This window comes from Felis catus, chromosome D2 (assembly GCF_018350175.1).
Source record: "Felis catus isolate Fca126 chromosome D2, F.catus_Fca126_mat1.0, whole genome shotgun sequence".
Classification (NCBI taxonomy): Eukaryota; Metazoa; Chordata; class Mammalia; order Carnivora; family Felidae; genus Felis; species Felis catus.
The window spans coordinates 56,802,200-57,068,214 of NC_058378.1; the positions used below are offsets into that span (position 1 = coordinate 56,802,200).

The 266,015-nt window shown below is 48.6% G+C and overlaps 2 protein-coding genes and 2 long non-coding RNA genes across 11 annotated transcripts; 3 read left to right on the top strand and 1 right to left on the bottom strand.

The window, feature by feature from the left end:
- The first annotated feature begins 10,411 nt into the window (after positions 1–10,411).
- Positions 10,412–30,909, top strand: GOLGA7B (golgin A7 family member B). 2 transcript variants are annotated; one of them, XM_019813659.3, is made up of 10 exons: positions 10,412–10,535; positions 13,191–13,293; positions 18,327–18,625; positions 19,344–19,437; positions 19,678–19,815; positions 20,519–20,608; positions 26,367–26,492; positions 29,223–29,375; positions 29,461–29,562; positions 30,072–30,909. In XM_019813659.3, exons 6-10 carry the CDS (start codon positions 20,522–20,524, stop codon positions 30,120–30,122), a joined length of 519 nt encoding a protein of 172 aa, XP_019669218.2. In that variant the 5' UTR covers positions 10,412–10,535; positions 13,191–13,293; positions 18,327–18,625; positions 19,344–19,437; positions 19,678–19,815; positions 20,519–20,521; the 3' UTR covers positions 30,123–30,909. The 2 variants fall into 2 exon arrangements, with proteins under 2 accessions (XP_019669218.2, XP_044896455.1); XM_045040520.1 differs by lacking the exon at positions 30,072–30,909 and having other exon boundaries at positions 29,461–29,809.
- CRTAC1 (cartilage acidic protein 1) lies at positions 23,564–181,121 on the bottom strand. 7 transcript variants are annotated; one of them, XM_019813654.3, is made up of 16 exons: positions 180,966–181,121; positions 162,454–162,653; positions 96,514–96,710; positions 83,328–83,464; positions 77,704–77,860; positions 69,006–69,140; positions 65,535–65,680; positions 62,751–62,887; positions 58,975–59,057; positions 57,987–58,087; positions 57,398–57,566; positions 47,903–48,048; positions 47,405–47,447; positions 44,358–44,501; positions 43,871–43,888; positions 30,256–30,907 (listed from the first exon to the last, which is right to left on the bottom strand). In XM_019813654.3, exons 1-16 carry the CDS (start codon positions 180,987–180,989, stop codon positions 30,657–30,659), a joined length of 2,088 nt encoding a protein of 695 aa, XP_019669213.1. In that variant the 5' UTR covers positions 180,990–181,121; the 3' UTR covers positions 30,256–30,656. The 7 variants fall into 7 exon arrangements, with proteins under 7 accessions (XP_019669216.1, XP_019669213.1, XP_006938122.1 ...); XM_019813655.3 differs by lacking the exon at positions 30,256–30,907 and adding an exon at positions 35,462–36,264; XM_019813657.3 differs by lacking the exons at positions 30,256–30,907; positions 43,871–43,888 and adding an exon at positions 23,564–23,601.
- A 52,724-nt stretch (positions 181,122–233,845) lies between these two features.
- Positions 233,846–237,135, top strand: LOC123380945. Its single transcript, XR_006587402.1, has 2 exons — positions 233,846–233,983; positions 236,926–237,135. It is a non-coding gene; the product is annotated as an uncharacterized LOC123380945 (long non-coding RNA).
- Positions 237,136–250,882: 13,747 nt separating this feature from the next.
- On the top strand, positions 250,883–258,947 carry LOC123380868. The gene is made up of 2 exons (XR_006587208.1): positions 250,883–252,572; positions 257,399–258,947. It is a non-coding gene; the product is annotated as an uncharacterized LOC123380868 (long non-coding RNA).
- The last annotated feature ends 7,068 nt before the right edge of the window (positions 258,948–266,015 follow it).

A 266,015-nucleotide genomic window follows, 5' to 3' on the forward strand; every position in this document is an offset into this window, starting at 1 on the left:
CTTTCAAACATTTTTCAGGCATGTGAATAGTTTTTGGAAAAAAAAAATTTATTTATGCAAACATGTTATACTATCCATATTATTATCTTGCTTTGAAATCTTTCTATTGGTTTCTTTTGAATGTTGATTGTCCCCTGGTAGAGGAACCCTCGGATTGAGGCCTGACCTTGCCTTCTTTAAAAAAGTCTGGGGCTCAGGGATGGATAAGGGTGTCCTAGGGTGGACGGGTAATGAATATGTTGTAATTTTCTTTTTGTTATCTGCATTTGAATTTCCTTGATAATAAGGAAAAAAAAAGTATGGAAGAATTGAAGGCCTGGAGGCCCAGCACGCAGCTCGTATCTTAATTTAGCACTTACTTCACTCTTGGTTGCATAATGAGCTGTTTACTGTTTACCTCCCTTGAGGGTGGACCCAGCTTTTACATCTGCTGCCCTCCCTCCTCCTGTGGAGTGTGCCAGGCACCCTGGAGGTTTGCTGAGGAGACAAGCGGTGCCCCCCAGGCCTGTGGCTGAGGCTGCAGTGGAGAGGGAGAGTTCCCGAGCCCTTCGGGCTCACAGAAGGATGTGCATCTTCCTCTGGACCAGGCCCTGGGTGGTGACGCTCCTGGCGGAGGCATCCGAGGCATCCAGGCTGACCTCTGTGGGAAGCCGGGCGTGAGCTCAGGGACAGTTATTTATGGTGGCCCCAGCCAGGGTGCCCGCGGCAGGCGGCACCCAGCTGAGGAAGTAATTAGAGTGCTGCCAGGAGCAGGAAGCTGGGAGAGGCTTGGAGGCTCCGGCTCCCTTTCCAGAGAGATATAAATAGCCGGTCTGGTGGCGGAGGTGGAGAGCAGTACGCACAGGAATGGAGGTGGGGGCAGCCAGTGCCTGGGGGCGGGGGTGGGAGCTGTCTTCTCGGGCTTGTCTGTCAGTCTGGCTTGGGAAGGTTGCAGGGGGAGTGGCACTGACCAGGAAGGGGGATGTGGTCTAAGCCAAGAAGGTACCTGGCGAGGCCCCTCTTCCCTTGCCTGGGGCTCCCCCATCTGTCCCATAACACTAGCCTGCCAAAGTTCAGGTTCCCGCTTGGGACTCAGACCACTAGTGTGGGAGCACCATGAAAGCCCCACAGACCTGTGGAGGTCCCGGCTTCCTGCCTGGAACTTTCTCCAAGAAGCTATTAAGGGTCAGGGTGGGATTCCAAAACCCAGGATAATTTTTAGCATTTCCAAGGGAACAGTCCCGGTTGGTGCTGGGCAGCTCAGTGCCTGACTCATCTGAAAACATTTTATAAATAACCTGGAGGAGGGATGTGGGCTGTCTGTTCTCATGCCCCTGATACTTTGCAAGCAGGTGACAGGTACTGAGGGCCGCAGAGCTGTCTAGATGTCAGGGCAGAGTCCCAACTCTGGTTGGGAACAAGGGCCAGGGATGCTGGGATGATTGTTAACTTCTGGTGATGGGCATTGCAGTGATTCTGGGGCCCCAAGGAGTCCTCCACCTTTCAGAAAGTATCAGCACCTCCACTTTCTGCAGGGTGCATTGGGAATCACTGACTGGGCCAGCTGAGCCAGTATGGGCTAATCTTGCTGCATGACAAGTCACTTCCTCCTCTTGGTCCTGGATCTGTCATTGGTAAAATGGGAGGGTTGAACTTGGCGAGTACTAAGCTCTGTGTCTGGCACATTGTAAGTGTGGTTGAGTGGCAGATGGGAGTGGGGGACAGGAGGAGGATCAGTGACCCACATCTGGAGCCCTGTGTGCTGGGCAAGGAGAATCTCTCTGTCCCCAATGGACACCAGGAGCCCCTGGGCCAAGGAGACCAGGCGTCTGAAAGGTGTGCTTACATAGGGCCTGATTATTGTCCCCAAGAGAGAAGAGACATTGACTGGTTTCACCACAGAAGGTTGACTGGGACCTGGGAAGCTAATAACAGCCGGGCATATACCATGCTCTTACTGCTAGAACATTTCTAACTTTTGAGGTAGTGAGCTCCCTGTCTCTGAATGAATGTAAGGATGTGGAGGAAGGGATTCCTCACTGAGCGAAGAGCTGTAGTTCAGTAGGTCCCAATGTGGCACGGCATCAGGATCTCTGGAAGAGTTTGTCAATGGTACCTACTGAGAGGGACTCCCAGGGGTGAGACCCAGGTGTCTCTGAGCTACATGGCCCTCCTGTCAGGTATGCTGCTGACCTCAGAAGGCTGGGGCTAAATATATCCCAGCTTCCCTTACAAATGAATCATGCCATTTGGGTTTCCAGTTCTTTGCAACCACTGGCGTGGTGACGGTAGGTGAAGATCAACCACCTCAGGAGACCGTGAGTGTGAAGCTTAATCAATTGACTGGGTAGCTGCCCAGAACCTGGACAAATAGCTTCTGTGGAGGCCGCTGAGGACACGGATTGTGATCATGATTTCTGGGATTCCGTCCTGGAAAAGTTTTGGTATGGTTGGAGGGAAACAGAGCCAGAGGGCCTTCAATGGGACACTGTTATGTCAGCCAGTCTGGTTCATACTCAGCCCCTGATGAGCGGGAGCCTGGTACAGTAGAAAGACCATGGCCATAGGCAGGTCTGCAGCCCTGATCAGACTCCCTGCTCCTCCCCACTGACTGTGTGACTTTGAGCCAATCCCTTACCCCGTCTGGGCCTCTCATTTGCAAAGTGAGGGAGTTGGACTTTCAAGGGACCTGACATGTTACAACACCTCGAAAGACCGGTAGCCAGGACTTTTGCCTAGCTTCCGGCATCAAACGTCGTTCTGACCTGCTTTGTTGGGGGGAGTCTTTCCTCCTTCTTATTTCCCAAATGAACGCTGCCCTTCTAAATTTCCCAATATCTGCTGGAAGCGTGGAAGTGGCTGAGGTGGCCAATCAGACAGGAAGGCCTTGCAGCAATGGAGCCACAATTGGTGGGGAGGGAAGGAGTGAACGCATAGATGTACTCAGGCAGTGGGGAGGGGCAGGGGGGGCACTCTTGGCAGGGGCTCCGAGGTGAGAGGCCAGGGCCAGGTGAGCTGCCAGGAAGCTACAGGCACCGCCTCAGAGCTGGGCCTCCAGCCAGAAGGGGGATTCCGGGTTAATGATTGCAAAAGTTCCAAGAAGTATGAGGCCAAAGCATGGTGGCCAAGTGTTAATGTACAAGAGGCTTCTGGAGACAGAGCTGGGTTAGGGATGGGGGTGAGCAAGGAGGCATTAACGCCATCTCCATTGCATTGGTGCTGTTGTCAGCTCTCATGCAACCCATACGGAGGACGTCATTTGCCCCGGTTTACAGATGATAAAGCAAGGCCCAGGCTAAAGAATGCTCTCACAGCCACACAGTAGAGGCAGAGGAGGATTTGAACTCGGGGCTGGCTGATGCTAAAGCACAGAGGGCTCCCTGTATATTGTACCACCTCCTCTGTTGCAACCATTGTTCTCCAAAAGCATGTTGGCTCCCATCAGCCCCGAGGGTCTGCGCCGATTCGTCCCAGGTCAGCTGTGTGTGCCCTTGAATGAACATGTATGAAGGAAATGTGATTTAGAATAAAATTGCACTGGAAAAATTGGAACTCCCCTAGGATAACCCAATACCGTGTCTAGGATTCGAACCTGGATGCAAAACTGTTGGGGAAATGGAGGCGAAGAAGCACTGGCCCTGGCCTTGAGCTCGTATGGTTTTCAAGACGCCCGCTGCAGGATCGTTACAATGCTTTGTATTTCCAGGAAGAGGACAGGAGCCAAGCTGGAAGCAATCTGGGAGGGCCCCCCAAGGAAGCAGAGCTTGAGTTGTCTCTCAAAGGATGAATGGGAGTTTGCGTGGCAGTTGGGAGTGGGAGAAGAGCATTCTCGGCAGTGGAACAGCATGTGAGGAAAGCTCAGAGGCCTGGAGACTATGGAATTGGGGAAACTGGGGTAGCTGTCTGGGGCTGGTGGGTTAGAAGTTGGGGTGTGAGAGGCAGGACTGGGCAGGTGAGCGGGGCCAGGTTGGAGAGGGGGTGTATGTGTGTGACTTTCTGACTTTGACGGAGTCTCCATTTCCTTAGCTGTGGGATGGGAAAAATAAGGCCTTCTCTCTGTCCAGGGTTGCTGTGAGATTTAAACCATCTAATGAAAATTAAAGGAGTAGCACTGGGTCTGACACAGGCTTAATAACCGGTATTGCTATTGTAGTTGTTACTGGTGGTGATGATGATGGTAATAATAAGAGTAACCAGGCTTTCCAGTTCCACTTTGGTCTATTCTTTTTTTTAAAATTTATTTTAAATGTTTATTTATTTTGGAGAGAGACACAGAGTGTGAGCAGGGGAGGGGCAGAGGGAGAGGGAGACACCGAATCCGAAGCAGGCTCCAGGCTCTGAGCTGTTGGCACAGAGCCCGACACAGGGCTCAAACTCACGAACTGTGAGATCATGATCTGAGCCAAAGTGGGACGCTTCACCGACTGAGCCACCCAGGTGCCCCTCTACTTTGCTCTATTCTTAACACAGCAGCAAGAATGATTCTGTTAAGCACAGGGTAGATCATGTCCCTCCTTTGCTCATAAGCCTTAGGGGATGCCAGAAGCTATAGTTTTTTGTAATAGTCTTCCCTACATGACCCAAGCTTCCTCTAACCTCTTCCCGCATGTCTGACGCTGTCTCCCTTCCATCAGTCTGCTTCAGCCACACTGACCTCTTGAACATGCCAGGCTACTTCTGCCTCAGGACCTTTGCGCTTCCCTCTTCTGTTTACTGGACTGCTCCTCCTCAGGAATCCACGTGGCTCGCTTCCTAGCCTCCTTCAGCTCTTTACTCAAATGTCATCTCTTTAGTGAGGTCTTTGGCCAAGCTATCTAAAATTACAAACTGCCTCCCCTCCCCCCACACTGGCACCCCCCATCTCCTTTCCCTCCTCTATATCCCTTCTTTGCACTGATCACCTTCTAATGTACCATTTATTTGTACTGCGTATTGTTTGTCACTCCTATTAGAATATAAGCCCCATGAGGGCACAGCTTTTTGTCTGTTTTGTGCCCTGCTGTATCCCTATCATCTAGCTCAGGATTGATGTTCAGTAACACATGCTGCTATTTTTTATATTATTATCTCTGGAGCACAGAGGGTAGGTTGGACTGGCCTTCCCTGCTGGGTGTGGTGGCCCGTGGCCAGGGGCTCCGAGCCCGCCTTTCTTCTTTGGAAAGGCTTTTCTCAGGCCCTCTGGTCTCTCCAACAGGACCCCAGGAGCTGTGGACTCACTCCACTGGCCTCATCTCCTCTCTGCAGGCTTCCCTACTTATTTCAAAACACAGCCCTCCCCTTGCTCAGGGGCTCCCTCCCTGCCAGAAAACCCAGTGAGCTCAGGCAGGGTGGATGGCTAGCAGCCTGTCCCATCTTTTTCCAGAGATAGTTCCCTGGGTCCCAAAGCAATCCGGCGCCCGGAAGCTCCAGAGCCTGTGTGGCCTGATTTAGATGCTGAGGGCAGGGCTCTAGCCGCCACCCTCCCCATGCAGCCGGAACCCCACTCTGAGGCCTCTCCAGAGTCTCCCTGGCCTTGTGCATCCCCAGTCTTTTTAGATTGCTGGGCTGGGTCCAAGCATGGGAGGAAAGTACCACGGTCACTGGGTCGCTCCACTGGGCCAGGCTCCTCCTCCTTTAGGAGGACCTCCTTGGGTATCTCTGAAGTCCCCTCCCCTCCTAATGGCCTTGGTCCCAGCCCCTATTGACACTTGTTGACTCCATGTCCCATTTGCTTAAGGGCTGTTGGAGTGGCCGACATTCTGATACATTTCCTGTTCATCGTGGCCACTCTGGGACCTTCAGAGATACAGTGCTTTAATTCTGAGGTGTGGCTAATGCAATTGCAGGCTGCCAGGGGTGGGATTTTGGAATACGCTGGCCTCTAGTCTCTGAATTCCCACCAGGGGAAAGAGAACGAGATCCGGTATAAGACAGATGGGGGTTGGACAGACTTTACTTTACACTTAGCTGTGTCACCTTGGGCAAGTTGCTTGACCATCTTAAAAGTGGGTGTAACAAGGGTACCACCTTTCTCCTCATGTAGATGAGGCCCTTAGCTTGGGGTCATGCAGAGTGAGGGCCAAGAAACGGGCTGCTGCCGCTGCTGCTCCGGGATGCGGGGTCTGTCTTCTGCTGAGTGCTGAGCCGCAGGCAGTGCCCAGCCGTCCCAGGTCTGTGCGAAGCAAGGTGGGGGCCAGCTGGTCCCCTGCCTTGGCCATGAGGCGAGAGCTCCTCCCCAGGGCCCAGCTTCTATCTGGCCATGGATCTCTATGCAGGACTGGGGTCCTGGGGGCAGAGGGGACCATCTCCACCTGGTCCTCCCAGCTGGCTCTTTCTGCCCCCAACACAGGGCTCCAGATGAAGCAGATGGGCCACGCTGGGGCCCGTGAGGGAATCCCTGCCCACTGTGTTGTGCGGACGCTTTGCCACTCAGCGACTTCAATTTCAGAGGCTTCCGGAGGATTCCAGTTTCCTGCTGTCTTACATGTAAAATGACCCTAATGAGGGAAAGAAATCCAGACATATATGAGCAGCTGGAGGGCTGGACATTCTGCAAATTGCAGGGTGTCAGGCCTGGGGAAGCCCTTAGGGTCATGAGGTCTACTTTCCTCTTTTAGATGATGGAGAACTCGAAGTCTAGAGAGGGACTGTGACCTGTTGGGTGTCACACAGCTAGTAAGACGCTGAGCTGGGATTTAGATGTAGGTTTCCTAACTGTTCATCCAGTGACGTCTCCACGGCACTTCACCAGTCAGACACCGAGACTGGAATCCAGTTCTCTCTGACCACAGAGCCTGTGTAAGAACCGTTATACCATGCTGCGGTCAGATTACCTCTTCCCCTCCAGTAGCTGACCCGGGCCTTCTAGAATGAAGCCACCATACTTGCAGAGTCTCCCAGGCTTGACTTAAGGTGGGCTTAAATGCTTCTGGGGTGGCGCCTCAGGCCTTCCGTTAGGAAACCACTGCCCAACCTCAGAGTTTTCCCTGGGAGGAAATGGTTCCTGCCACTAAGTCCCAAATTCCCGTCTGATTCCATTTCACATAATCACACCCTCTCGTGTCATCCTCAGTACGACTCCTCCCCTGTGGGGCTTCACACCCTTAGAGTCTTGCGTGCAACTGTCCTGTTCTGCCTAACGTGGCAAAGCCCAGAGGTGGGTCTTTTCATCTGTTACAATTATTCCATTTCCCCTGTTCCTGCGCTGTTTCAGATATTTCATCTCTGAATATCCTCCAGTTTCAGGGTATCTTTCTGGACTGGTGGTTGCCAAGAACCCAATGTGGCAGTCAGGAGAGACTCCCTTAGGAGCAGATAGAGAAAGGGAGGGTCCTCGTGGGGTAGAGTTGTGTCCGGGCTGCTAATGACAGGGGCATCTGGAAAGCCTTCCCTCCTCCCTTCCAGGTGCCCAGGGCTGCCCACACGCCAGTCTGAAGGCAGAGGGGGCTTAGCAAACACCCTCCTGGACACAGAGGGGTGGATGGAACCCTCTCTGAGCAGGGATTTGGGTTTGAATCTGCCTCCATGTCTCCCCTCTCGGCCCTCTCTCACTACCGTGGTCCGTCTTTTTATTCCTTCAACAACCATTTATCAAGCATCTGCTATTCTCCAGACCTAGCGCTAGGGAGCGTACTACTATGGTAAACAAGAGGCGTGTCGTTCCCACCCATAATGAGCTTATGCGCTAGTGCATGGGCCAGGCGACACACAGGCAAAGCAACAGACGAAGAGGAGCATGTGGAATGCGAGGAGACCAAGGGCAGAGTCCAAGGAAGAAGAGTGACAGGAGCCACCTGCAGTGGGTGGTCCAGGAAGGCCTCTGAGCAAGTGGCCTTGAAGCTGCCGCGCTCCAGACTTCTTGTCTAATTAAATGTCTTTATCGTTCAAACCATGTTCCTAGGATAATCTTTTTGCAGCCCTAACATCCTGAGTGATAGGGGTGACTTTGTGTGGATTTCTTTCTCTAGCATTTTTCTGTATTCTGTTCCCCAGCTGTTTTTGTACTCTTCAAAATCCCGTTCTCAAAAGAGTCAGTAATGTAATTCCCGCCAATCCAGTTCCCCTTGAACTTTCTATAATACCTGCCACTGTTCATCCTTGGCTCCCAGAGCTTTTTGTCTCCTTGGGCTTCTGTGATGTTCCAGGGTGCTGGGTCTTAATCTGACACCCTTTTCTTCTTGCACTGATTCCTTCCCCCGTGATCTGCCTTTGCTGAACATCTGTTCAGACTTGGAGTTGAACGTGTCTCTTTCCAGAGGTCATTTAATATACTGCTTGCAAAAATCCCATGATGGCATTTTTATCCCCACTTTGCAGATGTGGAAACTAGGCTCTGCGAGGTTCATGAACCTGCCTGAGGCCATCCAGTTCGTAAGTGACCCAGCTGGGATTTAAACTGAGGGATCTTTGACTTGAATTGCATCATTTTGCTCAAGACAGTCAGTCTCTTTCTCATGGCTCTCTTTATCTCTCTTCCAAGGTCAAGTGACCCGTTCTTATGGCATCAACTATGACTTTTATAGAGAGACCTCCCAAGTCTTAACCCATAGTCTTGCACTATCCCCTTAGTCTTAAAAAAATCCCAGAAGCTTCTATCCTTTACATCGGGCCCTTATAGAGTTATCTAATCTGCCTTTGTGATTTCTGACCATGCCATCTCCCAGCCATGGCGATGGACAGTCCTGCATCCCCTGTGTCTACACATCTCCCTCTTTCATCTGATGCACTCAGTCAGAAGCAGCGGCCTGTGGTGACCCCATTTAAAATGTTTCTTGAATCTGTCCCTTTGCCCTCATTCCTAGGCAGTGACCGATCTTCTCCCCTCCATCCAGCACAAAGCTTCCTTCCTGCTTCAGCCCCTCCCATCTATTCCCTCCCTTAGACGCTCCCAGATGACCCATTCTGGTACATTGCTTTCCTTATGCTCCTCACTCTTTTGGTTCCTTCTCAGGTCCCCATTGCCTCACTTTAATGGCTCTGTGTTATCTGGCTCCAGCCTTGTTTCTCTAGAGTAGTTCAAATCAGCCTGCACGGTCTGCTATTTCACACACATCTCCCCTCCCCTCATTCTAGCTGCAATTCTGTCCAGCCTTGCCTGTCCTTATCCTCTAAGTATGAAACACCTCATCTTTCAGAATGCCACCTCTGGTCTGTTGGGCCAGGAGCAGGCTCTGGTCACCAGATCCCGGGAATCTCTCCCACCTCAGCTTACCCACAACACTCATGGCTTGTCTCTGTAGGTCACTGGGGCACCTGTCATTTGCTCACTGTGTCAGGAGGTCTAAGCTGGGTTTCCCAAACAAGATTATAAAGCCCTTTTTGATTGGAACCATGCCTTTCCCTTCCTGAGGCTCAGTGTTGGAGAACTGAATGGAGACACCTTCTATCCTATCAGTCAACCCAGCTTCCTGTACAAGTATTGATTGAGCATCTGTTATGTCCCGGTACTGCACTGAGCACTGGGAATGCAACTGAGGAGACAAAATTCCTGCCCTCAAAGGGCTTATGGTCTAATAGGAAATAAAAATAAATTTTAGGAAGTATGATTATTTTATAGAGCAAGCATGGGGTGCTCATAATAGGGACACCTAACCATGGCTGAAGTGCCAGGGAAGGCTTCCCCAGGGAAGTAAATTTTATTTTAATTTAATTTTTTACAGTTCTCAATTTTTTATTATTAGATTCAACAAAGAATAACATTTTCTAAAATATTTATTTGTGTGTGAGAGAGAGATAGAGAGTGAGCAGGGGAGAGGCAGAGAGAGAGAGAGAGAGAGAGAGAGAGAGAATCCCAAGCAGGCTGCACTATCAGCACAGAGCCTTATGCGGGGCTCAAACCCATGAACCATGAGTTCATGACCTGAGCCGAAACCAAGAGTCAGATGCTTAACCAACTGAGCCATTCAGGCACCCCAAGAATAACATTTTAATAAACATAATCAGAACAAAATGTATGGAAAAATAAAGTAAAACCAGTACTACCCAAGGTAGTGAATTTTAAATTTGAGACCCCCAAGGGATTTATTCAGGTGAAGAAGAGGGAAAGAATGATCCAGGCAGAGCATAGGTGAAGGCTTGGAAATGATGCAGAGTGTAGCAGAGTTGGGGGACTGAAAACTCCAAGTCCAGCATGGCTGGGGCTGGCATGGAGGGTGCGAGGGAGAGAAGTGGTAAGAAGGGGCTCGGAGGATGGGCAGGGGCCAGACGTGCCGGGCCCAGGAAAAACAGGAGCCTGGGGTGTTATGGCCTTGATGAAGAGACAGTGATATTTTTTTCAGCTCAGGAAGCTATGGATACAGGAACATGTCAGGGGGCCAGAAGGAGTCGTAGATGACACAGAGACAGGGAATGGTGAACAGGCTGGCAGAACTCTGAAGACTATGGAAACATTCCAATCACTGGAACCCGCCCTGTGACCTGGCCCGTGGTCAGGAATTCCAAAAGCTCTGTAGGAGTTTACCAGGCAAAACATGGTAAGATGCTAGCCACGGAGAGGTGTCTGTAAAGCCCTGTGCTGGGAGTGGGATGGTTCAGGAAAGTCTTCCTGGGACGAGAGGGCTATGAGATGCATCTGGAAGGTAGGACTCACAGTGTGCAGTTCTTGGGCTCAGGACTGCATTCTCTTCTCCCCGGCCATGCCCGGGGCCCAGCTCTGGGCTAATGGCCTGTGGTTCTGGGGCCCATGGTGGCTGTCACCCTTGGAGGAAGCATCTTGGCTCCTCCTTTCACAGCAGGAACTGTCCTTGGGATGGTGGGTTTGGCAAAGGGCACTTCTCAACACTCATTTCCCACCTGGCCTCGACCAACCTAAGCAAATAGCTACTTTCTTTCCAAGGCAATTAATTGGACTGACTTGTCCAAACATGTAAAACCAATAAGAGGGTCTGAACTGAGGTCTTTATCTTTTTTTTTTTTAATTTTTTTCAACGTTTTTTATTTATTTTTGGGACAGAGAGAGACAGAGCATGAATGGGGGAGGGGCAGAGAGAGAGGGAGATACAGAATCGGAAACAGGCTCCAGGCTCCGAGCCATCAGCCCAGGGCCTGACGCGGGGCTCGAACTCACGGACCGCGAGATTGTGACCTGGCTGATGTCGGACGCTTAACCGACTGTGCCACCCAGGCGCCCCAAAGACAAACCCGCTGAGGTCTTTATCTTTATAGCACCCCCCTCGCACCGTCCAGAAGCACTGTGCCTTATGTATAAAATAAAATTTTCATTTATATCCATTCCTTCCCATAGAATGAATCGGTTGTAAAATGACTGGTTGTACACCATCTCCAAGAAGCCCTACTTCGTTCTCTCCCTTTTCCACAGAATTTTCTGTTAATGAATTCAACAAATATTTGTTGAGTCAGACCTTATTCTAGATATGTGGGATACATCAGTGAAAATAACAAAGAGCATAGTAAAGCCCACAATAAAGCCTTTGCTAGAAAAGGTGGTGAATGCTATTGAAAAAAAAGGGGGGAGGACCAGACAGAAGTTTTCTCCTCCCACGAACCAACCTACCTTAGTGGGAAGGAGCATGGGGGCAATGAGAGGGAAGGAAGAGACAGGACAGGGCTTCTGGGCTTTTTTGGTTGTTTGTTTTTTTTGTTTTGTTTTTGTTTTTGCTATAAGCCCTTGTCCCTGGTTGGAATTTTAAACTAATTGCATGTATTACTTTGATAAAAATAAAAATCAAGTTCAAATAGTGCTGTGACTATATTGGGAGGTGAGGGTGGCAGGTTGAGCTAAGTTCTCTTCTGTCAGTGCAGAAAACAGGACAAGGTTTCTAAAGTTAATAAATCAAGATACAGAAGTACAGGCATATCATTTAGCAAGGTAAAGGAAAGTCTCCGAAGAATTTAAAGCAGAAACAGCCAAAAGAGTGAAAAGTCATTTCTTCTGGGGGAAAAACAGTGGAAGGTAGGAAGGCGTAAGAGTAGGCAGAGAACTCCTTTTGCCCTTTATTACAAGTCTTTTGGTATGTTTGGATTTTTAACACCATAAGCGTGTGTTACTTTGATGATTAAAAAACCCCTATTCTCCTGAGCCCTGGGGGGAGGGGTTCAGAGGGGTATCTTGGCGGCTTCTGTAGAGAGTGAGGGGTTGGTAGACTTAGGTAAGCTCTGCCTTCCTTTCTTTTATTTGTTTTATATCTCTGACTTTCATGCAAGATGTTGTTTGCACAAAGGGTTCCGCAGTTGAAATTGGTTTGAACTCCATGATCTCTTTTGACTCTTGTAATTAATGATGCTTTATAAGCACCTATCAACCCTTTATGCTCGTGCCTGTTTACTTCCTCCGAGAATTTTCACTTCTTAGTCAGAAGCCTTGCATCTTCCCCCAGCTGGCTATGGTTTGAAGTGATTGGTGAGTTTGTTGCCAGTGTGCTTGTGTGGAAGTGACACCCTGCAGTCGGTCATCTGATGATTATTACTTCAGGGGGCCCCTGGAGCCCCTGTTGGAACAGGGGTCCTTTGAGTGCTCTGCCTGGCCTCTGGCACAGTGGCTGTTGTAACGGCAGGTGAGCATTTTGGTGAATAGTTCCAGTATCTGCAGTTGCTCCTGGGGTAGCTGTGAATTCTTATAGACGCTTGCCTCCCACTCTACTTCTTCCAGTGGGGAGAGAGGGAGGGAGGGAGGGAGAGAGAGAGGGGGAAGTGAGGGGGGGCGGGAGAGGGAGAGGGAAAGAGAGGGAGAGAGGTGGAGAGAGACTATGAATGAAATCAAGAAAGGGAGGCAACTCCCCATTAGCTTAGTCACCTCCTAGTGACTGCACTTCTAGACATGTGTCACTGTTTGCCTGCTCTGGTACTATTTTTAGGGCGGGTCCCCTCCATTCATGTTTCTGGGGCCTTTGCAGTCATCCCTGTTGCTGCATCCCTGGCCGCTGCTTTCCTGAGTTTTGAAGTCCCAGAGGTTCTGTGTTTCCAGGCACCTTTCATGCCTTCCTGGCTTTGTGTACCATGTTCTTTTATCTGCTGTCTGGGGATATGATACTAATCCTTGAAGTCCAAGCTCAAATGTCATGCAGTTTGTAAAACCTTTCCTGGGCCTAACTCTGAGGAAACTCTCTACACCTTAGCACTTATCTCAGAACCTAGTCATCACTTGGTTATATTTTGGTGTCCTTGAGGGGTTGGACACATCCCATGGTCTTCTTTCGGCCTGGCATAGAGTGGGTATTCAGTAACTGCTCACAGAGTTAAATGAAGCACACTTGCTGATCTTTTCTGTGCCTTAGGAAATCTTGCTTCGCCTAGAATAAACGCTGCTGATCTCCAGCAAGGCATCTCCATAAATCTTTTCCTGTTTTCATCCTGAAAGACCCGATTTGGAAGAGTCAGGTAACATCTGGAGAAAACCTCCTATTCTTGGAGGGATCCTATCTGGGGAGGGAGAATTATTGCCACTGTTTTACAGATCAGAAAACTGAGGTTCAGAAATATTGAGACTTGCTGATGGTCACATGGTAAATAGAGAGGTTGAAATCCATGCCATCTGACTCCAGAGACACAGTTTCCTACCACACGCTTCCTCGTAGTCCCCACAGTGTGCTCTGAGATCACACCATCTGAGACCATCCAGACCACAATTTTCCCCTCAAGCATTCATGCAATCATTTTCCTTCCAGACCCAAGTGTTGAGAATCTTTCTGTGTCCCCGGCGTTTTCATTTCCTTGAGATTTGCTAATCTTTTCCTGTCTCCTCTGCAGTCTGCAGGAGTTCATTTCTCTCTCATCCCTTTCCAAATATCATGATTTCCAAATCTTTCAGTGGGTTTCTTTTTCTGGCTGTGGTCCTTTTTTTGGAGACTTTCCAATATAGCCACAGGTTGGAGGATGATAACAATGAATTAGTCAGTAGATCTTCTTTGATGTTATTTTGTGGGCAAACTCATTAATTTATGACAAAACATCAAAGAGCTCAGCTCCTGCATAGGACTGGTTTGTCCCAAGGCAGCTGGGTAATAATTATTAGTCAGATTAAATCTCAGTGTCTTCTTCTGCTTCAAGAGTTAAAGTCCAAATGACTGGAGTGTGGGAACATCCCATCCTGTAGCTGCCCATTGGCTCTGAGTCAGCCTGGTATGAAACTCCCCACTCCAACTGTGGATCTCTCTCCATGGTCTCCACTTTGATGCCTCTAAGCCTTGAGGTCTGTCAAGATTGGTGTAGCAACTGGAGAAGGTGTAGTGATAAAAGGCTGAGGCTGTTACAGTCTCTTTCTAGTCAGGGGAGCTGGATATTAAAAGGGATCATCCCTGCATGGACTAGCTCAAGGTTCTCCATAGAGTCCTAGTCCTGTAATTTCATTGGGAAGGAGAGATCTCTTTGGGCCACACAAGAAAAGTGCCAGCACCATGTTTAGCACATAGCAAGCTTTCTATATGTAATGGTTGAATGGACTTGTCAAGAAAGGTCATGATGCATGAAGCCTCTGGTTAGCTGAAGAGGAGTAAGGAGTAGAGCTTGGGTCTTTGCTTATACAACAACACCCAACCTGCTCACATCTGTGGCCATTTACTTTGCTTCTCCCCCTTTATCTGTGGTGGAAAATTGTCTGTGGTCCTCTCTAAAGCCATCCCCTCCATGTTTGCCCTGGATCCCAACCTTTGCTGACCTCTTAAGGGCTTGCTTCTGTAATTAACTCTCTTCTTCCTGAGCCCTCAATGTTTCCCTCTCTACTGGATTATTTCTATCAGCAACAAGCAAGCTTCAATGTACTCCCATCTTAAAAGAGCCTCCCTTGCTCCTACTTCTCCTTCAGGCCACTGTTTTACTCTTCACTCCCTTTTACAGCAAAATGCCTCTCAAGACTTGTCTACACTCTCAGTAGCTCTCCTTCCTCTCCTCCATTCAGACTCTCAAATCCACTTCACTCAGGATCTCATCCCCATTCTCTACTGAAACAGCTTTTATCAAGCTCATCAGTGACCTTCTAGCTGTCAAGCCCAATGGTCATTTCTTAGTCCTCATCTTTTTCTACATATGAGCAGCTCTCGGCACAGCTGGTAGGGCTCTGTTACCAGGTTTCTTGCTTGGCTCCAGGACACCACTGTCTCTTGGGTCTCCTCCTACTTCACCGGTCACTCTTCTCAGTCAACTTTCATCTTCTCAACCTGTAAGTAATAAAGTGCCCAGGAGCAGTTCTTGGACAATTTTTCTAGCTATATCCACTCCCTAGATGATCTCATCTGGTCACACGCTTTCAAATACTGTTCACATACTGGTGGCTCCCCAACGCTCTACCTCTCTCTTGAACCTCAAATGCCCACTCCACTTAGATGTATAATATGCACATCAAATTTCAAGCCTAAATCAACTAAACAAAACTGTGTTCTCCATCCTTTCAGGCCTACTCAGTCCTTAGGCTTCCCTTCTCAGTAAATGGCAACTCCTTTCTTCCAGTGGCTCAGACTTCCAAACTTGGAATCATTTTTGACTCATTTTATGCCACACCCCATCTATTAACAGGTCCTGCCAGCACTACCTTCAAATTATATCTAGGGTCTGGCCACTTCTTACCACCTGCACCGCTACTACCCTAGTCTAAGCCACCACCATATCTTGCCTAGACTACTCTTAACCTCCTAACTGGTGTCACTGCTTCTATTTCAGCCTCCTAACTGGTGTCACTGCTTCCATCCTTGCCTTCCTCCCGCTTTGCTCCCCTTTCCATTCCATCCCTGGCATTCAGAGTCGTGTAAAAAACTACAATTAGATAATGCCATGCCTCTACCCTAAACTTTCTAAGGCTGTCAATCCCACTTTCTTAATAGAATCCAAAGTCCTTATCAGGGCCCGTGAGCCCTTTAAGACCTGGTTCCTGTTACCTCTCTGATCTCAGATCCCATCTCTCTTCCCCTTGCCCACTCCAGTCTAGCGACACTGGTTTCCCTGCTATTCTTTGAACATGCCAAGCCTACTCCTTCCTGCCACCTGCCCTTGTACTGTCCTCTAAGCGATTTCACTCTTTCTTTAGGTACCTTCATGTTAAGTTCTTTCATTTACCTCAGGCCTCTGCCCAAATTTCACCTTATCAAAAAAACATTCCCTATCTTTCTAAAGCAACTCTCCTCTGTCACCTCTCTTTACCACGCTTTACTTTTCTCCCTAGCAATGATCACAACTCAACATATTTTATACTGATTTGTTTACGGCTACTGATTGTTATCCCCATTAATATGTAAATTCAATAAGAACAGAGTCTTTGTGCAGGTAGACACTGCTGTAGCCCATGCTCTGAGAAGAGTGTCTGATACATAGGAAATGCTCAAGGAATGTACATTGAATGAATAGATTTGTTAAATGGACTCATCTAGATCTCTTGTCATCAGGCAAAGAGAGTGGCTTCCAGATAGTTGTTTAATGAATATGATAAAAATCAAGTGTGAGGAACTGGGAGAGGTGTCCATGGAGATCATCAGATTGTGCAACTATTTAATACTCGTGACCACCATAGGATTCACAGATATTTTCAGTTTGCTCCTTGATGCCAAATCATTGGCCAAAACTCTAAGGTGGGGTGAAACATCTGTCTTTAACTTCTTTGGCATTTCATTTATCCTCTGGGACTCAGTTTGTTCATCTGTGAAATAGGCAGTTGGAGATATGGTTACTGATCTGCTAGTTTAAGGTCTACAAGATGTTGAAGGGAGGAGTACAGTTAGGAGGATCAACCGCACAAGCTCTGGAACTTGACTGCTTGTATTTTGAATCCTGCCTCCATTTCTCACAAGCCACACGACCTTGGGCAATTTTCTCAGTTTTCTGGTTTATAAAGTGGGAATAATTAAAGGATAATAATAGCACTTAATTCAAAGAGTAATTTTGAGAATTACATAAGACAGTACAAGTAAAGTATGTAGCATATGGTTTGGAACATAGTAAGTGCTCAATAAATGTTAGCTATTAAAAATGAAAAGTTCTGAAGGGAATTTGTGAGAGGCCATTGCTAATGATGTGTTTTAGGTGCAGTAAACTATCCTAGCATGTTAGATGATATGAAATCTTTAAAGGTGTGATGATAATATTGTGGTTGGATAGAATGCCCTTATTCTTAGGAGAGGCACAGTGAAGGAATGAAGGGGAAAACTTCATATCTGTCGCTTACTTCCTAATAATTTAGCCAAACATATATCTATGTTTCCATATCTATCAAGAAAATATGGCAAAATGTTAACAAATGTTGAAGCTAGGTGGACAGTATGGTTACTGTACTATTCTTTCAACCTGTGGGTTTGAAAATTTCAAAATAAAAGGTTGAAGGAAAGAAAAGAAAGGATCCTAGAAATGGTCTAGTGAAGTCCGGCCCTCATTTTACAGAAAGAAGCTCGGAGGTGAAGCTTTTGACCAAGGTCATACAGCTGGAGGAGCCTGAGCCAGAATCCAGGTCTCCTGGCTGCTGTTGCCCCTCAGGCAGCCGTGAGCTGCAGAGGAACAGACTCCGCTTCCCCCAAAGACCTAGGGGTGTTATGGATGTGTAAAAAGGCACTTGGGTTGGTGTTTCCTTTTTGTTTATTAAGGAAATGGGTAGGTCATTTGGCTGGAAGCTTTGATGTCAAAATTGTGAAGGCAGCGCCAGGGCCAGCCCCGACATCCTGGGTAAACCAGTTTGGCACCATCTGCTTGTGTTTGTTGAGTGGTGGTGGTGTATATGTACTGGGATTTCAAGGGAGAGGGCGAAGAGTAGGGGTGGGGCCAGGGTCTGGAAGAGCAGTGGAGAGACTGGCTTCAGTTCTGGAGCTCCCTGAAAGAAGGGGCCCCAGGGTTTCTTTGGGGATGAAATGCAGGCACGTAAAGAAAGGAAATGATTTTCTGCGGTCAGCAGCATTCTCCTCTAGCTAATAGGGTTCAAAGCAGTGAAAAGAAGAGATGAGGAGAGGGAATGTCCATGCAAGTCTGGGGAGGGGAGCACAGAGAAGAAACGGGGAGAAAGAACAGAAAAATACGGTAGAGGAAGCCTGGGGCCACGGTGGAGGAGGGGTTGGGGGAGGGGTGTTGAAAAGGTAAAGAGGCCGCACCTGGGGGCCTGCGAACGCGTGGAGGACTGTCAGCCTCCGCAAGCTGAGTGTCTTGCCCCAGAACCGTCCTGCCTCTCTCTTCTCCGGGTCTGGAAGTCTCAGGAGGCCGTGGTAGCAAGCGCAGAGCTCCTGGCGCTCTTACTAGGGGGAAGGGCTGACAGGAGAGGCGGGGCCTCGGGGCCGGGCGGGAGCGAAGCCTCTGGCCGCGGGCGGGGCTCCTCTCCGGCGGGCGGGCGCCGGAGTCTGGGGGCCGCGCTTCCCCCTCCCGGTCCGCGGAGGCGCCTGGCCCCTCCTCCCCCTGCCGCCCCCACCCCCGCCGCCGCTGTCAAAGATAAACCGGGCCGTTGCTTTCAGGAGCAGCGGCAGCCGGCGATCGGGCGGTGAAGAGCCTCGGGCGCGGCCTCGCCTCCCCGGCCCGGCGCCCGCATCAGCACCGCGGATAGCACAGCGGCGGTCGCCAGTACCTAGGCGCCCTCCGGCCCACCAACTAGCCGGGCCCGCGGCGTCCGCATCAGCACCGCGGACAGTGCCCCGGGCCCCGTCTCGTCGCGGTTAGCCCACCCGCTCCCCGAGTCAGCACCGCGGACAGCCCCCCTTCTCCGGCCTCGCAGCAGGCTCGGAGCGGTCGGCGCCCCTGGAACATGGCCACTGAGGTAGGGGGCGACCGCCCGGCCCGCAGGCAGTGGCTGACTGGTGCGGGAACACATCCCCGCTAGGGGCGGACTGGGCGGGAAAGGAAGAAGGGGGGGGTGAGGTGGGGTGGGGTGGAGTGAGGGGGTGGGGTAGGGTAGGATGGGGTGGTTTCCCTGAATCAGTACTGCGGGGAGGGGTGGAGGGCAGAGTGGCAGGGTGGAAGAGGGGGCTTCTCCTGAGAACTCATCTCATCTCTGGCTATCTTACCCATCTGAGTCCCCGAGGCTGCCCAGGCCACTTGTTGGCACTAGCACCAGGTTTGCTCCAGGGCCCCAGCTGGGGTTTCCTCTTACCCTGGAACAGCTAGTCCTAAAACTACTTCCCTAGAGGTTTGGAGGTGAGCTCGCCCCTGTTTTAGGGGAAGGAAGGCGGCTGGTTGCTGTTGCTATGCAGTGCAGCCATCCAGCTTTTAAACCCAAAAGCTTGGTTAAGAGATGACAGACCTATGTCCACCTTCACATTTCCTTCGTGGGGGACTGAGGGGACAAAGAATCCTCAGGCCAAAACCTCAAACAGTCGGGTTTAATGAGCTGCCTGCACCAGTCTCTACTTTTGCATATTATGCTTTCTTGCCCCCGTTCCCCCCCCCCCTTTTTTTATACCATTCAAGTTTCTTGTACCAGGGTGTCTACATTTCCCGGGTCTGATGGGAGGAGCTGTCTTCTTCTTCTTCTCCAGGGTGTGCTTATAGGTGTGTCACCTTCAAGGGACTTGAAAGTTGAACCCACGGACCTGTTGGCTGAGGGCAGAATCTTGGTGCAGTGGTTAAGAGGTCAGGAATTTTCTCTTGTACTCCCTCCTTTCATGTGGGAAGTGGAGCTCTTTATGTTCCCACTTTATAAGTGGTAAAGCTACCACATGGAGAAGGGGAGGACCTATTTGATACACAGCATGTTAGCAGCAGAGCTGAAAAGTTTCTTCCTTTGGATTTTCGGAGCGGAACCCAGGACACCAGGGTCTCCCCAGTTCTGATGTTGACTTCTTTTGTGGTGTTTCCCTACTTCTCACCCAGCTGGGATGCAAGCCAGGGGGAACAGCACAGGCTTTTGAATGACTCTCTGCATTGCATCGGGGCGTCCTGGTGAGCAGGGTGACATCAACACCAAGTGTCACCATAGCAATTCTGCTGTTGTGGTCACCACAGAACAAGGTACAGTTGCTTGGTACTGCTTGGCTTTGTGACAAAGCACAAGGTTAGTTAGGAGAGCTCATCCTCCAGGACGTTGTGAGGGGCCAAGCCTTAAGCAGACCCATGGAGCTTGGTTTTACAGGTGGAGGAATGCAAAATAAATAAATAATCAGAAAGCTTGGAAAGTGCCAAAATTACTGAGGAGAGCAGGAAGAACAAAGGAGAAATGACCAAGGATCTGGTCACCTTCCAGATAGGGCTGCCAGGCTGCCAGGCTGCAGCAAAGCCTGCTGGTATTGGGCATCAAAGGACAACTTGGCATAGCTGGGCCAGAGGAGTGGGCAGAGAAGGCAGCCACACCTGTGATGTGATCTGACAGATCCCAGGAGGCCGTCTGTCCCATCATATCTCCACTTCAGGTCTGTTATGGTCCAGAAATTCCAACCAGCAGGCTCACATCTCTAGGTTGAGGCAGTGTTTCTAGGAGGCTGCTGTTAGGCATGCGTGACTCTCCCCTGGGAGAGGCTCTGCTTTTAATGCCTCTGTGAATATAGCACTTTCGTGTGTACAAAGCACTATCACATGTATGATCTCCTTTGAGCTTTAGAGCAACCCTGTGAAGTGGGCAAGGATGCTGTTATTATCCGCAATTAACAGATGAGCCAACCAAGGCTCAGGAGCTTGCTTGATCTCTGTGCAGTAGCATCATTATCCCATTTTACAGATAATGCAACTGGAATGCAAGACGTATTCAAGAGACTATGGCTCAAAAGACGCAGGGCAAGGACTAGAGACCGAGTCTTCTGCCTCCCTGGTCAGTGTTTTTTTTCTGCTGCAGCCAGGTGTATCCAGTTAGCCAACGGTGTTGCTCAACAGCGAGGTGGGCACGTGAGGCTGTGATGGGGGAACGGATGCGGAAGAGTTCAGGAAGGACTCACGCCTCCTGTTCAGCCTGACTGGGTCAGCTTGAGGGTAGAGGGACAGAGGGACAGAAGGACAGAGGTATGCCCAGAAGGGATGGAGAGCAGAGGACAAACATTACCCATTTCCCAATTTGGCCTTGGGTGGACCCTGCTGGCAGTACTGAGGGAGGAAGCCTTAGCTCTGCCAAGGCACAGAATGTGCACAATATCTGGGCTGTGCAGTGAGTCATTCTCCCCAGGCTGTTTTTACTGTTAGGACTGAGTTAAGATTACCAGGGAAAACCTGTTGGGAGAAGGAAAACCTCATGCCAAACTTCTTGGCCATTCCCTTTGGGTTCTGACTGGTAAGTCCACAGTTCCAGCAGAAGGTGTTTTGGGAGGTGAAGAGGAGATCAAGACAAGGAGAGGGAGGGAGAAGGAGGAGGGGGAGGGAGAGAAAGAGAGGGAGGGACAGAAAGACAGAGGGGGAGGGAGAGATGGGTGAGGAGGAGAGAGGCAGAAACATAGAGAAAGCATGGATGTCCCTGGATCCCTGGATGGAAGGCATGGAAACTGGATCTTTTCTGCTTCCCAATTTCTGTTTAGAAGTTAGCATTAAGGGAGGAGTGTGTGTGAGGAACTCAGAGGAGGAATGAAGCCTCCTGAGTGATACACTGACCTCATTTGGAAAACTGTAATGAGCCCATTTCCTGAGCGACAAACCTCTGCAAATGTGTGTCACTGGGAGCAGGGTCCGCCCTGGGAAACAGTCCAGATGGCCAAGGACAACTGGGAAATGCCTGGCTGGGAGGGGCTTCTTTAAGTTTAAGTGGTGGAGTTTGGCCCCTAAGAGATTTTTTAAAACATGTTTATTTATTTTTGAGAGAGAGAGAGCACGAGCGGTGGAGGGGCAGAGAGAAAGGGAGATATAGAATCTGAAGCAGGCTCCAGGCTCCAAGCCATCAGCACAGAGCCCAATGCGGGGCTTGAACTCACAAACCGTGAGATCATGACCTGAGCCGAAGTTGGATGCTTAACCGACTGAGCCACCCAGGTGCCCCCGGCCCCTGAGAGATTTTTAAATGCACCCAAGTTGCATTATCCAAGCAAGGCATTTGGAGGTTTGATCTCTGAGGCCTGGAATTAACAGCCAACAGACAGTGGGTTGGGCCTGGGCCCTTGTGTAGGCTGAGAAGAAGGGAGGCCCTGTGCCTGGGTTTCCATCCTGAGGCCTGACTCGGCTGCCTCTGACTCACGATCCTCACTCCTCCTCCACACCCCAGCCAGGGATCATGGTGTTGGTTCATGAGCTGAGTCTCCTGATTCTTGAGTTGAGCCTCAAATGCATCCTCTGGAATTAGCTAGTTTTTAATGAGGATGGAGATGTGGGCCAGATGGGGCCTCCTGTTTGTCTTGGGCAGATTGGGACTGGGAATGTTCTTCTGAACTCCAGTGCTTGCTCCTCACCTCTACCAGGTTGGCTCTGTCAGGTGTATGGCCATTCTTCAGGCTCCCTCCCTATCCATGTCATACTGCAGTTCAAAAATTGGTGCCAGTAGGTATTGCCACTGACTTCCTATTTCTTCCTCATGAAATGCCTCTTGGTGTGTCCTTAGCCAGCTGCCAGCAAGCCTGGGATGGTGGCAGGGGAGAGGGCAGAGTTGAGGAAGGTAAGAAGTAGATGAGAAGCCCAGGTGTCAGGGTCAGTTAAGAAACCCCAGAGTCGCTGTTCAGGGGAGACACAGAAGCTGTGGTCTCTTAGAGGTGCAGGCATATTCTGGGATCCTCTTGTGGGATCAGAGCATCATGGATCTCTCCTGAAAACCTGTGCTCGCTTCCTGAAAGCTACATAGCTGGCAAGTGCCTGGAGCCTGGCTCTAGCTCTGGCCCAAGGGCCCCTATGATGGGATTTCTTATTCAGAGATCCTAACCTGGCAATTCTAGGAGTGAATCTTGTTCACAGTTGTGCCTTATTTGGTCTGCTTAGTGCTTACAAATGTAAATATTTATTGGAAACGTAAAAAAAAATCAAGACATTTGATATTAAGGAAATCTGGATTTATGCATTCTCTTAAGATGTCCAAGTGTGGCATCCTGGGCTCACATTCTCACATGGCAGTGGTCAGCCGCTTTCTTGAGACAGGGCGTGGGTTCTCTGATTAGCCACAGCCCTCACCCAACCCACTTAGATGCTTAGTTCCTATAAACATTTGCATTCATAATCCCTGAGAAAGCCTCTTGAATGTCAGGGCTAGAAGGGGCTTTAAGTGATTATGTTGTTCCAGCTTCTCAGTTTCTAGTTGAAGAAATGGAGGCCCAGGGTTATGTGGCCCGGACTAGCACCCAGGTATCCTGCTCCCAGGTCAGTGGGCCCTCTTTCCATCAGGGCCTTTTGGTACTTCACAACCGAGCCACTGTGGATGGGGAGAGCCAGGAGATGCTGCCTTGCCTTAAGTCCTACTCTTTGCCAACTACAGATGAGTGTGTTATATTGTGCTTGACATAGATCTGGGAGATGAAGGCTCTGGAATATACAATGAGTCTGATACCATCTTCTAGCAACTCCTCAAGACTCCACAAATACTCTACAGGGAGGGAAGTAGATCCCTGGTCACCCAGAGGCTTTGTTCTAAGGCTCAGGATTTTTGGGGTTGGAAAGGGTGTTGAGCTCTCCTACTCTGGGTACTTGAGAACTCACAGATCAAAGCCAAGAGGAGATGAGACCATACTATGCAAGGTAGCATCCTAAAATTTTAATGGAATAATAAACTACAAGTTTATTGTTCAGTAAAGTCCCAGAGAAGTGATCCTGATCAGCAAGTAGGTCTCCTCCAGGCTGACTCAGGGACCCAGGCTCTTTCCAATTTGTGGTCCCATCATCTTCAACATACAGCTTCCTTGGTTTCTGTGAAAAAGGAAAGGTAACAGAAGAGTGGCTGGTTGTTGTAAGCTAAGCCTATACATGAATTCATCACTTCCACTCATATTCCATTCAGTCATATGGCCACACCTAATTGCAAGGCAGGGTGGGGATTAATCTAATTGTACGCCTAGGAGAAAGAAGAAGTGGTCACTAGAGACAATCACAGACACATACCTTCATGGTAGCACACAGTGCATGTGTGCACTCGGACATAGACAAAGGAGGCCGTCAGAGGGGAAGAAGCTCTATCCATAATAGAATAGTTGAATCACGGGGCGCCTGGGTGGCTCCGTCGGTTAAGCGTCCGACTTCGGCTCAGGTCACGATCTCGTGGTCCGTGAGTTCGAGCCCCACGCCTGGCTCTGGGCTGATGGCTCGGAGCCTGGAGCCTGCTTCCGATTCTGTGTCTCCCTCTCTCTCTGCCCCTCCCCCGTTCATGCTCTGTCTCTCTGTGTCCCAAAAATAAATAAACGTTAAAAAAAATAAAAAAAAAAGAATAGTTGAATCACTATTTTTTCCCTTTCTTTCCATTCTCACCATCACTTTTCTTGGGTTAGACCTGCTTTTGTGTTTCCCTGGACACTACAGACATAGTGCATCCCTTCAAATGGCCTCTTACCCCAGCCACTGGACTCTTACCCAGTCATGCCTAATTCCCATGCATCCCTCACAGAGCTTCCTGAATGATCCTTCTGGGGCTAGGGGAATCCATCCTCATGATCCACTGGCTCACATCAGTTGGTTTTAGAAGGGCAGAGGAAGGCCACAGCCCCTTCCTTTTCTTTGGAAAATATAAAAGTATGAGATCCTAACCAGATAGAGCAGACAGAGTAACAAATAACACACTTACACCACTAAAGCCTTCTTTATTTTTCAAAGTTATCATACGACCCTAGTGAATGTCAAGGGGATTTTCTCAATTAAAACCTTGATTAGAGGAATCAAGGACTGTTCAGACAAGAGGAGCATCTATATATTCTTCAGTTCGGCCCCAGTACTCTGGTATCACATCTCTTACGCAGAGCAAGTTTTGCCGGATGTAGGAAAGTCTCCTGCAGTGTTCTCTGATTTTCCCCTTTTCCGAACCTTGATCTACCAGTTATCTCTCCTACCTTTCTCTCATTGCTTACTCTTTCCCCCAGCTTTTAAGCAAGTTTGTCTTCTGTCCTATACCCTCCCCTCTAGTAGAGCCCCCCTCCAGCTCTTTGTGATAGCACTGTCCTCTATACTGTCATTCCCCCCTGCTCTTGCCTAATCCACAAACCAACTCCCGTCTTGCTGAAATCTGCCTGCAGTCAACTGGAGCATATTGTGTTCTCTGCCGTCTTTTTCCTTTGCACAAGCTTCTCCCTCTGTCTGGGTTGACTTTACATCCCTCTCCCCACCCACTGCCTGCTCCCTACCACTGGCAACTCCTGGCCTTCTTTATGACTCAACACAGACCTCAGGAAGTCTTTTCTGAGTAAGCATTTCTGGGTAAGATGTTACTTCTCTAAAGCATTTATCACAGGCTAATTTATTATATATTTACTTGTCTTCTTCCCTGGAGCTCACAGACTGTCTTTGCTCAGCATCCCCAGAGCTCGGCAATAGTAGGGACTCAATAAATGAAAGCTGAATGACGGAAGAGATTCACCTTAATTACACAGGATGAACTGGCTGTGTGTTCACTCTGCCCTTGGGGCTTGGCCTCCACATGGTTCCAATGTTTGGCATATTTTACCCAGTGGGATGCTTCTTTCAAATGTGGGTGACTAAGGCTGGAAGTGGAAGAAAGAGGCCCTGTTCTTCTATTAATTGAGCCCAGTCCCCTCAAGTGCTAGAGTTTGTGTCAATGTCAAAACTGCAGGTGTGGGCAAGGGACAGAGTTGCCCCACTTCTTCTTACCAGGGCAAGGTGTTTCTTTAATTTCTGGGTTCAGCCTACCTTATCCATGATTTTCTCTGGGCATTTGGGTGCCCCTTCTTTCCTGTGGTGAGACATGCTAGAGAGGAAAGCTATCCCTGGTGCTCTTGGACCCAGGCTTTAACTTGGCCTCAACCCGAATCTCCCTCCCAGTTGGTGGGCTATCACGTCCTCCTCTGTCCTACTCCCCTCCCCAACCTTGCTGTAAGCCCCACCTCTGGGGCCTGAGACCTCAGTCTTGTACAGGGCTGGGTTCCCCAAGCACGAGGCCTGATGATTTGTGAATATTTGATACTTGGTGAGTGAACAAAAGTGTGAAAGGCTCTGTGTGTGGGGGAGGGGGAGGGAGAGTGAGGAGGAGGGAGAAGGAGGGAAATAGAGGGGAGGAGAAGGGAGGAGAGGAAAAGGGAGGGAGAGAGGGAGAGAGGAGGAGGGGGAAGGGAAAGAGAGGGAGAGGGAGAAGGGAGGGGGAGGGAGGGAGAAGGGGAAAGAGAGAGAAGGATCTGGGCCAGCTACCAGGAAGTCTTTTCCTCTTGTTAAAATTTGCTTCTGGCTCTGTTGATGATTCCAGAACCATCATCCCCTTTTGGCTCAGCTTTTGCCCTAATTCAGGCTTTTTCTAGATCTTTCTGGGATAGCTTGACGTGTCTTCTCTAGTCAACTCCACAGTTCTGCTTCCCCATGACTTTCCTGGAGCACTTGTAGGGTGGCTAATGTTCAGGTTTGCCAGGGACTTTGTTGGTTTAGTGCTGTAAGAATCACATCCTGAAAACCTCCGTCAGTCTTGGACAAACCTAGATGGATGGTCACCCTGAGTGTGAGTCTCCTGTATGCCTCCTCAGGTCCATAATCTGCAGGAGCTGCGGCGAAGTGCCTCATTGGCCACCAAGGTCTTTATCCAGAGAGACTACAGTGATGGGACCATCTGTCAGTTCCAGACCAAATTCCCCCCGGAGCTGGACAGCCGGGTAAGGATGTCTTTTTTCTAAACTTGGAACATAGGCCGTGATGGAACTCAGGGACTTATTCCAATGTATTTTTTTTTCCAGGATGAAAGTAATATGTGACATATAACTTGTTCAGGCACTTCACGTGGCAGAATTAAAAAAATGTCCCTAACATTGTCTTGTTGTCACCTCACTGCAAGTTAGAGCTGAAAAAGACTCAGAGATTTCCTAGTTCAGCGGCCCTGGAACATCAGTAGCACAAGAGTCGCCTGGAGAGCTTATGAAACAAAAACAGATTCCTTAGTCCGATTGATGGCATCAGCTTCAGGAATCTCTACTTCTTGGCAGCAGTCTCAGCCCAAGCTGCACGTTAGAATTTCCTGGGGACCTTTAAGAAATCCTGATGCCCAGGTCATCGACCAAGGGCTCTGCCCACAGCCCCTCCCTCCAGACTCAGCCAGCTACCTGGGTGTCTCATGGACCACCAACCCCTTGCAAGTCAGCTCCTTCTGCCCAGTTTTGCTCCCGGTTCGGGGGTGCGTATGGTCCTCATTCCCAGGCTGCTGTAGCACTGTCCTGGAATTAGAGGTCTGCCCTCTGGAGGGCGGTAGGCAGACCCCAGCTCTTTCATTCAGCAGCCCAGGCCTATCCGAATGGGTTTGGGAAGGTGGGGCAGGGCTGCCTTTTGCTAATCTGATCGGTAGCCAGCTTTTAGGGTGCTGTGAGGTCTCCTCATCTCATCAAAGGACACACCTGTCCTTTGGGGCAGGGCGACTCTTGGGGTAGAGCATAATGTTTTCTTATGCGTTCCCTCCAGATCTGTGTAGGGACAGTGGCTGGGAACCCCAAAGCTTCTGACTATTCTTAGGGAGACCTTTTGTCCTAGATGGGCATGGAAGGTCCCATGCTAGCTTGTGTGATGGACAGTTCTGATCCTGTAGTGGTGAGTGGGGAAGGGGGTGTTCTGAGGAATGTAAAAAATGGGCCTACAGACACTTTGACACCTGCTTGGAGCATGACCTCCCAATCTAGTGTAGGGTTATTAAAGAGCACAGATTCAGGTCAGAGCTGTGTAACCTTGGACAAGTTCACTTAGCGTTCAGCAAGTATTTACTGAGCAACTACTATGTATTAGGCACTGGGGATGTAGAAGTGAAGTCATGAGTTCATTTTCAATTGGAAGGTATGAAGAATAAAACAGCAAGTAAATATGTAGCAGCTCCAGTGGGGACCACTACTAGAAAAATAAGTGTGTGAGGGTCACAGGGCTGGGAGAGCAGGGGAGAGGTGAATGGTGGGGGAGGTCTGTGAGATAAGGTAAGCCCTTAGGCCTGTAGGTATGAGCCTGGGGTGGGGGTGTCTGGAGGAGGCGTGTTGTATCCGAGGACACAGGCGCAAAGGACTTGTGCATTTTCAGGAAGCAGCAGGGCGGTCAGTGTGGCTGGTTGGGGACTGAGTGGGCAGGAAAGCAGGAGGCGGGCTCAGGGGACGCAGGGCCAGGCCCTGTAGGGCCTAGCAGGCATATAAGGACTTCTTGGATTTTACTTGGAGAGAGATGAGAAGGCTTTGGAAGCTCTTCATCAGAGCTGTGACATGATCCGACTTTAGCAGCCTCCCTTGGCAGGGCTGGGGGCACAGAGACCAGTTAAGAGGCCGGAGATGACGGTGGCCGGGACCACAGAGCTGAGCTTTGAGCTACTGAAGTGAAAATGTGGGAAAGTGTGTTATTTATTCGTTTATTTTGATTAACTTTTTAAAAAATATCAGACTCTGCAAAGCTTTTTTTTTCAGATGAAGCAATTGCACAATTAAATGTTTTTAATGTTTATTTATTTTTGAGAGAGAGAAAAAGAGAGAGAGAGCACGAGTGGGAGAGGGGCAGAGAGAGAGGGAGACACAGAATCTGAAGCAGGTTCCAGGCTCCGAGGTGTCAGCACAGAGTCTGACACGGAACCTACAAACTGTGAGATCATGACCTGAGCCGAAGTCAGACGCTTAACCGACTGAGCCACCCAGGTGCCCCGCAATGGCATAATTTAATCTACAGTTGCCAGATAAATTGATAAAAATCTTATTATTTGTTTTTAAATTGAAGTATAGTTGATACGCAACATTACATTGGTACCTGAAAGTGCTTTTAAAAATAGAAAGCATAGAAAGTGCTTAATGAATATTAGCTATTATGATTATGGATGCAGGCAGGAGAGCTTCCCAGTTGTGCGCGCCCACGAGGCTGTCGTGTTCTTGGTGACCTCTTTGAGAGAAGATACTCCTGAGATCTCATATAATCAGTCTTATGCAGTTGGAGTCCCATCCAAACATGGGGAGCCCCTACCAATTAGGTCCTGGGCGCTTTTGCAGCTATGAAAATGGGGGGCGACGAAGTCACCAGAATTCCTGCCTGACCGTCTGCTTTCAGGAAGCCTTCACGTCTCTGATATTGTGGGAGTTTCCTGCTCCCAAGGGAGGCCAAGTAGTCGTTCTTATTCCCATTTTATAGCTGTGGAAACTGAGGCTGGAGTAGTTAAGTCATCAGCTGAAGGCCACATAGCTAGTTGATGGTCAGGTCTGGACTGGACCCCAGGTCTCCTAACTCCCAGTCCAGTGTTCCACGGGCAGCTTCTCCGATCTTACCTGTGTGCCACTCCCCTCATCCGTGTGGCCCCACCACTGCCACCCGCCCTCCTACCTGTGACTGTCCGGTCCAGGGAGGCTGGCCTCAACCTGGTTCCCTGTCCCTTTCTCCGCCAGATTGAGCGGCAGCTCTTTGAGGAGACCGTGAAGACCCTCAACAGCTTCTACGCGGAGGCGGAGAAGATCGGGGGCAGCTCCTACCTTGAGGGCTGCCTGGCCTGTGCCACGGCCTACTTCATCTTCCTCTGCATGGAGACCCACTACGAGAAGGTGGCTCCCTCCTGACTGCCATGCATCCCCTCCTGCAGGGCTCCCCCGCTGCCCGCTCATCCTCAGCCGGCCCCTCTCCTTGCAGGTTCTCAAGAAGATCTCCCGCTACATCCAGGAGCAGAACGAGAAGATCTTTGCCCCTCGAGGCCTCCTGCTCACTGACCCCGTGGAGCGCGGGATGCGGGTCGTATCCTTCCTGGCTGTTCTGTGCAAGGGCCCAGAGCTGCCAACTGGTGGGTTCCTTGGTGAAGACACCCAGAAATAGGGACCACCCTAGGGGCCTCTGCTCAGGGATTTTCCCAGGATTCCCCACATCACTGGTCGTCAGCTCTCCTCCCCCACTATAAGTTATCAATGCCTTTTGTGAATTTCAGGGTTTGCTTTTACTGGGCTGCATTTCTTCAGCGCTTAATACATGCCAGGTATCATATTAACTGCTTTGAAACGATGTAATTCTCGTACTACCCCTACAAGGTGGGTAACTCTTATTCTTCCCTCTGCCCACGAGCCCACTGAAGTTAAATCACTGGCCCAGGGTCACCCGGCCGGTGAACGTCAGAGCCAGGATTTGAGCCCAGTCCCACACTTAACGGTGAAGCTGCACTGCCCCTCGGGGAACACGCGGATCTCTGCACACGTTTACATGTCTACGGTCTCGTGTACTCCTGGGTGTACGTCCTGAGCCCCTCTTTACAGATCAGAGAAATGAAGTCTTGGTGGGCGGCCGGCCCAGGAATTGGGTTATAGGCCTGCTCGCTCCACCTGGAAAAGTGTGCTCAAGGTGTACACACAGCCCACTCTCAGAGTAGAAGTGTTAAAAAAATGTTTTTACTGGAAAATTGAGAGGAAAACGAGGAAAGAAAACACAAAGACCGGAATCTTCTGTTTACAAAGCCCTGTGAGAGGGGCCTTTTTTTTAATTGAGTTTTTACTAAGTGCCAGGCATTGGGCTTAGAGCTTTACAAGCGTTATTTCAATCAGTCCCCCAGCTACCCCAAGATTCCATTATTACCACCATTTTACACACGCGGCCATTCATGGGTAACAAGTTAAATGACCGGTCTAAAGTCCCATCTCTCGAGAGAAAGCGAGTCAGGATTAGAACTCGGGACACCGAGGTCTTCCCACTTCCCACGCCGTACCACCACCTGTCCCGGTGTTTGGTAATCAGACCCACTAAAGCGGAAGCTTCCGGTTGTGCGCCTGCGCAGTGCTCGGCCCGGCGGGTCGCTGTGTGCGTGTGCACACCGAGCGCCCGCGAGAGCGCGGAGGGGCTGGGGTCTAGCGCCCCGGGCCTCCCGGCCTCGCTGTCTGGGACGCGGCACCGGCTCGGCCGCCCGCTCCCCTGCTGGCCTCCGTCCGCCCCTCCTCGGCAGCTGGCAGGGGCTCCCTCCTTAACGCCGGCCGCAGATCGAGATCTCCATCTACGAGGACCGGTGCAGCAGCGGCAGCTCCAGCAGCGGCAGCAGCTCCGGCAGCGGCAGCAGCGGCGGGGGCGGCGGGGCGGGGGCCCGGTGACTGGCCGAGAGTCCCTGCAGGGAGGTGTACGGCCGGACTGAGGGCCTCTCAGACCTGCGGCGGCTGCGCTACCAGAGCACCCGCTTCTGAGTCATTCTCTGGGCCCCTGCTGCTCCCCAGGGAGGTGGGGGCGGGAGGAAGGGTGACTGGCCCGGTGATTCCCGCGGGCCATCTACCCGCGCCCCCCTTTACTCCCTCCTGCCTGTCACCCCTGGCAGGACGGCCTACTTCCTGACCTGGCATTTTCTCCATGGGGGAGGTCTGGTCGCACGCAGCCAGATCTTCCAGGGGAAGGCTGGGGTGGGGGTTTGGGGGTGGGGCTAACACAATTTGGACAGCCCTTTGCTTCTGCAGCTCTTTACCCAACACCCGGAGGGGGGCTCAGGTCCCAGAGAGAATGCCCTTATCCCGCATGATTCCTCACCCCAAATCCCACATCCACCAGGACTCTCTCCCCCCAGGGTCCTGCTCCCCGTGGCTGTCTCCCAGTATCTGCTCTTTCTGGTGCCACTGCAGGGGCTCTGCCTGTCTGTGATCCTGCCTCCGATTCGAGGTCTGGGGAGATGGGAGCTGCTCAGTCCCCTCCTGGCCTCTTCTAGACTCCTGGCTTCCCCTTCCTCTGCTCAAAGCCTGGAGGCCACCTTGGCCTTGCCAAGAAATATCCAACTCCTGAGATTTTGCAGGACATCAGGCGCTGGTTGTGGGGCACACAGCCTGGGGCTCTAGGAGGTTATTTGGGGGTCTGGAGAAATGCTTCATGGAGACATGTAGCCTTGGGAGGTTTGAACCTTCAGAACTGGAGCCAACTTCCTGAGATTAGAACCTGTGTGTATGTGAGAATGAGTGTGTGTGCATGCAGGCACGCGTGTGAGTGCATATATGTGAGTGTGCTATGTGCAGAAATGCACGTGTGTATGTGTAGGTGTGTGTATGAGCACACATGTGGATGGATGTGTGTGAGTGCAGTTGTGTGTGTGTACACGTGTGGTTGCACCTGTGGGTGCATGTGTATGTATGTGTATGTGACCGTGCACTTGTCTGTTCCCCTTGGTTGCCAGGCCAATGATTGCCCCTCTCTGCATCCCGTCTTATCTTTGTATGTGATAGTCTGTGGCTGCTTCCCTGCATGGGTCCAGCCTGTCCCCTTGTAAATAAATGTCCTAAAGCTCCTTGCCCCTTGCCTGGGGCTGCCAGCTCGGCTCTTCTTCCTGGTCTCTCCCCCGCCTGCAAAGCTCTCCCTACCTTCTGATTCTACTGTGTACATTCTAGCAGAAGAGAAGCTGGGGGTCTAGGAGAGCAGAGCCAACCTTCTGGGACCTTCTGTGTCCCTCTCCCAAGCTCCCGGTGACAAGGCAACAGGGCCACACACGCTGCCCATTCAGCCCACCCAGGCTCTGGAGCTCTCTAAGGCCGTGTAACAAGGCTTCTGTGGATGTTCAAAGGAACTGGCAACCTGCAGGGGAAAAGGCAAACTCCTTTCTCGAAAGGGAAGAGAAGCATCCAGCCACCGAGGCCCCCGCCTGCCAAGGCCCAGGGCGGCCAGTGGGAAGGAAGCAGCCCTGCCCTGGTGCCCTGAAGACGGACAGAGAGGCTGCCTGCCTCAGCCGGCAGGAGGTGCTACAAGTGCATGTGAAAGACCAGCCGCTGAAGGTAGCTTTCTGGAACCAAAGAGGGGCCTGATTGTTTTTGGACAAGACAGCAGTGTGTGGGAGGGAGGTGCCTGCCCAGGGAGCCAAAGGCAGGCCCTGAGCCCAAGTGGGTGGGTCCTGGTCCCACGATCCCCCACAGAGGGCTGCGGCCTGGCCCATGCCCATTCTGGCCCACTGTGTGGCCGGGCCTTATGTCTGACCTGTGCCTCTCCTGTGGGATGGCTGGGCACAGGTGATGCAGTGGCCTTTGGTTTTATTATTTCTTTTTCCAATAAAAGGACTTGCCCAGCTTGAGGCTCTGTGCCACTTCTTTCCCCGATGGTGATGGGGTGCCATCAGTTCTCTGCTCCAGGACCACAGGGAGCGGATGCTCAGCTGCCCACCCACCTCATGCCAAGGAGGTGGGGCTGGGTGTTCTTGAAGAAGCAGTGAGGCTGACGTGGGCAGGACCAACCCTACCTTCTTAGAGCTTGTAGTCTAGTGGGGAAGCTACCCTCTGGATCCTCTAATATGGAGGCTTTATGGGGCACTTGCAGCCTTGGGTGGAGGGGGCAGCTTGACAGAGAGCCAGGTCAAAAGTCAGTAATGAGATAAATACCCATTTCTTGAGCTCTCACCCTGGGTTGGGCCCTGTTAGGGGTTGCATCAGAGAAGTCGTTCAGTTTTAAAGACTAGGGTGTTAGAACCTAGCAGAGTCGTATGTTGGATTTTATAAAACTAAATAACATTTATTGAGCACCTATTGTGTACCAGATACTTTGATAAAACCACATGCTAGAGCTGGGAGGGGATTTAAGATCATCTAAATGAGACAGAATGGAGGCCCAGAGAGGTCACGTGACTTGCCCCAGTTCACACAGCTGACCGACAGTGGTACCAAATTTAGAACCAAGATATCCTGACCCAGTGCTCAACCTGACACCATGCCGATGGCATCTGGATGGAAGTTGCCTTAGGCCTCAGGGCGGCCAGGGTCACGCACTCAGGTCTGTGGGCCAAGAGAGGATCTCACCAGACTGTGGGGATAATGGCTCCAGCCCCCAGGGTGGGGGCTTTGGGGACATCCCCTCTGGCTGGTGCTGACTGGGACTCTGGGTGGCTTTCACACTTGTGCCTGCTGCTCCTAAGGGGCAGCTGGGCCTTTCCCTGAGCCCTGGGGCAGGCTGGACTCACTGCCTCTGCTCAAACCTGGGGTGTGTGGGGTTGTCACAATGGAGGCTGTTCTTCAACATGTGGGTAAGTTCATTCTGTCCTGTTGGCAAGACATTCTGTCCTGTTGGTTATTATTTATAGTAATAATACACAATAGTAGCTAACATTTATTTTATCACTATGTGCCATGAGCTAGGCTAAGATGCCACATAACCATTCAGTCCTCACGACAATCGTAAGATGTGGACTATTATTCCCATTTTACAGATGAGGAGGCTGAGACTCATGAAAGTTAAATAACTTGCCCAAAGTTACACAACTAGGAAGAGGAAGAGCTTGGTTTTGAATCTAGGCAAAGTTCACCCAGGTTTAGGGACCCTGTCAGAGCTTGAGGTCCTCGGTCATCCTAGGTTAGGATTTGGCAGATTCCCAGGTAAGGACTTGGAGCTGTGCCTGGTACCTCCAAGCCCAGGGCTGGAGCTTCTAGGCAACATGGGAGCGTGGGTGGGCTGTGCTCTTCAACTGCGGGGCCCACGGGGGCAGCTTGGTGAAGGGCAGAGCGGGGAGAAGCAGGTGAGGCATGGCTTCTCTCTCCCTGGTTCTACTCTGCTGGCTCAGTTACAGGGGAAGTGGCCTCCTCCTTGGGTTGGGTCACAGCCACGTCTCTGCATCCCCCTGGCCAGCCAGGAACAGGCCCTGTCAGGCCCCAGCGAGCAGAGGAACCCCCAGGAAGCTCTGGGCTGCCATTCCCCCGTGGTCACTGCTGCCAGACTGCTTTCTAGCTTCCTTTGGGGTGTGTGAAAACCACAGGGTTTACAGAAGCTCGTGGTGCCACCGAGCGGCAGAATCGTGCACTGCACCCCGGAACCCAGCAGCCTGGGAACCATCCCCAGGGCCCCCAAACCCTGTGGGGCAAAGATGGAGTCCAGCTGGCGGTGACTCTCCCTACGGCCAGCTCCTGGGGCTCCGCCTTGTTCTTGGGAAACCCTAGCTCCCTTGACCACAGCTCCGGAAGGACTCAGAGTAAGGAAAGTTTCTGGCAGGAGGCACCTACGCTTCGTTTGGACTTTACTATTTACCAAGCGTGAAGGCAATGCAAATACCACTCCTAGTGAGACCTGAATTGGAATTCAGGCTTTATGAGGGTAGCACGTGGTGGAGACCCCTCGAGCCCCACTGTCCTCTCCAGCTGTAAGATAGGGGTACTAATACTTTACAAAATCGCGTGGGCCAGTGCCTCTCATCCTTGGCCGCAGTCAATGTCACCCAGGGAGCAAGAGAAACCACTGATGTCTGGTCCTATCCCCAGAGATTCTGATTTCATTGTTCTGGGGTGCAGCCTAGACATTAGGGCTTTTTAAAAGTTTTCCTGGAGGTTCTAGAGTGAAAATAAGGTCGAGAACCCCCGATTTTGACAGCGCCCGGAGCCTATGAGCCTTTTTACAGGCCTCGGAAGATGTCTGAGGCCCAAATAAAAGTTTATCAGTTCCACAAAAGCAACAAGCCAGGAAATGAGTACAAGTTATGGTTCTACTCGTAAGGCATTCTAATCCAGGCAGAGCTAATCTTTGGTGTTAGACGTTAAGAGAGCAGCCGTCCTGGGATGACGCATGGTGAATGGAAGGGGGCCTGGGGAGGCTTCTTGGGTGCTCATGCTCCTGTTTCTCCAGCAGAGTGCTGGTTACACAGACGGGCTCACCTTGTGAGAATTCATTGAGCTCCACACTTAAGATTTGTGTATTTTTCTATAGGTATGGGACGTTTCAATAAAATTTACCAAAAAAGTTTATTGGGTCCAAAATAGGAAAAGTAAACACAAAGCTGAAATTAATACTTTGTTACATATCTACAAAATGTAATACTGTCAAACAGTCCACTGTAATTCAACTTAACTCTGGTTGTGTGTGTGTGTGTAATTTAGTGTGAGTTGTGGATATATATGACAATGTTTGATATGATGAGGGGTGGGGCCTCCAAAAGAGAAGAAAGGTCCCTGGTACCTAAGAAAATCCTAAAACGGCCCAGGTTTACAGCAGGAGCTCTTGACCTTGACCCACCTCCTTCACATATTTGCAAAATAACGTGCATTTATCTGGGGAAGAGGATCGCAGGTTTCAGCAGATTCTCAAAGGAGTATGTGACCACCCACTAAAAATGGTTGAGAACAATTGGTTTTGAGGAATCTGAGAAACTGGCCTAGAATGTGCCTGGCATGACAGAGGCGTTCGGTAACGTCAGTTTCTTTCCTTCCTTTCAGAGTCCAGCCTTCTGACGTTTCCACACGACCCTTCTCAGGCAACTTTGGGAGGATTTATTCTCTTGGCAGAGCCCAGGGCAGAGTGCTGAGCTCACGGCTCTTCCTCTAAGGGGCTATTTAACGGGCTTGTCATTTCAGCACCTGCCGGATGGCAGAACTCAGCGTGCGGCAGCCTGGAGCTGCACCGGGCCTTGCGGTTTTGAATCAGGGACCACGGAGGCGGTGGAAGAGTGGGAAGGGGGAGTCAGAAGGCTGCACCAGTCTGCCGTCCCCTAGCGCTGCGCTCAGTTATCCTGAGTCCCAGCTCTGTCATCTGTAAAATGAGAGCACGATGAAAATGCATCTCGGCGAATGAGAATCTATTTCTCCCAAGTAAAATATTATTGTTATTGCCGAAGTTACTCTAGGACCTCATTATACAGTGGCCTCGTGATACAGATTTATAGCCAGGTTTCAGATTCTTGCATAGAATAAACAGACATTTGTCCAAGGGTTCACTGCTTCCCTAATATACGCCAGGAACATTCATGTACATTATTATTCCATTTAGTTCGCTAACACTCTGGTGGGTGGTTATATTTGAATTCTTATTTTATAGATGAGGAAACTGACGTTCCAGGTGGTTAGGTAGCTTGACAAGCGCCCACAGCCAGTAAGCGTCAGAGTAAAGACCTGAACCTAAGCGTCAGACCCCAAATCCTGCTCTCATTCTGCCATTGTGTCACCGTCGGGTGAAAGACTCCTTTCTACCTGGATTGCCTCATAAAGACGGATTCCAGACCCAGGGAGAAGCACGTGGGCAAATGCGGACACAGAAGAATTAGCTTTGCAGAGGCATGATGGGGCTAGTTATTCTGGAGTAATTCAAGTTATCGATTTCTGTAATGGAAAAGTGATTGGGGACCAGCTACCACCTGAGAGCAGCCTGAGCCAGGCCCTGGAAGGGGGAAATGTTATACCTAGCTTACTGGACCTGGTGCATGGCAATGAATGGCCTTTTCCCCTCTGTCCCCAGTTCCTTGGTAAACTCTTGGAGGGTGGGGATTTTATCTCACTCACCTCCAGTGCCTCCCACCCCCTGCCCTCAAGTGCCTGTCACAGTGCTTTGCCCTTGACAGGTGAATGCAAAATGCAGCCCACCAGGAAGGCTGGCAGGAAGAGGCAGGGCTATACAGATGTGAAATCCTCTGGCCCCTGGAGTAATGAGACCTGAGGGGCTGCTTAGGCAGATGCAGACAGGTGAGTGGCCACTGAATGATAACAATTCAACCGCAGGTGGTCACTGACTCACTTAAAGGGTAGAGGCAGGGGGCGCCTGGGTGGCTCAGTCGGTTAAGCTTCCGGCTTCGGCTCAGATCATGATCTCGCGGTTTGTGAGTTTGAGCCCCGCGTCGGGCTCTGTGCTGACAGCTCAGAGCCTGGAGCCTGCTTCGGATTCTGTGTCTCCTCCTCTCTCTCTGCCCCTCCCCTACTCATGCTCTGTCTCTCTCAAGAATAATAAATAAACTTTAAAAAAAATTAAAAAAAAAAAGGGTAGAGGCAGTGACGTTGGGCCATCCCCTGTGCTGGGCAGCTGCTCTGAGTTGCCCTGGCTGTGATCTCATGGCTCTGCTCATGATCTCCACCTGTCCTGGGAGGGGAGGAGAGGGGAGGAAGTGTGCATCCTGACCCCACTCAGCCCTGCTCAGTGCTCCCTGAATACCACTATTGTAAGGTGGGTAAATCCTCATGGGGCTGAGTACATTGCCTGGAAATCTGGACCTGGGGCCCTAGAGAGTGAAGTACCATGGGTGGACAGATAAGTGGACGCATACAGAGAAGATGGGTACCGGGAGATGACTGATGGTTCAGAGGTGGGCGAGAGGGCTGCCTGGCTTGGGATGGATGCTTGCAGACCCTGGAGAGGCAGGTGAATGGATGGGTACCGATCGGCCCTGTGCTTCCCAGTGCAGATCTAAATACAGCGCCGGAGTTCTTCAAAGGGAAGATACAGTGTAACCTGGTCCCCGAATGAGCTCTGCATATGAGTGATGGATATGTCTCGTTGGGAAGGATTCTTACAGGTTTCACATTGCCCCAGTTAATGACTTATGGATTGTTGCAAAATCAGGCAGTGCTAGAAGTGAAAGCAGTAGATTAAAGGGCCTGGGGCAGATTTTATAATAATATCTGCATGTTATCAGTCAGTCACTGCATTGAGCACCTTGCATGCTTCATCTCAACAGCTCTGTGAGGTTGTTATGCTTCCATTCTGTGGAGGAAGAAAGTGAGGCTCAGAGAGAGGAAGCGGCTTGTTTGAGGCCACTTACAGGGCATGTAGGTGGGGTGTCTGGAAGTCAAGCCTCAGGCCATCTGATCACAGGGTCTTAGGGCAAAGAGAACATTTTAAGGATGGAAGGAAGGGAGGAGGGAGGGTGGGAGGACCATAGGATTTTGGGACCAGTTCTCTAATATTCTGGCACACAAGATACATTCTGCACTGGGGTGAGGCTCTGAGACCCTCTCCTCCCTCTTTCCTGTCTGCATCTGCCTTCAAGGCCTATAAATCTTGAGCCAGGGGACCAGGAAGTCCCATGAAGATAAGTATGGGGTTTACCTTCCTCCCTGTGGCCCAAGCTTATTCCTCTGCCACGGTCCCCAGGGGCAGTTGGGCACGATGTGATTGGGCTTCTCTCCTTCCCCAGGGGCTCTGCACCCAGGTCTGGGGTGCAGGGAGGAGTGTTAGTCCTTAGATCTTTTGGTGGGGGTGGTTTTGGTGGTGGGGGTTCTGGGTGATAAGTCCTTCATGGTTGCTCTGGGGCTGGCCATGAAGAAGGACAATGAGTTCCCTTTACAGGAATTATTCTGGGCCCCAGACTTTCTTCTGGCAGGCAGGCTGGGTTCATGAGGGGCTGGGCAGGGACTTTCTGGGAAGAGCGATACAGGTCCTCCTTCCGTCCCCACCAGACATCCCCTTCTGCAGCCTCCCTTCTTAGCAGAGCAGGACCCTCTGTGCACCTGGCCCTTTCACTCAGCTCTTGCCCAGCTGTGTTCCATGGGCCAGGGATGGTTCTTTGGTTCGCTTGGTGGGCCCTTGCCCTGACTCTGACTCTGGGTCAGCACCACGGAAAGAACAAGTTCTGCATCTGAAATACTGTAAGTTTTCTGGAAAACGAGGCAGGGTGGGCAAAGGAGGAGCCCCAGGCAGGAGTCAAATTCCTGGCGCGGCTATGGTCCTCGGGAAGTCACTGTTCCTTTTGAGACCCGGTTTCCACAGCTGAAAAGGATGGGGCAGGACTAAATGACTTCTCAGGTGCCTCTGGATTTAACGTTCTAGGGCTTCTGTGACAGTCAAGCGCCGAATCCCAGGCCAGTTCACCAGCTGCCGGTGGACGTGTGCCCTGTGCAGCCCAGTCAATGCCACGCTCTCCCTGCTCGGTTTACTTGGTGATTATTCTCTCTGGGAATGGCCCCGCGTGACAACTTGGCGGAACATCCCCACAGCTCAGGCCCCGGGAGGGTTTGCTCTGCTCCCTTATGGCCATTTTCAGTCCTGAGATCTCTTCTCTGCAAAGCTGTCAGTTCCCCGAGGGTGGCCAGTGTCCCCCCACATCTCCCGCACTGCCGACTCCCGGGTGGCCTGGGCCACAGCAGGGAGTGCCGGGAGCCACGCGAGCCTTCGGCACTGCACAGACCCAGGCTTCATCCTGAACTTTGCTGCTTAGTAATATTATGAATATTTCAAATTTCTTTGGGGCTGACTACGCGCCAGGCACCGTGTCAAGTGGTTCAGATCATCTTGTTTAATACAATAACTGTGAGGTAGGTACTATCCCCATTTTCCAGATGAGAAAGCCGAGGCTGGAGGCCAGCACGCTTACTTTACGTTTCTGCTCAAATGCCTCTTTCCCAGAGAGGCCCTCCCTGCCCCTCCCTATTTCAAGGCCCTTCTGCCTCCAGCCCCGCACCTCCGTGTGTCTTCAGGCTGCTGCCCAGCTCCAATAGCACTTATCTTCTGACTGCTTCCTGATCATGTTGGACGTCATGGGGCACTCGGGGGTCAGCCAGGGTTGTACACAGGTGTACGGGCCCGGCCACAAGAACCCTGCCCAGCACACAGCACGTGTCCAGTCTATGCCAAGTGACAGCTGGTTACATAATTTGCCCAGGTGTCAGTTTCCCGGAGATGGTTCCCCAAGAGGCTTAAAAACACAGGCTGCGGAGCCAGACAATTGCCGCTTTGAATCAGAGCTTTTGCCGCTTACCCGGCCACGTGACCTTGTGGAACTTATTCTCCCTGAGCCTCTGCTTCTTTGGTGATAGACTAGATGAGTAACATTTAGCCCACAGCACGGGCGGGGGGATTCATGGGGACACACACGTGAAGTTCTTGGCATACGATAGGCGTTCGTCAATGTTAGCTCCGCTCTCTGGGGAGGGCGTTTTCTCTTCCCGCTTCTCGTTTTTCTCCAGTGGTCTTCTTTTCGACCACTCTGCTGTTCAACCACAGTTCCTTAAGGGGACGGTTGCGGAAGGAGAGGTTGGCATTATCTGCGGAGCTAAGCAGCCCGCGCTCTCTCGCCTCCTTCCCCTTCTGGGACGTGTCTGTTGCTAAGGAGACACAACGGCAGACCTGACAGGATGTGGCTGGGGTTCTGGCCCACGCTGAAGGAGAGAGCTGTGGCTGACCCTGGGGAGGGAGAGGAGGGGAGGGGCTCGGCTTGCCTCCTGGACTGACGGTCTGGGTGGGGTATCGCTCTGGAATCTGCTGGACAAACTCAGCTGGCTCCCTGAGAAAGTGAAGCGTTCGTCCTCCTGTGTCTGTGCGGCCCCAGAGAGACAATCAACAGCCCTGTTTGGAGGCTGGCGTGCAGTTCCCGCTCGGGTCACAGTCCAGAGGTGCTGGTCAGGGTGTGAGGCCCACACCCTGGGAGGGGGCCATAGCAGCCAGAGTGACGCATAATCAAACTCTTGGCCCTCAGAATGGCACCTCCCCAGAGCAGGGCTGGCGACGGAGAAGAGGCTGTGCAGGTGATCCACGGTTTCCCTTTGCTAAGGACAGCCAAGCTGGCTGGTGAGAAGATTCAGCATGGGCACTGCCACCTCTATCTTGCAGCTGCAGGGTGACCGTGTGGCGCTTGTCACAGATCCCGGGCTCCGTCAGAGACTCCATTTCCTCCTTCCCAACCCATCCCCGGCCCCTGGGCAACACAGAGAGACTGTGGCTTTTGTGTAACGGGTTAGTCACCCCAAATGGGAAGGAAGGGTCCTTGTTAAGAGCTCAGGTTGGGGGCCAGACTACTCTGACAGAGTCCTTCCTCTGTGTGTCCCAGCCGTGTGACCTGGGCAAGCCACACAGCTTCTCTGTAAAACTGGGATCCTGATAGCACTTTCCGCTCGGGATTGTGGTGGGGATTACACAAGCTGATTCTTCTAAAGAGCTTAGATCTGGCCCAGACATGCCGAGCTCACTAAGTGTGGTTATTATTGTTATGTTAAGGGTACATTCCTGGGCAGAGGAGTATTCTCAGTGGTTCTCAGTGAATGCTTGCCCAATGGATACTGGAATGAGAGAGCTTGCTTTTTGGTGTGGCAACCCAAGCATTTAGCTAGATTTTTCAGAAAGCCCCTGTGAGTCCCACTCTTATCCCATGCACCGGGTTCCTCCATCTGGCTGCAGGGAGGCCATGTGGGAACAATAAACCAGGTCATCTCTACTTACCATTGTATGCCCAGAGCTTAGCTTAGTACCTGGCACACAATAGGTGCTCAACTAATACTTGTTGACTGAATGAATCACATCAGGAGTAAGCCTTCTTACCCAGCAGCTGGGATAGTGTAGTGGTGCTCTTGCTAGCTGGGGGGATTTGGGACTCCTCTTTGTAACTCATCTGGCCCCACCCACCAAGTAGGGTAAATCGACACAAACACACCCTGTTGTAAGAAACTCCGCGTAGGAGGATTCATGGTTATTACTTGACGAGGTATCCTCTGAAGTTTGCTGTCATCCTGAATTTTCCGATGTCCTTGGCAGGCTGTCTCCCTAGCTGTCCTGTCCCTTACTTCTCGTGCTGTTGTGTGCGGTCTGTCAGTGGACACCGTCGTCTTGCCATTCACCACTGCATTTGGAACCATTGCCTCTATGGGTTTTGGGGTTTACTTCTCTCGCTATCTTAGATCTACTCGTTCATTTCTAAAAAGGCAGCAGCTTCCAGAATGACTAGGGAATAGTCCGAACAGTGACAGTGCTGTCTGTCACCCCCTGACAAGATGGTGTGGTAGGAAAGGGCTCCAGCCTTGGCTGGGGACCAGCTGGCTCTGTGACCTTGGGTGGATCACTTCATCTCTCCGAGCCTCATGTCTGGGCCCATCCAGACCTTTAATTTCTACCTGAACGCACAGGAGCGGGCTTCCCAGAAGTGGAGCGATTTTTAAGTTGTTACACGCTTTCTTGTGACAATGTGGTTGTTTTTATTTTAAAACTTTTCATTTAAGCTCGTCTTCTGAGTGTAAAAACAGTACTAGCTATGAGGAATTCATATTTTGTGATTTATTGGGAGTATTATTATTATATCAGAAAATGGTAGTTTTTTTTGTTAAATATGTTTTTAAAATGCTTGCTGCATGCTTAAGTGTGATTTTATTATATCTTGGGGCAACTTTTTTCCCCCACGAAGAACAGATCTGTGATTTATAACAAGCCTTCACTACCGAGGCTGGTTGTGAAAGTATTCTATGGTGTTACATCATTCCCAAAGGGTGCTCTGGCTACAGAGGCTTCCAGGTTTCTAAGCAGACTGCAGAGGAGACCAAGTTGCAAGATTCTTTTCTAGAAATCAGGGTAACTTGAGACTAGCCATATCTCTGTCCAGCCACACACTGAAGGGTCTTAGAAAGGAAAGGGCTTTGGGAATACACCAGACCAAATCTCTTGCTATTTAGATTATGCAAACTGAGGCCCAGTGTAGAGAAGCAACCGTCCCCCAGGTAAAAGGCCCAGAATATTCCCTCCAGGTCTGCTCCTTGCTCATCCTACATCCCTTGCCTGGCCCAAACCCCAGCCTCCCAAACGTGAACATTGGTGCACATACCCAAACCATTTCTCATGCCCAGGACAATTTCCCTGTCTCGTGATTTGCTTTCCAAGGGCTACATGACAGAAAAGCTGCTGCTACTTCAGGATTCCAACCAGCATCTACTTGCCCCAGACACATTTTTGTTTTTATCAGCTAGGCACTAATACGCAGCAGAGAGTTTATTGGCATAATTTCTCCAGAAAGAGGCTGGAAGACTTGGCAAGTTCAAACTTTAACATTTTTGTCAAGAGTCCCAAAGGGCCACCTTTTCCCCTCCCATAATAAACCACCAACTCCCAGAAGGCTTTCTCTACCACAGGAAGTCAGGGCACACAGAGCAGAAACAGCACAGGCCAGACCAGCAGGCACATGATACATGAGTGGATCAACTGAGCAAGCAACTGCCTGGGAGCCATCTTTGTTAAGGGCAAAACAGGGTGCTCATGACACTGGAGGATACAGAAAAGACAGGACTATCTTGATTCTTCTGAAGAAGTGAGGGAGGGTAGATGGGGTAAGAGGGGAGACTTTCCTTTTCTGTTTTCTCAGAAAACATGCAAAGAAAGGCTTCACAAACAAGATTACACAAACATCAGTATCTCCCAAACTTCCCTTTTCAAAGATGGCCACCCCTGCGGTCCATTCAAAGGGAGCACGCAGCAGAGTCTACTGGGCGTGGAGAGAGAGACAGGCAGCGGGAGAGATTTAGTTTTCCACAAAGGTTGTTAGTTTAGTTTAGTTTTTTTTCCTTTATTGATGGGATTTAAAGTGCATATAACTGAAGGCAAAGTCCAAGGCCTAGAGAAAGATATGAGGCCCGAGAGAGAGGCTCAGAGATTCTAAAGGCAGCAGAAGGATACCCACCTAAAAAGGCCACTTGAGCTGTAAAAAGGATGGGAGAGAGAGAGAGAGAGAGAGACAGAGAGAGTGGGAAAAAGAGAAAGGGGATGGGGGTGGGATGGGGGTGGGGGGAAGCATTTGGGAGGAAGAAGACAAATACCGGTTCAGAAATTCAGACAAAGATGAGTAGTAGGAGCTAGTTTATATCCCTGGTAGGAAAAGACGGGCTGACCTTAAGGTAGGAATATGTGAGAAGGGGAGACGTGAGAAGAACAGTGGCCTCTGGCCAGGGCACAGCACCCCAGGGACCCTTCAGATGGTGGCAGTAGTGGTGGGGGCTTCTCCAAACCTCTGTCACGGTCTTCCCCGGAGACCCAACGGGGGTCTAAGGAGACTCCATCCGGCCAGGAGAAGTCAGGGGCTGGGGACCTTGATCTGGGGCCTCCCCAAAGCTCCCCGGTGGAAGACAACTTCCTTGTGTCCTACTGGACCATGGCTGGGCCTCACTCACCCACACAGGCCGTGCCGTCCTCGTTGGGCTCGTAGCCCCGACTGCACCTCTTGTTGGTCCGGCACCTGTAACTTCCATACGTGTTGACGCACACAGGCTTGTCTCGAGGGCACACGAATGGGAACTGGATGCATTCGTTGGTGTCTGAAAGGTGAGGGGAGTCACTCACCAGGGAGGTGTGGGGCAGTGGCTCCTCGCTCAGGCTCTGCTGCCCCACCCACTCTGTGACCTTGGGCATATCCCTCTTCTCTCTCTGCCTCAATTCCCTCACTTCAGTCCCTCTGGCTGGCTCGTTCTGTTATACCCAGAATTCGTGATCCCCAAAGACCACTAGGGAGCCGAGTCCGATGCAAAAGCAAAGAGCTTTTATTCGAGCTAGCTCGAGCTCAATCCCCTACCTGCACCAACGCAGTGGTGAGATACCGGGGAGAGAGAGCGAGTTTCAAAAGGGCAAAGGTTTTGGGGTCTAGGGGCAGTTGGTGAGGTAATGGCTGTGGCCTCAGCCGATTGGCTGGGGAAGGGTCCGAGTCCTGTTAGGCAGGTGAGCGGGAGGTTGCTCAAGGGGAGGAGGTGTGGTCAAGGTGAAGGACACAGAACAAGATGGAGTCGGCCGGCGTAGACCTGCCCTTTCAGTTCTATATTTGACCTCTACGTGTTGGGGGTGTCACACTCGGCCCGGGGTCTTCTATCTACCACACTTCCTGTAGGTGCTCCCTTCATAGATGGATGAGTCCAGATTCCTATCTGCAGCCACAACCTGTCCCTGGGGCTCCAGACTTATGACCCAACATGCATCTCATGCTCAGTAGGTCCAGAATGGAAATCTAGATGCTCCAGCCCTCAAACTTCTTCCACCCCCTGACCCCATCTCGCCTAAGTCAATCAATGTCACCCACTCAGCCGCTCAAGCACAGATAGGAGCAATCCCTAGTTCCTCCTTTTCCCGTACCTCTGTAGGCGAGTTAAGAGATCCTGCCGCTCTGCCCCCATAGAACCCCTCTGTCTGCCCACCTCCTTCTCCAGCCACAGCCCGTTCCCAGCCTGCACCACCTCTTGCCTGGATTTCTGCAGCCACCTTCAGACTGGCACTCTGGCTTCCACTCTTCCCTCCAATCTAATCTGCAATTCAGCAGGCAGGGCGATCTTTTGAAAATGTGAATCATACTCTCCTGCTTAATTGCAAAGGGCCCCAGGAACAAAATCCAGACACCATGAGACCCTCCCTGACTTAGCGCCTGGCTCCCCCACCACCTCCGGGCACGCCAGCCTCCTTCCCATTCCTTTCACACACACAGCCTTTTTCCTGCCTCGTGGTCCTCGCTCCTGCTCTTCCCTCAGCTCTCCGTGTGGCTGGACCTTCTCGTCCTTCAGGTCTCAATTCAAAGGGCTTCTCCCTGACCGCTCTGTCTAGAACAGTCTCCAGGGACACCTTGCTTAAAGCGCTTTTGGTCCATCTCATCCGGCTGCCAGGTTACGTGTTTGTGGTCCCCGTCCCCAGAACAGACGCTGTTCCAGGGCAGGTGCTTGGCCCACATCCCCAGCACCTCGCATGGGCACGTAACTGTCCGCTAGATGATGAAAAAAAGTGGCTGGAAGGGTGATCCCACAGGGTCCTTCCAGTGCACAGGCTAGACACTGGAAGTTCTGTGTACATGCATCCTCTCTTTAGAGTGGCCAGGGTTGGGACGTGGAGAGTGGTGGGGACTAATTTCCTCCCAAGCCACCCTTAGAGCCGCACTCCTTCACTTTCTCACCTGTGGTCCTTTGCCGGTGTAGGGCCCTCCACCAGTCCACCTTCTCCCCTCTCTCTGCCTGGCGAGCTCCCCATCGCCCCCCAGGTCTCAGCTTAGGCCTTGTCTCCCTGGGGCACCTTCTGGGACCCTGGTTGAGGCCCCACCTTTGTGCTCCCACATCCCACCCCTCCCCCACCCAGCCCTGCTCACATTTCCGGTCATCACTGTTTATTTATGTGCCTCTCCCACTGGCTCTAAGCCCCATGAGGGCAGGGGCTGTGTCTGTCTCATTTACTCTTTTTTTTTTTTTAATTCATTTTTTTTAATGTTTATTTTTGAGAGAGAGAGAGAGAGAGAGACAAAGCACGAGCAGGGGAGAGGCAGAGAGAGAGGGAGACACAGAATCGGAAGCAGGCTCCAGACTCGGCTGTCAGCACAGAGTCCGAAGCAGGGCTCAAACCCACGAACCACGAGTCGGACGCTTAACTGACTGAACCACCCAGGCGCCCCTGTCTTGTTTACTCTTGAGTCTCAGTAGCAAACCCACTCAGCCCGGGGCTGACGAGCATCTATGGAACAGACTTAGGAAGAATGCTGCCTGAGAGTCTAAAGGCAGGAGGAGTCCTTGACCTGACCCCTCACTGCCGGTTCCTGACACAGAAGATACTGGGTTGAGGGTCTTTCAGACGCTGAGCCCCTTGGCTGCCCCTCTGCCACCCCAGGCCCTCGGAGGACTTTCAGAAAGTCAGCGAACGCTCACAGAGCTGCGGTCCTAGCAGTGTGCTAGCCACCTGCCTCCCAGTACTGCACGAGGCTACCGTCTCCCTTCTGTTCTGTGACTACACTCCACGCCCGGGTTGCTCCAATGCCCCTGGCCATGCCCATCCTTGTCTGCCAGCTCCCGTGCTTGCCGCTCCGCCAGCTGGCCATGCCAAAGCCGCCACGGAAGACGCACGCGCACCTTTGCCACCGTGAGGTGGCCGCACGGCCCCTCGCACGGCCGGGCCACCCCGTGAGCACTGTACAGGCAGTTATGCGTCTCCTCCCCAAGCCCATTCTCTCCGAATTCGTGGCAGGAAGCACTCCATCCCCAGAACTGCCATGATTCGGCCTACTGGCTGCTGGTGTCACTCCCACCTTGGTGAGTCACATGGCGGTTGTCTTGGCATCTGGAGCCCCAGGGACAAACAACACATTTCCCTCCCCACCTTTCCCCCTCTTGTCTGCAGCCTAAGCTTTGCCAGGGCTCAGACTGACATTCCCCAGGGAGATTCTGGCCTCTGCCCCATCCTCTAGTGCCTGCAGGCAACTCACCCATGCAATGGCCATTTTCCTGCTGGGAGAATCCTTGGCCGCACTGCAAGGTGGGCAGAAGCAGAGACACTGGTGAGTTGAGAAGATCCCACCTCCGGTTCCCCCCTAATCACAGCCACAGAGCAGCTGTCACCCTGAGTCCAGAATGAGGGGTGCTCTTAGCTCTGGGCCTGGGGTTGCCCTTCCCTGCTGGGACCCCTCCCCTTGCACTGAGAAGAGGAGACTGGGGGAAGGACGAGAATGTATTCAGTTCAATACTGAATTCACGCGGGATCCAGGTGCCTGAGCTGGGGTACCTAACAGAACCTATCCCTCTTAAACTACGAATCCCTCCCTAAACTACACATGGAGGGATCATTACGAAGCCTGCTCTCTGCTGAGAAGATTTCCATCATTCTGGAGGCAAAATCTGCAAATTCCTGGGAGTCCACTTTCAGACCATGGGGCTGTGGAGGGGGTCCGCTCTTCTGGCTATGAGGCCCGGACACCCTTACTCACCTCCAGTGGGGCTGGGCTCTGAAGTCTGTCCTCATCCCGGGGGTAGGAGATCTCCAGCACAGAGTTCATCTCCTCACTGGCCACGCTCCGGCTTGCCATCTTGCCATCCGGCCACGTCACCTCCACGCTGCTGGCTTCATCCTTCCCTGCGGGACAGAAGGAGAACTGAATTTTAAATTCGATTTAATTTTAATGAATTTGCATTTCCATAGCTACGCATGGCTCGTGGCTACCATATTGGACAGCACAGCACGAGAACTTACGTTCTAGCGGACAGGCCAATCAGCATGAAGCTGTTTTAGGGGAGAAGGGAAAGCCTGGTGGTAAGCAGGTTGACTTTGGGTTCAAATCTTAGCGGTACCGCTTGCCTTGCTGTGTAATTTTGGCCACGTCACTGTATTTAAATTTATGTCATTTATAATTATAGCCTGCTAGGGGCCATGCTTTCTTTTACCATTGGGAATGTGCCTGTTTTCAGGGAGCGTCCGCTCTGGTGGGGACAGACAGGCAAAAAGATGAACAGATCAATGATGTCAGATATTAACAAGCTCTGTGAAGAAACCAAAGATAGGGCAACACGGTAAAGAGGAACTGGGGCTTGGCTGGGGAACTTTTCTAGCCAGGGTGATCAGGGACAGGCTCTTGGAGGGAAGGCACTTGAGCTGAGCTCTAAATAAAAGCTGAGGTGATAAAGAACAGGACGGTGGAAGGCACAGGAGAAGGACCGTCCTATAGAGCTGAGATGTTTACAGAAGCTAATGGTGAAGCTCAGAGAATATTCACGGAGAATCCATCCACACACACCCTTAAAGCAACGTGTTACATCGGTGGTAGAAAGCAGGTTAGAGAGATAGGTCAGGTGTTCAGGTGGTGTCAGAGGCAGCCCCAGCCCCCTGCTTGAGGCATCAGGCCTGTCACTGCGGCAAGGTCAGGCTAATGGTGATGAATGGGGGTGGGCGGGAGGCGGGGGGGGGGGGGGGGTTGGGCCTCACCCGCAAGGAGAGGTTGTTTCCCCAGTCAGTCACCTGGGAAAGAGGGCCGTGCTCAGTGAAGGTAGGAGGGCGGGTGCAGCCCCCTCGTCACCCACCAGGGATGACCAGATGCAGGCCTGGTGCTCAGGGGTCCACAAATCTCGTCATACCCTCAAGCACCATTCGTGGGCTGAATAAACAATGTCACCCACTTATACGTGCTACTTTCCCTTAATGTATGCAGACACTCCTAGAAGAAACAGGGAAACCGAAAAGTGCTGCTGAATTTACAGCAGCTTTGGGCCCTTACTGTCCGCCAAAGGATTTTACAAGGATAGCTACTGTGGGGGCGGAGGGTAGTCTGTGGCACATTTTCATGTATAAAAGGGATTCCTGTATTTTAGAAAAGGGTTGGCAGCCACAAGCAGACTTTGAGGGGAGTGTGTGTGTAGATTCCTGTGTGCAGGGGTTCACCCTGGTGGGGAGCTTGGGACAGCAGGGGTCATGGGGTGGAGGGCCCCAGCCGTGCCTTCTTCCTGGGAGTCCCGGCACCCTTCTATGGAGCTTCCAGAGGAAGCTCCCTACTGCGAGCCACAGCTTCCGGACCCTCCCCGCATTTGCTTCCCCTTGCTGCTACCGCGCCGTGATTAATGAGGGCAGGGCGCTGCGGGCACACGCACACGCGTCAAGGGTGAGCAGCCCGTCTCTGTGGGGCAGCGGGACCAGGGAGAGACTCCCAGAGCACAGAGTCCCACATTCGGGGCTGCTTCTGTTCCCCTACAGACTCTCCCCTTCCAGCCTCACTGATTCTGGGGTTTGCTTTCTTAAGCCAGAAACTGTTTCTCATAAACCTCTAATACCCCACTCCCTCCTTCTATAATAATTCCTTTTGGAGAAGAAGGGTGGACCACGGGACTGGGGGGTACCATCTAGGGGCTTTTTTTTTTTTTTTCTGTTTTGTAATAGTCTCTTGAAGTTAAAGAGATTTGGCATTTTTAGGTTGTACAGTGCCCAAATTAAGTGGCATATATAAAAAGTAAATATTTTTCCATTAAAAAAAGGAGACAAAGAATAGCAAATGTTTCTCACCTAAGCCAACAGAACGCTACATGAATACATTTTCCAGCCTGACTGGAGCGCCACAAATAACTCAGAAGAGTCACCGAATATTCATAGCATGTAGTTCTGAGTCCCGCTTCCTCCCTTCCTCCCAACCCAGGACGGGCAGGGGCTATGAGAGAAGCCAGCCAAGGAGAACACATCTCAGTAGGACTCCCTCCTCTGCTGCTGCTGATTTTGCTGACTTGGGCACCTTCTCCGGGGCCTTAGTTTCCTCATCTGTAAGATGGGGGTGTGGCCCAGAGCTCTAGCACTCCTGGGAAGGACAGTCCTTCTTCCTTGGAATGTGAGCCCTGCCCCAGTCGACTGTCCCCTAAGCATCCCCATCTCTACCATCTCTTAGACATGGGGGCACCTGTAGTTCCCAAAGCACCTTCATTTCTTGGCAATAATACTGGAGAATATGTACCCCAAACTGTACCAGGTGATCTCACTGTTGGCACTGGACCCTCTCGGCAGCACCATGGGGAACGTACTAGACTTCTAATTTCCACTTTAGAGACAAAGGGGCTCAGACCCGGGGAGGGGATGTAAGTTGCTCACAGTTCCCCAGCTAGGGATGTCTGACCCCAAAAGCCCATATCTGCTTTGCCCTTGCTCTACTGCTCACTTGGCCCCGACGCCCCAGCCCCACCACGGGCCAAGTGTCCTGCAGGGATCTGGGATTTAACAGGAAGGAGATGGACCCAGGTCCCATCCTGTGGGAGCTGCATCCCGTGGAGGCAATGAACATAGTGATGATGTTATAATGAACTGGGAACGTGCAGCCATAGCATTGGTGCCACTTGGTGAGAGAGGCGGGTGTTAAAAGTCATTCCATTTGGGTGTTGCAGGAGGAGTAGGAGTTTGTGAGGCAGAGGAGGGAAGGAAGGGGCAGTCCAGACAGATGGTGCGGCATGGTACAGAGGTATGGTAAGGTCATGTGTATTTGAAGAGTAGGGAGAAGTTCCAGGTGGGGGAAGCAGAGTGTGGAAAACGTATTGGCAGGTTGGGGCGGGGGGAGATGGGGAGAGACTTTGGAACTTTCATGTGTGAGGCTGATCTGAACCCTCCAGACGACTCTGCAAGGTGGGCGTTCTATCCCCGCTCTCCAGGTGTAGACATTGGCAAGGTGAAGTGACTCACAGGTGCCTGAGCTACGATTGGAACCCAGACTCCTGTCCCCAGACTGTTCCCTCTCAAGTTGCCAGACATCCCAGGTCATTCCAGGCACTGCACAAGGGCAGCGTTTAAGCAGTCTGCGTGCCAGGCCTGTGTGTCAGGGAGTGGGGCTGCGGGCAGAGGAGGCCCCATAACCAGCACAGCTGGGAGGTCAAGAGCAGAAGGGAGTCACCTCTGGCAGCTTCTAAAGGACAGAGGCCAAGGAGGCTCAGAGAATTGCGCTTTTCAGAATTACCAGCAAAACAGATGGTGGGAATACAGTTGGTGGAATATTTTTGCACTTTAATAAAGCAATTTTTATGTGGGCCACTGAATTTTCCTTCCCTAAATGAGCACCAGCAGGCTCGGAGGCAGCTCTGAGTCACTAGCAAACAATTCGCTTAAAGAAAGGTGGTGTGTGTGTGGTGGTGGGGGGGCAGGGGTACTGTCAATGCCTGGGGTGGGCTGGCCAGCGGGTGAGCCTCCGATGGGGGCTGGCTGGGACAAGTAGACTGTAGGTGCTTGTTTTCATTTTCTGGGTTTGGGTGAGTGGCCTCAGTCCTCTGCAAACCAGGAATCGGACAGCCAGGGTAGGGGATATGTAGGGTGGGTGCGCAGGGCGGGGGGTGGAGGGGGGCGGCTAGGATGCAGGTGCAGAGCAAACAGTGCGCAGTGGGCCACCCCACAAAGGCCATGAGCATAAATTCTTCTTTATGAGCCTGGCTGGCCAGCTGGCCAGAAGGAGCAGGGCAAGGCCAGGGCAGGGTGCAGAGGGGAGGTGAAACAAGGCCAGGGGCTCCACTGAGCAGGGGTGGGTAGAATGGGAGCCGACAGCACACCAGAATGGGCCCCCTGGGAACCCCAGAGAATGAAACAGCCATCCAGGGAGGTCTGTGAGTTTTACTGCGTGGTGATGCGATGCAGCCCAGACCCTCGGGAGTGGGGAGGGTACATGAGGGTCTGAGAAGCTAGTCCCCTGACCAAGGCTCAGTGCAGGGATGAGCAAGACATAGGCGTGCCGAGGGGCACACGTGCATGCCCACGCACTTGTCCACGCACTCTCCCCCGAACCTTGCTGCAAAGTCAGGGGGAGGCAGAGGATGATTCACAAAGGGAGGGAGGGAGCAGGGTCGGTTGGGGTGAGCGGGAGCGCCGTGAGTGCTGGAAGGGGGGTTTCCTTGGGCCCTCTTCCCTTTAGAGACCTCCCCCTCCCGGGGACAGCCAGGGGCCCCACATCTGGGCCTCAGTGACTGGACAGACAGGGCAGGCCTTTCTTGCGTTCGTGTTCTGGACATGCCCCTTCTCACCCCAGGCGCCACAAAACAAACTGCTCAGGACTGGAGACCATCATACTGCCCGTCAATAGGAGACTTGCTCCACAAATTATGAATGCCGCCACACGGCGACATACCGTGCGGCACAGAGTTTGGAAAACAAAGGAGAGATGCGCAGCCCGAAAATGGTGTCCAGGTTATGTTGTTAAGGGGGGGGGGGAAAGCAAGTTTGGGAATAATGGAAGAGTATCATCATTTTTGTTAACAAAAACTCCCAAGGAGTATTTATCTATAAATATGCTCCTAGGCACAGCGCATGTGGTAAAAGCACATAAAAAGTGGGGAGCCGGGAGCAGGTGACCCCACCCCTCCCCCTCCACATTCCTGATCCCCTTACCCTGTTCTGAATGTGCTTTTTTCACAGCACTCAACATCTTCTAACAGTTTATATGTTTACCTAGTTATTATGTTTATATGTTTCTTCTACTTCCACTAGAATTAAGATCACCCATGGCAAGGATCTTTGTCTCGTTAGTGTTTGGCACATAGTAGATGGCTCAGTAAATAAGTATTGACTGAATGGATCAAATGGTACTGGGAGAGGGTGAAGGGAGGAACGTTAACCTTTTGCTTAGTATTCAAAACAAAATGTTGAGCTTTTGGGTTATTTTTCCTTTCTTTTTAATCATGCTATAATTTCTAATTTTCCGATAATCAACATGCATTATTCTTACAATCAGGAAAAAATATTAAATCCTTCTAAGAACAACTCAAGCATTGCCCTCCCTGCAGGGCTCCTGGTGCAGGACACCACCCCTGCTGGGGCTCCCGAGCTCCTGGCCGCTCTCTCTTCGCACGGCACGGCCTGGCTTTGGCTTGCTCGGGGGAGCTTTGATCCGCCTGTCCCCCTCCAGCCTGGTTCTCGGTTCCCCCCGCCCCCCAGTTGGGCTTCGGCCTCCCTCTCTAGGCCCCGCTCCTACCAGACCATTCCCGTCGTGGGCACACTGAACACTCCCATCTCTGGGTCTGTGTTCAAGCCAGGCTAGCCCCTGGAGTGCTCTCATCAGCCGCCCACCGTGCCTTCTAAATTCCCGCCATCCTGCTAGACCTCGTGCTAGGCCCATGTCCTTGGGAAGCAGAACGAAGTTCTCCCATGCTGGTCCTCGCACAGCCCATCTAGATCTACCTTGCACCAGAATCCCTGTGTCCATCTGCCTTTTTCCCTGGACTGTGAGCCTGGAGGGCACGGGTATTTCTTCTTTGTCTCATCTGTCTCTTTCCCAGGTCTCTCTGTGTCTCTCCGTTTCCCCAGCCCACTGCCTGTCTGTGGTCCCGGTCCTCGCTTTCCTCAATCCTTCCTTCCATCTGGCCTTTCCTCTTGGCTCCCTCTCTTCCCACCCCATCGCTGCCCCTCCATCAGCCAGGAAGGCTTGTGCTACGCTGGATCCATGAAGGAGACCCTCCTGGACTGGGGGCCCTGGAGCTGTGGGGATAGAGTCCACCTGCTCCTGGCGCTGCTTCCTGCTCGGTCGCCTCAGTCTCACTGCCAGGCTCAAGAGTGAGCTACAGGGACAGGTCCCCAAGAGCAGCCTTCCTTCAGTGGCTCTCTGGGAGTGGATCCTGGCAAGAGAGGAGCCTACAAGGGGACCCGTCGAGCCGTTTGGGCCAGAGTTCAGAGCCAGAATAAACCCCCCAGCCTTGCAAAATATCAAGGAGAGGCTCTGAACCAGATGCAGTGGCGTGTTACCCCGAGTGTGGGAGGCAGACATTGTGGAGAGGCATGGAGGCTCCTGGGTGCCCGTGGTCCCCGCACATGACTCAGCCGAGGCTGCCCGGTTGAAAAAGCAGGTCTGTGCTCTTGTCAGGGGCAGATACTGGCTGGAGAGGAGACCCAGCGAGGCCCACAAAAACGTCTTAAAACAGCACAGGCAGCCCACAGGATGTGAGGAAGGAGAACCTCAGCCCCAGTCCCATCCTTACCAAGGATTTGCTCTGTGGAACCTCAATTTCCTGATCTATACACAGTGGGCTGGGGCGTTGACGTCCAGCCAGATGCCTGGATAAACATCCCACCTGTGATACCACGGCATTGTCTTGGTGACTGGATGGCCTTACACGGGCCACCTGGTAATGAGGGGACGTGGATGTCCAGGAAGAAAGAGGCAGAGCGGAGGACCTTGGCTGGCTCCACACACGGCAGCTATGGGAGGCCAAGCAGTTAAGTCACAGAGGTCAAGAATTCAGACAGTGGTGTTCAAGGAGTCGGGGTCCAAATCCAGCCCTCTCTACTTTCTGGAGATGTGATTTGGGGCACCACTCTCAGCCTCTCAGCTTTCTGACCTGTGGAATGGGGTTACGATTTATCGGGTTGTGGTTAAAAACTGAGTGAGGTATCTTATGCAAGGCACTTAAGTCCAGTGCCTGGTATACACTAAGTGCTCAATGACTGTCGGTTACTGCTGTTTCGTCGGACAACATATTTAAAAGTCATCTCGTACTTGGCCAGCATCGCAAATGGCTACCTTAAAAGTGACAAATGCTTCAACAGCCAGCCGACCCACCCAGGGTGAAACAGGCCAAGAACATGCTCACATAACCAGGCCCCGGGCCCCCTCAACATTTATGCTCCTTTTTCAGACTGCAAAAATATTATGTGCTCCTATAAAAATTGGAACGCACGCACACAAAACATATGGAAGAAAATAAAAATCACACGGTTGGGCAGAGCTGGATTTGAGTCTCAGCTCTGCCACTGATCTGTCATGTGACCTTGGGCAGGTTTCTTAATTGCCCTGATCTTCAGTTTTCCTATCTGTGAAGTGGGGATAAATAGTGCCCGCGTCACAGGGTGGTCGTGAGGATGAAATTCAGTAATAGGAGTAAAGTGCCACCTGGATGAGTAAGACTTGCCACGTTAATCCACTCAGAGTCACTGCTCACACTTTTTGCATCTTCTTTCAGTTTTCTTCTATGCCCATATGATGTGTGTATAATATTAACATATACGTTAATTTCAGACCATATTGCCTGCTCTTTTTATGTTAGTATTATATCACCCCATAAGGTGCTAACACGCAGGGGAGGGTGTCTGCTCTTGAGCCCAGGTATATTTGACTCAAATGCTTTCTTCGCCATGGTGTCTTAGTAAGGACACTCGTGACTCTTCAACATTTTTTCTATGACTGCCCCTCCCCCTTCCTCTCTTTTTAGACTGCCCCCCCCGCACCAATCCCCTCCCCAATGCATTTCTTTAAAAACGTTTTATGTTGAAATGATTATAGATCCACAGGAATTTGCAAAGATAGTACAGAAAGGCCCTGTGTACCCATCACCTAGTTTCCCTCGATGGTTAGAGCTTATGCAACTGCAGCATAATACCCAAACCGGGAAGTGGACATTGATCATGTGCTTGTGTGCGTGCGTGCACGTGTGTGTGTGCGCGTGTGTACAGCTTTATGTCATTTTATCACATGTGTAGGTTTGTGCAGCCACCCCCACAATCAAGATACAGAACTGCTCTATCACCCCAAAGACCTCCCTCAGGCTGTCCCTTTATGGTCACACCCACCCCTGGCAACCGCCACTCTATTTCCTGTCTCTGTAATTTGGTCATTTCGAGAATATTATATAAATGGAATCAACAGTATGTGACTTTATGAGATTGGCCTCCCCCGCCCCGACCATAATGCCCTCGAGAGCTATCCAAGTTGCTACGTGTATCAATAGTTTAATCCTTTTTATTGCTGAGTACTATTCCCTGGTGTGGATGGACAACAGCTTGATGAACCAGTAATCTATCACAGGACACCTAGGGTGTTTCCAGTATGGGCTATTACTGCTAAAGCTACTATGAACAATCTTGTATAGGTTTTTATGTGGACATAAGTTTTCATTTGTCTGGGATAAATACCTAGGAGTGCAATTGCTGGGTTTTATAGTAGTTGTATGTTTAGTTTAGTTTTTTTTAAAATTTTTTGTACGTTTATTTTTTTGTGGGAGAGAGAGAGAGAGAGAGAGAGAGAGAGAAGAGTGCAAGTGGGGGAGGGGCAGAGAGACAGGAAGACACAGAATCCGAAGCAGACTCCAGGCTCTGAGCTGTCAGCACAGAGCCAGATGCGGGGTTCGAACCCATAAACCCTGAGATCATGACCTGAGCCGAAGCTGGATGCTTAACCAACTGAGCCACCCAGGCGCCTCTAGTTTTTTATTTTTAAGGAAACCACCAAACTATTCTGCAGAACTGCTGTACCTTTTTACATTCCCACCAACAATGTATGAGGGATTGAGTTTCTCTGCATCCTTGCCGGCTTTTGGTATTGTCACTATTGGTTTTTTTTGTTTTTTTAGCTGTTCTGATAGGTGTGTAGTGGTGTCTCATTAATAACACAGACGTACTGTAGAGCTGTTTATGTACTGTATGTATATCTGTGCCTTTATACATATAAAAAAGAGTAGGATTTTTTTGCTTCCCTTCCCCCAGACAAGAACCAATTTTTACCCCCTTGAGGGCGATGTCACTCCCCCCGAGAATGCATGGCTTCTCCAAGCTCCTAGCTAAGGGAAGTCACCAGGGGTTTGATGAGGCTTTAATCACCAAGCCGTTTCCCAGGAGGCCAGGGAAACAGCTGGTTTGGACAAGTTTGGTACAATGTCTGTCTGAACGAGGCCCCAGCCTTGGACAAAGGGAGGATTAAATACTCTGACCCCAAGGCGAACTCATTCAACAGAGGACTGCAGTGGGGACCCCTGCAAGGGGAGGGGCACGAGGAGGGGCATGAAAACCTTCCTTTTGGGCTCAGGTTCATCTCCGAGCAGGGCCGCCTGCACGGCTGGTGTCCACCGCGGCGGTCACGGTACCTGGACTACTCTGCACGCGGCAGGTGCTCGGGCCGTGAGTCCTCGTTACCGAGCATGCTTTGGGGTGCAGTCCCGGGACCCCACTGACCAAGCACAGCAGCTCGCTGCCTGCCCCTCCCCCAGCCCTGACTCACCTAAGCCAAAGTGTGCCACGGGCTCCATCTCACACAGGTAGCCTGAACCCCCGTCGATAATCCTCAGGTGGGCCCCGCTCTTCTTGGTATAGAGCACAACCTTAGCTCCCCTGGCGAAGGCCCCGAACCGGGTCCGAGGCACCACACGCAGCCAGTTGTTGCTGAAGCCCTGCAGGGTGGGAGGAGGCAGGCCAGTATCAGGGGTGGGGGGGGGGGAGCGCAGGGAGGGAGGAAGAGAAGAAAACGTGCAGAGGGAAGAGAGGAGGAAGCCGGCAGAGAAGGTGAACAAGGCAGACAGACTGGCTGAAGTTTGGAAAGAGAGGCACTGAAAAAAATGAGGGAAAAGCTAACAGACTCGGGGAAAGCAGTTTCTGGAGCAAAAGTGCCAGTGGAAGGCAGAGGGACAAAGGGCTTCTCCCAGGAGAAGGCAGCCCTTGGAGGTTTACTATGTGGCTGGGAATTTATTTCCTGGGTGTCCATTTTCCACCACGCTGGGCAAGGAAGCATCCCGGGCGCCTCTGCCCTCTATCACCCTAGACCCAGGGGAGACACTAGGCTGGGCTCTACAGGTCCCGGGGTCCATGCACACCTGGTTCCCCCGGAAGACGGACAGCGGCTGAGCCATGGACTCCCCGTGGGACAAGATGAGGTCCAGCATCCCATCTCCATCGAAGTCTGTCACCACACCCCCTGCAATAAGGCAGATTTCGCTCTGGCCATCGGCCAGGAGACCCAAGCGGGAGAGGGGCTCCCAGTCAGTACCACGTCGTGGTGCATGTGCCAGGGGGTGGGAGGCAGAGAGCACAGTGCTGGGGCAGGTAGACAGGGTGGAAGCCCATCTCTGCTTCCCAACAGTCGGCTCATGGCAGGAAATCATAAAGAGGGCTCCCTTTCCCTTCCCTGAACTTGTGCATGGCGTGTATGCAAATCGCTCAGACCATGAGAACTTCTTCCTGATCTATTACACGCGGCCTTTGCATTTTCAGTTTTTGTCAATGTATCGTGTTTGCATATGCACGGTCTCCTTTTGGTCCTCGCTACAACCCAGAGAGGTGAGGAGGGCAGGCGTAGTTATCCCTTCTATGGGTGGTGCAGATCAGGACCCAGAAGATGAAACAACTTCCAAGACCACAAATGAGGCAATGGCAGGACCAGGTCTTGGGACTCCTGATCCAGTGCTCTTTCTCGGACACCAGGCTGAATGCCAAGAGGGGAGGGGTCAGACCGCAGGACCCGCAGCCTCTCCTTTCCATCCCCCCCCCCCCCCCCCCCCACCTGCGTCGCCGGCAAGGCATTGCCAGAGAAGCTACTGCCTACCCGCCCCCCGCCCCGCCCCCGATTCCCAGACCCCCGCCCCCAGCAGCCCCGAGACTGGAAGTATAGGTCATCGCCTCCTCTGCTTCTGGCCTGGCGCTCCCAGGGGCTCAACCCTCTCTCAGGGTGAAGACCTCCAGAACGGCAGGGAAGGAGGAGTCCAGTGCTGTGGAGTTGGCTGCCCCATCCCTCCTGCCCTCACCCTGGCGTACAGGCGGTGCTGAGACAGAGGAGTACGGGCCTGAGCCCTCAGGTGCCCTCACCTGTGCCCCGACCCTCAGGCTCCAAGGCATCGCCAGGATTGAGCTCCTCGATGAGAGGGTCGCCGTGTTCCCTGCGGATGACACTGCAGGAGAGGAGACAGGTCGTTCCCGGATTAGCAGCATGCCGGCCAGGAACCCGTGGGCCCCCTGAATCCAGAGGCCCCCTAACTCCATCCTCTGTCCCCTGAACATCCCCAGGCACCCTGTGCATCAGCCACGGCCTGGATGTCTACGGAGCCGCTCTCTGTTCACAGAGCCTGCCTACACCCTGTCTGTCCCCTTCTTGGGTTTTAATTTACATTGGTAAATATTGATTTTTCCCTCTCTAATGGATGAATTATAGACAGCCTGGGGAAGGGCAGCTGATGGATGGAGAAGGGGCAGGGAAGCAGCTACCTTCAACTGACCTTCACTTTCCTTCCAGTGGCCCCAGGTTTCCAAGTTCTGGGTGTGCCCAGGATTGAAACCACTCAAACGCCGCCTCCTCCAAGCCCTCCCTGATAGTCCTGCTGGAAGCAATGCCTTCCTGCTTGGCCTTTATCACTTTCTGCCTTGTGCTAAAGCTCTGAATGGATGCGTCTTATCTCCTAGTTAGACTGCAAGTCTTTGCAGGCCGGGACCACGTGTTACTCATTCTTGCATCTCCCACAGCACCTAACACAGCGCGTGGCTTGCAGAAAGCTCTGGGCGCACGTCTGTGGGACACAGGGATGAAGTCCAGTGGCAAAAAGGGAGGAAAGGGCTTCCCTTGGGCTGCAGGGGTTCTGTCTATTTTAAGCTCTGAATCACGGTAATATTTGCTTCAGAAAAGCCCACTGTGAATGTCCTGCTCTTTCTCCACACTGAGCTGAATGCTGATGACGGTGGTGAGCTCTCCTCCGATTTTTCTCTCATTAGAGTCTCACAGCCTTGGGTGCTCTGGACGTGTGGAGCAGTGCTGGGGGGAGACAGGGCTGGGAGGGACGTGATCGCTCTCCACGAAACACTGCAGGTGGCTCTTGTCTGCCCCTCACAGAGAGTCATCAGAGGGCTGAGAGGTGGCTAGTACTTTCAGAAGGGGGCAGGGGTCCCCTGAGCTGGAGCCTGTGGTGGTGGTGGGAGGTGCAGAACTGCAAGGGGTCTGCAGCATTGAGTAGCTGCCCCGGAAGAACCTTCCGTCCACCACACGGGGCATCTGTGCTGAGCACATCCACGTGTGTGGCGTGGGCCGAGGGCGGCGTGCCTGGTTGCACTTGGGCGTCTGTGCACCTGCTGGAGGTATGTATGCCTCAGCCTGCCAGCAACCACGGTCCCTTTGACCACCTGTGTCCCGCAGACTCTTCGCGGCTGGGCAGAGACATCCCTTGGTCCAGGTGACAATGCACTCAAGGGTTCCTGAGGATAAGTTCCGCTGTATTTGTGTATTCACTAAACAAATTCTTTTGCAGTGACTTCCGCGTGTCGTCCGCTGTGCTGGGCCCTGTGGCTATGGTGTACATCAGGAAGGATGCAGCTCAGGGGCCACGACGACGGGGGGGTCTCATGCAGCGTGCTGAAGGCCCACAGGCAGGGGGGCTGCGGGGAGGGCCGCGCTCGACAAGCTCACCCAGTTTTAGGTAACCAGGACAGGCTTCCTGGGGGAAGGGCCAACTAAGCTGAGACCAGAAGGATGAGTAAGTATGTGTCATTGAGACGAAGAGGGAGGAGCAAGGCGCAGAGTGGGTGGGCAGCACGAGGGTCCAGGCCTGGCATGGCCCAGAAGTGAACAAAGCTGGCAGGTTCTGGAGCTCAGTTGTGAACGGGGAAGCGGAGAGTGGGGACAAAGCCGGGAAGTGTGGGATGAGTCAAAGAGAAGGCAATGGGGAGCCTCTAAGAGGTTTTAAGCAGAAGAAGGTGTGGCTAGATCTGCATTTTCAACAGCTTGCTCTGGAGGACTAGACACAGACACCTGCTGAAGGCGGATGCAGGAATCCCCTTGAGAGAGATGAGGTGCGGTCCAGGGGTGATGAGAACAGATCAGAGGCACGTCTGGTGTGACCACACATATCCCGGCTGGCCTGGGAGAGTCCCTGCTTGCCTGCTGTCCCACCATTAACAGGACCCCCTTGCACTCAGCAAGCATCTGGTGTGGGTGACGAATTCCCTGGTTACTCTCCTCTTCATTGAAAGATTGCAAGCTCAAACCCACTGAGGTTTTGGGTCCCCAGTGTCTCCTACGAGGAGCCTGCCATGTTCTGTTCAGCAACAGGGACAGGTTGGGGCTAAACTTCCCGAGTGGCCGGCTGAGTGGTGGCCCGAGCTATAGCCCCTCACACTGTTGGCTGTGTGCTCAGGACCCAGCCATCTGCCACCGGGACTTGGAGCACAGCCACGGACCTCGGAAGTGGCTTCCACGGCTGCTGCGTGGAGGCAAACACACTAACCCGTGGGGCCACTATGTGATGACACTGTCTTCATCCATGGCAGCTCTGGGCCAGCCCACCCTCGGGCTGGGTGGTGTGACAGGCAGGCAGACAGGGGAGGCGCCTGGGTTCTGGGGCCACAGGGATGAGAGCACTAGACCCCCTGCTGCTTAGGGGCCCTGGCAAGTGACACTTTATTAGCCAGAGAAGGAAAGTGGTGTCTCTGTTAACGAGCAATTGATCTTCCGCAATTAATCTGGAAGTTGTGAATAAGCTTTTTGCAAGGCACCTAATTAGTAAATCTAGTGCCTTCGGGGGGTGATTACATCCAGTCAGGATTGATGCTTTGTTAATAATTATATTTAAAAACATGCTTAGTCACAGCTCTTGCCTTTTATTAATAGTTAGGGCCCCCCTGGGGTAGGGGATGGGGGCGATGGGGGCCTTGGGGAGCCAACAGGTGATCGGGCCCATTTCCTGAATCCAAAGCCCCCTGCCCCACCTGCCTCCTCTCCCCACCTGGTCCTGAGCCCCATTAGCATGTTTTAGGCCAGGAACAGGGCTGCCTCAGGTCACATGGGTCCTGAGGTTCCCCAACAGCAGTTCTCAAACTTTAGTGTGATAGGAATCACCTGATGGATGCCCAGTGTTAAAAATAGAGATTCCTGGGCCTTACCTCTGGAGATTCTGATTCAGGAAACCTGGGTGGGCCCAGGGAGTCTGTGCTTTAAATAAGCACTCAGGTGATTCTGATGACAGTGGTCCCCGGACCCCTCTTAGAGAAGTATTGCCTCTGAACATCCAACCTTTCCTCCCCAGATGCAGATCCTTAACAGATTTCTTCCATTCTGTCACTCCCTTTAACTTGTCTACCATGAATTGTCTCATCTAGCATTTCCCAAGGCACGTTTTGCAGAGCACTAGTCCCAAGAGGAAAATCTTTGAAAGAAGTGTCCTGTGGTCAAATCTATTTGGAATACTCCATCTACCTTTCAGAAAATAAAAACACTCCTGGTCATGTTAAAGGCTCTGAGAAGTCCTGCAGCCAGTAAACCTGCCTGTCTTTGCTTACCCACAGGTGCACCCAAACAAATCTGACTCTGTAACTCCTTTTTGTGGGTGTGTGGATTTCTCTCCCATAGAGCTTGGCTTCTGGACACGCTTTGGGCCATGTCCCTGACCATTTCCCCCACAACAGCAGGCCACCAGCTTCCTGCCCAGGATCTGCCCTCCATCGCACAGCTTCTCTCTCAATCCTTCCTTCCCTCCTCTGTTTCTTCATCAGGGGACCTTCCCCCGCCTCAGCCCTGGGAACTACCCACTGAGTGCTACACCTTCCTCCCCAACTCCCAGCCGGCAAGAGCGTGAGGCCCCCGGCCAGGCTGAAGTGTGTACCGGAAGAGGCGGTTGGCTGAGGAGCTGCGGTGGGCGAAGTTGTTGAAGAAGATCTCCAGCTCCTGGTCATTGTCAAAGTCGGCGGCGATGACTGTGCGGACAGGGGACGGCATGGAGAACTTGGGTGAGGCGATATCCTGGGAGGAGAGAAGGCCACAGAGGTCAGCGGACAGATGAGTGGGACAGGGCAGGTGAGCAGCAGGCCGACTCCCCACACTGCATATGCGTGTGGATGCAATCCAGGAGAAAAGACAGCTGACCTAACACCTCCTGTCTCACCTCCCCCAGAAGGGACCTGTGGTGGTTGCACTCAGGGCCACACAGAACTCGGGCTGCTTATAGCAGGACAAGGAGGTAAGAGGAACAGTCCTGATTCACACCAGTGAAGCACTTGGCTGTTCCCCAGGCAGGGTCACACGTAGCCCTCCCATCAGGCACTTGAGAAAGGGCAGACATTAGTATTCCCATTTCACAGGTGAGATGATGGAGTCCTGGGGCAGGAGGGAAATCGCCCATGGTCATAGCTAATGATGGGGCGGGAGCCAGGGCTTCTGACTCCAGATGCTATGCCCTTCCTCCTCTGCAGGAGAGTCAGAAGATGGGGGGTTGGGGGGACCTTGGAAGGTGCTGTGCATTTGAATCCAGGCTTCTCTGCTGAGTAGCTGTGTGATCTCAGGAAAGTTATTAACCTCTCAGGTCTCACTTTCTTCATTAGGAACATGGGGCTAGGAATAGCAGCTCAGGCTGTGAGGACTGCATATAAAATGCTTGGCACACAGTGGGCATGAAATAGATCCCTGGCGATCTGTACTGGCCTCGCTCACGCTATCAGTCTCACGGAATGTGGCAGAGGTGGCTTTTAGCTGTGGTTTTGCTGTTATCTTATGTTTTTTCTTGGAAGTCTTTCAATATTTTTGAGACATTTGCTTTGGGGTTTGCAGTATCAGGTATACCTGTCCAGGGCTCGTGGGGAGACCCTAAGCCCAGGAGAGCCCAGCTTGGGCCTCGAAGTGCTGACAGGGCCTGGTGGACCTAGCAAAAGGGTCCTGGGTGCGGGACTTCCTTTGAAATAGAAGAAGATGCGTTTCTTTTGTTTGTGAGAAGAATACCTATTGTAGATGGTTTTGTCCCTTAAAGATTCGAGCAGCCTGTCGAAATCTCAGGTACCGCATGGAAAGGGCTGGGAAGGGACATTCGGTGTTTCTGGGGGTGCCCCTCTGCCCCTTGGCCTGGCCCTGCTCCTTGGCCTCTTATGCAGGTCCCCCCTTCCATCTGCTGCGGGAACAAGCCAGCCTGGGACAGCTGGCGAGCTGCCTGTTCTGGGGAGGCCAGGAGGGAGGCTGTCCCCATCAGCGCAGTAATGAGGCTGATTAAGAGCCTGGCCAGTTGGCCAGGATAGGCTGAACAGGGCCTTAAGAGCTGGAGAAAAAAGAGACCTCAGGATCTCTAATTCGTTATTATTCTATTGATCCTATAAAAATGGAAACCTACATAGCCCCCTTGGGGTCGCCCCATTGGACGCCTGGGCTTCTGAGATAATGTATGTAAAGCGCTTAGCACAGTTCCTGGCACATGGAAGGCACCTGATAAATGGGGCATCTATTATCATTATTATTGCTCCCATGAGCTCTGGAGCAGGGCCACCAGAAGGCTTAGCAGCGTTCCTCAAACCCAGCACACTGATGTTTGGGCCTGGATCATTCTGTGCTGGGGGGATGTCCTGTGCATTATAGGACATTTAGCAGCCTCCCTGTCCTCTACCCATTAGATCCCAGTAGCTCCCGTCTCATTTGTGACAACCAGGAGTGTCCCCAGACACTGTCAAATGGCCTGGGGAGAAATCCACCCCTGGCAAAGAAGCTGGGTTAGAAGAAAAGCTGAATACAGATGAAAATCATCCAGGATCAACTGCCCAAGTTCAGGGTATGCCCCCTTCCTTCCCAGAGAGCCTGGGTCTCAAGGGAGAGAGCAGCTGGGTCTGAGCATTGCAAGGTGGCTGCCTATGGGGGAGGGAGCTTGTGGTGGCCACCTAGACATAAGGTTCCTGGACACTCCCCTGGGACAATCAAGCATCAGGCAAATGCTAGAACTGTCTCACTCTTGCAGAGGATTTTGGCAAGACCCAGATACCTCCAGAACAATCTGGACTCCCTCAGACCCGTTTCAACCATCCTATGGAAGCTCCCTGAGAAAGCTCCAAACTCAAGCTCATCAGGTGGGTGGCACTGTCACCAAACAGCCCCTTTGGAGAATTCTTGGCACCACAATCTATTGACAGCTCAGGGAGGGGGCACAGAGAGGGATTTGAGGTCATCTTGCCCACCCTCTGCCAACTGTCCCTGGTGGGGCGGGCAGCTGTTGGGAGGTCTGTAGTCTCAGCCTCCCCTGTCCCTCTATTCCCCACTGCACGCTTAGCCTGAACTTAAACTTGAAAAGATCAGGTTTTCCAGGAGCCGCCTGGAAAAACGCTGCCGATCCGGGAATGAAGTCCACCTTCCAGAGCCTTCATTGACCTGTTCTTGCCCACCTTGGGAAGCCGCTGCCCCTCCTCTGCCTGTGGCCCCCTCTGCTCCAGGCACTAGGAGACCAGACTGGCTGGAGTCCATCTTCTTCCCCCAGATGCTACGTTCATTGTGGCTCTCCTGCCTCGAGGTTCTGCAGAGCCACAAGCCTCTTCTCAGCCTGGTGGGAGGCGGACGCAGGGCTGTATCCCCAGGATATGCCAGGGCCACTCACAGTGCTGGCCGGCGGAGGGCAGGGAGGAAGGGAGAGGTCCCCTCTTACCCGAAACCGGACCTTCCCGTGGGCGCTCATCTGCAGGTAGAGCCGGTGGGGGCCATTCCAGTTGCCGTAAACGATGTCCACTTTTCCATCACGGTTGAAGTCGGCCAGGGCAACACCTCGCCCGTGCTGGTGCGGGTCATCCACACCTGGGGAGGAAAGACAGGAACCCTCAAGGCAGCGCCCCCTGCAGGCTCCACAAACACCTTGCTGGAGCTTCTTGGAAAGAGACAGGGAGGGCGACCCTTGCACTGACCCTGCCCTTTGAGCAGATGGGGAGCTGTGCTGGCCAGCCCAGAATTTCTCCACAGGGGCAGGTGGTGGGCCAGCCATGTGGTTACAAAGAGAACCAGACTTGTCTTCAGCTGCATCTGCCCAGCATGCACACAATTTTCACTCAGTTTTGGGGTAGCATGGGGACGGGAAGGAGACATGGAAATTCCGGAGGACTAAAGTTCTCCCCAGGCGCCCGGCACTGCCACTGGGGTACATAGTAAGTTGGTCATCACTCTTTTGTTTAAATCTCTCAGTGGCTCCCCAGTACTGCTGGGCCAAGTTCAGATTCCTGCCTGGGGAGCACAAGGCCCCTGCCCACCTTATCTGGTCTTTATCTGATACCCCTGTATCAGAGTAAACTCCCCCTTACTCATAAGCTCTGCCTTCCTGGGTTCCTGTCGTTCCTCAAATGAGCCCTGTTCTTTCCGGCTTATGGCCTTTGCTCAAGCTTGTCTCTGCTCCAGGAATGTCTCCCCCTGGCTCTTGGTTACCCGGCTCCTTGTTTTTCTTCTGCTCTCAGCTACAATGTCACCTCCTCAGGAAGCCTCCCTTGACCACTCCCATGAAAACAGCTCCTCCCAACGACTTGGTTATCTTCCCTGACAGCCTCTCATTTTTCCCCTCCACCGTGCACATCACAGGTGCAATTATGTCCCTTTGCGGTTTATTTGCTTAGTGTCAGGTTTCCCCACTAGACCTTACACTCCATGAGGTCAGGGACTGTCTTCTTATTCACCTGTGTTCACATGGCATCCATCTCAGGGCCTGTGGTGATCCGGTAGTTTTCAGTAAATACTTACTGAATGAACGAAGAGACATAAATAATTTGACAGAAGGCAACTGGGGACATTGGTGACAGCAGAGGAAATACCACACCATAACAGAGAAACCCACAGTGTGCCTCATGAGCTCTGGGAAGAGAAGCTTGTGTGTTCAGTGTGACCTGCTTATGCTGTCCCCGCATCAGCCAGTGCCCACTGAGCTGATCCCGGGGGAGGACATGGGGTGGCTTTGCCCAGAGGGATGGCCTGACCTCCTGGCTGCGCAAAGCAGATACGTGCCCTCAGGCCACGCGTGGAGCTGAGAGGCTGTAGATGCTGGTTCTAAATGCTGACGCCCATGCCAACTCTTTCAGAGGACAAACTGCCGGTGGCCATCAGGCCCTCACAGATGGTGGGTGACAGGACAATGTAATGGAGGGGGGATCACGGGATCCAGGGCACAGGGAGCTCTCGCCAGCTGCAACCACAGAGCTCCTGGGGATGGGAGCCAGGAGAAGGTAGGGCTGGGGCCCCTCGAGAACCTTGGAGGCTGAGCATCCCCTTGGGGGAGGGAAGGATCTGGACAATGGGTGGGAGGTGGGGGGGGGGCGTGGAGAAGAGGCAGTGAGGCCCAGGCTTGAGGAGGAGGCTTCGCAAAGGAGCAGGGGCAGCCTCCCACCTCTAGGATTAATACCCCATTAATTCTCTACAAAACTCCCCAGTCCTAATGTCGGTGGCCTTCTGTGTTGGCCCATTTCTCTCCTATCTACGAGGCACCTTGACAAGGAGCTGGTTCCCTTTCACGGGAATAATCGGTGCCAGGCTGCATTTCACAGCAGCATCTGTTTGGGTGATGAATGCCCTCTTGACATGTCTTGTTAAACCCCTGCAATCATTCTGACTTTCAATTACGGGCCTAGCACCTTTCCTCTCTCCTCCCGCCAGATACCTTCTCCCGCTCCAACTTGTTCGCTCACCTCTGCTCCCATCTCTTTAACACCTTATCAAATCCTCTAGGCTTTCTCCACTACCACCTCCCTTCATTTTATGATTTTTCAGCAATGAGAAAATTTGCTGCCAGAGTATACAGCACCGGGGCGTATGTGCTTGCCGGGTGGGAGGGCAGGCCAGGGCCGCTGCCTCCAGCTCTGGCTTTGCCGGGAAGGAGAAGAGGGAAAGGCAGGAGGGGAGTTGACTGGCTACAGGCGGAGGGCTGGTGTTCAAAATGGGAACTCCCGAGCAGAGAGCTGGGGGATTAGGTACTTGTAAGTCACAGAGAACGGACTGGTGCTCGCTCAGGGATTTGATGCTAGCTGTCAGCACTAGCTGGAGCTTGTAGGACCTTTGATCTATGTGTCTAGATTCCCGCTCACCCCTTCTTCTGGAGGCTACAGCTCATCCCCATGCTGCCCAGAAAGAGGTGAAATCAATCCTTTCATTGGCAACGTGCGGAGGAAGCGGGTGGGGGGAAGTGGTTGAAGGGCAGGCTGATTATATCCACAAACTTTTATGAAGTGTCCATTCTGCCATTCAGCAAAATTTACTGGGTGACCACTGTGTGCCAAGTGCGGTGTCAAGGATGAACAGCACAGTGCCTAGTCCTCGTAGACATAGATTATTTTAGCAAAACAGAAGCCTGACCAAGAAGTGTACGCAGGACGGTGTGAATGCAGAGGAGGGAGTGTGAATCTTGCCAGGTAGTACAGACAGAGGCAGGAAAGGCTTCATAGATAACATCTGAGCTGAGTGTTGAAGGATAAATAGAAGTTCTGCAGACAGAGAAAGGGAGAAGGCACTTCAGACAGAGAGGATGGCAGGTGCAAAGGCCCTGAGGCAGATGAGGGATGAACAAAGAGGGAGGAAGGGGAGGAGAGCTGGGAACCCGAAGTACTATTTTATGTGGATTTTAGTCTCCCTCTTATTAGAGCTATTTGTTTATCCATCTTTTCCCCTCTCTAGAATGCCTATGCCTGTGAGTGTATGTGTGTGTGGTGGGATGATGTGGTGTTCAGATCAGCACCCCCAACTCTTAGCCCCAGCCTGGCACTTAGCAGGGGCTCAATAAATGGCTACTTGATTGAATTCAATGGTTAAGGTGAATGTGGGGAGGGGGCCGGGAAAGGGGCAGCTTGGAGGAGAAATTAAGGCTGAGAACTCAAGCAGGACTCAGAGGAACACGGGCCAATTCTAGTTGCTGGAAAATGGATACTGCTCATGAGTTACAGGCTCCCCCTTTCCCCAGCGGCGAACATTCCCCGTGGCCTGAGCCTGGGGGACGTGGAACTGAAGATAACAAGCAAGGTTTCCCTGTATGGTGCAGACGACTACTTGTCCCACTCTCCCTGAGGCCTGTGGGCCATGCTGGAGGGGGCAGGGCAGCCCGGAGGCCCCTGTGGGCCTGGGGCGTCGAGGGTCGCAGGGCAGCGGTCGCACTCACCAGCACTGGCAGCAGCATCCACGAAGGTGCCGTCGCCCTGGTTGTGGAAGAGGAAGTTGGGCCCATTCTCGTTGTCACAGAAGATGTCTGAGGCGCTGCTGCTGAGGATGGGGCCCACGCTGACACCCCGGCCCCCTAGGAGAGGACATCGATCCACAGTGAGTGGCAGAGGCAAGGCCTCAGGCCCGCGAGGAGGCCTTCGAGATGCCTCAGAAGAGCTTTGGGGGTGGGGGGAAATTCCAACCTTCTGGATGCTTCTCTGAGCCCAGATCTGGGTTCGCAGTCCTGTAAACTTGTGTGGAGCATGACCACACTGGTGATGAGGCAAGTGAGGGGCAAGACAGAGTCACTCTGCGCAAAGCAACGATTCTGTGACCTATGGAACGCAGAAGCCACCATATCCTTCCCTTCCCTTCAGAGGCCGAATTCCAATACTCCCTTAGCCCAGATCTACCCACCACATTTTGGTCAAGTCACAGATTTTCCTGACAACCCCCACCCCCACCCCCAGTCATACATAAGCCAGTCAAGACACCGGGTGTGCTCCTCTTCTAAGGACATCTAGGAAGAGGTTCTAGCTAAAGCTACAGGATGTTTTCTTAACTTTGTGTGATGGAGCAAACAACTGGGAACAGGCTGAATGTCCATCAACAGCGACGGGTTGAATGGATTATGGTGCATCCATACGACAGACCATTCTGCAGCCACTAAAAAGACTGTGTAGATCCATATGTATTGACTTGGAGGAGTGCCCGTGACATACTGTTAAATGAAAAAACAATTCACCAAGTAATGGTATTGTGTAATCTTAGTTTAATTTAAAAAAAAAAAAAAAGGAAAATACATGATATTTCTGAACATGTTTACACAAGCTCGTTCTCGAGTTGGGGGAGAAGTGAGAAAGGCCACACCCTGAGTTGTTAACCCAGACTGCTAGATGGGGTGGGATTTGGGGAGGGAAGGAGGGACGGTAGTTGGCCTTTTTTGGGAATGTCTTTGTGTTTTCTGGCTTGTTGCAACAGAATTGCTTCTGTAGTTTGAAAGGAAAAACATCCAATAACTACATACTTTTTTTTTTTTTTTAAAGAAAGAAATCAAGCCAGCTTTACATTAGGGTTTGATGTCTCCAAGATCAAATTTGAGCTATCTGTGTCAACAAGTCCAATCTTAAGACATCTTGAACAAACAGCTCCAACTACTGGGATTCGAATCGAGAGTTGGAAGCCACACCCCCAAATATTGGGCAGAAAAACAGCCTGACCAGGACTGGGACATGGATTCGAATCCCAGCAAGGCCTTTCACAAGGAGTGTGAGTTTGGGCAATTTATATTACCCTTTAAGCCTCAGTTTTCTCATCTGTGCAATGGGGGTTGTGTGACCTGCTTTTTCTATTTTAGGATTTTTAAGAGGATACGTGAGGTGAGATCCTCACAGAGTCTCTTTGTGAATCCTACTCCCTTGCTACTCAGAGTCAGGTCCATGAATCTGCTGCAAGGGAGCCACCTTGTTAGAAATGCAGAGTCTCAGGTCCTCCCCCAGCCAGAACTCGCCTTCTGGAAGGATCCCTGGGTGGTCATGTGCACAGTAAAATTTGAAATGCACTGCTCTAATGGGCTATTCAGTACAATAAGAATAGTTTTCAGAGCACTCAGAAGGACTTATTATTGTTATTTGTTAAATAAATGAGAGCTCAGGCCGACCTGAGTGATGCCTAAGCCCTGCCTGCCTGCCTGCCTGGATGGGGAAGAGGTTTCCATAAAGTGACTGCTAATTTGGGATGGAGGTTCTCTCGGTCCCCAGACTCTTTCTGTCCTCTGAGAGATGCCCCTGGAGGAAATCATGGGGCCTTTCTCACCCGTGCAATACAGTCTGCCCACCAGTACAAGTGTTGGGGGCCAGGAGGAGAAGATGGGGCAAATCGCAGTGCCACTCTTCTTGCTCTCATGGTTAAGCTCCAAATTAACACATTCTGGGCCCTGGGCCTCCCATATTCCTCCCAGGTAATCTAATTAGCTCTCAAGGAGAGCCCAAGCCTCATGAAAATGGAGTCACTGAATCCACAGTGCTCTCGGGGAGCATCATCCAAGATGTGAAATGCGTTCTTCATTAGGACAGCCACAGTGTGGGGTGGGGAGGCTTTCAGATGCCTTTCCTAAAGCCAGCAGAGAGGGGTGCTGGCCTGCAACCTGAGCACCACTTCTGCCCATTCAGAGGAGCCGCGAAGTGGCTGCTGGCAGCCGTCCCCGCCCTGGTCCTGCCAGATTCCAGCCCAGGAACAGGCTTCAGTGAGAAACCCTCGGCCTTGCCTGGGCCCCCGGAAATTCCAGGTGGGGCTCTGGGACTTGCCACCATGCAACTCCATCCTTCCTCCCCACTCTGGTGTTCTCCAATTTCCTCTCTGCCTCTGGCTCTCAAGCTGTGACACATTCTCTTCATTTTCTACAAAGCAGGTTATTTCCCTCTTGGACAAATTTCTAAATCTTTCTAATTAACTAATTGGGTTGGGTTGAAAGCTTGTACCATTTGTAACCTGTAATTATTAGAAAATTGCCATGGTAACCACACTACTAATTAGTGACAATTTATTGCCATGGCAACTGGACCATAACAGAGATGTTACCCACAACTCCTTCTTGGCAAGTTCGCCGCACAGTTGGGGAGCAGGTGAGTCGACAGTCGGGGAGACAGCCTCTTGGGAACAGGCCCCCCCACGGCCTCAGGATGGAGAGTCCAACTGGGGTCTGAGACGGGGGCGATCAAGTACTGGCACCCCTTGCTGTGCAGGGGAAACCCTCCTCCCAGGTGGACCACGTAAGTCCTCTTCAAGCCAACAAAATCCATCCATCCTAAGGGTAGCCGGATACTTCCACTCCCTGTGTGGCCAGTGACAGAGGTTCCTGATTCACTATCTTCTACCCGTTCTCCCTCCCCCCAGCTCTTCCCCTCCTAAGGTTTAGCACACACCTTTTGTGGCTGCATGAGGGGCAGTCAGGAACATCTTTATTTTAGCCTTGGAGGATGATGTCCCAATTGTGAGTTAAATTCTACTTTACATCAATGAATGCTTTTATATTTGAGGCAGGCACATCCTCTTGGGGACAAGCAGTTTCCCCACTTGGGGCTGGAGAGGCAGCCCTGGTGGTGGGAAAGAAGATTAGGGATCAGGAGGTTTGAGTGTGACCTTGGGCGCCTCACCCAGCCTTTCTGGGCGTCTATTTTCTCACCTATAACGTGAGACTGACAATAACAACAGTTCCGTCTCAGGGCTGTCATAAATATTAAGTGAGCTGGTTTTCGGAAGGTACCTTGGAAAATGTCAGGTGCCACAGAGTCATTAGCTGGGACAATTTCCCACCTGCTAGGTTAATAAAATCTTATTTCCCCAGGACTTTCAAGCGTCTAAGGCTTCCTTGTTCCGCTGTTGGGTGTAGACGCTGCTCCCTGCCCAACCCTTCCTGGCGGCCTCTCACTCTGCCCATCAAGCTGGGTGGGGGAGGTGGAATTACAGGGGAAATGCCTCCCCACTGTCCTTCTTCCTCTTGCCACATCCTTGCGCGCCCCCTCTGATTATCTGCCCATTGGTCCTGCTCCCCACGGGCAGCCTCATTTATCCTCAAGAACTGCACCCCTAAAGTTCTGAACCCCTGAGCTTTGGCAAGGCAGACCCAAGTCCAATTTGGGTACAGGCAATCCGTTTCTCAGACTGCATCGAGGCCGTACTGGGGTGGCCCGCTGAAAGGCCGTATTGTATCTGGGAGCCAGGGGTGGTGGGGTAAGGACGGAAAAGAGAGGCTGTGGAGAACAAAAGCATGGGTGCTGCTGAACCACCCCAAACTGTGGGCCAGAGGACCCAGGCATGAGGAGGCGGGCATTGCCTTGCTAAGGAAAAGCCTCTAGGTCCTTGCCCGGCCTTTGCACCTGCTTTGGCTACAGGAACTTGAGCTGTGTGCTCTTCAGGCCCTGGTCTCCCTCCCTGTAAACTGGGTGGGGGAATGAGATATCCAAGGCTCCTTCCCATTCTCCCAGTGCATCCTCTAGGCTGGAACTCAGGATGAGCATGGCTGGGAGTGGATTCCTGGGCCCATCTGGAGTCCACACCACTGCGGCTTTGTGAGGCCCCTTGGTCAAGGAATTTGGACCCATGGGATTAATCTACTGAGACCTCAACAGAAATAAAATTCTTACGATTCTTGTGGATGCCAAGGCCTGCAGGCTTCCGAGAACATCCAAGCAATTATATAAGAGTAGCAAAGATGCTGGAAAACATAAGGGTGAGGAATGATGTGTGTGTGTGTATGTGTGTGTGTTTGAGAAGGGGGTGTGAGGATAGTGCAGGATGGTAACAGGGTCCTTCATCCTAAATTTCCTGAAAATTCAAACACAGAATAATACTGTGTTGGTGCTACCCATAAACCCTCTGTGAGACGTACAGATGCTGGGTGGGGCTCTGAGTGTGTGGAGGGCAGGGTATTAGATACGGACTTGTATCTAACAGCAGCCCCTCTGGTTCCCTGCTCTCCCGTCATGTGTACGAGACATTCTGTAGCTTCATCTCACCTGACCATTTGCCGGGTGAGGAAACCTGGGCTCCAGGAGGTGTAATCACAGCCAGCGGGCAGTGGATCACAGTTCATATCCACACCTGCATGACCCTGGAGCCTGTACTCCCCCACAGCGTGCTCTAAGATGTTTCTACAGAAGTCCCCTCCAGGCAGAATGAGGGATCCCCGCTCCCGGTAAGGCCCGGAGTGGTCAGCCACAGGCTTGACCTTTAAAACCTTATTTTAGCAGAAGAAAAGATTGTATTTGTATCACATGACATATATGTGTTTGTTCTGAAAGAAAATGATGCCCCCTCTTGTCACTCACCCAGTACAGTGACACCCCATGTGCTCTGGGGCAGGTCTGGGGCTGCCCTCCTGGAGGGTCCTGGGCCCTGCTGGAGGAGCCCGTCACTCCAGTGCTGCCCGTCAGATCTGGCTGTGCTCCCACTGCAAGGCAGTGCACCCCTGGCAAACTGGGGTGCTCCGTGGCCCCCACTCTGCTGCCCACGGTCACTTCTCTGGAGTCGGCTGCTGGGGCGCCGCCAGAAGGCCTCAGCTGGGCTTTAGGCATCTCCTTCTCCAATAATGACTTCCTATAAATCAGATCTGCCCTCCTCTTTGTTCTACACCACTCCCAGCCAACAGCAGAAATCCCCACCCCACATCATAAATCCACCTTCATTTTCTTTCCAAATTTCTTGTAAGGATTCTTTAATCACCGCCTTGCAGCCCAGGCAGATGCTCCCTCAGAGGGTGAGGCCCAAATGCGGAGCTCCTGGGGAGGGAATAGAGACTGGCGGGGGGGTGGGGGGGTGGGCAGAGTTAAGAGGGAAGACAAGTGGATTCCAACAGAGATGGGCATGAAGAGGCCCATGGCTGTACCCGGGGCTGAAGGGCAGAGTGGGGGTCGGGGGACAAATGGACAATGCTTCCAGGGCAGGGGCTGGGCGGGCTTGCTCTGTGCTGCCCCCTGTGCCTTGCAGGACGCTCCCTGCACCCAGGAGGTGCCCAGCAGAGGGCCCTGGCATCCCTGTGGGCACCTCAGAGGATAGGGTCTACGCTCCGAGGGTCCTACCTGTGGGCCAGGCCCTGTGCCGGCCATGTCCTATGTTTGCCAACCTTCATTCTCACACCCCCACTGTAGGTGAGAAAGCTGAGGTCCACAGACATTAGTAAGCTGCCGATCGCTGCCTGGATAGGACTGGTACCTAGCACTGTGACGCCAGAGCCTGTCCTCTTAGCAGCGCTGTGAGACAGTGGTTCACGCTGCCAGTTCAAGGTGCTCAGAGAGGCTGGGGATGTGCCCAAGGTCACTCAGGGCTGCAGAGGCCAGTGTAGACCTCTTGGTCCTCACCTTCCCCCTCCTCGGGTTCCATGCCAGGCCCTCTGCCACACGGACAACTAATTCTCAGGATTCCCTGTACCTTCCAGGCTCCAAGGGGCTGCCGGCATCTGGGAAAGTTGGGGCTTGGCATTCTCCTTGAACTAGGGACTGTGGGCGAGCGGGCTTCCCTCCATTCAACTCGGCACCAACCCCAATGTCGGCCCGCAGCCCGCGAGTCCCCCGAGAGTGGGCACGGTGGCCGCTAGATGGCACTGTGACCTAGCAGAGTGGCAGCCGCCAGTGGAATTGCTCAGGTCTGGAGAGTAGGCTTCCCATCCCCCCACCCGAGAGAGCCGGACAGCGTGGTGCGGGCAGTGCCATTGGCCGGCCTCCCCCTGCTGCCCGCATAGCCTTGGCCAAGCAGCTGCTTCAGCCACAAAACCTGGGGGGTCATAATCAAACCCGTGAGGGCCATTCCCTGGGGTTGTGTCCTGGGGGATGCCAGGCCTTCCTCCTTCACCAGCCCCTCCCGTTTTGCAGGCTGGAGCCGGATGCTCCAGCTGGAGGTCACCAGAAAGGTCAGCTGGTTGTGGCAGTTTAAGCTTTGGGGTCGGGGCTCTAAATGCTAGTTTCTCTACAAACCTTCTGTGTGACCTTGGGCAAGTCCCTTCTCCTCTTTGGACCTCAATTTGTTCTTTTGTAAAACAAGAGTTTCTCCAAGGTCTGTCCGGCAGATGGGTATTGTGTGGCTTGGCTCTGGGGACGTGTGGCTCCCCGACTGCACATCTGGCCATGGCTTACTTCCCTCCTGGCCTGCTCATCACACTGCCTGCCTCCCTCCCCCTTCCCAGGCCCCAGGGCACCAGCCTGGAGCTGAGCACTGGCCATGTGCCAGAGCCTCGGCAATCAGGCCGGCCTCCAGTGGTGGCCCTCGCATTTGGGGTCTGTCCCTGGGGCTCAGGGCGGTGCTCTGGGCTAGCTTTCCAGCCAGATGTCCACGCGTCATTATCGGAGTGACAAAGGGGGCTGCAGGGTAGAACTGAGGGGCTTGGCGGGCAAGGAAAGGGTGGGCCGGGGAAGGCGGGCAGACACAATAGTAACTTGGTGGGCCAAATAGGTTCTTGTCAGCCAAATGGCTTTTGGAAGTCTGCAAAGCTGCTCTAACGTGTCCTCTGGGCACGCCAGCTGCCCCGGCCTGCCTGCCTGCTCCACAGAAGCTGCTGTCCCTTCCTTGAGCTGCCTGGCCCTTCCAGCACAGCCCGGCGCAGTTGGCTACTGCTCCCATCCCCATCCGTACTCCTCAGCTGTCTCCTCTCGGTCCCCTCCTGCCCCCTCCTTGGTTCCCGCCGGCCCCTGTGCCAGCCCAGCCAGCGTGAACAATGTCCCCTTCGTGCTCAAGCCCAGCCGCAACCTCCCGAATTCTTTTATTCTGTGTATAACCCTCTCTCCCAGACCTTGCCTCCCTTCCATCTCATCATTTTCAAGTGCTTCATCTCCCCAGCCCACTCTCCTTCTCCTGCAGATCAAGGCACTTAATTGCCAAGCCAGCCCAGTGCACAGAGCTGGGAACTATTCAGAAAAATTGACTGTACAAATCTAGGCTGAAGCTCCTGCATGTTTATTCCTTTTCCCAGGAAAGCATGGTTTATTACTGACACTCAGCCAGAAAGACTGCACGTTCACGTGTGGGGCTCTCGAGCACTTTGATGGGGCTTGAGCTGTGCACACTATTTTACTGTCTAGCCATTTGTTCCCACAAACTTTGTCAGACAGGTCAACATCAATCTCCCTGTTTCACCGAGGTGGAAAGTTGGCTAGAGAAAGGCATCATAAACTCAGGAGAGGCTGTGACAACCCTTTCCAAGTAGGGCTTTGAGAGTATGCTACCACCTGGCTGTCCAGAGGCAGGGGGATGGCCCAAACGACCCTTCAAGTATTCTTCCAGCCCCAGGATTTGGATTCAGGCAGGCCTATACTTTGGAAGTCTGCAGTGCAAGTTGGGATGGATATATCGGGAAGGTCAACCAGTGAAGGATTTCTATGTCCAAATTACAGGTTCGGGGTGAGTGAGGCCCAAGTTCACGTGCGAAGTTGTTGTGCACAGCTCCGGCTTCCTGATTTTTGGCACCCAAAACAGGAACTGGATTGCTCTGCCATCAGCAGTCTATTGGCAGATTATCAGAGTTTAGTCAGCAGCCGTGCTAGAATTAGAAAAACAGCCTTCCCTAGAAAGATCTCCCTGTCAGAGACTGACAATAGGTCCCCCATCCAGAGAGATTTGGGGGGAGCATGGCTTCAAAAAAAGGGCCTGGAGAGGTTTTGGAACAAGAAAACAATTCTTTGAGCTCAGTTATCCGAGACAGGACCCAGCTGAAGCTTAGGGATTTAGCACTCAATTCCTGGCCGCTTATGTATAAGTAAATAATTTCATCTGCTGTTTGGCAATAAAGAATTCTTTAAATCTCGGCCTTTGTGATTTGTCAGTTTTCTCCTACAGAACCTGTTCACCCATCATTTGGGTTACAGCAGAGAACGGGGCAAGAGGTTCCAGGGAGAGGATGATGTTGTGCTCACCTTACGTCCTGTGTCCCCCACGCCCCCAAAGCCCACCCTTGACAGGTATCTCACCAACCCTTGGAAAGGCAGTGTTGGAGAAGCTTCGTGTGGGTGGGGGGATGGAATCAAGCCTTCATCCTGCCCTCCCCAGGGACGCAAGCACACTCTCTCCTGTGGGCTCTGATAAACTAGACTCAGCCTTGCAGCGCCCAGCCCCCAGCCCCGGCCCCCCACCCCTCCGACTCACAGCACGCCGCACGTCACTCTGCCTACCTGTGTATTTGCTGACCCCAGCCTCAGCAGCCACATCTCTGAGCGCCAGAATGCCCTGGGAGAGGTCACTGGCCTCAGGGTCCATTTCAATGAGGGCGTCAGGGCCCACATTACCGTAGGCATAATTGGCGATATAGATAGAGTAGCGTCCGGAGCCCTGAGGAGGAAGGGAAGGAGGGTGGGTGAGCAGACCGGTCTGGGCTCATCTTGGTCTCTTTCCCAGAAAGCGGTTCTCCCCCTCCTTTTGTAGGACCATAGCTCTTTCACGGGTCAGGTGATCCTCCCTGGTCCAGAGTGCATGGCCTTGCAAGCTGCGCACGGGCCCAACTCCAGAGGTGCTTTTCCCAGAGGCTACAGAGTGCACGACACCTGCCCGCCCCCCGCCCCTGCCGCGTCCTAATACAAAGCAGCCCTGCTTCTCCTTCTATCCTGTTCCAGAAGAACACATCCCTCCCTCTCCCCCACAACCACCTTTTTATAGACAATTTTCTAATGTGCCTCTCTCCAGCTGAGCTCTCTCCAGCTGCCAGCCAGGGTAGCTGCTCAATAAATATTTGCTGATTGATTGATCTACCAATTCCCATTATTCTCAGTCTCTCTCTCTCTCTCTCCCATTCAAGCTCACTCCAGCCAAGATGACAAGCAAATTCCGGAGTTTGCTCCCTCCCCACTGCCCACCCTGTATCTCCTTGTTCCTCTATTTCGGTAGCATAGGTGGCTCGGATATGCAGGGGTCCTCCTTCCCTCTTCCATCCCCCTGGTTTTCCCACATTACCAGAAAGAAATAGTATATTGCTTCTGTCTCTCTAACACTGTCTCAAATATTTTTTTCCTTTGCATCCAGGAGAAGCCTGGGTACCAGCTCTTTGCAGCTGTAGTCGTTCTCCGCTCTAGTCCGAAACCCTGCGGATGAAAGACTCTTTTCTGTCTGTTAGTATAACGGTGTCATTTCTTCAGTGGATGCCTCCTTTCCCCAAGAGATCTGCACGATTTCTAAATTCTAACGGTTTTCTAGCTTTCCTCTCATCATTTCCCTCCAATTAATCAGATAGTAGATATATCTTGAACTCCAACTACATGCAACACGCTCTTGCTATAAATGTACCTAAGACAAAGTCTTCATTCTTCGGTTGCCTATAGTCTCATTCAAAGGCCAGCCATAAACATGGGGCACCTGGGTGGCTCAGTCGGTTAAGCATCCAACTCTCGGTTTCGGCTCAGGTCATATCCCACGGTTCGTGAGATTGAGCCCTGCACCAGGCTCTGCAGGGCTTGATTAATAAATAAATAAACTTACAAAATTTTTTTTAATGTTTATTTATTTTTGAGAGAGAGAGAGAGAGTGAGAGCGAGAGAGCATGTGCACGAGAGGGGGAGGGGCAGAGAGAGAGGGAGACACAGAATCCGAAGCAGGCTCCAAGCTGTCAGCACAGAGCCTGAAGCGGGGCTTGAACTCATGAACCGTGAGATCATGATCTGAGCCAAAATGGGACGCTCAACCGACTGAGCCACCCAGGTGCCCCAAGAAATAAATATAAACTTTAAAGGCAAGCCATAAACACAAAACAACCCAGGAGAAACAGCTGAGTTCCAGGCCGACTGTGCTCTGTCACCCCCTTCTCGGCCCTCAGCCCTCCTGGCTTGATTCTATTTCTTACCCAGTGACTCCAGAAGCCACCCCCCATCCCACCGAACCAATCACTGACGGCATGTTTTCTTTGGGGAAGCTGATTAAGAGCTACTTGGGTCTGTCTGACTGGTGGGTGAGGACAACCAAGGAACTCACAGTCTCCTGAGGGGATGCAGACATGTCAGCGATAGCACAATTACGCATATGATCAAGAGAATATGTATGTTAACTACACTGGAATTCAAATTAAAAAATTAAAAAAATAAATATGTTAACTCTACTGGAATTAAAAATATTTTAGAGAAGAAAGAGAATATGTACAGCATTTCCTGGTGTACAGAAGAGGGCCCCCAGAGGAAGGGCACTGAACCATGCAGAGTTCAGAAAAGGTTTTCTAAGAGGAGTCTCAGCCAGGTGAAGTGTAGAGGAAAGAACCTTCCAGGCAGAGGTGATAGAGAATGATGTATGTAGGCGAACCACAAGTAGTTGGTTCAGTGTTGCTGGAATATGAAAGGCAAGGTAGGGTGTGTCAGGGGCCGAAGCTGGAGAAGGTGGAAAAGATGTTCTCTAAAGATATTTATGCCCCTTCTTTTTTGGTTCTCTGAGCCCCCATCCTGCCACCTGGGACTCTGTGCTTCACGAATCTCGCTCCTCCGTGGTCCCTGGCCTGGCAGCATCGGTGTCATCTGGGAGCAGGTTGGAAATAAAGACTCTCGGTGACCCCTCCCCTCCGCCAGGCCTGATGAATCAGAGGCTGCATTTTCACAAGACCCCACGTGATCCCTGTGCAAAACTGAAGTCTGAGATGCACCGCTTTGCAACACAGCTTCATGACTGGGGGAGGACCCTGAAAGGCTCTTGCCCATCCCAGAAGCGGGGTACATGTGTGTGAAATGACAGGATGAAGCCTGAATGAACGGGCCCGAAGGGGAGAGTGAGTCCTCCCCATGCCCATGCCTGACCCTCCCGGCTGTTAGCAGTCCTGTCAACAAACGGGCAATTTAAGCCCAAATGAACTGAAAGGCACTCTGCTAGAAATTAGGATGTTGATAAACTTCCGTTATAGCCAGTTCCTTTCTTCAATGTATTGGGCTGATAAAACTTGACAAACACAGATGTGTTATGGCTATAGAAGGCTGCAGAGACTCACATGTGACCTTGACTACAATCGCTCTGGGACAGTGAGGTGATTCTCAGAGATGAGACTGGAAAGAGACTCCCAGCAGGGCAGTGGGCTCACCCTCAGCCTACATCAGAATTGCCTGCAGGTTTGTTGAAACACAGACGCTGGCTCTCATCCCTTGAGTTTCTGATTCGGGAGCTCCGGAGTGGGCCCTGAGTTTGCATTTCTAACAAGTTCCCAGGTGAAGGTGATGCTGTTGGCCCAGGAACCACTCCCGGAGAGCCATGGTCTAGGGGTGTTAGCTTGGTCCTCATCCAGGCTCTGCCCCTACGTTGCTTTTTGCCCTCGGGCAGGTTCCTCGCCCCCTGTGGCTACGTCTCCTCGTGTGTTAAAGGGGAATCATATTCTCCCTGCTTCCTGGCAGGGTTGTTGAGAAGATGAAATGAGACAACACATGTGAAAGGTCTCCGAGAGATAAAAATGCTATATAAACATGAGGCATAATCATTATCGATCAGGGAACGCTTCTTGTAAGAGACCGGCTTTCAGCTGGATCCAGAAAGGTGGGTGAATGATGAGGCAGCTGCAGACAAAGGGCAGGCAAGTGTGCCAGGATTGGGGGCGAGAGGGAGTGAGGGCTGCTGGGGAGAGGGCAGGAAGGGCACGGGGTAGGGTTGAGACATTGACCTGCGAGATGGCTCTCAAACTGCAGCCTGCACCAGAGTCACCCGCAGGGTTAGTTCAAACCCAGATTTCTGCTCCCCTCCGCCCACCGTGGGTTCAGACTCAGCCGGTCTGGAGGGTGGAGTGGGGGTCAGGCCTCAGAATCCGCATTTCTAACATGCTGGTGCTGCTGGTCTGGAGACCACACTTTGGGAACAGGTAGATTAAAAGGCTCCCAGTGGGGGCTGCGGGGCTGAGGAAGGAGTAGGATGAACACTGTAACAGAGCCTGTGGTTAGAAATGTGTGTCTGCTGTGGGTTCACCCAGAAGCAGGGGAGCCATGGCGTCTGATTCATTCTCAGGCAGGCAGGGCTCCATTCCTGGCTTTGCTTGCCATTTACTATGTGACCCAGGTCAAGTTGCTTAATTGCCTGAAGCCTTAGTTTCCATATCTGTAAAATGGGGATAATGATAGCATGTACCTCATAAGCTTATTGTGAAGATTCAGGAAGATGATGCATATAAACCACTGAGCACAGGGCTTGGCATGTTGGTACTTTATTAAGGTTAGCTGTCATTATTAAGATTGCTTTTGGGTTTCCAAAAACCAGGTTACGTTCCTACTTCTCAATTTCCAGAGTGGCCATGACCTCACCTTACTGCCCCCCTCCACAGTTCTCAGGCCCCAGGGATTGCTGAGGCTGCAGTGGTGGCTGGACACAGAAAGCAGCCCCCTTCCTGGTGGCAGACTGACTGTAGGGGTTCTTTCTAGTTCCCTGAGGCTGGGGTTGAGCAAGCCGCTAAGTGCCTGCCTACAGTGCTGTGTGCCAAAGCATGTTTTTTTTTTTTTTTTCTTTTTCTTTTTTCATTTCACGTGGTGCCTCTGTCCTGTGGTGAAAGGCGTGGGCGTGCAGATGACCTTGTTAGGACAAGAGTGCATCTCTTTGTGATTAACCTTCAGGCCCTGCCACCAGATCGGAGATGGTTTCCACCTTGGCCACGTGTGGGAAGCCTTGGTTCAGAAGGAGCGAGACAGGAAGCAGGAGCCTGGGAAGAGGCTCCCAGCAGCGGCTGGGCCTGGTACCCCCCAGACCCTTCTTACTCTTGGTGGGGGCCGCTCCCAGAGCTGCCGCCTCCTCATTCCCTCCCACCAGGCAGGAGTCCAGGTGGCAAAGATTCAGGTCAGGGCTAAATGTGGCTTCACAGCCCAGCTTGGCTTCTGTTCCCAGTGCCAGCTTGTTAAGAAATAAATATTTATACCTGGCACCTGCCTTCTCCCAAGGCCTGGAGGCCCCTGCTGTGAAGATTCACACTGAATCCCCAATCCCCTTGTGCCATCTCAATCCTGAAATGAGCAAGGCCCCTCGACCCTGCCCCCAGAATGGAGCTGGGCAGCAGCTGGGTCCCTGATTTACTGACGACTGTCTATGAAGCCAAGGAGGGGGCAGGAGGGGAGCAGGTGACAGGAGGGATAAATCACCTCCACGGCAAGCCTCCTGCTCTGGCTGGGACTGCTGGGCCACCCCATGGGACAGGTGGCTGCATCTGCCCCTGCCCTCCCCCTCAGCCTTTCCTCCCCACCTGCTTTGGGATGGCCCCTGCGGTACGGTGGACTAGCAGGCGCGAACGCGGCGACAGAGCTCTTGATTAACTAGAGTACTTGGACGTTCGGGCCACCCTCCACTCACCCACCCATGAGCCTCTTTGTCATGCCTCCATTTGTTCCACAAATATTTTCGGGGAGAGCTCTGTGGCTCAATGCCTGGCACAAAGTAAGCACTTCATAAATACTGGCTGAAAAAATGAGCCCGAGGTTTAGAGCTAGAGAAGTCTGATTCACGTCCTAGTCACACTGCCAATCTATTTTGGGTCCTCAGGCAAGCCACTGCCCCTGGCTGGGCCTCGGCTCCCTCCTCTGCCCGACGGACACGATGATGACAGCCCCTGACCCGTTTCCTCATTGGCTGCCGGGAGGGCCTCCAGGGAGAAAGGATATGAAAGTAGACTGCAACTCACCCTGCAAGTCTTGTTGATATGTAGTATCTACTATGTGCAAGGCACGGTGGGAGCTGCTGGTGAAGCTTTGGGCTCTGCCCCGGACAGCCTCACTCTGTCGGGGGACGTCTGCCTGTTGGCTCCCCTCCAGGCTCTCCCATCACTGCGTGCCCCCCTCTTCTCCCCAGGCCCCCCACGCACCCCTGAACTCACCGTCCTGTCCACGCAGGCCACGGAGCGCCCGGCAAAGAGGCTGGCCACACCGCGGGCCACGTTGACCTCATCACTGAGGATGTCTTCCCACCGGTTGTTGCGGAACTTGAACAACTTGTCCGTGTATGTGGCCACCCCTGGAGAGAAGAGGAAGGGAGCGCCGGTGGATGGTGGGCCGGTGTGCAGGTATGTTTCGGGGCACCTACCACAGGTGGTCGGGGCCACAGGTGGATGGGTCACCTGCGGCAAGGTGAGGTCACCCCGCAGCACTCACCCAAGCAGGCGAGGCTCCGTCTGGGGGGCACTCAGGTATTTTCAGTTGAGAGAAGAGACTCTGAGGCTTATGAAAAGAGCCAGCCCAGGCCTCAGGAACTACAAAAGAAATGTTACCACTGCTGTGTGTCCGAGATGACTCTCAACAGCTGGGTTTCACATTCTGCACCATGTTCCTGCAACATCCAGGAGATCTGGGATTGCTGATATCTCAGCACCCAAACTCAACCCAGAATCTCTCTTTCCCCAGAAGCTGCCTCCTACATTCTTTGCTGGATTGCAGGACCTGATCTGGGTCTGGGAAAAAATGATCCTGGTTGGTGGGTGGAGCTCTAAGTCCGGATCTAGGAAGGGGCTGGAAGTGGGGTTCTGACAGATCTGTTTCCCACACCCAGGGGAACCGGACGGCAGCAGCGTCAGCACCCAGGTGGTGTGCAGGGTTTGGGCAGCCCTGGGAGGCCCTAGGGAGCAGTGGTCTCCATCCCTTTGAGAAGTGGATGGAGGCTGAGGACCCTCAGCTCAGGGAGTTGCACACACATGCACCACACGATATACCACATGTAACTGCAGGGGGTCTGTGGCCTCCTGAGGCACATTCATGGCTAAGCAGCTTGGTTTTGGGGAAGCAGGGAAGAACTTCTGGTGGCCGGAGGCTCAAGCTTTTCTAAGACCACTTGATCAAAGCTCTCTGCTCTGCTGTCACCCCTAGTTTATTTCTTGCTCCTGTGAGACCCAGAGCAGTCATATTTTAGGAGGGATCGTGTTCTGCTCGCAAGGACTGGCATAGGAACACACGCAAGGAGCAGCTGCAGAAGTCAGGAAGGTGAGCCTGGGGAAGAGTGGACCTGGGGACAGGCCCCTGCACTTGACTCTCTGGCTGGCCCAAGGGAGAGGCCATGGGCTTAGGCGGAAGGAAGCAGCATGCTGCAGCGGTTAAGACGTCTGGGTTTAGAGTACACAAGCCCCAGTCCTGGTCTCTGTTCTACCCAGATTCTACTACTGGGGGCTGGCTGTTGACTTTAGGCAAGTTGCTTAGCATCTCTGAGCTCCAGTTTCCCTGGAAATGGGACAGCAGTAATAACTGTGTCAAGTTTACCGTGCGGAATACGTGACATGATGCACCCCAAAGGCTTAGCACAGTGCCCCCCTCAAGGCGGTAGCTATGAGACCAAGTGGTCTAGACACAAGTGGTCATTGCCATGTTACAGATGGGCCACTCTTGAAGGTTCTTCAGGGACATTAGCTCTGCACTGCAGGGCTCTGGCGAGAGTCAGTGCACGAAACGAGTGACTGAAGAGGACTGTGGGAGTGTGAGCATGTGAGGTGAGGGTGGACATAAAGGATCTCTCAGGTGCTCTGCCCAGGAGACAACAAAAGGCTTTGCTCTCTGAGTGGCCTCCCATGGGAACCTCCTCAGACCACAGGGACCCACGGGGGCTGGTGCGTGGCCTGTGGGGTCTGGAGTTGGCCTCAAATGCTCACCAGACACCAGGGAGCTGGCACTGGAGCCTGACTCTCTTAGAGGGGCAGAGGCCAATCTGGGGGAGGGAAAGGCCCTTTCTGAGGGGAGCAGAAAGCAGATCCGGGAGGCCTGCAGGTGTCTGTTCTGTGGAGGCTTGGCTGAGGAACCACATCTGGGGTCTGCACAGAGCCATGGCGGCCTGGGAGGGAAGCCCACGGGGGCATCTGAGGAGTTGGTTCTGGATGGGAGCACAGGTGCTGACTCCGATGGCCTGAGCCTGTGCCCACGCCAATTTCCGCTCAGGCCTTGCTGGCTCCTTATCCTCTCCAGCCTTGGTTTCCTCACCTGGGGGTCAAGGGAGTTGACTCCTTCCTGTGCCTCCTCCCCCACATTGTGGCTATGGGAGTTACAGGATGAAAGGCACTGAAAGGGCGCCTGGGTGGCTCAGTCAAGTAAGTGTCCGACTTCGGCTCATGGTCATGAGGTCATGATCTCATGGTTCGTGGGTTTGAGCCCCAGGTCGGGCTCTCTGCTGTCAGCACAGAGCTTGGAGCCTGCTTCAGATCCTCTGTCCCCCTCTCTCTCTGCCCCTCCCCCACTCTCACTCTCTTTGTCTCTCTCTCTCTCTCTCTCTAAAATAAAATCCACATCAAAAAAAAGGCACTGAAGCCCCAGGGCCATGGTCAGCATTGCACACGGCAGCCCCACAGCACCTCATCACAATCCCTGGGGGCCAGATGTATTTAGAAATTTAGATTTTTTCCTTTCACATTTTAGAAAGGCAACACAGTGCACACACCATTTATTACATAACACCCCCAAGAGGGATGGGGCAGCACCCTATAATTAAACACATTAATATTTCTGCTGTAAAATATATGAATATTCACACTAAGTGGGATAAATAAAGTCTATAAATAGCTCACATCAGCCCAGGACAGGTTTTGCTATCAATTCACTTTCCCACAAACTTAAAAAAAAAAAACAAAACACCTGAGGCTCTCAGAATGGTTTGGATTTCAGGACTGCGGTAGAGGACTGTGGGCCTGGCCCGCCGTGCTCACGGCTGCTCCCGAGGCGGCGGCAGCCTGGTCAACGCTTGCTGACGCTCAGGGCACCTCTGCGGAGGGCCCCGCAGGCTTCCAGGTCTCCAGCCTCCCCCAACAGTGAGCGGCCCTGCCCTCCTCTGTCACACCAGGGCCCCTTTAGACGGTAACCTCCCGCTCATCTAGTCCCCACTGAAGTACCCTGGTTAACTTCTGGTGAAGCGCAGGCCGGGGTGAGAAGGCAGCTGCCGGCAGCCGGGGCTCACAGAGCACCATGGGTACCTGTGCATTCAGTGGCAGAAATTTCTCACGCCGTTGAGTTCCTACCTCAGTGAGACAAGAGGAACAAACGGGACCAGGATGACTCTGTCCCTCTCTGTTGGCTTCATGACCTCCCATTCCTCCCGCTCACCCAAGACAAACATTTCCCAGAGTGTGCTTTATGGAACCCTGGTCTCTGTGAGATGCCTGGAAAAAAGATTTTGTGATCATCTGAGTTTGGGAAAGACCACACCTTTCATCATGCCCCCTCGAGATTCTCCATGGACATCAGTCTATTAAAACTTTTAAAAAGTCTTGCAATAAATTACCTGCTTAATCTTATTTAAAAATTTTTTTAATGTTTATTTCTGAGAAAGAGAGAGAAAGAGAGAGAGAGAGAATATGAGCGGGGGACAGGCAGAGAGAGAGAAAGACACAGAATCCGAAGCAGGCTCCAGGCTCTGAGCTGTCAGCACAGAGCCCGACGTGGGGCTTGAACTCATGGACTGCGAGATCATGATCTGAACTGAAGTCAGATGCTTAACAGACCGAGCCACCCAGGCGCCCCTGCTTAATCATTTAATACAGTCTTTCCCAAATACAGTTGGCCATGGAACCCCTCTTCACAGCTCATCTATTAACATCCCGTGGACCTAGCACTGTTCTTAGCAAACTGCTGTCTCTGGATGTCCACGCAGGCTCTGGAGAAGGGTCAGGGCGCCATGTGCTGTTAGCTTCTTCCCCTGTTCCACCTCCTGGCTTCTGAGCTGACCAGGGACGCCCAGAAGAATAAACTAATTAAGGTAAAATGTGCAACAGCGATGCAGAGCCTTGTAGATCATAAATGGGAACGGCAAAATCAATGGCAGCCCCTCTACAGGCAGAGGCCCGGAGGCCTGGGTGAGGAGAGATGGGAGCCCGTGATTTAGGAAGAGCAAACGCTCTGGCAGCTGCAACCTGGGTAATTAGGTGTGTCAGGAAGACAGATAAACAGTGAGCTGTGTGGGTCGATGGCACTGGCAATAACCACCCGGCACTGGCCTCCGGCCCATGTCAGCGTGTAATCCCGCCTTCTGGCTCCTTGTAGCTGCACTCTGCCCTGGGGTCCCTCGCCAAGTCGGGGGGCAGCTGCTCGGGAAGAAGGGAGAAGACGGGGGCTCTCCTGAGCCCCTGTGGGAGACTCTGAGAGGGCAGAGGCCTGGGACAAAGAGAAGGGTGTTCATGGGCAAGACATGGGGTGCTCGGGGTCACGGCCGCTGTGAGAGGCAGGTCTGGGGGCTCCCAATTCCCATCCCGACTTTGGCATCTTGGCATTAAAGGAGGCTTGGAACTGCCAGTTACTGCCAGGTGACCAGCTGGGAAGGCCCTGTAGGTGAGGCTCGGGGGGTCTAACATGCCCTGCTGGGTACCAAGTGCAGTAGGAGGCCACAGAGAAGCAGGAGTCCTGGTCGCCGATTCAGGGTGCTTACAGTCCATTCTACAACAGGAAGGGTAAGTAGAGGAGATGCTGTGAGACCACAGTGAAACTAATATTACTTAACATTTCTATAGCACTTCATATATATTCAGTCATGTGCCAGGCACATATTCATTCACTAACCCCCACCACAACCCCCAAGGTGGGCACTATTCCCCTGACCTGATGCACAAGAGGCAAGGGACCTACCTAAGACCCCACAGTTATTAGAGCTCTGAGAAACAGGACAGGATGATACATCCTGGAGATGCCATGGAGTCAGGGTGGAAGGGGCTGTAGTGAGCAGGGAGGGCCTCGTGATGGAGGAGGCATGTGTACCCGTACTTGAAGGGTCAGAATAACAACAACGACTCTTGTTTATCGAGCACTTGGCGTGGCCAGGCTTTGTGTGAAGCATTCTCTTTTACAACCATCCTCTTGCCGAAACCCCACAGCCACCTTGAGAGCTGGTATAGACCCATTTTACAGGTGGAGAAATTGAGGGGGCAGAGAGATTAGTCAATTGCCCAAGGTCACAGAACTAGTAAGTGGTGGAGACAGATTCAAAGCCTGTGCTGTGTGCTGCGCTCTGTGGCTTAGGTGGAGGGGTGGTGCTCTAGGCAGGCCGGGTGCATAGACAGAGATGCAGAGGAGACGCCAGAGAGGATAGTTTGTGGAGGTTGAGGAGGAAAAACATGGCAGGGCAGGAGAGACCCACTAATTCCAAGACTGACGGTGAAGGGGCCTTGGTGGTTCTGATCTGGGGAAGACAGTGTTTCCAGAAGATTAACCTGGCAGTGGAGTGAGGAGTGAGCTAGCAAGGGACAAAAGGCGGACACCTCTGTGATGATAGGGGGAGTGAGAGGAAGCACGGGCTACAGGGAGCTGGAGCATGAAGGGCAGGGGGGATTGGGTGAGAGAGGTCCACAATGTAGGGACAGCGACTGAAACAGGGAGGCTGGGCCAGCTGGGAGTGGCCACTTGCATCTGACAGGGTCCCAAAGTGGAGAGAAGACATGTCCAAGAGGTCACTGGCCACAAAGGATAACAGCTTGCACAGCAGTGAGGTTGGAGCTGGGGCAGAGGAGAAAGAACATGTCTCAGGAGCAGACTCATTCGGGTGTAGGAGGAAGAAGGGGCAGAGATGGGGGAATCATCAGACAAATAAAAGGGGAAGGTTCTGCATGGAGGGCAGCAGTGTTAAGCAAGTGGCCCTCAAGTCACCATTCTGTCATCCCCTCCACACCAAGCTCTGTCCCCAGAGGATAACTTGGAGCCACTAGGAGGGTGCGTTTGGATCATAAAGGGCTCTTCCTAAGGATCACTGGCCTGAGTGCCTCCTCCCCCATGGGCTGCCCCCACCTCAGGGAGATGACCTGGCTTGTGGTCTGGTATTGGTGGCAAAGAGAAGAGTGAGCTATGTGTATGGCAGGGAAGAGGGCTCTGCTTCCAACTTCCTTCATAAGGCAAAGAGATTACTGCCAAACAGCAGGGTTAAGGAGGGAGCCAGCAACGTCCCTGGCCTAGGGTGACCTTAGGCAAGTCATCAGCTTGTCTTTTTCTTATTTGTAAAATTGGATAAGGAGAACGGCCACCTATTCATCAGGCTGTTGTGAGAGTTAAATTCTATAATGCGTGTGAAGTACTTAGGACAGTATCTGGCACATGATAAATTCCATAAATAATAAAAATAATAGGGGCACCTGGATGGCTCACTTGCTTAAGTGTCCTCCTACTCTTGGTTTTGGCTCAGGTCATGATCTCATGGTTTTGTGAGTTCGAGCCCCACGTCAGGCTCTGCGCTGACAGCATGGAGCCTGCTTGGAATTTTCTCTCTCCCCTCCCCCCCTCTATCCCTCCCCCACTTGCTCTATGTCTCTCTCAAAATAAATAAACTTGGAAAAATAAAAAAAAATATCATCATCACCACCCTCATCATCACCACCACCATCCTCACCACCCCTGTCACCATCATCATGACCCTCCTCACCATCCTCCCCATCATGACCATCATTATCATCACCACCATGCCACCATCATCATCCAGGGAATTACAGGGCATGACCACTCCAGGCCCTCAATGAGCCACATCCCAGGAGACAACTGTATACGCTGATATTAAATATAAAATGCTTTATAAGACTTAGTCAACGGAAAGCCAGCAAAGCTGTGATGGCCTCAGGGGAAGAAAGGACTAGTTTAGGCAAAGGACATTTTAATAAAGAAGGAACCTAGACTTCCCTTGACCGTGATATAATTTCTGACCCCAGTCTTCCTCCTTCCATCCCTGGGTGAAGAGGGAAATCTTGACCAACCCCTGCCAGATGCTTCACTCATACCAGCTCATTTAGCCCTCTCCATGTCGTGTCGGGAAGGTAGGTTCTTCATTTTACAGAGAGAAATTGGGACTCTGAGGGTTAAGTCATTTGCTTAGAGATGCACATCCGGTGTTAAGTGGCAAAGCTGAGCTTCAAACAGTGGCCTGACTTCAAAGTGTCCCCATCCCACCTTGTATGAAAGAGCTGGAGGGGTGCTGGTGGAGGGCAGTCTAGTCCCTGACTCCTAAGGAACCTCGTTCTGATGGCCTTTGGGCCCCATACTCTTTATGGAACTGCTTTGACAGCCTCATCCATCCTGCCTTCTTATGGGGCCACATGTAAATGAAGCCCCATAGGGGTAGGGGAGGGAGCCTGAGCACTCATGAGCTTCTTCCCAAAGGGGGCCAGGCTGGGTGAGCTGAAAATCAGCACTGTGCATCCAAAGGAAACAAGGCTGGGGATGAGGAGACCTTGGGAGCCGACTAGGATAAAAGGTGGAGACTGAGCAGGTACTCAGGCTTCACCAGGCACAGGAAGTCAAGGACATCCTGTTAAAATGCAGATTCTGGTCTGGTAGGTCTGGAATAGGGCCTGAGCGTCTGGCTGTTGCCGGTGCTGCTGGGCCACAGAACACACTCTGAGTTGCAAGAGACAGCGTGTCTGGGTGTAGCTGCAAGTGGCCTGGCTGAGGGAGCTGCCGGACCGGGGGTGCTTTCAAGAGCAGGTGGCTCATCTGTGGTGTGGGCAGAAGCTGGAAGTGCAACCCTCCCCCCCCGTCCCCTTTCGTTTCTGGCACAGTGACTGACCCCTTCTCTCTGAGAGGGCACAGAAGCCCCTCCCGGTGGCCTAAGGACGACACAGAGCCCACAAGCCGTCAGAGAAAACAGCGATAAATCCAAGTTCATAAACCTAAAATTGTTCTGCATTGCAAAACCCGCGATGAACAAAGACAAAACAAAAATGACAAACAAGGGGAAACTATTTGCAACATGCATTACAGACAGAGGACTAATTTCCCTAATTTATAAAGAGGTGTTATAAATCAATAAGAAAAAGGCCAATAATCAATAGAAAAAATGGGCAAAGACGATGAGCAGAGACTCAAATACATAAAAATATGCTCAGCCTCACTCGTTTAGAGAAAAATGAAAATTAAGACTACATTTAGGTACCAATTTTTTCCTATAAGATTGGCAAATATTAAAAATGATGACACACTGTGTCGATGAGAATGTTGGGAAATGCTCACTCGTGTCAGGGCCAAATGGAATGTCATTAGACTGTCCATTTGAAGGGTGGTTTGGCAATGCCTATCAAATCCACACACGTATGCTCCTCTGATGCAGTGATTCCCTTGTAGGAACTCACCTTACAGGCGCACCTGCCATTGTGGACAATGGTATGTTGCATAAACTTATTCATTTGGTGGCACGGCTTGTTGGAGCAGGAGATTGAAAGCAACCTAAATGTTCATCAACAGAGGACCGATCTGGTGAATGGCAAATCAACACAATGGAGTACTACACAGCCATCAAAAGAATGAGCAAGCTATCTGTGTGCTGCTGTGAAATAATACCCAAAATTGATTGCTAAATGAAACAAACCAAGAGCAGCCACGTGAGTAGAGTACACACTACAGTTTCGGTAGAAGAGGAGGGAGGTATATGCAGACTGAAGGCAGCAGATTATTAGTGACTATTCTGTTGAACTCAGCGAGTAAAAATAACGTAAGTGGTGGGGCTCACAGTTGCCGCTGGCCCATCCCCTACCCACACCACCGTTACTCAAGGTTACATGGGCAGGAGAACTTGGGGCCACACAGGACAGCAGCTAGGCTGGCCAGCGCCAGATCCCTAGGGCGATGGGCTCTGACCGGGAGCTGCAGGAGGTCCTGGGTCCTTGGATGGCGAGGGAGGTGCTGGCACCAGCCTCTGGTCCCCCTTTGTCCTACATCCCCTCCTACCTGGTTTTCACCAAGTAATGTATTATCTGAACCACACTGGCTTGTATTTTTCCAGTTAAGTTAAGCCATAAGCTGGTTATGTGGCCCAGGCCTTCTTGGGATTGTGGCCAGTCTTTCTGTTCCCTCCCTCCTACCTATCTTCCAATTCTTAATCCTTAACCCATGCCCCCCTGGTACCCTTATCTGGGTGGTACTTGTTTACATGATGGTCCTTTTCTGTTTCTGCTCCTAGAGTCTCTCTCTCCCATGGGCCAGGAGGGAGGCCTGACCCCTCTGCCCAGGAAACTTCTAAAGCCTCTGACTTGCTTCACGCTGCAAGATTATAATGGTTATTGCTTGGAGAGCACTTATTAAGTCCTAGACACCATTATGAGTGCTTTTCATTGAGTATCTCAGTTACTCATTCAAATGTATGTATTGAATGTTTATTAAGTGACATAAGCACTTCTTTGGGCCTGGACACACAGCAGCAAGCAAGACAAAGTTTTTACACCTGTGGAGCCGAGTAGGAGAGATGAACAACAAATGTATAACATACTTTCAGTAGTGCTAAGTGCTAGGAAGAGAAATAAAGTGAATTAAGGTAGCAGAGACAGATAGGGATTTAAGGTGTAGGGCATCTGGGGATGGTAGGTAGGACATCTGGGGATGAGCCTGAATGAAGGGAAGGAGTGATTTCTGACAATAGTGGTGGGAAAAGCATTTCAGGCAGAGGGAACAGCAAGTATGAAGGCCTCAGGTGGGAACATGGTGAGCAAGAGGAAGTGAGTGGAGGCAACGAGGTCAGAAGGGCAATCTGGCTCACACCAAGGAGGGGTGTTGTAGGTCACGACAGAAACTCTGGATATAGTCTATGGAGCTCATGGAGGGAGCTGAGCTTAGGAAGTTGATAGAGTTTTTCGTGTTCTACAGATGAAGGGGTTGAGGCTGAAAGAAGTCACCCAGTGAGTAAGGTGCAGACCCCAGTGTTGTACAGACTGACCCCCACTGCCAGGATGCAGGGTCTCAACCCTTCTCCAGGACACCAGTGCTGACATCCCAAAGACTGGCTAAGGGAGGGGACAGGGCTGTCCTTCCACAGGTCCCTCCCAGGCACATGCCAGGGCAGGCATGGGTTGGCAGGACTCCTAGAGGGGATCTCAGGTTCCCCACAGTGGGCAGGGTGGCAGTGGCTGAGTATCGTGCCAGCTGGACCCAAGGAGGCGCTGACGTGGCACAAATATCCCAGCTCCACACCTGCCCACTGTCGATGAATCGACTGAATCACCCAACTGAAAAATGAACTCGAACCCACAGAAGGTCACCGGGAGCTGCACGTCTGGAGCTGAGGCTGCTGGGCACTGTCGCCCTTACCCCAGCGCTGGGGGCCCAGCTCCAGCCTCTCCCAGATGAGCACTTGTGCCCTCCAACCCAGGAAGCCCAGGACCTCCTGGGGGTCTTCCGTGTTGCTGCCTCCCCTTGCCTTACCTTGGTTGGCACACCTTCTCTCAGGCCCAATGACTCATGCCTTGTCTGTTCTTTCGGGATTTATTTATCAGGTTTTAACTGTGCTCTTAGGACGTTCAAAATCTAGCTGGGCTGGGGTGCCGGTATGAGGACTTCAGAGTCCATGAGAGTCAGGTAGCTAGAGAAATATATAGCTGTACTGGGCATACAGTGTAAACTTCAGGAGGGTAGGATTTTTGTTTCATTCATAGGGCATCCTCAATGCCTAGAATACAGCCTGGCACACAGTAGGTGCTCATTAAATAGTTGTCCAATGAATGAATACATTCATGAATGAATGGGGCCGTGGTTAGGCTAGGCTGGGCACGGAACTAACATGACTGGTGCGGGGGTGGGGGGTTGGTTAGTCTTTCAACTTTGACTGCACATGGGAATCACCTGGAAAGCTTTACAGTCTGCTAACTGGGTCCCACCCCCAGAGATTCGGATTGGACCACACTGGGGTGCACTGTGGGAACTGGGAGTGATAAAAGCTCCCCGGGAGATTTTAACGTACAGCTGGGGCCAAGCACCTCTGTCCTAGGATTCACAATGGAACACTCCAAGAGCATGGGAGGGGCTACTGCTTCAGAGCCACCTGAAGTCTCCTCCCAGGTGCTCTTTGTTCGGTGAGTGGGGAGGAGAGTCTGTCCCCTTCCTCTGGCATCCTGCCTGCCAAGCCTATGTTGAACACCGCCCCCCCCCCCTTCCATAGTTCTTTTTTACACCTTCCATAGTTCCCCTATTTCTGCTTCCCTGCCCTCCCACATCTTCCTGGGGACTCACCCCTTTCACCGCTGTCCCTTGCTGCTGCTCCCCTCCTGACCTTGATCAACTTAAAGGGTTGATCAGCCCATCAATTAATTGTGTCCTAATCCAATCTTGGCTTGGTTGGAGAGAGGGCAGTAAATCCAGCTGGGTAATCATGCCCTGATATTTGTGTAGGGATAATTACTATCTCTCAGGCCTCACTTGGTGGCAAGATGAGATGAAAACCCATAAAACACCACTCGGGGCTGTGGCCCATTGTTTCTTGGCTGCACAAGGCTGGCTGCCAGCCAGTCAGCCCCGCCTGTGTCGGCCCCTGCCCCTGGCACGGGCCCCAACCTCTTCTCCTCCCATTCATGCCACTGGCAGGGCTCAACATCAGGGCAGTCTAGGGGCTGGATTCTGGCCTGGCCTCAAACACCAGTGGGGGCAACATTATGGGCCCAAGGAAAGCTAATGTGTGTGCTCGGGCTGGGGAAGAGGTGGGGAAGGTGAACCCCAGAGCCAGGCAATCACCTGCCTCTAGGAGATTGGGAGGGTCCAGGATGGTGAATACATAAAGTCTGAACTATAGGGTGTTGTCTAGACCAACCGAAGAGGCTGCTGCCATCTGGAAGAGTCCAACGCATGTCCCACCTGGCCCCTTAGGGACATGAGGCTCTGAGTGCCCCAGGAAGACATTATGGCCTGGGACTTTCCAGCAGGTGTGGCCCCATGGGAATGGACTTCATTCTAGTGGGCTGAGCTCAGACTTGAGAGAATGGGAGAGTCAAGGGCTGGAAACCATTTTGATATTTAGCCCCAAGTACATAGTCCCCCAACTCGTGCAACACTAGGCACCCACTATGAGTCAGGCTCTCCACTGGGTCCTGAGGACATAGGATTGAGCAAGGCCATGGAGTATCTTTTTTTCCTTTTCTTTTCTTTCTTTCTTTCTTTCTTTTTTTTTTTTTTTTACTTAGAGAGAGAGAGAGAGAAAGTGAGCATGAGTGGGGGAGGGGCAGAGAGAGAAGAGACAGAGAATCCCAAGCAGGCTCTGTACTGTCAGCATAGAGCCCGATCCACGAACCATGAGATTGAAATGAAGAGTTGGACACTTAACCAACTGAGTCACCCAGGTACCCCAGGGCTTGGGTGTATCTTAATTAAAGGGTGGATCTGGAGTCAGACCCCGGGGTTTGAATCTTGGGACTTACAAGTTTTGTGGCCTTGTGCCAGTCATGTGACCTCTGTGCCTTGGTCTCCTCAGCTATAAAGTGGGATGCCCAGAACCTACCTAAATGAGTTGTTGCAAGGCTTAGATGAGATGATTAATATAAAGTGCTTGGATCTAGGCCTGGCACACAGTAGGTGCTACTTAAGTATTAGCTGTTACCATTATTGTTACTATTACTTAGCCTTCTGGGCATCAATTTTCCTCAGCCATTCCTTGGTTTGTAGGGCCTCGCTACTCAAAGTGTGGTCCCTGGGCCAGCAGCATCATCATAGCCTGGGAGTATGTTAGCAATGCAGGATGTTGGGCCCCACGCGGACTTGCTGAGTCAGAATGTGCATTTATACAAGACCCCCAGGTAAGTCAGATGAGACACTTTGGGCTGGGAAAGGCTCCATGAACTCAAGTCCGTCTTCTTCCAAGTTGTATCCCCAGCCTCTAGTACCTCTAGTCTGGAATGGAGTTGGTGCTCAGCAGGAATTTGTGGCGTGAATAAATGAGCTCAGCTAAAAGCTGTGGGGGGCCCTTGAAGGATTTCAAAGCATTTTGAAAGGTCCCCTAGAAGCAGCATAGAGGGCGATTCCGGGGGGCCATCTGTCCAGTGAGCAGTGGGGGGAAAGGAGGGGAGGGGTTAGGAGGACTGGGGGGCAAGGAGGACAGAAAGTCTGAGGGAGAGAACAGGTCTCCTCCATTCATGCTCCAAAGTTTCTAGGCCCAGGGCCTGGGAGCTGAGAACAAGCTTCATTTACAAGAGAAGAAGGGGTCCTCCTGGGGGTCTCAGCTGGGACACAGCGAGGTGCTGGAGGCAGCAGGGGTCTATGTCTGGGGGAGCCCGTGACAGTAGCCTGAGGAAGGCCAGGGCCCGGAAGGCCCTACCTCCAGCTGGTGTTGGGAGGAAGAGGGTGGGAAGCAGGAAGAGGCCCAGGGCCCCACACCCTTACCTGAGAAGGCATTATTGGTGTTGAGGAAGTAGATCTCCTCACGGCCATCCCCGTCAATGTCGCAGGCTGTGACCCCGATAGCATTCCCTTGCCGGTCCCGCAGTGCATAGTAAGGGGAGCTGCGCTCATCCACTGCGATGTTCACCAGTCGCTTTTGGGCCCGGTCATACTTCAGAACCAGGTTGGGGCCGTTGTACCTGGAGGAGGTAGGGGGAGGGGGTGTTGAGGAGGAGCAGCTGGGCTCACCTGGGGTCCCTGCCCCACCCCTCCCCTCAGCAATGGGGCTTGGAAAATCCTCCCAGACAGGTCAGTGGGGGGGGGGGCGCGCAATTCAGTCCTGGCTCATTTAGGAGTCCCTGGGTGTTTGGTGAGTGTCCCTGAATCAGATACAGACTCACTTAAAGTAAGAGTCAGCTGGGCCCACATGGAACACAGTATGAGAAGCAGAGGGGCACAGAGGGACGGGCAGCCCGTGACAATCCCCTTACCACGGGCTTCACTGAAGAAAATGACCACCCCCCTAGATCTACCTTGCCCATTTCAATGTAAAAGACACTTTCATATTTATGATCTTACTAATTTAAATCTAATAAGCAAGTGGGGTGGGCATGGGAGGTTGTATTACTAATGCTTTTCACAGACGAGGCAACCGATGAGCTGCACTGGAGAAAATGAGGGTCAGGGTGCTGTTCCCCAAGGTAATGCAGCTAGTAAGTGTCAGGTGCTAGGTCCTGGATGCAGGCACTTGCTGCACAAACGAGCCCTGGAGGAGCAGAGGCTTTGTTGCTGAGGTTTGGAATGACTCTTTCCTGACAGAGCCCCCGGCATTTAAACACAGTAGCATGAAATGGGCACCTCCCACGGAGATTACAAACACATTGAAAGTCAGTGGGTGGATCTGTTGGATCTCTTTTTCTAAGGGACTCCATATGAAAAGATTAAAATGCTCATCTATTGTCATCTCTCAGGTCTCATTCTCCTGCAGCCACTCAGTCTCTTGCTGCACTGAAGCCCCAGGCATGTTCTTGCCTCAGGGACTTTGCACCTGCTGTTCCCTCTGCCCAGGAGCCATTTCCTCCAGATATCCACATGGCTGTCTCCCTGGCTCTGTTGTTGCTTCTCAGTGAGGCCTTCCTGCCACATTCCTGAAACCTGCAAACACTCCCCACCCCACTACTCTTATCCCTCATCCTTGCTCTCTTCCCCTGAAGGTTTTACTAGCAGCAGACCGTTCCCTATCTTCTTGTTTATCTCTTCCTTCTCTGTCTGATCCCACTAGAATATCAGCTCCAAGGGCAGAAGTTTTTGTCTGTTTCGTTTGCCAGGGCTTAGAACAGTCCCCAACACACAATAGGTGCTCAATAAATACTTGTTGAATGACTGAATGAATGAAACCTCTGAGTCATAAGGGTTTAGGTGTCCCACAGTCGATTTCTTCCCATTGCCTTTCCATCTGTGGAAAGCGCCATGCCCAAGGTCACCCTCGGGAGGCATAGCCGTGAATGTCTGAAGACCTTCTCCCGCCTCTAGGGAACACCAGCTCGCCAGGCTCTCCTAAGGAACCCGGCCAACGTCCATCCATTAGTCCCGGCCTCCTGCTTTTGTTTTAACCTAAGCGTGTACATCCTGAGTGACGTTTAGCTGCAGGCCTCCGGCTGTCCTGGCCCAGAACACTCAGGGGGTGGGGATGGGGTGAGCGGAAAGACCTCGCCAAGGTCTTTGAGAGAAATCACTTCTTGTTTTCCTGAAACTGATCCAACTTGGGCCTCTCCTCCGTCACTGAGATGCAGAGCTTGTGAAGTTTGGGGAATGCTGAGCAACTGGCCAGGCGCATTTTGGCACCCACAGTGTGTTAAGGTGGGGCGGGGGTGCAGAGCTCACTGGGAGCTTCGTCAGCACCCAGTGATGGAAGGTCGTGCCTTGCACGCCTTGATGAACAGTGTCTGAGGTCTGCAAGTCGAGGGCCCGGCATGACCCATGGGGCGCGTCTGGGCAGGAGAGACAGAACACTTGGGTTCCAGCACCGGCAGCAGCTGGCTCCCGCCCCCAGGGACAGAAAGTGCCAGGATGCTGCACACTAGTCCTCCAAGCCCCCAGGTCTGCTGGTTGCTACCATCTTACTGCTCCTCACAAGACACCACAGTCCTAGAGCCCAGGGCTCATTAAAAGCACTATCAGATGCATTGTTTCGCCTCAGCCCCACAGAACGAGGGTTGATAAGGCATTTTCCTAGAAAAGGAAACTGAGGGTCAGGGAGGCAGTGAGCTGTCCAAGGTTACACAGCTGGTATTGGCCGTGCCAGGCCCCTAACTGTCTCCAGGGTCTAAATCCCGTGTTCTTTCCACACTGCCCATGGTGTCAACGCTCCCGGTTCTCTGATTTATCTTTCTGGTGACTTCCCCCGAAGTAGCGACCATGAGAAATGCCCATGAAGGAGGAGATAATAGCCTGCCATTCCCACAGCACTTGCACGTTCTCACCCTCGATTTCATTTACTTTTCCCAGGTCCTGACTTTCCCCCAGATTGGTTTTGTAACCTCAGGCTGGTCAGTTTCCCTTGCTAGGTTCTGGGTTTCTGTTCTGCAAACTGGACTAACTCAGGGGTCACAACCCGTGTCGACAAATGTGGCCACAGGGAGGTAGGGGCCTGGCTCTGTGCAAATTGGAGGCCAGTCCTTTGGCCCTGAAGCCTCGGTGGCAGGTGTGCCCACAAGGTCCCTGCTCCCCCATGGTGGTGGCCCTGGGGGAGCAGATAGCACTGAATCATCTCTTCTTTGGAGAGCTTGGGGGTGCTAGTTCCAGGGCATTCCCTAGGGGTTAGCGGGGTGGGGTTACCAGGCCGGTTCAAGTTCCTCCATCTGTTACGGAAGGGGTAGGTGCCGTGGAGTCCTGCCTAAACCTAACTGGCGGCCTGGGGCGAATCTTGACACTGTGGCCCCTTCCCTCCCACCACCCCCCCTAAGGACGACAGACACAAAGCCAAACCAACAGATCCTACTAGGCTTCCCAAAAAGCCCTGATGCGAAGCCAGAAGTAAATGCAGAGTTGACCATCCTGCCTCCACCCAGGCTGCCCCTTGCTGGGTCTGCCGGACTGACATCTGGGCCTCCCACAATCCTCCCCCAGGATAACCAGTCTCATCCCCTCCCCTCTTCTCCCCGGAGCAGATGCTCCTGTCAGGTTCCTCACCACCCGCCCCCCACCCCCAAACAGTCTCTGCCTTCTCCAGCTCCTGTGACTTTGCTCAGCTGCAGCTGCCCCCTTCCGTGGAGAATGGTCTCCCCCTCCCGCCCTCCCCCGCAGCCTGCCCCTACCGACTGCCTCTCGCCTGGATGCGCTCTCTTCTCCGGGTACCCGGTGTTTTGCACCTCGCTTATTCCTGCGAGGGCAGAGCTGTTTGTGTTCCAACATCCCTTCCCTTCGTTACAACATATGCTTCTCGAGCCCAGGAAGCATGTGGCTACATCTCTGTATTTGCTGTGCCTACAGCGATCCTTGGCATTGAGAAGGTGCTCCACAAATGTCTGTCCAACGTATGAGTGAGTGAGAGGATGAAAATAATCACGAGCAGCGTCAATAGAGCAGTCATCACGTGCCAAGCACCCTTCTGAGTGCCGTATACCCACCATCTCACTTCATCCTAATGGATTTTACAGGATTTTACAGATGTGGAGACCGAGGCACCGAGGTTGGCCACAGTCACTAACCCACCCACGGTCTCTCTGGGTGGCGGTCCCCGTGTTGACAAGCCTCAGGGGCTGGAGGTGAGGGATGCGAAATGTCACATATCCTCTCTCTGACACCTGCCAGAAATCGTTGGTTTCTTCCAGAAATTCAGGAAGAGCTGAGGCTCAGTTAAAGGGGCTTGGGAAGTGGGACAGGGTCTTGTGTTCTTGAAAAGCAGCCGTGACTTCATAACATCAAAGCTGGGCCAGCAGGCAGAAGTGACTGGCTTGGTGGCAACTGGAAAACCTGCCTGAGGGACACTGGTAGGGCACAACCCATACCGTGTGAGTGCCGACTAATTCTGGTGCCCGTCCTCTGGGACAGGACTGCTGTGGACAGGGAGGGCCTTTGGGTTAGGGGAGGGGAGCAGTGTGGGCACGGGGGCCTGGCCCTGCCCCTTCCTGGCTGTGACCTTGAACATGTCCCTTACTGCCTCATCCCTAACTCAGGGCTGCTACGTACCTCATGGCATGGCTGTAAGGCTGAGATAGTGTGTGTGATAACACTCGGTAAACTGTGAAGAGTTACACAATTCTAAGTTCTCATCGTTATGAAAAGTAACACAAAAGCTGAGGCACAATCTCGCTCTTCGCTGATCATTTTGAGTTTCCAAACACACCCTAGTGTTTCTTTTTTTTTTATTATTTATTTTGAGCGAGAAAGAGAGAGACAGAGACAGAGAGAGACAGAGACAGTATGAGAGGGGGAGGGGCAGAGAGAGGGGGAGAGAGAATCCCAAGCAGGCTCTGCACCCACCAACCATGAGATCATGCCCTGGGCCAAGATCAATAATCAGATGCTTAGCGGGCTGAGCCCCGCACCCTCCCCCCCCCCCCCCCCCCCCCCCCCGCTCCTTGTATCTCTTATCCCAAACACCTCACCCTTGATCTCTCATCCTCTGCAGCGTGTTTCTTTCTTCCCCTTCACGACCGAACTTCTTGGATACTTGTCTTCACAGGTGGTCCTAATTCTCTCATCACCCATTCACCCCACCCCCACCCCCATTCCCCCCAACTCCAGCAAAGCCACTCTTATTACTGTCACAGGTGGCTTTCATGTGGCCACATCTAGGGACAGGCTTTTGGTCCTCATCTCCCTCGGCATCCCAGCTGCACCCAGTGTGAGGGCCTGCTCTCTCTCCACTCCCTCTTGAAACACCCTGCACTCTTGGCTTTGAGGACGCATGCTGTCCTGGCTCCTTTCCCTCTCTGGTTCCCCTTCCTTTTCCTCTTGACAGGTTCTTCCTTCTCTCCCTGCTCCTGGGCCCCTTTCTCCTCTCTCTGTCCCCTTCCACTGGTGGATGACATCCATTCCCATGACCGACAACCCCCACATTTCCATCCCCGACCCGAATCCCTAGTCCGAACACAGACTCCTACATCCGACGGCCTGCCTGACATTTCCCCTTGCATGCTCCGCACTAGTCTCCGATGGAACGTGCCTCAAATGGAAGTATGATTGCTCAGCACCCCCCTTCCCTGCAACGGGCACCCTGGTGCCAGCGTTGCTCTTCCGCCCCCTTGTCTTCACATCTAATTCATCGGCCAATCTTGTCATTTCTACCTCCTAAAATATTTCTAATGCTTTCTCTTCTTTCCTCACTCACTGTCACCATCTCTGGAGAGTCTCCTTCCACTGCTTCCCCTCCGGCCCCTAAAATCTAACCATTCCCCCACACTGTAGCCAGAAACATTTTTGAAACACATAAACCAGATCAGCCACTCTCCTGCTTAAAACCCTTTGGTGGCCCCCTTTAATGTTGGAATGACCCCTCACTATGCCTGGCCTGGGAGCCTGGCTCGGTCTGTTGCCGCCTTGCTGACCTCCTCCAACCATGCTGGTCTCCTTTCAGTTCCTGGTGCCACCCCAGACCCATGACCTCTTGCTTTGTCCTAGGAAGTGTCCTTCACTTCCCTCCTGCTTTGTCCTAGGCTGGCTCCTGCTCACCCTCTGGGTCCCACCTTGAAAGGCAGCTCAGAGAGATCATTCCCTCCCCAGTATTCCAATCCAATCGTGCACCCACTGCTCCACTCTCGTTCAGGTGCATAGTTATTGCCCATTTCTCCCAGTAAACCATAAGCTCTGTGAGGGCAGGGACGGTGTCTGCTTTGTTCATCCCCGTCACTGAGTACATAGTGAACGCTCAATAAATACTTGCCGAGTGAACAAAAGAGAAGAAGCTGTGGAAGGTATGGGATCATCACTGGGTGGGTGAGCAAAAATAAACTTTGATTTCCTGTTTTTACTAGTTCCCACAAGATGTGTACAGACATAGTAATGACAATGAGGAGGCCGGGGGCTGGTGCCCTAGGTAAGGATGGGACAGAACAACAAAGTGTTCTAGAAAGGTACAGAGAATCTACCTTCTTTTCTGTTGAGAATCATTGACCCATGTGAAAAAAAGTCACTTAGGCAGTTACATAAAGGGAAGCCAGATAAAAGGACATAATAATTACTGGGTACCTACTGAATATTAGATATTGTGCTAAGGAATTTACATGTGATATCTCATTGTACATAAGTGGAAATTTAAAAAATATACAGCATATAAAATATGAAAACTATATAAAATATGCTATATCTATTTTGAAAATTAAGAATAGGAAAATTTTTTCATTCTAAAAGGAAATAATGAAAAATATGCAGCTATTCAACATTATAGTCAGGGGAGAGAGGCAGGGCAGAAAGAAGAGAAAGATGTATGTATACACAAAGAAACAAGATAGAGACACACAAGAATGCACACAGATGAAAACTGAGGGTCAGTGAAACCCTGAGCACAGACAGAAAATCACATACATAAACACAGATAAAGAGAATGGCCCATATAGAAACAGAGACACATGGATAAGGGGATATGAAGACCTACAGAAACAAACAGAGAGACTCTTGGAAGGACATAAAATCAAGGAAATACCAACAGGACTCTGAGACATTATCACGGAGAAACAACCCATCTTGTGGCCATCTTGGGCATGTCCTCTACAGAGTTTTAAAGGTGTGTGGCATTTTCACAACTATGGGCATAAGGGGGTATTTTATTTTTGTTCACTTCAATATCCTTATTTATTTATTTTTAAAGATTTATTTATTTATTTTGAGAGAGAGAGAGAGAGAGAGAGAGAGAGAGAGACAGGGAGAGAGCAAGAGAATCCCACGCAGGCTTTGCACTGTCAGCACCAAGCCCCGTGTGGGGTTTGAACTCATGAACCATGAGATCATGACCTGAGCCGAAATGAAGAGTTGGATGCTAAACCGACTGGGCCACCCAGGTGACCCTCAATATCCTCATTTATAGATGAAAAAAATGATTTTCAGAGAAGAGTGACTTTCTGAAAGTCAAAAGCTAATTATTAGACAAAATAAACTGAAAGACATACTCATTCCTTAGTCTAAAGCAGGGAACAGCAAAACTATGGCCTTTGGGCCAAATATGGCCTGCTACCTATTTTTGTAAAAAAAGTTTTATTGAGACACAGACATGTTCACTCATTGATGTATTTTCTATGGCTGTTTTTCACTTTTCCTATACAACAGAGTTGAGGAGTTGAGGAGTTGCGACAAAGACTGTAAACCTCCGAAGTTGACAATATTTACCATTTGGCTCTTGCAGAAAAAGATTTCCAACCCCTGGCTTAAAGGACTGTCAGCCTTATTTTATAGTTATATTACAAGTTCTAAGTGATCATTATCATAACAGAATGCGAAATTAGAATAAGCTCTAGTAAAAATTAATTTGGAGTCAGCACTTGGGAATACACAGTTTTCTGACACAAGTACTTCAGGGTGAGTATAGGTGAAATGTAAGGAACATTTTAGGTTTGAGGATGGAGATTGTGAGGCGAAATAATGTGTGGGGATAAAAGAGGTTGAGAAGAGGGGCGCCTGGGTGGTGCAGTCGGTTAAGCGTCCGACTTCAGCCAGGTCACGATCTCGCGGTCTGTGAGTTAGAGCCCCGCGTCAGGCTCTGGGCTGATGGCTCAGAGACTGGAGCCTGTTTCCGATTCTGTGTCTCCCTCTCTCTCTGCCCCTCCCCTGTTCATGCTCTGTCTCTCTCTGTCCCAAAAATAAATAAACGTTGAAAAAAAAAAAAAAAGAGGTTGAGAAGAGTTGCCTAAGGTGAACAGGGTCCCCTATATGGTGGTTTATTTAAGGATAAGAAATGAACAAAAGCATGTTCCCTTTAAGTGAGTGAAGGAGTTAAACGTGGTGTGATAGATGACCTCCAAAGATGGTTGCCATCATTTTCTTTCTTCTCTGTATTCACACGTTACTCCACTCATCAAGAAGTAGAATCTGTTTTGCCTCCCCTTGAATCTGGGCAGGCTCTGTGACTTGCCTCGATTGCAGAATATGGTGGAATGGAAGTGATGTTGAGCCAGTTCAGGGCCTAGCCTGTAGGAGACCTACCAGCTTCCCCTTGGTCTCTGGGGGAAGCCAGTCACCATGTAAGAAATTTAACTACCTTGAGACAACCACGCTCTGAGAAAGCCCAGTCTAGCCCCCAGGAGAGACCATCTGGAAGATCACCTACACACTAGATACCTGAGTGAGGACCTCACGGGCTGTCCAGTCCAGCCAAGCCTACACTTGAAAACAGCCTAGTCAGTGACACCAACTAATGGCCTGTGGAGCAGAAGAATGACCCAGCTGAGCCCTACCCAAATTTCTGACCCACAGAATTGTGAGAAATCAGAAATTATTTTTAAGTTACTAAATTTTTGGAATAAGATTCAGATAATGACCTATCATTTCAGATCTAAGGGGAAGAGGAGCTTTCTCTCCTGGAAAGTAGGAAAGAGTATTGTAAATCAGTGGAATTCTCTAGGACAGCCATTTCAGTTCACAGTAGGCATGTCTCCCCAAGGAAGGCCTGGATGCATTGGGGTGATACTTGGATCTCAGAATTTCTAATGGTCTGTGCAGAGGCTGAGAGTGGAAGGGTAATGAGAAATACAGGGATTTGAGGTACCTGGGTGGCTCAGTTGGTTAAGTGCCCAACTCTTGGTTTTGGCTCAGGTCATGATCTCATGGTTTGTGAGTTTGAGCCCTGCATCGGGCTCTATGCTGACAGCATGGAGCCTGCTTGAGATGCTCTCTCTCTCTCTCTCTCTCTCTCTCTCTCTCTCTTTCTGCCCCTCCCCCACTTGTGCATTCTCTCTCTCTCTCTCAAAATAAATAAATAAACTTAAAAAAAAAAAAAGAAATACAGGGGTTCCAGACAACCCTGTTTTTTCTATTCCTCTTTCTCATTCTTTATAAATTGCATGTTTATCTTGTTCTTTCCTTTCTAGACAAAGCTGTTGAATGTACAATGTTGAACATAGATAATTTGTTTGGAAATATGTGTAATGCTCTTTTTTTTTCTTTTTTACATATTTAACTGTTTGAAAGTTGTTGAGGTTAAACAGGACCAGAAAACATATGGGAAGACATTTAAACAGGAGATTTACAGATTGTATCCTGTATGAGGATATATCCAGAGGCCAGATATTAGCTTAAAGGAATGGAGACTTTGGCAGTGGGAGGGCTCTAGGCATCATGAGAAATCTGGGGCTGGGGACTTTATAGTGGAGTAAATTGGATAGGTCTAGAAAGGGCATCCCAGAAAACAAACAAACAAACAAACAAACAAACAAATTTGATCCTGAATGAGGAGCTAACCTGGTTGGAGAAGACCCCACAAAAAAGTACAAAGAAGAAGGTAACTCTAAGATGGAGGTAAAAACCTTTTATTCTAGGGGGTGGATGGCTTTTCAAGAAAGGGATGTTTAGCACCAAAAGGTCAGAAAATAATCTGTAGTGATGAGTATCTATGTTCTTTAAAAACTCCATGCAGACTGATTGATTTATGTCTTGTTCTAAAGAAGATCTGTGCTCAGCATGTATTTTATGCCCTTGGAATTTCTTGTATTTTGATGAGCATGGCAGCACCCAGAAGGGAGAGACTACCATTTGCAGCTCTTTCCCCCACTATACCTAGGACAATGCCAGGAACAGACAGCGCTTGGTCATTTTTGTTGGTGTTGATGATGATGATGAGGTTGATGATGATGACGATAGTGAAGACCAGGACTCTAGTCCTCACTGCATGTTTATCTCAAGAAAAGGCGAAGAGAGGAGGCAGGACTCCCTTAAACTATTAAAGGAGGGATTCAGGTGACAGATGGAGGCTGTGTTAATCAGTATTCTTTGGCTGCAAGTGGCAAACACTCCACCTAAACTAATGGAGGAATTTATTGGCTCAGATGCCAGAATAGAGAGGGTACACCCAGGCCTCGGGGTGACTGGAACCAGGGTTCTGACCAGAAGCTTATCAAGACTTCATTTCTCCATTCCTCTTCCTTTTCCCTCTGTCTGTCGGCCTCCTTCTCTCACATCATCTTCCTTCACAAGGCTTGGCCTGTGGCAACACTCTCAGCCTTGCCTCTCAGCTTCAGCACAGATGGCGGATGCTTTCCTTCCTCAGTTCCAGTGTGAGAGGCCTCGGGGAAGGGCTCTGATTAGCCCAGGTGGAGTCACATGCTCACATCAGAAGCGGGGAGCCTGTGGTGGACAGCCTTCAACCAGTACCAAAGCTAGTGAGAGCTGCATCACAGGAGCTACATATTTTCAGGAAGAGAAGTGCCAGGAAAGATGAAGGATGTGTCTCTAGATAGACAGTCACTCATCTGGGTCTGTACATTCCGGAGACAGACTTGCCAGGGCCCACTGATGGAAGGCAATGATTCCCTGGCAACACCGAGTCCCTGTGTCCTCTAGATACATCTCAAGGTCTCCCCACTCCCCTCCAGAAGCTCCAGAAAGAGGTAAACACAGAAAGTGGAGCGACTGTCTGACTCACTATGTTCTGGAAATGGGTCTGGCTCTTGGCTTCCTGCCTGCCCCTCCATTGCTGGCTGCAGGGGGCAAGAGGGCACAGAGAGCTGGCAGTAACGGGCCCGGTGTGGGGTGTGGGAGGACACGTGGTGAGCCCTGGCCCAACTCTGTGATCAGCCTTCCGTGGGTTCAGGCAAATCACTTAACTGCTTCATCACAAAATACTTCAAATGTCTAGTCAAACTTCCTTCTCTCATGCCGTTAAGTACCTGGAAGCTTTTAGATAAAAAGATACTAGTCTTTGTCTCTGTTTCTCTTCTGGTTAAGGAGGTGGGTCAATTTAGAGGCAGAACAGTGAGGCAAGAAGCCTATGGATGCCTCCCTCTTCTTTAAGAGTAAAAAAGAGAAGCCGGTTTTTCTCCAATGACTTCATTCCACCCTTCTGGGATCCTGTTTCCAGGTTGGGCACACTGCATGACACATGATGTAATTCTCTGCTCAGAGAGCCTCCAGCCTAATATGGCAAATAAGGAGGGGCCCCAATCCCAAGCTTTCAGAGGAGTGAGAGGTCACTTCTGCTGGGGCGAAGCCTTTATAAAGAAGATACATTTGATCTAGAACGTGAAGGAAGTAGAAGATTTTCATAGAAGATATGAGTTAGGCATTTATAAAAGAAATAGTGTGAGCTATGAAGCAGAAAAATCTGCTTAGGGAATAGAAGGTAGAATAACTAGATGACCCAGAGATGTGTGTTGGACAGTCGTGGAAAAGAGAGGAAGGCAAACTGGAAAGTACATGGCAGCTAGGACTTTGGATGTTGTGGCATGTAAGACTTCAGATTTTATCTGGTGGGAAATGGGGAGCTGCTGGAGGATTCTGGGCAGGACGTACCATTAAAACAGGACTACTTTGAAGAGAACTGTCTGGTGGCTGTGTGCATGAGGGACTGGCCAGGGGACAGAACTGAAATGATAGTGCAGAAGAATGGAAATTCTTCTGAATTATTCCAAAAACTCCCCAAATGCCTTGAGCAGATTTTTGTTCCTTGCAAGCAAATGACTCCTAAGACAAAGCAGAGTCATGAAGACACAGAAATCAAGAAAGCAAGGGTTAAAAAGAGAGGCATGGCCAACAGTGCTAAATGCTTTCAAGAAGTCAAAAAGGCCAAGGATTGAACAAGCAAATGGATCTTGCAACTTGGAAGGCACGGATGACCTTCAAGGAAGCTGTTTCCTTAGAGAAGAGAGAGGAGCTGGATTGAGGGCAGAGGAGAGTGGACGGGCAGCAGTGTGGCTGACTCACTGAGGACCAGAAGGGCACAGGAAGGCCTTGGATCCTGGCTAGGGGACACAGTTAAGTGACAGTTTTGCCATCATGCACCATGCCTGTGCATATTTGTGGGTAAGAGGAAAAGACCCCAGAAGGCAGTGGATTTAGAGGGACCCTGCAGGACGTGTAGGAGGTGGAGCAGACAGAGTCTAAAGCACCAGCTGTCTAAGCTCTGATCACCCGGAATTAAGAGAAGAAGAGAGGAAGGCAGGATGGGTAAGAAGTCAGGACGAGGTGGAAGAGAGCAACTGGGAAGTTGGTGCCCAGAGACCTTGGTCTGCTCCTAGGTAAAGAAGAAGTAAGTTTCTGGGGTGCCTGGGTGGCTCAGTCGGTTAAGCGCTGGATTTCAGTTCAGGTCATGATCTCACTGATCGTGGGTTCAAGCCCCGTGTCGGGCTCTGTGATGACAGCTCAGAGCCTGGAGCCTGCTTTGTATTGTGTGTCTCTCTCTTTCTGCCCCTCCCCCACTCACACCTTGTCTCTCTTTCTCTCAAAAATAAATAAACATTAAAAAAGTTAAAAAAAAAAAAAAAAAGAAGTGAGGTTCTTAGTGTCCACAGAGGACACTGTGGAAGTCACGGCTTAAGGAAGGAGGAAGAAGTCAAAGTAACAACTGAGGAGTTAATACATGGCAGTTTTCCATGGTAAATGGGGCATGCAGGGTGAGCCACCTCAGAGGGTGAAGTAGGGACAACTTGAGGGGTGGTAAGAGGCAGAAGGCAGGAGCGGGACAGGTTAGCTGAGGGGGCAGGGAGGACACGCTTTGCACCAGGAGTGAAGCAATTAGAGCAGGGGGGCCAGGACAGGGGCCAGGGGGTCCACCAGAGGCAAGGCACAGGCAGAGGTGGAGTGCAGGCATGGCTGTCTCAGGGAGCCACACTCAGGATGGGAGCAGGCATTCATGGTCTTAGATCTGGAATGGGGGCTGCCTGCCCTCAGTCCCTGGGAGTGGCTGGGTAAAGGTGGTGGGAATATCCTTTCTAGGGAGCGAGTGGGCTCTGTGGCTGCAACATGGGGGCAGCAGAAAGCACACCGGACTTGGAGTTCGAACAGAGAGGCTGAGAGGCAGTGTAGCTCTGTGGTGAGGAGCGTGGCCCAGAAGTCAGACCACCCGAGGGCATATCACCCGCTCTGCAACTGTCTACAGTGTGGGTGTCCTTGGGCAAGTCACCCCAGCCTGTCCATGCCTATTTCCTGAAATCAGCCCCCCTGCCCTAGGGTCGTGCTGAGAATGAAGGTAATACATGTAAAGTTGTTAGTACAGTGTTGGGCAAAGAGCAAATGCTCACTAAACACTAATTAGTATGTCTGTCTTCTCCCACATACACTTGGTGCCTCACACGTAATGGGAACTCGATAAATATTTTTGAAAGAATGAATTATTAGGATTATTACCTGGGTAGCCTTGAGCAGAGAAGACTGAGCTCTGCAGAGTTTTGGATTATATTTTATTCTTCTAGCCCCTAACACAGTGTTTGCTAAAGGAACCTGCTTACATTCTCTAGGATTCAGTTTCCTCATCTATAAAGGAGAGCTAATAATATTTGTTCTACCTGAAGGTCAAATGAGTTAACGTATGTAAACTGTGACACAGCCGTAGGTTTTGCATGTGCACGCACCCACCCGTGCGTGCGCGCGTACGTGCGTGCACGCACACAATATATGGCTGTTGTCTGCAGCACAGGCAGCCGCGTGGGCCCCCGGGGAGCTCTAGCTCTTCTACCCTACCGACAGGAGCTGAATGATAGGCCCATCGAGCTGCAGGAAGCCCTGTGAAAGGGCGACGATAGGAATTTGTTGAGGGCCTGGTCAGAAGGTGTCTGTGGTTCTCTCCAGCAGGGACGGAGTCCGGAGCTGGGCACTAGACTGGACATGAGGTATGCAGGAGCTGCTTTAAGTCAGCCTGCCCTGATGCCTGCATTGGACAAGCAAGGAGACACAGGAGACACAGGTGACTAGCCACGGCTCTGGGGAGGGGGAGAGAACAGAACAGCTCTTGGATGGCGAAGGGCAGGGCTTCTCGTAAAGACAAGGACCAGGTGGGCTCCTGTCGGTCACAGCTCACGAGGGAACGGAGATGGCCATCTTCAGCTTAGAAAAGCCCTGTCCTTCTAGCCCAGGGGTCTGTCCAACCAGAGTCCTGGCCCAGACTCTAGCTGGGTGGCAGGCCCCTCTTTATGCTGATATGCTTCCCCCATGATGACTATCTGCTTGGAATTTCTCCTTTTTTTTTTTTTTAAAGTTTATTTATTTTGAGAGAGACAGAAGACAGCACGAGTGGGGGAGGGGCAGAGACAGAGAGAGAGAGAGAGAGAGAGAGAGATGGAGAGAGAGGGGGAGAGAGAGAGAGAGAGAGGGAGAGAGAGAGAATCCCAAGCAGGCTCCACGCTGCTAGCTGCGGAGCCTGACGTGGGGCTCGGACCCACGAACTGTGAGATCATGACCTGAGCCGAAACCAAAAGTCAGACCCTTAACCAACTGAGCCACCCAGGCGCCCCTTGCAATTTCTAATGTAAGTCACTGTTGGCGTCTCCCCACCCCCACCCCTGCCCTATGCCTATCAGGATACATGGGCCATGCTGTGTTGGCCCCATCCCCCTTCGCCTGCCTGGATCTCCACATGCTCTCTCCAGATCCTGTGGATATACAGTACTGCTTGCTGGATTCCACTCCCTATACACCCTGCGATCCCATCCCAATGGGAAAATCAAGTTCCTTCCAGTTTTTTCTCATCCTGCAGCTAATGGGGGCATGCCTGGCTGTCTTAAGAAATAATAGTTGGAGGAGGCAGCAAAAGCCTTCTAGTTGCTATGGAGTGTTAACTGATGAATTAAACTCTTCATTTTGATTTGAAGGAAATAGTCCTAGAAGAGACTCTTGCTTTAAAAAAATATAAAGCTGCCAACAATGAAAGGCATTCATTCAGAGGGGTCTTTGTTGCCAAGCTGGCTTGAATTCCCTTAGCCATGCATTAACACTAATCAGAATCTGGCTGTTGGAGCAAATGTGCATTAAAAGTTTAGCGATAGAAAATGTTGTGTGTTAAGTATTAGCGACAAAGTACCAGATGTACCTAGATAGTTATTCTTTAAAGTGCTTGCAGTATAAAATTACCTACCTGAATGGCAATTAAAAATAAACAGCTATTTTAATTAATAATGAAAGGTACACAACTATAACCTAAGATATTAGGTAATTCAGACATTTTACGTTTGAACTATCCAGCTAGAGTAAAGCCCCAACTCGAGCTGGTACGCTGTGATTACAGAAGACTGGCAGGAAGATCCTTGCTACTCAAAGTGTGGGTGGGAACAGCTGGCACCTGCAACATTTGGGGTCATGTAAAAAATGCAAAATCCTGGGCCCCAGATCTCTGAGTCAGAACCTCCATTTAAACAAGATGCTTGGGTGACTCACATACACAGTGAAGTTTGAGAAGGGTTGATCTGATCAGTGTTTCTCTCTCTGTCTCTCTCTTTTTTTTTTTTTTAAGTTTATTTATTTATTTATTTTGGGGCGGGGAGAGAGGGGGAGAGAGAGAGAGAGAGAGAGAGAGAGAGAGAGAGAGAGAGAGAGAGAGAATGAGAGGGGGAGGGGCAGAGAGAGAGAAAGAGAGAATCCCACGCAGGCTCCATGCTGTTAGCACAGAGCCTGATGCAGGGCTTGATCTCACGAACTGTGAGATCATGACCTGAGCTGAAACTAAGAGTCTGACCCTTAACCGACTGAGCCACCCAGGTGCCCCATGGATCAGTGTTTCTCAAAGAGAAGCCTGGCGACCATTTAGATCTGAAACACCTAGAGAGCTTGGTAATTCCTGAGCCCCATCCAGACCTACTGAATCAGGATGTCCAGACATGGACTCCAGGAATCCAGCATTTCAAAATAATCTCCCAGGTGGTTTTCATGCTCAGCAAACTGTGAGACCCATTCAGTCCTTCCAGATCTTACTGAGGTCCACTTAAGGGCCAGGTGACAAATGGCATCCTGAGTCCAGTATGAAAGAATTTGGATGGGCATCATCTCTGCCATTTAGGAGTTTATAACAACATTGCTAGAGCTGAACATGAACATCTATATATTCATAACGCATCTGAGTCTCCCTTCCATACTTGTGGAAATGCATTCTCCCTGAGGGTAGAGAATAACAGACATGTTGTCCTCGTCCTTCTAGCTCTTTTCCTGTTGCCGAGCTGACTTCTGCTCCAAGGGGCCATTCATTCTTTTGGGCTACTGGGCCAGGCCCAGCCCACTGCTCAGCCACCTGAGTGTCCTGCTCAGGGAAGACAGGAAACCAGTGATTCACTTCAGTAGCCTTTTCCTCTAAACTCTCCTCTCCTCGTGCCCATCACCCCTCGCAAGAGCCAGCAGGTCCGGGCCCTGTGCAGCTGTGCCCAAGTTGTTCCCAAACCACAGGTCAGGAAAGGGGCAGATCAAGCCTAGGCATCTGCGAGCACTCAGTCCTTGGGGATGGCATGAGCTTTCTTCTTTTCCTTTTGATGTCTGTATTGGTTCCTTTGGAAAGACAGAGATGCAAACCATAATACTCTTTCTTAGAGATAAGAGAAAACCAGCCAGCATCTTTTGAAATTCAATGTACGACAAGCGAGATGGGGCAACGTGTGATAGGAGCCTGGCTGGAGGTCTCTGTAGACTCAGAAGCTTCAATAAGTGGTAAGCGGGCCAGCCCTCAACAGTGGTCCATCAGTGGAAAAATGTGTAAGTTGGGCTAACGTGGCCCTGATCTTAGGACTCAAAACACGCCTTGCAGTTGCAGAATGCTTTCTGGTTTACCCACATGTATGACTTAATCCTCTCAGCGATCCAGTAGGGGTCATTATTCATCTCCCCTCCCCCTTTCAGTGCAAAACTAAAAGGCCAGAGGTTAGTCATGTGCCTGGAGAGCTGGAAAGTGGAGGGCTGGGCCTTGAATTTGCTTCCTCTGACTTCAAACTCTAGTTTCTTTTCACCCAACAATAATGCCTTATTCTAGTCATGAGCTAACATATTATTTTAACTAGACCAGGGATTCCTGTTGGCACAGCTCTCTCCAAATTATACCACTGAGTGCAGAACCAGCACGTGACACTCCCTCAGCAGGTGCGGTGGCCAAAAATGCGTTGCTGCTTCTTTACTTTGCAGCTCTGGCAAACTCTCGGAGGTATAGGTGAAAAACCAATGCCAGATGGCTCTTGCGGAGAAGCCTCAATGGCCTGGCTGCTGTGGGATCACCCTGGGAGGAATGTCTTTGCAGCTGGAGAACATGGAGGCCCACGCTGGACTCCGGACCACACAAGCCCCACGCGGTGGACCGGACCTAACTTGGCTCAGCGCCACTTTCAGTGTTCAAGGCCAGCACTGAAGTGAAGTGAGGAGGAGTTGCTGTAGTGAGAGCAGCATCCAGGAGGCATTCCTGCTCGTGTCGAGAGCCCCCTCCAGGCCTGGATGTGGATGGTGATGAAGCTCGATGGTGACAGCAGAAATAATGCTCCTGTCCGCACAATCATCGGACTCAACGGATAAATGCAGACCTGTTGTCAGAAATGACGATATGGGTACTACAAATAACTAGCTCAACGTTGTGATCACTGGAGCTGGGGCTCAGGAGGGAGAAGGAAATGTGGGTAGGAATCTACCGTGATCAGGAGATTCTGCCCCCGGAAGGGTCTTCAAAGAGCGGAGAGGGCTCCTGACAAAGCCTGCTTGCCCACATCCAAGAGTGAGGCGTGTCCCTTTGATGTGCCCTCCTCCTCCATCTTTGTGTGGAACGATTCCCGTATAGAAAGTGTGTGCCAGGACCGTGCTGGGGCCACGCACTCCTGTATTAGCTTTCTAAGGCTGCCGTAACAAGTTACCACAAACTGGATGGCTAAAAACAGAAATGTATTCTCTCATAGACCTTGAGGCCTGAAGTGCAAAATCAAGGAATGGGCAGGGCTGTGTTCCTGGACCTAGAGGATCTAGGTGAGAATCTCTTCCTGGCCTCTTCCAGCTTCTGTGGCTACAGGTGTCATTTGACTTGTGGCCGCCTCGCTCCAATCTCTGCCTCCACAGTCCCAATGCCTCCTCTTCTCTCAAAACCCCCTCTGTTGGTCTCTTTTAAGGAAGGATGTGATTGCATTTAGGGCCCACCCAGGTAGTCCAGGATAAGCTCTTCTCAAGGTCTTTAACTGCATCGCATCTTTTGCCATTAACATATCACTGGATCCAGGAAGTGGGGAATGGACTTCCCTTTTGGGGCGCCATCATCCAACCCACTACAGCCCCCTCTGAATTAACTCTTATTTTCCCATGAGACATACCAGTTAGGATACTAATAATAGTAGCTGGGGAGCATACTAGGTGCTTCAAAGGCATTAGCTCAACTGATCGTGCCGACAGCTCTGTAAGGCCAATATTTGCATTCCCCATCACAAAGAAAGAACAGAAGCTCTGAAGTCCATATTCCTTCAGCTGCACCAGAGCTTTTTGGTTTGTGTCCTGTGGGGCTCAAAGGTCTTCAAGGACCCCACGGGGAAGAGGAGAGGATGAGTAAGACCCTGAGCCTCTAACCCTCTTCACCACAGTTCCACCCAGACCTGATTGAGACACTAGAGGCTGCAGAAGAGTTTTTTTGTTCCAAAGGGTTACACTGAGAAAGTAGTTTGCAAATCACAGCACTGCGGCCCACTGCCTTGTGCTGTTTGGGCAGGGGCCTGGGTTTAGGAGCCCCACCTCTGGAGGCACACTCACCTGGGTTCAAATATGCTCGCTATCCTGTCCTTGTTCTGTGTCCTCAGGCAAGTTACCCAACCTCTCTGAGCATCGTATTTTGCATCTGTCATGGAAACAACAATAGTATCTACCTCAAAGGGCTGTTGTGAGAACTGAATGAGATCATGCACTTACAGTGCTGACAAAGGGCTCAATAGAGAATAGCTATTCTTGGGGTGCCTGGGTGGCTCAGTCGGTAAGCATCTGACTTCAGTTCAGGTCACGATCTCCTGGTCTGTGGATTCGAGCCCTGCGTCGGGCTCTGTGCCGACAGCTTAGAGCCTGCAGCCTGCTTTGGATTCTGTGTCTCCCTTTCTCTCTGCTCCTCCCCCACTCACATTCTGTCTCTATCTCTCTCAAAATAAATAAACATTAAAAAAAATGTTTTTAAAAAGAACAGCTATTCTTTTTATTGTTTCTCTTCATTGGCTTGTGCATAACTGATCAGTTCCCCTGACATTCAATCTGGAACCCCTTGAAAATAAAAATGTTTCTCCATACAGGTGGGTCCAGCTGTTTTTGCCTCATTAGAGTTTCTAGAGGAGAGGGGTGGTGTTATCTCAGGGCAATGATGAGCAACGTCACTCTTCCTGGCTCGTGTTTGAGGGCGCTGTCACCCACCCTATGCCCAAAGGGTCTGAGTCACATTCAGGCCAGTGAATACAAGATTCTGCAGCCATTGCCTCTGGAGTCCACAAAGAGGCTGTGATGACAAAACTTGTAAAGGTGAGCCCTGGAGGGAGGAGTGTGACCTTCTTGACATCTGCGATCATCGCAAAGGTTTATTTAGCAACATCTGTGGGGTTCTAGATGATCTTGGCCTCCGTGGCCGAGGGCAACTCCCCATAAGGTGCTACATAAGTGGCACAGGGAAGCTTGCCTGCCTCTGTTAAGGGCTTACGATTACATTTGCCATCAGATGAATGAACACGTGGGTTCCAGGAGGCAAGCTGACTGACACCAACTTCTTCAATATATTCCAAAACAGCTGCTTTAAGCACAGGTTCTGATTGAATTTTAGAATGTGTCATAATGAGAGCTCAGCATTTATTGACTTCTTGCCGCCAGCCAGGCACTGGGCTGAGGACTTTATCTGCATGTTCTCATGTTCCCCCTAAATGAACCAATTATCCCTTTTCACAGATGAGGTGCAGGAGGTCAAGTGACTCCCCGAAGGTCACGTAGTTGTGAAGTGGTGGTGTACCATGAGACTAGGGTGTGCGTGAGTCTCTGGGGGCAGTGTGTGCTCTCTATCCAGCCATGACCCTGCTCTAGGACCAGTGTTCTTGAGAAAGATCTCGTACTGCCCGCTCTTGTGCATCATCATTTCGGGCAGGATCTTATCCCGATCGTTGAAAATAAATGTTATAGTCAGAAACGGTGGTGGTGTCAGAATGGCTAACGTTAACAACTCAGGCAACAACAGATGTCGGCGAGGATGCGGAGAAAGAGGATCTCTTTTGCATTGTTGGTGGGAATGCAAGCTGGTGCAGCCACTCTGGAAAACAGTGTGGACGCTCCTCAAATAACTAAAAATAGAACTACCCTACGACCCAGCAACTGCACTACTAGGTATTGATCCAAGGAATACGGGTGTGCTGTTTCGAAGGGACACATGCACCCCCATGTTTATAGCAGCACTATCAACAATAGCCAAAGTATGGAAAAAGCCCAAATGTCCATCGATGGATGAATGGATAAAGAAGATGTGGGGTGTATGTGTATGTGTGTGTGTATATATATATATATATATATATATATATATATATATATAATGGAGTATTACTCAGCAATCAGAATGAAATCTTGCCATTTGCAACTACGTGGCTGGAACTAGAGGGTATTATGCTAAGTGAAATTAGTCAGAGAAAGACAAATATCATATGATTTCGCTCATATGAGGAATTTAAGACAGAACAGATGAGCATAAGGAAAGGGAAGCAAAAAGAATATAAAAGCAGGGAGGGGAATGAAACATAAGAGACTCTTAAATATGGAGAATAAACAGAAGCTTACTGGAGGGGTTGTGGGAGGGGGGGTGGGTCAAAGGGGCAAGGGGCATTAAGGAATCTACCCCTGAAATCATTGTTGCACTATATGCTAACTAACTTGGATGTAAATTTAAAAAATAAAAATAAAAATAAAGTAAATTAAAAAAAAAGAAAAGAAACAGTGGTGGTTAAGCAAAACAAAACAAATAAAAACACCACCATCATCAACAAAACCCAAACAAACTTGCTTTGGGCCAGATTCTCTTTTAAATCACAGAAACGTGCAACCACAGCTTAAAAGGTACAAACACTCACACAGACAGACCCATTTCTTCAAGGCACAGTGGTGTGCCAGGGTGACAGATACACTCTCAGATGGAGATGTCAGGGGCAGAGAGAACTTTCTGGAAAGTGCACTTGGAGAAGCAGGGCACTCATTTTAAGAGAAGAGGCATCACTCTGGTGAAGGGAAGGAAATGCTCTAAAGAGATTTTGGGACCAAGGTGTGCCTGGCACTGGGGGGCTCTCTGCAGGGGCCAGTGACAGATTTCTTAGAAAGAGAGAGAGGAACCGAAGTAAAGTGCAGACGGAGAAAGGGAGGGAGGGATGGCAGAAGCAGCGTGTCTCTCCTGCGGCCCTGGGGACGGCCTGCTCCTAAGGGCGTCAGCACCGTCAACAGAAGCAGCAGCTGATACTCACTGAACACTCACTATAAACCATGTGCGCTGTAGCCAAATGACCCCCTTCAATCTTCACAACTGCTCTGTATGATAGAAACTATTATTACCCCTAGTTTACTGATGAGGAAATGAAGGCTCAGCAAAGTTAAGCAACTTGCCTGAGGGTGCACAGCGGGAAAGCAGCCTCAGCTAATTTAAACCCAGACCTATGGGCCTGGAGCTTGTTCTGACGTGGCTTTCTTCTTGTTTTCCCTCTGGCTGATCCCCATACTCAGTCTTCTGAAGGTGGCACATGTTGTGGTGGGGACTGTCCCTTGCTTTGACTGTATCTACTGCATTAGAGTATGATAGACTCAAGGAGCCTACGTGGCTCAGTCGGCTAAGTGTCTGACTCTTGATTTTGGCTCAGGTCATGATCCCATGATGATTCCTGACCCAGGGCCCCGCATCGGGCTCTGGGCTGACAGTGAGAAGCCTGCTTAGGATTCCCGCTCTCCCTCTTCCTCTCTGCCCCTCCCCCCTGTGCTAGCACATGTGCTCTCTCTCAAAATAAATAAATAAACATTAAAGAAACAAAAGAGTGTGATGGACTCTCCACCCAGGAAGTTGGGTCCAAAGTGTGTGAGAAGTCAAAGACACATTTGGTGGGGGTGGGGGTGGGAGCGGAGATGGTGGGGGAGGGGTTTAGAAACAGGACCTGGCAAGTTCTTCAACACATACGTAACCTCTCGCCACTTCCTGCAACACTAGGGAGAAATGTTTTTGAATCTGGGGGTACTGGGACCCGTCCTTTGGGGCCCTCCTCCCTCCCATCTCTGTACCACCCACCAGGGCTGCACAGGGGGACATTGCTTCCTTCTTTGCCTCCTCTTACCCCTGCGTAGGTCCTGTTGCAGCCCCAGCATTAAAGCGGGGGGCTTCTGGAAACAGGATACTCATAAAAAGCATAATTTTATGATACACCTCTGGCTCTCTCAGCCCCAGGGCACCTTAGGTGAAGGATGCAGTTTAAAGACAGAATTGGGCATTCTCTGCCTTCTCAGGCTGGAGGAGAGGATGGGCACGTCACATGCCAGTTGGCAAAAGAAAGGGGACAATTTCTTCCCTTTCAAAGACATTCCAGTGCATTTAATGGAGATAGCAGTGGGGGACGTTAGAAATTAGTCACCCTTTTAAGAAACCAGCGATCTCTTGCTGCCCTAATCCATTCTCTAAACTCTATTTGGAGAGCTACAGCATGTGCTTAAAAAAAAAAATTAATAAACTTGATTTTTTAGAGCAGTTTTAGATTCCCAGTAAAATTAAGCAGAAAGTACAGAGAGTTCCCATACACCCCCTGTCCCCATACACGCACAGCCTCCCCTACTCTACTATCGACATCCTTCACCACAATAAGTACATTTGTTACCATCGATGAACCTTCATGGGCACATTATCACCCCAAGTCCACAGTTTACATCAGGGTTCATCCCGTGTACATTTTATGGGTTTGGAGACTGTCCTTTGTTAATCTGATAGGAAAAGGAAGAGGCTCCCGGCCACTCACTGGGGTGAGGCTACAGCCAAGGTTAGCCCCTAACCCTCGATTAGCCCTCACAGCCACACCTTCTTTGCCCGAGAATATGACCACTGGTCCTTCAGGGACAGGTAACAAGAAAGAGAGGCACAGAGAATCCACCGGCATGAGACCAACAGGAGTAAATTCCATGGGACTCCTCCCCTCCCCCACCAGCCCCAGCTGCTTTAAGGAGGGCTGTCTCCTGGTTTATTTTCACCGCAGATAACACCGAGATGAGACTAGGAGACTCGTCTGGATGTCCAAGAACAGCAGGACTCTCCATTCAAGCCTTAGGGCCTATATTAGCAGCGAGTGTAAAGGAGCGTCAGGCTGCTCTGTGACACAGAACACATGAGCCTGTGGAGTCAGACCTGGTTCAAGCCCCGGCTCTGGCAGTTACCAACAATACGTGCAGGACTGCTATAAGAGGGGATGAGTAGCAAGCTTGGGGATGAGGGGTCCCCACAACCACCCCAGGCTCAACAATTCTTCGGGAGGATTCTCAGAACTCAGCATATGGTACTCACAGCCACAGAGAAGGGGTACAAAGTGGAATAAACAAAGGGAAAAGGTGTACTGCACGAAGTCTGGAGGAATAAGCTTCCAAGAGTCCTCCTGCAGTAGAGTCACAGAGAACACACTTAATTGCCAAGCAAGAGGCTGTGACAACATGTGTGAAATGCCGTCCACTAGGAAAGTTTATCTGAGGCTCAGTGCCCAAGGTTATTTTAGGGGCTGGTCATGTAGGCATCCTCTGCCCACTGTGTACCCAAATTCCAGACTCTCAGAAGGAAAGCAGGTGTTCAGCATACACCATAGTGTGTATCAACAACTTAGGCACAGTGGGGCGTCTTATCAGTGCTGGGGATAGTGGGAATTCTCCCCAAATCCAAGTTACCAGATGCCGGCCAAGGGTCAACCTTGGAAGCAAAGCTCTCTACGGAGAACAGTTTTAGGCCTGCTACGTTAACTCTTTTCTGAACAGCCTGCTTCATCGTTTGGGACATAGTAGATGTTCAATAAAGTGTAGCTATCATTGCCAGCAGTGTCAATTTCTGTGCCTTTCTCCGTAGGAAGAAGAGCTCATCGTACCAACACTAGTGTCCTCCAAGTCAAACCAAGTACCTGCTTGGAAAATAAAGAATAGTGTGCGTACAAGTGCACACACATATCTGTACACACACCAGTATCTGAGGGAAAAGTAACTGCTTACATAAGAAACCCGTCCCTCTTCAAATGTGGAATCATTCTTCTTTCACCTCTGGTCTTAGTCTGTCATTTATAATTCTGAAGAGCATGCTTTCCGTATCCTCTGTTGAGTGACTGATAAAAGTGGGTTCATCAAGGCAGGACCCAGGACAGGGCCCCAGGCAGTCTATTTAAAGCCTCTCTCAGGCCTTTGATTCAACCTCAGGGCATGATCCTGCTAAGAGAATGGTCATGTGGCTCATGGGTCAACATATTAGTTACTATAATATGTGGGGAGGCTGTTAACTGCTTCACTAAAATAAAAATAAACTATGTCTACAGCATTCTGCCAATCTACCAGCCAAATGCCTTCTTGCAAGGGAAACACGGTTAGTTGGTGTGTGGATTATTCTTAGGCAGCCAGTGCCAGCTCATGGTGATCACACACCGTGTCCTAAAAACTTTCAAGCCATTTGTTTGAACTCACTCTTCTTTAATTGAGAGATACACTCCTTTTTCCTCCCCTCTGAAATAATTTGCCTGTTCTCTTCTCTGACTGCACCATTTTCCAGGATCACCACGTGTCATTAAGAGCATGACTGTGAGCTCCCCAGCCCTTGAGATGCACTTTGTCCGGTGATTTCATTTCAGATGACCAGATGTGCACCTCACCTGCCTTAGGCTGGAGGTCCCTTAGTAGACGATTGGTTCTACCCATTCGAGTCTGAAGGCCCTCCTGGAGAAGATGGAAGTCAACAGAAGTTGTAAGTTATACTTCCTTCTACAACATTACATCCTTGCAACATTATATTCTACCTGCCTCTCCTAATCTTTGCCTCATCCTTTGTTATCCCAAACAAGACATCGATGTACTCTGGGACATCAATGATTAGGAATAACAGTCATTAAAAAACTCACCAAAATTATAGGAAGCTCATTATACTATTCTGCCTACTTTTGCATATGCTTAAAATTCTCCAATATAATTTTTTTTCCCAAAAGCCTATGAAAATAATTTCAGTGATATTAGGAAACATTAGTTAGCAGACTGGATCTTGGGTCAGAGGGAAAGGAGGGGAGGGACTGAGCATGTGTCCAGGGAGCAGCCCAACCAGACATAGGATCTTGAAGAAATCATCAACCTTTCCGAGGCCTTACAATCCCAAATCTAAGAGCCAAAATGCACTCTCTCTTAGTTCCTCCTTCCCTTTGAGTGGTGATGGCTAAGGAAGAGAATTTTGACTCCATATGAGCATAAACATGCCAATGTTCACATGCACTGATCTCATGCCTTACCCTACGATACACACCTACCCCCCCACCCCCAGGCTGGCATCTAATTTTAACAGTAACTGGTTAACCTCCACATGTACTTGTGCTTCTGCCTTCTTGGCCAGTGTCTTTTAGAACACAAGATCCCAGAAGACAGTTCCCATGTCTTGAACTTTCTTTAGGAAGATTCGGAACATCACCGCGCCCGGGAAGCAACAAACCCCTACTCCTGGGCACGCAGCCTCCACACCTCCACCCCACGCCCATCTGAAGTTGGGCCTCGGGTCACAACGACTGGGTCTCTCTGTCCAGTTTTTCAGTCAACACTCCAGGCAAGAAAAAAGAGGAGAGGCTGAGAGGCCAGCAACAGCCTTCTAGAACAAGCCCAGGAGGGGCGGATCACAGCCAGTACCTAAGAGAAGTTTCTGATCCACAGAAAACAGGACACTCTGCCTCGGTAAGAAACACTCAGAGCCATTTTTCAAAACTAGCAGCTGTAAAGGAATGAATGCAGATCACCGTTTAGTGCGCACCAACACAGAGTCATTCCACCCTCAAAGAGCTTCACAGTCATTATTAAAGAACACATTTCAGAACATAATGTTATTAGGCTATTGATTGTTGTTGGTGTCGATGTTTAATTCAGTAACAGCTTGAGTGGTAGAGAGCTTTAAATGAAACGGATGCTCCAAAGACCCGCACAAACGCTACAATTTTCCACTGGGTTTCACAAGCGGCTTCGGCAATGCCGTGGGGACAAGGGGCTCCTGGTGCCGTGAGGTTTTTACAGGCGGGGAACTCAGGGGCCAGCTGCCGAGCAAGGCTCTGCGGTTTTTGGTACAGAAAATAGAAAAGGCGGAGAGTTCCACATGAATCCAAACAACATCCGCTCCCTCTGTCACCACGCATTAAATGATCCGGGACCGAAATTCAATACACACCTCGGGCACTCTTGCGGAACGGTACCCGCGCATCTTGGCGGTATCAACATCCCAGGAGGAATAGAGAAGCAAAAAAAAAAAAAAAAGAAGCTCTCCTCTGAACATACACAGAGATAAAAACCACAGTGGGAAACCCCCACTGGGACCAGGGGACTGAAGGTGCCAAAGGGATAGCCCGCCCACATTGCTGCAGTTCCTCCCCCCTGAGGCTGGTGGGTCGGCAGGACCCCCGTGCTGGGCAGAAATTCCAGGGACAAGCAAACCTGAGGCTATACTGAGAGGCAGCCCAACCCCAGTGTCCGTGGGGCCCTGTCGTCACCATTTCCTGTCCATTCCACCCCTAAAACCTTGCCTAGAACCAGCCCCCCCACCATCCCTAGTTAGTACCTGCCTCTTGTTTCTGTTTTCATGCTCTCTTCTTTGGTCCGGACCAACGGTTCTCTAAGTGTGGTCCCCTGACCAGCAGCATCAGCATCGCCTGGGAACTCGTTTAAAATGCAAATTTCTCAGACCCTACTCTAGACTAGTTACACAGAAACTCTAAAGATGAGGTCAGGTAATCTGTGTGTGTGTGTGTGTGTGTGTGTGTGTGTGTGTGTGTGTGTGTTTCTTTAACATTTATTTAGTTTTGAGAGACTGAGAGAGACAGAGCACAAAGGGGAAGGAGCAGAGAAACAGGGAGACCCAGAATCCAGGCTTTCAGCACAGAGCCTGATGCGGGGCTCAAACTCAGGCACCGTAAGATCATGACCTGAGCTGAAGTCAGACACTTAACCGACTGAGCCACCCAGGCGCCCCCCATCTGTGTTTTTAAAAAGGCCAAAGGCCTCTGATGCACGCTCAAGTTTGAAACCACTGGCTTGGACTATTGCAGCAATCTGTAATGGTCTCCTGTCTCCAGCCCAGCCCCCACACTGCCACCAGAGCCACCTTCTAACACACAAACCTAATCAGCCTCGGTGCCTGGCACAGCCCAGCATGTGGTAGGTGTATAATAAATGTTCATTAGCTGACTGAATGAAATATGACCTTTGCTTTTAAAACTCTGATGGCTGGCCACTCATGGCCTCTGCAGGATAACCCAGAAACTCCTCAATAAGCTAGAATAATATTTATCTGATTGTTATTTCTTCTTAGTACTATTTTTATTAGCAATGATCAGTTGTGGAATCCCTACATTGTGCCATGCAATTTGGTGAATACCCTGGATTATGATATTTATTCTTTTTTAACCGGTCAACTCTGTGAGGTAGAGGGAGGGAGGTGCCCTTCACAGATGAGGAAACTGAGGCTCAGAAAGTTTGGGTAACTTGCCTAAGGACATACAGGCACCAAGGGATGGGCTGGAGTTCAACCCAGGTTTGTTTGTCTCCAAGGCTCATGTCTTAAATGTATTTCCTTCCCACCTGAGACCTCAGTGACTGCTCTATGCCCTTCCCACCTACACGTTCTCTCTTGCTTGCGCTTGGGCTGTAAGTCTCTGTGAAGTCTTACCCGATGCTCCTTCAAGACAGAATGAACAACTTGCCAATTATACTAATGATCCAGTATTTTATGGTGGATGGCTTATGGGGGCCTAAAAACCCTTTGATGAGTATTTCGTGAACTGTAGGCCTTGGATCACCTGCAGAGCAGAGCCAGAAATGCAGAGAAATGCAGAGCCCCAGGCCATGCACCACTCCTGCCCCCGATTCTAACACAGTGGGCTTGGCGTGGACTCCAGAAATGCCTCTCTCCTAGGCACCGCACCCTCCCCATGGTTATTCTGCATGCTGATGTTGGAGCTCCACTGCCCTGGAGTGTGAGCTTGGCTTGTCCACATGGGTCCCCTGGAGCAAATGTATAGGGCTGCCACTTGACAGGCCATCAGAGAATGAATGGATGAGCCCTTTTCTTTTATAAGGATTGAGGTGGGGTGGGGTGTCCCATAAACCCCTCATAGGAGAAAAGAAGCCACAGCAGAGGCAGGCTTTCCAGATGTGGCACCAGCTGTTGGCGCGCAAGAAACAAGCCTGAGTGTGACTCGAAGGCACATGTTTTGAACCACAAAAACTTGACATATCGACTTTGGCAAGGCTTGCCGACCACGCCGTGCTGATAACGTTATTAACGCCGAATGTATTGGCCTGACCTTATCAGGCCTTATAAAGAGCACAGGAGTCTAATTAAGTTCAGATGCCAACACCTCTAACTTCTTTCTCGATAGCTACTGAGCCCATCATTTACCCTGATGTTCCTGAAATGGCTGGTCTTTAAAACCAAAGGAAGTGAGTCATTAGCATGTGTAAGGCGCTTGTCATGATTTGTGGTAAAACCAATCTGGCGCCCAGAGACAGGGTGTTTCATTTTACTCGTGTGATACCAGCCTGGCCGGGAGGCGACCCAGCCTTATCACCCCATCACACTCTCCACGGGGCTCTGCCCTCAGTCTCCTTCTGTTCAACTTGCACACAAATGAATTGGAAGGGACCCTGGTGAGCCTGCTGGTCAAATGGGCAGATGACACAGAGCTGGGGAGGAAACTAGGTCAGAACTGGTGTCAGAGCCAGGATCCCAAAAGGGACCTGTGAGTCAGGGGCTGCTGGCAGGTCTTATACTTGGACTATCTCTACCCTTGAAACAAATATTAGATAGTAGCTGAAAATAACAGCAAACATTGGTCTAGTACAGGGTGCCAGAAACTGCTCTAAGCGCCTTTATACACGCGAACTCGTACAATCCTCAACACCCTACGCGGCAGGTTCTATTGTTACCTTCGTTGTTAAGATGAGGAAACTGAGGTGAGAGCAGTTGAGTAACTTGCCCAGGAGACTGGAAATGCACCCACCAAATCGTCCTTTTCTTTGTAGCTGCCCAGTGTACTTAAATACCCCATTGGTGGAACACTCACTACCACTTCAACTCTTCAGGAAGTTATTCCTTCTATTGGTTGCAGTGAAGCTGTGTGAAAAAAATAAACTGGGTAGTTGAGCTGGAGACATTGAGATGTGAGGTGGCTGTCCCCCAAAGTATAAGTCGTTGAAGTCGCTGAGGGCTATACTAATAGAGATACAGTGTATCAGCAGAAGGAGGTGACAGGGCCCAGTTCTTCCCTGGGCTGAACAGCCACACTGGGAGTGCGGTGCTCAGTCCTGGACAAGTCAGGGAACTCGGGAGGCTACAGTCAAACTGAGTTGTCGGGAGAAGGGTGATCCGGTCAGCGGGAGAAGGTGAAACCAGGACTTAGGATCTGATGAAGGAGACGGAGGCATCCGACTGGAAATGAGAAAACAGATGGGGCAGGGGGAGCAGTGTGATGGCTGTGCAGGAGAATGCATTCAGGCTAAGGGCAGAGCCAATGGGAGGAGGCAGGCAGGAAAGCCTGATTTTCATTTTTTCAAAAATTTTTGGTTTGGGATGGTTTTAAATTTACAGAAAAATTGCAAATATAGTACAGAGGGTTCCCCTATATTCCACACACCCAGTTTCCTCGATCGCTGACCTCCTACATTAATATGTGACTTTTGTTACACTTAATAAACTGATATTGAGACATTATTAACCAAAGTCCATATTCTTTTCAGATTTCCTTTGTTTTCACCTGATGTCCCTTTTTTCTTCCAGACCCAACCCAGGATACCACCTCACATTTAGTGGTCAGGTCTCCAGAGGCTCCCCTTGGTTGTGACGGTTTCTCACTTCCTTTGGTTTCGATGTCCTGCACAGTATCAGGGGTACTGATCAGGTATTTTGTGGATGTCCTTCATTTGGGATCTGTTTGATATTTTTCTCACGGTTAGACAACGGTTACAGGTTAGGGGAAGACAACTGGGATAAAATGCCATGTTCATCACATCATATCAAGGACACATACTATCAATCTGATTTATCCCTGTTGATATTAACCTTGATCACGTGGCTGAGGTACCGTTTGCCAGGTTTCTTCACTATAAAGTTACTCTTCCCCCTGCTTTCCGGACTGCACTCTTTGGAAGGAAATCACTATGTGAAGCCCACACGTAAGGAGTGTAGTCACGCTTCATTCACCTTGAAGGTGAAGTATCTACATACATTATTTGGAATTCTTCTATATGGGAGTTTATCTATTCTTGCTCATGTAGGTATTTGTTCAATCATTTATTTATATCAGTAGAGATTCGTTGATATTATTCTACACTTTGGGTTATAATCTTACACTTCCTTGTTATTGTTTAAATTGTTCCAGCTTTGGCTGCTGGGAGCTTTTTCAGTTGGCTCCTAGCCTCTTGGACATACCCATCACTGTGGATTTTTGACCAATTCCTTACATTCTACCACTAACAGGTGCTGCAGTTTCGTCTTATACATTTCCTGCCCCAGTCCTAGAATCAGCCATTTCTCCAGGAAGCCCTAGTTCCTTTTATTGGAGAATGGTGTTAGAAACCAAGACCTGGGGGCTAGATGTGCTCATTGCTACTGGGGTGTCCCTTGCTTCTAGGCCCTCTCAGATGACAGAGCAAGAAAGTATGTGTGTATCTAACCCATGTATGTATACATATTTATAAATATTTCTATAGTAACCACATGTATCTATATTGAGCTAGACAGGAGTTCACACTGATGTCTCCAACTCTATTACCACATAAATCATCCTATCCTAGGGGAGGCTGATTTTTAAGCAACAACATTGAGGTGATGGACGTGTTCACTAACCTTGTTGTGGTAATCATTTCACAATAAATATGTGTATTGAATCATCATGTTATACACTTTAAACTTACACAATATGACATGTATATATCTCAATAAGGTTGGAAAAAAAACTCCAACATTAAAAGAAAGACATTCTGCAGATGTGGGGCTGGTTGCTTCTGGAGGTAGTAAGTGCTCCGTCATTGAGTGTATTCAAGCAGACTGGGAAGCTACAAGTAAAGAGATCTGGTGGGCAGAATTGGAAAGGAAATTCACTTTGACTACGTTCAAGGTCCCTCCCCGCCCTATGACTGTTGAGACAGAAGTACCACTTATGGAAAGAGCATATACGGCTTCCCGGAAAGATCCACTGTCATCTACCTTTCAGAAGTCTAGGATCCGTGCAGGGAGAGAGCTGGCATTTAGAACAAATAAACGAAGCACTATTCAACCGGTGGGAAATTTATGGCATTTGTAATCCAAAGAAGAGAAAACAGACTTAAAATATAAATGAAACTCAAAACGGTTTTAAATTCACAGATGACAGAGCCAGAATGGATTATGAAAGGGGATGATGCTGGTTTATGGGAGGGACACGTGCCAGAGGACTGACATCTAATAAGGAGTTAATCTTGCTGTCCTTTTGGAGTCCTGGGTATACGAGAGAGAAAGAGAGAGAGAGAGAGCAAGCAAGGGAAGGGAGAGGGAGAGAGAGAGAGAGAGAGAGAGAGAGAGAGAGAGAGAGAGAATCTCAAACAGACTCCATGCTGTCAGCACAGGGCCTGATGCGGGGTTCGAACCCACGAACCATGAGATGATGACCTAAGCTGGGATCAAGAGTTGGATGCTTAACTGATTAGGCCACCCAGATGCCCCCAGAGAGATAATTCTTAATGTTTTACTACCAACGCTCAGCACCTAGTCAGGGAAAAGGGGGCAGCCCAGAGGCCAAGAGAGGAGACTAGGAACTGACCACCTTGAACACATGGAAGGCTGAGTTTCCCAGGAAGCAGAATCCCTCTTTGGTTAGCAGTTCTTCCTTCCCGGTAGGGCCTTGTCCAAAGATTTTGAACCAGCACATCTTCGGTCTAGTGTAGAGATTTATTTTTTAAAATAATCTCCCTTAGGTGATGCTGATAACTGGAATTTCTCAATGGGCATTTAAAGTGATGCTGGTGATCTGAACACCAGAGTTTGTCCAGGACAGTCCCAATTTAGGTATGTTGTTCTGGGTAATTATTAGTAGGTCCCCCTTTCTCCCATGTCAAAAGTGTCCTGTTTTGAGTGGCAAACTATAGAGTCACCCTTCTTCATACTGATATGTCTCTGAGCCACAGAGGGAAGGAATCATGGATCGGCAAGGCATCCTTTCTGGCCAAGCACTGCTATTCCATCCCAGCTTCAATCTAATAAAAAGTGAGGGTTCTCTGTCGGGGATGGGGAGAGGTTTGTGTTGGAGCAGGAGAGGGTCCTAAAATGTCCTGGGGTCAAAGGCTTGGAGGCCAGGGATAAACAGATTGACAAACTTGCCAGGTGTTTGGATGTGCCTCCCCTTCCCCAGCCCCTTAAGAATTACTGCTTAAAGGAGCTGCCTGCCACTCAGCCCTAAGCCTCCCTTTGGGCCCTGCCTTTCCCTTCCCTTTCTTCTCCTTTCTTTCTCCCAAACCTGCCGTTTCCCCTGTCAATATCAAAGGGCTGCCAATGTGCTTTGCCCTGTTGATGATGGCTCCCTAGATGAAAGAGTTAGCTGATCTTTGGTCAAAAGTAACCATGGAAATCGGAGACATTAGCCATTGCCTGCTGGGACCTCTGATAGGAAGCTCTCAGATTCCCTCCATGCTCAGGAGACAGGGCATAAACCACAGGCGACCCCACAGGCCCACAGATCTGAAACACAGGTGTGATCACGTCTTTGGCTCCTCCCACGGCCACCTGCTTACCCCCAGCCCAGTAGCCCTCGGGGTGCGTGCTGACCATGCCCACTAACCATGCCAAGGGAACAGGTTGCTTCTGACACTGGACGCAGCCTGCTCAGTGCTCGGGGTCCTCCTCCCTCTGCCCATCACTCCCCATTCTTTAGTGACCTCACACAGTATCAGGGCTTTAAATACCATCTGAATGCTGACAATTCCCCGATTTATGTCTCCACCCCGGACCTCTTCCCCGAACTGCAGACTCGTATATCCAACTACCTACTCGATATTGCTCTTGAATGTTTAATAGACGTTTCAAATGTAACTTGTCAAAAACTGAGCTCCGGTGCCCTCTTCATCCATCCCTGCTGCCTCTCCTTTCTCAACTCCTGACTTCCAGGTGCTTGGCCCTACGTTCCGAGTCCTCCTCCCCTCACACCCCCACATCCAATTCATCGGTGAATCGGAATCTGGTTATTTCTCAGACGTCTGCTAACCTCTGGTCTAAGCCCTTTGTCTGTCATCTGGACTACTGCAGGAACTTCCCAGCAGCTCTCTTGGCTTCCCCTTTCCTCCCACAGTCTCTCCTCAACACGGAAACAGAGCTTTCCTTTAGAGTGCCAGTCACATCGCGTCACCCCTCTGCTCCAAGTCTGTGTCCTAATGGCCTTCCTCTCACTCAGAGAAAGAGGCCAAAGTGAGCCAGCAGCCCTCAGGGCTGTCAGGGGCTGCTGCTCTGGCCACACTCAGACCTGACTTCTCACCCTTTCTTCTTCCTCACTCTGTGCCAGCACCAGCCCCCTTCCTCCGCCTCCCCCCAGATTCCTGCCTCAGGGCCTTAGTGCAGTCTGGCCCCTCTGCCTGATGAGCTGGGGCTCCCTCCCTCACCTCCCCTAGGGCTGGCCTCAGACTCCTCAGCTAGGGCATCCTGATGCCCAGCCCCAGCATTTACCTCCTTTCCCCAGTTCATCTCCTTAGCACTTACACTAACATATAACACCATTTGCTCATTTATCTTCTTCAATGTCTCCCTCACGAGGACATAAACTCCAGGAGGGCAGGGGTTTTGGTCTGATGGTTTCCAGCAGTATCTCCAGTGCCTAGACAGTACCTGATGCAAGATGGGAGGCGCTACGATAATATTGGTGATTGTTTGAGGGAATCATTAATCTATGAGCAGCATATATAAAGTAATAAATAAAATACTACATAGTTAAACAAAGATGATCACAGGACACAAAGACAACTTACAAAGAGTGAACACATCTGGCTAATGAAAATGTAAGAAAAAGTTCACCTTCATTAGGAACACTCAAATAATTCATATTAAAACAATGACATGCTGTTTTTCTAGTATCAGAGTAGCAAAAATAAACCAAATAATAATAGTCAATGCGGACATGCATGTCTATACACTGCTAGAGGGAGTATAAATTTGTATGAAGTTTTTTGGAAAGCAATTCCATAATATGAATCAAGAGTTTAAAATTTTTTTTCGTATCTTTTGAATGATGACTGGGAATCTCTTCCAGACAGCCCAACCTTCAGATAAAAGCTTATGCACACCTATAGATGAATGGAAACACAGAATGTGGTATATACATACAATGAAATATTATAAGCCTTAAAAAGGAAGGAGATTCTGGGGCGCCTGGGTGGCGCAGTCGGTTAAGCATCCGACTTCAGCCAGGTCGCGATCTCGCGGTCTGTGAGTTCGAGCCCCGCGTCAGGCTCTGGGCTGATGGCTCGGAGCCTGGAGCCTGCTTCCGATTCTGTGTCTCCCTCTCTCTCTGCCCCTCCCCCGTTCATGCTCTGTCTCTCTCTGTCCCAAAAATAAATAAAAAACGTTGAAAAAAAAAATTTAAAAAAAAAAAAAAAGGAAGGAGATTCTGACACGTGCTATAATAGACACATGCCACACATGCTATAGATGAACCTTGAGAACATTAGACTGAGTGAAATCAACCAATCACAAAGGGACCAATACTCTGATTCCTCTTAGGTGAGGTACCTAGAATAGTCAACTTCATAGAGACAGGAAGTAGAATGCTGGGTGCCAGGGGCTGAGGGAGGGGAAATGGGTACAGAGTTTTAGTTTGCAAGATGAGAAAAGTTCTGGAGCTGGATGGTGGTGAGAGCCACACATAACATGGATGCCCTAATGTCACTGAACCGTATGCTTAAAAATGGTTATGATGGGGGGGGGGAGGGCGCCTCGGTGGCTCAGTCGGTTAAGCGTCTGACTTCAGCTCAGGTCATGATCTCGCAGTCCATGAGTTTGGGCCCCATGTCAGGCTCTGTGCTGACAGCTCAGAGCCTGGAGCCTACTTCAGATTTTGTGTCTCCCTCTCTCTCTGCCCCTCCCTTGCTCATGTGTGCTCTCGCTCTCTCAAAAATAAATAAATAAATAAATAAACATTAAAAAAATTTTAAAAATCGTTATGATGGTAACATTTATGTTATGTGCATTTTACCACAATTAGAAAAAAAAAGCTATAAGATTGAACACAGAGCTGACAGCTAAGTTCACCAATAGTTTCTTTATGTCCCTTGGAGAGAGAAAGCATAACATGTATTTGTCAAAGATAAGTCTTATTATCTATGCCAATGTTGATCTCGTAGGGCACATTTATTTTGAGAAAAATAATAAAAACAAAAACACAGGAAGCCTATGCACACCATTTTTTGCTGAGGCACTATATACGGTATTCAAAAATAGAAATCGACATCACACCTGTTGATAAAAAAATGCTTGTGTAAATTATAGAATATCCACAAGATGGAATATTACACAGCTGTTAAAAATTATTTTTGCAAATACTTTTATAACCTGGAGAAAACTCATGGTATCTTTCTAAGAAGCCCGATACAAAATTTGGAAGACAAGGGGAACTACTTATGTCAAAAACTACACAGCTTCATTTTATCGATTCCACGGCACAGAATTTTTTCCCCACATGTTAACCTATCTGCAACGTCTCACTCTCTCTGAAAAGCAGCACTGTATCAAGTGTAATCGCACAGTCTTAGTGGCACATAAAGTAACGATGCACTCCCACATGATGGTGTCTTCGATTTAATGAAACACGGTGTATGGGAAGAAAACTAAAAGCAACATGCCAAAATGTTAACAGTAATTACGTTTCTTTATATTTTTCCATATTGTAAAGAAGTTTTATAATGAGCTTATATTGCTTCTAGAATCAGAAGGAAAAAAAAAAAAAGCATGTTAAAAATATCTCTTCAATGAGTGTTCATTGCCTGACAGGGTATAGCACAAACTCCTCAGCCCCTGTGCCCTCTGGTTTCTGCCTGCTTTTCAGTGGCATCTTCTTTCCTCCTCACACACTCTGTGAACCAGCACTCGGTTCCTGCCCCTCCCATACCTCCATCTCCATGGAAGTGCTCTTCTTCCCACCTGAAATGTCCCCCCGCCCCCAACTTTTCTACCTGGTGAGTTCTTATTTTATTTTTCAATGACTCACCTCTCAAAAATCCTCTCCTCTGTGAAGTCTTTCTGTTTATTCTCCACCCAGAAAGCAACAGTTCCTTCCTCTGTGTTTCCAAAGCACTGGTTGCTGCTTCTTCCTTCCTGTTCCGGCCTAAGATTTTCAACAGGGCATCCGAACAGTCCTCACCATGTTGTCTGCTGGCCACGCCTTGAAAATCTGACTCCTTCCCTTCTCCCCCGGCTGAAACCTCTCTTCCGGGTCACCAGTGACAGCCTGACAAGTTCAAATTCTAACGAATACCCAGTCCTTCTGTTCTCTGAGGCATTTACGGGGCGCCACTTCCTCCGTTCTGAACCCCTTTTGGCCTGTGGCTTCCATGACATCTCACTCTTCTAGAATGTTCTCCACTTACCTTCTCCTTCTTGACCATTGTTACTGTATCTTCTCTCAATAGTCACTGAAACGCTCTCTGTCTTGGCCCTGGGATTCTTACTTGGAGGTCTAGCACGTCTGAGGAAAGGCCCTAGGGATTCACGCACCTCCTAACGCCTCTATGCAAAACTCTGTGGCTGTGACAGTATGCACATTTTACCTGGGGAGACAGCCGCAGCATAAAAGATCCCATGACACACACACACACACACACACACACACACACACACACACACACCAAAAAAATTACAAACGATTGCCCTACACATTCTCCAGTGACCTCATCTACTTTTTATTTGGAGATAAAATACCACTCATATTTTTATCTCCCCTCAAAGAACTTCTAAACGATGGGCACTGCATGCTGTGTGGGAGATATTTCTGCACGGGGAGGAGGCGTTTCTCTTAAATCACAACTCGGCCTGCTCTGCCTACACGCATTAGGAGGAGGGGAAGAAGTCTCAGAGACTCCCAGGAAGGGGCTGTCTGTGTCGTAGGAGGATTGCATAGATGAGGAGCTGCCATGAAACCATGACCCAACAGGAGGGGCTGAGGAGCAGGCCAGGCATCTGTCCAGCACTTAACACAAACTAACTCTGTTGTACATTTCCTCTAATCACAACATGAAGGTCTGGCAGTTCACCACTGGTTACTGCTCAAGCAGCAAGGTCATCTGCTTACAACTTAGAAAAATATCAGAGACAGCACTACTTAGGGCATTGGAACAGAAGCCCTTCCCCAGCACCGGCAAGTCAGGTTCTTTCAACACTTTCTAATTTCCTTCAAAATAAAGAAAAAAAAATTAATCTAGAGGGGGAGAAATAGCACTGTCGAAAATTGTCTCCAGAGCTGTTGAACTCTTGAAGATATAAAATGGGTTTTGTCTCTTATTCCCGGTGTCTCCCCAGCATCCCCTGCACCCCACCCTGCCTCACCTCTGTCCCTTCCTTCCCACCCTGGGGTCACCCCCCTGCCTGGTGGGAGGGTGGGCTCCCCTTGTCCCCCCCGGGCTGGCTCTGGCTCCGGACTGCCTCCCATTTGGGACCAGGGAGGACCAGCTTGGATCCTAAGGCCGGCATTTATACTCCCTGCTCAGAGATAGGAAAAAAGACCCTTTCTTCTGCTTGATATATTTAGTAACGACCTTAAAGAGTCTGCGAGGCTGAATGAATTGGTGCATCTCTGTGCATTGGAAGCAGCTGCCACGGCGCAGACAGGAGGAGGGGGAGACAGGAGGGGAAGGCGGGCGGAGGGAGGCGCTGGGAGAAAGGGAGCGGGAGTGGGGAGCGGAGGGGGGGAGCACGGGCAGCGGTGGGGAGGTAGCCAGGAGGATGCGCGGCAGCGGCAGCCGCTGAGAAGGCTGGAGTGTGCACCAGCCGCTGGCTGGCTGTCTCCGGTGGGCTGGCCTAGGATCTATTCCCTGGTGACTCTGAAGGGGTCAGCGCAAGGAGGGGTGCCAGTGGGGGAGGCGGTGGCCAGAGCCTCCCGTTAAATCTGCCTAAATGGCAGCACTTAAGGGCCAAGTGAAGGAATCCAATTTGCTCACAAGGAACACCTACAAATTTATATGTCGGCATTTAACACAAAATGCTCCCGGACCAATCCCAGGGCAGAGCAGGACCCGGGGCCGGGCTGACTGACTCGGCTGGTCCTTACGCTCCTCTCAGAGACTGCAGGCTTGGGGAGGCAGGGAGCACCTGTTCCTGACCTACCTCCTGGCTGGAAGGTTCAAAAGACTTCAGACCTCCCAGCTCCAGGGCACAGAGATGGTGGCTTGTAGGGGGGGATGGAAGGGTAGGGATGGGGAGCCTGCAGACCTTCTCTCTTCCTTTTCTTTGGAGAAGTAGCTGCAAGATTCAACATCACTTGGCAGCAAAGAGGAGTAAGAGGATTAACCCTGTCGCTACTTTGGCCCAGGTTAGGACTGAGCCACCTCTTCTTCCTTAAGGACATGGGGTTGTTGTCAGGTGGTTCCATTTCTGTTCAGCCTGTCAGCCACATCCCCTTTGCAGAGTCCCCGCGGACCCTTTGTGCAAATGACAGAAAGGCGCTCCTTCCTTCAGGCCGGCACAGCCTTGCGCAGGTGCAGGGCTGGGGGAACAACGAGCCCCCACCTCACACGCAGAAGCCCTGCCTAAATTCTACTTTCTCCTCTGCACCAGGAGCCTCTCCCACCAGAGAAGGAAGCCGAGAGTACCTGGCAGAGCCTGCTCCTGGGCCGGTCCTGTGAGGAACCAGCTCTCTGCTGCCTCCTGGGGCCAGGAACGGGAGCCATGAGGCCATGGAAGAAAGAGGAATCATCTCCCCGGTGCATGGTCTCTCCTCCCCCAACCACATCTTACATCTTAGGACTCCAAAGGGACCATGGACACCAAGCTCAGAGCCCCAGAAGAAGGGAGACGGGTTTGGCTGGCCTCTGAGGTCTGGAAAGACTCTCGGGGAGAGGGGGAGCGGCCAGCCTGGAGAGCCCATCCTTGGCTTTCTAGAGCTCAGAAAGGCAGGCTACAGCAGCCTGCTCTCCTCGAGGGCCTTGCTGATTAGATGCCTCAAAAGCCTGTAGTGAGGGAGTAAACAAACATCTTCAGTAGGTCCTCAGTGCTTACTCTGCATCTAACAAAGCTCAACAGAGTTGATTAGTGATTTTAAAAAGAGGGTAATAAAAAAGAAAACCAAATGTCTTGTACGTGGAGTTCACTAGTTAACAATAGGCTTTGGTAGTTACCAGTCTGGCTGCTAGTTCCAGGTTGTCTGGGTTCAAATCCCAGCTCCACAATCTCACTGCCCACCCCCAGACTAGTATTTGGCCCAGGACAAGGTTACCTGACCTGGCTGGGCTTCACCTGTCTCGCCAGTAACACGAGGGTAGCATATGTATCCACCTCGTGTGGTGAATGAGATGACCAAATGAGTCAACACATGTAAAGCACTGAGAACAGCATCTGACACACGGTAAGAGCTTAATAAATGGTAGATACTATTCATTTCACTAAAAATACTCATCCCGGGGTTGAAATTCTGTCTATCCATGGGCAAACCAGATCCACTGCCACCTTTTCCAAGAAGCCTTTCTAGACTTCTCCAGTTAGAATTAACCTCCTGTCTCTGGGGCGCCTGGGTGGCTCAGTTGGTTGAGCGTCCGACTCTTGATTTCAGCTCAGGTCATGATCCCAGGGTTGTGGGATCGAGCCCCACATTGGGCTCTTCACTGAGCATGGAACCTGCTTAAGATTCTCTCTCTCTCATCCTCTCTCTCCCTCTGCCCCTCTCCCCTTCTTTCATGTGTTCTCTCTCCAAAAAAAAAAAAAAAAAAAAAGGAATTAACCTCCTTTCTCACCCCATTCCCAAACACACTCTGTTCCTGCCATGAATCCTGAGTTTATCACATCCTGTTTTGCACACCAGGTATCTGTGACTGCGTCTATGGGCTCAACTGTACTAGATTCCCGTCTTCTTGACAGCAGGGACTGAGATTTACATATCTTTGGTTCTCAGGTCATTAGCAAGGTTCCTTCACATAGCTCAGTAGGTATTTGTTGTATTGAATAAAATGTAGATGAATACAGGTCAGCTCAGTCATTTTTGTTAATTTAGGCCCATGGATCATCTTGGCAAAAGGTGAGAAGCAGAGAATTCCCAGAGTGACTCGAGAGTCTTTGCTGGACCTTTAGGACATCTCAGGAAAAGGGAGAGTATCTGTCAAGCATTTCCATGCAGTTGGTATTCACTTGCAATTTACTGCCAAATTAGTGTTGGGTTTGTCTGGAATTTATGGGGAAGTCCTGAACAGCTGGGCCAGGTGGGCCCCTGACAGCTAAGAGGGCCCAAGGTAATTGATAAAGGGGCCTCCACTCAGGCATCTTCTGTGACAGGTTCTAAGTCCTTTGGCAAGCTGCTCATCATGACAGCAGCTGAATTGTGATGTCTGGAATATTGTGGTTGGGGAACACTGTCTGGCACATGAGCAAGACATGAGCGAGGCACAGGAGCTGTAATTGGATCTCCACAGTTTCTTTTAGGACTGGCCCCGCTCACCCAAGGAGGCAGAGCACTGTGAAAGGTCCCCCAAATCAAGTCTTGTCAGGTTTTTTCCTCTCCGGATAACAGTGGCTAGTGCAATGACATTCCTATTGCTAAAGAGAAAGCCAGCTGTTTACAGTCTATGGTATTTTTTTTTTCTGGGGCCATCTTAATGGTGACTCTCCAGGGTACCAGTCCAAATCTGAGACTGGAGAGCTCTGGGGAGGAACACCAGCTCTAAGGCCCTGATAGAAAATTAAGATCTGGTTAGCAAGGCAACCAGTAAACTAGAGGCTGCAATGGTGTGGGAGCATAACCAAGAAGAGAAATGTTGGCTTTATGGAGTTGGTTTTGCTATCAAAACTGAAAACCTAAAATAACTCAAGAAGTTGCCTATCGGAATTGATGAGCACTTCATGAGTGTAAATCAGAGTGGCAGGGAGCCAATATGCTGCGGTCATCAGTATGTATGTCCTGACCCGAGGCTGCGCCCAAGACAGAAGAAGGATTTCACACCAGCCAGAACCCCAGCCGGCCCTTCTGGTGCTCCTGAGGGGGCGGGATGGTCCCCACAGCCTCTTCCTGGGTGTTACGTCATCATCTGAGTGGACTTGAGTCTGCTACTGGACCCCTGTGCAGGCAGGGGGAGGTCAACTGCAAGGACACAGTCCACCTGATCAAACAGCCAAAGCACAAAATAGCCACTGAAGGCCTTGCTACTCAAAGTGTGGTTCAGGGACCAGCAGCAGCGACACAACCTGGGAGCTTGTCAGAAATGCAGAGTCTCAGGCCCTACCCCAGACCTAGAGAGTGAGGATCTGTATTGTAACAAGGTCCCAGTGATTTCTGTGCACACGCGAGTCTGAGAAGCACTGCCTCTAAGTTTCGCCTCTTACTAACCCTGCTGCCTTGGGAGTGACCCTTTACCTCTTTTCACCTCAGTTGTTTCATACAAAAAATGGGGATATGGGGGCGCCTGGATGGCGCAGTCGGTTAAGTGTCCGACTTCAGCCAGGTCACGATCTCGCGGTCCGTGAGTTCGAGCCCCGCGTCGGGCTCTGGGCTGATGGCTCGGAGCCTGGAGCCTGTTTCCGATTCTGTGTCTCCCTCTCTCTCTGCCCCTCCCCCGTTCATGCTCTGTCTCTCTCTGTCCCAAAAATAAATAAACGTTGAAAAAAAAAATTAAAAAAAAAATGGGGATATGTACTCTCTTTTTCTCTTAAAACTTTTTTCTTAATGTTTATTTCTGAGAGAGAAAGAGAGAGAGAGAGAGGAGGGGCAGAGAGAGAGGGAGACCGAGGATCCAAAGCAGGCTCCATGCTGACAGGACAGAGCCTGATGTGGGGCTCAAACTCACAAACCACAAGATCATGATCTGAGCCAAAGTCTGATGCTTAGCTGACTGAGCCACCCAGGAGCCTCTGTACTCTTTTCTCTTTCATCACAGGGCTGTTATGAGGCCCCCACAAGTATGGACATCAGGAGTGTACAGGCTGGGTAAATGGGAGGGGCTGTTGCCTACCTATGACCTTGGCTGGCTTCCTGCTCTTCACACGCACCAAGCAATTCCTGCCTCAGGAATTTTTGCACAAGCTGCTCCCTTGGCCCCTTGACTCCCTTGGAGTCACTCGCTTTCTCTGGGCCCTCATCTTCTTAAGAACGCAGTTTTGACATTTTTGATACAGGGACTCTTCTTTCTGACCCTTGAAAGATTCCTTTAGTCTTACAAGTGTCAGCTCAGATGTCCTCCCTTCAGAAAGGCCCTTCTGCTCTTCCCAGGTCTAATACCACACTCGGCTGTGTCACCCTGATTTTCTTGCTTCACGTCACTTACCGCTCTCTGAAATTATCTTGTTTTGAGCCTGTGTGTGAGTGTGTTGGTTCCCTACAAGAGCTCCATGAAGGTAAAAATCTGGTCTGCTTATCTGCCATTCCTGCAGCGATTAGAACACTGCTTGGCACTAAGAAGGCATTACATATATTTTGTTGAATGATTTGATGCATGAACATTTGTGTCTGGAAATGAGTGTAATAATCTGTGACTAAAGGTGCACCGGGGGGGGGGGGGCTAGGGGAAAGGGGCAGATTCTTGACTCATCTGTTTGGATGCCTCAGTGGTGTGTCCCCCAAGTGTCATGGTCAAAGGGTCTAAGACCCAACCAAAAGCGCTCTCAGAGAAATTCTTCCTCCAAAGCACAGTTTTTCACTGGCCAGGGAGCGGGGCTGGGCCGTCCTTGTGCTCACGTGGCACGTGAGTTCAGCGACAGGCGAGATGCTAAAGCAGAGGCCTAGTGGCCAGTGGCATCAGCCCCACCCTGGACCAACTGCATCAGAAACAATGGGGACAGGGTCCTATGATCTGTTTTAGCAAGCTCTCCTTATCGTGATTCTGATACACAACAAAGCTTGAACACCACTGCAGTGATGAAGCAAAAGAGAATTTTCCTCTTCATCCCAGCTCTGGCCTATGAAGCACCTTCAGGGCATCAGATTTTGGTGTTCAATCAGGAGCTGGGGAACAAATGGACAATAGGATCGCTGTCACACCCTGCTGGGTATTTTGCTTTTCTTCCTTCAGCCTTCACATGACTTCCTCTGATGGCTGGGCTCGAAGAGGAAGACGGCTGGCGCCGAGTGATTCTTCTTTCACCAGTGTTTCTTTAGTGAGTCAGGCTGATTTAATTTTAATCAGCCGAGGCAGCAGAGCGGTGGTTCTCAGCCCTGGCTGCACTTTAGAATCACCTGGAGTGTTTTAAGATCCTGATGCGTGGGTCCCACCCCAGTCCGATGAAGTCAGAATGTCTCTGGGTGGAGCCAGGTACCAGGACTTTTAAAAAAGCTCCCCAGATTATTCTAACTTGCAGCCAGGCCTGAGGTCCACTGCAGTTTTGTGAAACACCATCTCTCCCAAGCTTTCCCAATGATAAGAATCACCAGAGGCACTTGTTAAGACTACTGCTTTCCAGGATTCTCCCCAGACCACCCTATCAGAGAAGCTCCAAGGGCCCGGGGGCTGTCTCTTTAACAAACACTCTGGATGATTCTCCTAGGCAAGCTTGGGACACACTGGTCAAATGGCCTCTGTGACCTCTGGGATTGAATTCTAGCTTCACAACTTAAGTTGACATCAGGGAAGTTTCTTAAACCTGTTTCCTCATCTTTAAAATGGGGGGGGGGAATAAGAGCATCATTCTCAGGGGATTGCTGAAGAGTACAGAGTAGACTCATGTAAAGTGCTCAGCACAATGCCAGGAACACAGCAAGTGCTCAAAGAATGTAACTTGCCACCCCTCCCCTCATATAAGGTGGGGTTTCGGCAGCTGTATCTAGCAATGCACTTATGTTTGGGTCCTGCCTCCCCTGTAAATAAGAGACCACAGCTACCATTTACTTCTAAGCTTCTTGAACCTCTGATATTATACTCTACATCTCAACAGTCTCATTCTTATTGACTGAAGGGTGATTATTGACTTAATCTGCTATCATTAGTGTCTGTTGAGGAAGTCCTGGGATTTGCTTCCACAAAACATCACAATTGGGCTTTTTAAAAAAATTTCACAATTGGGTTCTTAAGAAAAAAATGAGGGGATAGAGGAAGTGACCAACTCCAAGTATCATATAAACAAATCAGGTTGGAATCAGAAGACACCTTAGATCATGTAGTCCAACCTCCTCACACCACAGCCAGGAGGTAGAAGGCTTTTCATTTCCAGCACACTGACACCAACTCAGAGGGAGAGAAATTGAGGCATCTATAAACCAAGGCAGAGGCTCAAAGTAATTTGGCACAAAGAAGAGATGGAAAAATGACCCCATGAAGGCATCCAGCATTCCTCAAACATTTTATAACACATGTGGATTTAAGTGCACCCCTACGTGTGTGCGCGTGCGCACACACACACACACAGTAGCCACCAGCCCCCTTGCTATTCCTGTATGGACAGTTGCTAAACAAAAATGAAGCTGTCACTGAGCTCTGGAAAGAGCATTTCAGAGACCTTCTCAGTTACAACAATTACTGAGGAACACGTTTTCAACTCTATCCTGTGATATCAGACAAAAGAATCTGCAAAATCCCTCTGATTCTTGACAAGGTGCAGAAAATCATCAAGCGACTAAAAAAACAAGGTATCTGGAGCCCATGGAATTTCTGCTAAATTTTTCCAAATTAGGTGAAGAGAAAGACATAATTGCTCTCCCCATTCTCATTCTGAGGACCTGAAATGCTGAAAAAATTCTTGGGTGACCCTATGAATGCTGTGATTATGATCATTAAAAGTTTTTACTGGTTATAAAAAAATCTACTTTGTGCAAATTTTACAAGAATTGGAAAAAATATAGAAAAGCATAAAGAAGAAAATTAAAATCACCTCTAAATCAACCACTAGAATAGCTGCTAATACTTTGGTATATTTCCTCCCAGCCTTTTCCTGTGCATATTTAAATGTTTGACAAAGTTGGGACCATACCATATCAAGTTTTATATTATGCTTCTTTCCCTTAGTTATGATATTAGAAATAATTCCCTCATGTCCTTAAATATTCTTTGAAGAGAATTTTTAATGATCACATAGTATTTTATCATGTTGGTATTCCATAATTTACTTATTTTGTTAGTAATAGATAATAAAGTTGCTTCTGGTTTCTTGCTATCATAAAAAGGTGCAACAAATAGCCTTTCACATAAATTTTTGACGATATATTTCTGATTATGTCCCTAGGGCAGAGTTATAACAGCTGAATTAGAGTCAAAGAGTATGCATATTTTTAAGGCGCTTAGTACCTTTTGACAAATTTCTTTCCAGATTTTTGAACTCCTACTAGTAGGTCATGAAAATACCCACTTCACCACATCTTTGCTGACACTGAGTATTATAATCTGTTTAAGTTTTCGCCAGTTTTGTTACTGAAAACTACAGCTGGATTTCATGCTGTATCTTGAAAATCCTAGGTAGTTGTATGTTGCTTTCCTATCTGTTGGCCATTTGCATCTTCTGTTTTTGTGAATTATTGGTTGTGATTATTTTAAGAATTCATATATAGAGTGAAATTACACATATCACCTTATAGGAAATTCCTGCCCAGGACCACCCTTGAGCTTTCTCCTAGCATCTCACTGTGGCTTTAAGTCATGTAGACTCAGACTCCTAAGTGGTTACTTTCACTTCTTGCCAATGGCAAGAAAAATTCAGAAACCATAATCCTATTCTTTTTTACCTTATCTGATTTCATGAAAGCCTCTGCCTTACTCAAATGATAGCTATTGCTGGAAGATACTCATCATTACAAATGTCCACCCAAACATGTCAACATTTATTTTCTCTAGGATGCTCTACGGCAGAAACCTTTGATAATGTGTACATTTTCAGCCCCTTCAAGGTCATCACTAAAGTCAAACAAGGTTGGGTTTTCGTTCCAATGCTCCTTGACATTTCTTTTTCTGATGGTAAGTTATGTCACTAACCATCTTCTAGCATGAAGTTAAATCAGTCAGTGGACAGTAAATCTCTGCTGACTCTGAGGGAGAAGTAAAACCCACTCTGATCTAATCAAATCTAATCATCAAGCTCAAAAATGCTGCTGCCGCTGCTTTAATTTCAGGAACAGATCTTCACACAACTGTCAACATCATTACCAAAACACATCAGAAAATTGGATGAAGGTACAACATGTAGACAATCATAATCCCCCATCATCAATCTCTAGCAGTCCCCAGTTGACAATTCAGATTAGGGGTGAGCCTCCAGGGGACACACTTTGTAAATCAACTTCACAAAAGAGCAATATTAACCCTAGAAGCACCTTCACCGTGCAAATTCAGGTGCTGGCCAACCGAGAAATAGGAATGCAAACAGTGACTCAACATTTGAACAAAGTGTATGGTCTCGCCCATCTGTTATGGATGGCATGCCATAGACAACTAAGGGTTGCAGGAAGTGGGAGAATTGTTGCTGTGAAAAGGTTTTCAAGTACACTGAGTAAATGAGCAAACAACTTTTGACAAGCAAAAGCCAAAAGCATTGAGCAATGGTGACCAAGAACAATTCTGCTGGAAAACCATGTGAACCTTCAATTCTAGACTCCTGACATGAACCTTATATGCTTAGTGTGGTACTGAGCATACTCGGAGAATGGCAGAACAATACTTTGGAGAATAAATACCAAATGAATGTGAAGCATGCCAAGGGGCAATAGTGATGTCCACCATGTGGAGGGAGCCCAATTACTAGGAGAGTCACGCAGTGTTAGAGCTGAAAGGATCTCTGAATTCATCTCACTCACCCACAAATACTTATTGAGCACCTATGTTGTATCAGGCACCGTGCTCACACTCAAGAAAACAGGTTCAGAGAGGTTAAATAATTTGTCCAAGGTCAGACAGATAGTTAAAGCCAAGACATCCACTGAGAAACTAGCATTTCAATTTTTTATGACAAGAGACAGAAAAAGAATGTTTGACAGAAATGAGTTACAGAACAAATAAATAATCCAAGACTGTCTTGAAGCCTGCCAAAAGTAGAGATTCTTCTCTCTCCCCCCTTGTTGTGCTGTGATCTTTTGATCACAAAGAGATGGAAATTGTAAGATACCAAGAGACAGAAGTCAATTCTGAAAGCTTCACTCTTCCTTTTATTCCCTATCAAAAGAAACACCAAAAATGACCACATTTCTCTTGACTCTTGCCTGAAAGTGGGATTCTCCAGTTGTCGGGATGGTCCAGGACCCTGGCCCTGGCAATGGCATGGAGGTGGGTGATGGCGGATCTATCCATTCCTCATTTGACTGAGTGTGGACCCAGCTCACAGTCCACAGGTGATGTGGCAGGTAACTACATCAAGGTGGGGTGGGGGTGGGGGGCGGGGTGTTCTCCCCACCCTAATGTTTCAATGTGGGGCTCACAATGTTCCCCTCATTATTGTTTTGGGAAACTAAAGGGCAAGGCTTTCCCTAGTCTAAGAGAAACTTAAAAAGGAAGGAAGCATGATGCCTACATAAGAGGCTAAAGCAGGATTTGCCTATGGATTCTGTGTTCTGTTGTTTCAGATTCGCAGCCCATCCTTAGGCAAAGGACACACGTTGTGCTTAAGAACAACAGACAGTAGCTGCTGCCTGTTACACCTCATCTGCTTCCAGTGTGAAGGGGAAAATCCTTACCTGGCGTGTGTGGGGATGTGTGGTGGATTTTTCGGGGAATGTTCTCAGGCTCAGAAAGATATCTCAGATTTTCCAAAGGGTCTTTAAAACGAAGTCTAATTTTTAGGCTTAGAAACATGACTCCACCATGCAGTGTGACTCTTAGATAATGAGACAGGCTATTTAATAAAGGTACCAGAATATATCCAACCAAATGAATATCCTCTCCCTTCTGAGCGGTCATCCAGATATGCCAGATATGTATCCCAAGGCTTCTGCCATTGTTTTCGATACTTTGGGGACTCCCTGGAGAATTTTCTTCAAACTGATGCCACATTATTTGGAACAAGCACAATGGTGGCAGATCGTCATCCTGTCAGGCTGGATTTTATTTTTGGAAACAGTCAAAGGGCTTTTTGGCATTTGTAGCCAACTCTGGTGAATAATCAGCTGATTGAGCTGGTAATGCTGTTTTGGGTCCAAATTGAGGCATAGTTATGAAGTCACATGTTCTTTTGTGGCATGGAAACAGCCCTCCAAGGCCATTTCGACTGTGGAGGCCCAGCACTGTTTGAGCGATGGCAGCACCACTGGACCAGGTGTGTGACCTTCCAGCAGGCCACCGAGAAGAGGACAGCACTAATTTGGATGCGTGATGCTCAGTGGGGTTCTCTGGTGATAAATAATAGAAATGACTCTGCCTAACTTATGTGAGAAGGTAATTGACTGGCAGTCTATGGGGAGTTGCTGGTTCAAAGGGCAGTCCGAAGGGCCAGGCTCAGAACAGACAGCTTCAGAAGGAGCTGGAACCCTCCGACAGCCTAGCTCAGGGGCAATAGTGAAAATGACTAAATTCCAAACGTTTCTTCCATCATTGCATTGTTCTGCCCCAAAATGACAGTGTCAGGGGAGATTCCAATTGGATATGCTTAGGGCTTGTGCCCACCTCTTGGCTCTACCCCTTGGCATCTGATGGAAGAAGCTCCAGGGATCTTTTTGGCTTCTGTAGAGTGAGGGCAGTATTCCTTGATTACTGTTTCTCCAAAACTGCCCACAAAAGAAGAAAAGCAATTTCCCACGAGGAAGGAAGAATAGTTTTAGGAAAAGGGAGTAAATACTAGGCTCCCCAGAATGACAAACATGAACCACAGTAAGTCCTGCTATTATTATTACTAATTCTGCATGTTAGGTATAATATTAAGTTTTGCTCTATTTGTCAACATTTTTGTCACTTTGTAAATTACATTGGCTTAATTAGCCATCTCCAGTTACATACGCTTATGGAAGTTTGGCCCCTTATCTACTGTCACCTAAAAAACATGTAGGTCTACCATCTGGTCCATATTCTCCAGAAGAGAGATCCTCCTTCTTCAGAGCACTGATGAGTCCAGGGGACAAGTTCTGTTCTCCTCTTCCTAATGATGAGAGCAGGTGTGATTCTTGTCTGCGTGTATGGCTGCCATAGCCACATGGGGCAGTCATATGAGGCCACACAATGAGGCTGTGACTTTGGAAGAGCTGGGCATGAACGAGGACAGGCTTTGGTCTACCCAAAGGTGCATCTGCCACTGCAAAGTGTCTAGGTTTCCTGTGCAGACTGAATGTGCATGCTCCCAAGAAAACCAGCTCCAGCCTGGGCAGGGGAAAAAACCACCCCCCAAACTCCGCGCACAGAAGGAAGGCGATGCGTATGTACTGAGACCATCATGAACAGGCCCTGAGGCTCTAGGGAACTCATGTGACCTTACTGTCCTTGGCCAGCAAGGGGCAGAAGCACACAGCTCACTACCTTCCTGTTGAGTCTCTCCAGGAAGTTCTTCCAAGGCAGAACACCCGAAGAGAGCCACAAAAGTTGCCCTCAGCGCTCTGAAATGCTGTTTGTGGAGGCTCTGAAAGCTATCAAAGCTTCAGCAAGTAGGGAAGGGGTGGGCTCTGGGAGAGAGCGACTACGAAGGCAAGAAGAGGCTGTCACATCAGCTAGGAGCACGGGTGTCTCATTCATATAAGGCTCAGGAGTGGGGGGAGGGTTGCTTGGGGTGACATGCACAGAGCATGGGGAGACTGAGCCACCTGCCACCACACAGGAGACAGAAGGTGTAGTGATGGAGCCTGAAAGCCTGGGCAGGGATCCTTGTCCCTCTAAGCCTCAGTTTCCTACTCTGTAAAACCAGGGCAAGACCCCTGTTAGGGGTTTCATCAGAGATGATGTACAAAGACCACCCCGGCCAGTGCCCGCATACAGCAGGCATCAATGAAGGGCAGCTCTGCCTTTTGTGATGCCAACATCCCAGAAAGAGCAGTGCTTTCCAGACTCTGAGATTTCATGGCACAGGACAATTGCAAAAAGCAAACTTTGCAGCACTCACAGGACAGCCAATGTTTTATTTTTGCCAGCTAAGGACAAAAAAAAAAAAAAAAAAAAAAAAAAAGCCCAAAAAAACAAAAACAAACAACAAACCCAACAACTACCACCTATGATATGATACCATAAAAGTATTTTCCAATACCAAAAGAAAGCAAAAGGACAAAATCTTAGAATGAAAAATGTTAGTCCTTTAGATGGAATATTTTTAGCTTTATGAAAAAAATTACATCATCCTTATTTAGTTAAGTTTGTGTTGAAGTGAAAACAACTTCATTCCAGACTGGCCTGGCTCAGGAACCAGTGGTAGGAAGGAAAGAATCTGGGCCTTGGAGCCAAATGGGGCATGATCTGCCTCCCAGCTCTGCTTCTTAACAGTTGCCCAACCTTTAGCAAGAGATCAGCCCTGTGGGCCTCACCTTCCTCCTTCATAAATAGGAAATCATAGCATCTCCATAAATGAGAATATGTGTGAAGGGCAAACAGTGTTTGGTAGATAGTAGGTGCACATGAAATGCTAATGCCAGATCCTCCCCAAATTTGAGAAGACTGGATCACTTCTATTTTAGAGATCGTTAGCATATTAAAAAATAAGGAAATACTTAAAATAGGGTTGACAAAATCATTCACATAGTTGAAAAATACTCACATTAGAACAAAATATTTGGAACACATCTACACACAAACACACATGCAATGCACCCAACAAAAGCATGAATCTTTGTGAGGGTGAGGTTGGGTCCCTGTAGACCCTCTGCCCCCATGATCGACCCTGGTTAACTCCTTCCTAAGCCACGTTCTCACAGATAACACAGGCCGAGAATTCCATGACACCAATATTACTCGTCTCTCTTCTCTTTTGTTCTTTTCCCTTGACTGGAATTCACCTGGAACATTTATCCAGACTTCTCTACCTTTAGTTCATAATTCTGAGCATGCAAATTTTCTTGGAATTCTAGCTGGTGTCTTTTTTGCATCACTGGATCTCAATAGGTTTCAAAAGGACTAAAATTGCGGGTTAGAAGGGAAGATAAGCGGGTGCTGAAGTGGGTGGTTTAACTGAAGTATTCTAGGGCAGCCTGAAAAGCGGAAGGGGTCTGTGCCTGAGACCTTTGGGGGTGGTAATGAAGGTGTGCCCCCACAAGGCTGTGCAAGATTTTCCCAAGAGGCATGAGTGCATGTGTGCAGGTACCTTATTTCTTGACAGAAATTAAAATTTCCCATTTCTTTGTTTATTGTTACCTGCCTCATTAGAATGTCAGTTCCATAAGAGCAAGAACTATAAATCTCTTGGCTGCCTTTGTGTCTGTAGTGTTGATGACAGGCGTGGGCACACAGTAGGTGTTCAACGAATGTCTACTGAATGAGTGGCTGTATCAAGGTTGTTTGCTCAGCACTCTCCTCTCCTGGATCTAGGAACAGACCCCCTTATATCTGGAGGATCAACCCTTTCTCCATTCCCAACCAGATGATTTCCTGAGCCACAGGGAGGAGTACATGGCCACCCAGAATTCCTTCCTTGTAATTGGAGTTTTCTTTCTAGTGGTTAGGTTAGGAAGCTATATGTCCAGAAGTTGCTGGTAGATGAGGTGCCAGAGTCTGGGAGAAAGATGCTCTGAAATAATTAGGCTGACAGGCCAAGGTATAGATGCAGGGATGAGAGGCACAAAGTCAGAGAGAATGATTCTAGCTGTGTTCGGGCTCTGGCTCCTGTCAGTCCTGATGCACCCCTGCTGCCCCTATGCCTGCTTTCTCGAAGCTTGGTCAATCAGATTTTCTTTGACTTATGTGAGTTACCCCAATATGCTTCCACTAGATCTTCTTTTCTTTGGTGGGGAGGAAGATAAGTTAGCAAGGGTTAGTTTCTATTGTACAATCAAAAGAGTTCTGACTGATCCAGTTGGTTAAAGATGAGAATTGACCAGAAAGTAGCACTCAGGTGTTTGCTGACAGGTATGCCTTGAGAGATCTCATGGGTGAATGTCCAGTAAGAAATGATGGTGATGGTGGTGGTAGCTGAGAATTGAGTACTTTCCATGTGTCAGACACCGGATCGAGCATTTTGCATCATTATTCTGTTTAACCACTGCTAGACTGCTATGATGAAATAAATGATTAGTTATTATCATCTCCACTTCACAGATGAGGAAACCAAAACTCACAGAAGTTAGGTAACTTGTTCTAAGGCCCCACAGCGAGAAAGAGCAGATGCTGGAGTTTATAGTGCAGGTTTGCATGACTCCACCGTTTCCCTTCTATGCCTTGTGCACGTTTTCTCTCTCTTCTTTCTTTGTCTCCCACTTCTGTGTTCTCACACCCTTTCTCCATCTCTTCCCTGAAGTCTCTCACTCTCCTTCTTTCAGTGACCCTTCTCTGGCTCCTTTAACCCCATTTTTTTTTGACAGTACATGAGCACATATTGGTTTTCAACTCTTTTCAAATATGAAGATACCTTTTTAATGTTAAAAAAAATCTCCATGTGACAGTAGCTGTGCTTTAGTGTCTATTGATAAAATGCCCATGCACAGATGGATTCTCAGATGCCTTGTAATAACTCTGTGACCTCTAGGTTGGCATCTGTTACCTTCAAATATGTGAGAATCCATATAACCATCCCTCTTACTGCTACCTGCTTGGTTTATTACAATATAGAAAAGGCTTATAAATGCTACTAGAGAGCTCTTTTTTTCGCTCACCCTCTGCCTTAAGGCTACTAATTTCTTCTGAAATGTGGTCTTTTTGTCTCTCCTTTAATATGTTTAATTATTTAAGAAGGCACGAACTTACATTTTATATATCATCTCTTGATTATTCAGGGGCTGACTAATTCATGGATTGCCCCAGTCATGTCCTTCTCTTTTCTATCCCCATTTGTTTTATCATTCTACTTCTTATTAGCATCTTTTAGTAAGAATGGACAGTGGGAATGAGAAATGATTCTGGTTACAAATTATGAGTTCTGATAAAAGATTTGGTTGGAGGGAGCTGAAATTCTTTCCCAAAGTAAGAATTTCTTTAATTCATCAGGCATATTGATTCTCCCTGAGCTCAGTGAAGGCGGGAGTTACTCCCATTCACTACTAACCTCCAGGGCTCAGCAAGGTGCCTGGCACATAGAAGCTTACTTTTAAAAATTGTAGAATGAGTGAATAAGAGCTGGATAATGGAATAGGGGTACATAAACTTTTTCCTGGGTGGGACATTGATTTATAGGAAATGAAGTAAAATACAAGACAACTTATTTCAGGTTTGCATGTCTGCAGACAGCACACTATAAAAATGTTGAAATGACTGTGTTAAAATTAACAACACTGGATATATATTTCTAATTAAAATGCAAAAAATATTCCACAGTTCTGTGTTATCCCATTGATGGAAAAAGGCATAGACAGAGACACACACAGATGAGGGTTGGTCCAGGTAAACTGCTACTGTTATGTTAGGCATTAAATAAACATAATCACCCCTAACACACCAACAACTGAGCATTTAGTATGTGACAGGTGCTGTGCTAAGCAATTTATATGCCTTATATCATTTGTCTTCACCACAGCCTAGGATGTGTTATTATCCGATAGGCATCAGAAAGTTACCAGTGTCCCCTGAAAGTTTTTTTTAGCTTTCTAGCTCTGTGAACCAAAAATGAACTCATCTACTTTTTACTTCTTAGTTTTTAAATTGAATATTTTCAATTTTCAGTTTTAATTGAATATTTTCCAACATTTTTCAAATGTTAGATACATTTGAAACTTAGATTTTAGATATGCCCTTGGAAACTCTAAGGTATCTGTTATCTCACTAGCTCTTGCTTTCTGAAGGCCACTCAAAATTGAAATTAATGAGTTGTATGGAAAGGAAACTTTTATAATGAGACTTGCCATACTTTTCAAAGTCTTCCTAATTTGGGGAAACAAAAGGGTTTGCATGTAGGGATGCAGGGGGGGAATGACATAGTTCAGCCTGTGGACTTGCTCCAGGGCTCTGGTGCTGTCCAGGAACCAGGTGCTGAAATGGCTTCACCAAGGCCTTCCCAGGCCAGCCCAGATGGAACAAAGGCTGATGGGAAGTGGGAGAGTGCAGCTTTGGCTATAGCCTGGTGTAGCCAGAGCTTCCCAGGATAAGGAAGCAACTTGAAAAAGTACTGGAAGAACTAGAATTATGGCCCATTTTGTTTGTAGGGAATTGGGGGGAAATGACTGCCTCCTTCTTCTTCCACACTTTGCTTTATGTGGCTTGGAGGGAAGAATACAGACAACAGATTACTGATGAAAAAGTAAATGTTTAAAAGAAAAACAAGGTTGGAATTTGTATGACTGGTTAGTGGTGCATTCTAGAGAATTTCACTGAGTTTGAGCTGTTAGACAGGAACCAGGAAGAACCAGGACTGGAGGCTCAATGATACTGTCAGTTTCTTGGGACTACTCTGTCAACAAACAATTATTGTGGTTTAATGAAAGGGAAATGAACACAGGGACCTTGGCTATAATGAGTAACAGAAGATCAAACCTGTGACACCGTAGTGGAATTCCATACAGGGGAGAAAGAGCCTTATTACTACAACCTCAGATGAAATTCAGTGTTGATAGGAAACTGGAAAAACTGGAGTATTCACTGGGAAGATACACCTGATAAATGTGTCAGCCATGGAGTGAGTTTCTTTTCTATAGCTCATATGACATTCTGCTCTGTTATTTCCATATGTGCCTTATCTTTCTTACAAGAAAGATGGCTTGAAGGAAGGGACTATATTCTTGTATCTGCCAAAGAACTGAGCACACAGCTATGCACATGTAAGGTAGGCATGTAGGATATTTTTATTAAATTTACTGATGTTGCTCTCAAGACTAAGGTCCTTGAATCAATCACTTCTGAGTATACCTAATGTTTATTATTTTCATTAACTCTCCTACCCAAGACCCTCCATCCATCCATAAGACCCCTGCTTATTTCATGCCATTCATTCAATGAACACTGACTACATGCTAGGCACTATCGGTGCACAGATGGAAAAGAGAAAGTTCCTGCCCTTAGCGGTTAGCAATTTGATGTGAGAAGGGAAATTTTAAAAAGAATCCTTGATACAAGTGTGTATATAGAACGTTTACTGCTTAGTTAAATAACATTGTGATATTTCTTTGGTTTGAGTTACCCTCTCAATCCTACCACCTGGCAAAAACTCCTTCAGAAACATAAGTTAACACTGATCACAGATCATCAACTGTTCTTATGTATTCTTGAGGATCTTCTCTTTGACTAGATAGCCATAGGGTCTATTTTGGGACTAGGGATGGTTATGGTCTGGTTTGCAACACAGCATCAGACAGGGTGCTTGCTCTAGCCTGCAAAAGGGCTGCTTTGTCTAGATTTATAAGTCATTAGTTTTGGCATAAGAAAAGTCACTCTAGAAAAAAGACTCTAGAGGAAAATTTATTGGAGGTAAAAAGGTGCTTCCAGAACTGAAGTAGAGGTGCAGGAGACCCATAGGTCTGGGAGTCTCAGGGACAGGAATCAGGGCCTTAAAGCCCCAGGATTCTCTCCTCTTTTTCTCTCTGGGTTTCATCTTTATTCTCTCAGGTTCCTCCATGGGGTGGGGGACATGGATATATTCATAGTAGTTTGCTGATATATCCTTACAACTCATGATCCAAGAGCAAGTTAGAGCTTTCCTTCTTTGATTCAGGATGGAAAATCTCAGTCCAATCTAAGACTGATTGGACAGTCTTAGGCCACAGGGAACCCCAGACTATTGACTGGCAGCCCCACAGGATCCTGTGATTAGAATATTTCTCCAGAGGAGAGGGAATGTTTATCCCAAAAGAAGGAACAAAGGTGGTGTGGAAATCCAAAGAGAAGATTTTGCTACCCTATTCTACATGACCAATGCAATGCTGCTCTCCAGGATAGCTCCCAACCAGGGAGAATCCTCATTAGCCTGTTTATCTTCCCATTGCCCATTCATGGCCAGCATACAGAGCGTCTACAGCACTAGGGCATATCAAAACACACTGGGTAGCTGTCCATGAGTTCATATGGCTGTAACCCTATAAACAATACGGAAAGATGGCTGCTGAGGGGGAAGGAGGTCCTTTTTGATGTATAGTCACACATTTCCTTGGTTGGCATAGCTAAACACTGGTGACTTTGATGGTATCATCTATGCTGGAGATGACTTTGATCTTGACTCTTCCTGCTCCTTCAGAGAGGCACAGTCCAAGGGTCTGGCCTGACTTCCTGAGTGCCTGTGGCTTACTGAATGTGCTTCTCTCCCCCCACACACATCCTTACCCCTCTCCATCTCACACCCAAATCTCCCATGCTGTAGAGCTCTTTCTATTTTGCAAGAAGTGAGTTTAAGCATCTCTGAACAGGTAAGGGGAGAACCTCTTAAATGCTATTTCCTTTAGCTGTGCATACCCTCCCAAGTCCTTTTAGTAATAGAAAAAGAAGCTTTGGAGATCCTAAATCATCGACAACTCCAGACTTCTGTTTCCATCCATATGATAGACTGCTGAAGGACCCTATCACTACAAAACAAGTAGGTTCCAGATACAACATATTTTTAATGTATTACTGGGCTCACAAAGTTAAGGGAAATCTCTAAGAACCACTACTCCACAGAAAAAGGGAGTCACAACTATATCTGGCAGCAAGGACCTAAACAAATGGGAATAAGGGGCTCAGAGCACTGTGAAGAGTATTACTAACTCTTGAGCTGGCAGCATAGTGAGGATGGTGAACCTTAGAATCCTACATTAACCCAGGACTCTTGAAGAGAGCTAGTGTTCCCACTTAAGAACACTGCCTTTAGACAATCACAATAACAACAATAATAATCATTAGTGGTAGGGTTTGCCAAGGGCAAGCTTGGCAGGAAGGGGTGCCTAAGAGTTAAAGAGGAATAAAGTCCTTGTAATGTTATGGAAGGGAGTTAAGATCATTTTAGAGTTTGTTAAGTTAAATAGACATCATAAAATTTCAAAAGAAGCCACTGAAAGAACAGAAGAGGGTATAAATCCCAAATCAATTAGAGGCAAAAAACAGGATTTAGAAAACAAGTATCCCCCTCTCTCCTCTCCCCACCCAAAGCTCCTCAATCAATCTTTTAAAAAGCAAGAAAGGAAAAGAAGCATTGCACACATGAAAATTGAACAAATGAGAGAAACAAGTTTAAACATATTAATGTTCCCATTAAATGGAATGGACTGAACTCATCAGTGAGAGGATAGACCTGGTTAAATAGTTAAAAAAGAAACTTAAGCTATATATATGCTGCACACAAGAAACACACCTAAAACATAAGGGTTTTGGAAAGTTCAACGTAAAAGGATGAAAAAAGATGTTCCTGGAAAACACTAACAAAAAGAAAGATGGAATAGTTATAATATTAGCTATATTAATTATAATATATTATCATATGTAATAATTATAACTATATTAATATTATAACTAATATAAAATGTTAGAGGGCATAATAATAATATTAGGCCAAAAGCATAGTTAGGAATAGATGGGGTCACTTCATAATAATGTCTCCATTCACCGGCAAAATATATGAATTTTTAAGATTTATTGTGGTCATCATTTTGCAATACATACAAATATTGAGTCATTATGTTGTAAACTTGAAACTTATGTTATGTGTCAATTATATTTGAATAATAAAAAAAGAATTCTAAAACTACACCTAATAAAATGGACTCAACATAAAGCAACACAGAGTTATGGAAAGAAATGGACTACAGCAGTAGGAGATTCCAAACCAAACCTCTCAGTTGTTAATGAGCAAAAAATATTAATAAAGATTATGATTTGAACAACATAATTAACACATTTAATTTAGTGGGCAGATGTAGAATAATAGTTCATCTTTCACCATCTCTATAACTTTCAGCAGATCTCTGGGCCTCAGTTTCCTCATGTGCAAAATGAGACAATACTATCTACAGCGCTTTCATCAAATCTAAGGTGTCATCAGTGATAAGGCTCACCATTATTGTATGTATCTCTAGGAAAGAAAAAACTTCCAATCTACTGCAGGCTGCCAATTGTAGGTCACATCCCAATTTTAGTGATGCTAAAATGTGAAAAAAAAATGTGTGACGGAGGCTCAGTTAAATACTACATGTCATGTGGATTGCTGTGATGACTAAAATGAGATGCTGTAAGTAAAATACAAGACTCAGGTTGTTCGCCCTGCCCCTTCATAACTTTCCTCTGCAAAACAGCTGAGGGTAAACAAGGGGAGGGCGTGGCAAAAATCCCAACTGGGGACTATTTTAGCTTTTCACATCATTGACTGTTTTCCTAGGTATCGGCACCTCAAAACTAACTACTTCTTCAGAGGGAAGATCAAGTTATAACCATAGCATTCTTGAAAGAACATGACTCACCAGGTCAGTTGCAATGGGGAGAAGGGGTGAGGAAAAATGCGAGAGGGAGGCAGGGGTCAGACAGGCTCCCCAGAGCAGAAGTGACGCTGGGAGTGAAAATGGCAAAGAGAGGTGTAGATGTGTTTGGGGGAGGGGGAGGAGGGAGAGAGCAGCGCCCTTGCTGCTGTAGGGGTGTAAGGGTGGGGAGGCTCGGCTGCCCCTCCAGCCTGCCCTGTGCCTGTGACATCTGGAGGCTGGAGTGGGGTGAGGAAGGCCTTCCACCCAGCCCACCACTTAGAAGACAGGAGAGGAGAGACTTCAAGTGACTGGAGACAGGGCATACATCCACTTTCTGAATGGATGAAAAACTCAGACTACTAAAAGTAGCTTTGCCTTTTTCAGCAGAGGCAATTTTAGGGTCTTAATGATATTACTATTTTGGAATGGCTTTTTATAAATATTCTTCACTATGTGAAAATCAGTTTTTTGTTAAAATGCTTTTTTTAAAAAAATTACTTTTAAAACAAACAAACAACAAAATCCAAGTAAGCCTAAAGCTGTCTTTGACCTGGAGAGGACATTGTCCCCTCGTTACATGGACTGGCATGCTACCTGTCCTTCCAGATGCCACCCGTATGCCCCCTCCAAGGCCTTTGTGATTCTCACCTGGAAGTGCTCTCTGCCCTGGCCGACCTCTTGCTGACCTCCTGGAACCTGGAATGCTTGCATCTCCCTAGGGGTGCAAGTCGCCTCTGACCTCACCCAGTTTGAGTGTGTTGTCCCACCCCTGGGCAATGAGATCTTTGAAAGCTCTGAATCCCTCTCCCCACCTCCAACCATCCAAGGCACCAGCTGTCAAACAGTGAACTGCCTGGTGAATTAAGGTGATTGATCACTAAGGAACAAAGTGTGCTTTTTAGGGATTCTTCCTACAACCGCACATGTTCCTAAGACAAGGGATTGTCATTGATTAAAAATCATACTTTCGTTAGTGGTAAACTTCTTTTACTCTTTTAAATACTATGCTTGAGGGTGGTGTATTTATTTTATTGCTATGAAATTGTTAAAATAATACTAGTAAAATTCTCTGAGGTGATGGCCATCTCCTCTCCGAAAAATCACACCAAGCATCTGATGTATTAGTTTCCTATTGCTGCTGTAACAACTCACCACAAACTTAGCAGCATAAAACAATGCAAATTGATTATCTTACACTTCTGTATGTTAGAAGTACATTACTGGTCTGTGTTGAGATCAACATGTTGGTAGGACTACATTCCCTTCTAGAAGCTCTAGGGGTAAATCTATCTCCTTACCTTCTCTAGCTTCTAAAGCCTATCCATATTCCTTGACCTGTGACCCCCTCCCTCCATCCTCAAAGCCAGGAATGGTAAGTTTAAGTCTTTCTCACATCACAACACTATGACCTCCTCTTTTGCTTCCCTTTTTCCACTTTAAAGGACCCTGTGATTACACTGGGCTCACTTGGATAATCTAGGATAATCTCACTATCTCAAGGTCTTAATCACATCTGCACAGTCCTTTTTGCCATGTAAGGTAACATATTCATTGGTTGTGGGGATTAGGACACAACATCTTTGGAAAGCTGTTATTCTGCCTACCACACCTTCTGTCACCTCCCTCTGCAGGGGAGGGGCGCCGGTAGCCAGGGTAACTGCGAAGGGGCTTCAGACCTTCAGGCTGTCAGGAGAGTGTATGACTTGGTGTATAGGGTGGAATTTTTGCCCACTGCTTCTGGGGAGAGGAAGTTCAGATACAGCAAAAAGCCATCTCTGGAAAACCTGCCATGCACTGCTGAGTAACCTTTTTAGAAAAGTCTTAAAAATGGGTTTAAAAGCCCTGGTTCCTGCTCCAGTTCATGTCTTATTAGTATTCAAAATCAGGGGTAGTCCATGCTTAACCAGAGCAGAAGAGCCGGCACCCCGCAATCATTCTCCCATGATACCAGCGACAATGAATCTTGAGGTTAAGGGTGAACCATTTAAGAAATATATTTTTGCAGACAAGGCTTTAGAGGAAGTCCTCTTAGCAGTTTGAATCAGAAAGTATTGAAGTTCCTCGATCCGGTTTTTAACAGCAGCAGCTCCTTTTCCAGATGTAGAATAGGCCTATTTTTCCTTCTGGGAACTATTAGATCTAAATTGATTAAGTTCAGACCCTGGAGCCTATGTGGGTTGTATACATAGTAGGGGCTTGAATAGCTGTTGAATTCAATAATCCCCAAATTTACCTTTTATTTCTAGGCTACGAATAAGTAGAAAAAGATTGAGATTGGAAATAGTTTGGCAATATTGATTAAGATCCAAAAACTACATAGCATCTCTGCTTCTTGGTATCTATCCCAGAGAAATATTTGCACATGTGGCTAAGGATGTACAGTACAGTGTTGTTTGCAGTGGTCACGGATTAGGGACAGTTTAAATGTCACTTGAGGGGTAGGAAAACAGATGTGGTATATCCACACTAAACAACTTAAAAAAATAAGCTAGATCTATATGTATGAACAATAAATATACTGTACAGTGAGAAAAGCAAGTTTTGGAACAATACATATCTGTTTGGCTCTTCCAAAAATGATATAATTGTAACTTACGAACATATATGTAACATAGAAATTTCTCGAAGTACAAACACCAAACTGAAGACAACTGTTATTCTGGGAGAGGACTGGCATGTGCTTGGAGCAGGGGTTGCTAAAGATGAATTTTTACTTTCACCTACATTGTGTGAATTTTTTGGTAACAAAACACAGGTACATGTTATCAAATTGTAAGATATATTTTAAATTAAAAGAGAAAGATAAACTGAACTGAATGAAATAACCTAATGTTTTAAAGTTGTCAAAACTGATGGTCAAATCCATTAAAATGTTTTTACAAAGCAACACTTAGGACAGAAAGTTCAAAACTCTTTTTCCTATTTTGTTAAAAGTGTACATGTATATATACACATAGACTACGATATCTAAACATATTTATATGGATACTACATCTACTTATCTATCTACCATCTATCATACACATGATATATATCTAGATATGCTGCACGCATCTATATATACTTACAATAAAATGCATAAATATTGCTTTGGTTAAATCATAGATAAATATCTCATTCTTTATCATTGTTCTTATTATTTATAATGGCAAAAATATCTCCTATATGATTATGATTAATCTGGTAATTGAATAGGGTTTGCCTTTTAAATAATTCAATTAACTTTAGTAAATTAAAAAGTTTTCTTACACAGTTGCAAAATTAAGGGCAAAATGAAACACTGCTTTATGATATGTAGCATCCCTTTAAATGAAACCCTTCCAAGTGTGAAGAATGTGTTAAGGTTTTATCAAATGAATGCTCTGTGTAGAAAAACTGATCTAAATCGTGATTTAAACTTTACAACCACTATGATCTTTCCATTTGAGCAAAACTTCTCTTAGAAACTGAAAGGGTAGGGGGGTTATCTCAGACCTCTGGGGATATCCCAGGAAACAAAAGCTGCTCTAAAGGAATTGTGCAAGATTGACAGCAACAGGAATTCCTTTCTAGACGATGTGAGACTGTAGATTTGGTATTTAGTTCCACTGAGGAAAGGGGAAGCTACTGAGCTTTTTACTTACCCAGGGAATGAGTCCTGAAGACCCTCAATGGTCTGTGCGTGTGCGGATGTCTCCGGGGGTGATCAAATCCCCCCCTCACCCCGCAGGGAGGAGACTGTGTGTAGAGACCGCAATCAGCACCTGCCGGTCAGCAGATAAGCCCTCCACATGCAGAGGCACTCGCCCAGCTGTGGCAGAGGAGCAGAGCCAGCCCCTTCCCTCCCCCATCCCCGCAGAACAAAGGGCGGTCATTTTCTGCTCCTCCCAGAGTCAGATGCACGCACACACGCCTTCCATCACAATTAACTCAAGAAACTGAAACACAACACAAACTCACCAGCAACATGCTCAAAATCAATACCATCAATACCCAGAACGAGGATACCAAAAAAGCAAAACAAAACAAACCTATTCAAAGAGTAAATACTCAAAGCAACAGGGCTCGAGTCAGACACACTACAAGGTCAACAAATCTAAGACAAGTTCAGGTACAGGGCGCCTTATAAACTGAAGAGCTAGCCATTATCCCTGGGGTCGCAAACGTAAATGCCTTCAGGGACCAGCTAGTGGAAAGGTCTATAAGATAATACAGAGGGGGCCTGTCATGAACTGGACCGCAGGTGCCCCAGGTAAAGGCATTCACATTTAATTTTTTGAAATTTCAACTCTTGCAGCATGATTCTTAAACAGAGTCTACAATCAAATAGAGAAGGAAACAGAGTTAATTATGGGTACAGAATAGATGAAATAGAATAAGAGTCAAAGCCAGAAATGTGGCATGTCCACAGAGAATGAAAGTCAGAGCAGTGATCCTAGCTGTCTTTTATTTGAAAGGATGGTGACCACTTGGTTTATATCTTCAAAGGCAAGAGCAAAACAAAAGTTAAAAGACATGGCTTATTAAACTCTAATATGAGGGATTCAGATTTGTCAAACAGATTCTTGACATAAATAATTGAGCTAGATTACAAAAAGATTGCACATGTTCTCTTGGAAGGCTTTAAATAAATGGAGCCTCCAAGAACTATAGGTGTGGCCTTATTGGAAGGCAAGGGGTGGACCAAATGACCTCCCAAGGTCCTGATTTAAATATGTCTGCATAGTCAACCCTTGGTTATCCAGTCCAAAGAAGAAGACAGTGACAAATCATCCTACGCTGAAGATAATAAAAAGTTATATTTGTCTTTGGAATGTATTTGGTACTTAAATTAGAATGTGTCTTTCTGATGCTCTGAGAATTCACAATGCTTCACAACAGCCACAAAAAAGGCCTGACCTGGAGCTGGGAGGCTGCCCAATTTCGCCATCCTGTCCTCCATGCAAGCCTTCTCCTTTGCTGGGGGTGGGCAATATCATCTTTCAGAAGAACACTCAGCAGCCCAAGCTTTCTCAGACAGGGCCCACCTGGCTCAACCCTCCCCTGGGATTAAAGAGAACAGTCTTTCCCTGATCTCTGGCTGATTCAGGATGAAGAGTCGGGATGGTGTGGGCTTTGTTTTCAGAGGATGACTCCCAAGTGCTATATAGGACCCACAGGAAGCAGCAAGCTAGACAAGGTTTACTCTAAGCTGACTACAAACGACGGTCTAGCCTCCCCACCACAGAGGACACAGAAGCAAATTCCTGGGGTTTCTTGAGAGAGAGAGAGGGACTTCATTGAAAGGGAAGATGAAATGAGTGCCCAGCACTTGGGAAGAACGAAGCTGCATGTTCAGGAGACGCAGTACAACCCATGCATGTCAAAGGATGGGTGTGACGGAGAGCTGCACTTGAAGCCAGCGTCCAAGGTGAAGGGAGGGCATGCCCACAGCAGCAACTTGTGGAGGGTCCAGCAGGAGGGAAGGATGGTTGCCCCACCATCCTCTGTCACTCCCAGGGTCTACCAGGGGAGGCTGGTGTCACCTAACAGGAGGCAGGGCCAACTGGAACATTTCAGAAATGCATCGAAGTCTAACCAGAGACTCATGGCTCTGGGAGGAATGATTTGATGAGGTGGGCTGCTCCCTGATTCAGAGAGACACTGGACCGTCACAGCACTGGATTCAGACAAGCTGCTTGGCCCCACCCTACTCAGGTCACTCAGGCAACAGGGTCACTATAATCACTTCTGATTTGCCTTTTTCTAGCACACTCTGGTCTTTAGTTTTTCCTTCTTAAGACCCAGAACCGTGCTAATTTAAATGTGGCTATTTAGTTTAAATGAAATAAAATTAAAAATTCAGTTCCTCAGTCACAGTAGCCACATTTCAAGTGCTCAACAGTCCCATGTGGCTAATGGACACCATATTGGACAGCACCAACACAGAACATCTATGTCATCACAGAAAGTTCCAGTGGATGGGGCACTTATCCAGACTTCTAGGAGGGTCTAGAATCAGGTACCTTCTACTCTTCACAGGGTAGAAGAAATGAATAAATGGAAGAAGAAGTGTGCTTTACAAAGTGTCTTTTCTACACATCATCACCCCTGATCCTCACGACTGCCCTGGGTGGTAGGTGGGGGTAGACTTCAATAGGCACCTTATACAGATGAGGAAAGCAGGCACCACATAGCTAAGTAACTTACATGAAGTTCGCAACTATTGAGTGGTATTGTTAGAATTAAAACCAGGTCTTCCAATTCCAAGGTCAGTGCTTTCTACTGTTACATGCAACTGCTACAAATAATGTTACCTGCCAGTGACTTTTTTCAGTGCTGCCATAAAAGCTCGGGCCTCCCAGAATGACGCTGGCATGCCCTTGTGTTTTCACTGGTTGGCTGATTTTTGAAGTGATGACAAAACTTTGCACAACTGTAGTTCAGCAGCTTTAGAGTTAGGAAGCCCAGGGGTTCGAATCCTGACCCATCCACATCCTGTTTCATTGACTAGGGCAGGTGGCTTACCATCTAATTTCCTTTCCTTGTATATGTACTTCATAGTGTTGTCAGGAGGATTAAATAAAACAATGCCTCTGAAAAAGGCTTAGCACAGTGCCTGGAATGTATTAGAGATCCATAAATAACAACTATCCATGGTAACTGGCAGAATTGACAATGCACTGGTACATGCAATACCCTATTGAGGCTTCAAGACAAGAAAGCGTTATGATTATTCCTCTTTCTCCAGCTGATACACCTGAATCTCAGTGAGTAAGGGATTGACTTAAGGTCATGCAACTAGAAAGCTGTAGATCTAGGGCATGAACTCAAGCTATTTGGACTCTAAATCAACATGCTTGTCTTTCTACGCAATGTTGCTTCTCAGAAGAGAAGGGAACAGTGGGCACCAAGGCACACTTTAGAGGATGTTTAGCTACCCTGAATTCCCATCTTCCTCCCTTCTTTGAAGTGGACAATTAATGTTTTCTTGGTCTTATGGAAGATACTGTGCAAAGGCAGCTTTGAGCATCCCAATCTATCATAATTGTCACCTTTAAGCCACTCCTATGTAGGGATGTCTACACTGGTAAGGAAGTAATGTTTGTATAACTAAGGAAGTTTAAAAACATGAAGAGAATGCCTTGAAGCAGAGTATTCAAATTCTCTTTCTGAAAAACCATCCATGCTCCATCTTCTCCCCGCTATAGCAAAAGGCAAGGACATGGCATACTAGAGCCCCAGCTGAGCCCAGCTGAGACCTATGGGTGGGAATATGTGTTGTTGCAAGCCACTGGCTTTTGGTAGTTGTTACTCAGCCTTATCACAGCAAAAGCTGACTAATACACCTGTCAAACTCAGGGTAGGAGGCACTTACCCTGCCACAACGATCTCAAAATCTCCATCATGGTCCACATCGGTGACTGCCACACCATAGTTGAGCTGGGTGGGGTTGCTGTCATAGTCAGGGGGCAGGACCGAGCTGGTGACTGCAGTGAACATGGGTTCAGCACGCTGGGACCCCTCAATGGGGGGCAGAAACCGCAGCAGCAGCAGGAACAATAACATCCTGAACACCTGAAACCAAAAGTTACGAATGTTACTGCAAGTTCTGATAACCAAATAGCCCAGAGTAGGCACATAAGTACCTTTCCCCCGTTCACGGAGGGCTTGGCAATTCCTAGGCTGCCACTTTCCCCTAAGACCTGCCCTAACTACCATGTTTAAGACTGCAGCCTGCCTGCATCACACCTGATCATACTTATCCTGCTCTGCTTTATCTTTTTCTTAGCACCTTTCACTGTGTAACATACTGCGTAATTTACTTATTCATTGTGGTTACTATTTATCATCTGTCTCCCTCTGCTAGAATGCAAGCTCCACCAGGGCAAGAATCTTTGTGCTTTGCTAACTCGCTGGCATCGAGCCAAGGACAGGGGCTGACACATAATAGGCACTCAATACACACTTGAGTGAATGAAGGAAGGAAGGAATGGTCGAGTATAAATATATAAGCATCTCCCATACTCTGAAAGAAAGATTGGGGGAATGTACAAAATAACCACTTTCAAATAGTCCAGGTATGGAGCGAGCCCAAATGAGTACCCTGGTCTAGAACAACAATAGAGGCAGTGAAGGATTATCCTTCTATGGGAGATACCCCAGAGGTAGCCTGGAGTGAGTCTGAGACTTGGCAGGTTCCTCTGGCCAAGGTCCCTCCCTAGGGCAGCTGGCCATCATCTCCAGATCAGGAAGCAGTCAGTTAGGGAATGTATTCCAGCAGGATCTGGCGGGTGGTACATCATTCACTTGGAGAAATTAAACCATTGTGTGCGTGTTTTATTATAAATTAATTATGTATAATCCATTGTATAATTCATTATTATATCTCTAACATAACTCAGGGTGTTGCCGAGCAGCCTGGGGCCATGGGAGCTGGTGACATGCACCCAGGAGACTGATGAGAACGGCCAAGGAGGTAGAAGGACTCCACCCTCTCTTTGTGTGCGCTACAGATGGCACCACCCTGAGACTCTGCCTGGAGGCCTGGAATCAGAACTCAGAGTGTTCTAAAGGCCCTCCTGGAACAAGTCCCATGAAGGCTGTAGGTCCGGTCTTGCAGGCAAAGTGGGGCCTTCCTGCCTTCGAAGGCAGCAGACCCCTTCTTGATGGAACTTTTCCTGCTGGCATGCTGGTGCGTCTGGCAGCTGAGAACAAGGCTGAGTGAGGCTGAGGTCTTAATGAAGAAGATGGGGAGGCTGGCTTCCCATACGGAGACAGACACTCCTGCCAGCAAATGAGCCAGCCTCAGTTCAGGACCCAGAAACTCAAATGAGGGGCCCAGGCACTGCCTTCACAGTCAAACATGATTCAGAAGCCTCTCTAATGCCTTGCTGGTGAGGCCGGAGAGAGACCCAGGGGGCAGGGCTCCAAGTGCCGGGTAGAAACTAATCTCAGTGAGCCTTCCTGGGAAGGAGGCTCTTGGAGCCTGTTCACAGGGCACATGTTGGGTGTTGCACTGTCAGAGTGAGGTCAAGTCTAAATTACAGAGATGTCTGAACAAGACAGTATCTTCTACTGGCCTGTCTAATCACTGAAGGCAAATGCATCACTGTGAAAGTTCTGCCACTCGGCAGGAAGTTTGGTTGGATGAAGGAAACTTATAATTGGATTAATGAGCAGCTGGTGGTAAAAATGAGAAGCTAAAGAGTATTTAATAACCAGTGTAGACATGCAGAAATGTAAGGTGGATCTGAAGGTCACTGGTCTTTTCAAGGTATGACCTCTATTATAGGGACAGCAAATGAGTTTCAACCTGAGAGCCAGATCCAATTGATTGGTAGTGGATTGAAAGAGTACTGTGATCAGATTACAAGGTTTTCAATGGACACAGAAGAGAAAGTGGCATTGGGTATACCTTCTAGGAGCTAGGTAGTCCCTCCTGGGCACCATTCCTGCAATTTGGGTCACTGCCACCAGAGAGGCAGGTACCCCTATTAGGGTAATACAAGCAACTGGTAGAAATTTTCTAATGAAGGCCACGAGAGGCAAGAAGCCTGATCCAGCCTGTTGATTTTCACCTTTTCTGTGAAAAGGTGAACTTTTAATTAAAGGAGCCATATGAAAGAGGTAGCTACTCTGTGTTAACCATTTCCAGATAAATACCCTAAAGCAAGACTAAAAAGAAGTAATACACTTATGGGTTGACCTCTATTTTGCTTGGTGACCTTGAACAAGTCACAGCCTTGTTGGGTCCCAGCTTTCTTCTCCAAAATGAAGGTTTGGAATAGACTCTAAAGGTGCTTCCCAGCTCTAAAATTCTATGATGAATTAAAGGATTTTTTTTTTTTTTAGAAGCAGACCTTCAGTAGTTTTTCTCCCTAGCTCTTTCCAAAAATTTCAGACCAACCTGTGTGATTTTCTTTTCTGAGCATATTGAACATATTTTGAACAAAACAGCTTTTGGCAGGATTCTACAGTAGTTCACCCACAGGGGCCAAGGCCAGAGAGGAATCAGCCATCTGATTGGAATCTGAAATCACCCCGCAGTGGACAGCCTCCCCCATGGTGCAGGGAGAACACGCACTTTATCATGAAGAAACTCAGGAAAAGGTCTGGATAATATCCCCTTCTACTCTCAGGGCTCACATGAAAGAAATCCCTCAAGTGCTCCTCTAAACCATGGCTACACAGACTGCTCGCCAGACCAGCATCAACATCAGCCAGGAGTTTGTTAACATGCAGGATCTTGGGCCCCACGCCAGACCTAATAAGTCAGAATATGCATTTTATTATTTTTTAATTTTTATTTAAAAAATTTTTAATGTTAATTTATTTTTTTTTCAACGTTTATTTATTTTTGGGACAGAGAGAGACAGAGCATGAACGGGGGAGGGGCAGAGAGAGAGGGAGACACAGAATCGGAAACAGGCTCCAGGCTCTGAGCCATCAGCCCAGAGCCGGATGCAGGGCTCGAACTCACAGACCGCGAGATCGTGACCTGGCTGAAGTCGGACGCTTAACCGACTGCGCCACCCAGGCACCCCAGTGTTAATTTATTTTTGAGAGAGAGAGAGAGAGAGAGAGAGTGTGAGCAGGGGAGGCCAGAGAGAGAGGGAGACACAGAATCTGAAGTAGGCTCCAGGCTCCGAGCTGACAGCACAGAGCTGGACGTGGAGCTCAAACTCATGAACCATGAGGTCATGACCTGAGCCAAAGTCAGATGCTTAACTGACTGAGCCACCCTGGCACCCCCAGAATATGCATTTTAATAAGACTTTAGGTGACACAAATGCACGTTAAAGTTTAAGAAACACTGCTTAGCTGTAGCTGTATACTAGAATCACTGGGGGAGTTTTTAAAAAATACTGTTGTCCAACAATGATTTCTTGGACATGACACCAAAAGTACACACAACAAAAGAAAATACAGATAAAATGGATTACCTCAAAATTTAAAACTTTAGCACATCAAAGGACACTATCAACAGAGCAAAAAAGTGACCCACCAAACAGGAGAAAATATTTGCAAATCATACATCTGATAAGGGATTGAAATCCAGAATATATAAAGAGTTCCTACAACTCAACAACAACAAAAAAACCCAATTAAAAATGGGTAAGGGACTTGAATAGACACTGCTCCAAAGAAGAGATATACAAATGGCCAAGTAATATGTGAAAAGACACTCAACATCAGTAACCATGAAGGAAATGCAAATCAAAACTACAGTAAGAGACCACTCATACCATTAGGATGGTTATAGTAAAAAAAAAAACAAAACAAAACAAAACAAAAAAACAAAAAAGATGGAAAATGGCAATCGTTCGTGAAGATGTGGAGGAGTAAGACCTTTGTGTATTGCTGGTGGGAATGTAAAATGGTACAGCTACTGCGGAAAACTGCTATGTAGCAGTGCCTCAAAAAAAGCCCCAAATACAATTGCCATGTGATCCGGCAATCCCACTTCTGAGTTTACACTGGAAAGAACTAAAAGAGGGGACTCAGACAGATATTTCTACACCCATGTTCACAGCAGCATTATTCACAATAGCCAAAAGATGGAAGCAGCCCAAGAGTCCAAATGGGGAAACAAAATGTGGTCTATACATAGAATGGAATACTAGAACCTTTGGAAAGGAAGAGAATTCTGACACATGCTACAACATGGATAAACTGCAAAGACATTATGCTAAGTGGAGTAAGCCAGTCACAAGGATACATAATCTATAATTCCACTCAGATGCAGTACCCAGGGTAGTCACGTTCACAGACACAGAAAATAGGATGCTGGCCGCCAGGGCTTGGTGGGGACAGGAGAAACGGGGAGTTCGTGTTTAATGGATACAGAGTTTCAGTTTGGGAAGATGACAAATTTAGAGACGGATGATAGTGATGTTGCACAACAATGTGAATGCACTCAGTGTCACTGACCTGTACACTTAAAAATGGCTAAAGTGGCAAACTTTATGTTCTCTTGATATATATTAGCACAATAAAAAAATATAGATGTCTGGTCTCATACCAAGAGATTCCCACTTAACTCGCACCGGCTGCAGCAGGGGCATCAGAGTTTTAAAAGCTCCCATGTGATCATAATATGTCACAAAATTTAAGAAACGCTATTCTATACGAGTGCTTCAGTACTTCTCCAACTTTAATGTGCATACGAATCATCTGGGGGTTTGTTAAAATGCAGATTCTGACTAGGTAGATCTGTAGTAGGGTCCAACATTCTCTAGTTCTGACAAGTTCCCAGGTGACGTCAATGGCTCCAGTCTACAAACTGCACATTGAATAGCGAGGAACAGCTATCCCACAGCTCCCAGGCCAGAAACCAGGGTATATACTACAGTGAAGGTACGCGATTAGTTCCAGAACCTTCTCCTCTGTCTCCAGATCTAAGGAGCTGAAATCAAGGGAGGGTTATGCAATCCACAGGGCTGCAGGCTCAGTTTATCCTTATACGCTCAAAGTACTAGCTGTCTTCAGCTTGAAGTTAAATTACCACACTTGATATGGAGTGACAAAAAAGGCTTCTGACTCCAGTTTTTGCAAAACAGTGAGAAGAGGGGAAGGGTTGGAACTGGAGGGGGGTCAGGTCAAGGAGAAAAGAGATAGCTACCATCAAAGGCTTACAGAAAATGGGGCATGGGCAGGAATTTGCAGGCAAGATAGAGATGCATGGGGCGCCTGGGTGGCTCAGTTGGTTAAGCGGCCGACTTCGGCTCAGGTCATGATCTCACGGTCCGTGAGTTCGAGCCCCGCGTCGGGCTCTGTGCTGACAGCTCAGAGCCTGGAGCCTGTTTCAGATTCTGTGTCTCCCTCTCTCTGACTCTCCCCCGTTCATGCTTTGTCTCTCTCTGTCTCAAAAATAAATAAGCGTAAAAAAAATATTAAAAAAAAAAGACAGAGATGCATGCCAATGTGTTCTTAAAAACCATCATAGTGCCTGGTACTAGTAGGTGCTCAATTATTATTTGTTAAATGTACAAAGGAAGGAATATGTCCAAATGATAATGTGAACCGGCAGAAATGGCTTGCAACTTGTCAAACACTTATTTAAAAACTGTTCTTTCCCGAAAGCAATGCTTCTCAAACTGTAACGTGCTTACAGATCACCTGAAGATCTTGGTAAAATGCAGTTTCTGATTCGGTAGGTCTGGGGTGGGGCCCGAGTTTCTGCACTCTAACAAAACGTCACAGGATGCCTCTGCTGCTGGTCTGCAGACTTCACTTTTAGTAGCAAGGCTCTGGACCAACGATTCTAAACCCTAGCTGGCCAACAGAATCACCTGGGCAGTGCTTAGAAACACACTGTGGCCCAGCTCCTTCACCCAGTTCTGATTATATCGGTCTGAGGTGGGCTTGGGTACTGCATATTTTTAGAAGCTCCCCAGATGATGTTGATGGGCAGCCTGGGCTGAGAACCACTGCCCCAGGCGCATGGTCCTCAGATATCCGGGAGTGTAAGCTACAATCTGATTTAAAGTGAAAAATGTTTCTGCTACCAAAATTCGTCAGCAGCTTGTTGAAGTATCTAAGAAAGCCTGCTTAGCTAGAGAATGTCAAAGGAAGACGTGAGATGCGGAGTTTGGGGAGGAAAGCCGAGCGGGATGGGACCGCCTGAAGCAGCGGCACAGCAGGCACCCGGAGTGACCTCACATTTTACATGGCTGACTTGGGAAACCTCCTGTCACACCACTGTGAACATCTGAATCTTGTGGGAGAGCGTGGAGAAGTTAAAAATAGAATTAAAAAGTAGGTTGAACTGAATTTTTTTGTTTTCTTGAATGCTCGGGTATTAAGTGCCTACTATGTATTCGAGCGCTGAGTGGTGCCGAGCGGTAGGTTAAGCGTGTGAGTGCAAAGGGCGGACGTAGGGGCAGAGCGGCCTGGAGGAGGCGAGGCTGACTCCCAAAGGCAAAGCTTGAGCAGGTGGGGGAGTGGGGCCAGGGTACCTGTACCTAGCTAGATAAGGAACATGGGCTGCGCCTGCAGGGGAGGAGCGGGCAGGGGCAGAGAGGGGTCTGTCTTAACAAGGGCAAGAGATCGCAGAACTTGTGTTTCAGGCAGTGAGAAGAATTGCTTTGTAATAATAATTAAAAAAAAAAAAAAAGCTCTCTAAGCAAACTTCTTGAGCAATCCTCAGCGGGATAAAAAGAGGGAAAGAAAAACCCAAAGCCTGGAGTCAGGGACCTGGATTTGGATCTCAACACCCGCCCCGCCCCACAAACTGGGACCTGGGGCATGTTCCTTAATTGTTCAGATCTTCAGTGTCCTCATCTGTGAGGTGGGAATCATATGCCACACCAAGGTTTCAAGGGTTAGGTGAGCGAGTGAGCACCTGCCGGGGGCCAGGCAGGGCAGCGCTGCTCACCACTCGTTTCCCTTCCTTTCACACGGATAGTGTTAGGTTAGATCGTCCTTAGACATTGGCTGGGGGTCACATGCAGCCAAACTCAGTTTTCTGCAGCCTTGGGACTTTCCTGAATTGGGTCTGAAAACTGGTAACCAAGCAACCTAGATCTCGGATGTGGGGTCAGGCGGCTGTGGGGAGAGGCTTCCAGGACAATTTTCAGGGCAAGCAGTTCTTTAGCAATTATCGAAAGAGCCAAGGGCACCACCCCGAGATCTCACAAAAGAAGAGCCCGGAATGCTTCAGATGTTGGGAATGGGCAGAGAGCACAGACCCTTTCCAGACGTTGTAGGAGGGCAGAGTCTCACTCTACAAAAGAGCTCTGGATGCTTCGGATGTTAGAGAGGAGCAGGGAGCCCAGACCCTTTCCAGACACTGTAAGAGGGCAGAGGCTCCAGGGAGAAAGACAGCTGCGGGGTCACTGTGCCCTGTGCAGGCTGGGCCACCAAATCTATGCAGAGTCCCACGGAGGAGGGCTTGGAACTAAGGCATCTTTGGAGAAGAGGCAACAGAAGCCGTCTTGGTTTATTTACCCATAGCGACACTCCCTGTGGCCCCGCGATGAGCCTGGGATTCTGCTTGGCAGCACTAAGGTCACAGGGAGGAAGTCAACATTTGCAGTACAGGGTGAAGGGTGCCATGGAAGAGGACGCACAAAGAGAAACCTAACTTAGCTCGGCGGGGGGGGGGGGGCGGGGGGGACTGGAGTGCTTCCACACAGATAGGGTGCTGTAGGTGCTGTAGCCACAGGTTAAAGATGTTAAGGAGGTAGCAGACAGGAGAGGAAGGAGAGAAGGAGCAGAGGGCAGACCCAAAGGTGTGGAGGACCCGGCTGTTAAGCCACCCTGGCCTTCCTGGCCTTCTAGAACTGTCTATTAATTTACTTATTTATTTGTAACTTTTTTATTCATTTTTGAGACAGGGAGAGACAGAGCACTAGTGGGGGAGGGGCAGAGAGCAAGGGAGACCCAGAATCCAAAGCAGGCGCCAGGCTCTGAGCTGTCAGCACAGAGCCCGACGCGGGGCTTGAACCCATGAACTGTAAGATCATGACTCATGGGCCGAAGTCAGACACTTAACTGACTGAGCCACCCAGGCGCCCCTAGCACTGCCTATTTAAAGGCCCCAATCCCCTGATCATGAGTTGGGAGGAAGCATTAATTTCCCAGTCCGGAAGTTTCCATCCAGAAGACCTTCCACTTGCCTAGAGCAAGGGTTCTCAACTGGGGGCAATTTTGCTTCCCCACCTGCTCCCTGGAGTATCTGTCAATGTCTGGGGATATTTTTGGTTGTCAGACCAGGGAAGGGGGGTGCCACTGGCATCTAGTGGGTAGAGGCCAGGGCTGCTGCCAAACTTTCTAGGGTGCACAGGACCGCCCCCACAACAAAGAAGTGTCCAGCCCAAATCACCAACAGGGTGCGACTGAGAACCTCCAGTGCTGGTGCAGCATTCCCAGCCTCCTTTCTCCCCCCAACTCCTCCTCCTGAGGGCCTGGGCAGGGACTCACAGACCGGTCAGTGTGCAAGAACTGGGCAGGAGAGCCCTTTATGGACCTGCCTCCCTGCAGAGGCTGCTCTCTGCCCAGTGCTGAGGTGGGTCAGGCAGGCTCAGCCCTTCCCCCACCCGCAGGGAGGGCCGCAGTGAGGTGCCCCACAGACCCCACTCTGAAGCCTGGCCTTCCAAACAGCGGTATCTGTAGTGACCGTGGCATTCTAATCTCTGCCTGAGGCTTGCCTCTCTCCTCCCTTTTTCCTCCCCCCTTCTCTCTCTCAGTTGGTTCTGAACCTGAGTAAGGAGGGGGGATGCTCTTCATTGGGCCCCTTCCAACCCCAACACCGTCATTCCGGTTGGAAATGCGGTGTCATAATTGGTTCTTGCTTCTTCCTCATTCCTCACACCTGCTGGATCACCACGTCCATGCTGCTCCGTGGATATTTCTGAAAACTGCCCGTTCTTTCCACCCCCACTGCCGGAGATCGGCTCCTCTGTCTTTCACCCGAACAGTGGCAATACTAACTACCCCCTTCCGCTCAGCTCCCCCACTTCCACATGCCTGTCAGAGCTCTGTTTCTAATCTCCGAACTGATCACATCTCTCTTTAGCTTAATTCATGGGACTCTGTACACCAGGCAAACAGATTTCCACTGCAATTTTGCATAACAAGTACCACATGAGGAATGGCTAGTAATATTAACACTTACCTAACTACTGACTAGGTGCCAGGCACTACTCTAAACCTTCGCCGAGATGATCTCATTCAATCCTCATAGTAACCTTGTGAGGTAGGTGTTGCTGCTGACCCCATTTCACAGATGAGGAGACAAAGGCATAGCGAGGTTAAGTAACCTGCTTAAGGTCCCAAAGCTAGTATGTAGTGGAGCCAGATTTTGTGTCTAAGCACACCGGCTCCAGAATTGGTATTCTGGACACTACACTAGACAGACACCTTCTCTCACTATACCAAACTTGTCTTAAACCAAGTGAGATGGGAACGCAGTGGAAGGAGCAAGCACCATTGCCTGCGGTGGCAGCGGGGGGGCCCAAGAGAGAGGCAGTGGTGAGTTGACCAAGGGGAGAAGGTGGAGAAAGTGTCCCGGGCTGAGGGGCCGGCATAGGCGTGGACAAGCAGGCTTGTGCTGTGCAATGAGGCTCTGTGTGGCTGGAGCACAGGATGGGGCAGGGCAATCTTTGGGAAGGAGGGTGGCTGGGGAGGCTGGAAAAGAGAGGCGGTCTCATGAGCAGTACTAGCCAGAGTGGGTTAGGGAACCACCCAGCTGGGGGTGGTGTGTTAGAAAGCCCAGTGTAGCAGTGGGGTGTGGAGGAAGCCATGGGAGGGTGCAGCTGGAAGCTGAGATGCCAGCTGGGAAGCAAATACTGTGCCCAAGTGGGAGAGAAAGCTGGAGGTGCCCCTCAGTCACTCACTCATTTATTCATTCCATATTCCCGCACACCCACACCGTGTCAGGCACTGTGCCCAACACTGGGAAGACAACTGAGAACAAACAAAAGGCCTTGCCCCACGGAGTATATGTTCTGAGGCCTCAGTCATGGGTGTCTCTCCACCTTGTCTCTGTCCTCATCTTCTGCATTGCCAAATGCTAGACTTTCGGAATCTGCGCCCCCCCCCCCCGCCGCCCCCCACCTGAGGGGCCACCAAGTCCTATGCATCTTCCCCAGCACCCAGAAAATATAAGGTTTCCTTCTCTTTCCCTCTACCTGGGGAAAACACCACATGCTGCCTGCAGCTGCACTCACGGATAGGAAGCAGACTTGGTCCTGCTCCAGAAAAGCCAGAGGAAAACTCAGGGGACCCAGGCTAGGAGGTGCCACAGAGACTAGCAGGCTAATGAAACGGGGTTACCGAAAGTGAGAGGACAAATGGAGTCTCCTAGCCTTGCGCACAGGGCACACAGCAGGTGCCTCAGAAGTATTGTTAATTGCTTAGACTCCCTAGTCTGTGAAACGGGAAATGAAATGAGATAATGCCTGTTAAGTGCTGAGCACAGTGCCTGGCAAACACAAAGTCCGTACATGGTAGGTGACGGTAACAGCAATCACACTATTACTACTGCTAACAAATGTTGAATGAAGGAATGCAGTTCAGGAGGGGGAGCCCAGGCCCACCAGGTACTCCCCTTCCAGAAGTAGTTGCCAAAGTTGAATGGAATGCCTGGGGACTGACTGTCAGACTTCGAGAGATAGGCTTCTTTCTGTGACTCATTTGTCTAGGGAGGCTGGTGGAGTTCTTTGGCTTCTTCAGCACTGCCTTCCACACACAGGACCCCTCCGTTTACTGACATATACATACACATGCATGCTCAAACAGTAGATGCCCATGGGCCAGGTCAGAAATGACAGCTAAGGCATGGCTCCTGACCTCCAGGAGCTTATAGTCGAGCAGGGGTGAGGCACAACTCGGAGGGATAAGCTCAGAGCAGCAACAGGTACAACGTGCAGCTGCAGCCTGTAAGAGGAGTTGTCTAGGGAGGCGGGTAGGAAGGGCAGGTAGAAGGAAGGAAGGAAGGAAAACTGAGATTCCAAGGGAGCTGCATTCCAGGTGGATTTACAGATCAAGGCTTGGGTGCACTAGGCAAAGGCAGTTGTTGCTGGAATGCAGGGTCGGGGGTGTGGAGTGCAGGGTGTGGGAAAAGGTGGAGGCAGCAGCTGTGGCCTGTGGAGCCTGCAAGGTCAGGAGCCTGGAGTCATACCATGGGAGAGGGTTTGGCGTTGGCTAAGACATGATCAGACTTGCATTTTATTAAAAAAAATTGTTTTTAATGAGAAAGAGCGATTTAGATTTGGGGCAGCAGTGTTCAGGACGGGCAGGCTGTGCTTCTGAAAAGTGAGTGAGCTTCTGAAAAGTTTCACAGAGGGGACTGGCGTCCTGGGGCAGGGCAGTGGCATGGCACTGGACGACCTCCAGACTTCTTTTCCAGGCCTAAGAGTCTACGGGTCAGGGATTTTTTGTTTTTTTCCTAAATCACTTAAAATGCATTAGTGGACCTTGCTATTTAGAAGCATGCCCCTGGGAATCTTTTGGTGAAGCAGTGATTCCCTCCCTAGTCTGTCTTCAGTGGAAATCCAAATTCTCATCTATTCTATCAGCTGAAAGCAAAGTCATACTTACACTGAGCTTCCCTGCAGCAGCCTGGTGGGAAGGTGGAGGGAAGGGGAGTGAGCGCGTGGAGGGTGGTAAAGAGGAGGAGAAACTCAGCCTTGCCCAAGGCTCAGAGCCTGCCACCACCTTGTAGGGTGGGCCCTGCCGGAACTCCTCAACCCTTGCTTGAGCAGTGGGACCTTGAGGTCCCTAGAGCCCTCTGGGAAGAAGGAGCCAGAAGGAAGACTGGCCAGTTTGGAGATCCGCTTTCATACCAAGAGTCACCTCTGCCCCAGAACAGCCACCCACATTCACTTATTTATTCAAGCAGCCACGGAGTTCTTCCATGTGCCAAGCACCATGCCAGGCACTGAGGTTATTATGGCTGAGAACAAAAGACACAGTGCCTGCCTTGACATTGCTTACGAGGCAGTATTTCTCCTTCTCAGGGACTCTTGTGTCCCCACTTGCAAAAGCCTCCTTGGACATATATAGCTTCTCAGAGGAGAGGTGCATGATTACGATTTCCAAGAAAGTCTGTTCTTAGAGACCAGGATGAAAGGGAATGCGACGTCACTTAGACAACGAATCTGTAGGTGACGGAAAGGGCCTGTCTGCTTAGCTCCTCTGATTACAGGGATTGACCAGAGTGTAACCTTGATCCTCTAAGGAGAGACTCAAGTGACTGTCTACCTCCAATCCTCAGCGCACAGAGAGCGAGACCAGAGATGGGCCTTCAGTGAAAAACACCAACCGAGGCCGCTCCTATCAATCTTGAAGGAGCTTTTCTGCCCATTTAGGTGGGGATGGGGCTCCCAGGCCTGTTTCCTACTCAGACAGCTGAGTCAGGATTCACCTGGCACAACAGGTCCTTATAAAGAAGACATCAAAGGAAGGCAGGGAAGGGATGCCGAGGGAGGAAGCTCCACTTGGGGGCTGCTCTCCAGGCAGGTGGAGGCTGCTGTTAGGGTGGAAGTCCCCACAGTCTCTCCCTTGGTCAACGGGACACCTTGAGCTCAGCGGTGATTCCCATGACCTTGTCACTGTACTTGTTGGGTGCAAACAAAGATAACAGTAACTAGAAACAACAGGAAGGGTCATTTTATACACTCTCTGTACTTGCAATTCTTCTGTGGCTAATTAAAGTAATATGTCAAAACGTCCCTTGGAAGAGATCTTTAAGAATTTGTCTGTTAAGTAAACAAGGTTTTACTAATTAATGACACTCCTTCTCAACCCTCCAGTGAAGTTCTTTGCAGAACTTCCCTGTGCCAAGAGGGTTGAGCAGGAAAGGGTGAAGAAGTTCCCACCTCCCCTTCCCGGAGGGAGTGGGGACAAATCCAATCGCTTGTCATTTGTGGAGCTATCAGTTTGTCCTCCGGATGTTGATCAGATTTCCTGGGCTGGAACCAACTTACAGGGCCAGGGTACTGGAATTTTTCCAAGAAGAAAACGCTTTGCTTCTTACGAAGTCAACATGATGTCTTTCAAGGAAAATTTTTATCTTCTCCTTTTTAAGTGCCTAGGGTTTTTGAAGGGCAAATCTTTGTACTTTTCTCTAAAGATAATGATTATGATGTACTTACCATTTGCTAAGACCACCCGCCATCCCCACACACACACACTCAAAGAGGCCTGGGGGTGGGGGAATGATGCGCCCAATGTTACACAATGAGTCAGTGGCACAGTCAGAAATAGAACTTTCCAAACTCCCAAATTCTTAATAATAGCAATATTAATAATAGTCTCTTTATAATTTTCTAAGTGTTTTCACAGCTCACAGTGAATCTTCACATCTTTGAGAGAGTCTGTAAGTTGGTCTCAGCAAACAGCAGATCTGAGTTCCAGACCAGCATGGCCGCCCGCTTGCTGTAGGACCCTTGCTAGTTTTTTTACCTCTCTAGATCTTAGTGTTCTCAACTGTGAAATGGGAGAGCGGGATGAGAACGCATCTGAAATTCCTCCCATTTCTAGCATGCTACGATTCTGTGTGGTACTGCTCCAGTCCAGGTTCCGCAGCCTGGCATTGCTGACATTTTAGGCTGATTTTTTTGTTGGGGGGCTGTCCTACGCATTATAGGATATTTAGCCTCAACCCTGGCCTCTACCCATTGGATGGTAGTAGCACTCTCTAGCCCAGTGGTGACAACCAGTATCTCCAGATACTGCCAAATGTCTGGGAGACAAAGTAGGCCCCCTAGTCAGTGCCAAAGAGCTTCAATAAGGTCAAGATCACGAGTGGTTCAGTGTGAACTTCTTGTCCCCAAACCCTTCACACCTTTCTGTATGGTTTTCAAATACAGCCTCCAAGTCCTTTGCTGCTTCTCATTTCTTAACTGCCCTATGTGGTCCAGGGTGTGTTGGGTGTGATAATAAGCCAATTGATTTCATACTTTTTCCTAAGGAGAGTTCACAGGTTTATGTCCCCTAAGCAACCAGCCAGGCTCCCCAGAAATCCCTCGCAGAGCCCCGGCTGGCCTGGAAGCCTGTATCTGCAGCCTGCAGGAGGCTCGGTGAGCACAGATTTGTCAGCACTCTTAAATCACTGGGCTCGGGGAAGGCTTCTCCCAGCACAAAGATCCTTCCTTAGGAATCAATAGCTCAGGGCCCTTCATCACATTCAGAATTATCCTGGGACCTGTAAAATTTCTTTTCCCCAAGTATGGCAGAACCCCCAAACGAAGCCCCAAGGTGGGGGAAGGAAGAAGGCAAGGAGGGAGCCCTGCCAGGAAGGCCTTGTCCATCAGCCCAGATGTTGCTGTGAGCAGAGGGCTGATATGCAAACCTGGACACTCGGCCTCGCTTGCTTGGAAAAGGAAGCCTCGGTGTGGTTCCCAGTGATCCCACAACAATATCCCCTTCCAGCTGAATACCTTTTTATGTCTTACTGAGGGCAGAGGCATGTTAGAGACTATCTTCCTTGCTCTTCACTGTCTATCCTACCCTCATCACAGGGCTGCCATCTGCACCATTTTGCAGAGGAGGAAACTGAGGCATGCAGAGGTTAGGCAGTTTGTCCAAAGTCTCTAAGCCAGTAAATGGGGGAGCCAGATCCTAAGCCTGTGTCCTTTCTACTCCACGGATTGCCTTCCCAACGAGAGTAAGGTAAGGGTCAGCCATCCAGTGGGGCTCGTGAAACGAGTGGCTTCTTGATTTCTCAGGGTCTAATGCCACTTCTCAAACTCTATGTCCTCTCCTCCATTAAACCAAAATCTAGAGATCCTATGCTACAGCCATATTTTACGTAATTATATTCCTCTCCTTATCCAGACTAGACCAAGCCTTGGGAATGCAGGCACATTTCTTCAGCTAGAGCTGGGAGCTGGCGTGGATCTCAAGCACGGTCTCTCAGAACCCCACTTCTTAAAGGAGGGGCTGTTGCTGTCTGGTGGTCCACGTAATCTTACTACCTCCCTCCCCCCTTGAAGACTAAGACCCAACTTGCCTGTGAGCCTGGAGGAGAAGAGGAAACTCAAGCATCTTCCCTGGCAACAAGCATCCCTTGGGTGAGCTTTAGGGACAGAAGGGGATCTGGCTCTCAGAATTCTGGGGCTTGGCAGGCACTAGTTCCTTCTGAGGGTCGCCACCAAGTCTGCTGAGGCTCTGGGAGGAACCCAGAGGAGCTCCATGCAGTGCGCAAAGGAACGGGGTGGGGAGAGGAAACGGAGGGGCGGCCCACAGGCTACTCAGCAAACCTCCTTCCCAGGGCCCAGCTCAGATGTCGACAGTCAGACTTACAGAACAGAAAAAGGGCAGTGGAAATGGTAGCATCTTCCAGGTCACCCAAGAAGCCCTAATACGAGGATTTTGCAAAAATAGAACATCCTAGCACTCTGACCTTGAGCTGGGAGCAGCAAAGATGGGGAAATGGGCAAATAACTGTTGGGAACTCTCCACTCCACCCAGTATCTGAGTAATGGAGGTGTCAGCGGCAGTGGTATGATGCAGGACAGGGAGACCCTACTCCAGCACGCCTTTGTGAAAGAAAGGAAGAGCTTTGACTTGGGTTTCAAGGCCACAGAGAGGGACTGGGCACTTCTGATTCCTACATGCATGGACGGAGAACTGGAGTTGCTTTGTCTCTGCCTAAAAGACTGCTTGGAATAATGAGATAAGATAATGGACGAAAGGGAAAAAAACGATTAGGAATTTCTATTACCTGCATATGTACATTACAAGAACTTTATCTGCTCCTCACTCTGAATAATTGATTTGAAGACAATTTCCCCAAATTTCCTAATTTTATTAATTGACCAATGTCAGCAGCTACGAGTACCTAGTGTGCCAAGAACACACGTCCATCTCCATAGTAAAAAGGGAGGAAGCAGGTCACAGAGTGGAAAGAGCTCTGAGCAGAGAACTGGAAATCCTGAAACCTCATCCAGTGTCTTCCATCAAAGAGCCATTGTGACCTTGGACCAGACACTCGCCTTCACTGGGCTTCAGCTTTCTCATCTGTAAATTAAGTATGCATGTGAGTGCTGGGGATGGGATGAGGTTGGACTAGATGCTCTTCAAGGATCCTCCCTTCTATCCCTAATGCTCTTGGACTCCAGGAGCTGCTAACAAGTTCAAAGGACACACCAGAACCAAGCACAAAGGAATGATCTCAGAGAGCAGGTGGGGCTGAGTACTAGCTCTCTGTCCTTGGAATGTTGTACGTGCATCTGCCCCATTGCACCTGAGATGACAGGACCACCTGATGTCCAGGAAGCCTGTGGTAGAAGGGCTTCAATCATGAAGGTGAGGGTTGGGGGCTGTGGTCTCGGCTTGCTTAGAGGTTTAGTTACCATGGTCAGTGAACAGCAAGAAGTGGGAAAGTCTTGACCTGGGTGCCTTTGGCGCCCCCTACTGGACACCAAGAACCCTGCTTCACCTTTAACCCCTGATCGCTTCAGCAGGCAGCAAGGAAGATTGAGAACAGGAGACTGTCATAAGCACTTTCATAGTACTGCCTTTGTGGTCCCTGGTCCTCTCTCCACAACAGCGTATGTTTCACTCCCTAGAATTACACAGACTATTGGTCCACACATTTACAGGCAACCTGTGCAGGATGGGACATCTTAAGCAAACATCAAGATGCCACAAAATAAACATCAGGGTTCAGAACACCAGGTGCAACCCAGATGGAGAGAAGGGAAGAAAGAGCAACAAGCAGGTATTTCGCTGCACAAATCCACATTGGAGAGAAGGTGTTGGGAAATGTAGCAGAAAACGTTGACTGCAGGCAGAGAATGGAGCTGGGTCTGGGGTTATGGACTGATAACCCCCCTAAAAGATCTCCAGGTTGAAGCAGCTCCTCTAGGACTTCAAAACACCCACTCATGTTCAGGAATGGTATACAGGTGAAGGATATACCCCAACTGAGGAGCATGCCTTTGACCTTCTCCAGAGTCCATCAGTGCCAACTGGAAACCAGAATATTCTAATTGTGGTCCACTGCGCCAGCCTCAAGACCCTAAACCCCCTTCATTGCTTCTTAAATTGACTTTGGGACCTGCTGCCAGAATGATGTTCTTAAGCCAGAGAGAGAGAAAATGCTTCCTCAAAAGGTATATTGGAAGAACTACCATGTTCCCACTTTTCCATCCTCCATCATCCCCTTCCTCAGGGCCAAGAGTGACGTACAGCAAGACTCTGAATTCACTCTGGTTCAGTCTTGGGTATGTCCAGCCCCAAGGCATCAGGGTAAAAAAATCTCCCATCAGCAGCATTTGTCTCCCCACGTGAGTTCCCCAAATTCAAGGCGGCACTACAGAGCTGTCCCCCATTCTTGGAACCTTTTCCCCTTCTTTTCCACCCGGCTTCACTTGGGAAGTCCTGCACCCATCCCAGAAGACATCTCAAGTGTGACTCGAGAACGTGTCCCGCCTGGAGAGCAGAAGCACCTCCTGGGACGCACAGGAGCCACACTAGGTGCACACTCCACCACAGGCGCCAGCAATATTCATTAGTCATTCCCTGAGGAAGGGGAGTGCCCCCACCCCCCTCCAACCCCAGGAGCCTTTCCCGACCACTCTGGGAGGCTCCCATCCAGGCTGGGATGACTTTGGACTCTTGAGTTGGTTTCTGCAGAAACGGGACTAACCAGGGTTCCCAACTACTGTATGTACTGCGAAGAAGCGAGCTGCATTGTTGGGCATGCCCCCAAGTCTGGCCTGCTGCCCCATCAAAGCCTCCATGTGCCCCCAAGGGCCGAGGAAGACCCCCGTTCCCCCCTGGAATGCCTGAAGCTGGTTTGCCTGAAACAGGCTGCGAGCGAGGAGACCACACCTCGGTCCAGCAAAGGCAGCTGGCGGCTACGCTGCTCGCGGGGCTGGCTCCTGGAGCTCTCGGCCACGGAGCGCTGTGCCTAGGAGCTCGGCTTCCCCCGGGGAAGAAGCACAGGCTCCCCGGGGCTCTTCCCCATCCTAGCAGCGTAGTGGGTGAGCTACCACTGGTCGAGACCAGTAGCTTCCCCGGCTCGGAGCTGAGCCCAGCTGGGTGACTCCCAAATACCCCCAGCACATCCTTCCTCACCTGCTCCGCCCCCCTGGCAGCCCCAGTGCCCCCCTCCCCAAACGGCTGACCTCCAGGGCGCCCCCAAAACCTTCCCTGCCAGCTGAGTGGGCTGTCGTCCGCACACCCCCGCTCCCACCTCTCCTCCACCTCCAGCCCCGCGCCCGCCTCGCCCCCAGCCCGCGGGGGAGGCTCCGCGCGCCGGTCGAGTCCTGCGCAAGTTGGACACACAGCCTCCGCCTTCAGTGGCGGTGTCCGTCTTCCCGGTTCCCCGGCGGCATCCCCGCCACCCCTGCGGGCGAGTAGGGAGGGGCGCGCAGAGCGGGAGAAACTTTCTCCGCCTGAGGGAGTGGGTGCACGGGAACGGGTACTCACGCCGAGGTCAGCGCTCGGAGCCATCTTGGGGCTCTCTCAGCCCCACCGCCTGGGGGCGTCGGAGCGCGGGCACTCACTGCCTCCGCCGCCGCCGCCGCCGCCGCCTTCCAGCTCCCAGCCCCGGTCCCGGGCTGGCCTCGAGCCTCCCGCCCCGCCACCGCTCGCTCGCTTTATACAACTCCACTCGAGCGCGCCCGGGCTTATGTAAAGGCTGGCGGAGACCCGCAGCCAATGGCGCGGCAGCTGGAGCGGGGGGGCCCGGGGCGGGGGGCGCCCGCACGGCCAATCGCGGCGCGGGGAGCCCGGGCAGCCGGTGGGGGGAGGGGACGCCTCCCCGCGCTGATTTAGGAGCGGGGATTGCGGTGGCAGCAGCCGGCAGCCGGGCCGGGCCGGGCCGGCGCGGCGCGGCGCGGCGGGCGCTGGGGTGGGCGGCGGCGCAGGCGGCGCAGGCGGCGGCGAGGGCGGGCGCCCCCCGCACCCCGCGGCTGCGTCGCGTAACCTTCAGGAGGCAGCGGGGCCTGGCTGGGGGCGGGCGGCCGGGGGGGGGGGGTGGTGGGTGGCGGCGAGGGCGCCTGGCGGGGCGCTGGGGGCCCCGGGCCGGCGGGAAGCGGGGGTCCCTCGGGAGGAAGCGCCGAGAACGCAGGCCAGGGGGGAGGGGAGGGAGGCGAGCCCCTGGGCCCCGCGGCCACCCCAGCGCGCAGGGCCGAGGGTGGCGGCGGGAGCGGCGGCGCTGCTTTGCCTTTCCCCCCCAGATAGTGATCTGGCGTCGCCGGGCAGGGCCGTAGCGGCCGCGCGTGGCGCTCTGATGGCGCGATTTCGCGCTGCGGAGCGAGCGCTGAGCCGATCTTTATCCGGCCTGGAAACGTGTCCGAACGCCTCCCGGGGACTGCTCAGTATGGAGAGCCGAGCTTCGCGACGGCCCAGAGGGCGGGGAGCGGGCGAGCACGGCTCGGAGAGCAGGCGTGGCTGACGAGGCGGCGGAGGCGGCGGGCCGTAGCCCCTTCCCCCCAGTTCCGGCGAGCCGCCGGCAGTGCCTCCGCCGTGTCCCCACCCCGGCAGCGCCGGGGCTGAGCTTAATCTGGGGTCTACCGGTAGGCCTACCCGCTCGGGTCCTTCCAGTCCCTCTCACCGCTTTTCTCACAGGTACTGCTAACCCCCACCTCGACCCCCAGCCCGCTGCAGTGGCCGAGATGGTTTCAGTGTCTCTGGACCAGGGGCTGGGCCGGCTAAGCGCCAGGTCAGCAGTGCCCAAAATACCCGTGTGTTGGGCAGGAAATGGGTCTAGGTCGATAACACTCTGAAGACAAGTCCTTTGTTTTGCGCCTAGAATAGACCTGGCACATAGTAGGTGATCAGTAAGGATTTATTGGATGAAATTTGAGCTTCCATAAGTAAAGTCTTTGCGTTTCTGAAAGCTGGGGCAGGGGACACTGGAAGAGAAAGACCTGGGAATACACCATCAGAAAGGAGGGAGCTAGGACTGTTTTTTTCATCTATTGAGGGCTTTGTGACCATCACTGTGGCTTCTGGGCACTGGACTCTTAAAATGACTCCAATGTGGTTTTTGGTTGTGTGTGTGTGTGTGTGTGTGTGTGTGTGTGTGTGTGTGTGTGTGTTTAATGGAAACCCTCCTGCCAACTAGCCCCTGGCCCCACTTATCGCCAGGTTTTAGCAGAACTACCAGAGGCTACTTTGGGCCCTGTTTTCCCGTCTCTGTGACTGTCCTCTGGAAAGAAATGGGTAAGGTTCTTAGTCTTGGAACTGGAACTAGCTCAGGTTCTTAGTCTTTTGAGGGTTGTGGACCCTTTTGAGAATCTGGCAAAAATTGTTGAATCCTCCCTCTAGAAAAATCTATAAACACACGTGCATGCGCACACACACACAAACACATCTCTGAGTATCATGTCAGGATCATTAGGGATCTCAAGTCTTTCCTGGGGCTCTGCCCAATGTCAACCTGTTTCTCTGGGGGTCTAGGGCAGTGGTGTATAATATTTTCCCTTTGGGAGATCAACTCTTTTGAGCCTTTCAAGAATCTGATTAATGGTAGGGGTTTGTTTCTCAGAAAAATGGTCAATCACATACACGCATACATGTTGCTGTGCAAATTTAGGGGGTTCATGGATCCTTAAAAGCTAATCTAAGACCCCAAATTAAGGACCTTCACTTAGCAGAAACTCTGCCCCAAGGACACACCTGATTCGGAGCTCTTTCCGTAAGGAGTCCGGTCTGCTGCTGTATCACGCCGTCATCCTGTTCGGAGGGCATCTGAGTCATATGGATGCCCCTGGCATCCCAGAGGCCACCTCCACGCTTGTTTCTGCATCTTGGTTCCCACCACCCTCTTAGTGTGGAGGTAAGTTGCAGGTTGTCGTGTTCTGTCTGATCAATGAGAGTTCCTTAGCTAGAAGCTTCAACTCAGGGAGATAGCAAGTGACTGGTAATTAACCAGTTTCACTCAATCCCAAGCACCTAAGCACACCTCTCTTGGTTTTTGTTCTCACCTCTCTCTCTGCGGGTGAAGCTGTGAGCAGCAGCCCCAGCTGTGGAGCCTCGCCTCACCTAAACCCAGCAGATTTAGTAACCAATGCAGTAATTATCAGCATCAGTCATCCAGATGTGAATAGGCTGTCTGCACAAAACAGCTCTATAATGATGTCACACTTCCCTGCAGCTAGACAAGTAAGGGTACAACAGACCAGAGGTGCTGGGGAAGGACAGAGAAATGCAGGAAATGACGGAGACATTCTTTCCAGGAAGTTCTCTAGGGAATGCAATCTGGTTTCTGCACTTGAACTTGGGAGGGTTGAGCCTGTGGTCCAAGCAGACCTGGTCCTACTAATTTCTAATTCCTCTAATGTCCTCCATGTCCATTCACTCAGTTCATGTCTGTGTCCACTCAGAGTCTAGCCCTGCCCTGCCTCATTGTAGACATCTTGCCCTCACAAACTGCCCAGATATACCCTGCTTTCTCCGGACACATGCACACTGTTATGGACTGAATTGTGTCTCTCCACCCCACCCCGCCTCCAAATTCATATGTTAAAGCCTTAACTCCCAATGTGACTGTATTTGGAGATAGAGCCTTTAAGGAGGTAATTAAGATTAAATGAGATCACCGAGTAGAACCCTAATCCTTAGGATTGGTGTCCTTACAAAAAAATAAAGAAACATTGGAGGTTTCCCTCTCTCTCTCTGCACGTGGACAGAAGAAAGGTCATGTGAGGACACAGAGAGAAGTGGCCATCTGTAAGCCAAGGAGAGGGGCCTCTGAGGAAACCAAACCTGCCGGAGCCTTGACCTGGGACTTCCAGCCTCCAGCTGTGAGAAAATACATTTCTGTTGTATAAGCCATCCAGCCTGTAGTATTTTGTTACGACTGCATAAGCAGACAGACACACACGTTTTTCAACCCACTCCTTACCCAATCTGGCGTGTTCAGTCTCCTCCCAATACCCTGACTCCAGCCTTCTCCACTCTGGTGACGTCTCTCTCCATACTATTCTCCCACAAATGTGCATTCTTATCTGGGACACTTGCCTAAGAGGTTTTCTCATCTTTTGACACCCAGACTAAATCTCACCTCCCACACCACCTTCCCAAACCACTCTGGCCAGCAAGCTTTGCCTCTTCTGCTCTCCTGCAGGTCTGCAACATCTTAGCACTCCAGTTTTCTAATTATTTCTTAGGCATAAAACTGGGCCATCCTATCTGAATGGAAGCCCCTTTGAGCCCAGAGTTTGTATCTTACACTTGACTACTTCATGGAAGCCGGTGTGAAATTGGGCACTGAGTGAACACACGGTGTTCGCTGATTAATTTATTCCAGTTAAACATGTTTACTTTACTTTAAAAAATACTAAAAAGTTAATGTGGCACTTTGTTTTCTAAAAGCTCAAGACATTTTGTGGGTGTCACTTCAGTTATCTTGAAAGCCTTTTGGAGCAGGGACTCTTGGGAACGAGCTCCCTCCCATAGTCCAGCCTCAGACGGGTTACACGAGCCACTTAGAGTCACAGTAAGTCAGCCCTTCTTTTTCCACATCAGAAGATTTGCTATCCTTGCTTTTCTCGTCACCCTCACTGATCCACCTGGCTGTCTTCTCACTCTCCAGATGGAAAGAAAAGGCCAGGGAATCTCAGATCTTAGAGATGCTTCTGTTCCAACAGGTCTGTTGCAAAAGAACAGAGAGGTTGCTACAGGTCCCCAAGCCCTTATCTGCAGCCCTTGAAGCCAAAGGGGTTTTAGAATTCAGAAATGTACCATACACTCTGAAACGTCCCCTGTGAGGTCTTGGGCAGTATCCCTTAACAGGATGCACTAATATTTCTGCAGTAAGATACGTGAATGTTCTCACTTAAGCAGGTGTGAGGATAAAGTGGCTTCCCATCAGTTGAGGTCAGGTTTTATCACCAGCTGAGTTTTGGCAACAGACTCACAAACAAAACAAAACAAAAATCCACCTCTTGATTTTGAGAGATTTGAGAACTTGGAGTTGCAGATGAGGGATTTGTGGAATTAGTTTTGGTTGCCCCCAAAGAAAGAATGGTTTGGTGAGGGCAAGCGACAGCAGTGGTAGTTGCGAGTGAGAAACCATACACTGAAAGAAGTGAGGAGTTTAAGGGACAGTGGAGAAATGACTCCTTCTCCAACCAACTTGTAATGTGCTGTAGTCCTTTCTTCTAAGGAACATGTACTTATCAGATGGCTGGCGAGTTTCAGATGCACTTGTGTGAACAGTGGCTTAGAAGTGACAGATGCATGGAATGGATTTATGAGGGGAGGCAAGTAGGGATGAGGGTGCAGATCTTGTAGAGAAGCCACAAACCATGTTGGACTTCCAGCTGGCCAGAGAGAGCTCATTCAGAACAGCTTAGAATGGGAGTGCATGCTACAGGAAACTTGTCCAGGTGGAAAGAGGGCAGACCTGTGAAAGGAGACTGGAAAAAGGAGAACATTATGGAATCCTAGAAAAGCTGGTTAGAAAGGTCAGAGCCTCTAAGGGCTGCGGGGTGGGGTGTGGGGGAGCCTGGGAGCGATGCTGCGGGTAGACGTCTGATAATCATGTTACTCTGTACCCAGGTGGCTTGGATGCTTTGAAGTTTTCCCACACTGTTGTAGGGTGGCTTTGCAATCGGAGAGGCTGGCTAAGAGTATGACACAGGGACAAGGCAGGGCCATGGAGAACCCCCGACTACACAGCTCTCTATTCGTGCTTGAGATGGCCAGCCAGCAATAGCTTTCATGGTCAGGGGGCTCCCTGGAGCCCAAGGTCAGCAGCAGGAAAGCTTCCTCTTGAATCTTAAGGCTGGCCTTGTTGCTGACCTTGGTCCTGCCTTGCCTTTGCTCCAGGTCCTAGTACCCGCTCTTACCTTTTTCTTCTGACTGAGCTCTGTTTGGTACTCCTGCTCCAATAACTGGGTCTCTGTCTCATTCTCCCATCCTGGTACCCAACCACATGACCCAGGTGTTTAGGGTTCTGGGGTCCAGATTCTTCCCTCCCTGTAGCTGAGTCATTACCACCTGCTGCCTCATATCCCTGATATCAACTGCCTTCCTGAGCCTCTGCCCACTGACTGCCTCATGCCAGCTTCCTCTGATATTCCCCCAACCTGGCCTCACTTCCTCCTACCATCAGCTGCCAGGACCTCCCAAGATCCTGGCCCTGCCTTGGTGGGTAGATCTTGATTCAGGTTCCAGCCACTCCTGGTCTGGCATCTCCAGCTGCCAACCCAGCCAGGTTTCTGACAGACATGAACTCATGGTCACGGCTTAAAGAATAATAATAAAAAAGCCTTTAGCAGTTGGGGAGTGGAAGCAGGCATTTGCCAGCAGCATATGCCAAGGGGCCCCTGGGCTGGGAGTGCCCTGGCCAGTTTCATCCTAAGGGAAGAGAGAAATGTGTGAAAAGTGAACAGGAAGGTGTAAATAAAAAGAGGGAAAGAATCAGGAGGAGAGAGAAAGGGGAGGAAGGATATTGGAGAGGAAGCGAAGGGTGGAGGAGAATGTTTCTAATCTGTTTTGAATGTGTAAACTGAATATGAAGATCTTGTCATCAAGAAAGAGTCAAGTATCAGGGTGCCTGGGTGGCTCAGTCAGCTGAGGGTCTGACTCTTGTTTTCGGCTCAGGTCATGATCTCATGGTTCGTGAGTTCAAGCACTGTGTCGGGCTCTGTGCTGACAGTCTGGAGCCTGCTTGGGATTCTGTCTCTTTCTCCCTCTCTCTCTCTCTCTCTCTGCCCTTCCCTGGCTCATGCTCTGTCTCTCTCAATAAATAAATAAATAAATAAATAAATAAATAAATAAATAAACTTAAAAAAAAAAAGAGTCAAGTATTGACACAAAAGAAGATGGAAAGGGTAATTGGGTGGCGGGGAAGAGAGGGAGTGAGGGAGGGAGGAGCCATTGGGAAAAGAGAGGGAGGAGGGAGGAGTCAGACCATTTGGAGAGGAGGTGGGTTAGAAGTGGAGGGCTAACAAGAACAGGTGGACAAGAATTGATGGCGTCTGGGAAAAGGAATCCATGTTTGAAATTGCAAGGGGCATTATTTTTTATTACTCCATCGTGATTTCATTAACCGGGGTTTGTGGAGTACTCCCTTCCCCCCACTGCTTCTCCCTGCACCTCTTGGTTCTTTCCTGATTTTCCCTAAAACTCTATCCTCGTCTTGACACCACATTCCCTTCAAGATAGAATGGATTTCTCGCAGGTTCAGTTTCAGGGTCTGGAGGTATTGCTATGACCGGCCAGATGCCGGGGTAAAATGAGGACAATAAACACGATTACAGGACTTTCATAAGGAACACATGAGACAACGTAGGCAAAACACTTAGCAGAGCGCCTGGTACATCGTGAGCGTTCCATAAATGGTACCTGTTGTCATTCTCTTTCCTCCGATCTCAGTGCACAATCTGTCCCCTCCACCTGCCCGTCCTTCCTTTGAAATGCCACTCACTTTCATCTCTTTCTCTTCCCACCCAGACCTTCGGCATCTCACTTTTATATTCCCGCACTGGCAGATCTGTAGGTACCCCTGCCTGCATAATCTCTCCACCCGATCTACAGTGAGTCTTTCAATTTGTGCAGAACTTCACAGAATTAAAAAAAAAAATCCTCATTGACACAAATGATGGCTCGAAGGGGTGAGTGGCCTGCCCAGCCTGGCTCAGCTAACGAAAAGCAGAGCTGGGATGCAAACTGATGTCTCTTGGGCAGTGCCTACTGTCCAGAGCCGAGCAAGTAATTGCTCCTTTCAGAGAGACCTGGCTTTACGTATCCCGTAAACATCTTTAGGGTCTGGCACACCAGGGACCCTCAACGGGGGTCATTTCAGTCACTTCTTCCAGACACCCAAAGAAGCGCAGGGTCACTGTTGGCTCAGCCCTACCCCTGTGATGGCAGGGTCCACTCTGTTTCAGTGTCACTCCACTCACTCCTCAGAGGCAAGAAGAGCCCAGCCCTGCCCCAGGGCCGTGCACATGGTAGATGAAGGCTGACCAGCAGAAGCAAAGCCAACATTCCACACGCTGGTGAGCGAGGAGAAAATCGTGAGGAATTATGGTTGTTTAAGTGTAGCTCTAACTATAGAGAATAAAAGCAACTCCATGCTCATTGCAACAGAAAGGAATTGAGATTTCATGAAAAGAAGGCTTTCTTCTCCTCGAGAGTTGTGAGATGTTAGAACCAGATTCCTGCAGAGGTTGTAGAAACTGCTCCCCTGGAGCTCTTTAAGAGCTGGAGCACAATTCGGCTTTCCAGTGAGGTGGCAACAACGGCTGCCTGGAAAGCTGGGGCACAGGTTTTTGGGGGGGGGGGAGGTGCGGTTTAGGACATCTCGGGAGGCAGGCAAAACCTCAAAGACAAGGCTAGGGGCTGGAGCAGGGAGGGGAAGGCAGGCCCCAGGGAGGCAGGGGGCCAGAGGTTCAGGCAACAAGAACAGCAGTAACAACATTGAGTTCTGAGTAGAGAGCCCCGCAGGCTGTTTGTTGTCTGATCTGTCCAATTACTGCCTGCTGGCTGGCCCCGTGAGCACTGCAGCGTGCAGGGAGGGAGCTCATTCTGGACCCTCGGGAGTTGATTGGACCCAAACAGACAAAGGCCAAGTATTTTACCTCAGCAAAGCAGGGTGCGGAGGCTGGCCCACCACAAGATTAAATGCAAATAATGAAACCTGAAGAGTGCTTTTTCATCGTGCTCCTTAAACAGGGATGTTTGGGGAGTATTCCAGGACCACAAATTACCCCAGATAAAAGCACCACGTCTTCCTGGACTACCCATTTTTACCGGAAGATGTGCTAGGGGCAGGGGGCAAGAGGAGGTGTTGGTAGATAATTTAACTGGTAAGAAACTGAAAATACGCTTTCCATTTTGATAAATCTAGATACATCACAGAGTTGAATGCAAATGCCCTGTACGTGCATCTTTTAGACAAAAGACCTTTCAAACTTCCTGTTGGGTGAGATCCCTCCAGACCCCTGGGCTGGGGCTGTGGGATACCCTTTCTTCTGCTTTGAGAGTACTTTGGCAGAGAAGTTTTAACAGAGCTGCTCCAGTATTTACAAAGCCTTGTCTCAGGCGCTGCCTCGTCGGGATAGTCAACGAGCACTTAAGCGCTTTCTGTGGGCCGGGCACTACGCCCTTTACGACAAAGAAGTGGGTATTTATATTCTCCCTGTAGTGGAGTTGAGGAAACGGGCCCAGAAAGAGGGAGTGATCCCTCCCTCTCAGCAAAATGCTCATATGGCAGAGGAGGCCTAGGAATGTGGGTGCTCTTTTTTTGGCATGCCGAGTCTATTTCATTGTACCTGCCGCCCTTCCCCATGACTCTGCCCGTCCTCCCCACTACACAGCGCTCGCTGCCAAGTGCCCCCTCCAGAGAGCCTTCCGGGCAGGAGGGAAAGGTCCAGGACAAATGGCAAGCCTGGGAAATCCAGCTGGTATCTGTGCCTTTTCTCTTGCCCGTGCTTGTGGCATGCTCTGCGCACATTTACAGATAAGGACATTAGCACAGAGACACCAACACCCCCGGGTCACAGGCAGAGCATCCAATTCGTAGCCTGGGTCGGAGGAGTTCCAGCTCAGTGCACAACCCAGGGGCTTCTGGGATGTGACCAATTCGCTACACAGTCCAGGATGGATGGGCCTCCGCCAGCATTTATTCAGAGCTTGTTAGGTGTGGGCTCTGTGTTAGGCCAGTGGGGGAACAAAGATGAATGAGACCTTCTCTGCCTTCAAGGAGCTTACAACACAGCAGGGAATTGATGCTGAACTCACGCAGAAAGAGATAGGGAATAGAATCGGGCTGGGGAGATGTGGCCTGCAGGTGACACCCCTCCTCCTTCATCCTGCAGCCTCTCCTGGGAACTGCAGGGCAGGAGAGGTTTCCCTGGCTTGGTTACTGGACACCTTCCCTCCCCGTCCCCATGTAGAGCTCTCCCCTCTCTCTGCTTACTCGTGGCCTTCGGAGAGTTCATCCCGTGTCAAACGCTCCCCAGCACGCACCACACCCAAAGCCCCCACAGCCTGTGCTCATAAGCCGATCTACCTACACGGTACTTTACCAATGGTAACAGCACACACTGAGCCGCTCTTGCATGTGCTGGGTGCTGTTCGTGTGCTTTTAGCGCTCCAATCATCCCTACAAGCCTACGATTCTAATTACTATGCCCGTTTTACGGACGAAAAGGCTGAGGTTAAGTAAACAGCAAGCTAAGTGGCAAAGCTGTACAGTACATTCTAGGCAGACTCTAGCCATTCCACACACGGTGCCTCACTTGGGCCTCACAGTGATACCATGGTACAGGTAGACGGGGACGATTGGGGCCCAGAGGGAGCAAATGCACTGCCAAGCTCGACTGGTCTGCAGGTGAAGTAGAGGCTAGAATCGGTATTCTGCAGCTGTGACTTGGTATTCTCGCCATTACATTTTCTTGCTGAAATAAGAGAATATTCCTTGAACATTTCCAGTAACCCTGTACCCAACCAGTCTCTGCCCCCAAAGAGTCTTTGGGTCTTTGTACTTCCCTAACGGGCAAAAACAAGGATAAACCAGGCAGGACCAGGCACTGGTGAAGCTGGAAAAGCTTGAAAGACTGCCACCTGGTGGTATCCTGAGTGGTGGCGGCTGAACTGGGTCCAGGGCCTGGAGGGGTGGCGGGGAGGGTCCATGATAAGAAGCCCGTAGTAGAAGTTGGAACTTACTGATTGCCAAGTGTACCCCAATGGCTTCTGTCACTTATTCCTCACGTAACCACGTGAGGTGGGTTCTATTAACATCATCCCCATTTCAAAGATGAGGAAGCTGAGGCTCAGAGGTTAAATGACCTGCGCAAGGTCATGCTGCTGGTAAATCTTAAAGTTGGGACTCAAATCCAGGTTTGTCTGTCCTCAGAGACCGTTTTTACCTGACCATTCCATATCTTGCCTCCCTCTCCCTTACACCATTGGGCCACTGCCTCCTTCTCCGATCTCATACCGCAGCCCTGGCTCCCTGAGCTGTAGCCACCCTGACCTGCTCTCTATTCTTCACGATCATCCTCAAGCTGGGCCTTGGCACTTGCTGTGCCCTCTGTGTGGAATGTTCTCTCAGGTCCACCCGTCGCTTACTACTCATTACACAGGTCTCAACTCATGGTGGTCACCTCCTCAAAGATGCTATTCCAACCATCCATCCAGGGTGCGTTGAGGTAAGCCCCGTTCCTCACTGTCCCATTAATTTACCATGTTGTCCTCTCAGGGCTAGGCACTCTCTGAGAGCATCTTGTTAAGATGGCTTGCATTTCTGGTCCTCAGCATTTGATATAGTTGAAGCGTCTGGGGGTTTTGGGTAGTGGTTGTTGTTAATTCTTGTAATTAGCTTGTATCTTATAGATATTGCTCTTGGTCATTTAAAAAGAGGCTTAATTGGTCATTCAGGCTTGGAACCTATTCTGTTCTCCAACTTTATTACTTCCTCCACCACAGTCAGAACCTGGAAAGGTAGATTAGCATCTCAGGATTATAAACTGCCTGTTCTCACTCACCCACATTTGGCCGTGCTCCAGAAAACAGGCTTCGGTTTGTGAATTTGAATTTAGAATCCCTCACTTGTAAGGAGAAGCCCAGACCCAGGCACAATTCCTAGGGTCCGCTGCAAATCTGCGCAGAATACAGCTGCTTACACAGATGAGTTTCTAGCCAAAGATGTGAGTGACCTCAGAAAGGAAAAACCACCGTGGCTGATGGTCGTTAAAGCTTCCTTGATATAATTTCAGAGAATGAGGAGAGCCACAGACCAGGGTAAATGAAACCAGGAGACTTGAACCCTGAGCTGACAGCCCCACTACGGTCATGTGACGGCAGAGCCATAATGCGGATGAGCACGGACTGGGAGGGGGCGGCCTGACCTCTCATCCTGGGCCGCCTCTGTCTTGCTCTGTGTCCTTCCTTAATCTGGAAAGGTAAGACAGAGCTGGCCGTTTTTCAGATTCCCTATAGCTCTGGCGTTTTGGGCCCTAGTAGGGTGGGGGGAGCAGGAGAAAGAGTTGGCGGGGAAGGAAGCTAATGTTGACTGAATTCCTACTCTGCATCGGGCACCGAATGGGCGTGGGTGGCGTCAGGTCCTCATGGTCTTTATTTTGCAGATGAGAAGAAACAGCAAAGGAAATTAAGCGACTCGCCTGAAGTCACATAGCCAGCACGTGATGGGGCTTTGCCACAAAGCATCTGGCACTTACAGACCATCTCCACCTGATGCTCCAGAATGTTTAATTCCTAGAAGTGGTGCCCACCTCCTGAGGAGCACTGCTCCGTTCGCACAGTGACCGGGGGAAGGGAGAGCACAGCTGGGGTTGTCAGATTTCTTGTTTTTTTCCAGCACCACGCTCTGGCTCCTAATTAGGCAGCTGAGGGGTGAAAAGCTAACGTGGATGTAAGTAATGAGCAGCAGACCTTGTGTCGCAGGCCGACCCCGGGTACAGGGCCCAGAATGATTCTGTAATTGCAGCAGCCAGTGTTTCTCGAGGGCTGCTCGTGTGCCGGGCACTGACGGCAGCAGCGGTGGCGGCGGCTGAGGGCTCGCTGTGCACCAGGCAGAGCAATGTCCTTAGCAGCGTATTTCTTCGGAGGGGAGTCAGACGACCCTCCCTACTTGCTGGTTGAGGACATCCGGTCTCAGTCTCTGAGAGGTGAAACAAAGACCCAGACCCCAAGGTCAAACCACCAGGATTGCCTATTTCTGCTTCTTGGTGGTGGAGGAGGAAACGTGCCAGGAAAGCCAAAGAGCTGTATTTTCCTCATGAGAAGTTGGGGCACATGGTTTGACTGGTTATGGAGCAGGCTCTTGGAAAAACCCAGCGATGGTTACTGTCACCATGGTTCTTGGCACAATCACCTACATCTTGGGGCTCCCTCTGTTCCTTATCCCCCACACCATTCTCTGCCTGCACAAAGCCCTTCCATAAAGGGTCATCACCCTGGCTTTCCTCCCCCAGAGAATCACAACTTCGTTTAGTATACAACCAAACTGACCATTCCTGACCCCCCATTTCGGAGGGGTGCCAAAATAAAATGATCGGTATGATTCATACTAAGGTGTGAGTGACTAATGCGTCACTCACTACTGGCAGGTGTTTGTCCTTTTAAAGAGAAGCTAGTTTATCCACCAGACATCTCTGCATACTGGGATCCTAGCTGCCTGGCACCCCATAATCATGGGGGTAGGTGAAGAGAGAGATTCCCTTCCCCAAGGAGCTATTTTCTGAAGGGAGATGTTTGTCTCCTCTTGCTGACCCCTGAATAGAGTGCAGCAGCACAGGGAGAGATCTTGGAAAACCCAAAAGCTACCATTGGCATTGTATCCTCTTTCTAGACCCTCTCTTTGGTGAGAAACCATTTTAATAAGGCTGTAATTTTGTTACAGAATTTTGTAATTAAATATCCTTAAAAGAAATGAGGTTGTGGGTCCCTATCTCCCAATTTATCATAGACTTAATGCCCCAAGGTACACAGTGTTTAATCAAGAACGTATCCCCGTTGTAACTCCATGCAAGCTTTAGAGATAGGAAATGCTCTGAATTTATCATGAAGGTTACTTTCTGTTCTTGAGATGGTATTCTGTTTACCAAGTTTACAAAATAAATGGTGGCTTTCTGGTGAGAAATAACAGGCTCTCCTTCGTCCCTGCGTTCATCCCAGTCCCATGGGCCTCTCATTCTCAGAGGTAAATCTATCCATCAGCTCTCCACAGAGTAAAGGTTCAGAGCCTGTTTCTTCTTTTAAGGAGCAGACGCGCTCCCCCTGCTGGCTAAGGGCATCCAATACACCTGTGTCCTGCAAAACCACAACACTTTGGATTTCCTTCAAACCACAGAATGAGCACCTACTATGTGCCAGGTGCAGTGCTAAGGGATATAAAAATGAGAAATACCAGACCCCTATCCTCAAAGAGCTTAGGGTTTGGTTAGAGAGACAAAATGTGCATATATATTACACACAATACATAAAACAATGTAACATCTAATTGCAGTATCATAGAGAAGCAAGAGATCACTTGTGTTTACAGAGATAAGGGAGGCTCCAAGGTGGTGATAAGCGTTTTACTTGCATCTTGAAAAAGTGGTTGGATTTTAGAAGAAAGAGGGAGAGAATAGGGTCAGTGTAGGGAGTCCTAGAATGAAAGGGACCTAAAGAATCATCTGCTTTAATCTCTGAGGGAAAAGGAGCTCAGAGAGGCCACATGCCCTGGATGTGAGAGACATGCCCTGGAACAGACTAGAACCCACCTCTTCCTACTCTAACTGCAGGATCAGAAAGAATTCCAGGTAGCAGGAGGAATGAAAGACGGATGGGAAGAGCCGGATATGTCAAGGAAATCGAGAAAAGAGTCTGAGTCGCCACCACAAGAAATCCAATCCCATTTACTGAGGAAGTGAAATCGTCTGGTTAATTTAATTTCCTAATTAGATGGAAGTTCAGCAGAAAGGCTACATTGTTAGAAATGTTAATTTTTAAAAACTTCCTAAAATGTTTTATTTCGCGTTTCTTTCTTAGCAAGCAAAAATAAAGGTAACAGATCATTCATTGATAATTCTGGATTTTTCAGTATCTCACAATATTTTTGATGTAGACAGAATGCAAGCTCATAGGTATAGACCCTGTGAGGGTTTTTTAAATTCTTTAACAGCAATATACTTGCTTGCCTTTTGTCTCCTTGTCATCAGCCATAGTATTTAGATTTATGTATCGGAGGGGGGGGGTAGTTGAAGAGGGAAAAAATTGTGATTAAGTGAAGGCACTATCTTACTCTTCTCTGGCTAATTGAGGTTTTCCTGGGTTATTTGTGTAGCTTCCGATGAGCCCTCACCCCTCCCACCCCCCCACCCCCCGCCCAGCTCTGTCCTCATCCTTGCAGGGCTGTGCTGGGCAACAGGGTTTCAGTGAGAGAAAGAGAGAGAGAAAGAGGAGAGGGCAGACACACACACACACATACACACACACACACACACACAGAGAGAGAGAGAGAGAGAGAGAGAGAGAATACCAAGCAGGCTCCACACGGTCAGGACAGAGACCCACGTGGAGCTCAAACCTGTGAACCGTGAGATCATGACCTGAGGCGAAACCAAAAGTCAGCCGCTTAACTGGCTGAGCCACCCAGGCGCCCTTTTGTTTTAAGTTGCGGAAATTTAGGCTAATTTGTTACAGCACAGTAGATAACTCATACACCGAGCTAGCGGCCTCCCCGGGGTTGGGGAGCTCTTAGACACTGCTGTTTCCCAGCTCCATCTAAGTAGCTAGAGCCAGTCTTGACATCCTGGAATCTTAAATCCAGAAGGGGCCTTGGAGCTTAGCTAGTCTATTCCCTCATTTCACAGATGGAAAAAGAAGGGCAGAGCGGAAGAGGCTTTGAGTGGAGCCATGCTGAGGCCAAAACTTGGATCTCCTAATTTGGGGCTCAGCCTTTTCTCCCCATATTCCCATTCCCAGGACCTGGTTAGCTTCTCTGCTCACTGTTCTATCCACCAAGTATTTATTATGTGCTAGGTGCTGTGTTAGACCCTGGAGCATTGTAGGGACTCATGCCGTATGTCAAAACTTATCATTTGAATAACACACAATTACCATAATGGATATATGGCGAGTGAATGAATAAATGAGTGAATGAATGAAAAAGACTGCACTACAACCAGGAGACTCATGTGCTAGCCCTCTCTTTGCCACAAATGTCCTGGGTCTCCTTTGTCATTCTCTGTAAATGAAGGTTCCAGGCTGGTGTGCAGTACAAAGACTTAGATTAACACGTAGAATCTTAGACTTTTAGAACTAGACAGGATTTTGGCAGGCAAGTGATGCTGAAATTTTAGAATAATAGCATGTCCCTTTGAAAATCAAAAGAATCTATGGGCCCCTGAAGCCACATACCCAAAACGCTCTGCATACAAATTTTGGAGGATTCCTTGAACATTTGAAGCCCATCCATGGATTTCCCAGGGATCCATCAGCAAAGAATCCCTGAACTGATCTAAACCCCTATTGTTTTAGGTGAGAAAACTGAGGTCCAGAAGAAGGGAAGTAACTTTCCTCACATCACACAGCAATTCAGTCGCAAAGTCCATGCTTGAACTCCTGAAATCTGGTCCAGTGCTCTCCTCACACAGAACCCTGACTTACGGGAAGCACACAGGTCATGAGGAGGCCATCTCCAGCTTCTGAAACATAGAAGAACTTCAGGAAATCACACACACATATTAATTTTCTATTAATATCTCTTGGGGACAGGTAGAGTGGTTTAAATGTTCAAGTCTGTCTCCCGCACTAGGCGAGAAGACATCAGTGGGTGCTTCCTAAAATCGGGCAGTTGGAAAACGCTAGAGACAGGACTGACAGACGCGAGGAGTGTGGAGGGTGGGGAACCGTGGAGCAGAGCCTTGTGGTGTGGGTGCTGTGCAACGAAGTCCCAGGGACAGCCGGTTTCGCTCTGCCCGCTGGCTGGTCCCAGGCACTCGGGGGGCACCTCTGCTGTGTGGCACACAGTCCACATTTACACAGGACCTGTTTCTTGCTATCACATTAGGAGGTAGTTTAGTTTAGTGTCAAAGAGCAGGGGCCCTGGTGCCAGCCTGCCTGGGTGCTGAGTCCTGTTTTGTTACTTTTTTAGCTGTGCCATCTTGGGCTTCTAGCTAACCTTCCTTTCTGATCTGTAAAATGGGACCGTCATAGCCCTTATACCACAGGCTTGTTGTGAGGGTCCAATGAGCTCATTCTGTAACGTACTTAGAACAGAGCCTGGTGGGGGCGCCTGGGTGGCTCAGATAAGCGTCCGACTTAGGCTCAGGTGATGATCTTGCGGTTTGTGGGTTTGAGCCCCACGTCAGGCTCGCTGCTGTCAGGCCAGAGCGCGCTTCGGATCCTCTGTCTCCCTCTCTCTCTCTCTGCCCCTCCTGCACTCTCACACTCTCTCTCAAAAATAACAAAATAAACATTAAAAAATAAAAAAGCCTACACTTTAAAAAGTCAACTTTATTGAAGTACAAACTGCTTACAGTAACATATATATAGTAAGCATTCATTTAGATGGATGAATTTTGGCACATGTATATATATACATATATGTATATATATAGATAGGTAGATAGATAGATAGATAGATATATGTATACCATAACTGGTATATAGAACATTTCCATCACCCCTCCTCCCGGTCAATCTCCCTTTACCCCCAGCCCCAGACAACCATGATCTTTGCCACCAAAGGTTATGAGGATGCATCTTTATTAGTAAGCAGGCACTGAGCTGCCAAAATACACATATGTCTCCCAATATACGGATGCATTTACTTGTATATCATATATGTCCTTCTGTCCGTGTGTATTATACACACTAGGAAAGCTTTCTTTCTGTTTTATTTTTTAGATTAAGAAAGAATGAGAGAAATGATCTTTTTAAGTTTATTAATTTATCTTGAGAGAGACAGAGACAGTGTGAGCCAGGAGGGACAGGGGGCGGGGGAGAGAATCCCAAGAAAGCTCCGTGCTGCTAGCTGCCGATCCCAACGTGAGCCCAGCCCATGAACCGCAAGATCATGAGCTGAGCCCAACCAAGAGTTGGACGCTTAACTGGCTGAGCCACCCAGGTGCCCCTAGAACGAGAGAAACTACTAAGCAAATGGACAAAATGTGAATAATTGGTGAATCTGGGAAAAGGGGATATGAGATTTTTTTTTTTAGAAAGTTCTTGAAACATTTCTGTAAATTTGGCATTATATCGAAATAAAAAGTTATAACAAGTAAAGTAAACCCAAGTAGCAGTAGATAGAACCACTGTTTGGCATTTGGAGCACGGTTCTTCCTCAGAACCCCCTGGAAAGTTCACTAAGCCTGCCGAGGCCCAGCGCACCTGGCTGGAAGGAATCTAGAGCTCTGGGAATGAAGCTTTGGACATCTGCTTGGCACCTAGTGACGGGGGGGGGGGGGGGGGGGGCAGCCTCCTCCAGGCTAGGGGGCCTTTGGCAGAGGGACCCTCCACCTAGCTGAGTCCATACTGGCCTTTGGGGTAAAATGGGCCAAACTTGAGTTCGGTGGGCAAAGAGCTGGCTTACATGGGCAGGGCAGATGTGTTTCTGAAAATGCTTTGTACCCGTAGAGCCCTGTATACGTATGAGGGCTTAAAGCATCCTCAGACTTTAGGAATGCGGCAGCTTACAAGTGAATAAATATAGAATTATTATATAAATGTCATATAAAGCATCAGTTAATTATTATACCACTTCTGCCACATCTGCCATCACTATTACTGCCACTGCTGTTACTAGCTGGGGTGACCAACCATCCTGGCTTGCTTGAGACTGTCTCAGCTTTCACACTGAAGACCTTGCATCCCAGGAGGATCCTTGGTTCTGGGAAAACTGGGGTGGTTGGTTGCCAAGAGCCTATACCTCATTTTTTGATTGCCATGATGTTTCCAACCATCACTGTGTTGGTCTGCTCAGGCTGCCCAAAGAAAATTCCACAGGCTGGGTGACTTAACAGAAATTTATTTCTGCAGTTCTGGAGGCTGGGAAGTCCAAGATCAAGGTTCTGGCTGATTTGGTTTGTGACTTGCAGGCAGCCAACTTCTCACCGTGTTCTCACATAGCCTTAGTTCTGTGTGCTCGTGGGGAGGACGGGGGCTCTCTAGTGTCTCCTTCTCCTCCTGTAAGGACACTGATCCCATCTGGCTGGAGTCTCACTTTTATGACCTCATTTAACCTTAATTACTTCTGGAAGGCCCTATCTCTAAATACAGTCACACTGGGGATTAGGGTTTCAATGTATGCATTTTGGGGGACCATTCAGACTGACTATTACCACGATAGCCATAGCCATATAGCCAGTCCTTCCTGTTCCTGGCTTTGGCCAAACCTGTCCCCTCCTAGGACAGCTCCCCGTGCCCCACAGAGCATTCTCTGGTCTTTATTTCCTTCCACTGCCTTGCCCCCTTTTTTTTTGGCTCTTAGCTGTGCTGCTCCCTAGGAGTGTTCTGTGTCTTTGCACATGCTTTCCCTCTGCTCCTTGCCTTGGCCAAGGGAAACTTGGCTTTCATAGGAGCTGGATCTACAAGTCCAGAGAAGGAATTCCCTAGCGCCCTCTCATACTGGCAGCCTATCCCCCTTAAATCACCCCTAGCCTCCCCCTTCTCTGATTGTCATGACAATGGCCATTTCGGGCACCGGCAGCCCACTGGCTGCATGAGGGGTGCATGGGGAGCTCACCGAGGTTAATGAAGCTGCCGGTCCTCCTGGAGGTCGCAGTCACCCCGAGTGAGTCGTGCCCCAGAGCCCTGTGCTGGCCTCTTCCTGTCGCCGGGACATCATTAGAAATGTTAATTATTAATTATCACTAAAAGCTCTTTTTGCTGCATTGCCGTTCTCAATTGCTCTCACTGTCTCTCTCGTCCCCCCCTTTCTCCCTATAACTGTATCCTGGTTCCTGGGCCTCCTGTTTTCCTTTTAGTCATTTTCCTGTGATCACCTCTCACCTGCAGGCTGTGGAGTTGGGATATCTTGGGGCAAGGGGCAGCCAGGGGGAGGCATTGGGGCGCATCCTTTTGCTGTGCCCTTCTGGCCAGAGCGCCCACTTTCTTCTTTCAAAGCATTGAGGACTTGAGCGATAGACATTGGGCAGAGCCTAGACAAGAATAGGCTCCAAAGTTGTGAAGTATTTTTGGTAAATCGGAGAAACTCCCATTTCTTCCATCCCCTCTGTATCTTCAGCTTGGGTGCCAAAGCCCGGTAGTGTTGGCAGACTTGGGGATCCATCTAAAGAGACGTAATCTGAAGGAACGCCCGGGAGGATCTTCCCACCAAAAATGTCTCCGTCACCCTATTATGGTGACCTACTTTCTACCCTTGGGGGGGGCAGCTTCGTGGAGGGGGAGATTGCCGGAGGATCAGATGGCAGCTCAAATCCCAGAGTTGTCCTCACCTGCTCTAAGAGCATGGGCCATCTCTTCATATTGGGCCACGCAGTTTAGTGAAAAGAATTGGATTTTAGAGCCAAGAGACTTGGGTTTGAATCCCTGCTCTGCCATGTATGTGCTGTGTGGCCTGAGACAAGTTCAATGACTGCTCTGAGCCTCATTATTAAAACATGGCAGTCATCTCTTCCTCTCTGGGTTACTGGGGAATTTAATGAGATCATGACCTCTAGTTCTGAGCCTGCCATATTGAGGGGCTTAATAAATGTTCTTGTCTTATCTATAAGAAAGAGATGAAAACTCTTGCCCTTTCTATGCGACAGAGCTCAGAGGGTTGAGTTTCTGAGCAACCTGTTCTGTGCTGGCCACTATTCTATATGCTTTACACATATTAACTCATTTACTCTTCATAGCAACTCTGTCATGAAGACACTATTATTTTTATCACTACTTACAAAGGAGGTAAGTCAGATAAAGAAAAGTTCAATAACTTGCCTGAGGTCATGTGCCAGTAGTAAAGTAGAAAAGCTAGGAAGCCTTTGGGATAGTTTAGGGACTGCAGATATGTTGTCTAATAATGTAGCTACTTGCCAGATACGGTTACTGAGCTCTTGATATGTGGCTAGTCTGAACTGAAGTGAGCTTTAGTTGTAAATTATAACCCCAATTTAAAAGAAGTGCAAAAAGAGAGGGAGAATGTAAAATGGGTCATTAATAATTTTTTATACTGATTCCATGTTAAGATGGTTATGTTTTTGGATATACATTGATTTAAAGAAAAAATGTTTTTAAAATTAACTTTACCGGTTTCTTTTTCCTATCTTGAATGTGGCTACTAGGACATTTTACATGACATAAGTAGCTCACATTCTGTTTGGACTGGACTGCGTGGCCTGCTCATACCCTCTCATTATCTTGTCTCCAGCAATGAGGATTTGTAGACACTGAAGTGCCAGTTTATGACAGGATAAGAATGTCCTCACTAGCTCCTAACTACAAGTTCATAAGTTTTGCCAATATCAGGAGTCCCTTTCTTTTTTATTTTTTAATGTTTATTTAGTTTTGGGAGAGAGAGAGAGAGAGAGAAAGAGAGAGAGAGAGAGAGAAGGGGCAGAGAGCAAGAGGGAGACACAGAATCTGAAACAAGCTCCAGGCTCTGAGCTGTCAGCACAGAGCCCGATGTGGGGCTCAGACTCACAAGCTGTGAGATCATGACCTGAGCTGAAGTCAGACGCTCAACCGCTCAACCGACTGAGCCACCCAGCCACCCCATCAGGAGTCCCTTTCTTAAAATGCAGGCACTTCTGAGAGAAGGGCTTCTCCAGTTCTTTTAAGGAATGGCTTACCAGAGATGGAGTGTGTGTGTGTGTGTGTGTGTGTGTGTGTGTGTGTGTGTGTGTTTAAGTAGGCTTCATGCCCAGCGTGGAGCCCAGTGAGGGGCTTGAACTCATGACCGTGAGATCAAGACCTGAGCTGAGATCAAGCGTTAGACACTTACCAACTAAGCCACCCAGGTGCCCCAGAGACAAAGGCTTTGACCTTGAGTGTTTGCCCACCTCCCTGTCACCCAAACTGGAGAGAGAAGGGAAAGGAAAGGAAGCTTGTTTGAGACAAATTTTTGCTTCTCAGACCTGTATGTGGTGGGGGTTCCCCTCTAATTCCTCGGCATCCCAACCAGACGCTTAGGGCTCCCAGCAATGAGGGAGGGAGGCAGCTGGCCTGGGGCCACCCTCCTCAGGGTAAGCACAGACATGCTCTGCCTGTAAGCTTTTGTGGCAGATTCCTGTGTGAGAGCCTCCAGTGATGGGGAGCTTGGTGGTCCTGTCCGCCCCATAGTTGGATGCTTCTACTTTTCAGAAAAGTCCCCTTTTTTATTGAACCTTCCTTTACAGGGTGCTTTGATTTCATAAATAACTCCAGGTTCTATTTTCCAGAACTGTACTTCTCAAAATTCCAGAAAATATGTCAGGGAATTTAGTGCCCTCCAAGACCTATTGGGTACTACAGATCTCTAAGGGTAGAGCTCAGGGATTTGTATCTCTCTCTCTCTCTCTCTCTGTCTCTTTCTTTCCCCTCCCCCCCACTTTCTGTCTCCTTTTCTCTCTCTCCATCTCTTTCTACCCTATCTTCTCTGTGTCTCCTCCTTCTCTTCCCCCTTTCCCTCTCTGTCTCTGTCCCTTTCTCTCCCCCCCACAAACACACACACACACACACACACACACACACACACACACACACACAGTGTTATAAGAACTGGACTGCAGGCAGGGGCTCCCATCTAGGTGTCACAGTGCCCAACAGTGTAATCAGTTGTGACAAATGCTGCCAGTCATTTTTCCTAAAAAAAAAAAAGGGGGCAGAATTTGCAAATTATTTACTTCTTAAATTTAATTGTGCAGATTTAAGAATACTCCTATAATAATGTTGCTTTTACTCACTTGGGTTCCTGGGCGCTTTCTTGATTAGAAGAGAAAGTGTGGTGTTACTGCCACATGATAAACATTGCACACACCCATATCCTCTCTTATCTCTGCGCAGGGATGGCAGTAATTGCAGAGAGCAAAGCATGGGTCAACAATTATGCTAATACTGAGCCCTTCTTCTGTGACCAGCAATGTGCTAAGAACTTTGTGTGTAATATTGCATCTAACCCTCACACTAATCCTTGGAGGTAAGAACCATTATTAGCTTCATTCATACAAATGACGAAGCTGAGAAGAGAGGTTTAGGTAACTTGCTCAAGGTCACCCAGCTGACAAACCAGAACAAGGTCTTGAACAGGTAGGTAAGTCTGTCTACCTTGATAAACTTTAATTATTCCATCGCTATTGGAGACAGTTGGGGAACTTCATATAATTCTTGCCCAGGGACCCAGTAAGGGAATCCTGCCATGTTTCCATGAGAGGTACCCAGAAGTGCAGGACAGAAGGAACAAGGCAAGGCAAAGGAACGGGTTATAACTCTTGGAATTTGGCCCCAATCTCCAATGCAAGGTGCCAATGAGTCACACTGAACCCTTTGGACAACTTTTTTACCTCAATGAAGACAGCCTAGAACCAAAGCCAGCCTAAAGGCCTGCTCTGCCAACTTCCATGCCAAAATGTCTACCCAACGCTTGGCTTTTAATCTTTCCACTCGAGGAAAGGCCATACTTGCCAGCAAGAGGTACATGAGAGCACAAGAGACCAAGGGCGTATTTGCATGTTGTGCATTTATTTATTCCCCACCCTGCTCAGGCTCTACCCCTATGAGGATGCCCCGGTCAGTATCCTCAAGACCTAATGGGCTGTAGAAGGGTCCTTCTCCTGGGAGATGGGGAAACAAGAGAGAAGTCGTGACATTTCCTAGAGGTACCCACTGAGGAAGTCTGCTCCAGCTTCTACAAGACAACCTGTCACATGTTTGAAGCAGTGCTCATGTGCCCCTTGAGTTGCGTCTTCTCCCAGACCAAAATTTTCCAGCTCCCTCAAGCCTTCTTTATGGACATGACTTTCATCTCCTGCACCATCTGGCTGCCATTCTCAGGATGTGGCCCAATTTCTCAATGTCCTTATTACTCTGTAATGCCCAGGTCTGAGCCCTGTGCTCCAGACATGATTGACCAGTTCTGAGCAAATCGAGGCTACGTTATGATCTAGACCAGAGACATTCTACTTCCCTTAATGTAGCCAAGATTGTGTTCACTTTATGTATCATGTATCAACCACATAACACAGTTGGACCAGGCTGAGCTAGTGGCCAATTTACAGAATAACAAACAAATAGGTCATTTTCACTTGGACTGCTGCCAAACCAGGTCTACCCCATCCGGTACTTGTGCAATTAGTTTTTAACCTAAATGTAGGACTTTGCATTTCTCTATTCTCATTCCATCATGTTGGTTTCAGCCCTGTGTTCCTTCCTGTTGAGGTCATTTCTTATTTCCATTCTGACATCTATAGTGGTAACTATACTTCCCAGCTTTGTGTCTGCTGCAAACTTGATTAGAACACCTTGTACGTTGTCTTCTGAGTCACAGGTAACAATGCCAATGAGGTCAGCACCAAGGACAGAGCTCTATGGCATGCCACTAGAGACCTCCTTGGGGTTGACACAGAAAAACTAATCAACATTCTTTGACTGTGGTTGCTCATCCAGCTATGACTCCACTTCCTGTCCTGTGACCCAGTTCTCATTTCCCCATCACATCCTCAAGGGCACCAGGTAAAGCATTTGTCAAACGCCATGCTGAAATCAAGATGCATTGGGTCCATATCATTGCCTTGATCTGCTGCCTGAACAAGTAGAATTGCCGCTGACATGCAATGGGCAAGATATTTACCCATCTCAGAGGTGGAAAAGAAAAATGAATGTATAAATGACTGAGAATATAGGGAGCCACCGTGAAAAATTTAGGGGAGTCCATTTGAAGTTGAAGGATTAGTACATAAACCTCTCCCACTAGCAAAGATTGCCCTATTGCCCCAAATGTTTATATTGTTTCATTTATTTATTTATTTTAATATGAAATTTATTGTCAGATTGGTTTCCATACAACACCCAGTGCTCATCCCAACAGGTGCCTTCCTCAATACCATTCACCCACCCCCCCATCAACCCTCAGTTTATTCTCAGTTTGTAAGAGTCTCTTATGTTTTGGCTCCCTCCCTCTCTAACCTTTTTTTTTCCTTCCCCTCCCCCATGGTCTTCTGTTAAGTTTCTCAGGATCCACATAAGAGTGAAAACATATGGTACCTGTCTTTCTCTGTATGACTTATTTCACTTAGCATAACACTTTCCAGTATATTGTTTTAACAGTCTATCATGTATGGTAATTATTGCATGCATTTTTTTCTTCCCCATGAAACTTTGAGTTTGTTTTTTTTTTCTTTCTTTCTTCTTTTATTTATTTATTTTTTGTTTAAGCCACTTTTACATTTCTTATCAACAAATGTTTTCAAAAATATACACCTTAAGTCAGGGACTGTGTCTTAATCATTGCATAATAATGTATGAAAAGCACCCAGCCCAGAGTCTGGCCCAATATAGGAGCCCAAAAAATATTAATACCCTTCTGTGCCCACAGCATATAGAACAGGGACTTACATTCAAAAGGTGTTCAATAAATGTGTGAAAATGCACACATGCACGAATGGTCATATCTCCCTGCTGACACAGTAAGGGCATAGGAGCAAGGACACCAGGAGACCTTGTACCTAGGCATAAAGTTGAGCTGAGTCTAATCAGTGCATGTATGATTCATATTAACCAAACCAACTTTACAAGAGGCTAATTGTTACACCAGAATGCAGCCCATTAATTTACTCTGAGAACTGCTGTCTGACCCCACCAGGAGGGGAGAGGCACATGCCTGGCTGGAGGATGTTGACTGAATATTCTCGATTATTTGTGGGGGATGGAACAGGGGATCCCAGAGAGGGCAAGAGCAAGTACAGAGGATGTACTCAAGCAGCATCTGAGAGGGAGGTCAGGGCTCAAGGACAAGTTGAGTTCAATTGGTCATCAGGTATGAGGGGTTGGCATGGGGCTTGACATGGGAGACAAGCCAAGAGGGCGGGTGCCAAGTAAGTGCTAGAAAAATCAAGGAGCAAAAGTGGGCATGCTCTGAGAGGGTCCATGACTTTCACTGCAAATATGCCTAGTAAGCCTAGAGCTTGCTATTATTGGAGCCAGCTGCATGGAGCCTGGAGTGCTTTGGCCTGGTTGAAAGACCCGGATCTGGGCAGACCGTTATGACTGTTCAGTGCATATAAATACACAATTTTTCCTGCTCCATATTGGAGAAACACCCATATATCTACACTATCCAAATGCTCCTTTTAAACAAAATTCTTTCCTTTGTTAACCAGACAGCCTTTTATTACAAAGATGCTTGCTTCATATTCCAAGGATCCCTTACATGTCCAGGAAGGGCTTTGCACATAGGCAGCCCTTGGTTCAAATCCCTGCTCTGCCATTGGTAGCTGGGTGATCTCAGGTAAGTTACTCAGCTTTTCCAAGCTAAAGTTTCCTCATCTACAAACTGGGAATAATGATTAGCATCTGCCTTATGATACTGTTGGGAAATTAGATTTAACATCTCTAAAACACCTGGAAGCTAGTTGTAGTAAACTGTAGCTATCAGTATTAACTCTGTGACCTTGGGTAAAAGTCAGTTAAGTCCTCTGAGCCTCATTTCCATCATGAACATGATGGCTGCAAGGACTGTGAGGGCATGGAAAGGAAAACATTTTCGTAAAATGTGAAGTACTCAGTAAATGTAAAAATTCTGATTACTCTCAGGTTGCTTAGGTAACTTAGTCTCTTCTACATACCCTCCAAACCCAAAGGCATGCCCTGCATCAGGTTTTCAGGGGCAGTATTCAGAGGGGACTGTGATGCTTTCCAAATTGTGTGCAACATGTTGTGAGCACCCACACACTACATATCTCTCTGGGGAGAATGCCTATAACTTTAATTATATTTTCAAAGGGGTCTGTAGTCCCCCAAAGGCTGGGAAACACTGCCCTAGGGTTGTGAAGCTGTAGGAAAACTATAGTTTCCAAATATTGCTGTAAAATCTGGTGTGCAGAATTCCTTAGAGTGTGGAAAGACAATGGAGTCAGTGCTGTGGATATCTGGGGCCATTCCAAATATGGGTCCATTTTACTTGGTCTTTCTTCCTTTCTTTCTTCCTTCCTTCCTCCCTCCCTTCCTTCCTTCCTTCTTTCCTTTCTTTCTTTCATTCATTTCTTTCTTCTTTCTTTTTTGAGAGAGAGCATGAGCTGGGTAGGGACAGAGGGAGAGGGGGAGAGAGAGTCCTAGGCAGACTCCACACCCAGCACTGAACCCAACGTGGGTTTCGATCCCACAAACTGAGAGATCATGACCTGAGCCAAAATCAAGAGTTGGATGTTTAACCAACTGAACCACCCAGGTGCCTCACCCTTGGGTCTTTCTCTAGCACCCAGGAATTCAAGGTCCTGCTCTGTCATACCCTGCTTGTTTCTAGAAGCACTGTACATGAGCCTGAACTGGCTATTCATTCCATCTGAATAACCACCACCCCCCATTTGCAAAGGCCTTTCCTGCCATTCCCAGACTAATTCCAAACTAGCCTGTGAGATCATTTAGAATTATGGCGCCCATTTTATCAGTGGTGAAAAAGGCTCAGAGATGCTTGGGACAGTGGCCAATAGAGTTGATGTGCAGATTGAAATCAGCATTGTGGGTAGTCAGGACTAGAGACAGAGGATCTGAGTTGCAGACCAGGTTCTGTATCTACATGGATGATAGAACAGGCTAATTTAAGAGCTCTGTTTAGGGGCGCCTGGGTGGTTCAGTCAGTTAAGCGGCCGACTTTGGCTCAGGTCATGATCTCGCTGTCAGTGAGTTCAAGCCCCGCGTCGAGCTCTGTGCTGACAGCTCAGAGCCTGGAGCCTGTTTCAGATTCTGTATCTCCCTCTCTCTGACCCTCCCCCATTCATGCTCTGTCTCTCTCTGTCTCAAAAATAAATAAACGTTAAAAAATTTTTTTTAAAAAAAGAGCTCTGTTTGGCCACTACAGAGGTTTGGTGAAGGGGCAGAAAGCAGTTGTCAGGTGTTGGACCTGGTCCTGGCCACCCTAATTTGTGGCCCACCCTGAGGATGGTGAAGTTGGGCTATGGTCCAATGTCAGCATCCTTGTAAGGAGATGCCATTATCCACCCCCATACTTTCTTCCCAAGGCCATGAGGCTTGGGGTGACTCCTCATACATAAGGAACCTTGAGGAGAAGCCTTAGACCAGCAACACTCTAGGCATTGGGACAAACCCTTTCTCTTGCTCTGTTGCCCTTTCTTTCCTTGGGGTGATCTTGTATCCCATAGCACATCCTGTTCCCAGACCTAAGTTTGGACATTGAAGGGAATAAATGGTCTCTTTTGATATGAGGACAGAGTGTCCCTGCACAGTTCAGCCTACTGAGATATGAGTTCAAAACCCCACCTAATTGTGGCAACAATAGGCAACACTTAAGTAGTTATGTAGTGTGGTACCAAGGTTTTGGGGCCAGTATTAAATGCATTTAGGGGCTCCTGGGTGGCTCAGTCAGTTAAGTGTCTGACTTTGGCTTAGGTCATGATCTTGTGGTTCATGAGTTCCAGTCCCATGTTGGGCTCTGTGTTGACAGCTCAGAGCCTGGAGCCTGCTTTGGATTCTGTGTCTCCCTCTCTCTCTCCCCCTTCCCTGCTCACACTCTGTCTGTCTGTCTCTCTCAAAAATGAGTAAACATTTAAAAATGCATTTAATTTTCCCAACAACCTATCAAATAAATGCCATTATAATCCCTTTCTAAGAGAGAGGGAAATAGAGGCATGTGTGCCCAACATCACACAGCTAGTAAGTGGTGGTGCCAGGATCCAAACCCAGTAAGCTTGGCTCCATAGTCCATGTTGCCTCTCTGTAGGGAAAGTATCTTTTCTGGCCCTGTGTCATTTGTGACATATCTAAGTTTGTGTCCCTGCTAAGAGGAGCAGTACCTGGGCCATGGAAGAACTCATGAATTCCTGGTTTGAATGCTGTCTCTGGTCTCAGTTTCCTCATTTGTAAAGTGGGGACTGTTCATGCCCTACTTTTTTTTACAGAATTATTGTGTGGATCAAATGAGCCCTGGTGCAAAGGCTTTGTAAACACTGAGCATTGCCCAATAAAAGGCATTGCCATTATCATTATTGGTTGAGCAGCTCTAAGTGTCCCGGCTGCCTGGGGCGATGTGCAGCCTGTGATTCTGCTGGAGTCCTGACTAGAGACCTCTCCACCTGCTTCTCTAAGGCTCAACCTCTACCCCTCCTCCCCCCAGTTTCCCCTCAGAGGAATTTGGAGTAGGCATTTTGTTTTCCAGCCCAGAACTCAACCCAAATCCCAGGGAGAGAAGATGCTCCAGGACACTGACCTGTTTTGCCAATGCATTCACCCAGGTGCCCTGGCCAGCTCCCAACCCTGGCAACCAATCCTCAGCAGCTCCAGCAGCCACTTGCTGCAGGTCCATTTGCCCTCTACCCCAGCCTGCCATGTAGCACCAGTGCTGTCATAGTCAGGTGCTGCTTTGCACGTCTGAGAAGACCAAACTCCAGGTCCCGGGCCATGGGGTACAGGGAAAAGGACCGAAGGAGAAAGAACCATGGCCTATGTCATGCTTCTAAGATTGTCCTTTCCTGCCCACTTCCCACCATTTGCAGCAACAGATCAACTGAGCATCTGTTTGGCCAGCAACTCTAATGGCAGCATGAAGGAAGGCTCCAGAATTTGAGGAGGGCTCACTCTATTCTCCCAGGCATTTCACTCCCTGAGCTGCTGGGATTCTAGAAGAAGGTGTGGTTCCTGATTGGTTGAAGTTTGAGGGATGCAGAGAGGGAGTAGGTCCAGTGAAGGAGGGGGTATAGAGAGGAGGAAGCTGACGATGAGCAGTAGCTCTAGGAGTCAGGCTGGCTTGGAGTGGAGAAGATAAGTGGTGGGATTTGGGGACTCATGGTTTGCCGGATGGGGGTCCAAGCTACAGAGTTATGTGGGGGTATCTAGGCAGCACAAAGGATGACTGGGGGAGGTCTGCCTTGGTAGAAATATAGTCCTGGAAGTGGGAACATACTGGTGGATGTCCCACGAGCTCCTCATTTTACAGATGGGGAAACTGAGGCCCAAGTAGATGAACTGGCTTAGCCAGGGTTGCATGGGTAGCGGCAGAGATAAAACTAGAATGAGCTTTCAAGTCAGACCTGGGAATAACTCCCAGTTCTGATGTTTGTTAATGGTGTGATGTTGGACATCTTACTTAACCTTCTGAACCTCAATCGTCCCTGTCCATGATGTGGAGATGATAATGTTGACCTTGCAGGGTCATTCTGAGGCCTGAGTGAGATCATCCAATAGTGTTACACCCTTGTCCTTTCCACTGCACACACTGATCTTCCAAGCTTGGCAGCCTTGGCATGTGAGGGATCTAGAGGCTTGCAATATTCATAATCTGGATTGTTTTGAGGGTGTATTTTGGTGAGAGGTTGGGTAGCGGAGCGAATGCAGTGAGCAAGGAACACGATGGGTCAGAGAAGCAAGAGGGGAATGTGGGCCTTGCCCAGTCACTGGTTGCACTTTGCTGGTCTCACACTCTTTTCAGTGTCTCCCTCTGGCCACAGTCTTGATGACTTCCCTTCCTGTGTCTTCTCTCAACTTAGCAGTAAAAAGAAGTATATTCATCGTTATTTTCTGTTTTTAATGAATAATACAGTATAGACCCGGATCTTAATTTTAAAATCCCATCTCTTTCTTTGTCCATGTAGTCAATACTCATTCATTCAATATGTATTTATTGACCATCTACTATGTGCCAGTCACTGTGCCAAGAGTTGGGAATCTAGAAGTGAGCAAAACAGTTTAAATTCCCTACCCATGTAGAACTTATATTCTAGTGGGGTTATTACCCAGCTCCACCCACACTGCTTAATTAATACATTTCTTTTCTATTTTTATCACTTTTCTTCCTTGGCTGATGTGTTTTTGTGAGTCTCTTGTCCTCCATATTATAGAACACTCCCCAACATGGCTGAAATCCGTTGCCTGGTATAATCAGACTTCGTTATAAACCAATATGTAAAGGAAAACAGATAAGTGGCAAAGCAAATAACACCTCCCTCCACCCCTTCTCTAGGCCATATGCCCAACCATGCTGTTTTCCAGGACTTGAAGACCATTTCAGTTTGGCTAAAGGAGTGATGGCAATTAGTTGTCCATACAACCCTCCCTCCTGTTTTCCTGCAGTCACTGGGGACAGGCATTGTGTGTGCCACAACACAGCTGGGCAGGTAGGAGGGGCTCAGATTTGCTGAAGAAATGTGGGTAGGTGGTAAAATGGGGGAATGAATAATCAGAGCTTCTTGGAAGGGTCTGGGTGAGGGCAGGACCAGGCACTCTGGTAATCAGCTTTGATTGGGGTATCTAGCCATGGCAGGGCTTTGTCCAAGAGCAGACCTTATCCTTGGGCAAGGGGGACATGGAACACAAGCCTTTTCTTCCTGCTGAGTCTCTTCCTCCTGAAAACCTAGCTGTTAGCCATCCCTGCAGCTGCTGAGGTGTGCAAGGAAGGTATTCAGGAATGTCTGTGAGGGAGGGAGGGTCCTGCTTACCCAGAAACGCTATTCTCAGGAGCAAACGCAGAACAAGGCAAAGGAGGGCTGTCGCTTGCACTAGTAAGTGCCTGTAATCTGCTCTGGGAGGTGAACCGGGGCCTCATCCCTCTGAGCAGGAGATTAAAGGCCTGAACTTGTGATTGCTGCTCGGCTGGGGACCTCTGTCGTACACCGACAGGGAGCCCCGAGAGCACAGAGAACGCAGCTGCCACTGGAGAAAGTCAGCGTGGGGGACTGCCAGTGGCGGGCTGTTGAAAACAAATGGGGCAAAGAAACGATTCCATGCTATCGATTGGAGCTGATGTTTGCAGAACAGCCGGAAATGACTTACTTGCCTTTAAAACCGATAGGGAAACTGAAGTCATTGAGCCTAGAACGGACCTTGCTGATCCCTGCAAAGGATTTTCATGTCCCCAGAAATGCCCACACATCAACCACCACCCCCCAACATCTCCGAAACTGGGGTCTGAGAGATGGGAGAGGTACTCCCGGCTGCCCTGCTCCTCCCTCCCCGCTCGTATCCTGTGATGGCCTCCAGCGCTAATGTCTTCTTCAGCCTCCCACCAGGCTGGCTGCTGCCACCGCCACATCTGGCCTCTGATCCCCCCCACCCTTGCCACTGTCATCAAGGCTTCTGCTGTGTGTGTGTCAGGATGTGGATGAGCACAGTCCCCCTTAGGTCAGCTGCAACAGCACTGGAGCTTTTGTTGTGCCCGTTTACTTAAAAGGAACTCCACTAGTAAATTACCCAAACAAACCCAGAAGAGAAAGTACAAAAGCCTATAAAAGGATGAGTTTGCGGAGCAGGGACCCTTCAGCCCAAGATAACTTAAGATGAGCTCAGTGAGCACAACCTACTGGAAACCTAGGCCTTTTCTTTTCTTTTTTTCTCTCTTCCCTTTTCTTTCTTTTTCTCTTCTTTCTTTTCCTTGTCTCTTCTGCCTCTTTCTTTTTTTCTTCTTTCTTATTTACCTCCACCTTATGTTAGTGTGGGCTCTCCAAGAAGCAGAGGCCAAGACAGGTTTAAGGGAGTATCGGTTTTATCGGGGGGCAGTACCTGTGTGAGAGAAAATGGGGAAGGAACTAAAAAACAGCCAGAAGAAGCAATGTAAGTCTGACCCGGAGCGCAGGAGGGAAGGTTGGGTGTGCCTGACTGTCCTGCATTCTAAAGAACATTCACCAAGGCTCTCGGAGTATTCTGAGCCTGGGCTGGCTGTCTAAGGGATCTGATATCGCCTGGGCATGAGCCAGCCATAGCATCCCTGCTCTGCTCAGTCATCGATGGGGAGCAGCCCAGGGGAAACAGGGCCTTGCTGTCAACTGGGTGATGCATTGTAGAGCCCGGCACTGGGAGCCTTGGTCAATCCTGTCCCTGCAGATGGTGGTCTGCCAGGCACATTCTCATGGCCACCATGACCCTATCTGTTTTGGCCTGCCTAAAACCAAGTCACAGATGATTCTATCCTTTGATGGATTCTTCCTCTTCCTTTAGTCTTCCCCTACGTATCTACAGGGCTTACTTTCACTTCTGCCTTCTTTACAAGGCCTTCCCTGGCTGCCCCGTCTAGAATTGCAACTTTCTGTCCAACATCCCCTCGCCTCCTTCCCTGCTTCATTTTTCTCCCTCGTTCTTATCACTATCTAACCATCATATAGTTCCACCCCCCTTTCTTTAACTGTCTCTCACCCTCACTATGATATAAGTTTTATGAGGGCAGGGGTTTTTGTCCATCTTGTTCAGTGTTGTTTCCCCAAAGCCAAAACAGTGCCTGACACTTAATGAATATTTGTTGCATGAATAGAAGAGTGACTACTGTTCAGGGTATCTGGGCTCAGTATTTGGGCTCAGTATCGCTAGCAGCTGCGTGGACCTCAGGGAAAAGGCTGTGTCCTTCAGAGTGTGAGAGCTTCACATTCCTCTCATGCAGATGTAGGTTCTATGGCCCAAGGTGTAATACCAGGGGGTTTGGCACCGGACAGACTCAGGTACTGCTCCCAGCTCCTTCTCTTACCAGCTGTGTGAGCTTAAGCAAGGCACCTAACCTCTCTGAGCTGTAGGTCCCTCATGGGTGGAGTGAGGACAGCAATCTACCACTGTCAGGATTGCTTTAAGCTTGAGAGGGTTCTGATTACCCCAACTAAGCCTTGAAGACGACTTTTCCTATTTAAAAGTCAGCACTCACTAATGGTTTGTCAACAAACATTTCTTTGTTGAGGGAGAATGTTAGCTCAGCCCACTTCCCCATGGGGCCCTTTCCTGCTGCCTCCCTCCATCACTTTCCTTCCCCCAAATAGCAGTGAGATTTTGGAATTCCTAGGTCTCCATCATAACTAACAACCTGCATTTCCAATGGGGAATTACTTTGCATACACTATTGTATGGCCTATATAATTAGAGCTCTATGATGACAGGTACCACATATCTGGTTCGCTGCTATATCCCCAGAGTCTGAGCTGAGTAGGTAGGTACTCCGTAAATATTTGTTAAGTCATCACAGCCATCTGGGAGGTTGGTATTATCCTCTCTATTTTACAATATTAAGACTGAGGCTTGCCCAAAGTTGCAGAGCAAGTAAGTGGCGTGGCCAAGACTTAAACTCAGGTATGTCTGATCTCTAAACTTGGAAGTTTTCAATTCTATGGCACTACCTAAGGAAGGTGGTTCTTTGACATAATCCCTGAGGAAGAGCCCAGGATGCAGACACAAACAGACTCATGATGGTCTTGGGACTCATCTAGCCTCCTGCTTATCAAAGTCTCAGGTACTCCAGTTCAGTGGTGGGGAAGAGCATGGCCTCAAACACATTGTGCTTTTAGCCCATTACTTTTATGGCCAGCACATTATTTTCTAGGTTGAGCGAATCATCCTTGGCTGGAAAGTAGACCTCTATTTCTTTTTTAGCTACTCCTGAATTCTTGACAATGTTGAGTCATTCCTTGGCAGGACACTGCCAATGTTGTGGCAGTTGGGACAATTGATGTAAGCCAAATAGCTTAGTTAGCTAACCTATAGGTTTTCTTTCAACATGGCACAGAGTTTAACCCTGTTCTAGGCAGCCTAGCAAGAGTGGTGGCAGAATGCTTTCAAAGTCTTGAGGGTGAGTGGAGGTAGCTGGAAGACAGAGGGGTTATATGTGTATATTGGCAAATGATGAAGTCTTTTAACGATTCAAGCTGGGCTGTTTGTGCTTGAAATAAACCGAGGCATGCACACAATACACAAACACCCTGTGATGAAAAACTTGAGTCTTTATTGTACAAACAACAGTGTTTGCCTTTAAATGGTGCAATTAAAGTAGTGTTACATACAAGTAGAGTGTGGCATTAACCCCGGTCAGCTCTTTGAGGATCAAAGGAAAAGATGCTGATGGGGCCTGGTTTTTGACAGGAACATCAAAGGCTGTTCTTTCTCAAAGTCTCCCCACCCCTCTTCCGCTTCGATGACTGCGATTTTCCACATTCGGTCACTGGTAGAGGGTGTGGCATTGGGCCTTTCAGTGAAGAACAATGGTATACAAATGTGATGAGAAAATGGTGACATGGGACCACACAGGTGCACAGTAACAGCTCAGCCATCCTAGGTGTCAAGCTAGTCAGCTGATGGCCTGGAAAGGCTGGGGGAGTACAGGTGAGAAGACAGTATGGTTTGGTTGTGGAGTGGGTACTTGTTGCTTTTGCCTGCCCAACATCTTTTTTTCTAGACACAGGATCCCGATTTTTCTTTGGGAAATTATCCCTGTTCTAATCTTAGTCCATGGAATTTCACAGGCATGTGACCTAGGCTTAGCCAGGTGGAGCATTGCATTCCCTCGGCCACTGTAATTGGTTCACAGATAGGCATGTGACTCGAATCAAGCCAATAGAAAGCCGTCTCTAGACTTGTGTGCAGTTTTTGGGACAGAGTTATATTCTTTAGGGTTGCTGAGTTAGTGGGGTGTAAGGCTGGAGCATCTGGATAGGGGTGGAGGACATAATGCAGACAGAGCCTGTCTGAGAATAAAGGCAGAGGAAAGCAGTAGAGACAGGAAAGCAGAGTGGAGAGAGGAAAGGGACACATTCCTCAGGACATCTTTAGAAGTCCTGGATCAAGTTATGCCTGAAGTTATTACCCTTAAGTTTTTAAGGTATATGTTACAATGAATTAATAAATTCATCTTTCAACTCCTTTGCCTTTCTCCTTTCTCCCCCTCTTCTTCTCTTCCTCCTCTCTTCTTCTTCTTCTTCTTCTTCTTCCTCCTCCTCCTCCTCCTATTTTTCTTCTTCTCCTCCTTCTCCTCCTCTTTCTCCTTCTTTTTCTCCCCCTCCTTCTTCTTCTTCTTCCCCTCCTCCTCCTCCTTCTTCCCTAAGCTTGTCACGTAAAACTGAATTTTGACTGATATGTTTTCCTTGCTTACTGCTTTTTCTCTCCCAACAAATTGTGAACTTCCTGAAAGAAGGGATTGTTGTCTCATTTATCTTTGCATCTTTGGTATCTGGCACAGTAGAACTTCAGTACTGAACTGTAGCGGCTAAAGAGAAAGGAGCCGAAAGAGTGCACTTTAAGCAAGGTGGTCCTGAACAAGAAGATGGTCTATCCCACAGAAGCGGGCTGAATAGATGTCTTTTTTTCTGGGTCATTGTGTAAGGGGCTTGGCCAGAAATATAAGAATGGAGTATGAGGAATAGAGTGGAAGTTGATCCGGGAAAGATACCCAATGATCATCAACAAGGAGTGGGTGGGTGTTGATGTTACCATCCAGAGACTCAGAACAAAATAGAGCTTGGAAAGCCAGGGAAGGCAAGAATGCCTACCTACCCAGAGGTCAAAAGTGGCAGGTGGGAGGTAACTGGATGGATTTTGGAGACAGGAGTGAATACCTGTGGTTTCACATTTGATAGAGAGGTCAACTCCTTTCAGAGGGGGCAAGATGGGATGGGTAGGGATAGGAATATCGGGTGCCGTCTTGGGAGACTGGACCCAGAAGGGCTAACAAAGACAATACTCCCCATTTTCACCTTTCTTTTGGAACATCTTAATTTGTTGATAGAATTTACTGATGCCTGTCTTCCAACTCTGCTTGTTACAGGAGTGAATGAAATTGAGTAGGAGAGTCCAATTATGGGCTTTAAAAACATTTCAGCATATCCTGGATTATATAATTATACATGGCTCCAGACAGTAGCCCCTGCCCAGGTGTCGTCTCTTCCAAAGTAAACCAAACTGCTTATCGTTCCCATCCACTGACCAGAAGAGACCATGTTACATTTCAAATGAGCTCAGAACACCTGATGTCCAAATACTGCTGAGTCAGGGGCCACTTTTTATTCCACTGTCAGACTCCTTGAATCTGTTCTTAAGTCTCTGTCTCTGGAAGCAATTCTCCTGAACAGAAACAGGGGAAGGTGTCTCAATGGCTGAGGTAGGCTGGAAATTGAGTGAGCCTAGGCCTCCAGTGTTACTGGGAATAGTGGTACAGAAATCAGAAATCAATGGTCATCCTGTTTAGAATTTCTAACCACATTCCATAGGAAATTTTGTTCATTTTCCTTGCTTCTTCATTCTATGATTCTGCCAAATCCTTACTCTGGCACCAATTAGAAGCTGCATGGCAAAAAGTGAGTCAGCATAGACTTCTTTTCCCATCTTTGGCTCTTGGGGTTCCTGTGTCTTAGATCTCCCTCTCCATGGTGTCACTGTGGGAAAGGGCTATGTGGCAGATTCAGAGAGTGTCACCGATGAGCCAGAAGGCCTGGATTCTAATTCCAGCTCTTCCAGACCTTCATTCCTTGGCTTTGGTAAGGAGTCTTCCCTCTCTGAGCTTCAGTGGCTTATTGATTCTGTAATTCTGGAAACTGATAAAGCAAAACCCTTCATCATCCCCTACCCTCCATGCCTGCCCCCACCTCTCTCTCTCTGTCTCTATGTCTCTCTGCTGGGAAGGCTGAGCACTTGGCCTCTGTGTCTGGGTCTTGCTATGTGAGATGCTTATAGTCTTTTTGACCTGACCCCTGCTCTTTATACACACCCTCTCAGCCATACCTTCCAGTATGTGCCTGGATTTGTCAGTTGGGAGATCTAAAGTTGGCAATAATGTTAGAGAAGACTAAAATATTGGGCCATCAGAGACCAATGGGGGTTTCAATAAATGAAACTTCAGCATTTAAAAGATTCAAGTCCAATTCCCTCAGAAAAGTTCCTGAAAATAAAGATTATCCACTTAAACACCCAAAGATAGCATTTACGAAAAAGGCACTTTGCAGGGAAATCAATCTTAATGTTGCCTTTCACAATTCCAAATCCCTTGTGCTCTATTAAGAAGTAGCCTTTTAACCTTTCCTTGGGTCTCTATTCACCGGCACCCTCCTCAGGTGGACCCGCTTCTGCCTGGGGCTTTTCTTCTTTTCTGTAATGACAGTTATAGGAAAACTGGAGGATTAGCGGTGGTACAGTCATCCCGTGCTGAGCATTGATATCAGGAAGGATCCTGGTCATTTGGTTCCCATCTGTGGGCAATTACAGACATAAGGGAAGGTAGTGAAAGGGATACGTAACCTCTAGCTCAAATCTCTAAATTTGGGAAATTCTTTCCAAACTCTTGTGCATAGAAAGGTCTTTTAAAGTCCTTTGCCTACCACTCTTGAACATGTTTCTGAGTTTCCCAAGGAAAAGGAAGCAAAACTTTCTCACTGTCTCTGGATTAGCGGTAGCTTAGAGTTGGGAAAAAAATGAAGTGATAAAGTGAACAATGATATTCCTTTCTTGTTTTAGATCAGTTTTTTTTTTCATTACAGCAACATTTATATCCATTTGAAAAATAGTAACATACATGTGTGAGAGGTATATTATTTATCAATTCTATACCTTTTTCTTAGTTGTCATGCAGACTTGGGGTTCTTCTATAATATAGACCCCCTACTAGGGTCTATTGCCCACAGATTGAAAACTGCTGTTCTAGAACAACAACAAGTATTGATAGCATATATTGAGAATTTCCTATATGTCTGTCATGATGCTAAGCACTAAGTGTTTTACATAAATTCCATTTGAGTCTCATGACAACTTATAAAATAGATACTTATATAATGTCCATTTTATAGATGAGAAAGCATAGGCTTAGAGAAGTAAAATAATCAGCTCAAGCCCATAAAGATAGTAAGTGGCAGAGTCAGGATTAAGACCCACATATTTCTGGTTTCAAACACATGTTTTTAATTACAGAACTAGAATTTGGCATGTACCGTTGTATATCTTTTGTAACTGGTTACTTTGAATTTAGCTCTTTGTATCTTCTATAGATCCTGGCACAGAAGAAAAGCTCAATAAATGCTTTTTAATTAATTGGTTAGTTTCTAAAAATTTGATTCCTATGATTTTACTACTTATTTCCAAATAGTGGCATTTTCACTTTCTTAAGTATGGGCCATCAATGATCTTGGATGGTGACTACACCATACACCATACATAGCGAGCATTGAGTAATGTATAGAATTGTTGAAACACTATTTTGTATACCTGAAGCTAATATAACATTGTATGCCAACTATACTTTAATTTAAAAAAAAGATCTTGGATGGCCTTGGCTGACAAGTATCATTTTTACAAATTTGAGTGTAGTTGACACACAACGTTACATTAGTTTCAGGTGTGTTGGCAAGGATGTGGAGAAAAAGGAATCTTCCTGCACTCTTGGTGGGAATGTAAATTGATACAGCCACTGTGGAAAACAGTGTGGAGGTTCCTCAAAAAATTAAAAATAGAAATACAATATGATCCAATAATTCCACTACTGGACATTTACCCAAAGAAAACAAAACACTAAATCAAAGAAAACATATGCACCCCATATCTTTATTGCAGCATTATTTACAACAGCCAAGATATGGAAACAATCCAAGTGTATATCAATAGATGAATGAACAAGCATAATTTTCAGTTTTGAATTCCAGATCAGGAATTAATAGATAGATATCAGAGAAGGAATTTGGAGTCCTGACTCTCACACTGATTGGAAGCTTGATGAAGATCATTTTGTTTGCAAACCATGAGTCATCCAACCTGTTTCCCAGAGTATCTGGTTAAGCTTCTTCGTCATCACCACCATCACCATCACCACAATCGCTATCATTAGTTAGTATTTACAGAACTCCTTATTCTTACAAGGAATGTTTCTAGATTTTAAGGATAGGTATATAGAAGTATGATACAGCTCCTCTCTTGGGGGAGCTTCCAATCCAATGGGGGAAACCATGAAGGGCTTCAATATGGGCCTTCAAAGCAAAGTTGTTTGGAAGAGAGAGGGAGCAGAGTTAGTTTGTAATATTCTACACGGAGGGAACAATATAAACAAAAGCAGAAAGATGTGGAGGGGCATATTTAAAGAAATCCATGTTTAAGGAAATATAAGCAGTAGGACAGAGGGTGTATAAAAGTTGTAACATATCTGGAATATATTTTATGTGACGTGAGGTAGGGATCTACTTAATTTTCTTCCATATGGATGACTAATTGTTCCCACACCATTTACCATTTAATGAACTGCTAATCCTTTCTCTACTAATTGATTATAGCATCTTTTTCTTATATAAGATTCTCTTACTTATTTGGGTGTCTTTCTGGATTCTGTTCTGTTTCATTGTCTTCTTTCTCTGTACCTGAGCCAGTACCACATTATTTAAATTCATATAGCTTTGTAATGTGTCTTGACATCTGATAGTACAAACCCCTCTCTTAGTTCTTTTTAAAAAATATTTTATGGGTATTCTTGCTCATTGACTCCTCTGTATGAATTCTAGAAGTTGCTAATCAAATTCCCTGAAAAATTATACAGGCCATGAAGAAAATGCCCTGAGGCATAGAAGGAGTGTAATGGGCCAGGGGGACGGTGGTAAAGTAGTATGAAGATCAAATAATGGAGGCTTAGATTGTCAAGCCAAGACCTTCAGAGCCTACAGCACTTGTGGGCATTTCTAAAGAAGCTGAGATAACTCTGGCATCCTGGCCTCTCCCTTAGGAATATTGTCTGCAATGCCTTGCTCATACAGTGTTACAGACTGGCCCAAAAAGCCCATGTCTCCATGTCTCCAGATCCATGTCTCTCAGCCTGTATTGGTAGACAAACAACATAAAAAAAAGCCTGTCCATCTTGTCTATTTGGAACTCAGAAGTGACCTGAATCTGAAACTCCAGAGGCAGCTCCTTTCTCTCTTCCTTCGTCTTTTCACTGCCTCTGCCCCTTTTCACGTGCAGCCCTTCTTAGCTGCCATCTGTCAGAGTTACAGATGATTGAACAAAGATAAGGAGAGAGAGTCAGCTGCCCGTTGTGTCTTCCTCTGAGGACTAATGTCAGCTCTGGATCAGAAATCATGGAAAGCAACCCTGGCCCTTTGGTGAGGGGAGGGAGCACAAAGGCCCTTTGGACAAGCCTCTGAGGACAGGCTGCCCTCTCATCCATCCCATTCCATTAGCCACAAGACAGAGACATGTGTACAGGAAGTGCCTCTCCTCTGCTTGTCCCTCTAGTTCTCTTCTTTGGTGGTTATTTTTTCATTCAACAAGTATTCATTTAATACTTGCTATGTGCCAGGTACTGGGTAAACAATGTGAACAAAATAGACTTGGTTTCTGTCCTCATGGAGCTTACGATCTGGAGGGTGTGGAAAGAGCTAGCAATAAGCTAACAAACATACAAGTACTTCTTTTCTCCTTTGCTCTCCTCCCTCCAAGCACAGTTCTCCCTCTGGAAGCCTCTGCCAGATATGGGTAGAGTTTAGGCAGGGGTAATATATCCATATAAAAGGACTCTAAAAAAGGCGGGGTGGGGGGACACCTGGGTGGCTCAGTCTGTCTAGCTTCCAACTTTGGCTCAGGTCATGATCTCATGGTCTGTGAGTTCGAGCCCCGCGTTGGCCTCTGTGCTGACAGCTCAGAGCCTGGAGCCTGCTTCAGATTCTCTCTCTCTCTCTCTCTCTCTCTCTCTCTGACCCTCCCCTGTTCATGCTCTGTCTCTCTGTGTATCAAAAATAAATAAACATTAAAAAAAAAAAGGACTCTAAGCATACTAGCCTGGGGCTGGTAGAGTGGGAGATTAGAAATGTGTAAGGGATGGTCTGAAAGGATATTGAAGATCATACACAGGTTCTTGTTTTTTTCTGACCTTACTAGGTGATTACTGCCTCCCTTTTTGAGGGTCAAATTAATGTCCCATGTCTGAATAACAACCTCTACTTAATGACATGAATTGTAGGAAGATGAAGGAGTTTTTCTGGTTTATGCAAGGAAAAGAAGTATGGTGAATAATTTTGTATCCAAAGGTGATGGGGAAGAGGACAGAGCATTCTGGCAGGGAGATTCTGACTTCCTAGAGGCATCCTCCCATGGAGGGGTTCCTGGTGTTGGTGACCATGATCTGATGTGTATGACTGAAATTCTGGGCCAGCTCTGCAGCCAGACTACTCTGAGAGCAAGAAATACATGAAAAAGGGAAAGAGCTGTGGTGTGGCCTCGAACACAAAGCAAGGCAAACTCATGCAGAAGATGGTGTGGAAGGGAGCAATGTAGACCCATGACAAGGGTACCAGAGGGCACTTGACCAGAGCAGAAATTATGAAGAACTTTGGGTTGCTCTTCAGAATTCCAAAGATGGAAACCTTTTAATACTTGAATATAGGTGCATGAAAACATCTTTTTGTTGGAAAAACAAATAACCAACCAGAAGTGTGGCCTTGGAAAAGTCACTGGTCACTCGTTTTTGTGTGTATGAATAAATTGTAGTTGGGAAAGTGGGATGAGGTGCTGAGAGTGGGGTATTTAATGACTTTGAAGGTTTTTCTTCCACCATTAATGTCATGTGATTCTGTTTTTATCCCCATGGATCAGACATCATGTTTCTATAAATTTTTAGAGGAAAGTTTTTGTTTTTATAAGTTTACTTGTGGGAGTCTATAGGCTCTTTGAAGGCAATAGATATCTCCCTAGCACAGGAACTTGCATCAAATTTTGTTGGATGAATGAATAAGGAAAGAAATAAAATATATGGAGAGTTTCCTCTTACCAAGGAGCCTACCTCCAGGTTTGAGACAGCAGATAATACATTTGAAATAGTTAAAGAAGTCTGCTAGACAATCCATATTCAAGTTTTAAATTCTGACTGGACTCCCTGATTCCACAGAGTACTGCGGACAGCTCCATGGTGCTGAAAGTAGAGCTCTAATGAGGTGAATGCACTTTTCAATTCAGCATTCACGAACTCATTCATCCCACAAACATTCACTGAGGGCTTATTTCATGCAGGCAGCATCCAGGTACGGTAGGGAAGAAGAAGTCTTTGAGTATTTTAAAGTTCAAGATAACCTTAGAGGAAATGGCCAAAAACCATGACAACAAAGTTTTCCAAGAAAACAGGAAAAGAAACACAAAAGAAAGACCATTTCAGTTTAGAAAGTTGAATTCAGAAGGATTAGGAAACTTTTTATAATAGGTAACATTTATTGAGTGTCTACTATAAGCCTGGATGTGTACATACATTCTTTCTAAATAGGCTTGTAAGACAGGAGTCCGGAGAGGGTATGGATCCCAAATAACATGGCTTATAAACAGGAGCAAGATCAAGGCCCATGTCTGTTTCTACCTAAAACCTGGAGTCTTTTTAAACCCTCATGATCACCCCCTAAGGCCACCATGTGAGGAAGGAACTTTCTAGTCTGTACAGAGTTTGTGTGAACTGATGAGGGAAAGACCAACTTGTCTGCTTCCCTTTTTCCTCTAAGTGTCTGTCTCCTTGCCATCTTAGCCATGTAACAGCACCAACTGGTGGCGAAGGGGAGCGGAGAGACTCCAGAACTATTTGAGATATATGAGGTATATTAGGCAGAAATCTTTCAGTAAGATGATAATTTCTACAACTCAAACAAGCCTAATCAAAAAGATAGGTAAGTAGCTCAGAAGACTAGGAAATTTAGGTGTAGATCCAGCTTCTGATGTTGAATCTTGTGGGGGATGGGGCCAGGGGGAGGAAAGAATGTGGGATGTTTATCACATGATGTCATCCTGACTATGCCCCTCCCTCCAGCTTTCATTCTCTGCTTTGCTTTATTCTGGAGACAGGCTGTCATCATGTGATGACAAGATGGCTGCCAGGAATCACTCCCTATCTGATTAGCAACACCAGCAGAAAAGTACCCTCTCTCTTCCAATTTCCATAAGCCGATCACAGATAAGATTCTGATTAGCCCTCCTTAGGTCATGTTCACATACTCTGACAGATCAACATGAGTCTCATGGTTTTACTTGTTGCAGGGGGTGGGGGGAGAAGGGCACACACAGAGGGAATAGATGATGAGGTGATGGCTCAAATGGTATCACCTAAAGTGAGGGAGGACCTAACTAAAGAACCAGAAAAAAGATGATAAGGAATCGAACTGGACGCAGAAAAATGTTAAATATTCTGGAGCCCTGTAGTATAAACACACAGTCCCAGGTAGTTAGGCCAGGGGCTCCCTAGATTATCTTGCCTTCTGAGAGGGAAGTATGGAGGCTGTGGGAAACAGGGTTCAGGAAAGGTGAGCAATCCCTGATTAGTGGGCTCTTTGGGACAAAAAGTAGCTCTGGTTCCTGGTTTTACATGAAGAGCTCACCTTTATAAGGCAGAAGATCACTTGTCCACAAAAATAATGACTCCTGTCTTTATACCATCATTCTTTGCAGTTTGCCAAAGACTTTTACCTTCTTCTTCTGAGAGCCTCATAATAACTCTGGCAGGTAGTAAGGGCTGCTATTACTTCCCTATTTTACAGGTGAGGAAACTGAGGCTCTGAGATGCTAAGGGACCTGCCCAAGGTCATTCAGTTAAGTTTCAGAGCTGTGACTACCAACCAGCTCTCCAGCATACAGAATGAATTAAAGGCCTATGAAAAAAACTCCAACTCAAACAGGATTGGTAAGTGATAAGGAGAAATCTCATTGGTTAGACAAAAACCTGCAGAGGGAACAGATCTGCCAGTCGGAAAGGCAAAAACAGGAAGCTTGGCCCAATTGCCCAAGAAGAGAACAAAGAAATAGCCAGAATTTATAGGTGTGAGAAGAGAAAAATCAAAGAAAGAAATGAGATGCAACCTGCAAAACACATAAAAGGAAATAGAAAAACATTCTTTAAAATACACTAGGAACAAGAGAAAGATAAGGGGAAATGTTTCTTCCTAATAGATGATGAGGGAACGCTGATAATAGATGGCACCAGAAATGCATAGGTTTTCAGTACTTTATTTTTCGGGTAGCTGGAACAAACTGCATACAGACAAGAAGGCAAAGAAAACAACTGGAGGGTGGAAGGTGAAAGGAAGAAACTAGAGATCTGGGATCACCAGCGACAGGGAACCCTAAAATGTCAATGCTGGAGGGACCCGAGATGTCATCTGGCCCCACCCCTCACTTGACAGAAAATTAAACTGAGTATCAGTGATGGGGAGTGAGATGCCCAAGGTCACTCAGTATAAGAAGAGTCAGGCTTCTGGCTCCTGGCAAGTGTGTTTTTCCAGCCCCTTTGGGAGATGGAAAGAAGGGGAGACACATGAGGGATAAGCCAAAATATTTAATAGGGGAGGATTAGGCAAATGCCTAAATAACCTTGATGGAAGGCAGGTGAAGGTCAGGACTTGGGGAGGATTGGGGATACAATGTGAGGACGAATTTTCCTTGACATCAGGGCTCAAGTCTTGCTGTTGCTCTGGCTTCCAGTCTTCTGCCAGTCTGTGTTTTTAGGGTCTCAAATTGTCAGACTCTCTCAGATCCAAGGGTTTCTGGATCACTGGCTGTTGCCTGGTGTTTGGATGCTGCCTGTCTTGCTTTGTCTCTTGAACTTGCTACAATAATGCTGTCTAACCACTCCAATATCCAGAAGCTTAAAACAATAAGCATTTATTTAGCTTGATGTGGGACAGTGTTCATCTAGGAGGTTTTCCTGTAATGGTTGCATCCTTCCACATTTGTGGGGAGGTTGGCTTGCTGTTGGCTGATCTTGGATGACTGGGATATTTGAAATGACTCAGCTCTCTGTCAAGTGTCCATCAGGCTAGCCCAAACATACTCTCATGGTATGGCAGAAGTGCACAGCCAAGGAGCCCAGTTGTACAGGGAATGCAAACACACAAGCACCTTTTAAGTTTCTGCTCACACACATGTTTGCTAACATTTTATTGACCAAAGCAAGCTACTTGGCCAAGTCCAGAGTCAAGGTGAGCAGGACTAAAAAATTATAGGGTAGAGGGTATAATTCAGCAAGGCCATTAACTGGAGCTATTAACACAACTAGTCTATACCCGGCATCCATTCTCAAGATATTTAACTCTGCTGTCTTACTCTATTTCCCACCATCTTGGTCCTGCTGAGTGAGCTGCTTATCTGGCTCCCAACCCTCATCATCGAGAGTTCTATTCTGTCTGGGATCCCACAGCCCATTTGCCAATAGGACAAGCTGATTCTCACTCACAGCCTGGTTCTGCCCAGGTAGACTTATGGATATCCCTTACCTAGGCTGGGTTTGCCTTTCTTGGGACTGTGATAAAAACACTGAATGCTCAGAACCTGTTTACTGCTGCCACAAGAGGTAGTGCTCAGAGGTAGTGCTCTTTCAAAGGTCTTTAACTGGAAACCCCCAAACCCACAGGCATTTATCAGCTGGTGTTTACTTTCAAGTCTCTCCTACCCATGGACATATGTCACAAAGAAGCCACGTAGGTCCTCTGCAGACCTCATCTACCCTGGACTCCTCTGAGAGGGTGTTATGGGCTGAATTCCATCCCTCTTCCCAAATTCATATGTTGAAGTCCTAATGACCCTAATGTGATTGAATTTGGAGACAAAATCTTTAAAGAGATAACTAAGCTAAAATGAGGTCATTGGGGTGGATCCTAATCCAAATGACTTGTGCCCTTATAAGAAGAAAAAATTCAAGCACAGGCATGTGTGAGCACAAAAGAACAACCACGTGAAGACACAGGGAGAAGGCGGCCATCCACAAGCCAAAGAGAGAAACTTCAGAAGAAACCAACCTTGCTGACACCTTGATCTCAGACTTCTGCTCCAAGACTGTGAGAAAATATATTTCTGTTATTTGAGACCCCCAATTGGTGATACTTTGTTCTGGCAGCCAGAGAGCAGGTGAATGCAGAGGGAGAGGACCAGTCTTGGATGTTGGATAAAGACAACAGATGCTTGGTGGTGGTCTTCCCTTTGGCGTTGTACCTCTCGACCCCAAGACAAGGAACACTCAGCCGAGACATCAATTTGTGTGAAGACTTCTCGTCTCCATTCTGAAGACTGAGCATGCTCTGACCTCTCTACTTGATAAGCCCCAGGGGCAGAGCTTACCAGCTAGGGGACAGAGCCTGGCTGCTGAGCTCTGCTTCCCCTAGACAAAGCAAAGATTCCTTTAGTTTTGGCTTCTCTACCTTGCTTCGCCTGGCCCTGTACTCCCTTCTGTCCCTCTCCTCATCTTCATCAGGCCAGTTTGAACAGTTCATCATCTCCCAGCCTGGGGTCCTGTTGCCCAGAGACCAGGTCTGGATTTTCATAAATTTTGGAGTTGAAGCCTATTCTTGTCTTTCTATCTCCCTCAACAATATGTACTATTCGATCTTTTCCTCTGAAAGAAAAACATAAGTGCCCCTATGATTTGAGAAGGGAGGGAAAGTGTGTTTCATGACAAGTCAGTGAATAGGGATCCATGGTAAGTTTGGAGGCAGGAGGATTGCCTGTCAAAGGAAGCATTTGTTGGATGTTGAAGCATAGTTTAGGTTGGCGGCTAGGATGGGCTGGCAGCTGGGGGATGAACCAGGTGGCAACGGCACGGGCAGGGAGGACAGCGCCCTGGGGTGAGAGGCAGAAGACCCAGCTCTGAGCCTGATTCTGTTGGTCAAGCCTTGTACTTATTGGGTCCAATGCTATGTGCCACTCTGCCAGGTGCTGGGAGTATAGAGCTGAATATGGCGGACATGGAGCCTGCCCTCATGGGGCATTTGCTCTCTCTCATCATGATACTAGGCAGTTCACATCTGAACCTCAGTTTCCCCATCTCTAAAATGAGGAATTTGGATTATGATTTCTAATGTCGCTTTCTGCTCTAGCATTCCAGTAGAGCTGTCCTTGGGTATGAGGTGTTGAGGACCAGATCATGACAGTGACAGCTCTAAAAATGGGAGAGGAGGGATGAATCTGGAAACATTCCCAAGAATGAACTGACTCCTTGGCTATGTGGAAGGAGTGAATCTGAAGATGCAAAAATGCCTGCCGTTTTTAACCTGAAGTTGTCATGTAGGAGGAAAACAGAAATTGGGAAAAGGATGAAGATGAATACTGGCCCAAATTGGTTATTTCCTGGGAATTATACAGACAAATGGATCAAAATTATGTTTTTATGCAAAAAGGAAAAAAAACCTATATAAATGAAAAGGTATGTGTGGAGGTAGGGGAAGTACTATGAGGCTATATATGTGCATGGATGAAAAAAGATCTGGGGGTCCTAGTAGAAATCAGTGTGGCGGTAGACAATGGTCCCAGTATGGCGGTGTGATGACAGATGGGAATTGCGCACATAGAGACCATTCGCTGTGTGCGCTGGAGGCCACAGCGCTGGACAGGAAAATTACCAGGCCATTGCTCCGTCCCTGGGGGACTGTGAGCATGAAGCGATGTCCTTCTTAACAGTACGAGTTTTCATCTTCTGAGGGAGCCAAGGGCCTGATAAAGCAGACAATCCAGAAGTGCCCACCATTTAGGCAACTCAACATACATTATTTTAAGCAGCGAGCTAGGTCCCAGTGATGCAGAGATGAATAAGGTTCCTGTTTATAAAATTAGGGGTGGGGTTTATAAAGGTAGGGGTGTGGTAGGGAGGCAGCCACATGACCTAGTCTCATGCAGGAAGCTTGCGACTTTTGCTTAGAACTGTTGTAGGCAAAGCACTGGTGATTGATTCTGATGGTTGAGCTCTGGGAAGGCTTCCGGAGGAGGTGGCCTTATGAGCCTTATGTGCAGTCTATACTGGAAGAGGTAAGCTAAGTGTAGGGACTTACAGCATCATCTGTAGACTTTGGCAGGAGGAGAATGGTGGAGTAGCAAGGGGAGGGAAAAATGTTTTGGACCAAGGATGTGATCAAGTTTGGAGGTGGCTCAGGGGAGGGAGTCCTCCTAAGATGACCCTGGATGTCTGAGTGCCCACATTGGACAGAACCAGATACTCTGATTTAATTCCAAAGGCAGTGGGGCCACCATCCAGAGGATGAGAGAAGCTACTGTGGTAAGAGGGAGGAGAGTCAGTAATGGGGAGGCAAAGGAAGAGGCAGTTACAAGCCAGCAGGAGGATGTGGGAGGTTTCAGACAATGCTGCTCTCTCTGAAGGGTGACAGACCAATGCCGCAAAGGCATGGAGGCTCCGGAGCCCGAGGGGCAGTGCGCTGATGAGCTGCTTGGTCAGTGAAGCAAGGCAAGGAGCTGGGATGGAAGCTGAAAAGATCCGTGGGGTCAGAGGAGGAGGGAGGCAGCAAGTGGCCTGGGAGTTCTTAGCTCCTACCTACGCTGCCCAGCCTGAGCCTGGGGCTGGAGGTGAGGGGCCCACAAGCTTGCCAGGACCTGCACAAAGGTTATTGTGGACCAGCTGCAGGCCTCTGAGCAGCAGGGGAAGTGATCAGACTATAAGATACACAGCTCAGCTTCTGAGACAGCGGGGCTGACCAGATGCAGACTGCTACCTCACAGGTTCCCAGACAGGGAGCAGGTGTGAGCCCGGCCCCCATACTGCTCTCACTGGCTTCCTTCTTTCGTCTGCCTTTCTTTTCCTCCTCCTTTCTTCTCTCACACCCTCCCTACCATCCATCTCCCTTCCTTTCAACAAAAATTTATTAAGCATTTATTATATTTGTACCAGTTTTTTTTTTTCCTGCACAGAGGCATAGAGAGCTAATTTCTAAAGAGGAGAAACTCAGGCTCAGTTATAGTTATACCAGCCTGGTTCCTTACCTAGAGTGTTTTCAAGACCCTATCTGTGCCCTGTGTAGGCTAGGGAGGGGGGAGGTAAATGCTGGCTGCTCTATTCCTATGCTCACCGCCCCCCTCCGCCCAATAGAGGGCTTGCCAAAGGGAATTTGAGGCTGGGCTCTCAAGTTCTTGGGCAATGTCTCTCCCCACCCAAACCTATTTTCCTCTGAGCCTTAATCACCATCCTAATGTCAGTCTTAGCTTCTTTTTCCCCAGTCTGCTTTACTTTAATTCCTGGCCCTATCACATGGTTCTGAGAGAAAGCTGGAAGTTTCAGCTGGGAGGGTTAATAATAATAATGGCTATTACTTACAATAACCACTTATAATCAGGCATTAAATTACATATGTAACTTCATTTAAGCCTTACAACTCACGAAGGTAGACATTATTCCCCCATTTTTCAGGTGAGCACACTGAGGCCTAGAGAGCTTAAGTCAACTTTCCCAAGATCACATAGCTCCTAAGTAGCAGAACCCATATTCCATTCCAGGCCTACCTGATTCCAAACTGGTGTGAATAAACACTTTTGTTGATTCCCTGTAGACTTTAGATGAAGCCTCATGGGTAGTTTCTCACCTAAGGTGAGAGTCCAGATGGTCCTTTCCCTTCAGACCCTTCTCTCCTCCCCTGTGAATCCAGCCACCTTCAGTTCCAGCACCATCCACACGCTTAACACATCCAGTGTTGCTGTATTACCTACATGATGAGGGAGGCGGGGGCGGGGGGGGGGAGGTTAGAGTGATTTCACCACCAGCTTTTCAGAGCAAGGGGAGTAAAGGTAATTTGGCAACAGAAAGGACAGAGCTCAGACACATAGAACACCCGAGGACAAGGGCAAGGGAGGGAGTTGGTTTCATTTTTCAATCCTGGTGACTTTATTGGCAGGACAAGGTAACCAAGCGTTGCCAAAGCTAGTTCATCAACCGCCTGCACTTTCCTCTCCAGCGGGAGCTGAAGTTCCCATCCCGATCCAAGCTGGTTGGTGTCCCAGGGGCAGCTGCTAGCTCCTGCCATGAGTGCTTCTGACACCTCCACTCCCTCCAAAGTCCCCAATGTCCTTCTTTGATAATCCAGAGCTGATGACTATGATGAGTACAGCAATCTAACCCTTATGATGCTTTTTCACAGGCTTCCTCTCAGCTTCACGTTAGTGATTAGCCCTGTTCCAAGAGTGCTCTGTGGCCCCTAAAAGGCCTAGAAATGGCTTCTAAAATGCTGCTCCCTATCTCTTTGCCTTTTTTTTGAGTTTTCATCTGTCGCCTTAGCTAGATTTAGGCCTCAAGCTCTTTCCCCAAAACATGGACTCTACTGTTACCTGGGAGGGAAATGGTCTACTTCTATCTAAGATATGGAGAAACTGAGGCCCAAAGAGATTAGGTCTTGAGTGAGGGGACACCGCTATTTAGTAGAGAAGCCAAGACTCAACAAGATTCAAGCCCTGGGATCTCTCTACTGCACTATGCTGTCTCCATCCCTGCAGGGGCCTCCTGAGAGGCAATGTTTGAACTGGGCTGTGATGCACAAGCAGGATTTTGATGGTGAGAGATGGCATGTGAAAGGGATGAAGGACACTGCATGGCAAGTGGTCCTGTACAGCTGGGAACAGATAGTGCTGGGGACATGGTGGGCATGTGGGGCCCCACTTCAAGGAACTTCTCTGCCATGTTAATGACTTTGAACCTCATTATAGACATGGCCAATGGGGAGCCACTGGGATTTGGAGATAGAGAGTGAGATCATCTGATCTGGGCTCTAAAATTGGTGGGATTTCAGGGGGGAATTATCTGGTACTCTAAAGAAACAGCTGAACACCATTCCTTGGAGAATCAGACGAAAGAATTAAAGTTGAATCTAGTGAGAATATTTTTAGAGCTGAGGTGAGTCCGAGGCTGCTTGGTCAACAGTAGGAGAGGCATTAGAAGACCCATGTGTCCCTAGTGGCACTCAAGGCTGGCTCTGAGGGATGTGGTCCTTGCCTGGGCTAGGGCAGGAGGTGTAGAGGCTGTCTTACTGGGCACAGGGGGTTCCCATCAGTTTAAAGACCAGGTATAGGGACGTAAAGAAAGAGCCATGGGAGGTGAGAAAAATTACTTTCAGTCCTCAGGACCCACAGGGCCAGGGGCCCATGAATTTGGAGAAAGAGTCCAGGGCTCTGGGGTGGTGCTAAGTGGACTCTGGAACTTCCTCAGGGAGACTGTGGCCTAGTCTCTGGTGATCTTCCACAGAATAGAGGGAGGAGCTCTATCTTTTAACACGAGATCTCTTGAAGGAGGAACCTTGGCAGATCCCAGGGTTCCAGCCCTTTGGAAGAGGATGTGGCTAAGTTTCCCAGGCCAGGACTGTGCCCCTGGGATCAGGCTCCTTAACTTCAATTAGACAATCACTCAAAAGCAGGTTCGGTGTTAGCTGGGGAGCTAGCTGGAGGCAGTTTTGGATTCTCTCCAAAGTTGACCCATGCCTGCCTCCCCCTCCCCCCAATTACCCACCTCCTGACTCACTACACTCCAGTCACACTGGCCTGCTCTCTTTCCTTTAACTCCTTGCTATCCTCCCTGAGGGGGGCTCGTGCAGTCTATCCTACCTGTCCCTTTCCCCTCCATACCCCTGTTTGCCCTTTGGTTCTTCTGGTCTTGGCTTAGACCAGTTCTTTGTAGGGGACTTGCCTGACTCCCAGACTGGAGCTAGACCCCCTCCCTGGATCTCACAGCTCCCTGTATGTCCTCATCATAGAATTCTCTTGCAGTTTGCAACTCATAGGTTTACATGTGTGTCATTTGTTCATGTATGCCTCCTCCATTAGACTGTAGGCTTCCTGAGGGCAGCTGCTGTGCCTGGCACATTGTGAGCACTCAAAAGGGTAAAGCCTTGGATCTGGGAATCTGGGAGTCTGTCAGGGCCAGGGGCTCAGGCATCATTGGGCTGGTAGGATCACCACAGCCCCTGGTGCAGTGTGATGATTCCTCAGGGGGCTCTGTGGCTACTTCAGGGCATTCTAGGTGCATTTACCCAACCATTGAAGAGACTGATTCTTCTTCTTTTTAGTGTTCTTTTCTTTCTTTCTTTCTTTCTTTCTTTCTTTCTTTCTTTCTTTCTTTCTTTCTTTCTTCTTTCTTTTTGAGAGAGCGAGAGAGAGAACATGCATAAAAAAGGGAGAGGGTGAGAGGGGGAGAATCTTAAGCAGGTTCCACATTCAATGCGGAGCCTGACATGGGGCTTGAACCCAGGACACTGGGATCATGACCTGAGCCAAAATCAAGACTCGGACGCTCAACTGACTGAGCTACCCAGGTGCCTCTTCAGGGCAGGACTTGTGGGATCAAGCCCCTTGTTGGGCTCTGCACTGACCATGGAGCCTGCTTGGGATCCTCTCTGTCTCTCATATATATATGAGAGAGAGAGAAAGACTAATTCTTCTTAAGCACATTTCTCCTGCAGTTGCCCTCCAACTGACCCAAAAGTCTTTTTTGCTGATTTTCTCCTATAATGTCACCCAATAAGAATGCTAGAAAGTGTTGTGATTTGTCAAGACTGTTGAGGGGTTCCAGGTTTTCCAAACAACTCTAGAGCCTTCCTTTCCTTTGATACCAAAACCTCTGAGGCAGCAGGGCAGGTATTGTCATCCACATCCAACAGGTGGGGGAAAGGAGACCCAGAGAGTAATGGGACCTGTGGTCACAGGTTCATGAGACAGCAAGTCTGTAACCTTGCTTTCCCGACTCCTGGGGCAGAGCCCTCATCCCTGTGTGCCCGATGCCTGTACTGGAAGTGGTCATCATCAGCACATACTTCGCCCTTACTCACAGAACCCCCCGCGACCCCAACGATGGATCAATTTCTCTTTGAGTTTAGGCACTGATGTTTGACGGAAAAGTGAGAAGCAGGAACAGGGATATTCCACTTGCAGTCTCTCGTCCACCCAAATACACTCACATCTTGGGGGCACTCCCTTTGTGCCGGGCCCAGTGCTGGGGCTTCTGTCCCCATCACTTCTTCAACAGTCCCAGGAGGGAGAGCCGGTGCTGGAAACCCATTTTGCGGATGAGGAAACCGAGGCTCAGAGAGTATGACTTGCCCAAAGTCACACTGTTGGCAGCATAGCTAGGATTCAACTCCCTGTCCATTTGACTCCAAAGCCCGTGGCCTTCCATAGCTTCGCGTTGCTCTTCATCACCATGTCCCCCGGGAGGGACCCGAGAGAAAGACAGTTGCAGATGCTGGATAATGGTTGTGTTTTCACCGGAGGCAGGAATCATCTGCTGTGCGAGATGTGACTCAGTCCTCTCAACAGGTTTGCAGATGAATCAAGAGGATTCTTCCCCTGTCTGTGACTCTTTCCTGGACAGGGCGGGCCGTAGCCAGAGACCAGAAAGTTTATTGAGAAGCTTCAGGAGTGTCTTCCCCCAAAAGAGATACGAGCAAGCAATGGGGAATTTGTCAAAGGTAAAAAACCGGAAAGAAGAACAAGGAGTCAGTGGGAAGCAGGGAGAGGAAATAGGAGTCAAGGGGATGGCGGACGACAGAGGAAGACAGAATGACTCAGGAAGAGGGATGGGTGCCCTGGGGGAGGGGTTGGGGACAGGACTGGATTGGCGAGCTGCAATTTGTGAAGTTTACAGATAAATCTTGGTCCTTTCAGCAAGGCTTATCTGTAATGGGCTCGGCTCGCTGAGGCCCCGTCTCCTGTAGACATAAATCATTTTCTAATTTATAACATGAATAATTGATTTTGCCTCTGTAGCCTCAACAATAAATCTCCCGATCACACATGCATAAGAAAATAATAATAATGAAAGCGATCAGGATATGCTGCCATCGATTAACTGTGAGAGGGGCCACTTGACTCGCAATTCATGTTTTAAGTATTCCAGGTGGCACCGCGCCCACAAGCCACTCCTGCCCGTTGCCCCTGGGCAACGTTGCCTGTCACTAGTGGGGAGTGGAGAAGAGAAAGGGGAAAAGCCACATCTGGCCACGGTCAGCCACAGTTGGGATCAATTCAGATGTTTCCTTAGTGGTTATCATTCATTCATTTAGCAGCGATTTACTGAGCATCTTGTACCTGGAACGTCCTAGGATAGATGTTGTCCAGGGCTAAGCGAGACCTGCTATTCGGCTTCCCGGAGCTTTTGATTCAGTTAAAGGGCAGAGCTTGGAACGCACAATTTAGTGGTCAGGAGGGACCAAAGGGGAAAGAGACTTCCACTGTTGTGTGTGGTCACTTCAAATCCGGGAATGCTGGAGCCCTCCCTGATGGCTCCCTCTCCCTCCCTACCAGGTCCTGCTGAGTCTATCTCCACAAGGACCTGGAATCCATCCACTCTTCTCCAGTCCCCAACCATAGCCTCTATCATCTCTCTCCTGGCATCACAGTGACCGCCTAAATGGAGGCCCTGTATCCCTCTTGTGGCCCAATCCCACCCACTCTCCTGGAACCAAAGTAATCTTTAAAATGGCAGGTGGGGGCGCCTGGGTGGCTCAGTCGGTTAAGCATCTGACTTCGGCTCAGGTCATGATCTCGCGGTCCGTGGGTTCGAGCGCTGCGTTGGGCTCTGTGCTGACATCTCAGAGCCTGGAGCTTGTTTCAGATTCTGTGTCTCCTTCTTTCTCTGACCCTCCCCTGTTCATGCTCTCTCTCTCTCTCTGTCTCAAAAATAAATAAATGTTAAAAAAAATTTTTTTTAAATAAAAAATTAAAATAAAATGGCAGGTGGACTTTCCCACAGGACCGCGGGTTCAAACCTCCCCAGCCACACCCACCCCTCTCCTCTCTAGCCTCATCTACCAGGATTCCTCCCATCCTGAACTTGAGCCATGTTCAACTTTTTAAAAACTTCCAAAAGTGTCCCGTTCCTCTTTCTGGCTGCAGAGACCTTTTATGCGTGTTCCCTCTGCCTGGAATCCTTCTCCCCTCTCCCCGCCCCTCCTGTCCCCACCCATTAGGTCTCAGCTGAACCATCACAACTGCCCCAGACGGGATGACATTTCCCTGATGAGCACTCCTACCACTCCTGGACTTCTCCTTCATATCATGTGTCACACTGACAGTTTCCTGCTCAGTATTTTTCCTTTCTGTTGATGACAAAGCCCAGGAGGGCAAGATCCATATTTTCTTTGTTTGACCCTGTTTCCTCAGGACCCAGCATAGTGTCTGGCACATAATAGGTGCTCAATAAATGCTGGTTGAATGGTTAAATAAATGATCTTCCTACCACCAGCATATTTTCTCTCCGGATCTTCTTACGCAGAACAATTTTTTTTTTTTTTTTGTAGACACCATTGCCAGATTATTCTTCTTTTCAAAAAAGTTTGTCACTAGTTGTCAGTGCCTGTGCGCGAAGTCTAATATCCTCGCCTGGCGCTGACAGTGGCAACCTGTCTTACTCAAAGCTCCTGAGTCCCCTTTGTGGGTTTTCTGGTCACTTACTGAAATGCTACATATCCTTCAAGACTTGGCTGAGATGCCCAACACTAGTGTAGCACTTCTTTCCTTCCTTAAAAACCCTCTGATGGTTCTCCTTAGCTGCCGAATGCGAGGGGAGGCATTTCAGAGTTTTAAGGGAAAGATGTGGCCAGATTTGTGTTAGGGTTGATTGTCCCTAAAGCTTCTTAGGGGATGGAACTGAGGGGGAGGGGAGGGGAAGGAGGCAGGCCTTTCACTCTGAGCGTGGTCCTCGTCCAGCACCTCCGATCCGTGGATCCAGGGGCTTGCTCAGGGCTTTCCAGGGATTCATCACCAGACTTAGATCTATACCTAGTTGATGCCAAGGCTGCTGCCATTTTATCCACTCAGTCATACAGTTGATCCGGCCCCTGGGACTGTGGTTTCCCAGCTCCCTGGATCCCTGGCCTGAATCCCAGGGTCTCCCTTACAATGGAACCTAAAAATAGAAGCCGCTTTTATAGTGTAAGTGAAGAGGCAAAGAACCCAGGCAGGGTTTGAATAGACAGAAGTGATGCCTGAAGGTCTCTCTGGGGATGTGGAGACTGACCCCGGAGGCTCTGAGTGTGAGAGGGAGCAGAGGCCAAGCCTTCTGGCAGGAGACAAAGCATCCCTGATGGCATTCGGGACGGCCTGGCTTTCCTTCCCTCACCCACTCACCACCTACGCTCTTCCTGGCTCTGAGCCCACGCCTTGCCCAGTGCTCTGTCCTTATCCCCAGGGAGGGCCTGCATAGCCATCAGGCCAACACAGAAACACCAGAGAGAGCTAAGGCCCCATCAAACCAAAGCCACACAGTGAAGAGGATAGGGGTGCAGTGGGGATGGCACAGGGTGGGGGTAAGGACATGGCCCTGAGTATCTGAAGTGACTGACCACCATCTTGAGCAACACACAGCCCTCTCTGGATGACAGTCTATGCATATTTCTGCTTTCCCCCGAAGGTTGCCAAACGTGCCCTAGGCGAGCCCACATGGCAGGAAGATTGCATCACACTGTCCTTGGACGATTCCAATGCTGACAAGGGGACCCTAGACAAGTTACCTTCCCGAACCATTGTTTCTCTGTATGTACAATGATACTTTAAAAAAATGTGCTGTTTTAATTTTAAAACTGAGGTTTAACTCACATATAATAAATCACATAAATGTTAAGTATACAGCTCGGTGGATTTTTATATATATGTGTACCTGTGCAACCATCACCCAGATCAAGATTCAAAGTACTGCCAGCACCCCACCAGGCTCCGTCAGTCTCCTTCCCAGTCAGTCACTCCCACCCACTCCCTCCCTGCTCCCCCAAGGGTAAACACTATTTCTGAGGTCTATAGTTATAGATTGGGTAGATGTATTTTTGAAATTTATATAAAATCATACAATATGTGCCCTTTGTGACCTGGATTCTTTCCCTCAGGGAAAGGGCTTTGAAAAGATCAAATGAAATAATCTGTATCAAAGCGCCTAGTATGGCACCCGGCATACAGGAGATTCTCCGTGAATATCCAAGCAGGCGTGGGGCAGTTTGAATCAGAGGGACAGGCTTTGAAACCTGGTCAGCTTTGTGATATTCTGAGCCTCAATCTTCCCATCTGTAATAAGGGATAACAATTCCTTCCTCATGGGGTTGTCATAGGCATTAAATGACACAAAGAAGGCATCGCATCTAAACAGTAAGTGTTTAATAAATGCTCTGTGCATCTCCCATCTACGGTGCTGAAGCCAAAGCTCCAGACTTTGTTCTAGAGAGCTGGTTCCTTTGCTATATTCCAGTGGTTTTCAAATTGCATTTCCCGGAGCCTCAGAATTCTGCAGTCATGAATCAGAAGCTGAGGGAAAGGTGAGAACAGGAGAAGGAGAACGCTTAGGGGATGGGATTTGGGTTTCCTACCCCAGGTCCACCAGAGCAGCCCTATCGTCATCTGTCTGACAAGTTAAGGAGACGGTATTTGCAAAAAGGGTCCTACTTCTAAAGAGAGTTTAAAAACCTTAATTCTATTCTATAACCGGAGAGTGTTGCCCAACATGCCAGCCAGATGTTGCATAAAGAGGAGAACAAATGAGAACATATCCATGCTAATTGGTTAGACCTTCCTGAAAACCTCTCCAGACAAATGCCCTTACACTTCAGTGCAAGGACACCATAAAATGCAACCAGAAATGAATGAAGCAGTTTCTTTTCTTTCCCCTTAAGAATAAATTGCTTTTGAGGGACATCTGTATTTCTATTTATTTTATTAACTGTAATACAAGAATAAAATACTATTTTAAAAGAAAATCTTTTACGATTCCATCACTTTAATACAGCAACTATGAAACCCACCAAAAAAAAAAAAAAAAAAAAAAAAAAAAGCCACAGTGCACGTCTGCTGTTTTTGTCTGCCAAGCAAGCACTTGCTCTGTTTCCCTTTGTGGAGACACCCCTTTCCCACGCTTGGTCCATGTGGGATAAATCTGGTTTCAAGAAAGCACATTTGACCCAGGCCTGGTCACTCAGGGAATTCTATCCCCTTGGCCATGGCGATTGTTTAGGGAAGGGCATCACACAAGCCAGGCCAATGAAGGCCCATCCTGAGGCTTTTTTGGGAACTGCCAGGAAAGTGGATCTCTCTTTTTCACTGGATTTGAAGATTAAGCAGCTGGGGGCCACCATGTTTGGAAGGCCTGCTTGAGAGTAAAAAGAAAGCACAGGAAAAGGACTGAGAAATCAAGAAAGACCAGGTCCTGAATATATTATTTCAGCCCCTGGATGCAACCATGCCTGAAAGAGAACCTAACTGCGGGTGTTTCAATCCCTGAGACAATAAATTATTCTTCCCCTTAAGGAGATGTCTTTCACCTGCCACCAAACAAGTTTCTGTTTAATATACCAGTAGATCAAAACTTAATCATGTAAGTGCATTTCCCCTCAAAACTGTCACCTTGGGAAGCAACACTTACTCCAAAGAACGTTTTAGAACTCCTCGCTGAGTTCTAAAAAACTCCCTCAGTACCAATTTAACAATCGAGTCATTTCCTTACTTTATATGATTTCAAGGGAGGAGAATAATATTCCGTTTGATCATTTAATTTGTTCACTGGACTTAATTCTGATCAATCGTATCCAAAACTCCAACCTGCCCTCAGAGGGTGCAGACGTGCTGATGTGGATGCCAGCCGAGCATGGACGGGTTGCATGTACATCTTTGAACTGCTGTTTTGCTTTTCAAGGTGAATGAGAGAAAATTAATTTGCATAGATGATTGTAGTATGAAATAGCAACCTCATTATCTTTGGTCCCACCTCAAAAATAATAGCAGTGTTTGTCTCCTGGTCTCTCTTGTTCAGAGAACCATATGGATTCCATCTCCCCTTGGTCCCCTTGAGAGGACCCATAGTCCCATTTCACAAATAAGAAAATCAAGGCAAACCTGAGTTCAGAATAAAGCTTCTTTTGCGAGGCTGCAAATGTAGGGGGAACTAGAATACTAAATGGAATCACTAAACAAAGAGACCTCCGGGAGGCAGAGCTGGAGGATAGATCGTGGGATGGGCCAGTGACCGAAGGGGCTGAGAGGAAGCAAAGTGAGGAACATGGAATGGAAGGATCAAACAAAGGCAGTTGCTCCCCAAGAGCAGACTGAGATCGGGGGAGACCAGAGGAGATGCCCAGCAGAGGGGTGGGGACCTGCCTCCACCAGTATCTCCTCCTGCAGCCAGCAGTGGCCTGTGTGTGGGCCCCAAGTGCACAGTCTGTGTTCCCTGCAGGGTCCTGCTCAGTGTGTGCACAACTCGAGGAGAGAGCCAGGAAGGACTCCATGGCTCCTGGCTTCCAAGCTGTGCCCGAGAAGGGGTGTCTCACCCTCAGGAGAGGTTTACTGCATCCAGGCAATTTAGCCTCCCAAGCAGTTGGACAGGCCCTGGAGATAATAAAGAAAGAAGGTAACAGAGTGGATCTGCAAAGCCTTTAATACACAGCACTAAAGGGTAATGGGAAAATCGATGGGATATACAACAGGGTCACCCCAACTGCCAGCAGTGCTGTCATTAACGGGACAGTTGGCATTCCAGCCCCTGCAAGGCCACTGGGCAGTGCCCCAGCCTGACCTCTTCAGAGCTCAGATGGCTTCATGGACACTGGGACTTCCTACTTGGATCAGAACCCTAGGGGACCACCTTCTTTTCTCTCGTGGGCACATCCCACTCTCCTAACCCTGGCCAAGTGACGTAATAATAGCTACCATTTATTATCACTTTCTATGGGCCCAGGCTCTAGGCCAAGAGCTGAACTGTTGCATTTAATCCTTACAACAACTCTATAAATTAGTTGCCATCACCTTAGTTTGCATTTCACGTGTAAGTAAAGGAAAGTCCAGAGAGACGCACGTGTCCTTGATCGTTGGCTAGGAGACAGGATGGTTGGGTCAGCACAGATCAGAGCACGTGAGCTGGAAACGGTCTCACAAAACGTCTGGCCTGACCCCTCGGCACAGAGGCGTGGAGTAACTTGTCCTGGATCATACAGCTGCTCCGGAGGAAATGTGCGCCTATGAAGCAGGCGTTCTACCTGTTAGTCCCGTGTTCTTTGTCCCCATTATATCATCTGATCGTTTCCATCCACACAAAGCACACACTCCACTGGCTTTGGACTTCAGAGTCATTCATTGTAATTAAAGGGATGGTCATTTAGGAATTGTTTCAATTTGATGCAAAGTTACTAAAGCCGGTCCCTGTGTTGTGGGGGAGGGGGTGCTGAAGAGCAAGGTGGTCTGGTTATTGTTCTTAAACACCAACAGCATCTGGCTGGGGAGAGAAAAACACACAGACCTGAAACGACCTCAGCACAACTCTAAGACAACAAATAAATAAGTGTGAGAGCGTGGGCTGCTAGCCTGCACACCGCGGATCAGGGAATTAACAGCAAAGGAAGGTAAACTCAGCCAGAGGAGGCTCTGGGGGGTGAGGAGCTGGGAGCTGGGCTGCTGAAGGAGGGAGGGTTGGGATTCGAGAAAATGGGGTGGGGCATGTCTAGGGGCCGGAAGCAAAGGCCTGTGGCTGGAGAGGAGACCATAAACCTGTCGGACCTGCGGGAAAAGAGGATTCACCCCGCTGAAGCAGGGAGCCGTGAGTTGGGGCGGCCGGGGACTTGGGCTCTATGTGGAAGACAATGCACAGCCAATGCAGATGGTTAAGCAAGGTAATGCAAGATGACAGCGACGAGTTTAGGAAGATGTAACTGACTCTGCCACCCTAGAATACTGGAGAGCGGGGGGGACTGAATTCCAGCCGGGAGGATAATGAAAGAAGTCTTCCAGGCATGGAGTGGTGGTGGTAGTGGGGGCGGGCGTGAGGCCAGAGAGGAACCAAGGGGTGAAGCCAGAGGGGCTGTGGCGGGGGGCCGCCAGGGTTGAGGGTGAGGGTTGACGGAGAGAGGGCTTCGAGTGGAATCTCCATGCTACAGACCCGAGAACCTGGGAGAACAGTGGCAGACGGGGTGGGGTGGGAATTGGGCTCCGGGGGCGTGGGGTACAGGGGGAGAGGGACTTATTTGGGCCATCGGCCTCCCACGGGAAGATCGGTGAAGGGAAACAACGGGAAAACTAGCTTTCTTCTCTTGAGGAACGTTTTCCTTCTCACTTCCTATGGGAAAAGAAGTTTCCATCGCAGTTTTCCCCAAATGTTTGCCCCTCTCCAGCGGGCTTGTGCCGTGCGCCACATGGAGCGGGCTTAGGGGCCGGGGCCACAGCGCCTGCTCTGCCTGGCCACCCTGGAGCCCTGGGCAGTAGGGGGAGTGCTCACGGCACAGCCGGGGGGGTCAGATGAGTGGCGTACAAAGTGCTTACCCAGATTCCTTACACACGTGTGTTCAATCACCGTTAGCTACTGCGATTACAAAACCAAGTTTAACCTACCATACGGTTCGAGCTCCCAGACCACCAAAACGGGTCAGGACTTACGGGGACGGCGGCAAACAGGTGGCGTTGGAGGAAAGGCCGTTAGCTTGGGTTAGCAGGCAAGTCTGAGGCAGCAACGTGTCCAGGCTCACCCAAGTTTCTCAAAAACTGGCCAATGGCCTCCTGCCCTGGTCTCCTGAGGGGCTTATGGAAACTGCAATTCTTTGGCCCTTTGCAGACCGGAGAGCAGAAACTCGGGGGCAGGGCTTGGAACTATGTTTTTAATAAGCTCCACAGGTGATTCCTGAAGACGCTGATGTCTGAGAACCGCATTGTATCTGCGAACACGAATCTCCTTGGCAAGAACTCCAGCCAATGTGACCGAAGTGACGGGGAGCTCACTACCCTACTGGCCAGCTCATTTATCTCTTTGGAGCAAGTTCCTTGTTAATAAGGTGTCTCGCAGCCTCCTGACTCTCTCAGACAAATGAGAGGCAGAGGAGGGAAGAAAAGGGAAGTGGAATCTGGTAGAAGGAAAGAGAAGGAGACCGAGGGACGGAGGAGCTGGGGGCGCAGAGCTGCGTGTCCCTGGGGTGAGGAAAAGGGAGAGGCCGGAGCTGGCTCCCTCCCGGTGCAGTCAAGCCGGGTTATTAAAGGAAAGAAGAATGAGTCTCTGTATCTCGGTGGAGCAGGGCAGGAGTCATCAGCAGACATTATTAAAATCCTTTCCTCACCAGTGAAAGACACTTATCGCTCTTCATCAGCAAAGCTCTCTCTTTTTGAAAAGGAAAATCAACTTAACAGGTGGGGAATGTCCTTTTACTCTTCCTGTGAAAGAGTCCAAGGCTGCCTCCCGACGGTCCCCAAACTGGTGTGGGCCTCACAGAGCACCCCCAGAATGGCAGGAGAGGGACTCTGGACCCGTGGTTCTTGGCACCGTATTCGCAAGGGGAACCTGTCGCCTGCTGCAGGGAATGTGTGGGTGGCCTGGCTGCTATGGGTACAGCGATGGGATCCCCAAGCGAGAAACGGAGAAATGTTTGGGGGAGTGCTGGAGCGTGGCGGCAGGGGGCAGGATCTGAGCTGAGCCTCAGGCTCCTGCTGGCGTCCCTGCACCTGCTCTCAACTTCTTCCTTCTGTCCCCCCCCCCGCGCCCCCTCCCTCCGTCCCACCAGAGACATCTCACTCCCTTGCTGACAAAACCTCAGAAATCGCCCACTGCGGCAGGAGGCCATCTCCACACCTTAGCCCAGGCCCTGAGCCCAAGGCTCTTCCGGTCATGGCCCCAAGCGGCCCTCCAGCTCTCTGCCCACCTCTCCCTGCCAGACTGCTCTCTAGGAGTGCTAGTCACTATTCCCCAAACCCACGCTGCCTTGCATGCCTGCCTGCTTTTGCTCAAGGCAGTTGCTCTGCCTGTAATGCCTTTCTCCCTCTTCTCTGCCAGGTGATCCGCTTTGTGGCCCAGCTCAGATGTCTCCTCCTCTGGGAAGCCTTCCCTGACCTCTCCAGGCAGAACTAATTATTTCTTCCTCCAGGCTCCCATAGCAGGCATGCTACTGTTTTAACAATTACTGCACTATAGTCTAGTTGTTTGTAATCCCTTGTTTATATCTGTCTCTCTTCATTACAGGAAGTTCTAGCAGGAAGGGAGGGGTGGGTTGTATCTTGCTCCTCTCTGTATCCCTCACGGAACTAGACATAGTTCTTAATAAAAATACTAGCTAGCATGTACTGATGGCTTATTCAGCATTCTGAATGTCCTTCATATACATTATTGAGACTTGGAGAAGTAGAGGGACCTGTCCAAGGACACGGGGTTAGTAGATGGCAGAGTAAGAAATAGAAGCCAGGACTGTCTGAGCTCAGTAAATGTTTGTTGACTGACTAAATGACTGCACCCTCTGGTGCCAGTAGTCTCTTAGGTGGACTGGCAGGGGGACTGTGCTGATGTCTAGCTCCCAAGCCAGATCCCATCAATCCGGCCCTCTGTGCTCAGGCTTTCTCTGCCTCCAGAACATCATACCACTTGCTCTGAAGGCCTTTGTCTATTCTTCCCCAGACAAGGCAAGGCCCTAGAGAAGGATCTTTGTCACCTTCCCGGAACCAGCCCCCATCACTCAACCGCCTTCACTTTCCCTCCCCAGCCCTGCTATGCAGCCAGCATCTCAGCTCCTCTCCCTGCAGCATCCCACCCCTGTGTTCCTGTAGCCTCTGGCTAAGGTCTGGAAAACCTGTACAGGGCAGTGTTCTCGCTCCCGGCCCCAGGTTTCAGGTAACTCTGGAGGGGGACAGAGTCCTGGGCACTTGTCACAGTTTCTTCCTTCACTGGAGGATTCAGGAGTGCCTCCTCTCTTCCTAAGCCCCAGGTTTCAAGACCAACTCTGATTTTACAGCTTTATGAGTGTTCTGAGAATAGTAGGGAGTTTTTTCATCTCTACAGACCCCACAATCCCCAGTCCAGACCTGTGCACCCAGGTAGATGCCCAGTAAATGGTAAAATGAATGACTTCATGGAAGACACTGAGAACTTCTAGGCATGCATTCCCAGATATGCCCCTCTCTATCTTCATGTATCCCTGCATTCAATCTTCGTGTCACTCCCTCTGGTTCTAGAAAGGATGGTGTCTCCTCTCCTCTCCTCTCCAATTCTGACTCTCCATCTCTGCTGTGCCCACCTCCTAGGGGTAGCAAGTCTCCAACTGCTCTAGGGCAGGTCAGTGGGCCCTGATGGCCTTCCCTCCTCTATATTCTCTTAACCAAAAGTAACTAAATGCCAATCAGATAGTAGGACCTGCAGTAGAGAGGAAAAGTGGTTCAGGGCCACCCTGCAGGGTGCGGTCTAGGTGCAGTAAATCACACTGTTTTGTTCACTGTTGGTTCCCTAGTGCCTACCACAGAGCCTGGCACGTGGCTAAAGCTCAGTAAGTGTTGGGTGAATAAATGAATGGATGACCATTATGTTTATAATAATTTTTGGTTCATTCCAAACCTGTTTATCTAACACCGCTGACCTTCTAGCTCTTTTACTCCAGGAACCTCTTTCCACCCTCCCCCTCAACCACACCTCAGTCCGTTCTTCTCATCATCCCATGGCCCCCAGTTCTGTCATGCCACCCAAGGACCCCAAAGCTCCCCCCTACTCACTTCCATTAGCATAACCCACCCCCTCCCGGGGTCTTCAGTCTCTCCCCTGCCCTCCACTGCCTGAGTGCCCTTATCTCTTCTGTCTTTGCTTACCTCCCTACAAAGCCTGCACCATAAGGAGCTATTTAGCAAAGAACTTGGTCATCTCTTGTCTCGGTTTCTTCCCCCTGCCTTCCTGACCTACCACCTTACCAGACTTTGGCTTTGGATGGCTCTCACTCTTCCTTTCTCTGCAGAAGCAGATTGCCCGGGAGCCCTGCAGATCAGCATCACTACGAATGCACGCTGACCAGCTCCAGCTGCTTGACAGCTTTTTTAAAAATGTGTATTTGAGCCATTTTATAAAGGGGGAAAAAAATCTCTTCACCTCCTCACACCAACTGTTTACGTAATTCAGTGACCTTTCATGAACCACAGCATTGTGTTAGCATCATTTTCTGGGGGTAGAAATCAACGTATCCGTCCTATTTCATACTCTACCTTGTTCGCCTAACATTTTTCTGTGTACGCTTTCTCATGGGCTGACAAGAACTGCTATTTATCATTGGAAATGGTTATATAATATTCCATCGTATTAACGTTCCATAGTTTACTTAACCATTCCCCAATCGTGGAGCATTTGGATGGTTTCCAGGATTCTCCTATTATCAACAAGGCAGCAATAAACATCTTTTTGCAAATAGCTTATATTTCCTTTTCAGTTGTTTTCATGGTATATACTCCCAGAAGAGAGATTATTGGGTCAAAGGCTAGAAACACTTTTATGGCTTTTGTCGCAAGGTGCCAGACTGGTCTCCAGGAAGACTACTAGTTCGTAATTCTCCAGTCTTTTTATTCCTATTTTTGTAGCCTCCTAATGAATTCCTGCAGGTTGCTCCAAATCTTCTGGGCCTGCCTGCGGCATCCAGCCACCCTCACCCTCCAGAGGTGATTTTACAGGCGTGTGTCCCTGAGTCTCCTCAACTTCCTGCTATTTTCACCCTGGCTCCCCTCTGAGGCCAATCTCTGAGGAAGAGGTGCCAAATTTCCTCTCCAAACAAACTTCACTGCCTGCCTGGTTGACCTTGTTCCTTCCCGTCTCTTCAAAACCATGCTGCACCTGCCTTTCCACTCTTCCATCATCTGTCCCTCCTGCTTTTTCTCCAAAGCCTGCAAATGTCCCCATCTCCCTTTTCCTAAAAGCCACAAGCAATTTTTCCTTCTCTCCCGAACTATTCTCTTCTTCTGTCACAATCCATCATTCTGAGGGAATGATCTCCACTTCACCTTCTCACCTGCCACTTCCTTCTCAGCCTTTTGTTCTTTCACTGATGACCAACGCTCAGCTGAAGCGGCCATCTCAAGGTTACCAATAATTTTCTTAGTCACCCGAGCAAATGATTTTTTGTCAGTCATCATCCCCACCACCTTGTTGACTGTTGTGAAATTATCTCCTGTCTGGGGTTCCGTGGCAGTGCAATTTCCTTAGAGCTCCTTCTCTCCTACCAACGTTATACCTCAAGAAGAATCTGTTCTTGGACCTTTTAGTGAACTTTAAATTATCTCTACATCCCACTCTATGGCAGCCAGAAGAATTGGGTGGAATTGATCCCACATCCAGCTGTAGTGGTAAGCGATGACTGACCTAAGGCCATGAGCATAAGCCAATTCCTCCTACCGCAGTGATAGTTCAAGGGAAAGAAGACCAGAGCAATCAACATGTGACATTTACATGTGACCTATGGTGATTGGGTGAGAGCAAAGCTCAAGACTTTTGTTTCGTAGTTGAGGGAAGCCAGGTCTTTCTCTCCTCTTGGGTATAAATGATAAAGCATATAAATCTGATTGCTAATTGCTGTTGGCCACCATCTTACAACCTTGAGGCGATCTAGTACGAAGATGAAGTCAAAACACAGACTAGATCAGAGTTGAGAGAACTGAAGCCTGGTGGATCCAGATCCCTGATTGTGTGCGGTGGTCAGAAGCTAGGATTTTTCAGTTACATGAGTCAATAAATTCCTTGGATTGTTTAAATCATAATGCTTAGGGCTTTCTGTTACTTGCAGTTGAAACTTGTAACCATTATAGCCCTCTTCGCTATTCTCCCTTTATACTTTTTTTTATCTCATTGCTCTCACCCATCCTAGCAGCTTCCATGATCACATCTTTGTGGATGATTCCTCTACATCCCTACCTAACCCCTGTCTCCTCATCTCCAACTCCAGCATGGCCAGCTTTTTGATAAGTAGTTGTATGTGTCTAGGAAGCTGTCATCTTAGCATTTAACACCAACATTTTCACCATTACCCAAGCCAAATCAACTTTACTTCTCTGCTTCCCCACGTCTGATTATTCAGTTGTCCAACTTTGAAACTTCAGGGTCATCCATATGCTCCTGTCCTTTTCCTACCACAGACAATCAACTGTTATGGTCACTTTTGCCTTTGGTCGCGTCCTCGCCTTCATTACTTCTCTCTCAAGTTGACTATCTTCCCGGGTGATGTTCCTGCCTCCTGGCTCTCCCACCTTCTGATCCCCCTACACAACACCTTTATCAGAAACATCTCCCTAAAACATCAAAGCAATCAAACATTTTTCAATGATTTCTTAATGCTTCAGATTTAGTCCAAACTTTCCATCCTAAATCTGTAAGTCTTCCACTGCAGGGTCTTTCCTGATCTTTCTGATCTTATAATCCCATTACTTTCTCATTGGTTCCCAAGCTACTGCCAAAGTGAGCTATTTATTATTTCTTTCACATCTTGCTGGTCCCACCTGGATCACCTTTCCTTCATATTTCACCCAATGAAATACTGCTTATTCTTTAAGACTCGTCTCAAAACACATCTCACTAGGGTATAGTCTGATTTCCCTGAGTAGGTAAATATTTCTTTTTTGAACCCCTACAATGCGTCACTCTTGTGGCACTCATCCAATTAGACAAGTAGATTTTTACTCTTGTATCTCTTAAGCACAAGGCATAGGGCCTTGAAAATAGAAGTTGCTTAAATAAATACTCATTACATTAGCTTGAATCAAGGGTAACCTTATGGAGAGGAGATGCTGTAAGAAGGTGCCTGAGAAGAGGTCTTATTCTTTTACCTGTAGATTCACTGAAACGTCCTGTTTTCTTTTTGTTTATTGTATTCCAGCTAGCGAGTTATCAAGTAAACCAATATTTATTTAGTGCTATTTGTGAGTTAACACTTGAATCTGGGTAGCAAGCTTAGAATTCTTGCACCCTGGGGTGCTTCAGAACCCTGATTCTCAGAGCATGGTCCATATGGATGTTCCTGGAAGCTGAGGGCTGATCTACCTTCCTACATTATCAATATGTAGGGCAAACCCTGAGGTGTATAGCTAGTAATGCTAGTGGGGGAAACAACAACAACAACAACAACAATGGACTAGGAGTCCATAGACCTGAGTTCTGGGCCTAGATCTTTCACTAATCTAGCTGTGTGACCTTGAACAAGTCTTTTGACCTCTCTGGGACTCCTTTACCTGTGAGACAATAGAGTTAGGCTTCAGTGTTTCTTGAAATGCGTGCCACAGAGCACTTGCATCAGATTCACCTAAGTGACTATTTTAAGAATGAAACTGGACCACTTTCTTACACCATACACAAAAATATATTCAACATGAATGAAAGACCTAAATGTGAGACAGGAAACCATCAAAATACTAGAGGAGAAAACAGGCAAAAAGCTCTTTGACCTTGGCCAGAGCAACTTCTTACTAGACATGTCTCCAGAGGCAAGGGAAACAAAAACAAAATGAAGTATTAGGACCTCATCAAGATAAAAAGCTTCTACACAGCAAAGGAAACAACCAACAAGACTAAAATGCAATGGATAAAATGGGAGAAGATATTTGCAAATGACATATTGGATAAAGCGTTAGTATTCACGATCTATAAAGAATTTCTCAAACTCAACACCCAAAAACCAAATAATCCAGGGAAGAAATGGACAAAAGACATGAACAGACACCTGTTCATCCAGATGGCACAGACACATGAAAAGATCAACATCACTCGTCATCAAGCAAATACGAATCAAAACCACAATGAGTTACTACCTCATACCTGTCAGAATAAACAACTCAGGAAACAGCAGATGTTGACAAGGATGTGGAGAAAGGGGAACACTTTTGCACTGCTGGTAGGAATGCAAACTGGTGCAGCCACTCTGGAAAACAGTATGGAGATTCCTCAAAAATTAAAAATAGAACTACCCTACGACCCAGCAATTGCGCTTCTAGCATTTATCCAAAGGACACAAAAATGCTGACTTGAAGGGGCACAATGCATCCCAATGTTTATAGCAGCACTATCAACAATAGCCAAATTATGGAAAGAGTCCAAATGTCCATCAACTGACGAATGGATAAAGAAGATGTGGCATATTATACAATGGAATATTACTGGGCAATCAAGAAATGAAATCTTGCCATTTGCAACAATGTGGGTAGAACTAGAATGTATTGTGCTAAGCGAAATAAGTCAGTCAGAGAAAGACAAATATCATATGATTTCCCTCATACGTGGAATTTAAGAAACAAAACAGATAACATAGGGGAGAGGAAGGAAAAATAAGATAAAAACAGAGAGGGAGACAAACCACAAGAGACTCTTAAATACAAAGAACAAACTGAGGATTGCTGGAGGGGTGTTGGGTGGGGTGATGGGCTAAATGGGTGATGGGCATTAAGGAGGGCACTTGTTGGGATGAGCACTGGGTGTTATATATAAGTAATGAATCACTAAATTCTTCTCCTGAAACCATTATTATACTATATGTTAACTGACTTGGATTTAGATTAAAAAAAAATTCCCTAGACTCAAACTAGTACTATTGAAAATGAATCTTTGGAGAGAAGGCCTAGGGGTCTGCATTTGAGCAAGCTCCCCCGGTGATTCTTATTCCCACTCAAGTTAAAAACCTCTAGAGTTTTGCAATCACAAGGTTTCTTCTGATCTAAGATGTGGGGGTTACCGGATTAAGTAATAATTTAAATTATTTTGCAGTGATAAGTAAAATGGATGAGTGAGTAATCCGGAGGCCTGCTTGCGCTAACAAAGTGTCTGTGGAACAAAAGGTTAGAACACCCATTCCGTGGCCTGCTACCTAGGCCACAGCCCCGCGGCCATGCTGCCCCTGCATGCCCGTATGCTTGCTCACCTCCTTTCTCCTCCCTCCTTGTGTCTCTCCCTTTCTTTTCTCCTTTTCCTTTCTTCCCTTCTCTTCCCTTCCCCTTCCCCATCTTCCCTCCCTCCACTCTCCCTCCCACCCTCCCTCCTTTCTCTCTCTCTCCCTTCCTTTCTTCTTCCTTTTCTTTTTCATTTTTATTTCCCATTCTTTCCAAAATCCCATTGGCATCTGGGTAAACACATCATTAGCACTACATTCATTTGCACTTACCTAGTACACTTTTTTTTTGATGAAGTCTTTCCGGCTCCCTCAATCAGTTGTGAACATTTCCTGCTCAGAACTCTCAAAGCACTTTGAACCTGTCTTATGCCATTAATCATACTTTGCCATGTGGTGTTTCTAGGTCTACTTTATCGTATGCCCCTGAGCAAAAGGCTGCTTTATTCATTTGTATTCCCCCCTTCTATAGTGCCTAGTGTGGGGACTTGCACATGTTGATAATATTTTGCATGTATGTAGTATATCCTGGTTTAATAAGGATTTTCACAGACATTAGTGAATAACAGACACTGAATAAGAATTTTTTGAATGGATCAATGAATGAATTCCTCTATTTTCCTTATCCTGGCACTGAGCTTGTCTTATCTCCTGTCTAAGAGGCAGGCTTGTGCCGTGGCAAGGCCACTGAGCTTGGAATTAGAGGCCTGAGTTTGAAAGCTTTCTCTATCTCTTAATAGCTGGGTAGTTCGGGCAAGTTGTTTAACCTCTCTGAACTATGATTTTATCTGTAAAGTACATATATGACTACCTTATTTTTAGGGTTGGGGATGATGAACTACAATTACTTGTGAAAACATCTGGTACATAGCAGATAATTTAAAAATACTGGTTAAATGAAATTCTTTCCTTCTCCTAACCCTTCACTTGTATTAGAATGTCCCTTAGGACAAACACAGGCTTTTCTAAATCTTTCCCTCCTGATTTGTATGCTGGGTCTTGGTGCCCTGCGTACAAAGATGTGCAGAATACATTTTGTGGGCTCTTAAAAATAGTCAATGTGATAAGGTGAAATACATATGGGAAACACACAAACTGAAATGAACAGACTGTATTTGTCAGGATTCTTTGCTGCAAGGTCTATAAGCCCAACTCAAACAAGCTTAAAGGAAAAAAAAAAAAAAAAGAATTTATCGACTCCCATAAATGAAATGTTCTAGAGTGGGTCTGGGTTTAAGCACTGCTGCATCCAGGGGTTAAAATACCGAAGTTGGCATGCTATCTCCTTTTCTCCAGCTCCAGACCCTGCTTCTGTGGCTTCCTTCTGAGGCCAGGTCTGTCTAGTTGGTGGGAAGGATGACTCCTTCTTATGAGCCAAAAGGACTCACAACCTATCTTTTCATCTGCATGCAGATCCCATGGAAGGATTCTTATTGACCCTGCTTGGGTCCTGTACCCACATATGGACCAGACAGTGGGTCCAAAGGATGTAGTGCTATAGTTGACTCAACCAGAGTCATATGCCCACCCCTATGGCCCACGGTGAAGGATGCAGTGGTTGACCAACTGCAGGAATGAGGGAGACACAGTCCGTCTAAAGGAAGGGATGTCAGCAGACAAAACTTGTTTCGTGAACAAGTAGAAAATACATCCTTTCCCATAAGGTGCTTGATGCTTAAAACTGCCTGCTTTGTGTTATCCAAGAGGCCCAGCTTCATTCACTGTTATTGGGGAAAATAAAACCATTTTGAGTGTCTCTAAGCCCCAGGCTCAGGGCCAAGGTCTGGGGTAAAGCAGTGTTAAAATAAAAAACAAATGGAGACCAGCTTTGAAAATTCCCTCAACAGACAAAAGCAGTTTGGTCATAAAAACAAAGCTTAATTTAGCTTATTTTGTGAGACTAACTTGACCTGGGTCATTGCGTGGTAATGCCTCTGAAAACTATAAGCAAAACTGAAGCTGCTTCCCAAGGTTGTTATGAGGTGACCGCTGACCAATTCCCTATCATGTAAGGAAATTCTAACATTATAACCAATCATTGCGAAGAATAAGCAGTGACCGCTTTCTCGCTGTAGATGTGCTTTCTAACAATAGACCTCTGAGCCCCATTGCATGTTTTGGCTTGAGTGCTCCCAGTTTGCAAACTGCCTTTTTTGGTGTGTGCACACTCAACTTCTACTAATGACTACTTTGGTGAGTCATCGGTATTGCTGCTGTTATTTCTGAACTTTTGACATTTCATGGTGTGAGAAGTTGAATTCAGAGAAGACGCCTGATGACTCGGAGGCCGGTGAGCAAACAGGTGCCGGTGCCCACAGAGTCCGCCAAGCCCCCTGCTTTCTTGCCGACCCCAGTATTTGAGGGTCAGTCTCTCTTGGATCCAAGCTCCACTTTCTTTGTGTTTGGAGCTCTCGGACTATATTGTGATTTTATTTGTGGAAGTATCTTGGTAAGTCACCCTATTCTGTTTAAAAGGGTGGGGGGCACGTGACTCTCTGTGTTTTGGAACTGCTGTTGAAAACTAGGACTCTTCATAGTTAAGACATTTTAGGAAACCTAAAGGTAAAGACGGGTTCCACGTGGTCTATGAACCAAAATCTTGTGCCTTTTTGGAAAATGGGTGAACTTTTGGAACTGTGGTGACCACTTTGGAGAAACTTTAACTTAGATAAGTTTATCTTTTTTTTTTTTTTAATTTTTTTTTAACGTTTATTTATTTTTGAGACAGAGAGAGACAGAGCATGAACGGGGGAGGGGCAGAGAGAGAGGGAGACACAGAATCCGAAGCAGGCTCCAGGCTCTGAGCCATCAGCCCAGAGCCCGACGCGGGGCTCGAACTCCCGGACCGTGAGACCGTGACCTGAGCTGAAGTCGGACGCTTAACCGACTGAGCCACCCAGGTGCCCCAGATAAGTTTATCTTAAAGGGCATCCTTAAAAGAGAGATCCCAAACCTCTCAGAGACAATGAAATGCATTCTTTGATTGGTTTGCAGAAGCTTCTAAAAGATTAAATGACTCCACAAACAGCTCTAAGTGGGTCTTGACAGCATGCAAGTAAAAAATCTTTAGTGAAAACTCTTTGGCCATTGGAATAAAAAGCCTTAACTTAGTCCCTCTGCCAGAAATGTAATTTGAATACAATTATTCTTTTAAGTTTTTTATCTGAGACATGGTTAAAAAATTTTTATAACAACAGCTATGAGATTTGTTTGTATGTTGATGTATGTCCATGTATATATATTATAGATATGTGATATTTTCCTACTTCTGGATGGTATTGCAAAAATTAATTTGTAAAGAGCTCCATTTAATTGACTTCAAGAAAATCAAGCATTTATATACATCAAACATAGTCTCAGAAATATAGAAAGTAACCTAAAAAAAAATTTTTTTTCAGTTTATTTATTTTGAGAGAGGTAGAGAGAGAGAGAGGGCAGAAAGGAGGGGCAGAGAGAGGGAGAGAGAGAATCCCTAACAGGCTCCTCACTGTCAGCGCAGAGCCCAACACGGGGCTGGATCTCACAACCCATGAGATCGTGACCTGAGCTGAAATCAAGAGTCTGATACTTTGACTGAGCCACCCAAATACCCCAAACCTAAATGTTTTTTAAGTTCACACAATCTGGGATGTTTGATAAATAAAAGCTAGTTTGAATTTGTTGGTTTAATAAAAGCAGGCGTGTCTTCAAAATTTGTAAACAAGAAAGGGGCTCCTGGGTGGCTCAGTCGGTTGAACTTTGGACTTTGGCTCAGGTTGTGAACTTGCAGTTCCTGAGTTTGAGTCCCATATCAGGCTCCCTGCTGTCAGTGCAGAGGCTGCTTCAGATCCTCTGTCCCCTGCCTCTCTCTGCCCCTCCCTCTTTGGTGCTCTCTCTGTCTCAAAAATAAATAAACACTAAAAAAATTCGTCAATAAGAAAAATAACTTAAGGTGATGGTTAGCTGTTTAATATGTAATTAAAGAATAATTGTTGAAAACAAGTAATTTAAATGGATGTAAATAAAATGAATGTTCATACTAAGTTAAACTAAATAATGAATATTCATTAAATATCTAAATTATTTCCAAAGATGATAAACATTAAATGCTAAATATAAGTTTATCTACTTTTAGCTTGAAAATTTCTTTTACATAGAGACAAAAGCTATTGGGGCCCATTAATAAACATGTTTTGTGCCACATTGAAAAATTTACTCTGAAGAAAATATACTCCCACAGATTATGAAATGTATTTATAAATTTTCCAGTCCACAATTGCTTTCTTCTTAGTGTTCACTAGGAACTAAGGGTTCTCATAATTAAGAGTTCTAATAATGTAAGTAATTAAAACCACTAGAGATAAGGGTGAAAGGAAATGACTATATAGGCAAATAGGTAAGGAAAATAGAATATGTTTTGCTTATTTGTTTGTTTTGTTTTGGGTAAGGAAAGATATGGAGGACATAGGAATTTTTTTTTTTTAAACAGAGTAGTTTTGTCCTAAAGTAAAATGTTTGTTCTAGAATAAGAAGGGAAAAGACAGGGGAAAAGCTAAATGAATATAGAAAGTTATAGATGGTTTATGGAAAAAGAACATTGAGAAAGGAATTTTAGGTGTAGTCAAATAGGATTGGAAAAGATTTGAGTTAAAAAGAAAAGGAGAATTTTAATATCTAAAGTACACTGGTAGGGGCACCAGGGTGGCTCCGCCTCTTGATTTCGGCTCAGGTCATGATCTCCCAGTTGGTGAGTTTGAGCCCCGCATCAGGCTCCACCGTGCTGACAGTGTGGAGCCTGCTGGGAAATCCTCTTTCTCTCCCCCTCTCCCTCTGCCCCTCCATCCCTCCAAAATAAATAAATAAATAAACTGAAAAAAAAAAAAAGTACACTGGTGAAAAATCAGAATTGATTTTCTCTTTGTTAAAATCACAAACTTTTCGATTGTCTGCTCTTAATAAAAAAAAATTGTAAGCAAAGTGTGTTCACCTTTAATGTCATCTGCCTAGAAAACAAAGACTATGTTTTGTCTTTATCAGGTTTTCGATTACTTAAGAAAAATTAGTCTTCTCTATCAAAAGAACTGTTTTTTACAACCCTGTAACTTTTTGTGTATGTTAAATTGCATGGGAAGCATTGTCAAATAGGAAGTGATGCCAAACTTTCTTTAGATATATATTTGTATGAAAAAAATTTTAAGCGTTTTTAAAAATTTTATTTATGGGGGGAGGGGCAGAGAGAAAGGGAGAGAGAAAGCCCCAAGCGGGGTCTATGCTGTCAGCATGGAGCACAACGTGGGGCTCAATCCCATGACCCACGAGATCATGACTTACCTGAGCCAAAATCAAGAGTTGGATGCTTAACCAACTGAGCCACCCAGGCACCCCTATATTCGTATGAAATTCTTAAAAATCTGACATATCCTAGTATAATGTTTTTAATCATAATTCCAGCTACGATCTTAAAATATTGTACATCACAAAAACAACCAAATTTAGTTGCCAATTACATCCTTTTGGGGTGTGTGTGTATATGTGAACTCTCATCAGATCTTTCACCGTGGCCATTTTTAAGTCTTTTGCCATATACAGACAGCTTTTCTCTGAGGCTTTTGCAAAGTGTCCCTGCAAAAATGCTTCATGTTCAAAAAGATCCATGGAAAAGCCCCTGATGAGTAATTCTAAAAGGTAGGTTTTTGATAACTTTAAGATCATAACACTAAACTTGGTAAGACTTTCTAAAACTTTTATGGAAAACAGATTGATTCATAAAGCTGCTGACCCAAGATGAGGCAAAAATGAGTTAATTGTATAACATTGAATGAACTGATGAACATGATTATAATTTTTATGACTTCATTCAAAACATTCTAGTTCTTTTTTTTTTTTTTAAATATAATTTATTGTCAAATTGGCTCACATACAGTGTGTAAAGTGTGCTCTTGGTTTTTGGGGTAGAGTCCTGTGGTGCATCGCTTATATACAACACCTAGTGCTCATCCCGGCAAGTGCCCTCCTCAGGTATTATGCTAGTTCTTTAATATAGTGTTTTCCGATTTAAAGGACATTTTTCCTCCTCTCTTTAAGCTGTCTATACCTTATAGCAATTTGATAAAGTGTATTTTTGCAACGAAGGTTGAAACATTTCTGTTTTTCTCCTTCTCTGATCCCTCCAGAATTCTGAAACTCTTTTTAAATATTCTTTTTTTAATGACAATATATGTATTTGCATAACTTCAGTAAGAATCTATTCTCCTTGTTACAAGACACAATTGGACAAGTCCTTGGCTTGGCTTCCAAGCCTTGCGAAGCTTTTGAAAGTCCAATCTGAGATTTCCTATGAAAAGTTCCAGCAAAGCAGATTTAAAAGAGCCTCTATGTTCAATCACTATTCTTGCTGCACTTAAGTAAATAATCAGGCCAAATTTATTGAAACTAGAGTTCATTTGCAAACAAATTAGCCTTACTATGGCTATCTTTGGTAGAAATGGGGATGATTATAGAGAGAAAAATTATGTTTCAGTAACGTGCCTTTGTGGATATCAGATTTGATTGCTGCTAATTGTCTTTGAGGTTTTGTTTTCTAGCTATAAGCTGGACAGGATTATGAATTCTTCCAGTTTCCTCTAATATTTGGCTAGAACTCTCCAAACAAACATTTCCAATCTTCTCCCATTCTTTGGACTTGGAATCACTATGAAACTAACATTGCCCTTTTCCAAAGCCATGCAAGCTGAAGCTGGACAATTTGATGTAAACTTCAGGGAAACCACTGCAACAGCTCACGTGTGGACAATTTTCATGCCTGTGGCTGCGTGGCCACTCAGAAAGATCACCAGAGACATTCACACTGCAAACCAGAAAAATTTGTCGGATTGCCGCTGCCTGCCCTCGCTCCACCGGAAGATGCTTAGAACCCGACATCTAGACATCTTCTCAACTGGCTGTGATCCAAACTCAGAAGCTGAACTTATAATTTTCTCAAACTATTAACCTTTGTTTTTCTTATGTTTCTGTAGAAATGCCTCTCATTAAGTCACCTGATTGCTCACATCATGTAGAGGTCTAACTTAATTGGAAGGTCACCAACAATAGCACCTCCTGAAAGGAAACACCCTCATGTTCATGCTGTCCTGAGTAGTCATGAGGATGCGTGTTTACTAGCATATCGTTTTGTGCTTATGTAAATAACTTAAAAAAATTATAACCTGTTTGCGTTATATAACTGGTTAAACCTTGGCGCTTTTGGGGAATCTCTACTCTGGGGAATTTCTCAATCCTTGGCTGTTATTCTTACAGTCATCATCTTAACCTCTCCGGCGCGTGATATACTCGTGAGGGTTTTACATGCCTGCCGGCAGCCACTCAAATGCCAAATGGTATCCATCAGATTCAGAGAACGGGACGAAATCAAAAACAACCACAAATAATGAAGACAGTGACTGCGTGGCCCTCTGTCCTGACAACTCAGTGGGAACACTGAAGGTGTGACTTTTCGATCTGGCTACATCAGCAATGGTAAGCGAGGACAGCATTCCACGGGTTGGTCAGCTGCCTGAGAGCGTGACCAAAAGGGAAGAAATGTTAAAATAAAAATTGAATGGAGACCAGCTTTGAAAATTCCCTAAGCAGACAACACCACTTCAGTCATACAAACTGGGCTTAATTTAGTTTATTTTGCAGGACGAGCTTGACCTGGGTCATTTCTTGCTTATGCCTCTGAAAATTATAAGCAAAATTTAAGCTGTTTCCCAAGGTTGATGTGAGGTAACCACTGACCAACTCCCTATCATGTAAGAAAATTCTAATATTATAATTAATCGCTGTGAAGAATAAGCAGTCACTGCTTTCTCACCATATATGCTGCTTTATAATGATATTCCCCTGAGCCCCATTCCATGTTTTGGTTTGAGCGCTCCCAGTTTGCAAAGTGACTTTTTGGTATGTGCACAACCAACTTTTACTAATCACTACTTTGGTGATTCGTTGGTTTTAATTCTATTTTTTTTTCCTCCTGAATTTTGACAACAGTGATGAAAAGCACCAGCTCTCTCTCACAGGGCTTCCAGTCCAGTGAGGTCCCCCAAACCTCTCTCTGCAAGGACTACTGCAGCTCCTAAGTGTTCTCTGCTCCATACGACCCTTGGCTTCCAGGAATGATTTCCAGAAGATTCCAGTTACGGTGCACTATCTGGGAGAAGTATCACATTGTCCTGTTATCGTCCATTTCGAACGATCAGTTTGTTGGCTGAACTAGCATCTCTCTTGGCAGAGATCACAGGATCAGAGACAGTGAGATGTGAGGCCAGCTCCCTCCAGAAGCTTGTGCTCAGTTCTGGAGGATCCCACCATGGGAAGAGTGGGGGAGTTTTGCAATTTTTTTGGTTTCATTTTGTATTTATAATTTTAAAAATGTTGAATTGTGGTAAAATACACAAAGCATAAAGTTTACCATGTTAGCCATTTTAAGCATGTAGTTCAGTAGCAATATGGTACATTCCCACTGTGGTGTAACCAATCTCCAGAACTTTTTTGTCTTGCAAAACTGAACCTCTGTAAACATTAAACAACAACTTTCTATTCTCCCTCCCCACCCCCCATCCCCCGCCCCACCTCAGCCCTGGCAACCACCATTCTACTTTGTTTCTATGAATCTGACTACTCACGTAAGGGAAATCGTACAGTATTTGTCCTTTTGGGATTGACTCATTTCACTTAGCATATGTCCTCAAGGGTCTCTCATGTAGCGTGTGTCAGATTTTCCTTCCTTTTTAAGATTTGTTAACATTCCACTATAACATTATATATGTTTATATGAATATATAATATTCCATGTGTTTATACCACATTTGGTGTGCACTTGGTTGCTTCTACTTTTTGGTTATTGCGAATAATGCTGCCAGAAACATGGTGGGGAAGATCAGTTCTGATGGGAGCCTGAGTGTTCTGGAGTTTGGCAACATTCACTTGAGGTGGGGCCCAAGCACAGCCCTAGTGGGCAAGCCCTGTGTTTGAAGGGGACCTTCAACATCGCGTGAGGCCTCAGAGCGCCCTCTTCTGGTGTAGGCTGAGGTAGAGGAAGGGATGGTTTCCTGGGCCTGAAGAAGTGTGTCCAGGTTGGAGGCAGAGAGGATCCAGGAGGAAGGGAAATGCCAAACTTTATCTTCCTCACAACACGTCCAGCCCTGGCCCTGATTTCACACTTTGTTGACCAATCTTTGGAACTCTTGTCAGGTCGTTCGAGATGACTTCCAAACTGTAACATTGAACTAATTACTTTAGGAGAGCTCTTTACTCATTCTCCTAGACCCACCTCCCTCCTCTTCGGAGCCTCCATCAAGGCACACCCAGCAGCAGCTGGCCACCCCAGCCCTCTCCTCTGGCAGAGCATGGCCTCCCACCTCTGCCATCGCCCAGCCACAGTTTCACTTTTGTTTGCCAGAGTTGCCTACGTCAGACTTGGTGACTTATCTGTTTATCTGTTATCTACATGAGACTGAAGTTTGGAGCCAACCATAGGCCACGTGCTCGGTGCCCTTCCTGGCACTGAAGAGGCAGGTGTTCGATGTGGCTCTGTTGGAAGGTGGAAAAATAGTAGTTTTACGTACTGACGAAACTGGGGACGGCTTGGTGGTGCCCAGCACGAGGAGACTGTTAGCTGGAGGCTGAGCCAAATAGAAGTAGAGTGTCTAGGGGACTTTGAAATGGCTGCCAAAGACAAGGGAATTGCTTGTTGGAACCAGGCGACCTAGGAGCAGGTTTCACGGTGCGGTAGATCAATACTGTTCTTTCTACGGAAACAAACAGAATCAATGCCACCTGCCCCGGGTCTCTGAGCAGATCTGAAAGCCATGGAGCTCATGGATGGGGGCTTCATGCTGACTTTGCAGAATACAACCATGTGTACCCATTTGGGAGACTGGAAGACGCTTTATTGAATTTCATACTTGCATTTGTACTCGGGCCACCGAGGACCCAATACACAAGCATATAGCGACAGAGGAACATACAATTGAAGGGTCGAAAGAGCCCTTTGCTCTTATGGCTGGCATTCTTGCTGCCATTCCCTACTTCTCTACAGCAGACATTGCCCATTGACAATGCTTGCTGAGCAGAGATGTAGACTCAGAATGTTCTCACTAGTGTTTCAGGCAGCCACAGCCAAACATTCATGGCTGGACTTAATGCAAAAGCTTTCCACCTCCCCTGATTTAATTCAGTCTAACATCATTCCAGTAGGTGTCCCTTCTACAGCTCTCTGGAAGCTGCTCTAGAGGCTTTGTGAGACTGTTTGGGTGTTGAATAGCTTGAACTGTTAAACCTCCCATTCAATTAAAACACACTGTTCTACTGCAGGAAAGGCCTTGGTTAGGTATTGAGAAGGGGCTTCTTTAAGCAGGACAGAAATCTGCCTTCTTTTAATTCTTCCCATTGACCTTACGCCTGCCTTATGAAGAGCACGCAGTATGGTTCTGCCCTGTTACATGAGAGCCCTTTCACTACCTGCAGATGTCTGTGCCTTCTGTACCTCCTCCCTCCCTCCTTAGTGTTGTTTTTTTTGGTTTTGTTTTGTTTTGTTTTGTTTTGTTTTGTTTTGTTTTGTTTTGTTGTTGTTAGTGTGTTTTCCCTAGAGGAAATCTAAGTGCTTCTAGCTGTTTCTTACAGAATTTGGTTTTCAGACCCTTCACTCTCTGGTTAACCTCCTGTGGTCATGCCCTAATTTGTCTATTTTCCTATCAAATTGTGGTGCCCAGAATACACACAGAATACAAGCCAACACAGAGGGACATTTAGGTAAAGGCTTGATCGACGAAAAGGAGTTCGCCAAGTTGACAAGGCACCTCAAGGTGTCTCCAAGCACAACTTGTTTGGGGTGAATCGTGCAGACTCTTACATGGACCAACTCCTGTTAATTTTCAGGATTTAACAATTATTCTTACAATTATAAAAGCTCAGATTTCTGAAGATGCTTAAAAAGCATGATCACTCATCTGATGATTCAATTGCCAGGTTACACCATGCCCTACACACGGCGGAGGTCTTGAGTATCTTCTCTAAGAGAAAACTGTGATCTTTGAAGGCAGGCCATCCCATTTTTTTGACTCCTCTGTTCAAGAGTTCCTCCTTTTCAGTTGAAACCTGCCTCCTTGTCCTGTTAGTCATTTTTCAGAGTTATTGAGGGTTTCATTTGCTCAGCAATATTCTAGGCATTGTGTGCGCATGGGTGTACGTGTGCCAGTGGACCTGAGTGCTCCGGGGGGGGGGGGGGGCAGTCAAGGCCAAAGGACAAGGACAAGTAAACTTAGATTTTTCTCTCCAAGGAAACGCCACTCTTGTGGGGGTAGGGGAAGACACACACCCAGAAATCACAAAAACCAAGGCTAACAAACATGGGCTAAATATTGTGGACGTACAAAGGAAATGTTACTTCCAATGAAGGGAGCAGAGATGCCTTGTTCTTGTGTCTACACAACAGCCAGAGTTATCTCTTCAAAAACCAAATCAGATGGCATTACTGTCCTGCTCAAAACCATCCATGGCTTCCTGTCATGCTCAGAAGTCAGGCTGAGGTCCTCACAGTGACCTGTAGGACCCGGCAAGGCTGGGCACCACGCCACCTTTCACTGCCCATGTGACCTCTTCCACTTTTCTGCTCTGGTCACACTGACCTCCTTGCTGTCCCTTAAACCCCCAGGTTCCTGTCTTAGGGGGCTCTCAGCTGTGTGCATTCCCTCAGGCCTCCCTGTGGCTTGTCTCCTCACTTCGTTCAGTCTCTGTTCCATTGCCAGTTGTGCTGAGAGACTTAAAACACACCTCCCGCCATCCTTCCACCCTGCCTTATTTCCTGAATAACATTTATTACTACCCGAAATTATGTTTGTTTGTTTATTTATTTGTTAACGTTTATTTATTTATTTTGAGAGAGACAGAGACAGCATGAGTGGGGATGGGCAGAGAGAGAATCCCAAGCAGGCTCTGCGTTGTCAGCACAGAGCCTGACGCAAGGCTCAAACTCATGAACTGTGAGATCAGGACCTGAGCTGAAACCAAGAGTTGGTCCCTTACCTGAATGAGCCACCCAGGTGCCCCATGTTTATTTATTAATTAACAATCTCCTAGTGGAATATAAGCTATAGGAAGACATGGGTCTGTTTGTTCCTGTCTTTTCCCTAGTGCAACAAATAGGGCCTGACATGTAACAGGTAGCAAATAATATTGGTGGAGTGAGCGAATGAGTTAACCTTCTTGATAGCTTACTCTAAAAAACTAGCAGCAGTTGATATTAACATCCTGTGTACTTGATTACAGTTTCTAGAAACAAGTACAATCTCTTTGAAAATGAGCCCAAATAGTTTCTCATTTGAAATAGTGTGGTATGTCCTACTTTTCAGGATTTCTCAAAGAGTATAACTGTGGCTCTGAGATCTGCAAATTCTTTCAGCTGTCTGGGAGATTTCCACCTAGGCCTAGGCACCTAGGCAAATTGCATGCACAGAGAATTCACATCCAGCATGAGGGTTACATTCTCAAGTCAGCATAGAAAGCTAAAAGTGACCTATCATTGGAAGTTTCCTTGAATATCCTTGGCATTGCAACAAATCACTGATTCTTTAGTTGTGCACCCAAGGAATCGGTTTGTCTGCATTAGGAGCCCTGCAGTATGAAAAAACATGGATCTCTGAATATCCAAATCACTCTCATCTGGTTTCATGCTTTTCCTATAGGAGGCGTTTGTGAGTGCTCGATCCAGACTGTCTCTTTTTGAATCCCGGTTCCATCACTTACTTATTGCTATATGACTATAGGCAAGTTACTCAACCTGCATTAGTTTCTTCATCTGTAAAATGGCATAATAGAATATCCCATTTCATATAATATGAAATTATAATGCTTATAACTTCATATACCCTCATAGGGTTGTACTGGGGACGAAGTTCATTAATGTATATAAGGTCCTTAGACCGGCAACTTGGCACATAGTAAGTATTCCAGTTAATATCAACAATGATTTTATTATCTCCCATCTCATGTTCAAACTGGAACATAATCTCAGTGAGTGGAAAGGCAGGCAGAATGTGCTAGACTATTTGAATTGTAATTGCTTGCTCATTTTCTCTCTCTTTGTTTCTCTCTTTCCCCAAACGCCAATAGTTGAATTTGTGTGATGTGACCCTGCTGTAAATTGTTTAGGGGCTTTCCTTCTGTTTGGATTCTATACATTCTTGTATTGATCATCATATGATTTCTAGTTTGTTTGAATACCTTCATAAGTACTGGAAAGGTGGGGAAAAAACTAACAAGGAATAGCTCAACTTCCTCGTCTCTGTTTCCTGTACATTCCATAGTTTCCACCACCAGTGAGTTCAGCCTTTTCTTACTGTTCTCCTCCAAAGAGAGCTATTGTGTCCTTTTGGCTCCTTTTAGCTTTTCCTGGACAACTGGCTCCTTCTCTAGCTTCAGCTTTTTGAACACTATTCTTACAGATTCATGTTCTTTCCTTTCTTTTAGCACTGAGAAAGTAAAAAAAGTCAGGAAGAAAGGCAACACTGCAGAAAATTCATGAAAAATAGCCAGCCAGTTTTTTTTTTTTTAATGTGAAGAACAGAAAAAAGAGAGGAGGCCTGAGGAATTGGCATGAGGAGGAAAAAGCATTTGCTGTTACATACAGCAGGAGCTGCTGTCATACCCCATGTGATAAATTCCCAGAGGCCAGAGCTGTGGGAGCCATGCAGGGCTCCCGGAGCAGCCTGCCTGGGATGTAAGCTAACCATGAGGGTGGGTAAGCAAGATTTGGCCACATCTGGTCAGTTCAGTTATCACAGGTATTTGTTTTCCTTCTAAGCCCTGGGACAGAATTCCTTGTTTCTGACCTCATATTGAGAATAGTGAGGGAAGAGCTTAGTAAGCACCAGGTAATATTATTAATATTATCCTTTGACCCAATACTTGACCCATTCATTCATTCATTCATTCGCTCAACAAATACTGAGCACTTATGTTCCAGGCAGAGTGCAAAACATTGAGGATAGAAAGAGGAAGCAGACCAGTCTCTTCCCTTAAGTCACTTATGTCTAGTGAGCAAGAGAGGTACAAACAGGTAACGCTCACAGAGTGGTGTAAGTGCAGTGTACCCAGTTGGGTGCCCCAGAAGCAGTCCCCGGCGGGGATCCCTGGAAGTACCAGGAGAGGAGTGAGCAGCTAAGACAGGGAAGGAAAGGAAGCCAGGACAGGGTGTGTTGATGAGCAGGTTATGGCTGCGAATGATTGGGGCTCAGTCACTTTGGGATTTCTCAGAGCTAGTGCAGAAGCTGTTTCAGTGTCATCCCATCTGAGGGTGAGAATCTGGAGTATTTGTCCATTAACTCCCCCCTTCTGGCTCGCTTTGCCCTCTGGCAGAGCACATATGTGGCCATAGGCAGCAGGAAGCCACGGGCGTGTAAGAGATGATGGTGGCAAGAGGTGGTAGGCAGGGTTCTGACAGCGTCAGGGCACTGCACTGTAAGCTGCACTTGTAGGAGGAAGCACAGGCCATACCCAAGCCCCAGCGAGGAGCTCTCAGCTCAACCTGGTTGGGTCCAAGAAGTCTTCCTGGAAGAGGAGACAGTGGAGCAGTGTCCTAAGGCCAGAGCTGTTTGGCGATGGCACAGGCAGAGAGAGCCTGATGTCTGATTCCACTAAAGATTTCAGATTGAGAGTTCTGGCTAAGGTAAAAAGAAATTCCTATTTATCACCCTACCCATGGGGTTTGGAGGTTGAGAGCACGATAAGAACTCAGATGGCCGACGTCCTCACAGTGCCGTCCTCTCCCAAACTGGAGAGTGAGAGAGAGAAGAGCAAGCAGTGAGCTTGTGTTTGCTTTTTGTAAGGAAAGCCCGAAGGCTTTTCTGGGTTTGCCCCAAACGTACCCTAGGTTTCTGTCTATTTGTAATTGGTTGCTTCCTCAGAACATCCTTCCTTCCAGAGTTGCCATCCCACAGCCCTGCCCAGCCCCCAGATGCTCGCTGTACTCACTCCTTCCTCAGCACCACCTCCCAGTTAGACCAAGGATGTGGCAATCAGCTGCCCAGAATTGCTCTCCCCACCTTCAGCTTGCCCTGAGCAGAGTTCAGATTGCACATTTCCCGACATTCAGAGAGACCCATTAATATTTAGCATGTTACATTTCCAAAGCACTTTGCTAACATGAATTGATCTTTTCAGCACCCCCTTGTGAGACAGCTCAGTACTGCTGGCCCTACTGGGGACCTCAGGCTTTGGGAAGTGAAGCTACTCAGGCTAGGGCCATGGTAGATGAGTGATGGATCCAGATTAGAACCAAAGGTCGATGACACCAGTTGTCTCAGCCTCCAGACAGAACTCCAGAGTGGCCCCAACACCCCCTCCCTGCCCAGGATGTCCTGGAACAAACCCAGCCTTCTGAAGGTTTAAATAGAATGGGGTTGTCATCTTTAAGACTAGACTGCTTACAAACCAGCTACTACTGCTTATGGAACCCTTTTTATGTGCCCAAAGCTGGGTGCATATCATTTAGTTCCCACACCCCCTGTCCACCTCCTGTGATGTCACTACTATTATTATCACTGTGTGCATCTCCAAACTGGGGCACAGAAAGATTAAGTAACTTGCTTAAAGTTGCACAGCTAGTAATTGCTAAAGTTAGGATTTAAACCCAGGATATTCCACTTCAGAAATCTTTACGACAAACCAGCCTGAGGGTGGGTAATAGGGACCTAGTTAAGGAGAATTACTCTTTGAGAAGTTTTGCTTACTCCCAGGCAATTCATCATATGCTTTGCAAGATTATTTCTGGAGGTAAAGGAATTGGGGGCAGGAGGTTGTCAGCTAAAGTGTTCTCGAGGAACGGGAGTGTGAGCTGAATTTGTTGGTCACTTGATTTTGTCTGGTTTTACCCTTG

Coding starts and splice junctions, on each gene's coding strand:
- GOLGA7B (XM_045040520.1), top strand. CDS start 20,522: ATGCAACTGGAATGCAAGACGTATTCAAGAGACTATGGCTCAAAAGAC. Junction 20,609..26,366: donor CCGAGTCTTCTGCCTCCCTG/GTCAGTGTTTTT, acceptor ATGCCTCCTCAG/GTCCATAATCTGCAGGAGCT. Junction 29,376..29,460: donor TGGAGACCCACTACGAGAAG/GTGGCTCCCTCC, acceptor CTCTCCTTGCAG/GTTCTCAAGAAGATCTCCCG.
- CRTAC1 (XM_019813654.3), bottom strand. CDS start 180,989: ATGGCTCCGAGCGCTGACCTCGGC. Junction 83,465..96,513: donor CACCAATAATGCCTTCTCAG/GTAAGGGTGTGG, acceptor TCTTCTCTCCAG/GGGTGGCCACATACACGGAC. Junction 69,141..77,703: donor TGGGGTCAGCAAATACACAG/GTAGGCAGAGTG, acceptor GTCCTCTCCTAG/GGGGCCGGGGTGTCAGCGTG.